Source organism: Solenopsis invicta, chromosome 2, assembly GCF_016802725.1.
Source record: "Solenopsis invicta isolate M01_SB chromosome 2, UNIL_Sinv_3.0, whole genome shotgun sequence".
Classification (NCBI taxonomy): domain Eukaryota; kingdom Metazoa; phylum Arthropoda; class Insecta; order Hymenoptera; family Formicidae; genus Solenopsis; species Solenopsis invicta.
In genome coordinates, this window is record NC_052665.1 from 11,418,039 (window position 1) to 11,652,375 (window position 234,337).

At 34.7% G+C, this 234,337-nt stretch overlaps 16 protein-coding genes and 2 long non-coding RNA genes across 37 annotated transcripts; 9 read left to right on the top strand and 9 right to left on the bottom strand.

Moving 5' to 3' along the window:
* Positions 1-9,346: 9,346 nt before the first annotated feature.
* LOC105196812 (coatomer subunit zeta-1) lies at positions 9,347-10,801 on the bottom strand. The gene is made up of 5 exons (XM_011162937.3): positions 10,647-10,801; positions 9,971-10,216; positions 9,759-9,892; positions 9,602-9,692; positions 9,347-9,502 (listed from the first exon to the last, which is right to left on the bottom strand). The coding sequence occupies exons 1-5, from the start codon at positions 10,662-10,664 to the stop codon at positions 9,455-9,457; spliced, it is 537 nt and encodes a 178-aa protein (XP_011161239.1). The 5' UTR covers positions 10,665-10,801; the 3' UTR covers positions 9,347-9,454.
* A 180-nt stretch (positions 10,802-10,981) lies between these two features.
* On the bottom strand, positions 10,982-13,659 carry LOC105196811 (sulfide:quinone oxidoreductase, mitochondrial). 2 transcript variants are annotated; one of them, XM_011162936.3, is made up of 9 exons: positions 13,318-13,659; positions 12,977-13,123; positions 12,791-12,899; positions 12,497-12,721; positions 12,222-12,422; positions 11,852-12,061; positions 11,592-11,778; positions 11,273-11,519; positions 10,982-11,177 (listed from the first exon to the last, which is right to left on the bottom strand). In XM_011162936.3, exons 2-9 carry the CDS (start codon positions 13,060-13,062, stop codon positions 11,108-11,110), a joined length of 1,335 nt encoding a protein of 444 aa, XP_011161238.2. In that variant the 5' UTR covers positions 13,063-13,123; positions 13,318-13,659; the 3' UTR covers positions 10,982-11,107. The 2 variants fall into 2 exon arrangements, with proteins under 2 accessions (XP_011161238.2, XP_039301790.1); XM_039445856.1 differs by lacking the exon at positions 13,318-13,659 and adding an exon at positions 13,180-13,317.
* A 781-nt stretch (positions 13,660-14,440) lies between these two features.
* Positions 14,441-39,320, bottom strand: LOC105196809 (cyclin-T). 4 transcript variants are annotated; one of them, XM_011162935.3, is made up of 8 exons: positions 38,158-39,318; positions 35,257-35,467; positions 34,696-34,819; positions 33,506-33,551; positions 32,987-33,077; positions 32,497-32,694; positions 29,311-32,403; positions 14,441-21,372 (listed from the first exon to the last, which is right to left on the bottom strand). In XM_011162935.3, exons 1-8 carry the CDS (start codon positions 38,301-38,303, stop codon positions 21,307-21,309), a joined length of 3,975 nt encoding a protein of 1,324 aa, XP_011161237.2. In that variant the 5' UTR covers positions 38,304-39,318; the 3' UTR covers positions 14,441-21,306. The 4 variants fall into 4 exon arrangements, with proteins under 4 accessions (XP_011161237.2, XP_011161236.2, XP_011161234.2 ...); XM_011162934.3 differs by having other exon boundaries at positions 34,690-34,819; XM_011162932.3 differs by lacking the exon at positions 14,441-21,372 and having other exon boundaries at positions 28,142-32,403; positions 34,690-34,819; positions 38,158-39,320.
* Positions 21,372-27,851, top strand: LOC113003967. Its single transcript, XR_003268783.2, has 2 exons — positions 21,372-22,424; positions 26,012-27,851. It is a non-coding gene; the product is annotated as an uncharacterized LOC113003967 (long non-coding RNA).
* A 1,192-nt stretch (positions 39,321-40,512) lies between the features above and the next one.
* Positions 40,513-44,124, top strand: LOC105196808 (KAT8 regulatory NSL complex subunit 2). 3 transcript variants are annotated; one of them, XM_039445864.1, is made up of 10 exons: positions 40,513-40,675; positions 40,773-40,865; positions 41,061-41,320; positions 41,400-41,581; positions 41,860-42,028; positions 42,574-42,752; positions 42,818-42,954; positions 43,029-43,148; positions 43,238-43,378; positions 43,448-44,124. In XM_039445864.1, exons 3-10 carry the CDS (start codon positions 41,070-41,072, stop codon positions 43,697-43,699), a joined length of 1,431 nt encoding a protein of 476 aa, XP_039301798.1. In that variant the 5' UTR covers positions 40,513-40,675; positions 40,773-40,865; positions 41,061-41,069; the 3' UTR covers positions 43,700-44,124. The 3 variants fall into 3 exon arrangements, with proteins under 3 accessions (XP_039301798.1, XP_011161233.1, XP_039301799.1); XM_011162931.3 differs by having other exon boundaries at positions 40,514-40,675; positions 42,589-42,752; XM_039445865.1 differs by having other exon boundaries at positions 40,520-40,675; positions 40,755-40,865.
* LOC105196807 (zinc transporter foi) lies at positions 44,067-51,996 on the bottom strand. Of its 6 annotated transcripts, none has more exons than XM_039445860.1 (12): positions 51,673-51,882; positions 50,498-50,652; positions 48,267-48,976; positions 48,127-48,188; positions 47,786-48,023; positions 47,501-47,670; positions 47,204-47,416; positions 47,009-47,138; positions 46,574-46,846; positions 46,303-46,479; positions 46,029-46,216; positions 45,807-45,953 (listed from the first exon to the last, which is right to left on the bottom strand). In XM_039445860.1, exons 2-12 carry the CDS (start codon positions 50,569-50,571, stop codon positions 45,807-45,809), a joined length of 2,382 nt encoding a protein of 793 aa, XP_039301794.1. In that variant the 5' UTR covers positions 50,572-50,652; positions 51,673-51,882. The 6 variants fall into 6 exon arrangements, with proteins under 6 accessions (XP_025991417.2, XP_039301794.1, XP_039301795.1 ...); XM_039445861.1 differs by lacking the exon at positions 51,673-51,882 and adding an exon at positions 51,035-51,662; XM_026135632.2 differs by lacking the exon at positions 51,673-51,882 and having other exon boundaries at positions 44,067-45,953; positions 50,498-51,661.
* Positions 45,825-46,407, top strand: LOC120356940. The gene is made up of 2 exons (XR_005574144.1): positions 45,825-45,967; positions 46,064-46,407. It is a non-coding gene; the product is annotated as an uncharacterized LOC120356940 (long non-coding RNA).
* A 73-nt stretch (positions 51,997-52,069) lies between the features above and the next one.
* Positions 52,070-56,609, top strand: LOC105196806 (signal recognition particle subunit SRP68). Its single transcript, XM_011162925.3, has 4 exons — positions 52,070-52,249; positions 53,418-53,809; positions 54,067-54,404; positions 55,101-56,609. Exons 2-4 carry the CDS (start codon positions 53,719-53,721, stop codon positions 56,391-56,393), a joined length of 1,722 nt encoding a protein of 573 aa, XP_011161227.1. The 5' UTR covers positions 52,070-52,249; positions 53,418-53,718; the 3' UTR covers positions 56,394-56,609.
* Positions 56,610-56,692: 83 nt separating this feature from the next.
* On the bottom strand, positions 56,693-59,143 carry LOC105196805 (cytosolic Fe-S cluster assembly factor NUBP2 homolog). Its single transcript, XM_011162924.3, has 5 exons — positions 58,776-59,143; positions 58,324-58,412; positions 58,029-58,250; positions 57,552-57,705; positions 56,693-57,060 (listed from the first exon to the last, which is right to left on the bottom strand). Exons 1-5 carry the CDS (start codon positions 58,884-58,886, stop codon positions 56,854-56,856), a joined length of 783 nt encoding a protein of 260 aa, XP_011161226.1. The 5' UTR covers positions 58,887-59,143; the 3' UTR covers positions 56,693-56,853.
* Positions 59,144-59,152: 9 nt separating this feature from the next.
* LOC105196803 (nuclear envelope phosphatase-regulatory subunit 1) lies at positions 59,153-63,915 on the top strand. Its single transcript, XM_011162921.3, has 4 exons — positions 59,153-59,471; positions 59,714-59,785; positions 61,338-61,472; positions 61,550-63,915. Exons 1-4 carry the CDS (start codon positions 59,444-59,446, stop codon positions 61,705-61,707), a joined length of 393 nt encoding a protein of 130 aa, XP_011161223.1. The 5' UTR covers positions 59,153-59,443; the 3' UTR covers positions 61,708-63,915.
* Positions 63,297-69,072, bottom strand: LOC105196802 (regulation of nuclear pre-mRNA domain-containing protein 1B). The gene is made up of 5 exons (XM_011162920.3): positions 68,738-69,072; positions 67,710-68,011; positions 67,086-67,220; positions 66,275-66,550; positions 63,297-65,947 (listed from the first exon to the last, which is right to left on the bottom strand). The coding sequence occupies exons 1-5, from the start codon at positions 69,057-69,059 to the stop codon at positions 65,798-65,800; spliced, it is 1,185 nt and encodes a 394-aa protein (XP_011161222.2). The 5' UTR covers positions 69,060-69,072; the 3' UTR covers positions 63,297-65,797.
* Positions 69,073-69,758: 686 nt separating this feature from the next.
* Positions 69,759-79,929, top strand: LOC105196801 (nucleolar protein 58). Its single transcript, XM_011162919.3, has 5 exons — positions 69,759-70,221; positions 71,877-72,150; positions 72,256-72,530; positions 72,755-72,986; positions 73,068-79,929. The coding sequence occupies exons 1-5, from the start codon at positions 70,027-70,029 to the stop codon at positions 73,127-73,129; spliced, it is 1,038 nt and encodes a 345-aa protein (XP_011161221.2). The 5' UTR covers positions 69,759-70,026; the 3' UTR covers positions 73,130-79,929.
* Positions 79,930-80,534: 605 nt separating this feature from the next.
* On the top strand, positions 80,535-92,352 carry LOC105196799 (trichohyalin). Of its 8 annotated transcripts, none has more exons than XM_026135604.2 (13): positions 80,535-81,724; positions 81,860-81,918; positions 83,131-83,203; positions 83,718-83,991; positions 85,994-86,198; positions 87,128-87,354; positions 87,578-87,870; positions 87,961-88,207; positions 88,382-88,980; positions 90,493-90,600; positions 90,697-90,798; positions 91,008-91,290; positions 92,000-92,139. In XM_026135604.2, exons 2-13 carry the CDS (start codon positions 81,861-81,863, stop codon positions 92,072-92,074), a joined length of 2,544 nt encoding a protein of 847 aa, XP_025991389.2. In that variant the 5' UTR covers positions 80,535-81,724; position 81,860; the 3' UTR covers positions 92,075-92,139. The 8 variants fall into 8 exon arrangements, 7 of the variants coding, with proteins under 7 accessions (XP_025991389.2, XP_025991390.2, XP_011161218.2 ...); XM_026135605.2 differs by having other exon boundaries at positions 80,535-81,720; XR_005574142.1 differs by adding an exon at positions 92,234-92,352 and having other exon boundaries at positions 80,536-81,918; positions 92,000-92,132.
* Positions 92,205-94,180, top strand: LOC105196800. Its single transcript, XM_026135606.2, has 3 exons — positions 92,205-92,389; positions 92,617-92,838; positions 93,131-94,180. The coding sequence occupies exons 1-3, from the start codon at positions 92,243-92,245 to the stop codon at positions 93,620-93,622; spliced, it is 861 nt and encodes a 286-aa protein (XP_025991391.2). The 5' UTR covers positions 92,205-92,242; the 3' UTR covers positions 93,623-94,180.
* A 370-nt stretch (positions 94,181-94,550) lies between these two features.
* Positions 94,551-198,281, bottom strand: LOC105196798 (zinc finger protein 423 homolog). Its single transcript, XM_026135574.2, is given in 11 exon segments — positions 94,551-95,663; positions 95,958-96,179; positions 96,577-97,665; positions 97,989-99,782; positions 99,785-99,821; positions 104,870-105,012; positions 107,069-107,307; positions 162,711-162,782; positions 182,889-182,951; positions 183,747-183,827; positions 197,899-198,281. Coding segments are annotated over 11 exon segments (4,161 nt in total). The 5' UTR covers positions 197,939-198,281; the 3' UTR covers positions 94,551-95,282.
* A 544-nt stretch (positions 198,282-198,825) lies between these two features.
* Positions 198,826-200,249, top strand: LOC105196794 (ragulator complex protein LAMTOR4 homolog). 2 transcript variants are annotated; one of them, XM_011162909.3, is made up of 3 exons: positions 198,826-199,038; positions 199,150-199,262; positions 199,338-200,249. In XM_011162909.3, the coding sequence occupies exons 2-3, from the start codon at positions 199,191-199,193 to the stop codon at positions 199,578-199,580; spliced, it is 315 nt and encodes a 104-aa protein (XP_011161211.1). In that variant the 5' UTR covers positions 198,826-199,038; positions 199,150-199,190; the 3' UTR covers positions 199,581-200,249. The 2 variants fall into 2 exon arrangements, with proteins under 2 accessions (XP_011161211.1, XP_011161210.1); XM_011162908.3 differs by having other exon boundaries at positions 198,829-199,038; positions 199,188-199,262.
* LOC105196797 (coiled-coil domain-containing protein 130 homolog) lies at positions 200,206-203,117 on the bottom strand. Its single transcript, XM_011162910.3, has 5 exons — positions 202,724-203,117; positions 202,174-202,489; positions 201,641-201,901; positions 201,237-201,369; positions 200,206-200,615 (listed from the first exon to the last, which is right to left on the bottom strand). The coding sequence occupies exons 2-5, from the start codon at positions 202,483-202,485 to the stop codon at positions 200,395-200,397; spliced, it is 927 nt and encodes a 308-aa protein (XP_011161212.2). The 5' UTR covers positions 202,486-202,489; positions 202,724-203,117; the 3' UTR covers positions 200,206-200,394.
* A 3,220-nt stretch (positions 203,118-206,337) lies between these two features.
* LOC105196826 lies at positions 206,338-218,424 on the bottom strand. The gene is made up of 6 exons (XM_011162958.3): positions 217,804-218,424; positions 211,898-212,449; positions 210,707-210,983; positions 209,070-209,168; positions 206,976-207,951; positions 206,338-206,445 (listed from the first exon to the last, which is right to left on the bottom strand). The coding sequence occupies exons 1-5, from the start codon at positions 217,807-217,809 to the stop codon at positions 206,987-206,989; spliced, it is 1,899 nt and encodes a 632-aa protein (XP_011161260.2). The 5' UTR covers positions 217,810-218,424; the 3' UTR covers positions 206,338-206,445; positions 206,976-206,986.
* Between the last annotated feature and the right edge of the window lie 15,913 nt (positions 218,425-234,337).

Consider the following 234,337-nt stretch of genomic DNA (forward strand, 5'->3'; position numbering starts at 1 on the left):
ATTATTTTAGGCGAATATTATGCTCGCGGAGATAAGTATAAGACTAGATTTTACCGATGCGATAAAAAGGAATAAGGCGAAATTGCAAAATCGTACCAACGATGGCGATATAGATATAGACGGTTACTCAGAGGGCTCGTGAGAGTGAATATTTCAATCCGTTATACTCTTCCGCGCATATACACCTCCGAGGAGAAACGGGGCAAGAGATCGTTAAGGCGTTAAGGGAAGATCGAGGAGCTCTGGCGGCGAAATTACATTTTTTAATTATGGCTGGAGCAAGTTCATAATTGGTGCTCACTACGCGGGGGATGAAACTTATTAGTCGGCAGGGTTTTACCGCTTCAGGGAATGTAACATGGCTACCTTGTGGAAGGATATCGTCGAGGTTGTTCAGGACGCCAGGGACGCAGCTTTTGTCCTTGAATTACCATAATCACGATAAAGACAAAAGATTTGCACAAGATCCTTTCTTTGATTTATTAATTAATTTTTTTCTTTCCTTTAATTTATTTACGCTTCCATAATTTTATTTAAATACTGTAAATCCAAGTGTATAAGACATGCAGTCACTTTTTACGCATTTGCATTTTTATGCATTATTAAATTAATTTTATACGTGTACTTTTAGTATCTTTTATATGTTTAGACGTATGTCAAATTATACGTATAAGCATGTAAAAAGTACAAAAGTTAGATGCATATAAGTTCCTGTAATAGTAAAAAGTGACTATTACATAATTTTACACACAAAAATACACATTGGATTTGCATTTGGTAGTTTAAGCGCTTAATACATATTCTATGTTAAATCATTTTTAAATAATTTATTTAATTATATATACAATTTATTTTGTTGTTGTGTGTTTATAATTACCGTTATAGTTTCCGAATAAATATTTCACATACACAAACATCTGTAATAAGTTTATTTATACGGATTGTAAAAATCATTTTAATATCTGCATGTATTGAAATTCGTATAAATAATTTTACAATTCATCACATATGTATACTTGTATTATTTATTTATTAATTTATTTGTTGCGTGCATATACGTGATAATTTTTATAATCCGTATAAAACGTCAAATATCGTTAGGGGACATCTTTGCTTTTGACTGGCAATAAATTGCTCTAACGTCGTGATTACTCGCGCGGATTTAGGATGATCGATAAGAATCAAAGAAAATTCTTGGAAGGAAAATTCTAGGAGCGTCCCTGACGCTAATCTCGTGCTAGATGGCAACATTTTCTTGTAGACGCCGAATATACGAAGCAGCCTGCACTGCTCTGCTGTTACAGCAGCGTTCGAGTAAGTGTGTACACACTACCTGGGTACATTTGTGTGTCAGCAATCCTCTATCGCGGCGTTCTAGAAAGCCTATCGGTTTTGCAACAAATGTTTTTATGACAAGTACGTCGAAGACATTTCCTGCCACTGCGGAATAAATTGTCAAATAGATACAAACGATGGCATATACAAATTGCATGTTTAAAGCGTGACGATGATCGATTTGAGTCGTCTTGACCGTCGTTCTTCTATGATCAGTCCTGTACAAATGTATATATAATGTATATATGTATTTGCGTACATACGCTTGCGCGCGCACAGGCACAAGTATATTTCGTATACTCGTGTAGATTCTCTTATCCGGCGTGTCTACTGTGTGAGGGGATATCGCCAGGGAAGGTTCGAGAATTGGAAGGGGGAGAAGGTCTCTCTTTCTCTCTCTCTCTCTCTCTTTCTCTCGCTTTCTCTTTGGCGTAAGGTGGTAGGTAGCAATAAGGCACTGGGCACCGCGCAGTTACGACCTCTGATCTAGCGAGTACGTTGATGTGTGTGTACGTATGTACGTACATGTGATTCCGGTCGTACATGTGAACACAGACCTGATAACATGTATGTACCCGTTGAATTCGCGAAGCGGGCGAGTCCGTTGATGCATTCATAATGATGCATTCTCCTCATTGCGTAATTACGGATAAGGGACCGCAAAGTCGGCTTTTCGCAGAGCCGACCTCGTGTAAACCATTTCTGAGTGACAGCTTTCAAAAGCTGTAAATAAAGTATTCGCTACGAGAAAGAGAGGAGAGAAGTTAGAAAAATACATAGTAGAAACATTTACGTTAAAACCGATCCTTGTTATTAGATTATTTTGTGTTAAATATTTAACATTTCATAGAATAACACATTTTATAAGCAAATGAATAAATAACATAAAAATAAGGTAGTTTATAAACGTAAATTTGGGGATAAATGGATAAAAAAAAAAATATTAATTTTACTGAAAATATTTCCAAATTGTATCAAAGTGTTACGTTTGTTGCGTTAATTTTTTTACATAGTATTTGTATTACTTTTCAACATATTTAGAACGTGTTAAATTAACACAAAAATCTGACTGAATCGATATGCGATATATGTTGAATTTAACACGATTTTTCCAACTGTATGACATTGGATTGCCAAATTACACGTTCCGATTCATCGTCCGTTGAAAAATGTCGAGAACGAATAATAAATATGAACACTGAGAAAAAAGTTGTTAAATTGACTAAATTTTTCAACTTAATTAAATTTTAGCCAAGTTAACAACTTTTTTTCTCAGTGAAGAAAAAGAAATATGAAAAATAAGATAACAAAGAAACGTCAACCCGAATGTTCGACTTATTATTTTAACTTATACCAGTGTCTTTATAAATATTATTTTTTTCATCACGAATTCTCGAATCATCGCTTCCTCAGTTCTCCTTCGAGGTATCGCGTCAAAGAAGAGATAACTCTCGATGAACGAGGCGAAAGGATTAAAGGGGCAAACGCCAGCAGGGGGCTTAATTGATAGAAACGGAAGGATTAATTTTGAATCCGATCTGCGCGCAACTTCGGAGATCGGCCCCGCGTGTCGGAGAGGCTCTACGAGCGCTACATATTGTACATAACGCGTATATAACGCCGGAACATCCAGCGGCCATGATGGCTCTGGTCTCTCTCGCTTATCGGCGCGGAGGGAGAGGGGATACGTGTCGGGTCGATACTTTGGAGCGAGCAGCAGTCCGTAAGCGTGTGCCCCACCGGACGGCCCTGGAGTGGAGGGAACGAGAGGGGGAGGCTCGTTCACCACTCCTTGCTCGCCGATTGGTCCTGGCAGCACGGCGCGTCATTGGGCGGTGCGACGCGTTCGTCGGATGAAAAAGGACGAGAAAGGTTCCGTGGACCTAAGGATATACCTGTCGCGTATCCCGCATACACTATTAGGGCGGAGGAAGGGTCGATGGGGTGAGGGGGTGGGGAGATTAAGGGCGAGCAGGGACCATAAGCGGACAAATCGGACCCTTTCGCCAGAACTTCGGTATCATTCGGCCGGCGCATACATACCTACCTGCGCGACCTGTTCCACCGCCGTTGTTAAGTCCGATGGACTGAGATAGATCACCGGGCATCGTTCAATGTCCGCGGCATCGTTAGACGAAGATATAACAATCAAGGCGTTATTATAGTCTACTTCGCGATGAGTTGCTCCGTACGCGTTGGCCGAAAGATCTTGGCGCAATCGAAAGACCGTGCTAAAATATACTCAATTGATTCAAGATAATAAATATCAACGATCTTGATCAATTTCAATTAATAAATAAATAAATTGCAATTTTTAATAAATTTTCAAATTTTTCATCTTATTTCGCTGTATAAATTTTCATAATATCTTAACAATCTGTAATTTTTACGATCTCGTGGATTACAGACGATAAACATTTCGTAACATCGTTCGATCAATCATGAATTAACCACGCTTGATTATTTTCGAAAATACTATCTCGCACAAGGAAATAAGCTACTCGGCTTTCGTAAATATATGTAGTGCGAAAGAGTACCGTATTGTCTTGATGCAGTAGTTCAGTAGCGAGTCAGGCGACAAAGAGAGGGTTTCGTTTCACCATCCCTTGCTTCGCTTCTCGTCGATGATTGGCGGTAGCGGAGGGGAGGATCGGGCCGACGAAGACGCGGGGGTTGAAAGGAGGGCAACGTGGTGGGGGAATTACGCGGCACCGGAATCCGTGACTCGGGTAAGGAGGACGAGGAATCTCTTCGTCGACCCTGTCTGCAACCCCTTTTTCCACGAGCGCCTGAGTCGTGAAACGCTATCATCAAGCATTCATAACGTGTAGCGGCATGTTTATCAGAGAGGCTCCCTTCAGCCATCTCTCTTTCTCATCCAGAGATGTCGGAGAAGCTCTTCTCTCGCGAAAGAAGTGCGCACGTAACAAAGGCGTCAAAGATCGGGTGCATATAAAGAAATGTATGAATGCGGCAATTAATACATAATATTTATGCAATTTAATCTAAATTATTAATTTAATACACTGAAAAAATGATCTGATTATATTAACAAATCTTGTATGATTGAGTGTTTCTGATGAAACCAAGTAGAATTTTTCGTTGTTATAATGAGAAAGTTTGATAAATTTTACTAGAATCTGATAATTTCTACAAGATTTCTGATTCGTCCGTTTTCAAACAGACGTATTGGTTAAATCTACCAGATTTCTAAATAATGCAACAAGATTTTTCCACTGTAATAACGTATATATAATAAAGCATTGTTTTAGATCAAAACATTACATTCATATTACATTCTTAAATTAAAAAAAATTAACACAATTTAAATGACACTTTTGAAAACAAGAAATAATTTATATTCGAATAATAAAGAAGATATATTAAACATTTATTTAATTTTATTTTATAAAGTTTCTCTGCAGATTTGAAGATATATCTCGTCTAACTTCCAGGCCACTTGGAAATATTAATTATATTTTATGATAGAAAATAAAGTATTGTTTTCATTAATATTTTAACAACAAAAAATATTAGAAATTTAATTTGAAATTTAATGCTTAATTTGATCTTATTTTAGCACTAAAAAAGTGAAGCCAAAGTAAATAAATATCTATCTAGCACTAAAAAAGTGTATGGAAAAATTAGTGAATCATTAGTTTTTAAGTAATGGTAACGAGTTATTTTTAAAAAGTTCTCTCTAAATTTGTATCAATGAGATCTTACCCAATTTGTGCTTATAACTGTAATTCCCACTGATTGTTCACTATCTTTCAGTGATTCCGATTAAAAGAGAAATACTTTAATTAATTATCGCGGAATCAGTCTATTATCATTGAAAGACAGTATTGCATATATCACTGCAGTTAAATATACAGTTAAGTATAGAACTGAAATCAAACTATTCAGTAAATAATATATCCGATTTTGAAAGTAACCTTCGTTAATTTTCTTAACCATGAGAGATTTGAACGATCTTACCTAAAAAACTATCTTTTACTTAAAAGGATCTTTAGAAAGCAGATTCTGACCCTGAACTGGGTTTTGTATTGCAGAGCTTGGTAACTATTAAAATTATGTATGGTAGGACATTTTTTAAAATGCTTAAAACAGACACTTATCAACTTATTGTTAGTCAAGTAGTATTGTTACCTGAACAATACCGCAACTTTCACAGTATGCATATATACATATATTAACCATGCTGAGACGAAAAAGTATAAGAATTTAGCACGTCCACAATTTAACGCTTCCGTAACAGAATAGATCACACATATCTATTGTGTTTTTTTTTTTTTTTTTTTTTTTTTTAATTCCGAAATATGAAAATGAAGCTATAAAACAAGATGAAGAAGCTAATTTTTTAAGCTTTATCTTTTTAAACTATTTTTTATTGGAAAAAATTTTTTAAAACCAAGTTTATCATTTTTATTACTTCTTTTTTTTTATCTCTTCTGTTTTTTATTTCTCTCCTCCTTTTCTTGATTTTTTTCTCTTTTTCAATTATTATTGTGCTCATCAACACGAAGAACATTATTATCTTTATTAATCATTATTATTATTATTTTATATTTGCAATTAATCAATTATAATAATTAGTTTAAAATTAGTAGGATTGATTGATATTATTGAAGTATTTTTAACGTATATTTTACGTAAAAGAGAGGATTTAAAAGTAACACAATTTAATTTATATCTATAAATGCATTTACACAGTAGCAGTAATTTTCTGAGTAGGTATATAAATATGTATACGTGTATGCTGTTTATACTGTATTTTCAAAATAAAGTAACTTCAAAGAAAAAAAATTAAATAAATGTACTGTAAAAAACAAAAATTAGAGAAAAATACTCTCATAAACGAGACAGAGAAAGAGAGAGAAAGAGAAAGAGACACGACGACCAAATAATAAATAGAGAGGGGAGAAATCTATTATAAAATAGTAACATGCGACGACAAAATTAATGAAGATATGACAAATAGATACGTGCGTGCGAGCGATCTCCCGCCGCTCGTACCGGCGCGCAAATCCGGGGAATCACGGGGATAAGAAAAAGTAGGGGGGAATCTAAACGAGATCAATCGCGAAAAGAGTCGCTTTATTCCGGCAAATAACTTTCCGAAAGCAGACGACGATTACGGCGTCTGATTTTCGGGGCCTAGCTGGCTCCGGTATATGTACACGTTCGATGAAAGAGAGCGCGGTGCGGCGCAGGCCGCAGCGCGCCGACTACGGCACGTGCTGACATATGGGTTTCCGGGGCTTTGCTTGTCTGGGTCTAGTCGGGCCGGGGGTCTTTGTGCGGGGGTGGTAAATGGGATGTCATCGTGTTAAATGGCCCCTGATGCTCTGCGACAGCTCCGGGCGCGGCCCATTGAAAAGCGCCGGCCCGGGCCAATTCTTGCGGCTAATTCACGCCGTTTATACGTTTAATTGCCCTTGCCGGGCCACCTGGACCACCGTGCGCGGGTGAACATTAGGAACGAGTCCGTTTAACGGGCGCGTTTAGCATCTCGGGCATGTGCCGTTCGCGACGATGCTCGTCTCTTCCTCCCCCTCCCCTTCACTCCTTTCTCTTTCTCTCTTTCGTTGGGATTATTGATTTACGAGAACGCCTCTTTCCGAGACTTAGATACGTGCACGTCAATGCACTCGGATGTATTTAAGATATACCATCCGAATAACGTGTATTACACATGAATCAACGCTTTAGCTCTCTCGCGGCCACGAAGTAACGAGATAATGGCGACGTCGAAATGATGTTGCCGAGAAAGATTGTCTGTCTTTGGAGAAAACGACAATGTCATTGAGAGACTCCGAAGCTTTCATTGATATAGTCGTGCGAGCTCTGAATTTATTTCGCAGCAATATTTTACAATGTATTTTTGCATTACTGTACTGCACCGAGATATCTGTCGCGTCCTTTCGATCTACCTGCCTCGAGATATTATAATATCGCGCAACCCTCGTCTTATTATTTCAAAAATAATACAACGGGAAAACGCGCGCGTGTCCAAAACTAATCCCCGTTACTGGTAGGAGGAAACGATGCGCGCTTCTCGTCAAAGTGTCGTCGTTATCAACGTCCTGCTCGTTTCCTCGCTTGACGGGTCGTAAATCGCGGTATCGACGGCTCGCGCGAGAACGAGGAAAAAAAAGGGCGACGCGACCAAGCGTCGACGGGGAAAAGAAGAGAAATTGATGAAGCGCCGAAACTCTCTTATACCCGGATGGGGTGTTTTCGGGAGAGAAAACGGTGGGCTCTGCGCTGAAAATCGTGCACGAGCTAAAGTTATAAGGACCGTTGTGAAACCGTCTCCTTTTGAGGAAGGAACGACCGATCATTAGGTGGGAAGTTTAGGAACATACACGTCGATAAATCTAAAGGCTGCGATTTTACTGAGATCGATAGACATATATAAATATATATATATTTGAAAAATTGAATCATCAATTCCGATAAGTAGATCAGTTCTCAGAACATTGCACATATTGGGGAAGAAAGTAACGTGGAGGATAAAGAATAATTAAAATATCTGTTTATACAGTGCAACCAAAAAGTAATTATTTATTTATTTATAGGGCATAGTAGCGTTGATTGATTAGGTATCGAGGATAATAAAACTGATAACATCGGTGAAATCAGGCGCGGAATAAGCAAGTAATTAACGAGATGAGGAAGAGAAGAGTGAGAGAAGAAACGAGCGGGCGAGAGAGAAAGGGAGAAAGAAATGGCAGACGAGTTGCGCCCCGATCGCCGCGATCTCCAGGAAAATGAACGCCATAAATAAAGTCGGCCGGCCAATAATTCCGTCGCGATCGAGCGACGAGAGTTTTTCATCGGGTCGCGCGCGAGAAAGAGTGGCACCGGGGGCGGCGGCGGAAGAGCAGGAGGTGGCGGAGGAAAAGGGGCCGTGGAAAAGCGGAAACGCGCGGCGCAAGAGGGTGTGGGCCGGGTGACGTTCGGGCAGTTTGTAATCAAATTGAAAATTCCCAGCGCGGAGGAGGCCGATGAAAGAGTAACCAACGGACGCGATCGAAACGGGTCGTCCACGGGTCACCTCGCCATCACGTGACGACGGATAAGTGGACGAGGAACCGGGCTACATTCTACGCCACTTTTCCACGTAGAGCCACGCAGCACGTTACCCAACTTCCACCCTCTCTCTTTCTCTCTCTATATCTTCTTCACCCCTTCCCCTCTCGTCCATGACCACCCTCGCTTGTTGGATTTCCCTGGGGGGCGGTGGGCGCCGATGGGGGCCGCCGTGCTGTGTAAAAAGTTCGTGCGAGCAATTCAGCATCGCCGAGGCTCTATTAGAGACGCGCGCAGGGATTGAAGCCGGTATAATTTCGATAAATTCACCGCGCTCGACGCTATAATCGGTTGAAGATGATCCCCATATTTATTCCTGTTATCACGCAGGAGCTACCCGCGCGCCTTGTGACAAAAAAAATTGCTCACGAAATACTCATTATATTTTGTAAAATATGTAAAATGTAAGATGAAAATATATGCGAGCTTATAATTAAAAGATAAACACATTTCGAAATCATATAAAGTATAATATATTAAAATATATTCGATAAATATATTAAATAAAAAGAAGTATACGATCTCTCAGTTTCTCTCCGAATCGAAAAAATAATTTGTGTAGAACTCAAGTCGGTGGCGCCATCTAATAAAAACATATAATACTTTCTTATCGGTAACTACGAAAATTGATCTTCTTCAGATAAAGTCGCTAGTTACTTTATCGTCTGCCTATTTTGCTCATGTCTAGAAAACATTCTAAAGAATTTTCAAAGTTTCAAGACTTTCAAGATTCCAGAAATATTTTTCTAGAATCTCAAATCATAAAAATAAAAAATCTATTACAAGACATCAAGAGAATATAATCGACAAGCAGATTCCATCCAAAATTCTAGGAATTTTTCTTTTCTAAGAATTTTTTACATTTTCAAGAATTATGATTATGAAAATGAAAAAGGCACAAACAGGCAATTACATTTCTTATATAGGCATTTCCATTAAATTCTTATATTATATTATACAATAATAGTATATATTGCAAACATGTTCTCATATGAGAAATTATTAAAAAAATATATATAATTTATTTTAATAATGACCATTTAAGCTGTTCCTTAGCCGATTGTAATACCTGGAACAAGAAAATAATTTTTGTCATATATATGTAAATCAAATTATAATTTGCAACTTGAGATGAAACTAAAATATATATTTTAGAATGAGGTATTACCTGTGCTACTGTTTGTTCTCCAAGTGGAATGTCATCTGTTCGCAGTGCTACTCTCTGCACTACACTTGTTGCATCCGCATCCAAAATTATACTGAAAAGATGATTACATTATCTCGCTTGTTGTGTTAAAAATTATGTTGAATAATGTTTCACTTACCCTCCATCACAAATTTCATCCATCGCTAGCATTACTATGTCCAAGCTATCCAACACTGCTCTCTTCTCCACATTCTTCCTGAGAATCTGACTGACTGAATCATACAAACAGTTTAGAACACTCATCAAGATCAACTGAAACAAACCCAATATAAATTAATATACATACTCTATGATAATCAAATTATTTAATAATTTCATAACAATACACACTTCATTTTCATGCGAACTGCCCATCACATAGAAAAACAAATCTACGTTACTTCTGTAGACACAAGTCAAACCATCCAACATAATTATCTCGGCGTTTGCCCGATGTGTTTTACTGAACAGATTCTTTTCAAAGGTTTTCTGTTCCTTTGATGTTGGAAATACTTTCTTGTCATAATACTTTGCCAGTATCCTGTTGCCATCGTTGTCAAGGATGGCCATTCCTTTGACTGTGTACAATGTAGGTTCCTAAAACAATTTTTTTTACGTTTAAAATTTCGTGACTATAATAAAACTACATTATTTTATATAAGCAAGCACATAGCAGAATATATAGGGAGTACAAGATTTAGGTTAGTAATATTAAGCTGTCTAAAATCATATCGACATTTTTCTTTTTTTTTCTCTGCGTAAAAAACGATGAAAGAAATAAAACTGATAGAACACATTAGACGTATATATATATATATATATATAAAAACCAATTATTATACCATATGATCCATTGAGAAATTGAGTTAGGATGTGTCACGTTTAGGTTATGTCACGCAACTTTTAAATATTGACTGCGAATCTCTCATTCGAATATACCACGATATCTTTATTACGAACGTATATCACAGAATCTCTTAATTAGTATTTGTCGCAAAAATGATTAATATTTATCTTAAAAACCTACCAATGGTTGACCGTCCATGTTTACGCCGAATTTACCAATTTTGACGTTTGACGCGTGTCCATCAGGGCTGCTAAGTACCTAAATATAAACCTCCCTAGAATAATGTTTCTAGATAAAAAAAAAATATTGTCTGGAATTCCTGACTACACGTTTCTTTATAATAACAATTTTCACGAATTTCAATAACTTAATATATTCCAACAATATTATACACAATATTAAATTATTACAATATTCCAATATATAAAAAATATTTTTTTACATTTGAACATATATGCATTACAAATGTATATATTCTTAAATATATATTATTAAATTTTTAATTTTATATAGAAAATAGAAGAAAAGGATTATATTTATACTATATGTACATGTGTGTGTGTGTTAATTAGATAAACAGCGTCATTCTTTATTCAGTGGAAAAAGGCACAAACCATATTTCTTTTTGGACTCTTTATGAGTTAATCCTTTTGATTTTTCTTTAGAACCTTCGTAAATTTGCGGAAAAATTCTGGTCCGTTCCAGTAACCTCTGTAAAAAAAATACCCAGTAAAAATTTAATAGAAGTCTACATAGAAGTCTAATAAACCACGTGCATATATCAGTGTTTATTTAAATTAACTCACCTCAACATCAAGTGCCAATATATGAATGGGAATAGATATTTCTTTAATAGAAACATGACATAGAATTCTTTGCCTTGATCTACCGGGAACGTCTCCTTTGGCTGTAAATTATAATCGAACTCTGCCAGAATGCACTTACCATAACCGGTAACTAACGGACACGACGCATAACCGTCATAAGCCATTATCATTGGTTTACCAGCTAAGTCATCCAATATATTCTGATACAACACTTTTCCTTGCGCGGCTACATAACAGATGTTGTATAAGTCATCTCATATTTTATCATTTCTTAAATTTAGAAGACATTCTTTTTTACCTATTGCAGCCATTGTTTTAGAATTTGGTGTGCTCGTGCAGTCGCCTATTCCAAATATATTTTGATACTTCGTGTGTCGCAGCGTTTTAGGATCGACGCAGAGAAATCCGGCTTCGTTAGTTAGCGCCGGATGTTCCTTTAAAACTGCGGGCGGTCCCATCGGCGGCGTCACATGGAGGAGACAGTACTTAGGCAAAAACGAAAATTTTTAATTTATTGATAATAACATTTACTCCATATTTATCTCAGACAAAACGTACTTCCTGTACTAATGTCTCTCCCGGTGAGTTTAGCTTCTCGAACGTGGCTTGTTTCTTGCTCGAGTCTATCTTCACCAGATTCATTTGAAGATTGACGGTAATGTCTCTCTGTTTACAAACGCCCCAGAGGGAATCGGCGTATTTCTTAACTCCGAATATAACCGGCAACGCGGTGTTGTATACAACGTCGATGTTATTTCTTAATTTGCGCTAAAATAAACATTAATTAAAAATTCTTTCCATAAGTTGGTGTATGAAGATATAAGGTGCCTAGGCTGAGTAAAGCTCACGTACAATTTATATCATTTTTTTAAAAACACTAAAAATTTTATTAGAGCTTTTCAAATTCTGTTTTAGATAAAGTTTTTACCTTGCGAAAGTAGTCCTCGGCAATATAGGCAATTTTCTGAGGCGCGCCCGGGCATTTGACCGGAGTATTTGGAAATGTAAATATCGCAGTGCCACGTCCAATATTTTTTATTTTCTGATAAACTTGAGGCACAGTGTCAGGCCCATAAATAGAGCACACTTGCGCATCTGGATCGTATATGCTATCTGACAAACCTGGAATCTACCAAAAATACTTTAGCACTATAATTTAGGAATCATTGTACAAATTAAATTAGAAACTATCTAATAGCTCACTTTGTCCCAGAACAGTTGCAAGCCAAGTGCAACAATCATAATGTCGTATTCTATAGTATCTCCATGATGTGTTGTTACTTTGTTAACATCTGGTTGAAACCCAACAACGGAAGTTTTTAGCCATTTCGCTTTCTTTGGCAGAACCTCTTTCATATATTTTCTCGATGATGTGTAAGAACTGATACCACCACCGACCAAGGTAAATAAAGGTTGATAATAATGCACCTAGAAAAATTGAAAGAATTGATCATTAAGGAAAGTGTGTTGCACACATACTTTTCACTTGTTACTTACGTCGCTGGGTTCCAGCACAATAATTTGCTTCGGATTATTTAACTTTCTTGATAGTTTTGCAGCCATCGAGCAGCCGGCGGTACCCCCTCCAACCACCAGAATTTTGCAGCTAATGCAACAAAAGAATTTAAATAAATGTTAAATACAACAAATGACAACTTTTTCCCAGTGAAACGTTGTACTTACGAATGATGGGCCTGCCTGCATTCATTTCTAAACAATGTACACTTTGACAGCAACGTAGAATTGCGAGATAACAGTAAACGAGACATGATGTATCCTTAAAGTGAACGAGTTTCTGCGTGGATGGGAATAAGTGCGATTCGAGTGTCTCTGTAAAAAATTCGAAAATATATCAACTTGTCATTGCAGTCTGAGGAATACGGTACCTGTGGCCGTTCCGTTGAAATAAAATAAAAAACAAGACAAATCTAAGCTACGCGATGCAAAATACGTGCAGTGCGCGATAAAAAAGAAGTCGTCATTAACAACCGATATCGCGTATCAACGATGTGAAACATCTGTACCTTGTTTACATACGGTCGACCCTTGAAATCTCCTGGCTCTAGGTTAAGCCTTCATATCCGCTCGAGTTCGTCACACATCTCCATTTCGTGATATCATGAGCCACTCGAGAAAAAAAAAATGATCGAAAATTACGGCAAATCGGAAGTACGCCGTCCACGTCGAGATCCCCGTTATACTGGTTATGCTGTTGCACATGCGACGTCTGGTCCAGTACATTGCAGTACATCATGACAATGAGCGAGAAAACTCCACAACCCTGAGACGTCCCTCGCTCCTCACGTAGAGATCAGTAGAGATGGGTTCACAGGCACGGGGCACCTTCGAGAATTCTTGGAGAGATAGAAGGATGCGAGAAAAATCAAAATATTTTTTATTATATAAACAAAAAATACTCAATCAGCTGATGGAATTTTTTTGTTTCGAATAGCTCAGCGCTGTTATTGCCTTCAAATATTTTTATTTTTTTTTTGTCATTTAAATTTTTTTTTATGAAGAGTGCTTACGTGAATTATAATTGTAACGCAATTTCTGCAATATTGCACTTGTAATATTAAATTTTTAATATTTAGAAGCCTTAAAAAAATTGAAGTCTTCCGTGCCACAGATCCGGTACTGCCTGCAACATTCTCGAAATTTGGGTTCTATCGATATAATATCGATTAATTGTCTCGCGATAATTAAAAAAAAATAAAAAATTTATACAAAGAAAATTTTTGGTAGCTTATTTAAATGTTTTCAGTTTCTGATAAAAATTATTTATTAATTATTAATTATAATAATTCTTAAGTTAGAAAAATGCGACGTGGTTCAGTCAGATCAAATCAAACTCGCGTTCGTATCATCTAAATATTTCGTTGATTAGTTAGAAACAAAATATAAAGACCGATCTCACTATTTCCGATTAACTTGATCGATTGATTAAATTTAAGAACAGCCAACTGCAAAACTTAATATTGATCGTATTATTTTTCTTGTCCATTTCCTGCAAATTATAATTTATGTAAAATATAATACTTCAAATTAAGTAATTATTTTAATTAAAATATTAATTAAGACCGGCTCTAAGAAGTAAAAGACGCAGTAAAAGGGGCAGGATAAAAATAATGAAAAAACGCCTTAATATACCTTAGCGACGAAGAATACTCTCTTTATTAAATTCACGTCTTATAACTATACAGAAACAAATTCTGGATAATTAAACGGCTGTACAAACACGGCGCAAAACAATTTCAAGTTCGCGTTGCTACATATTCGTAACGTAAGTAACTTCACGTGGCACGAGGCCCGAAATGAAGTTGCGCGCGAATCTTCCTACCCCCATCCCACCCTCTCACTTCCGGCTGAGTTATCGAAATTTAAACGAAATCTGGTCGAATAAAATGTGAGTGGCGTGAAATTGAAAACCTTTACGGAGGGAAAAGGGTAAAGAAAATCTTTGGCAGTTGGTTTAATGATCGTTTGCCTTTTTTTTTTTTTTTTTTTCATTTATTTTAGGACAATTTTTTGCACGCCGTCTTAAACTAACAGCAAACTCGGCTCGATTCACCGAGTCTCCCCGGGTCGCGAACTTCGGCTCGCCACGAAGTCACATTGTGCTGAAATTCGTAGCTTCGAGTATCAGCCACGAGACACGCGTAAAACCTGTCACATCCATCAAGTCAAACGTGGAACGTGGCGCTCGAGAATAAATGCACCAAATGAAGAGTCTGGTAATAACAATTAAGCCTAGATGATACTTACCCATACAGCACAGAACATTGTAGCAACATTGCGATGTTGAATGTTGAAGTGTGAATATTTTTTCAATATTGATTTTTCTACATTAGACATTAGACATTGCTGCAATGTCTTATTAATATTATATCAATATTTCACAATGTTGCTGAAATATTCGCAATCTTGCGATTAAATATTCCTGAGATGTTGATACAATATTAATGTGCTGTATCGGCTAGATAACGAGTTTTGTGATGAAATAATTTCAAATATTAATATAACCAGAATAATATAATATTCGATTAATATAATATTACTAAATATTTTTATTTCATAATATTCAGCAACCGCCTGGCTACTATTAGTATAATTATTAAATATTTAGCTATATTTAGCTAAATATTAATCCAATTATTTAATTGAAATTATTTTATCAAAGCTTAATTATCATTACCAAATTCTTTTTTTAGTGAAAAATAGAATAAAAAATGAGAAAGATACGAATCGGAACAGCACAGTTAGCAGGATCTCGATTCACCGTTCTCAGCAGGAAGAATCCAGTGAACACACAAGTCCTCGCGAACCACAAGATGATTCATCTATTACGCCCAAACAAAATAATTATTTAATGCGTTTATGTGCGTCCAGCTAACGACGCGAGTTACACCAAAAAAAGATTAAAAAATTTCGAGGAAGCGTAAATTGAAAATGTAAAAGAAAAAGGAAAGCAATGTCTCTTAAAAAAGTTTTATGAAATAAACACATTTACGTTTTGCTATTCCAATTTCTTAAAAGTAAATTTTGTTTACGCTTCCGTCACTCGATTTTTCCGTTCACTTATGCTCCAATTTTTATTTTCAACGCACAATGTACCAATCAACAATTAATGAAAATATACGCGCTTCTAGTAGCGCTATACATCCCCGGAGATGTATCCTCGTCTTGTTCTGGCGAAATGAATACGAAACATACGCGGTTGGGCGAGTCCGAAAATTCTATTCCTCCTGCTGTCGAAGAAACGGCGAACCCGATAAACCCCACGAGATCCTCTCCGCGCGACCGGGGAGTACGTGCAAAATTACGCGAGAGCGGTAGTTTACATTCCTTCTCTCCGTCTCTCGCCGTGAAAACGGCTGTTATTTCTCTAAAATCCTTACAGCTAATTACTATTTACATTTTTTCATTCGATCGTATTTAGCATCGACTTTCACTATTCGCTCATTTCTTTTAGTAGGAGCGCGATTGGCTTACGGCAGCCTGCTCGTCTCATCGGCGCATCATACACATACGATTTCATAATCGCGACAACGACGAAGACTGTGACCTTCTCTCTCTTTCTCTTTTCCTTTTCGACGATCGTTCGGACGTTACTTTCAGGTTTTGGACGAGAGCTGTTAAGAGAAACACGTGGATTGATTGGATATATGCTGATTAACTTTGATTCAAAATACATTCAAAAAAAGCATTTCCCCTTTCTGCAACTTAGATGCACAGAAAGGCTCATGGAAATACTTGACGTAGTTGCTCATTTGCGATTTTTGTAACGAAAAACTAAAGAGAATATAAAAGCTCGTCTCGTTTTTTTTTTTTTAATAATAATAAAAAACATGTAATCAAGTAATTACATTCCCGTCGGAATAATTACTTGATTACGTGCTGCTTTTTATACAAAAAAAACGAAACGGGTTTTCAGATTCTTTTTAGTCTTTCGTGTATACAAAACAGTGCGAGATTATAACATAAAAAAAGGGAGAAACATTGTTTTCGCTATGACGTTGTTCCACTCAACGGCTCTCGTTGTCCCCCGCAATACAATTGCGTTAATTACATGTGTTGGCGAAAAGAATTAGCGATAAACGTCGCGCAGCCGAGAAACGAACGGAAAACGCTTTCAACGAAAGAGGATTGTTGAATGAAATCTAGCTCTTTTCGTTCTTTCGTTTCTCTTCTCAGCTACGAGACTTGATAATTACGCCGAAATGTACATCGGCGCGACAAAATCGACTTCGTCGCTCCGCTCTCCCTTTTTCTTTTTCCTCTACAATAAGAATTAAAAATATTCCTGCCGTATCATGAGAGATGTGCGGCGTCGCGCAATTTTATCGCGTCATAAAACTCGATCGCTCTTCAATCAAACAAATAAGAGTTAATCTAAAATAAGTATAGTAAACCTTGGGTCGTAAAAAATTGAATAGTCATAATCGAACGTGAGAAGAATACTCGTCTATGATCAATGAACTTTTTACAACTTGGAACTTACTACACCTACTGTAGACTGACCTCAACAATACATCTCTTTACAATCACATTATACGATCGTCGTTGGATTTCTTGTGCTCGCGCCACGTATGCCATGTGCACTGTCGACACGTGCACACTACAAAAAAAAAAATTAGAAAATTAAAACACATTCTCATTTTCGAGTAATGCGATATGAATATTTTATACAATAACAATGGTGCTAATTAATCCAACGTCTCTACGCCGCTTCTCCTCTTTCTCTCTCACTCTGTTTCATAGTCAATTTCAGTCAATTAAATGCTCAGTAGCGAAATTCTATAACTCTTAACAGTATCGTTATACTGTCGTTGCGCAGATATTGTATATTATAAAAAAGCTGCGCAATGATAATGTAACAATATCAACACTAACGTTAAAGCTTAATGCACAAGGAAGAGCACAGGCAATAGCAACAGGAAATAAGAAACAGTTCAATATATTAAATAAAAAAAACGTATAAAGCGTTTTTTGTTAACATATTAAACTGTTCCTTACTCCCTGTTGTTATGTGCCTGTGCTTTTCATTGTGCATTAGACTTGGAAGTTACAGAATCTCGGTACAGCTACATGTGGCGAGAGACGCGATACTTCTAATCTCTTTTTCGTTCTCTTATTTTTTTTATCGTTGGATACGCGATATAAATTGCGCAATTCGTAATTCATACGTCTGACATAATTGACGCTTAACTTAGGCTTAACTTAAGTTGATTATTTTTATATATATATATATTTATATATAAAACAAAAGAAAAATAAAGTATGATTGGGACGATCGTCGACCGAGCGAACACACTTTGATCCTATACGGCGTTGCGTACCGTTGAACAAAGTTTAACTATAATCGGCGCGTATCGTCGAACAAAACATTGTGCACGTGTTTGACTTTCCACCGAGCACATCTTGTCTACGAGCAGTTGCACGGACGTACCTCGGATAAGGTGTGCTGCGTGGATTCGCAATCGGTGATTGCGCGCAATTATACATGTTAACATCATCCGACGCGCGCGCGCGCAGATATATTTCGTGTCTGTGTTTTATGTGTATGCTGTGTATACGTACGTGTGTTAAACGCGTGTCACTCATACGCATTCAACTATGCGTAACACCGTGCGAAGTAGATTATTCTCATTTGGTTTCTTTTGGCATTACAAAATAATCTTATTTACAGTCTGTTGTATAATATCAATATTACCTTATAGTTCTTTATACTAGATTACACGATAGAGCATATATGAGACGCTTACTTATTATATTATGCGGGCAGGGAGCTATTTACACAATAAGGTGATAATATAAATGTCGAGCAGGTATTCAGTGCACGTGTACGTGTACGTGTATGCGTATGGATGCGCATGTATGTGTGTAAATGTGTCATGTGTATGGATCTGTTTGTTTCTCCTTAATTGAAATCGATCGTTTCGTTGTAGAGACATTCGGTCGTAGATTTATCTCGTGGAACAATCGGTAACAGATAGAACATTAGGTGACATTGACTTTCGATGAAGTGAATTATCGGAACCGGAGGATTTGAGAAACGTTGAGTCATCATGAGGCAATGTGAATGGACATACTCTCTATGAGCAGCATACGTGATGCGTGTAAAAAGAAACAAATACACGGGAGAAAATATCAATTAAAACACAGCCTGGAAATAAGGCATTGTTAAATGCATAACGTATTCGAAGTTCGTAAACAATCCTTAATTGTAGTAATGTAATATTGACCTACTTTACTTAAAAAATCTAGAGTTCGCGCGCCACGCCAATCCCAATATACAAGTACGCAAATTTTCACCTAACTATAGCCCCGAAAGTCGAGCGATCCGAAATCAAATCGCGCGCTGTCGGTCTGTTCTTATAATAATCTTAAATTTTCATTGGATGTAGCTACTTAAATTAAAATCCCGAATTTGCCAAATTTTTCTCTGCAACGAATCAACCTGTCAAAGGTTAATTTACAGGCCAAGAATATTCGGCAATGAATATTCACGTTCTTTCCGGGGAAGAACGACGGGATAAATATGAGATATCTAACTAAGGCGACGAAATAGTGAGAAGAAAGAATTCTGTCATCATTTTCTATTATCTTTTGCCATCCTTCTATCATCTTGTTATCAATTATCTTTACAGTATATTTTCTTTTTCTGACGATAATTTTCCTCTCTTTTTACTTTTTTTGTCCTTTCAACCCGAAACTATAAAGATCTCGCCCTCTAGAACTTCCTCCAATTTAACGCCTCGTTATTTGCGCGAGTATAATTATTAAAAAAATACTTGTTCAATTCTTTCAAATATTCTTTTCAGTGTACCAGATAGTTTTCTTCTTCATGAGAAATTATCAACTGTAAAATGTTATCAATTATCAATCACTTGGATGATAAAAGAGAACGTACACTAAAATGAAATAAAATGTAAGTAATTTCACTTCGAGACATGGAACTCTATTATAAAAAGTGAAAATTCGAGTAGGAAATAGCGAAGCGTTAAATCATGTCAGAGTTGTTATTAAATCGTCACACAATCGCTATGAGAAGTAAACAAAAACTGGCGCGTGAAATAGCGAAGTGTTAGATCGTATCGAAGTAGTCATGGCATTATGTGTGTCAATGTGTCACGCATTTCGTCGTGCATGATTAATTTTAATTAAGAACACGAGCCTCACATTGTCCGCATTTATCTTACAAATCAACAAGAATCATCTCTGTTTAAGAAACATTATTCTTAATCGCGTGTACGCTGGATAAATGGAAGAAAGAGTGAGCAGATTGCGAGCGAAGAGAAATGTCTAGTCACATCTGATTTACCAGAAAAAAAAGATCATGTTTTCTTTTCTTTAATTTCTATTTTCTACTCCGCGGCAATGATGGCAGACTGAAGACGCGGCTCACGCGAGAGTCGAATGGAGAGAATACGCATACAGTATAACATATTGTATTTTATTATTATTACTAACAGTAACTACAAAAATGGAGTTCCTAACTATTATTTTAATATTCAATTATAATCACGAACACCAAAGACTTTTCTCTCAGAGTGTACATGCTTTCTCCCTGTGTAGGCGTTCCCTCCATTCGATTTCTCATGTGAACTGCGCCTTTAGTTCTGACATCACAGCGCTAAAGTATTTTGCCGTCATGACAGCTTTCATCAAAAGCTAATGCAAAACGCCCAGAAATGAGAAGTAACGCATTATTCGTAATGTCACGTTATTATTACCGTTACTTTTGTAAAACTCTGTAAATCTTGTAAAAACGTCACTCTAAAAGAGTAAAAATTTAGTCTGAGTTCAAGTGATTTACTACTCTAATAAAAGTCAAAGTTTCTACAGAACTAAATACGAGTCTTTTCAATCCCATAGAAGTGGCAATTTACTCGAATATTACACAAACTTCTTTACATTCTTTTAAAGTGACGTTATTTTCACAAGATTTAAAGAGAAAGTAATGGTAACGATAAATGTTACAAGTAACACGTATTCCCATTTCTTTTTTTACTTATCGTCAAAAAAGAAAAAAATGAGAGAGAAAGAGAGAGTGAGGAAGAAAACCGAATAGAGATGATCCTTATCGAAGTAAATAATCAATGGCATAAACCAGATATGCCTAATATACATGCCATGGTATTTCTCAGAATATCTCAAAACATATTCGAATGTTACATCTCAGATATCTCGCAAGAAACCAGAAATGGAAATGCACTTTTAAAAGCGCAGTTTAATGCAAAGATAGTCCTTCATACCTTAAAAAACTAAAGGGTATTTGAAGCGAGGTTTTAGAATTCTTAATACGGATATGAAGAACTACCTTCTACAGCAAACTACATTTCCAAAGCGCCACTTCTGGTTTTGTCCTCATTGGAAAATGCACACAAGGTAATCGTTGGAAAACAAAACGTATTTCCTCATTCATGAGTTATTCCTCTTCAGACTGGACTGATCGAGTTAAGGAGAATCCATTTCCAGCACCACGTGCTTACTTGAGCCAAGTAGTCATACTACGCCGACTGCTGAGACTGAGGCAGTTTGCTGGAGCTTTTATGATGGCTGGACGCATGTCTTTCCTGAAAATGACAAATAGAAATGTGACGTCTTGCTTAGTGAAGTAATGCAAACATGAACGAAGTATCTGCTAGTACTTCGTAAAAATAGCTAATACACGTTGCGCAAATAAAGACACCATGTACACTTCTAATACACCTTTAATATAATTGAGTCTATTATTTTGAAGAACTATTTACGAGAATTCAAACTTTAAATATTAGGAATTAATCTGAACTGGATTTGACGATTTTTTTGGCAAAATTATCAAAATAAATGACTCAATTTTTACATTTTTTTAACTAAATGTAACGTGAATTCTTTCTTTATTTTTGTGAATTTTCTAATATCCCTTTCTTTAAAAGATTGCTAGAAACGAATAGATCATGAAAAATCATTAGATCAGATTAATTTTAGCATATGGGATCTTCGCATGGGCGAAAAGCATGATGTAAAAATATATACTTAACAAATTAATTATAATTTACAGTTCAAAAGAAGAAGAATGGAGTGTCATATTGGGATTTCTACTTATGGATTTACTCCTGATTTCCGATTTTTCCTTGATTATGCAAGCTGACAACAAAGCGGGATCGAGTTAAGCTACACTAGCAGAAGCGTTTATTTATAAATTCTACGCATGCAGCTCGTCTACATTCGGATGCAACTAAGTGTATAAAACATGCAAGCGCACGCTCATCATGCACGCACACACGCACGCACACATCGCAAAACATTAGCAACGCTATTACAATAACAGCGATAATATAATTTAGCGATGACGGTAATAATTTACTTCTAACAATAGTAGCAACAGTAATCGTGATGTACCCTTCACCAAGCAACGGGAACAAATGACATGGGCAACGTCAATTAATCTTTTGTTGATTTTTGGTGAACTTGTTTCGTGCGTGACTCATGTAGCAATTATCTCGCAGTATAATAATCGTACAATATACTGTGAGCCGTGATGTTAGTACATATGTATTAAAAAAAAAAAGATGCGGCGGTACGGTGTGTGATGCTGCATAAGTACATGTAACAAGTGTGGTATTAAGACAAAATAATTACTAAGGTACGTTTCGTTTGCACAGTACGTTTATTTGCGTTGCTTTATATTTCTTTTTTTTTTTTTTTCATTTTTTATCAACCACGCGACGCATACGATGCCTGTTGCATGATTCCGTGTAATTCTTCATCTACAATCGTCTATTTCTCGCTCTAATTTCTATAAACAATCGAAAATGAATAATTGCAATTGAATTGAAAGTACAAACGTTTTAAATGTTCAGTGACTATATGTCAATCAATAACTTTTACTCTTCCCTTTTCTTCAAGACAGGTAGCGTACGCGACGAGTGGTGAATATACATCGTGTACAGATTTTTATGCACTGTTTACGTTACACATATATATTTTTTTCTTCTTTTTGTCGAGTGTTACTTGTACCCTAAGATTTATATTTCTCAATTCACACGTATCGTGTTCGCTACTCACGCATGTGAGTTTCCATTGTCCACACGACAATTACTCGTTTAGCTCGATGCAGCATTCGTTGGCTAATAACAGTTTAAAAGCATTGTCAATATACACCGATTTGTCGACGATTCCATTAATCCAAAATCTAGTTTATTTTATTACGGCGAAATACAATAGAAAATCCCGCTACTCTGAACTGAGATAAAAGAAAATATCTCGAGAACTATTAAAATAAAATTGCGAATTTCTAAGATATTATCAAAAATATTTTTGTGAAAAACGCTGGGGAGGCTTATGTACATCTTTAATATATACATATATGTGTGTATGTGTGCGTGTGTTGTGTATTATTTCTCTCTCTCTCTCTCTCGCTTGCTTTCTTTCTCGCACACTCGCTCACTCATTTTTAACTCTATTGAGCTACTTATCAATCACAGACCCACTGTCATATCTTAAATTAATCTTTTTTTTTTATGAAAATTTCGTATTACTTATTTACTTTGCAATGCACTTCAATTATTTTTAAACAAAAATTTTATTAAAATAAGTTGCAATTTAAAAAATTTAAATTTAACAGAATAGAATTTTTATTAAGAAAAAATCAGTTCTAAAAACTAATCCAAAAATTTATTATTTTAACGAGAAAGATTTATGATAATGACGTATAGAATGCTATATATATGTATAAAATATATTCTTTTGTTTTTTTCTTACATTTTTTACGATCACAGAATATAAAAACTAGATATTTACTATTTACCTTAGCAATTATTTTGTCTTTTTACTACTGCTCTTCCTTTACTATCAATTACTATCGTAATTGCACAATTTGACTACGCAATTTTTTTGTTTCTTTGACTTGCGTTTTCGTCACCGTGCATGATTTTGTTTACACATATTGTCGTATTACATCGGGTTACAATCGGTAGAGATCGAGTCGCTAGTACATTAATCTTCAATTTACATGATAAATAAGAGAAAAAACGCGTGAGTTTCCTGAGAATAGTGTTCTATGCAACATACGAGAGATTTCTTCCTAAAAATCCTCATCACGACGTTATAAATATCACATTTCGGAAACGGAATTACTCATAATATACCGAAATATATATATATATAGTCTTTAATAAATTTGACACATATCTGATTACGCGTTACACGGTTTAAAAACGATAGAAAAACCGCATGTAAAAGTACATATGCTTAGAGGTAATGTTCATCCCGTGTAAGCTCCGATAGTTAACAAAAGCCAAATGTAACATCAACGTCAGAAAAATATTTAATTTTACATATATATGTATTATAGCTCATATATGAGGAAACGGATGAAAGCATTGATAATAAGACAAGTTTGTACAGGGAAAAGATTTAGAAATAGAAGAGAGGAAACTGAGAGATAAGAAGATACACGGAGTGCAAATAACAAAATTTAGAATACATGTTAAAGACGGAAATGTAATTATGTATACATATATAAGTTTACAGTTATGTATATAAATCGAGTTAATTGAAGCGAAGGCGTTACGTAAAGCTGAAGAAGGAAAGAATTAAGTTAAAAGGATGATCGAATTAAAAACTGAGCTTTTCACTAATGATTAATTATAAATTTTAGATATTGGTCCCCTTTTCTTGCAAGATACAAAAGTATGTAGTTAATCACTATTTTCCCATTTATGTTTAGCAATACTTTTACTTTTAAAGTCATATTTCTCTGCTATCATCTCTAAGTTTGCAGGAATCAATAAAGTTGTATAAATATGTATATATGTACATACGTATCTGCGTACGTACATATAAATATATGTATACATATAATACATATATAATTATTACAAATTTCAAAGAGAGCAATATGCTGTACATTATGCGAAAGTATTTGAGTTTACACGGGAAGAAAAAATTACAATATATACAAAGCATCTTATATCGTTAAATGAGATTATCAACTATGCTTAATCATAGATCCTCTGCATTTCGCAAATTAGTCGTTTGCGTTAAAAACAGCGATAGAACAATTGTGACAATATAACAATTAACAATGACACATTCACGATTCCGATGTAACACCGCTTTTCTCTCCCCCCCCCCTCTCTCTGCACATTATATACTATACATTTTTTAAACATCATTGTATAAATATATATGTATGTGCACATACGTATACACAGCATACACTCTTGGAAAATATATTTCGAGCGTAATATATATTGATCGCATTATAATTTAATCCGATACGACGTTCCTGAGTTAATATTTGTTCTATAAAAAATTTACACTGTCGTGCTCGAGAGTGGCATACACAAAATTTACTCGAAATCATTAATAATTTCAAGTACAAGTTAAAGTTTCATATTTATCAAAACAATTCGTAATCGCTTAACTCCCTAGTAAAAGCACAATACGTATTCCTCGCTATTCGCTAATAGCGAAGGCTTCTATCTTCGCGAGCAAATAGTTTTTCGAGAATAGCTGACGCCGATAGAAAATCATATCGTTCACTCCACTATATCTCTTCTGTCTAAAATATTTCTTCTGTCACACGTGGCAGTTCCTCTTCTCAAACTTTTGCAACGTGGCTTTCCTCTTCTACGAACTTATGTGATGTTTTTCCTAAGGCTCTTATATATCCAACCGTTAATTATTGTACTTAACTATTAAGCAATATACTATGTGCAGAGAGAAAATGCTTGCAAGAATGTCTCGCATACAGAAAATAGTGCAATTTTCAAAAAATTTCCTATTTCTTAACTAACATTTTTATTTTTCGAGTTCCTATGATAATAAAAAAATACTAACTGCAGAGATACCAGGAATTTCAATTAAACTCATAGCAAAGATATGATTTGTAAAACAACCAAAAACTCTATGCAGGAAATTTTTTGAAGACCTTGAAAATTATATATAAATTTTAAAAATAGCTGAAATAATTAATAGTATTTTTTAATGTATTCAAATTTGCACAGTAAGAAAATGATATATATAATTTTTTCCCAGAGGATTTCTAATATTATTGACAAAAATTATTTTCTGTACTAATTAAGCACAGATTCTTTTCCAATTTACTAGGATTAGTTATTATAACTTTTTTTATTTTTTTTAAATTTAATTATTTTTTTTTAATTCATAAAATTTATTTATTTTTTTTAAATTTATATATCTAATTTAATTATTTTATTTTTTCAGGCACTATGTATAGAAAGAAAAATAGTTCAAGCAAGGGCAGGTGTACTTCTATAGCAAACTTACTATACGTAGACCATGCTGACTACAAGTGGGGAACTAACTTCATGTTAAAAAGAGAGATTAAAATTATCATAAGATCGAACGTGTATTGTTTATCGTAGTGAAATGACATTAAGTTAAAACTTATTATCATAAGAATCTTATGATAAGGAACAATGCCACGTTCGACTAAAATTCCCTACAGAGGGGTTATTATACGACATATCTCTCCTTCAAATCAGTCTTTCATGACTGAAGATTGTCGTTTCTACTTGATGAATACTCATGCATGCTGGGAACTGTGTTGGCAAAGATACTCTCGGTGGTTTGCCATTGCCTTCCAAGAGGTGGTGATCAATTAAAAATCTGATATATTCTAGGTGGATTTAAACTTGGATTTTGGCATAGAGAGCAGATACGCAACTCTTACACCATGATCACCATATATGACATGTACAGAAAGAAAAAACAATCGGGTGATGAAGAGAATAAATGATATAATATCATGCTTCTATTTCTACTAAACTATTTCGTAAAATTAAAGCAAAACAAAAAAAAATGATAGCGTTTTCACACTAATATTTAGATGGCTCCGAGAACGATTACGGAAGTCGTGCGTTGAATTTCAACGTCTAATCCAAATATAAAAAAGAAATGTGTTTGTATGTGTATACACATATACATACATATATACATTTAAATTTTTATTATATACATATATATATATTTATATTTATATGTAAAATGATTAATTTAACAAAATAACTAAGATAATCTATTATGTCCATAATCTGAGTTTATACGATAGAAAAGTACTATATATTTACATATATACAGAAAAATTTTGTATTATTGATTATATTCATATTCTGTACAGTTTTAATTATTAGTTCTTCAATTTTGAATAATTTATGTACATTTTTTAACTGCTACATATGTATACAATTATTTATACATATATATATAAAAACTATTTACATTTATACAAATATACAAATTTTCAAACAAACGCGAATAGAAATTAATCGGTTTCAGAGCACTTTGATGTAATCAAAAATGCTACAGGGAAAAAAAAGAATAAGAAAACATAAAAAAGTGGAAAGAGAGAGAGAGAATATTCATTTGATAAGCTATTTCTGGTTTTTCGTCAGATATAAACTATTCATTGATCTAAATATTCTAAGAAATAGTAAAAAGAATGAAAGTATCGGAAAAGAACGGAAACATATATATATGTAACTTGCATAATTATATACAATACAACTTCCATTACAACTTACAATATATGTAAAAAAAGGAAGATGAATATTGTATCGTCGAAATGATAATGGGAAACTTGATTACCATTATCATTTCGACGATGCAAAATTTATTTTCCTTTTTTTATGTATATTACAAGTTACATGTGTGTGTGTGTGTGTGTGTGTGTGTGTGTGTGTAAAATTATGCAATTACATATATACAATCATTATATATTTAGTAATAGTAGTGTGAGCAGATGGCTTTATACATTTACTTGGCACAAGTCATTACTCTTGATTGTCTCTGGACATCATATTTCTTCTGTGATTCTTATTAAATTGTCAGTTTCAGTGCAAATATTATGTACCGGATTTCATGAGAGTGTTTTCTTCCTTCCACTTAATATAGCTCTAGATCCTTAGACCTAATATAGCCTTAAGCCTGACAATTAGTTGGAAAGAGATGTCTAGTGCTTTATATAGTCCCACTCGCTTTCTACTCTGTTATTACTAAATATATAATATATAAATTATATATACATAATATATATATATACATAAAAAAAAGAATTTATCTACACTACCGAATTTGCAACTAGATCAAGTTATTTAGGTTTGTAAAAATAACAAAAATTTTATATGTATGTATATATATATATATATATATATATATATATATATATATATAATCTAAATAACTTGATCTACAGTTGCAAAGTCTATAATGTAAATAAATTCTTTATATTATATATGTATAACTTTTTATGTGTATCAGTTTTATATTTGGTTGTTTGGAAAGTAGTTTAGTAGCTTTAGTAAGTTTTTAATAGATATCGATATTAATGTCCTCGGTAATTGTCTTTTTGCATAGTATTATGGTATAATACATACAACTTGAAAGAGAAAAATTCCTTAGTGTCATTTTACAAAAACTTATTTATAAAATTTGTAGAGTTATCTTTGTTTAACAGCGCTCAGAAAATGTAAGATAAGAACGTATGTTTTTGGCATTTATTGTTCTTTTACTATTGTAAAAATGCTGCATAAACAAAAAAAAAGGTATGTGCTGTATAGAAACGATGTCAGTGCGTGTGATTTTTAGATTTTAGAAAAAATCGACAATTTATCTCTAAAACATTTGATGAAACGTTCTAGTAAATCACCTACTATTGATAATCATAATATCAAATAAAAGTATTAGTCAAAAATAATCTAGACACTCTTTTAGAGAGGTTCTAAAAACATCAAACAAATGTATTACTTTTGTATAAATTGCACATCATCTTTGAATGTTTGTCAAATTTCGCGCCATGCAGAACAAACTTTCCAAACAATTCGATACATAATATGTAATATATATCTGTAAAAATATATATATATGTAAAATTATATATACAATACATACATATATTCATTCTATAGATATGTATATGTATATGTCTGTGTGTGTAAGTAATATATACACAGGTATATAAAACATGTAAATAAGATGTTTCACTCAGGCATTGACGGAGGAGGTGGTGGAGGCGGCGGAGGTGGCGGCCCACTCGGCAGGGGAGGAGGCGATGGTGGCGGTTGAGAAGGCGGTGGAGGCAACAATTGTCCTCCTGCATCCTCCTGCCGAGTGGACGTAGCCGATTGGATTATATTTTGATTTTGATATAGATTTGGAAGCATTGATGATTCCCAAAGTAGAGAGTATTGAGATTGTGGCTGATAATATTGCTGATAGGTGGAATCAAAAATGTAACCACCAGTGGATGCATTGAACATTGATGCTGGATAATTAGCATAAAAATAAGAATCCGTGCCCTGGTCAGCATGGCCAGTCTCCGTTACATATCCGCCACGAACGGTCGGGGGATGATGGGAATAAGATTGCTGATGTTGATGACCGCGGCCGTTACCCGCGTAAATCTCTCGTTGATAGTGACTACCAATATTACCGCGCTGACCGGCAACTGCGTGATGTGGTGGTGGACCGCGACCGCCAAGATGACGGGCGCCTCTACCACGTACCTTATTATTGCTGCCGGAGTTATAGTGTCTGCCATTCTGCCTTTCTCCGGGTCGGTGGCCCTGGCCGTAACCCGTCGGGGGTATCATCATTGCCTGTTTCTTCGTAGGTGGGAGACTGCTGCCCGAGCTCTCGCCCATCATCTCGAATCGCTCGCGTTTCCGACTCGTCGTTTCATTAGCCGATGATTCAGAGAACTGCATGTGCGAAGATCCATTCGACGACGATAATGACGCCAATGGTGGTGCCGCGGAACTCCTCGAGATGCCGAGATCGGTACGTATCTTGATCTTTAATGGACCCTGCACCATCGGTGGCTGCGCGGCCGATGAAGTAGGCACGCTATCAGTACCCTTGAGCCGTTCTTTTGGAATCTTAATTTTTAAGCCCGTGCTCTGCGGTGATATATTTTTGTCCGAAGAGCCGAGACCTCCGCCGACGGTTGGCGATGCTTCTGTGCTGAGGTTCAATTTATCCTTGGGGATCGTAATTTTGATGGGTGCTGTCGTTGGGGTTTCCTCATTTTTTTCCTTATCTTTTTTCTCACGATGTTTCTCCTTATCTTTATCCTTGTGTTTATGCTTATGCTTCTCCTTACTCTTTTCTTTGTCTTTGTGCTTATGTTTTTCCTTCTTTTTCTTCTTCTCGCTCTTATGATGCTCCGATTTCTTTTCCTCGACCGGAGGAACAGTCGTTACCGTGGAGACTGGCGTTGTCAATTCCACTATGTTGCTCGGCAGCGTCATTGATACATTGTCAGAGAGAACACTGATATCAACGGTCGAAGCTATCGGCGTGAAATTATCGCTTGCTATCGATAAACATTGAGTCATTGATACTGGTAATTGATGATCCATCAACGAATGCTGAACAGACTGTAGCTGATGTTGCTGGTGATGATGCAGCAATTGTTCTTGATGTACCTGCTGAGTAGGTAATTGGCTAGGTTGTTGCAGTCCCTGTAACAGCGATGGCATCGGCGCCAGTGTCTCCTGGAGTAACGCACTTATACTCTGTGCGGACTTGTTGACACTTGGCGATGTATATTCAAGCTTTGTTTGAGTTGGTTCCGGAGCTCTGTGTCCTGGTTCCTTCTTTATATAATGCTCTGGAAATTCTTTTTTCACACGATGTTCCGGAAACTCTTGTTTCACTATGTTGAGGTCCATACCATTAGTCAGTGCGTTCACGTTCATCGATGAGGTTTTTTGCTGTGACATCACGTTGAAGCGAGGTTGATCAGGCTCGAATTTAATGAGTTCTGGCGGTTTTAGATCATTAATGATGGATGACACGCTGCTGTTTCTACCATTTGACGACAACGGATTGTCGCGTATCGGTTGGATCAGATCAGGCACGCGACCGAGCATCTTCATCGCCTCCAAACTGGCTGTATCTTCCGTTTTGATATCTTGTTTTCTCATCGGCTCGTTCTCGCCGATACTCAATGCACGAGTCCTCTTATGCACGCTATCGTTGGATGGTCGTTTTATCGAGTCTTGCAGAGTTGGAGAACTCGCGAACGGTGACACGCGTTCCTTCATCTTCGCAGCTGCGGAGGGTGGTGTCTTCTGTTTCGATTTAGGCCTTGAACTTTGCGCATGCGATTCTCTGGTCACGATTGGCGTCTCTGGGCTGAACAATGATCTGTGTTTGCCAGGTGGTGTATGTAAGTTGCTCTGTTGAACGTCGACAGAATTTTTCTCAGCGAATTCTTCGTGCACCATTGATCGCGATCGCTTCTCTGATTTCGTATCATCCATGTTGTTCAATGTGTTCAGACAAGACTGAGAATTGCCATTTTTGATAGTATCTTTTAAAATCTGTGATACACCTTGCGCATGTTGACTGTACATTTGCACCTTTACGGGTGCAGACTTCTGAGATGACGAAGCGCTTGGTGACGTACCTTGCGGAAGCGTGTTCTGATTGGCAGTTATCATGTGTTTCATATCACCCGAGAATGAGCTGCCTTTGTCTTGCTGCTGTTGTTGATTGTACTTGGCGTGATGCTGTTTTTGCTGCGCGTTCATCAGATACGGTATGTCCGCCTGCTTCGGCGGCGGCAATGGCTTCTCGATCAATTTTCGCACTTCCTCACATCTCTGCTCCAGCGTCTCTGTTTTTCGTCGTTGGTTTTCAATTCTGTTCATGTCCGCATATTTGGCGGATTTGAGCCTTGGGTCCTCTCCTCGGTACAACCTCTTATCGTGCGCCTGATGTTTGCTATCGAGCGCGTTCACTCTATGTCCGGTGTGGTTATTATTACTCATTTTTTCCTGCAAACTACTATGTGCCAAGGATGTGGAATCCTGTACGACACCACTGTCCGACCTATGAGGTAAGGATTCGGACGAGGAACTATCTAAATTGGCATGAGAATGCGAGGAGTGTGTTATACCGGCACTTGTGGTGGCCATGCCGGCATTATGCTCTCTCGACAATCGTTGTCTACTGGGATCACGATTAGGTTGACTACCAGTCGAGTGTCGCTGCGGCACCGGTTGGCCTACCTTCATGTCCGGTCGATGATGATGATTATGATGAAGATTAATGCCCTTTTGCACAGACAGCATCTGATGTTTGCTCGGCATATTTGTATTCGATACTGGTTTATGATGATGCGAATGGTGGGGCTTGTTAGGATCGGTGATATGGCCGATAGCAGCGGCTGCCTTCTCCCGCTCCAGACGTTCTCGCTCCTTCTTCTCGCGATACTCTCGATAATCTATCGCGGTGCCTCTCGATGATCCTCCGATAACTCCTTTCTTTTCATCCTGCTTCTCCTGTTGAGCATGATGAGAACGACTGGAATGGGCAGCGGTAGCGTCTGTAGCATGATGAGAGCGACTCGAATGGGCAGTAATAGCGTTGGCGGAGGTAGAAGCGGTACCATCCACCGCGTGATGAGAACGACTGGAATGAGCAGCGGCGGCAGCAGGAGCACCCGCGGTGCCTTCCGCTGCGTGATGAGAGCGGCTCGAATGGGCAGCAGCGGCACCTTCTACCGCGTGATGAGAACGACTGAAATGGGCAACAACAGCGGCGGCGGCACCATCTAATGGAGTTGGAGATATTTTACGCGGCTCGGAATCCTGAGAAAGAGAAAGATACGAGTTAGTTTGTTCACGGAATAGGCTAAAACCAAGAAGGAAACAAAATCACATTCATAAGTACAAGTTACTTACAAATGGAGAATTCGACAGACTCGGATGATGAGTACTTGGACTCTGATTTGCAGAGATACTTAAAATTTTTCTCTTTAATCTCGATGGACACTTGTCAAATATGTGGAGGAATTCATTTGTTAGTTCTTGAAGTAAATCCGAAGTAACGGTTCTATCTACGTACCAGAACCATTGTTTTCCTTCGGTACTTTGTGGTATCTGTGCATGAAAAAAGAATAAGCAATTATCAAACAAATAGAAGAAATGTCATTTTCAAAGTGGAGCTTAATAATATTTGTACATCAATATTTAAATACATTTTTAAATTTTAAACTGCGCGTCGCACATATGTAACATATGTATGAATCCGAATTTATAATTTTTATATTACGATTGTTATCACACTTGTTCATTTGATTGCTATCAATAGTCTATAATAATCTATTTGATTGCTATCAATAATCTATAACAAATCTTATGCGGATATTTAAGGGACATATATTTCTCTTACCTCCCAATTGGACCATTTACATGCGAGGTGTATGCAAAAACAAGCGACAACTGTCGGCTTGTACTGCAGACACATTGTAGTTAAATGTAAGCTGCAAAAAAAAGAAATCTTATAAAAGAATTGCATGGAGCATATAGAGATCTATGCGAACAAAACCGTTATTTATTTTAAATATCTGTTTAAGAAATCATACAAGAATATAGGAAAGTGTACTATTTCTTAACATAGGAAATGGAGACTTACTCTTGTATGAAAACTATGTAAAACAGAAATTCATTATTCATCAAAAAGTGAACTTGTTTTTATAATTACTTGAACTTATTTCTTTTTTAATTAAAAAATAGATTATCTATGTTTCCTGATTTTTCCATGCATAGTTTTACTTTTATCCTATGTTTTGAAGATAATATCTGTGAAATTTCTGAACCGACTATCATTTTACATATTGACAAAAATAATCTTTTGCAGAGAAAAAGTTTAAAAAATACTATCATTAAATAGTGATGTAAAAACAGTTACCTATTAGATGCCATGAAGTATGAAGTTTGAGCTAAGTCCTTGCTCGCTAGAACAGAAAGTTTCCATTTTCATTCGATTTCATCAAAGCATAGTAATTTTATAGATTGACATAGAGTTATTAAATATTACAATAAAGAAAGACAATCTGTAAATAAAGGACAGAAGTAAAAAAAAAGTTAAATTCTCTTTGAATTTTAATCGCAGTACTATCATCGGACCAGTCCAATCATTGGACCAAAAAATGAAATAATTGTTTTTTTATATAATACTTTCAGGCATTAAAATAATCAAAAAATAATAATCAAAGGTGATATTTTTTCAGAGCATTTAAGTAAAAAAATTTAGTTTTGTTTTTTTTTTTCATTTTATCATTGGATAGCCTAACAGTTCTAAACAAATTCTTTTCATGACATGGTTTAAATGTTTGTAAAGAAAAAAAACCCACTTAAATGGTACAACGCAAAAAGAGATTAAAAATTAAATAAAGTTGAGATATTTATGATAGCACGATAAAGTGGACAAATAATTTTTGGCGACTAAACAAAAAAATATTTAAAAACTGATTTAAGTGATGGGATAGCTGTAATTGTGTTTATTATTTTATTAAAACATATTAACCCTCCATTTGTAATTTAGATTTTCTTTTCTCACAGCAAAATTTTACTCTCAAATTTCTCTAAAATAAAAGAAATTTTTATTAAAAAAAGACTTTAATAATTGAGTTGTAAATTATAATAAAATTATAATAAAATTATTCGCTAAAATAACAGATATGTTGAAAAATAATCTTGAATTTTTCTTTGAGACTTTTTTCAAAACTTAGAACAATAAAAAAAAACTTGGATTAGACAAAAAAACGGAGTGAGTAAAAATATGACGAAGGTTTAATAATATATTTCTTTCATTTCCTTTTCACATATTTCTTTTATATAAAATGTATGTTTAATTATTTTATTCTTAGCATATAAAAATTTACATAATAAAACAAATTCTAAATTCTTAATATTTTAATAAATCGATATTGGAGGGTTAAATTCAAAACTATAAAAGCAGAACATTTACTGTTTTCATTCACAGATGGTAGTACAAAAGATCAAAGATCAATTTGCAAGGCATGACCTAAAGTAGGACGTTTGATAACTCTACATCGATATAATGATACTATAATGATACTAAGACCTAACCTGTACCTTTTACTAATTGGCAACATCTAACAACGTGAGTATGTGGATGGTCAATGGCAACATCAAATCCTAATGTCTGTAGCAGAACATTCTCGTTGAACACCAGATCTTGTGCTTGCTCGAGAAATTGCTGCAAGTAACAATATATCAATTAAAACTCAAGTATCATGTAGCACAGGATATTCTATAAAGCCTAATGCATAATGAAAAGTATAAGCAACAGAGACTAAGAAAGTTCAATATATTGAACAAAGAACGTTTTACATGTTTTCCTAAATTAGACTATCCTTATTCCTTGTGCCTATTGTCTATGCTTTTCATTATGCATTAGACTTTTAGAGTTCTATGAGCATCTGCATTCATATATGTCAATAGATCACACTAGGTAACAAAATAGATATTACAAATATGTATAATATGTAAAAATATAAAATGTATTAAAACTAACACTTACTATTGTATAAATATATGAAATATGATATTTTATATATTTAAACAATAAAAGTCATGTTTAGAGACACAAGCTTTCTATTGAAGACTCTTTAAATATCTTTAATCACTTCTTACCTCTGATCTGGAGTCAGGTGGAGCTTGATCTCTATGGAGACACATGTATGCCATTTTGATAACATGTTCCAGTTTCCTTGGCTGCTCTTCTACTTTTGCTGCTAGAAAGAGTGCCGCCACAGCAATAGCATTCCTGTGGAACTGTGTTAGCGAGTGGAACACGTAGAATCGATGCATATATACAATGGCTGTATTGATACACAATTGTGATCTGTTTTTCTTATTAAGGAAAATAGCCAGTATTCATAGAAATTTTTTTGCACTACAAAATTATGTAATACATATGTAGGATGAAATTTTCAAGATTAAGGATAAGTCATATTTTATTTTTTATTCATATATTTTGCATGTGTATCATCGATTTTATGAAGAATTATATTGGACATATTACAATTTTATAATATTCCTAGACTTATTTTTTTATACCTTTTCTTAATTCTTAGAATTAAAAAAGACAGAAACTAACAAGGAACACCAGGCAAAAATTCAAAAACATCTAAAATTTTGTGTACTTATAGAGAAGTTCATCTATAACATAAAAATATTTTTTGTTCGTGTTCAATTTCAATTTTAGGAAGTAAAACACCTCTTTGAAGAAAATTGGTTTTTTCTTTCAAAAAAAAATTTATATATATATATCGTCAAAACAATTAGATAGAGAAAAATGTTTTAATTGAAAATTAAATGGCTTGAAGAGTACTTTATAAGTGATAAAAAAAATTTTCTTTTTATAATTTTTCCCCACCAGTGAAAAAAAAATTTACAAAGTACTCTTCAAGCCATTTAACTTTCAATTAGAACATCTTTCTCTATCTCTTATTGTTTCGACGATATATTGTTTCTTCGAAAGAAAAAAACCAATTTTTTTAAAAGTTTAACCTCCTAAAACTGAAATTGGGCACAAACAAAAAATATTTTTGTGGATAAACTCCTGTATTTGTACAAAGTTTCAGATTTTTTTAAATTTTTGGGTTGCCTAGTGTTCCTTGTAAGTTAAATTGGATTTAAAGTCAAGCTACAAACCTTAATGCTGCAACTAAGAATATTTTTGAAAACTAATATTTATTTTTACTATATTTCTTATAAATTATATATTATAAATAAAGATATTTATATGTCTTATCCTTTTCATAATAATTTTAAAAGGGATAGGGTCATTGCAAACTCCACGACCCCGTCGTGAATAGACAATATGTGGAAAATAGGAGACATCATATTGGAATCTTTCATGTCATATGTACCATAAACGATTTTGCTTCTATCAGCGTATATAAATGTGATTAAAAAATATTTGATATTATATTTTCAATTGCTTAAGTATATAAAACAGACTATTTTGTAGGAACAAGATATTGTTTTTTTCTTTGTACAAAATAATAATCATTACAATTATTAAGTAATGACAAAACATTCTGATTAGAATTGAAATACTTTAATTTTTGTAATGTTAAAATATTCTGTGTTATATACTAGATTCTACAGTATACATTAGATTTCAAGTGATTATCAGAGTTCATAAAAATTCAAAATTTAAATTCATAAGTGTACATGTCTTCAATGCTTCTGTATTTCACAGTACCTGTATGTACTATCTGTGTAAACATAATTAAAGAAAAAGACAGTTTTTTGTCAAATTACAATGTAATTGAAGAAGATTTAAAACATTCTTTTAAAATCTTGTAAAAACACAAAAAATATAACAGAAAACAATTTACTCTACATTGAAATTTCATATAATTAGATTAAATGGTAAGATTAAAAAAGATAGAAGATACAGTAGTTTTTATATATAAAATAATTTATTAAGATTATCATTCTCAAGGGATTACACTGGGAATCGTGTGGGAAATTGATTTAATGAGGGCAGACAACAGTTCTTCCTTCATTTTTCCAACAGTTTAATTTAATGATTGGAGAAAAATATTAAAATTTGAAATATATACATATTATTCTTATCAAGTTCTCAAAAAGAGAAATTCAAATTAAGAAAAATACTGAGATATTACACAATTTGCAAAATATAACAAAACATTCATAAGAATAGGTATAAAAAAATAGATGTAAAGTTTCTGAAAGTTGCAAAAGTTTTAAATAAAATTAAAACTTTTGTATTGCAATAAAACTGCAATATAACAATTGATTTGTATGCAATACAAAATCTATACATTTCTAAATTATTTATATATTACTACCACACGAGATGGTTTACAAAGATAGTACTACATTGGTTGCCTCTTCACATTTTACATCTCATCGTCCACGATCAGTTCTCACAACTCATTGCCAGAGCTAGACATGTTCGCCTATACTTTGTATACAGATATGCAAGAAATTCCAAGATAGATTGAAATTCAATCAATAAGAAGCATATCAAAATAAATGTAGTAAATATAAATGGTATTAAATATCTGATATGTTCAGGATCTAAAGTCATATTTAAATTTGTCTTAATTCTCACTTCGTTCTCTTGTGATGGGAAATGATTCCCATCTAAGAAATATATACGCTTCGAGCAACACTTACACATGTCGCTCCAGGTACCGCATCCCCGAGCAGCCGAGCCTTCTCGCTGTTGGGAATTGATCAAAATCGCGTTTACGGTACCTGTACAAAAGACTCCAATATGGTGAATCCTCCATTCCCCGCATGTGTCATCCATGTCCGCGCCACGCGGGGCAAAGGGACGTGCGTCAAGCGGAGATCAGAGCTGTGCGCGTCTCGGATGTACTCCCGCGAAGAGTACCTGGACACTCGCCACTGGTTGCAAACGCCCGGCGAATGTCAAGTTGGCCCGAGACGCGTAGAGCCGTGGATTCGTGAGGGTGGGGGAGAGATGGACAATCTAGAAGCGTATGATCAAGAACGCGACCGAACGCCGCGCATACGTGAAGAAAAGGATACACTACGAGCCGTTGTCCCATATCCTGAATGAAATTCGCAGCTTGCTGCCGATAGCTCAGCTCTTTGTCTCCGTCGATACCGCATTTTCGACTCGGCGTGTTTGCAAGCTGCTCTCTCGTAAAATACCATCTTTCGTCAGCCGCCATTTATGTGTGTATACAATCCACCCGTGACCGAAGACGATGTGGACTCTCGCACGGATCGTCGCGGTACAGTGGCGACAGCGACGGCGAGCAGCAATACGCGGCACGCGAAACTAGAGTCACGTCTCGCTGTTGTCGGCTAGAGTCACGCCACTTACAACTCTGGAAAATGGCGTCGCGGGCACGAGTGACGCAACGCGATGCGCCGAGACGAGATGTCGTCGGAAATGCTGCGACGAGAGCTGCTGGCTGTTGCTCTCGTCGCGCGTGCTCTCTCGCGGGCACCCCGGGCGCCGAGCGGCGCGAACGGAGTCTCCGAGTCTCCTTTCTGCGTTTCTCTGTAGCTGGCTGCGCGACCGGGTCAAAATGGGTTACCTCCTGTAAGCACCACCACAGTGCTCGCAATGACTCGTCGTCGCCAATTTGCCACACTGTTTTCCTTGACCCGCTCTCCGCGCACCACGTTTGTAAGGAAACGCTCGTCGCGATGTTGAATCGCGACGTTCCGTTAACGTCGGCTGAGCACTCTCGCCGAACGTACATGTATGAAGGACGTTGTGTACTCGCGGCCGTTAATCGTTCGCGTCCACGCACGGGACAACCATCCACGAGAGCACGCAGTCATAACCTCCACCGTATCTCGCGGAGATGATGCACCGTCATCGCGAACGCTCGGTCGGTTGGTTAGTTTGGTTGGTTGGTTGGTTGGTTGGTTGGTCGGTCGGTCGGTCGGTTGGACGGACGGACGGGTGGGCAAGCAGGCGGGCGTCCCCGGAGATCTTGTCCTCGCGTGGGTAGCCCGTTAAAAGAGACGCTACGACGACGATCAACGGTCGCGTCACACGTTGCGTAACATGCGTAGCAAACCGCGTCGTCGTGCCCCATCGACCACCTTCACCTGCTCCTCCTCCAGGGAATTCACGTCCTCGCGCGACCGTACACCTCCTCTTCGACGTTTCGTCGCCTCGCCTCCGGAGGCCAGCGCGACCGCGTCGCGTAAGCGCGCTAATACGGCGTGCCTGTAGACCGTTTAGCACGTAACACGGAACACGTTATCCTCGAATGAACAGACCGAACTGTACGAAAGTAAAGGGCCTCGCACATGAAATGCATAACAGAGCATAAGCGTAGCATAAGGCCTCTGGACCAATGGGAATTTTATATAAATCAATATGGCGACTTTATGCTGGATACTCATTGGTCTATCGGTCTTATGTTGTGCTTATGTTATGTTATGTATTTCATGTGCGAGGCCCTTTAATAGGCTTTCTACAATAAGCTATTAGTTGGTATCATAAGTCATAAGTCATAAGAATTGATCAATCACAGTCGAATATTCTCGTCACATTTGATTGTGATTGATTAAATTTTATGGCTTATGACTTATGATACCAACTAATAGCTTATTGTAGCAAGCCTATAAGTTCAAAAGATTTAAAAATGAAATTTCTGTGCTGTCCCATGGTAGTTGAAATTTCGAAAAACAAAAGTAAAAAAGTAATGGGAAGAAGAATCAACTTATTAAAATATTTTAAAGGCTATTACCTGTAGCCTTGTGTCTATGATACTAAAAATCTGTCCGAGATCTTGGACAGAGAGAGAATTGACCAATCGCATTTGAATAATTCAGCCAATTGATTAATGCGTTGTAGATAAAAAGAACAGACATTAACCCGGAGTCGGGTCAAGTCAGCAAATCGAATACGCTATAGCATTGAGTGACCAATCAGGATGAAGAAATCTTAAAAAACTTTAAGACTTCTTCATCCTGATTGGTCTCAAAGTTAAAGTTGGTTTATAATAACCATTACCGTAAGAAATTTACCAATCATAGGTCGACTATTCTTCTATAAATCGACCATGATTGGTCAATTTCTTATGGTTACGGCTATTATAAACCACCTTTTACTCTACCTGACGAGTAGAATTTTGGAACGCACCCTCTTGTATTGCCACTCCAGACTAGAGTCCCTAGAAGTAGAGAGTCTGGACATTTGCCCCTAAAATGTCGGTGATGAATATGCCAGTGTATGTATGTGAGCTTTATGTGTGTGTATGTTTATCATTGTGTGCACTTGAACGTATTGTATACTGTTATCGCATTGGCTAAAGAGGATTAAACAGGGATCCGTATTGGTGCTGCCATTTTAGGTGCACAGTCACGTGCATCCAATCACGTGGAATCCACAAATGTCCAGACTCTCTACTTCTAGGGACTCTACTCCAGACCACTCCAGACTCTTATCTTATAAGGTCTATGGATTTTACATTGTTTTACATACATACATTTTCTCTTGAATCCAGATTGGTTACCAAAAATTAGAAGAAGAAGAATACAATTTCTTTCGAACTGTGTGCAACAAATCGAACACGCTGTAAGTTTATGTTATATGTTTACGATTAATGTTTTTTTTTTATCCTAACCTCTCTGCATTTTTTGGATACTGAAAAAAGGTTTGTTTTTGAACATAGTGGAAGCAAACTTCTCTCATTATCAGGACTATCGTCGTCCTACGTCATTCAGTGAGCGCACGATATCATTCAAAAATTATCTCTTGCTACGTAGTAAGTTCTTTTGCTTTTATCTATTGTCCAGGATTAATTAAAGATAAAGAAGGTGGGAGCAGCCCTTCTCTTAGTATAATATAAAAGTATCACAAAGTGTATAAATTATAATTAGTATAATTGATATGCTGATTAAGTTTGACTGTATAATCTGTAGAAATATCCTGTATGAAGATAAGTTTATCTTTTTATTAGGAGTAAGGCATGTTTCGGATACCAAAACCTACAATGCCTACATCCACCGCAACAACAATTACAAAACGTCCCAAGCAGGCTCAAAGTTGCCTCTATGCATCCTATGAATGCATGCAATCCTGTTTGGAAGGATATTCGTATTGTGCTAAACATATCCTTGAAGATCCCAATGCACCTTATAAACCATGTGCTTTTGTGTACAATACTAATGGGAGAAAGTGTCACAACCCTGCTCTAAAATTGGACAGAAGAGATGTCTCGTAAATATATTTTCTTATATTTGATAAAATTATAAAAGCTTTTTTTATAGACAATTTAACAGCCATGCAATTATTACAGATACTGTAGCGAACACTCTAGAAAAGCACAAATTGCTCGGATTAAATCGACGTCGCGACGGTCACTGCCGGAAACACCCGAGATGCTGCTACTTAATTTAAGTCATTACATCAAGCCTGCTGATTCTAGTACAGAAGCTACAGAAGAAGAAAAAGGAAAAGTCAAAGCTTTAGATCCTTTTAGTGAGCATAATCAATTTTTAATTTAACTTTGTTGTACAACACTTAATTTCCTGTATTTCTATATGTATTATTTGATTGGAGATTACTTTGATTTTTTAATTAAGTATTACTATTTTGTGAATATTCAATTTAAGATTAAAAATAGAATGAAATTCAGAATTTGGTAAATTTGTGTATCTACATCTTATTGTCTACATTTTATTAATATGCAAATTATCATATAATTTGCATATTAATAAAAATTATTGCCAATGAAAGCATCAAATTATTGTTTTCAGCCGAAGTTGATGCTTACAGAGTAAATGCAAGTGGAAGTGACATCTTAGATTATGCCAGTTCATCAGAGAGTGATGTTGAACCTACAGTTGTCACTGATACTTTGAGAGGAGTTTATCTTGATGATAGCGACAATGAGAGTTTACACAGTCCCCAAGAGGATCCTTTGAAGTAAGTGTGCTCCATAACTCCATTGTGTGTGCATTAATTGTTTTGTAAAAGTTGTCCTACTATTTTAGAATATCTGCTAGCATGCTTTAGCTTGTGCAATTTTTTATTTAAATAAAAAAATGTTGCTTGTTTTTCGTACATCTAATATCAGAGTTTAGCACAAGCTGTAAATTGTGATGGTTACTATAAGCTTAAATGTTTCTTAAACAAATACAAAAATGGTAACAAAAATGTACAACCTGTAGAGATAAACTCTGATATTGATGTAATTTTTAATAATCCCTTTTCCTTTTTTGGACTGTCAAAAATCACACAAACTGTTAACATAATATACATTTTATATAATAGAATATTTTGCACTTAAAATTTTAATTTTTATTATTTTGTGATTTGCAGCATGTCATTTATTAAAGTTCAAACTTTTGTACGATAATTAACTTCTCAAGAAAGCATGTACATTTTAATATAATTTTGTTCTAGTTTGTCGTAGTTGTTGTAGTTGCTTTGTGCAAAGATAAGATACTACTTACTCCCCAAATTATTAGTATCAATTTTTTAAGGCATGCTGGTGTCTTTACCGCAGAAGAGGTAATTTATATTGCGAGGGAAAAACTGATCAGACTCCAATCTCTTTATATCGATCAATTTAGAAGACTTCAGTATGTATTAAAGGAAAAAAGACGAAAATATTTGCTTGCTCTGAAGAAGGAAAAGGAAACATTATGTAAGTGTATTTTGAATGTCATAATTTTGTTATTTTCCAATAAATGTGTTATATGCGATATGTAGGTAGCATACACAATCAAAAAAAGGAGACTGCGAAAGAGAAGAAGCTTTACGAAAAATTGAAAGCTTTAAATCGCTATCACAGACGGAGCGGTGTTGAAGCAATACTTTATAGAAAATCACTAGAACGTCGCGCACAAGTAATATCACGAATATCATTATTAGTATTTAAATGATGTATATCGCTTGCATTACAAAAAAAATTGTGCTTCAGGTAACAGAGCCTCTTCAGAAGCCACCCAATGTATCGAAATGTGTATTCACCGAAGGTGGCGTGAAATGTGGCGAGAGAACACTTCCGTCGGCTAAGCATTGTCGTAAACACATTTTGAAGGTACACACCTATGTTACTTTCTATATAAGAGAAATATATTATTAAAAGATATCTTGAGTTTTTATTTCATCGACTGCTGATGTTCGCAGGATCAACATCAAGTATTATTTAAAGCATGCGGAGCTGTGCGAGCGGACATCGAGTGTCATGAGCCTGTGCCAGTAATCTTTGATTCCAACTGTGTGTTTCACATGAACTTGCCATCACCGTGCAAACTAGAGCCCACGAAGGTACGATAGTACTCTTCAATAACTATCTGAAACCGGTTATGAATGTTCTGTAACTTGTATTCTCTGCAGTTCGAGGAGGAGAAACCCATAAAGCAAGAAATATTGATGACCGACAATCAATCGATGGAGATCGACGTGGTGGGCGAGACGCAAGAAATCGATCCCGATGACGATATGGCAGGACTAATGAGGGAAATGAACGATTCCGCTAATTTAAAACCTTCGTTTGCGAACGAGAGCTTAAACAGTGAGACCAGCACGGACACAGCATTCAGTTTGTCGGCACAGATGAGCGATCGAGATGATTTCGTTACTGTATGACCAAATATTCTTACATGATTTTTTTTAAAGTGGAATTATCTGTGCCGTTATGTTGTCATTGCGGCTTATTAAAAAAAACTTCACGATACACTCTGCTCTCAGGTATTCTCATCAAAATAACAATTTTCTAACTTGATTACTGAATGTGATCTGATCACGTAGACGCACACATGTAGTAATTTTACCTACATGTGTAATGAAATTGTTTAAACTGATTGTTAATATATTTGTATATAATCGGAGAAACAAATAGATATAAATGACTGTATAATTGCAAGATTTTGTTATATAATTACTTTATTATTTTGTAAATTTAATGCTTCTTTTGTGTAAAAATGTGTAAATTTCAGGGAATGTAGGAAACAACTGTTTTTATAATTTTACTATTAATATTTATTTAAATTAAAAAGAAACTTTCTATTCTCTATTGGTGGGTTTTCTTAATCATTTTTGCCTCGCGAGATGTTTTTCTTATTGTTGTGAATATTCGGGTATCCATGTGTTTAAGATACTAATTGAACATCTTATTATTTCGGATATTATCTGGGTACTTAGTAAAATGCCATATTTGGCATACCAATTAACAAAATTATTCAGTTTTTATAAATAAAAAAACATTATTTTATCCATACCTCAGTAACGCAGCTCAAATCTCAGTTCTGTATAAACAAAATTGATATATAAGAACGTAAACGCTCTTTATACTTTTAATATATTTTCTATAAAAATAACCAAAATCGCACGTGTTATTGGTTATTAATACTAGTTATGTATAGTAACAAGAGGAACTTATAGATACATATAAAACGTATGGATGGAATTAAATTTTCGACAGAATAACAATAATTGTTGAAAAGTCAATATATCATAGTAATGTACAATCTCTTGCATAGCTGCAATTTCTCGTTACATTTAAATACATTCCAACATGCACACGTAATGATCATGAAATAAAAGCAACATGAAAAAAAAATTAAAATTCTTAGTATTTCAATGTAGTGTATATAAAATCCTAAAGTTATTACTATCATTATCGTTATTGTTATAATTATTATCGTTAATATTTGATGAAAATAAACATCCGTGTGTAAACATAAATACAAGTTTCAAATACCATTATATATAACACTTCTCTCAAGTCATGTTGATTTATCAAACAAAAAGTTTTTGAGACTGTTTTGCAACACACTTTTCCATCTTGTAAAAAAAAGTCTTAAAAAAAACTCAATATAATAGATCTATTTAAATTGCAAAAACATTACAATATTACAAAGAGTTGTGCAACATACTTGTGTATCTATAATGAAATATACATTGATTTGTAAGTAACTTGTTATACAAAATTATCACAAATTTGCTGCAAACTAATACTTAAATACTCTTGTATCATTATTTCAACCAATTACTAACTGAAAATATTGAATTAAACGCCATCATCATATACAAATCCTTCATTCGTAAAAAACTGTACATAATATTCTATCAATATCGTACGTTTAATAGTAATGAATGTGAATTAATAACTGACATCGCTGACATACGATTATTGACTTTGTAAAAGAAAAAAATAGTTTCAAGATCGTTCAGTCTCTTGATGATTATTTATATAGATATTAGAAAATTCAAAATGTATCTTGTGATGAATAAATTTTGTTCATTTGATAAGAGTATATCTAAACTGTAATCTTGGAAAAGGCAGGAAATATCTTTAATATAATTGATTGGGAAATAATTAACACAGTTTATAGTTCGATTGACAATTCGATTATTGGTACTCTGTCTAATAGAAATCCTATTCTTTCGGAATTCAATGCTTTCGTTCCTCTAAAGTACTTTTACCGGCAATCCTAGTTTGGACATTGTCGCTTTATCTAAATTGTGATCTAATTTGTATAGCCTTTCCATTACGTCCTTTCTTTCCAAATACACGAAATAATTGCTTCGGGGGAAAGAGATAGAGAGAGAAAAAGAGAGAGAGCCACTTGTTCCTTTCACTGCAATAAGAGCTAAAGAACTGCTAAGGGACGAGATTAAATTAGAAAGATAGAAACGTAATAGGAAGAGATTTCCATCGTAACATCGATACAAGAGCAAGTTATTCGTAAATCTAGTTGTCGAAAATATGTTTAAGATCGTGCTCGTAGGCGGCGATAAGTAACATAATCCCGAGGCCTGTCGATAAACCTAAAGTCTGCCAAATGCACTGCAGTCGCGAACCACTTTCCGCGGAATGACTCGATGTCAATTCTGGTACCTGAAAAAAAAGAGGTAATTAGCATTTCATAAGTTTTTCGAATTACAATTTCTCATGGAACGGGAATATACCTACCATGTCTACTAATGCTATATATATAAATATTCCAGCGGCAACTGCAAATACCCAGCTGGTTGCATCGGTAGTGCTTCCCAACAATATTCCACCAATCATACCTAATAGACAGAGCACTGAAGATAATAAATTGTAAAAAACAGCCTGTTTGGTACTCATGCCCGCTTTTAACAACACTGCAAAGTCACCTGCACAAGAACATTAATATTACTACATTACTAATTATACATATATATATTTATAGATATATTATCATGGAACAAGGAGACAATACCGAGTTCGTGAGGCAACTCATGACAGAGGACAGCGATAGCCGTGGAGAATCCACCTGCGATGTTTGCCGAAAAAGCTGCACCGATAGCCATACCATCCGTAAAATTATGCAGACCATCTCCCATTACGACCATCCAAGCTACGTTGGACATTGATTCGGGAGCCGAGTGTACATGGCCTAGAATCAAAACGTTCATGCTGTTAGATTAAGCATGCACATTGCGTAAGATTAAGTATCTATATAATCTTATTATAAAATCTTTAAAACGCACCATGGGAATGACTATGACCATGATGTTTGGTTTCGTGCTCACGTAGGATGACGGTATAGCTTTCCGATTCGTTTAACGACACGTCGCCATCGGTATTTTTCTTAGCATTTTCGACTGGATCATCCATTCTCCAATCATCCTTTGGTTTCTTCTCTATATCTCCATTGTCTCCGTTGGTCATGATTTTAACGGAATTACAATTTGATGTCAATGGTTTCTCCTCCTCTATGATAGGCGGTCTCTCGTGATGATTCATTCGGCGATGATGATTATCTATACATATATATTTCTACATTATTTTCACTTTTCAATACGCTGTTAAGTTGGACATATCGACACGATAAGCTACTCTGTTTTGATCATAATGAAACATGATGACCCAGGCAAGCTCAAAATTTAATTTGCATTACATTGATACAAAAAAACATCTGTTACCTTGAGTTTCGCTGGCAATCTCGCCGTAACAATACGGGTACGAAGAGTATTTGTGTTTACACAGCTTTTCACCAACGACATTGCTGTTTGGCCCATCGTTCTCCCTCATCACTCTTACGCGCGTAGGTAGCTACAATTTCATATTGTCGCGTTTTATGTAATAAGCTTTACAACAAAGCTTTCTTTTTCATTTACCTTTTTTCTATGCTGGTAATGCTTCCGCCATTCGGATATCACATTCAACGCTTTCTCAGTGAAAAAGAACAGCACGAAGCCCATCATAGCGACCAATCCTTTCCACATATTCATGGTATGTAGATTTACATGATCAATTAATAACGCATTGCTCTCGTGATGATGCTCGTGTTCTTGATCGTCGTGTTCATGACTGTGAAGCGGCATCATCGCCTAAAAACGCGAGAAAGATTATTATAACATTAAAATATTCTGCTATGAACATATAACATCTTGATGAAATAAAAAAAAACTTGCGTGTGGTAATAGATGGATAAAGGCATCACCGGTTAAAGTACCTACGGCCAGCGCAACTAGAAACTGTAGCACATGATGGTAATAATTCTTTCCCATGACCGGAATTACTGCTACACCGAGCAGCCCGCTAAGACTAATTACGAAAATACTAACTGATGAATATACCCAGACTGGAACAAGCAAAAGTGATAATTTTTGTATTGCCTTTCTTCAACTAAGACTAATGTATATCTCAAAGATAATAGTGAGCATTGTGTTTTGTTTGTTTACGTCCATACATAATACCTTTTATAGTATTGCGCGTCGAGTCCTCCGCTGTATAAAATTTATCAACCGGCATGACAGGCTTATAATTCTCGGGTACCCGTATACAGCCGTTTCTTTCTGAACTCGATTCGGCAGCTAATTGGTACACAAGAACCGGACATACGCGTTCGAAGAGCCAACTGGGCAATGTCGTTGCATTAGAAGCGTAGTGCGTATCTTGGGCGACAGTACTTAGCAACTCTTGACTGTTTAAGCACTGAAATAAAAGTATTGACGCGCATTATGGACAGTACAGCTACTTCAAAGCAAAATTATGTGCTCGAGAATTATTCCATTCTGATAAACTATTTATATCTTACCCTTTCCCTGTTATTCTTACTATCTGTGTCATGTAGGCCTTTATTTGGAAAACTCTTACTATCTGTAACGTACAAAGTTAGTTTTCTCGATAAGTCCGTTGTGTATCGGGTTGTTACACAATTGCCATTTTTATACATACTTCTATCAGTGCTACCGCTATCCACTTGTGATGCATCAGTCAACAATCTTAGTAGACCTAGCTTTCGGACAAGTTTCTCGAAACCCTCCATAGTTATACTCGTTCCATCACCATAGGCCTCGAAGATCTTTTGCATGAAGTACATCTCGTTCACATCTCTTTTTAATCTAGATCTATTAACAGTACGCAAATCTTTGCTAGATCGTGCAGACTTCTGCTCGACACCTGGCACTAACTCCGTTTGAGCAAGACGCTCCAAAAGCTCCGCCTCCCTCGAATTTACAGACACATTCTCGCTCGTAATTGACGGTTGCGTGACCTGCAGGCTCCCACCGCCCTTGAAGTTTCGCATCATCCCCTTCTTAGTATAAGTATCATGCGATGCAGTTGATATCGCATTGGCGGTTACTGAGATACTGTTATTATTGTTATCAATGCGTCGCATACTATGAGATCTCACAGCGTCGTGCTTATTGCTAGTGAAGTTATTCGGGTTGTATCTTTGCTGATTCCTCAAGTACGGATCTTTAAACCTTATCGGCGACCAAACTGGTTGTCCTTGCGTGTCTGAGCCCGAATGATTTTTAATACTTGTCGAACTGTCCGATGTCGTCGCCGACAAGTTCGTGTGCGCCGAGCAGGGTACATGTGCGGCGCACAGTACACACACCACGCATACAGTAACGATATGATGCGACATGATGAGCCTCCTGAAAGCAGAGCATACACTCATCAGAATGTATACCGCGAACATTTTCGCTACGGATCCTATGTAGGTACTGAAGATTGTAACGCGCGCGTATCGACTGCGTGAACCTGCTGGGGTTCTATATTATATTTATAATACTAATCGTACAACGTAGCGCAGGAAGCAATTATCTGCTGAAGTTCCATGATAATGTCAAGTATAACCAGATAGTGTGACTCGTGTGATCAAATAATAATAGTGATAACGGCCTTTTAATATTTCTATTTCCTCCTCAGTAGAATATCTCCTGATGTTTTTGTCGTTAAGCGTCTCCATTCTATTTTTCCCGTAATTACCGGCAAGTTATTATAACAGTAACAAGTATGATTAATTATTGCAAGATTGTTATAATTAATGCGAAAGAGCTTTGAGTTACTTTGCGCCGCATGACTCGTCTACTTACATGACAATTCTACTTATAAGTCGTAATAGCTTCATCGCGATCTAGATATCTGCGCCAGCGAATAGTAGCGTTTCGCAAACGTCGAAAGTGTAACAAAGCGTGGCTTAAACGACAACATTTATAAGAGCACTCAAAACTAATTTATTTAGAAAAATTGTTTAACCTTCGCTGTCGTTACGTCTCGGTGACTCGCATTAACTATCCATACGATAAAAGTAAATTATTACAAGGCTGACAGCGAGAAAAATGCGTAGAATACGTGCAAGAACAGCGTGCAAAGACAAAAAAAAAATTGTTTCTAAATAGTTTTTTTTTTAATCGTGCCAGGGGAACGAGCAGCGAACGTGCGAGCACAGCTCGCTCGCTACTCGTCAAACAACAGATATCTGTCCAACGCCACATTTATTGATACAAGTAATCTGCAGCTAAGTCTGGACATAGGCCCATCCAGCTTCGCGACATCTTATGCAATGTGTGTGTGTGTGTGTGTTGTCTGACTCATTCTTTTGTCACATATGCGTGTGCATGTATATATATTTATAATCTATATTAAAAGCGCGCTCCTCGCCGTGCGCGCATCACAATAAAGCTACGCGACTGAATCTAGCTAAATATAAAGTAACGATTAACTTCTCCATGAGATGACGAGCTGTTCGGCATTTAAAGAGCGCGAAGAGATTAAAAATAAAGCTGATACGCGTTCGCCCGCGCGCGCGCGCGCGCGCACATGTGGAGTGTGCCACGTAGGATCCAGACGTGGCGTTTCTCGTCTCTACGTGTCTCTACTGTAAAAGGACCGACGCGCGGATTGTTCCGTCAGAAATCCGAAAACAGCTCGGTCTGCCGCTAGTCAAGCGCGTGTCGTCCTACGCACGAGTATCTCGCTTTACGTTTTTGCTCTCGGTTTATCCAACGTGACAAACGGGTCACGATTTATTTGCCACGATTGTTCTCGCGCGCCTGTATCAACAGCATTATCTTGGGATTCTCGATTAAGAGATGGCTCGCTCACGAGAAGCTCCGCGATCAAATCCATCGCGATGATTAGTCGATCGGCTTGTTTACGCCTGTCGTTTTCACCTCGCGTGTACTCTGGCCTTATCTCGAGTATTCTCGGTAGGAGGCGGCTCGAAGACTTTCCGGAGAGTCCACATAAAAATGCATGTAGCTCGGTTTACTTATGCGATTCCTTCTCGCGTGTACTCCGACTTTATCTTGAGATTTCTCGGAACCACCTGAAAACGCGAGAGATTTCTAAGAGTCAACAGTTCGTTATACGGACGAGATGCACGAGGCTTGCTTCAAATCGCGTTATTTCAACGAAGGAATAAATTAGATTCTTATTAATGACAAATGATAAGGCGTTGATAAGGCGCAGCGGAAAGTAAACCGATCCTCCGGTATGTGCGCTCGTTCATTCATATCTCGGCGAGTGATTCGACACCGGCACGCGGTGTTCGATCGTGTCTGCTTTCCTCCTTCGATCGTCGTGATGCTATGGCGTATTAAGCGTCGACATCCGCGCGGCTGGTGCATCATTGTCGACGTCGTCGTCGTCAAGCCTCGAGCACGTAGCGTTCGATTGCGACACGAGGCCACCTTGTATGTACTACATACGATCGGTAAACAATGAAGCTAGACGCGAATCGATGCGAGATCTCGATCGAAATGCCGCGCCGGGCGCAGTTCCTTTTTGCCGCGCGTGACACTTTTTTTTTTTTTAAGGCAAGGAGAGGAAAAAAGGGAGTGCGAAGGATTTTCTCGCGTCGACGAGGGGGGAGGAACCTTCGCGAACGCGGAAAAGTACGGCTGGCGCCGAAATAGAGTTGCGGCGCAGCCTCCATCAAAAACTGTATTTTTAGCTGTCAAAAAATCGAAGAGGTGGGAAACGGAGCCAGGGAGAAGGGGACGGATGGGGGATCACGGGGACCCTCGTCGCCGTCCTCCTTCGCCTGCCTCTCTTCTCCGCACGCCTCTTCTACCGTCCCTTCCTCGGTTGTCGTTCGGCGCCGAGGCGCCGAGTGACAGAATTTAGAATTTAGGTTAGGAAGGCCAGGGCTTTCAACTCGCGCGTGCGGCGGGGTCGCCGGGGACACCTTGTGTCGTCGCTCGATCGAGGCTGCCAGCCCGGCGACTCCGCCGTCGACATCAACGACAACGACGTCGACGACGACGCATATCGCGAACGGCAACACGGTGTCGTGAATCGACCATCGGGACGACGCGTTTTCCTTCCCTCTTTCTCTCTTTCTCACCCGGCTTGCGTGGGACACGGAGGTGTCGCGTGGAGAGCCGTGCGTGACCGGTGCGTGTGGCCTGTGGCGTGGCCTTCCCTTTCTTTCCCGCTTCCTTCCCTTCTCTCGCTTCGTCTCGACTCGTCCCGTCTCGTCTCTTCTCGTCTCTTCTCTTCTCTTCTCTTCTCGCGCGACCGATCGCTGTTCCTTCGTACCCTCCTTCTCTCTTTCTCTCTCTCTCTCCCGTCTCTGTCTATGCTCAGCGATGAACTGCGCCGCGCGCGCCCGCGAGCAACAAGTACGGTACGCTCTGAACGTAGCGCAGGAAGATCGCGGCGTGGCGCGAACGATGGACTTAGGTAGACTGGCGACCCGCCGCCCGCCGATCGGCCAATGGCGCGCGTTTTGCGCAACGGCGATGGTCCTCTGTCGCACGCACAAATTACACGCGTGTGTATATACGTATGTATGTATGACGTCGAACGTGAGGAGGATAAGAAACAAGAGAATCCGTCGGGACCGTCGTCATATGACTCGTAAACACGTGCGTTTCTTTTTATTCTGATTACATTTTAATGGATTATATATTGATTCTATGGTACGTATAATTAGAATATTATATTATACGATTACATTTCAAACAGCACACAATATTTATAAAAGAGTTATCATAAATATCACATTACAATATTTATAAAATACATATAAAATATTTATTTTTTTTTACTTATCATGAATATTGGATGTTACCGTGTAGAAAGAAATCAGTCAGATATACATTTTGTGATCCTACTGATGTACGGTACTATGTATTTTTTTTTGTATCACATTTTTTTGCAAATTTTTTCTCTACGCTAAATTATAGAAGCTAGATAAATTCTAGGATAAATTTTTGCAACCAAGCAACAAGATGACGTTAAATGACGTCTTAATAATTAAATTGTTAAAGATATCACTGAAACATCATTTAACGTCATATTCGCTGGGGATTAAAATTGTAATGATAAATATAATTGACCACACAGTATACTATAAACCTGCGAATGCAAAATTTTTATATTTCAATATGAGAGTGTGTGTGTGTGTGCGTGTGTGTGTGTGTGTGTGTGTGTGTGTGTGTGTGTGTGTGTGTGTGCGTGCGTGTGTGCGTGTGTGCGTGTATATATAAGTGAATACAATACGAATTATATACTCCAGTCTATTTGCCACAGTTTTAATCATTACAGAGAAAAAAGATCCACTGCTTTTTTAATATAAACTTTCCATAATCTCGTTTATTTATAATTATCATAAAAATCTGCGTCACCCAAAGGTGACGAAGATTTATTATTAAAGTGCAATACAAATTTTTTCGGAATTTCGACGATTCGGCTTTTCCCTCTAACTTTCCAATGTTTATACAATAAATTGATAATTTTTCCATCTTCTCTTTCTCTTTCCTTTCCTTCCCTTCCCTTCCCTCTCTCTTTCTTAATCGAGCGTGAAATCGAGATTCAGTATCGACAATTGCGTAGTCTCGACAGAGTTTAATTTGATTTTCGGCGAAACCTCGCGGGCCAATGAGATCACGTGACGGCGGCGAAGCGACAAACGTCACGCTGTAGCATACCAATCATCCTTCGCAATTAATCGCAATCAATAGCAAATATACGTTTCGACGTTCAGAGTTGACCCGCCCCCTTCCCCTTCGACAGAATAGCCAGTGGAATTATTTTCCCATTGGCTATTTTGTCACTTTCATATACGTAAATTATTCGCATGTTAAGAATAGGGCCCCTGGATGCAGCCTGATGAACCCAATGTGACCCAACGCACCCAATAAATAGAATGGAGGGTCTTCGGTCTTCGACAGCGAAACTGCATAAAATGGCACCTCAAAAAACAAACTTATTTTAGCATTTTTGTATTAAATCATCATGAATAGGGTACTTTGCATCACTCCTGTGCAGCTCATACCAAGAGAGTAAAAGAACCTTCAATAGGTCACGTGACACGTTTAGCAAGTCTTTCAGAGGTTCTCTAGTGAAAACCACAAGGAAGAAATAGAGTACGTGCAGGTTGAAAAGAATGCTAGTCGAAGAAAAAGTGGATCTTTCGAAGGAGAATCAAACACAGAATGGGGTGACTACGAAAGAGTCGAAAACGTATTCCTTGGAAAGTATCCTTTTGTGAAATTGTTCTCGGGTCTTTGACAGAACTGTCAATACCATATGTTCTTCCATAACCTTTCACTATCACGTCAAAAATTAAATTATTATATACATTTATTAAATATTTGTTAAACTTATTAATCATCAATTAATATAATGAAAATTTTCATTTGATGGACTTATAGTATGATCTTGTAATTCGTATTTATTAATTTACTGTAATTTCGATCTTTGCTGTCTCTATAAATTCCTAACAAATATGTAGTTCTGAAGATAATTAAGGAAGCGCAACAGCAGCATGGGTTGAGACATGGTGATTATCAACGATATCGCGGTTATTGTTCGAGGAGGCTTAGAAGATTGAGGAAGGTGTTGAAGGTGCCACAAGGTGACAGACGTCATTTTAAGAGGAAGGACATCACTGCGACTATGGTCAGTGAGGATAAATTTCTGCAGGTACCTCTGATAATGGCCGAGCGCGCCTGGAGCTATGCAATGCAGCTGCGTCAGGAATCTAACACAGAACCAAGGAAAAAGTTTCATCTGATATCGAGACTCAAAAAGGCAGCTGCGTACTCCTTACAGCTGCAAGATTTGATAGAGGTACATTTTTAGGGGTAGCTTTTAAAAGGAGTTTTCTATGATATTGCTTCTAATTTATGTTTCATAATCTGTTTCTCAATTAGTAAAACAGGAGATAGAATATCCATTAGGTCAAATTTCATAAAAGTCACTTTCACAATCTCTATTTCTTGATTCCGAAATGTTAAGTATTTTATAATATTAAAAACAGTCACAGAATCAAGGTGATACATATTAAAACATTAATATATACATCAGCAGTTGATTTCTAAGTGACTAACAATTATTATGTATAGGTGTAAACTTTTCATTTTATTTTATTAAATTATATTATTGTTTAAGTCTCAGTGCTTGAAACTTTTTATATTTTATGAAAAGTTAGGTATAAAATCGTTAAAAGTCTGAAAATTTTAATGTAGTTGAAGCACATATTTTATTTTGTTCTTTTTTCTGTGAGATTCTTTTTTTCTTTCTTTAGTTCCAAAGTTAACAAAATTTAAAAAAATATATATTTAAAGCTCTGTTTCTCTTTTGTAAAATATAGCCTTAAAATATAAAATAAAAACTTTTCTACACAATTTTTTCCCAAAGATATTTGTTTTTTTATGAAATGTGAGAAAATCTTAAATACTGAAACTTTTGAACAGTAGTATAGTCCTATATACGAGTAATTGTTAAGATTACATAGCATTTTATTGTTTTATATTTTCTTTGTAGAATATAAATTGCGATGCACGTACGAAACTGGAGGCTCAAGCGTACGTAGCCTGGATAAACGGTTCCTTGCAATTTGAACTGCAACTGTGGAAACAGGCCATGGAGAACTTAAAGAAGGCACAGGTGGTATATGGTAATTTAGCATCCGCGTTACCAGAGTTGGAACAGGTCGTGTACAAGGCACGCGTTGAAGAATTAGCGCCTAGTCTGAGATACTGCGCCTATAATATCGGAGACACTAGCGCTATGGACGATCTCATGCAAATGCGTGGACAATTGAGTGGCGAATTGATGGCCAGCTTAGACTCTTTGATAGCTCAGACACGGGAGAAACAAGCTAACGTCGAGGAAGTAACGTGGCGTGGGAAATCTTGCGGTACGGTGCCGCCGCGAGCAGCTGGTTTAATCATCGCGGACTCCAGATTGAACCAGGCTCTGGAAAGAGCCGCCACCAATCAGGCGAAGATTGATCTGCTAGAGGCGCATTTGATAGACTGCAAGGATGCTCTGTTGGCAGTGCGTGACCATTTTAAGACCGATCTGAAGAGTAAGGAGAATGACAAGTGGTCACCGCCGCAGCATCTGATCAATTATCTGCAATATATTCGACTGTCTCGCACATTGGAGCGCAATCTAATGTTGGTGAAGGTAGCGGATGAATCGGAGAAAGCCAAGGCACAGGACATAGTGCGCTTGTACGAAGCAGCGTTGCATAATCTCGTCGAGATTTCTCAATTGCAAGATGACGCGGAATTTTTGGAGGAGCAAGAGGCGAAGACAAAATGTTACAGGGCCTTCAGGTGTTTCTACATGGCTCAGAGCCTCACCAATTTGCATCGGTGGCGTGAGGCTATGGCCTTGTATCAAAGGTCACTACAGCATGTCAAAGACGCAGTTAAATATGACAAAATTCTTCCAACTGCGTTGAAAGAAGCCTTGCGCAATTTAGAAACTTCCGTGGAAGTTGCACAGTATGCCGCTCACGCTCATAGCGTTCTGGAAGATGATCAGGAAGAAGAGAATGGAACAAGTAAATTTACAAAGAACAAGAAACCATTGTACGAACGTTTACACGAATACAGAGAGGATCCGGCGCTTCTTACGAAGCAACCAAACGTTTATAAACTGCCGCCGCCTATGCGTAGTATTCCCTGCAAACCTTTGTTCTTTGATTTAGCTTTCAACATGGTTGAGTTTCCCGATTTGTCACACAAAATGGGCGATCAGGCTAAGAGAGGACAAGCTGGTCTTACTGGCTTCGTTAAGGGTCTTTGGGGCTGGGGAAACAAATAAATATTATATATACCATAAAAATTTGACATGCAAAAGAATTTTAGATACGTTGTACAGACTAAATATTACGATGTATTGTATACTAATTCTACTGTGTCTGTACAGTAACCATATTGGTCCAAACGGCATTTAATTCTAATACAAATTGAATCTGTTTTGAATAAATATTATCGAGGGAAAAATAAAATGGAATACTTAACGTATACTTGTTATAGAGATCTGTTGTCTATTTCGTGCCCTTCCGCCTTCTTCCTTACGACATACGCGAGTATATGTGATAAAATAATAGCACTCTTTTATTTTCTTTTTGTAACTTCATATATTGTATAATAAAACTAATTATTTCATAGAGATACTTGTTGTATATATCATTTTCTATAAATAAGTTTATTTAGGATAAAGATGACAATAGAGTCCAGCAAGTACCAACGCTGGAAATCACACAGTGCAAATATTATCCTCAAGCTTCTTTGCTCTTGATCAGTTTTTCGACTAATTTTTTAAACACCTGTACGACTTGACTGTCAGGTAATGTTACCAGAACACTTTGTCCTTTATCCGATAATCGGCCAATTTGTGGATCTATGGGTACCTGAGCTAAAAATGGAATCTTTACCATTTCTGAAAGAGCTATCCCACCGCCTGAGGAGAATATATTGGTACATTCCTGTAAAGAAAATAAGATTTATTAAAACTATGAACAGTCATATTCACAATAAAATTTTGTGTTAAATTTATACATTTTACATGTAAAGAACAATCACAAATTTGTGTTAATTTAACATAAGGTAAATATGCTGGAAAGTAACATAATATTATGTAAAAGATTTATACAGAAATATAACTTTGATACAATTTCTGGAAGCATATTTTTTCAATAAAATTAATAATAAATTTATAATATGTTGGATCCATTTTGTTCATTTATTTTAAAACTATTATTTGTGTTATTTATAAATTATTTTAACACTAAGAAATGTTGAATATAAATTTAATATAAAATATTCAAGCAACAAAATTCCATATGTTAACACCTCGATTAAAGAATCAATCCAAGTTACCAAGGACAATTTTGATAAAATTTTAATGAGGTTTTGACAAATATAAAATGTTTCTTATTGTGTTGAATTATAATCACGAATACGAAAGAGTACTTACTTCACATGAAGGACATACAAAACCACTCATATTTTCAATGATACCAATTATATGAATACCAGTTTTTCTACAAAATGTTACCTCTCGCAAAACATCATCCACTGCAACAGCTTGTGGAGTGGTCACTATAATCGCACCATCACATTTTACATTTCTACAATAATTTCAATTAACAAATGTCTTATATATCATAACACATAAATAAATATTTTAATTCTATTTTATCTTATTTAGTCAGATATTGAGTAAAATTTAATCAATTTATCAATTAATAATTCACAGCAATAGGATTCTGTAATTTTTAGTATTAGTATCATTATGTTGTCGTTGCACAGATATTGTATATAGTAAAAAAGCTATGCAACAATACTATACATATATTATCGTTAAGAGTTCTAGAATCCTACTACAGGATATTTTCTGTCTGTACACTATTAATACTATTTATACACTTGTTAATATTATTTATTGATTAACCTTAAGTTCTCCATGACTGTAATATGCTCATCAGAGGTGCCAGGTGGTGTGTCAATGATTAAATAATCAATATCTCGCCAGACTACATCTGTCAGAAACTGTTTAATCATATTATTCTTCTTAGGTCCACGCCAGACTACACTGTCGTTCTGACTTTTCAGGAGGAAACCAATTGACATTACAGATAGTTTTTTCTCTGAATCAGCAAACACAGGTATCCATCTATCAATTTAAATAATTTATTAGCAGCACATAATCATTATTAAGGAATTATTGCTCAAGTAATAAAATGTACCCCTCCGAGGACTGATGAACATCTTTCCCTTCCAAGTTCAGTAAGTAGGGTACACTAGGACCACAGAGATCAACATCCAAGATTCCAACCTATTATAATTTACAATTTGCTAAATTTATTTAGTTTTAACTGATTAATTAATTTCCATAGATAATTAGACTGTCATATTTAAAAATTAAAAAACAATATACAGGGCAAGTAAAAATGTGTCGATAGACTACATTTTTAGAAGAATATAAGACCGTAAACTAAACATTTATCAAAAATTTGTCGTATGACAAATATAATACTGGCCTATGAATATTAGTTTATCACGTTTGCTCTTCGTTGTGTCATGAGAGTTTTTGTAATTATTCTGACATATTTCTAATGACTCATTACTTGAGGGAATAATAATTGGACGTTTTACATTTCTTAAAACTTTTAGAAACTTATGAAACTCGGATAATCACTCGAAAACCTGTTTCCTTTAAAGCAAGTGCCAGTTGAGTGCTGATTGTCGATTTGCCGACGCCGCCTTTTCCAGAAAGTATTAATAGCACGTGCTTTACTCCTTCTAACATCGTGGAAAAATTAATAGTTGATCAACAGTTGAGAGATCAAATTTTGGAAACGGACGCGCGATCGTTTATGAAATGATAGGGAGCTTTTTATCAAGGCTTTTTAGACGACACATACTATAGTGTTGTGCTCCGATCAGTGAACTATAACTAGAAAGAGATGCACTTTCGATTACAAAATTCATACCGTAGGAAAGAGACAACGAATATACTGAGTGCAAAAAGTGCAAGTAAAGAGAACAAACATGTCATCGCTCTTCAATAATCGTGCCCTCGGGGCCCCTTGGTAGTCATAAATTTTTGCTCAGGGTTAACGATCTTTAAAATATCTTCTCGCTGGCCGAATTAAAAAACAAAGAGTTTATTTAAAAGAGTTTATTTTGTTGATTTATTACAGATCAAAAAACTTCGCGAGAAAGCTTTGTGAACTGCATTCGTTACGGCACTGTTTAAGATGCAGTCGATGCAGTGTTTATCTTTCGATTACTGTCCATTATCAAAGTCCTCATAGATTTTCTTCGATCTCGGACAAATGCGTGTCCTTGATATCGTAAAAAATTATGTCGTTGGATCAGACAGTATGCGAAGGTAAAGGAAGCATATTAAGGTGACGGATGTTGGCATTGTATTTAAATATAGTGTAGAGATAAATCAATCTGTCATCAACATTTGTATCAATTTTCTTTAGTCAATGATCGTTGTTGTTTTTGACTTGTATTAAATGAAAGATTCGAATTTGATCAAATTCAGTTGGCATTAATGACATTCAATCAGTTTTTAATTGAATGCTTGTCGATCTCTCAAACTAAATCTGCTTTTTGCACTTTCAGATCTGAAAGCTTTTGAGAGGCGACTCACTGAAGTTATCGCTAGCCTGCAACCGGCCACCACACGATGGAGAAGTACATTCTTTAAATCTTTTTTTATATAGATTTACAGTATTCGTAATAACAGTGTATATTTACAAAGTATTAACATATACCTAGTTTATACTGCTAAATCGATTGATATTCACATCAAACATCGAGTTGGTACAGATTGTTCATTTGATCTAGCCTTGTTTATACTGATTGAGTCAGTGATTGAGCTTGTGATTACATCACAAAATAAATCAGGTCAGGTTTTTAGTCGAGATAAAGATCAGTATTTATAGTCAGTTTTTTAATTTAAGATGGTCTTAATTACTGTTATCAACTAATCAGAACTGTAGTATTAGTGTCTTAAGACACTACTTAAGCTGATCTTAAAATAAGAATCGACTATAAATACCAACAAAAATTTCATGTTCTGGCCAAGAATACTTTTTTCTGTCACCAGTTTGAGAAATGAGTGTTTCATTATTTATACCTTTTTGATGAGATAATTCTAAGATTTAAAAACTCAATTCTGTATTGGAAACTGAAAGTAACAACATGCAATTTAAAACATTGGAAACTGTATGTAAAATGACATATGAAATATTATTTCAACACCAAGCACATTTTAGTATGCTGGGATCTTTTGATATGTGTACCAACTTAATCTGATACTAGCAATCAGGAATATTAGATTAAACCAAGAGTTTATATCTATAAGAGTTTATACCAAGCAAGTCAAACAATGTGGTAGAATATAGTACTTGGTATGAGTATCAAGAGCTTAGTGTAAACTAGATAATGAGTATAATATAAGAAATATTTTTTGAATTTTATAGTTTTAATTTTTCTAGATTTTTTAAAAATATCTTTAATTTTCTAAAGATATTTTATCATTATATACACTGAATTATTTTGTTTATTAAAAGTTTGTTATGTATAGAAAAAAGGATATTCTTGTTTTAAGAATATTTTTATTTTTGAAATGTTAAATATTAAGGGCCAATTTCACAACTACCGATTAACTTAACTGACCGATTAAGTGTTAACCGTGATTGGTTATTTCTGGTTAATTCTACTTAACGACAAATACAATTGGTCAATTCCGATAGAATAATCAGCCGATAATCATTAAATTAACCGATGGTTGTGAAACTGGCCCTAAGAGTATATAGTGTTAAACTGATATAAAATGTTTAGATGAAAAAATTTTGTATTTTTTTCACAAAAAATATATTTTTATTCAATAATAATATAATATAACCGACTCATCTAAAGAGGACCTGAACTTTAGATTAAAACATTGTAAAGAAATTTCAATAAACATTTACCAGTTTCTGTCGATCAAATTCTTTAAAGAAGATTGAATTATATAAAAGCAAGATTATTGTTTCACATATAAACAAGAATATAAACTTTTTGTTTACATATGAAACAATAATTGTTAAATATATTAGTTTTAGAATATATTGATTTAAATATAGATAGAAATATGTTAGTAGAATATATTAGTTTTAATTTGATACTTATTTTTTTTATGTGTTCTGTAATTTTTTAATATTTTTTAACTTTCCAATTGCTTTAACAATTATTCTTGCAGTGCTGTTGGGTTTAATGTCTATTTGCACCGCAATTGGGGCTTGGCATTGGTTGACAGATCCCAACACCTCAGCAGTATCTTTCACACAGAGTTTATACAATCATCCATTCTTTACGATGGCTAGTATAATATTAGGTAGATATGGAGAAAATTTCCATGTGCAATTCTCACAAGTTAATATTGCAATTCCATTACTAAAAATTATTTTACAGTGATTTTGTTTATGATGGGAGTACACAGACGAGTGATAGCACCCAGTATTATAACTCAACGGGCCAGAAGTGTGCTTGGTGACTTCAATATGAGTTGTGACGACACTGGAAAGTTGATCCTCAAGCCGACAAGACCTCCTCATCCTCATGAGACTTAGAATATTCGTAATATGATAATAATTAACTAATAAAAAGTATTTTCTTTTTGTATTACAAAGTTGTTCCAAGAATTATGACGAGCCAACAATTTAGAGCTGTATTTTTTTAAACTTTGAGTTCTAGTGAGTTATACATATGTGATCTCCTTTTCAATGCATAATTTAGACGTGAATACGATATGCAACGTGTGCAAGCATATATAAAATTTTGAAATTTTGATTTTTTTTAGAATGTTTTTTAAATGAATGCTCTCTCGTATGTGATTATATTTGAATACTGACACTTTGATTCTTTAGAACTGTTATTTATAAGATATCGCGATGAAGTGTAAGGAGATTTTAATAAGAGATAGCAATAGTTGAAATTTCAAAAATTGTAATTCCAAAAATGTCTGAAAATTTATTTCAAGCGTCATGAGTAAAAACTAAAATATTAACAAAACTTCAGGAGATCATAATGATAATTATCTCATCAGATGAGATTTAATTTAAAAAGGTAGTAACTAAAGTCAGGGTTGAACATTTATGCATAAAATATAAACAATGTGCATTACTTTTGTATAATGTAAATTATATACTATATAACGTGTCATCTAAATAATAATCTATGGATCGTCGAGGATTCATTAGAAATAGTAGAAATTATTTCATTTTTTAAATATATATTTTTATTTCGTCAACACTAAAGTCATATATTAACAATTTTAGAACTCAATTACTTTTTTCCGTATTGTTTCCAATTTGTATTGTTTACAGATTTGCATAAACATAACATAAATACGTAAATGTAAATAATTTAAATAGATGTAGTCTTGAAATTTATGGCGCAATCCTGACTGAAGTTTATGAAACTGTAATTCTCCGAAACCGCAATGTATATAACGATCAAAACATTTATTCGTAGTAATATTTTGCAAATTACAATTTTTACCATTCTCAGTATGCACAGTTTCGCAATTTGTCTTTTCAAAATAGTTACATGTACAACATTATAATCTATGCGGACTACCGTTCAGTCAAATATTTATGAGGAGTGGTCTCGTCAGTTCTGAAATCGTACTAAACTACAGTATGTAAAGTCCTTAGACACTTAATATTATTGCACAATATTATACTGATCATTTGGAGGCAATATTGAGGATTTGTTTGTACAATATATTATGCAATTTGTTTCCATTAAATTATGATCTTGTTAATCAGGCATTGATAACTCTTGTCATAAACATTTTGTCAAACGCAATCGCTACATATTTTTAATAACAATTAGATAAAATCATAGTTAGCCATTAAATTCAGAATTAAAAAAAAAAAAAACTTTGTATTTATGTTAAAACCGTTTTTGTTAAAATATTTGTAAAATTTTACCTATATTATCATTAAATCCCAAACAATTTATGCTATGATTATTCTTAAATAATTAAAATAATATAGACTGTTTCTTATGCTGATGCTCGATCCTCATCATTTTTCGAATTAAGATAGATTACGTGATTAAAAGTATCATTCAAGTTTTATTAATCAATGTTAGTTCTGGTAGCATAATCTATTAATATTAAAAACAAAGGATCACAAATTGGCAATTGGTACTGAAAATATTATGCAATAGTACCCACAGACAGCCTAATATTTTACAAATTGCACAATATATTTAAAAAAACTTTTGCTTGACACAATGTATTGCACAGGTCATTAATACAGTCTACAGATGATCAGTAATATTGTGCAATATTAATGAGTATCTAAAAATCATTTATATTGAATTCTAAGGAATATTATTGTACAATAATATTGAGTGTCTAGAGACCGCTTAATATATACAATGATAGTTACACAATCTCTCGGAGCACTATCTTCAATGCATCTGTCGATGGATTGCGTATTCGAAAAATATTTTGTAAGATGTCCGTAACAATTATAGTAGAGATTCAATGCACAAAGTAAAATGTATAAAATACTGCACACCATCATTTTTTCCAAATACGTGTGTACATACGTGTACACCTTGTTGTGAAAGCCTTGGAAAGCCTCGGTTAATGTATCAATTCTAATTTTGTGATTATTTCACCAAATAGATTACAAACTGAATGTTTACAAAATGCTTTACTTTTAAGCATTTTACAGTTTTCGTAACAAGAAATTTGATTATATGCGCCGTTTATATGAGATAGATTGTTGATAGCATACAAAATAAATTGTACATGTCTTACACGAGATGTTTCAAATTTTCCAAATTTGCGACACATTGCAGTGCAAGAACATCGTTTTCTCTCATGTCGTTAGAATATACATACGTATGTACATACATACATACATATACATATGTGTGTGTATGTGTATATATACCTTCTCTTCTGTAACAATTTATTTCATAAAAATGAATTTGTTAGCCTACTTAGATACTGTACGCAGTTTCGCGAAAAAGGATTAAAAAAAGAATTAGGCAACTCGTCCTCATTTAAAGTACAAAATGGAGATTTACAATATACAATAGATTTTTCTTTATCGAGTTTATTCGTATTTGATATATAATGGTATCCATGTAGTTATAAGAATTTCTTATTTATATAAGTACATGTATAAATAAAAAATTCTTATTTTCTTCCCGAACAAATAATTGTGAACATTACTCTCAAGCAACAGCCTCAATAACTTTCGTCTCATTCCATCAGTACTTCCCCGTTTCGTTCTTTACGCACATAATCACGGGGATTGTGTGTGTGCATGCGCGCGCGCATGTGTGTGTGTGTGTGTGTGTACAGGGTGAATCCTAATGGTTGAATCAGGTTTTTGCCCTGAAAGAAAATACTGACTGCAGCAACGTTATTGTGGTTTTAATCAAAATTTAAACACGTATATGTCTTTCTTTTTAAATAAATAAAGACAGACACATTTAAGTTTCACTTAAGGGGATCGTAAAGTTTGTCCTGTTTTACTTATTAAATACAATAATTTTCTGACAACTTTTCACATGTATACTTTTACAGATTTGGAAATTCTATTTCACAATTAAAGTATATGCATTAATACATGTCTGCAGTGTGGACTTTATACAAAGAATAAAAAAGTTTTTTTAATTTAGATCATTTTTTAAATAAATATGCGTCTAAAGTTGTCAAATCGTGACAATATTTGTTTGATATAAAAGCTCTACAATCTGTACTTGTGAAATTGGAGTCTCCAGACATGTAAATTACACAAAAACACAACGTCGAGTTTTTAAAATTAGAATATGCAATTAAAAAAAAGGGGGGATTTTTATTTAAAAGTTTCAATGTGAGCTTTACGAGATTCTGACAATGTTATTTAAGGTCATACTCGTACTATTATGTAATGAGTCATTTAAAACCCTATAATTGGTGTCTGAAATATTTTTCAAACAAATATATGTTTTTTAAGAAATCAGCCTGATACGGTTGCGCGCGCGCAACACACATGCATAGGATGAATCATTTAATCAATATAGTCAATTTTTTCTAAAATAACTGATAATACAAAGAAATGTTTTAGATAAAAGTGAAACGATTTTGAGGGAGACGTATTTTGGTGACGTTTTTTTTCTAGTTGGAGGCCCCAAAAAGATGGTCATTGGCATTTTTTTCAATGGATTTGTTTAATTTCTTATATAATCTGTTTACTCTAATTGTTCTGAGTATAAAAATATCGAAAACTCAATAGTTTACGAGATATTTTATTCATTATTCTGATATATTTTGCCATGAAATATAAAAAACTATTAATTTTTCATGAAAAACAGAATAATTCTGATCGGAATCCTTTCCAGTTTGATAACATGTGCCTAGAACACGAACACGAATGTCTTAAAACATTTTTTATCAATAATTTCAGATAAAATTAACTGTATTAATTAAAATGATCCATCCTGTGTGTATATGTATGTGTGTATATAATGTACATTGAATTTATCAAATGTTCTACAGTACAAAGTTATCGTCGACTGTGATCCTTCAAATCGTCGTACAAATCTATTGTACTATGGATCTTTTTCGACGATTTTCACCTTTATCCACGTAAATCGAAGTGATGACTATATAAACGTCACGCTTGCTCAAGTGCGTTCCTAGATTTAGCACTAGTGCATGGAAAACAGATCGCCGGCGGAGGGAAGAGGTGCCAGGCCGCCAGTCACATCGGGCAGTTGTGTTAAATCGGGAAGATTAGAAATGTGAGACTTCACCTCCGACCGAACCGTACACACCTTCTTAAGTTTTTCTTTATAATCCTGCGAACAAAAAAAAACGATAGTTTTGTATATTGAATCTATGTTAAAGGCTTTCTACAATAAGTTATTAATTAGTATTATAAGTCATCAGAATTGACCAATCAGTCAAACTTGAGAAAAATATTTGACTGATCAATTTTTGAGGCATATAACTTATCACACCTAATAGCTTATTGTAGAAAACCTAGTAGACATTATTTATGCTATGTAACTATTATAAAATTATACTAAATAATTTAGTAAAATTTTGTTACTTTTTCTAAAGTTGTACTAAATTTACAATAAATTCTAAAAGAAAATTCTCTGTAACACAAGATGTGATTGTACTTCTAAAGTGCTTTGAGCCTGTTGAAGTAGTTGTCTCTGCGCCAGAGTATAATCCCGCAACATCGTTAGCAGTCTCCTTCTGTCTTCCATCTCGGCTTGTAACCGTCCGTTGTAGTCGGCGAGAAGGGCGGCAGCCTCGTTCACTGCCGCGCTCAACTGATCTGCGGCTGTGCGATCAGCAAGATTTGCGAGCAGTGAAACCTCCGAGACTTCCGGTGGTAAAGACGCGATACGCTCCCTGACACCAGCATCTGAGGACGCGGTGTTTTCCAGATCCTGAAAATCACAAAAGTTAATCAATGATCTTCCATCTCTCTGGATCTTCTAACGACTTGCCGCGATTCTCTCAGAACTCATCGCGTATATTTAATATAAATATACTTTGCTCGAGGAAGAGTAAAATACATGGCATATTGCTGCAATGTAATTAATAAAAAAAATCAGTCAAGCAAAAAATTCTGAGAGCAGCAGTGAGAATAATATTCTTTGTATTAAAAGTAGTTGTATTAAAACAAGTACTGAATCGCTAAAAAAAAACCAGCATTCGCTCGATTTATTTCACGAAAGGAACTTGCGAGAAACCAAAAAAAGAACATGTAAACATAAATTCTATTTGGAATGAAAGAAAGCGGCAACAAACACAATTAAACAAAGCATATAAAATCGACAGGGTAGATATATTAGAGTTGTCGAAGCGTTTGCTGATATGTTTCATGGATTCAACATGTATTTTTGTATGAACAAAATATTTTATTGCTAATGATACAAATTCCGCATCATGATTATTCTTGTTTGTATAACTGATATTAACCATTAAGGCTTTGATGAGCTCCTCGGTTTCTGGTGGATCGCCGCCGGGAGTCCTTGGACTCAGTGTTACATGAAGCTCTTTGGTGCCGTCCACCTCTATCTCTGTTTCCGATTTTTTTCTCTCCTTCTTGTCTTTCTGCAAACATAAGAAGATTACACATTTGTTTATTGCAATTGATTCAGTAAATTTGAAAACAATTTGAGAAGTTGTTTTTTGGTATATTAAAAGAAGTTACATTATTTAGAAAATATATCATGTTATAAAAGTTACATAAGCTTTCATATAGAGTGACTACACCAGTCAATCAACAAATAAAAACAATAGAATTACATTTTCAAGTAAAAAATATTTCAATCAAATCTATACGAGAATTAGATCTAAAAATATTAATTTGCAATTTATTATTATGAAATCTTACTATTTTATTATTTTCCTTAAGCAGTTATTTACTGGTGATTGTTCAGCAACTGGTGCAACAACTCTAGCTATGCCATCAGTACCTATTTATATTATTTTCAGACCATGTGAAAACTTTAATTACATATAAACTATTAATTATATATTTATTATTGTTATTACTATCACAATTGTTATTACTATACAATATAATTTCAGAGTACGCACCTTTATTTTTTCTACTTCAGTTTTTACTTTCTTTTTTGGTGGTGGTGCAGAGTCTTTTTCAGATTCCACGAAAGCTGCTTTAAATTCAGCTATCTGTGCTTTATCATAAACCCCTCTCTCCTCCCAAATTTGTAATAACCTATTCAATCGCTCTCTTGTTTTCTCATCAAAACCCTTCATGTGTTCAAAGGCTTTTGGCAGAACAGTTTCAAATTCTTTTCCAAATTCTGGTCCTTTCTTCTTGCTATTTTGAATGACATCATTCGCCAGATACATAAACATCAACTTGCGATTATCCTTCACTGCAAAATGTAGAAAGTATTAAACTTAGGCTAATAACTTCTCCAAAAAAGTCAGAGTAGTATTTTTTAATCACAAATACACACAAGGATTTCTGTTACTATAATTTGTTTCAATTATAATTATTCAATTTGGATGGATTAAAGTATCTCTTACATATGTTCTATTTGCTAATTTGCCTCATAGTAAATTCAAGCATTATCATTTCTGTAGTAAATATTAATATATCATCTTGTCATTGGATCTGTTTGTGTTTGTACTACTTGTACTCAACATCTTTATTTTCTTGCTTTCTACCATTCAAATATATATTTATTTCGTTTTAAGTAAAATCATATTTAGGAGGTTTAAGCAACACGAACAAATCAATGATCTGCATTTGACCAGATGACAGCAACATTAAATGTTTTCAAAAGTGCCATTTAATATTAAAGTATGAAAATTTAACAAGCAATGTTTTTTCCTAATAAATTTCTTTATTCTTGATGTCTTAAAACATAATGACTATCAATGCTTTTAACATTCATTTAAACACAAATTTATGCAAATTTGAAACATAGAAATAACTTTCCGAACACACACACGTGCAGCAATTCACGGCTCGTCTAATTGGTTCGTAATTTAGAAATTTTTAAGAAACTTTTTTCAGATTTCATCTGCATCGGGCTCAAAGATGTTTTAATCCGATGGATAAAATAATCTTCGGGACATTTTTTGGAGAGTCATACCTTTGCACATCTCTTTAAACCAGATCTTAACAATAGTCGGGTGATGCTTCCTGTGATGTATCAGCCAGAGTGAGAGTGTCTGGATACTCTGTTGCGATGGATTCAAGTCCATCAGTCGCTTGACTAGGGCGCTCTCCGTGAACCCTGTCATCGCACTACGTCCGCTGCCGTTGGCGGCTTTTGTCGGCGAGGCCTTCGTTAAGGTCTCGATTGTGCCACGGATAGAATTCACGTCTCTTGATATCACAGTCGTCGTTATCGCGTATACAGAGCGTGGACCAGACAACAGCTGAACCTGAATCAAGCGCAAACGTACGTACATACTAGTGTTGCCAACTTTAATATTCTAACCTCCATTAGGGCTGGTATTCATAAAGCTTCGTGTCCACGATACTAGAAATCGGCCAGAGAAAGCATTGACCAATCGCGTTTGTCATTTCACATAACAGGCAATGCGATTGGTCAATTCCAATGGACTAACCAGTCGGTTTGCTTTAACGAAGATTGATGAAAGAGGTCCTAATTGACCTCCTATTATGGCTATTATTGGAATGTTGTTTTAGAAACTCTAGTGTGCACCAGTGCGCACTAGTTCAAAAAGTTCGAGAGAATAGAAAACAAACGACTTGTAAATAGAGAGAGACTTGACAATATGATCAATCGCATTAATCAATTGGCCGAATTGTTCAAATGCGATTGATTAATTTTCTCTCTGTCCGAGATCTCGGACCGATCGTGTGCATAAGGCTTTAAACCAGATTAATGGTGACGTGTAAACTAGATCCAATATACTACGTTTACACGTCACCATTAATCGGGTTTAGAAACATCCGTAGTTGTAAAACTGGCCAATTACAGTCATGCCCTTCTTCAGAGAAATACTTGTGATTGATCAGTTTTATAATTACCGATGTTATTAAACCCGATTAATGGTGACGTGTAAACGTATAATAGCTGTCATTAGCCGCGTCAGCGTTCGGTGGTTGCCCGCATGGCAAATGGTGATTCGGCGCGCGTCCGCCAGAGCACGCATAGCGCTGCATAGCGCATGCCGCGTTGTTGAGCAGATCCGTTCATCACAGTGTTCACACGCCGTCGTGTCAGCCATCTGGTACGTTTGTGTCCACGTCGCCGTCACCGTTATCGTCGTCGTTGTCATCGTCACTGTTTCCATACATCGCTCTTCGTGGATACGCGCATAGAGTGTCGTACGGTCGTCATCACACTCCTTGTCCCCGTGAACAACATCGCGCGCCGCCGCCGCTGCCGCCGCCGCAACCACCTCCACCATGGATCACGTTAGCCTGCTGCTGCAGCATTCGCAATACGCGTACGCGATCCCCGTGGGTATTGTACTGATTTGCGCCATTCTCGTCTTCGTCTTCGGCTTCAAGAAGGCTGAGCAGCCGCCGTTTGCGCAGCTCTCCTCGGGCTCCGACGCGGACCGAAAGCTTGCCAGAAAGCGCGGCAAGGTCCGTGAGAAGGTTAGTGAAACATCGACAACTACTTGATGACCGCATATCCCTGCCTCTTTGGTTTTTCTTCGCATCTCGCGCCTTTTTTCCTCGTAAACAGATTGTATTCGCCCGCCATATGGTAGGTTGTTTGTAGGTGCGCGCGCGCTCGTGAGTTGACGCACACGCATACACGCCCGCTAATCAGCTGGTCCCTCTGGTCTGAAAGGGTGGCTCAGAGACGACTGTTTTCCCTCTATTCCTCCGCGCGTGGTGACGTAATGTCGCGACGATGAGGGTGTTTTTTTCATTAGCATGAGCGTGGCTCAATAGCGTGCTCGAGATATCGCTCCTGCATTCTTACCGCGAGTATGTAGCGCTGCACACATCTGTTCTTTTTATTGGTATTTTCTACACTCGCTTTTTTATCTCTTTTCCCTCTTTTTCGAAGTCCGCTCATTTCTTGATGCTCAGGTGTAATTTCAGATTGATACTGAATGCGATGTATATGTTAAACCTCTGAAAACTTGTAATTAGATTATTTATTCATAAGTATCTTGTAATTAAATGAACATGTACGATGAAACGAGTTTTCAAAGAGATCCATTTATTTAATTTAATTTTATTGATAAATAAAAAAAAGAGCATAAGATTAGAAAGCCTATGTCAATCACAGTAGTTTCTAGTGCCAAATAATAATTTTTAATTTTACAATCTCCTACTTATTCAAACTGCACACCCCATACTCGTCGAACTTGACAATTATGAAGTCGGAATATATAATATTAATGCTTTAGAAGCATATGTAAGATCCCCCTCCCTGGAAAAACTGTGAAGAATTTTTTTGTGAAAAAATACCTCAACCAGGGTTTGAACCTGGATGTCTCAAATTTCATGTGGGCGTTCTATCAATTCGATTACTGAGACATGTGATATTTTCTCGCAGTAACCAATATAAGTTAAATAAATGCCCTTGTGTAGGTGATGTATAATAAGCAATAAATTAGATGGGACTGATGTAAATTAAAACATAAAATTAGGAAGCCTATGTTAGTTGTTTTAATTTTTGTCAATTAAATAGTAGAGATGTACGAACGATTTGAATATAAAACAAATTGAATCAAATAAAATTTTATTGTAAGGAAAATAATATTGACTATGTTTATATGACTTGATTTATGTTGAAACATCGATGTTATAACTTCAGCATAAATCAGGCCATATAAAGGTAGTCATTGATTATATGATTTAAAGTCATTTTAAATATAATTTTATAATAGAGACATTAATATTTAAATCTGTTAAATCTAAAATTTTTGGATAGTTTGGATTCGAATTACATATTGATAATCTTATAAAATCATATTTGAAATGATTTTATGTCATACAATCAATATTGCCTTTTTGTAATAAAAATTTTTTTGTCATTTATATATATTAAAATTTAATCTAACAATAATTATGTTAAATAATTATGTTAATGTTACTTAAATGTTCTTTTTACAGTTTGATTTAATTTAATTCAATTTGATTCGGTTACAAATTTAGTAATTCAGTGTAATTTTTTCAAACAAAATGTAATTTGACTCGATTTGATTCAATATCAAGCAACTTTTATTTATATCTCTAACAAATAGTATATAATTGTGGAATTTCATTAAACGTTCTTACACATTTTGTTATAGAAAGCTGTTAATGGACAAGTTGCATCTGAAAAAACAAGTCCAGCAAAGAAGACATTAGTAACGAAAGTGGAAGTTCCCAAGAAGGCTACTAAGGGAGATGATGTTGATGGTAAATTAAAAGAGCGTAAACAAGAAGACAACAAAATTGTTGCTACTAAGAAAGAGAAAGAACAGCTCTCGACTAAGGCTGGCAAGGAGAACAAAGTGGAGCAGGTGAAGAATAAGAAGAATTTGAAGAACTTGTTCCAGGAAAAACCCATAGACTTTGATGATGGTTAGTTGATATACATGGCATTAGCATAAATAGATAAGATGTACTTTTTTCATACAATCGTTTAGAGTTGTTATTTATCAGTGTTAATACTGTAATTGATAACAGGAGATTGGGAGCAAGCTTATTCGCGCAAGGACAAGAAAAACAAGAAAAAGGAGGAGGAATCTCCATCAAAGAAAAATAAAAAGACATCTAAAAAGACTGATTTAATAAACGAGGCTAAGCAGAAGGAACAAGAGAAGCCTGAAGTCAAGGATAAAACCGCTAAGGAAACCGAAAATAAAGAGCTCAAGGAGAAAGAGAAGAAGGAAGTAATGCTTACATCTATCTCCGAGGAGATAGGTAAAGTCAAGGAATCGCAGAACGAGGAGCAAGACAAGGTATATTTTTACATGTCATAGTATTAAGAAAGTTCTAATAAATAAAAAATTTGTCCATTATTTATCATTTTGAAGATAATTGTACCAAAAGATTATATGTTAAAAGATATATATGAATGAAAAGTCAGTATAATTCCTTTTTACTTTTGTTAAGTTGGAGAACCTCTCTAAAGTTTTTTAGCTGACAAAACAAAATAGTTTACAAACAAAATATTCGATCGTAGGTTGAAAAAATCGAAAAGGAAGAGAAAAAATCTGGAAAATCAAAGAAGACTAAGAAAACTGAAGGCGAGATTACACCTGCTTCGGTACCGTCTACACCAAAGACCGATAACAAACCTATTTCGGAGGAACAGCAAAAGAAGCCTGTCAGTGCAGAAAAAGTAGCCACCAATGTGGAAGAAAATAAAATGATAGAAAATAATGAGAAAATCGCTGTGTTCGACGAGCTAGGAGGTTTGTTGCACATTGACAAGGAAATTATTAAGTTTTTTTATTTCTGAATTGATTAATATATTATTTGTTATTGTGTTACAGACGTCTGGACAGAAGCAAAATCACAGAAAAAGAGTAAAAAAAAGGCTCGTAAAGATAACTGAGAATGATTACGCGTAACGCTAATGATAATGCTTCTTGCGAAAGGGAATAGAAAGAGTGAGAATTCCGTTCAGTCCAAAGGGTGTTTGTCGCTCACGACAAATCAGGTGTGTTTCAAGTGATTTGCTAATCGCCACCTAACCAAATCGTTCCTTTTTTCCTTTGTACATAATACCAATCGAATTTAAGTTCAATTATGATTTTTTTAGTTATAATCTCAAGAGATCAATCGCTAGCTCAATCGCTAAAGATTGAAAGAACACCGTATAGCATGATGATTTTTGTATTTTTTTTTTTTTTTTTTTTTTCATTTGTAATCTGCAATATCTTGCATTTAATAGAAGTGGCATAAGTCATTGTTTTCACATTTACTAGGCAATTGCTTTAGGTTTCTTAGATACATTTGCATGTGTCTGTAATAGGATATTTCATTTGTAATTATAACTATATATAATAGATATATATAGTGGTATAATTTTATATACATATATATAAAATATAGTGGATTTGTATCATAAAATGTTTTGTAATGGTTATAAATGATACTTATGCCATTTATATTTTACGTTTTTATGAATTAATAATCTTATTGAGAATATTTTGTATAACTATACTATTTTTACGTTAAGAACAACAATTCTGCGCGCATTATATCTCGCTGTTACTTAAACGTCGATTCTTCTGATTGACCTCTCATATTACATTATACATGTATGAACGGCAAGCATAGGCTGCGTTCGCAGAGCGTGCTATTAGCACTATTTTGTTAGAGTCACTTCAATAGAATTATTGAGGTGACTATATTCTGGCATTCTATTTTTATCAGTTATTAGATGTAAAGGATAAAATAAAGATAAAATAACGCAGTAGCGCTGATAGCATGCTCCGTGCATGCTATCCATAGAAAAGGTAAACATAGAAAGTATGTCTCACGGTAAATTCATAATGCAGGACAATCTTTGGAAGCGATAAGCTTATATTGCTGATGTACGGAATAGGTATTTTAATGAAATCATATTTTTCTACATGATTAGTCGCGCTTATTGAGTGATTATTTTCCTCTTTAATACTTAAATACTTGAAGATCTATCTTGTAATAATTAGTGCAGTTTCATTTAAGTGTATCAGTAATATAAGTTTTTTGAAAGGATATAGATAACATTACATAAATTCGTGGCAGTGTAAGTCATACCAATGTGATAATGATTATGATTAATTTGAGTAGAATTTGATTTATATTTTATACATTACGTGCGACGAAATATGTACAATATACGTGTTGAAATTGAAAGACAAAATTCATGTTGATGATATATCTTACAGTAAGTAACAGATAATGATTGACGGATAATTATTTAATACTGTTGTACTTCATGTCAACGAAAATTTAATTATAACTTCAAGTATACTGAGATGAAAACTGATAATTTGATTACATTTTTCAATTTGTTTAAATTTCTTAACTTCATAAATATTTATATATTTAATTCTATATAGCTCGCCACTATTCTTTTTGGTTAATTTCTTTGCCATCTATGGATCTATGGATCCTGTAATTTTGTCATGCTACATATCTGAACAGAAAGCATATTATTTAGTTCATAATACGTGAAATTGATATTTCAGAGTCAAATAAAGACGATAAACGAGACCCAAATAAAAAATATTTTAAACATAAGATTAGCAGGCCTATGTCAATCACAGTTGTTATTAGTGCAAAATAATAATGTTTTAATTTTATTCTCAAGTAACTACAATTGTTTAAAGAAATTGTATTGCAAAAATTTATAAAAAATGAGCATGTAAGTATTGAATAAAAAATCTTAAATTTTTAAATTTTAACTTAAACAAAAAATCAGATTTTTTAGTGGACTTTTTGAATTAACAAATAAATAGTACGATATAAATTGTTAAAAAAAATTGAATTATTTGAAGTATTGAAAATCGACATATTTGAACAATTGATTTTAATAATGAGCAAAATTTTATTATTTGAATAATATAAAATGGCGAATAAAAGGTTATAATAAACAAAAATAATTAATGTTAACGATGTTCTTTATTTTTGTGCAAGATATAAATTTTTGAAGGATCAGAACATATATGTTCCACCAGATACGAAACGGTTAAATATATAAATACTTAAATTGAAAACATTTAATCAAGTTGAAAAATTCAATCAAATTAACAATTTTTTTTTATCAGCGTAGAAGAAAATTTATTCGAGAAAAACGAAAAAAAGTGACTCGATATTTTTGCATAAGGGTTTGTATCTATACATATACTGTTAAGTATAACGTTACGAAGGAATATAGATTTCTTGTTGAATACTTTGAAAAGTGAAAAATAGATTTTTTTTTATCTTACGTCACGATAATTAACAAATTTTACTTGCAAACAATGGTTAGAACTAGCATATTGCTTTAAGCATTTTTTATGATGTTTTTATCTTAATTACAATTAAGATAAAAACATCATAAAAAATGTTTAATTATAATTAAGATAAAAACATCATAAAAAATGCTTAAAATAACAGAACACACAGAAAATATTATTATGATATGATACTTTTACAATTATATAATAATTATGCATAAATCTCATAACCTTGCAAGTTCTGTCAAAAAAGAGTGAAGATAAAAAAGCAAACAAGAATAAATAAAACGATGTTTTTATAGATTTTTTTACATAATGGAATTTTTGTTATGTCAAATATTATCTTATAATTTTTCTTAAACATTTATCGTCATGCGAATAATGAATAGTAATCGAGATGATCAAATATACATCAAAACTATCATTTATGAACAAAATCGTTTATTTTTCATGCCATACAGGAAGAAAAATAGATTGTTTTCTTAATCATCTTAGTAATCTGCAAACAGATTCTATTGCATATACTTTATTAATATTTGTCAGAGTATGTTATCAATAACTTTTCTATCGCTATTGGGTGTGCTAATGCTAAGCTTTAACGCTGTACAAGAATGTTGAACATGGGAGATATCAATTCAGAGATTTCTCTCGGAGAATGCCCTAACTTATATTTTATCAGAAACAGAGACAAAGAAAGGATGAATATATGTATGTATGTGCATATATATATATATATATATATATATATATATATATATACATACACACACATATGTATGTTTATGTATATGTATGTACGTGTATAACTGTTGTTGTATGTAACATTTTTATTCTAAACAATTTAAATTTAAGAGTTATCTGTTAAAAATTGCGTAAAATTATTGCATTGATAATTTTAAAAGTGGGAGAGCGTGGAGTGAAAGAGGGAGAGAGTGAGACGACTTGAGATGTATGACAATATTGTGATAAGAATATTATACCTAAGTATCGCTTGAATGTTGCAGACACTGAAATCACTCGTAGCTTTTATGTGTAGAACGGAATCTTGGGGAAAAATACCTCTATCCTGTTTGAATAGCCATTCATATTTTGTATACTGTACATTAATATAATATATTCTTATAAGTACACGCATATGAGATCATCGTGTAAGGTTCTTAGCGTTATTTTAGTAAAAGAGGTCCACATTATAGGATCGTCGCGTGGAGTTTAAAGAGGAAAGGCAGGAAAGAGTGTATAATAATTTATAGAATACATTGAGCGAGCTTGAATTACAACCAGCGAGAACTGTATTACGTACATCGTATCACAAAGATATCAAGTATTTCGTGTTGACTGTCCCGTGCCAAAAATAAGCATTGTTTCTCTTCTAAATCACATTCAAGGCTGAATTTCGTACAATAATTCATGGATATCGAAGGAAATTTAGCTATTTACGGCTACTCTGTACGTTCAGATCTTTTATTGGTCGATAGTCGCAAGATTGCTTGAAAAACCCCGCCCTAATTGTATTAGAAAATTATTAGATCCCGGTAAAATAAATTGGTTCTCACAAGCCTAGACATATTCTTGAATATGTTCGAAACATGTGTCTCAGTCACTCCTATTGTTTTCAATTGATTTGAGAAAAAATGGTTGTTAATATAGAAAATATTTTGATAGTTCTATTTTTCTGAGCAACGTCTATGATCGATGACATAGACGTGGTAAGGGAACATTTTTGGAGATCAGTGCTTCGATTAAGTTCGTGTATACTCTTCTAATATATTTGATTTTATATCAGTATACATATGTCGATTCATTCCAAGTATTTTATACATTTAAGTTAAATATGCGAGAAAATTTAATTAAGTTTCAAATTTAGTCAACAACTTTAATTAAATATATAAATACTTAAACTGAGGAATTTAATTAAGAGGAAAGGTTTAGTCAAGTTAATAATTTTTTATCAGCATGTATGCACTCATGTAAAATTAAATATATTAGAAGAGTATTCACGAGTTTAATCGAAGCACAAATTAACAACTTTTTTTCTTTGTGTGTAGAATAAGAGTGGAGCTAATTGTAAACAAATATAAAATAACATCAGTTGGATAATGTTATACATCATAGAATGAGTTTTACATATTTGATAGATTACAGCTCAAAAGCTTATGAGAGAGAACTTGATAACCGTAACATCTTTCGTTCACTCGATCATAAGCTGCATAGTTGTGAAAATCAATTCCAATATTTACCGGAATCCAATTAATGCGGTCTTTCTCTTATCGTGCGTATCGCTTGACTCTAATTAGTAATTAATGATTGAGTAACCAACTGAATAGTTAAGTTAATTTACATAGTAGAACTAAGTTTTCTTCAAAACCACGCGCTATTAGATTATTATTAGATTATTTTTCCAGTTTGTGTGCAGCTGAATGTATTTATATCATGATTTCGTGTATCGTAGAGAGCTGAAGCGAGAGATGAAGATATTACTAACAGTATCGATTTGTATTCCAGTGTGAGAACATCAAATTATTCGATACTTTAACGAGAATTGTAAATCGCAACTAGAGATGTACAAATTACGATTTTTTGGTGCCGAATCGAATCGAATCATTGATAACTTTTAATTAATAACATAATTTATTATTAGTTTGAATATTATATAAAGATAATAACAAAAGAATATTATGTTATAAGAAAAATAATATTAATTATATGAAATAAAGTCACTTTAAATATAATTTTATAAGATTGTCAATATATGCGATTCGAATCTCTTGGATTTGAAATTTTCGAATAATTTGGATTCGAATCATAGAGATTTAAATTCGAATCGAATCGTATCTGATTCGATTAAATTCAATTTGAACAGTTCGTACATTTGTTATTGCAGTTCGCTTTGTCGCTTGCTTGTAACTATACAATCTAAATATATGATAAGAAGTATAAATTTAACAGTTGTGGAAAAGTAATAGTGTATTTGTGAAACTTGAAGAGTGATTTAATACTGTTCACAATGATCCAACCAATTAGTTTAACGGAAGAGTTAACGAAATATTTACACTCGCGCAGAGAGAACAAGTGGACTCTAAAGGGATGGCTTTCGAGTCGCGAGAAGGAAGTTAGCATATTTTTCTAAGCGTAGATAGAGATTTGAGCGAAGAGAGCACTCTCACGTGTAAGATACGACAAAGATTTTCAAATATTGTATATATTTAAGTTAAATATTAAATGTATTTAATTTAAATACATACAACACTTGAATTTGAGTTCAATTTTATATACATGTTTCACTTAAATACATAAATTTAATTTTAATTCAATTTTTATTTACATGTTTAACTTAAATACATAAATACTTGAACTGAAGGAATTTAATCAAGTTGAACAATTTAGTCAAGTTACTCTTTTTTCAGTGCAACCGATTATTTTATAGTATGAGGATTGATTAAATAAATATAGGGTAGGTGAACTGATTATAAAATCGAGAAAGTATTATATTGCCACTGTACATATGTATATTAACAAGCAACGTTCTTATTAAATGGATGTGTGCAATGACGTCGTACGGTTCAACTGCGGATTCTGTGGCGATGGAAAAATTCAGATTTTTCAGAAGAATGAATCGGAGCGTCCGACAATAAGTGTATGATCTATTTAATTTGAAAATGACACGAGTTTAATTTTGCGACACAATGGATATGAACATGCCGGAAGCATCAGAGATGTACAATTGCAAAGTTTTGTAAGAGAGATTCTCGAATTTAATTCGTTTCATTTTCAAAATGGACACAGCACGATATACGGTATTGGCCAAAAGTATATCACCTTCAGTTTTTTTGAGAGTAACTTAATTTAAAGTGCACACATTTTTATCAAATTACAACGTGTTTTGTTAGTAAATTATAATATGTTTTGTAGATTGTCATCATGCATCATGTACAAGGTGCATCTGCTACTATGTGTCTGTAACATTTTGAAGGCATTCGATTTACTTCGAGGAAAGTTATGATCAAAAAATCTAAAGGTGACATACTTTCGGCCGATACTGTATGTTCGATTATCAAAATATATGCAATGCTTTACCGTGGAATTATCGGTTAATAATCTTTCGATATAGTTTAGCATTCCGCACATGTACCTTGCGAATTTGTGCATTGACGTAACGACGCAATTACGATGGCCTATTTTGGACTGGTGACTCGATGTATTATAGTTACAGTTTCGCAACTATGACACTCATAAGTACTCTGATCGCATTCGAAGTATCGATTGTAATATAAGGATAAGAAGAGAGAAAAAACTCTAAATAAAAACCGCGACACGTTGGTGTCGAATTTATATTATATATATTTAACAAAGTTATGCGTATAATTTATTTTACTCACCAAAAGGTTGTTGCAAATATGATGGCGTGTAATAAATTTATTTGAAAAAATTTTATAATATATATTATATGTACAACACACACGCGCATACGTACGCAATATAAGGAAAAAACGTGTCGTGTAAAATACATGTTTCAATTTAAATCTTATCATTACAGCTTACATGAGTGTTAGTATGAAAAAGTTATACCTAGTCAAGAGGCCGAAAACACACAAATTTTTGTAATTTTTTTTTTTAACGCGACTAGAAGTACAAAAAAGCTACAAAGCAAATTTTTTGCCAATTTTTGGATATGTTAACATACTCGAGGAAAAAATATGCCCACTTTGAAAATTTAATGCATGTGATAAATTTTAGAAATATTTCTGTTGCACCGTTTCATGTGATATTTTGTAGAATCCTTTCAGAAGTGTTGAACATGAAATGTGAAAGATTCAAACCTTTCTGAAAGAGATCTTTGCAACGATCGGTGCTGAATGGGTAAATTTTCAATTTAGTAGGAGTATAATTTTTTTTTATAATAGAACTACATACTGTTTTTCAATCGCTATATTATTGCCATTTTGAAACAATTTAATATAAAAATCGGCTCTGACAACTTTTCTTTATATTTAAATCAGCTCTAATTAAAAAAAAAAAAAAAAAACATTAAAATCGGTTAAGACTTGAAGGTTTTAGATAATTTCGAAACATGATTTGTTTTTCCCCCGATTGTGCGGCGTGAAAATGTGATCTCTGACCGCGAAAGTGGAGGTCATTATCCCTTATCGTGACACGGTCAATATTATCGACCCTGAGAACATGGTGCAAGGGACTGCGACTCGCGTGCGACAGTTCCTATGGAAACCCGCGATCGAATTCGTACCCCCTCCGTCGATCGGATTACTTCGGTACCCAGAGGTTGCTATTACGCGCAATCTTCGCAGTAGCACAAATATTGATGCGGCGAGAGGTCGTGGAACCACGCGAGTCTGAAGAACTGCTGTGTTCTAAGAACGAGATTTCACCGTCGGAGGAATTCTGTTTTTTCATTATCGACAAGAAACACCATTCTTGTGACTTTGACTTCTCCGAAGATTTTTTCGAGTCTCCGGCTTTGTAAAAATCCCTGAGACGATGGAACGTTTCCCTCATGGAAGGAAGTCTGTTAACCGTTGAAACGAGATCGATTAGTCGTTAAAAATGGATCGTGATTCATCAGCAGGGGGGAAAATGCTTCAGTTCGCGAAGTCCTTAATTCTAACCGATTTGATAGTAGCTAAAATAATTATTGCGCTCGCGGTATCGAGAAAGAATTGAAATTTTCGGCGATTGTATTTTACGTCATCTTGATCTTGAAAAACGATGTAGAATTATATATCTTTAGTTAAAAAATCATCAGGTGTGGGATAAAGAAATTATTTTCTAAAATATTGACTACAAATATTGCACAAAATTTTACACGCTCAACAATAAAATAACAGAATTCTCATTTCGACAAATTTAATTAATAAGTCATAGTCAATAACAATGAAGTCTTGATTTAAAAGTTGAATTTTGATATGATTAAATTTGTTCTATGAAGAAAAGTGCGATAAAAAGCGACATTAAAACTTCAAGTTTTGCATGGTGCGTCTCTTTGTTGTTAGTAGTTTCGATACTCGACTTTTTCGGATATTGAGAAGCGTTTTAGATCGCAATGTGATTTCATACAAAAATTTTACAATTAGGAATATCGATCTCGGAAGTATGTACGAGCGAATTTATAGAAACGGTTCGGTGAACGCAAGACACGGGGAGTTCCGTCGAGTAGTTCCCAGTTGCTGATGGAATTTTCCATTGACCGTCGGTGATTCCTCGAGTAGGTAGGCAGTCGACGATATCTATGATTATGAGTTTAGTTTAGGGGATTTAGTTTAGTTCCTCTTTCGCCTTTTTCGATCGTCCGTCGTCACTGCCGCGCTTGTTCATTACGTCTTCCCACGGGAATCGCGTGCGAGGATGACCGGAAGGACATCGCTAGTAGAACAGAAGAGACTCCAGTGGGCGAGAGAAAGAGGTAGGTAAACTGATAACCAACAATTACTTAAACAATTGACGGAGGTAATTAATAGGAAGTCTTTATGGAATTTTGTAAAATTTTCTAGATCGGTAAATAGAAGTCTATATACGTAAATTTCCTTGAATTTCAGTTGCAATATCAATAGTATCAAGAGTAGATATTAATTTGATCTTTTTTTTTTAAAACCAATTTGCCGTTTATTTGTAAGAAAATCCTACACCTTTCAATCCTCGAAACATTTGCCATTACTTTCGATGACTTTATCTCATCTTTTAGTTTTTAGGTAACTGACAATTTAAATCCCCTCTCGGAAAAAAGATGACGTTTTGATCTAACGAAGTCATTAATGTTTTTTCTCACCCATTCTAATATTTTAAAATTCATATTAGAAATGATGTTGGAGCAATCGGAACAGGTAATAATCCGACGGGGCTAGGCTCGGTATAATAAGGGAGAACTTCTCAACCCAATGAATAAATGACATCCTTCGTCCTTTTTGCGACATGTGGTTGAGCGCTGTCGTGCTGTTAAATGACTTTTCTCGTTCCGCGATGAGTAAATAATTCTTTCAAGTTTGTCACTTAAATGGACGAGTTGTTGTGCTGATAACATTTTGAATTAATAGTTTGACCAGACTTTACTCGTAGTATATTATTATATTCCCTTCATGTATATCTTACACAAAAACACTATAAAACCTTTTGCCATGAATATTCAGTTTCGCAATTGATATTGAAAAGAGAACAAACATATAATTAAGTCATATTGAGTACGTGTGTACCCAATATGACCTAAACGGCACATTTTCTAAAAATTTTCACTGCATCAATGTAAATATTTGAAATCATCTCATATTTTAAATTAATGCTTTCTGCCTTGAATCTGGCAATCAGTTTTTAATTTTGAATTCAGCAAAAAATTTGAAAAAAATCGCAAAGCTTATAGAGTACAGTGACCTTAATATATTATGTTATATTTTATTATCTATATTTTTATTATAACAATATAATTTTTTTCTATCATTTAATGTAATGCAACAAATAAGTAAAAATATATGAACAAATACAGAGGTGCATAGACTTAATTTAATATCTTGTTATTTTAATTTAATTTATTGCATTATTATTTGTGACAAAGATACTAAAATAAAATAATACTTATACGCTAAAATAAAATAATAGCTAATAGAAACTCTTTTCGATTATATAGAAGAAATGGCTCGTCTTGGTGTTAATTGGGGAAATCTAAAGCCAAATAGCAATTACGACCGCACCCACATCCGGTAAATTAATTATTACAAAATATTATTACCATCACAATTTTAATAGAATGCTAATTATTTTATGTAGCACAATAAAATTATTTATTAGTGCTTAAATTTGTTTTTGCGAACCTTCGCGTTTGTCAGTGCGTAGTGAGAACGTAACTTCAAAGTAGATGATCATAAATGTGTATATTATAATAAAAAAACGTTGTGTACAGTATTATTACAATTACAGTATTATTACAGTACAATATATACATTTATGTTCATTTTATTTTGAAGTTTTATTCTCATAAACACTACGCAATGACAATCGCAAAGGTTCGTAGCAAAATCAAGCAAATTCAAGTTTTATAGATTTATTTTACGAAGCCTATTGCATTCGCTTTTAAAATCATTATTTATATATTAATTTATATTTATATATTAATTAATAGTTGTAAAAAGTTATCAATTTTATTAATACAAAAAATATTGAAGTTCTCTATTCTTGGTGATACATAATGTTTGAAATAAAAAATTTCTGATACAGTACTTACTCGAATGAAGCCAGATTATCCTTGGAGGAAATAAGGGATAGGCCTTCCATGCAATCCTCCCGTACGGGACGTTATGGAAGCACCAGTCTTAAGAATCTGGCGATGGAAAGTTCTGAAAGTGGCAGCAACAATCTGAAATGCCTTGATTTTAACGGCGGTAGTTTAATTAATCTTCAGGACCAAGTGGAGACTTCGCAACTTAGACGCAGGAGTCCCAGTCTGCCTCCGATTTTCAACAAGGAGCAACAGCAATATTTCTGTCAGCTGGTATTTTCTGTTATTTCTTTAAATTATATTCGACATATCACTAATTGACATTTGCTAATTCTTGAGATGTTTGCAAAAAAAAATTCTGAATATTCAATGCAATAAAGAGCTAATACTATTTTTATTTCTCTACAATTAGTTAAATATATAATTACACTAAACTTGTATTTAAAAATAATGTTATAAAATTTTAATGATTTAAAACATTTAAACTGAAAAACTGTTTTTTGAGTTATGTTGTTATAGTATTAGTTTTATTACAAATAGAAGCTTCGAAATATCGCGGATATCATCGTTACTTGAATAATTAATCGCTTACCACAAGGTTATTCGCGTGTGGCAGCAATGTTTCATCGATGTCATATAGCTATACAAGATGATCGAATAATTGAGTAGCACGTACGTTTATATTTATACATCGAAGAATTGAAAATATCGGCAAGAATAAGTTGAAAATTCTGTTCTTGTATTAATCATCACGTATAACATTTTTATATCAAGATGTATTTCATGTCTTCCTTTCAAGCACTTTCTTTAAAGCAGTGATGCATTGATGGAGATTATACGTCTGAGCAAGTGCAATGTTGATTGTGTAGCAATTTGGAATTCTTGTCGAACCTCGAATTCAAGATTCGATGTCAAGTTAATAACACGCACCTAATCATAATTTCGTAAATAGCGAGTGACCCTCGATAGTACGTTGTCCTTTTGCGGAGGAAAAGCAAAAGTAAAGCAGTCCGACAAATCAATTCTTATCGCGCGATTGAAGTTCAACAACCTCTAGGCTATACATCTCGCTTTCAGACTTAAGAGTGGTGAGCGGACATTAAGTTTGCCCCCGTTAGCCATGCGATTACTGGAACTGCTTATAGTACAAACGATAGATTTTATCACAGTCGTTGCTCTAAAAAAAAAATTGCGTTTGAACTAAATTATCCTGTGACTGGAATTCAAATTAATTTGATTTCTTTCTTTTGAGATATTTAAAAATTTGTCTGGAAAATGAAAGAAACTAAATTTTTATTGATATCTCGACTTTTGTCTCTTTCTTTTTTAAATAATTATTGAACTGCTTGGTTATTCAAAGTTGCAATTTTAAACATATCTTGCATCAAACATTATATTTCTACCTAGAAATTATGCGACAAGTACTGAATTGATATAAAAGTTTGTAGAGACGTGAAAATTGAAGTAGAAATATGAGAATATTATTAAAAAAAAATGTATGATTGGTGATGAAAAATATTAATGAAAATTAGAAATAAATAAAAAATAATCCATAGAACAAATAAAAATCTTCAAAATCAATCTCTTGCATTTTTTTTGTACGAGTAACGGTTTCGATGATATAAAGATCTATCTACATTAATAATTTGAATGTTTGCATGAGCGATGTTTTTTTCATGAATTTTTACAACTTACAATTACTTCACAAAAAATAAATCTCAATTTTTTTCGCAAAACACGTATCTCATGTTTTTCTTTGTAGAATATGTATAATATATATAATATTAAAAAAAAAAAAAATATAAAAAAATAAAAAAAAAATAAAAATGACAACGTTTCAAATGTGCTCGGTTTAGCACGAAACCAGCAATATGAGACCAAATAAATCTGTGTACAAATATTTAAATAAATATCCGATTAATCTAAGAAATATCTAAACGCTACAACCTTGTTTCAACCTCATAAATAGGTAATGAATTATTCGCACATATGTGTATATTTATTTAGTTTTAGAGAAAAGTATTGCCATGCAACCGCCCGTGTTTCCATTATGTATGTAAAAGGGGAAAAATAAAAACTAAGTCATGCATGATTTATGTATGCGTCCAGTCTCCGGCAGGTACGACTGTAATAATATTCAGTCAATATGTATATAGAACGCAAGGGAACATAATTCCTTTCTTCACGAAACAACCGGAACTCTCGCCACCCGATCACGCGAGCCAGTCTCTCTCTTCCCGGAGGCGTCTTATTGTTATCGTTTCGTGCCTTTCAGCAACAACAACCGCATGAATTTGGCGTAGAGGGATCGCGATACCAGTCACAGAGATCGCAAAAATTGGAACACTGCCGTTATCGATCCAACGAGCATCGCAACAACCAAAAAGAGGCGCGACAACACGGTTCGGCGGGTGAGGAGCGTGAGGGGGAAACTTCTGGTTACGCTAGTGATTCCGTGGATGTGCCTCAAACACGGCAAAGTGAGTCCTTCTAAACCCTAGTCCCTAAATTACACGTAAATATTAGAAGTGACATGCTCTTGACCAAGAAAATTAAAAGAAATATTTTATAATAAAAGAAGCGTCGTTCGATGCATATCTAGATAAATATTAACACTTATTCCTCATACCTTCCTTTTTTATTTCTCACTCATCGTCACGAGGTCATTAACCTTTTTTAAAAATCCTTCTGTTAAAGGGTTACATTGTAAAGAATCGGTTTTCAACTGCATTTTTACTTAGTTTCAATCTTTTAGTATATAATTAAAAGATAAAATGGCAATAGCAATTGGGAAAACTATGTAATTTTACCAAATATGTGAACAAAGTTATGGCAGGATAATTTTAAAAAAATCATAACTGCCTTAAAAATGATAAAAAATAACTGATTTCAAGAAGAGATTGAAGTTAAAGGAACATATTTTTATAAAAAAAATCAGCAGATGATATGAAATGTTTATAGCTTAAGTCCTGTGATTTTAATAAATTTAGGATAAAAAAGTAAAAATTATATTTTTATATTTATTTAATAAATTATAAATAAAACATAGGCTAAGGCGGTTATAGCAAGATCTGGGTGTTCAAATAATATTTTATGTGATTTTTATATAATTTCCAATTCATTTAAACTTATATTTATATATTTGTTTAAACTACATGTGTACATACATACACATGTATAGAGGAGAGATGGGGGTCGTGAGATACGTATGATTTAATAGCTCGTTAATATTACGTATTAATCATAAGCTATTTACAAAATTTAATCATGTTCTTATATTATAAGAAAAGACTAAAGCATCTCCTTAAATAAAAATGTTTATGAAATGTATTTTACAAACATAATAGTAATTCAGAATGTATTCCTTCTTTTCAATAAAGTTTTCATATTTTTTTACTTTTTACTCAAGAAGCTTTGCCTGACAAAGCAGCATCCAGAATGGAAATGACGGAGAAAACGTGGCAAAATCCTTACTGCCCTACTCCGGAAAGTTCACTGCCACCGTCGAGAAGGCTTTCGCCAGGCAGAATGGGTGAACTCAACAGGCCAAGATGGGGTAGCGTTTGGGCTCAAGACTCAGCGAAGGGCGATCCACCGCCGCCTTCTTGGCTGTCAAGATTAGGACAGTCAAGTCAAGTAATGATTATTAAGAGTTTGTTGAACGTCTTTAAAGTTACATATATGCTTTCGGTCTCGGGATTCGAACCTTGGTATATGTGACGTTTTTTACGAAGAAGACATTAATTAATACACATGCAAATACCTTTGGTTTTTCACGGTATTATGTATTTGATTTATTTCAATTGAGCCTATTGGACAACAAGTTTCAAAAATAAAATGCTCATTTTTTTTTATCAAGGTTTTAGTAATTAATCACGACAGCGCCAGTAGCCCGGATAGTTCAACGACTGATTCAACTGGCTCCGACGTCAACAAGATATCTTATCTTCGAGGTCAGAATATTCCAATGGACGCGGAGATCCTTCAGGAGCGGGAAATGAGACGGCAGAAGGCGTTGGAGCTTCAAAATGCCATCAAGCAACAGCTCGAAGAGAAAGATAGGCAGAGAAAAGAGGAAAAGGAGCGGCGAATGAGAGAAGAAATGTTGGAGGATGAACGAATCCGGCGAGAGAGAGAAAGAGACAAAGAAAGGTAATGCAAATATCAAATATTTAAAAAAAACAGAAACTAGAACTTGTAAAGTTATAAATCGCATTCATTGGATTCATTCGTTCACTATAGATTCGAGAAGGAAAAGCGAATGACACGCGAGAAAGAGGAGGCGAAGCTAAGAAAGGCACAAGCGATGCGTGAGGTACTCCAAGCTGCGGAGCAACTGGCGAAGGAAGAGAAAAAGAATCGATGGAAACGAGAAGAGCACTTTAATAGGGACACCGACGTGGTGACGCAGTCTTCCAATAACTCGAACACAAACATAAATGACAAATGCGAAGAACAAAATTATTCTCAAGTGCAGAAACAAATCTCGGTAAAGAAATATAGACTTCCTCAGCTCATCAAAAAGTGTTTCAATTCGTATAAAAAAAAATCTAAAAATTTTTCTAAAAAGTTATAGAATATATAATTGTTATAGAAATTCCGAAATTTATATAAAAGTTTGAAAAATTTATATAAAAATTTGTAAGATAAATTTGCACTACAGGAAAGCGCAAGCTCAATCAATTATCCCGAGGAGAAGTTTAGTCCAAAGAACGTCAAAGAAGCCGAAAATTATCGAAAGAACGAGAACAACAAAGATTCGAGGGAAGTTTGTTCACAAACAGAGAATTACGTGGACAAGTCGGAGAAGACTACGCAGCAGGATCTAAACCCGAGATCCCTTCAGGTTCCCGTGAGCAAAGACGTGGCAATCGTGTTGAGCGGCCGGTTGGAGGACTCGGAGATTCTAAGTAAAACAAATCTGCAGCTGGTAAACTTGGTAATGACACCGAGTCCGCGCCGATTCGCAGAGAACACCGCGGACTACTTCTCGCTGGGGTTCAACACGATTGTGATGAACAACGGAAGCCCTAGGAATCCGAGAAGGTCCGCGAAGGATGCTTCGTCGACCGTTGTGGAGAACAGACTGTTGACGCCGAGCAAATACAGAATGCCGACTGGCCGAGATTTCGGCACACAGACGGACGTGGAATCCGATGTCCAGGAACTGCGCGAGAAGCTGCAGGATCAGTTGATCAGAGACCAAGGTACTACAAAGGACCGGAAGGACACGACAAACGCCAACAGAAGAAACGTTGAAAAGTGAGTCGCCCAACTCGCGATCTCGATGTCGCATTTCCCGCATTTGGCTTCTTAGAGCCAAAACGACGACTGTGTCCTCCCCTGCATGCGGTAGTATGTGCCGGTAATTATCGTTTTTTATTTCATATATGTATAATTTGATAAGCTTGATGGTCGTAAAGACGCTTTATCGTAAAATGTCTGTCGAACCGCGCAAGGAAAGTTCTCAGTAAGTTAAACGCTTTTAATCGTTTTTCTTAAGAATAAAAAGCATACACACAAAAAATTATTAAATAAAAAGTAATATATTTTATTTAATAATCATTGTTTCATATGTAAATAAAGTATATTCTCGGTTATTTATAAAAAATATGATATTTTATATATAATTTATATATAATCTTTTTTAAAAAATTTAACAATCTTAAGGTAGTACACTCCTGATAATATCATTCAAAAATTAAGTCCTATCGCTCGGTGGCTTATACTTCTACTTCCGCCAGTAAGAGATAACTTTTGGTTACTCCTGTCTTTGTCAGTATTGAAACGGTCAATCTCATTGTAATTGCACGAGCATGTCAACATCTTCTAGTACAATGTATAATTTCAATTTCAAGAAATTCTTATTATTTTCAATTCGCGAGTGCACTACCTTAACACTTACTCTCCTTTGTCATTTTTTTGTTTCCAAGTCGTCTTCGTAACATAACTTAAGTTTTACGCTTCTATTAAAAGATTACACTATAATGACATGGCTTTCAATCGCAGTTTTATTTAGTTTTCACCTTCTAATATAAGATTAAAAAGTGAAATGATAATAACAATTGGTAAGACTAATGTATTAATTTTGGCAAATATGTGAACAAAGTCACGACAAATGCAGAGTAGTTTTTGAAAAAATTATAACATCTTAAAAATTATCATAAATAATAATTCTAAGAAGAAATTGAAGTTAAAGTATCACATTTAAAAAAAAAACAATGTTGAAAATATGACTTCACGTGGGAAAGTAAGTGTTTAATTTTAAGAAAAGTATTATATTTTTATTTTAATATTATAATAGTTATCTAAAGAACACAATATGATTGTTTTGATAATAATATTAAACGATTCTAATTTTTTATTTAAAGATATTGTTATTTTTTCCAATATTCCTTCCTCTTAACTCACAAAAATTATTATTGAATGAGAATATATATCTTTTTATGAAAAAGTATAAAATTTGTTTATATAAGTAAGTTACATTTAATTTTATATGATCTTTGTATAATCTCATTTCAGTATTTAATATTTCGAAAAACATTCTCGAAACAATATTTCTTTTTTTTCTATAGTCAGTTACTCTTTGCTTTTTAAAATTGTCACAGTATTTGTAGTATTATTTTTCTTAGAATTTCCAAATTTGTTGTTTGAATTTTGAATGCAAGTATCTGCTAAACTTAAGCAAAGCTTAAATCTGTTATCGTTATCATCTGTAGAAAATGCTTTAAAAATTTATCAAAAAAATTACGATACCTCAATAATTTTTTGAAGATCGAATAATGTGGGTCCCGGTGAAGAAATCCCTATAAAAACTTTACCGCGATCTAAATCGCAGCCCAGAACTACGCTCGATAGTAGACCGCGATGGAATGCTAACCGGTAATTAAAGATACTACAATAAATTAAATATAATTGTATTTAAATTATTTGTTCAACAAATATCGCGAATGTAATAATGATTAAAGACACTTTTAGTCCAGGTACACGATATCGAACGCAAAGCGAGAAAGATCCGCATTATCAGAGACGACTGCGTTTAAGAAGACGACAAATCGAGTCCAGCGATGAAGGATCTAGGTAAAGAAATTGCGAAAAAGTAAAACTAATTAAATTAAATTTTTAGTAAAAATGTAACGACGTTACCGTTACCGTTACATACAGAAAAAAGTAACGCTTGTTACCGTAAAAAAGTAATAAAAACGATAACAATAATGCTACGAGTAATGCGTTACTTCTCAACCTTGCATAATTGTTGCAAATTAATCAAAATGTTAAATTTTTGCCAGATCTCCGTCCCCCGACCGGCGGAAATCAAATAACGGAAAGTCGAAGAATCGAAATACCATGAGGCGTACAGCGAAACCTGAGAATTATGACGCCGATCTGTCAATGGATAGTCTAAATTCTGTTGTGCCCCTACGGATCGACAAAGATGGAAAAATTAATGTCGAGGAGCATACTGAAAAATTACGATCAAAAAATGCGAATCACTCAAAACGAGCAAACGATGATAGCTCTAATGTCTGGTGCGGACAAGAAATCTTGTCGACATTATCATCATTGAAAAGCGTATGTAACAAGCAGAAAATATTTAATTACGATGTGTAGTCTTTGCACAATTATTAAAAAAACAGAGTTGTGGGCAAGATAATATTCTTTTTAAACTATAATATATAAATTAATTTACAAGTAATAGCTTATAAAATTAATTCAGTTATGCTAAGATTAAATTAAGTTAATTTTGAAAAGCATTCATATTAAATTAGAATATTGTAATTTTTTAAAATTACATTATTCTAAATGACAAATAATTATAGATCAGTAAATAAACTTAATATTTTATTCATAAATTAGGAGATTTGGACTTTAATAAATCGAAAAATAAAGTATTTTTTAACACCATATAAATTTTTTATTTGAAGAGATAGATAAATAGTGTCTTTCTGTTTTCAAAATATGTAATATTGTTTTAAAAAATAAGCTGCAAAATTAGAATAAATATAAAGATATATTACAATACATAATAACGTTCTAAATAAATGCACGTATTCAGTAATTACAATTTAATTACTACTCAATCCTGTTAACAAACTTTGAAAATCACACAAAGTAATACAAATTATAAATTATCTCACTAAATATTTAATTTCTATTTTTATATCAACAATTTATTGATCAAAGTAAAATTTTGACATTCTTCAAGATCGAATTGTATATTGTTAATGGACTTTCGAAAGAGTTTCGGTATTCATCAAGACACATTATCTTTCTTTTCCAGGGACTTCTAATGAAGCAGATCGAGTGGGACTCTGAGCGATGCCTGGTCTCGCCCATTGCATCCGAAACCTTTTAACTGCAAGATTTCCTATCCGTCAGAACCATCATTTTGTTTTTTTTTGTTTGCGTAGAAAGTGAGATCGAGTAAAGTGCGAAAGGGATTTTGTCGAGGAATATTGTTTGCTTTTTCGAGCAAATAATGAGACGGACTCAAAATTTCTTTCTCGCGTTACAGATTTAAATAATGGCTTTTCAACTAGACGATCTACTGAAGGACGACAAGAAAGATGCAAATTTGATACCCGATTTAAGTAAAACGACTTGCAATTCTTACGAGGAATTCCGACGACTCAAGGAATACTGTCCGGAATTTAAGATTAAACCGGAAAAGGTGATTCGAGACCATTCTAATAACGTACAAGTTTGTAGCATGATAAAATATTACGTCCTATTATTATTATTATATAAACCGATTATTTGAAATCATTTGAAAACGACGTAAATCTGAGGTCGAAACGTTGTGAATAAAGTTAATTATTAAACACAATTTGCCAGATTGTTGACTAATTTCTAATTATTTAGTATGTTATGATCTGATTAGAAAAAAATTACATATAGGTAAAACGGGAAGATACGAAGGTTCGCGATAAAGAGTTTTCTTGGAAATCAACCAAGAAAGAACTCAAAAACATTGGCCGGGAATGGACTTATGGGGATCCAATTCCGCCCGATATGAGAGAATTGGATCTGCAGGAACTGCAACAAATCGCCATCGATTGGCGGATGCTAACTCCAATTAGACCAAAACTTCGCCAGGACGAAGAAATGTTTTCAAGATTGGTAAAGGTCTATGTATTACGTAATTCAGTTTTTTTAATAAGATAACTCCGGTATATACGCCACACCAGCCAAAAACTTAATTTATCAAGTATTATTTATTATGTTTAAAAAAAATAAGTTATATCATTAAAAACGTCATACTGTCTATTATTAAAAATGTACAAAAAATTAGAAATAATAATTTTTTTTTTAGACCAGGAAAGTTAGGTATTTTTTTACGTGTGGGCAAAATTGCCAAAATACGTTTATTAAATATATTTTGAATCTGTATTGCTTGGTTTCGTTTTTCAAGGTGGAGATGGGTAAATTAGAGGCAAAGACTATAATGAAAGAGCGTCGATCGCCAACGAGTCCTATTAGACGAAGCAAAAATCGCGCAGGAATAATCGAAAGCAGTGTAAAAACCTGCAGGGAATGCGGCGAGGAGTATTGCTTCGGTGAATTTTGTGGGGATGTCCTTTACGATTCCTTCACGAGGGTAACGATCGCTGTCCCGCAGTCAAAGATCAAAATATCCGCAGATGCCGAGGCTATAATCGCCAATATGGACCGTAAGAAGAAGAGGAAAAAAGGAAAAAAAAGTCAAAGAAAAATCAAAAGTAAGAGCAGAATATCCAGAAAGTCCGCCAGGCTGTTGGTTAACAACAAGGCGAGAAGATCGATAACGGATCTCGAAAGCAAAACTGTTAAAGCGAAAAATATCGGAGGGCAAAGTGAAAAGCCAATGAAACAGTTTAAGAGGAAATGTAGCAAGCATACAAAAAAAGGTGTTTTACGCAAGTAACAATAATTACGATATTGAATCAAGAACAATTGGGAGGTTTCCCATATAAGATCGATTGTTACAACAATCTGTATACAGACAGCTTCTAAAAAGGTTTCAACATTCATTTCTTTCACATTTCATGTGCAACATTTCTGACAGGATTTTGCAAAATATGAAATGTTACAACAGAAATGTGTTTCTAAAATTTTGTAAAAATTTTGCATTATTGAGTATTTATAAAATATTATAATACAGCTTTTATAGAATATTATAGCTTTCAAAATTTGTTGTGAAAATATATTACAAGAAATGTATCATAAAATAATAATAAATGCGTGACATATTTGTTTGTGATTAAAAAATATCAAATTATTTTATAAATTTTCATTATTTAATATTATGAAAAAGTATATTATAAAATACTAGTGAATTATGAAGCTTATGTATCGCTAAATTGTGGTAAAAGATATGTTATATTAGTTGACATTGATATTCTTTACATTTCTATAAAATCCGCTGAGATATTGTAAAAATATCACGTTTAATATAGAAAAATTCTCTTAAACAACCACTGAACATCCCATGAAATTTATTTTTTGAACACGATTAGCGAGTAACTTAAATCTTGGTTAGGATTCATTGATAAATCACATTAATTAATTGGCCGTATTGTTCAAATGCGATTTCTTAATTCTCTTTTTATCCGAAATCTTGGATCGATTTCTAGTATCGCAAACACATGAGTTTACATAAGAAAACCACACCAAAATAGTAATAAAAAATAGTAATAAAAAAAACACCTAAAAAAATATACAAAAAATCATGATTCGCGATACTTAGCTTGTATATCTGAGATATCGAAAAAATTTAAGGATATCAGTAGAAATCTTGATATGTCTCTACTTAATAATTTAGAAACGGACACGTAAATTTAACGACACACATGTATTTTATGTTCTCAATATTTATTTATGCTCTTTCTTAATGTTATTGACATCATGTATAATCTTGTTTTTCTGCGAAATTTAACGTGTTTATGATCAGCGGCTCATTTCATTGTTGTATGAATCAGTACTTTGCATTGCGAAATTTCACATTTACATGACTAAAAGATGTATATCTTAACAAATTTTGAATGTACATTACCTAACTCATTTGGTGAGCCATCGCTTTCCGAAATTTATCGTGGTAATTGTTAATTATTTGATCACCTCACTTATAGAGTAATGATAGAATCTTGGTTCTTTATTCATTGCCACTTGACCTTCCAATCACGTATCAGCGATAGGATTAATAATGGAGAAGTACTCGATTATTTTACCATAAAGATTTTAGAAATTTGCATTAGTGTGAAGACGGCCCAAAAAAGGAACTGAAACAGCTGATTATTGAATATAATCGGTAATTTTTTGTATAAGAATATAGCGCACTAATACCCGCAAGTACACTCTCACCTTTTAATTGTTTATCCTTGACAATTTCAAAATTTTATTATTATCTTGAAACTTAATAAAGTCAAAAAATTTAATCAACTTAACAAATTTCTTCTCAGTGTAAGGGACTTCATCGTAAAGAATATTAGTTGCTTATTGACGATAGCACTTAACAATTGGATAACAAGTTTCTAATAATCAATTAGTCCTAGAATGGAACAAAGTGTAATGCTGACCGAAGAAAGTCACGATTCCGTTCTGCTGGATATCTCGTTGTCTATTTCTATCTTCAGCTTCTGTTCCTCTTGTATAGTTTCCTCGTGTTGTCTGTGTCCTACTTGATCGTCCACGTTTACTTCTTCTTCCTCCTGTTCCTCCTCCTTCTCTTCTTCCTTGCCACTTCTTTGCATCACTTCTTTCTTCACCGTTATAGTGTCGCCGTCGCGCTTCTCTTTGCGACTTTTCGTCTCGTGAGCGTTTTCGACCAATGTAGAGTGAACCTCTTCTCTTAGACGGTGGAAGGTCAATACGTGGTGATCCAATTCGGCGCTAAAGAAAAATTTGAGGGTGCATTTGGAGCAATCGTATGGTCGCGCGTCCAGTCCATGCTCCTGCAGCATATGATTCTGCGAACAATTGCATTGTTTTACGTCTGAATAGAAGAATTGAAGTAACAGACTCCTGTTTCGGTATATTATACACTGTAAAATATTTTATATTTGTATTAAAATTGATCCTTGTTAAAATTTATGAGTTAAATTTACAAAATTTCCGAGTATTAATTTAACACAATTGTTATTTAAAATTTTGTGTTAAATAAATATTTAACACTTTTTAGTGTTAAAATTACAAAGTTTATGGATAAATAAATAAATGGGAGTCCACGTTTGAGACATAATATTAGTAGATAATTAAATTACCTGAAGGCCAATGGGAGTTGTGAAGAGCGACTGGCAGATATAACAGCTAAGAGCAGCACAACCAGCGAAAGTGTGCTCTATTAAATGAATTTGCAGTTGCATAGGACTAGCAGCTTCGAATAAGCACAAGTGGCACCGTAGAGCCTCCAAGGATGTTTTGGATGCCTCTAAGTGTTCTTTTTTTACGTGTTGCTGAATTTTGGCTTCAGTTGGAAACGACACCTAGAAATTTCAATATTTTACTTTGAAAATTATATTTCATTAAATATGTAAATTTAAAATTTATTGTCTTAAAAAAAAAAAGAAAAAAATTCTAAATTGTTAATAAAAATCACTAAAGTCTTCTACATTTTTATTATTTTTTCATAAATTAATTGTAAATTTTTATTGCGCTGTTTAAAAAAAAAGAAAAATTCCTATAAATTTTTAATAGAAATCTTCAAAATTTCCTACATATTTCTCATTTGAAAATTAATCATAAATAATAAAATAATATTTCTTCTACGTTTAATTTCTTCATTATTATTTTAACAAAATAAAGATTGAATTTTTTTATTAGACTATCATAAAATTTTAGATTACTTCAACTCTTATTAAAATTATGAAAGATATTCCGTACTTGACACTGTATACAGGTATAGTTATTCGAGCCACTACTGACAGCCTTTTCGTGCTCGGCGATCTTATGTTTTTTCGCCTCTTCCGGATCTTCGAACTTTACACCGCACTCGTCGCACCGTTTATTACTCGTAATTCCTTCATTCCTCGATCGATCCTCTACCTTGAGTCTTCTCTCATGTTCCCACTTGTCCTTGGATTCATCACATTGGTCATCCTTGCTCGCAAGCCAAGCCGTCTCGTACTTGGCCCGATGCTCATAGGTTGTCGAATTCAGAATAGGCAGTCCCTGAGAATGTCTCATGTAGCATGGTTTGCAAACTCTGAGCAGCTGTCCGCTTGTACTGGTAGGATTGGGTGGTAAATTGACAAAGTCCTCGGCTGCAAAATCGCGCAGGCACAGGCAGCAACCTTCATTTTGGCTTTTACTGCCACCAGGATTGGTGGGACTGGAACCGGCGCTACGTGATCCCGAAGATGTTCGTAGGTGATGCCGCGCGTGCAAACGACATTCCAGATCGCTGATCAGCGTCTGTCGGCAAACGACGCATGGCGCAGGCAGATGAGGCAGCGTATTGTCCAGCCGTTGTTGCGGATCCACGTTCTCCAGGCTGTGTCTTTGTACATGATCCAGGAACTGGCTCTCTGACGTGAGACAGCCGCGACATACCACGCACGTGTCGCTCAATTGAATTTTGCAATGTTTTTGGAGCTTGTGTTCTGCCAGACTTGCGCCCGACGGACACACTTCATCACAGATGTTGCACTTGTGACGTCCACCCGGCTCGTTGGATGCGTGTTGAATCCTCGTATGAGATTCCAGTTCGCTTCGCGAACGGCAGACTTCGCCGCAATAGCCGCACGTTATGCTCAAAGAAGATACAGTCTTGTTGGAAAGCTTGGAAGGCGTGTGGGCGAATTTCTTGTGTGCTTGCAACTCAGCTTCGTTCGCAAATTCACCGCGTTCGCAAAGTTCGCACTGCTGACTGGAATTCATGCCATAATTTGAACGTTTGTTATTATTGTCACGCTGATTCAGGGAATTGTTGTTACTTGAAGCTGGCGAACGGCCTCTCTTCAGAGATTTCGTCTAAAATTTGAGAAAAAAAGTTATTTTGAGAATAATATTAAAGATATTTTTGAATTATATTATATAGAATATATCTACATATACGTATGTATAATAAAACTGAGAGAAAAGAATTTTCTTCCTTATTACTTTTTTTAAAAAAGATTTTAAATTGTTGCTTATATCAATGAAACAATGATTGCATTGAATAGAGTATGTTAGTTTCAATCTAATACTGGTTCTTTAAAAATTTTGTGTAAATTTATTTCGAATTATTCTACATTTACTTAACAATTAACTTTATCTTGCTTTATTTCTTTTATTATAACTTTATTAAAACTTACTTCTTCCTGACTTTTAACCGGTCGATGAACACGTCCGTTTTCTCTGTTTCTGACTGATGACGTCTGGTCGGCTTGCACTGCCTGATGATGAACCTGAGCAACGTGACGATCCAATAGGAATTCCACCGCAAAACCTTCTCTGCAGATGGGACATCTATAAAGATTGGCCGAGTGGCTGGCCAAGTGAAGCTGAAGCTCGAGCTCCGAACTGCAGCAAGTCCCGCAGAAGACGCAACGCGTCGCGATGACACCGGGCGTTGAGGCCGGACTCCTTGTTATGGCACCGACAGGACTGCTGTTCATCAAGGACGGCGCGACGGGAGGAGGCGCGTGTACATTACGCACGTGAGCTGCCATTTCGGCTTCGCTTCTGAAGAAGTTTCTGCCATCACCGGGCGTCGCGTTAGTCCCCGGCGGTGAGTTCTCATTGTTGGACGACGTGCATACATTACATCGGTAGATCCGACACTCCTGGCTGTGTTTGACCGCGAAATGGACCTGTATCGCCACCTTGGAGTCGAACGTGTCCCGGCACAGAGCGCAACGGTACAAATGATGAGCGTGGGCATCCAGCAAGTGTCTCTGAAGTTGATCCGGATGCGGATAGAATTTCTTGCAAGCGCCGCATGCGAATTCCTTACTGATCTGGCCCAGATAGTGCTTGGTCAGGTGGGCTAGCATGTCCTCGCGTGCGGGAAAAACGGTTTCGCATTTGGGACATAGGTGTTGTCTGTTGGATATCTCTTGATTGCGATGGTCGGCTTGCAAATGGCGGGCCACGTGTTCGCGAAAAGATTCAAAATCCTTGAGCGCGGCGTCGCACTGACCACAGAGCAGGGTGTCAGTGGTATAAGCACCAGCGGCGTCCGCGGATGGCCGAATCGGACGTTTGTTCGTGAGATCAGCGGCCTCCGGGACATCCTTGCTTCTCGATATTCTAGAGTCTCTCGCTGGAGTATTGTTGTATATGCCACCGTTCAGTTTCGTCTCGCTGTAATCTATACCGGTCGTCAGTGCAGGACGACGATTCTCGCAATGTTGGAGAACGTAGTGTTCGGCGTAGGCTGCCGTCGAAGTGCACGGAATGCCACAAAGTGGACATATCACCATCGTCGCGCTGAAACCATCGTCCACTCGATGTGTCGACAACGAATGTTCGCGCAAGCAGGCCAGGGTGGAGAATTTCATGGTGCATTGATTACAAGTGAATGCGTTCTCATAGTGATCTCGTTCGCCGGCAGGCCTGTCGGCTCTCTCCTCGGGCGGGTATTTTCGGTCCGAGCGTAAGTCCTTCAAGCAATCCTGGCGATCGAGAGGTTTGTCGCGCGAGCAGAACACCGTTGTTTGCTGTTCGTTCGATGTTCTGTTTGGAGACGGCGGCCGCGGCAAGCTCTCTGTACCGCTAAGGATCGCCTGGTGCATCGTGCGCACGTGCATCTGTAATTGTTGCATACAGCTGAACGAGTCGCGAGTACAGTACATGCAGGCCAACTTCAAAGGCGAATTGAGAATCGGCGTAGTGGAGGTGCTACCAGTGCCCTGCGACGTCTTCAGAACGTTCCTCGGGTTTAGACTAAAATTTAACGATGGCGACGGCGATGATGGTATCGGCGGTGACGATGTGCTGTGCGAGGAGACGCTTCTTCTACCATAATCGACGTCTTGGAGCTTGCCGACCGATTGGGAGGACGATGATTGGTGATGTTTCTTGTGAGACTGCATGTGCGAGGTTAAGGCTGCGGCTGAGCTGTAGCCTCTCGTACAAGCCGTGCATTGATAAGGCCTCTGGGTGTCTGGGTGTCGTGCGTCTTCAAGTGGATTTTCAAGTGATCACTAAGAAAATTGTGAATATTCGTTTAAGTTAACAAATGACTAATGGTCTTACAAAGAAACGGTCAGAACTGTCGTTCACCGATTTTGATGTACGTGCTTTGGATATGTTGCAGAACATTAAAAAATATTACTCGTTGTTCTTATCTGCTTATCTCGGGGTTTAGAGATTGAAACACCCCCTCGAAAATAATAGATTTTTTTCGTTTTTAACGAATGTCTTTCAAACTGTGAGGTATTTGCAAAAATGTTTCATACAAAAATTTTATAGCTTTTTTTACTTTGTTTAACAGTATGTTCAAATTTTTTAAAAATCAGTTATTTTTGAGGGGGTTTCAACTCCTAAACCTCGAGATGAGCAGCTAAAAAATATAAGCCAAATATTTTTTAATATTCTACATACAACATATCCAATGTTCATCAGTGAAGAGCAGTTCAGATTCTGAAATTCTTTGATTTGCCAATAATTACATGATTATATCCTTTAGACTAATAAAATCGGATTTTAATAGCATTTTTATAATAATTTATTCGCTTGGTTTTTTCAATGCGTAAAAACTGTCGATACTTATAATTTTAACTCACGGTTACGTACGTGTAAACGCGTTAAATAGATTAGCCACTAAAAGATATAAAGTAAAATGGTTTTCGATAAGATATACTATTTCAAATAATTTTCTACATACATTTATGTGTTAAAAAAACATGGAAAACTTATTAATTGCCCAATAAAAATTTCATGTTTTTACATAAACATGATGTACTATTCAATAAAATAGTAATTTACTTCCAAATGATATTTTATTTATCAATTCCAATTGTCTTTTAAAAGCGAAACAACGGCAGCAAGTGGTCTCTCTATTTTAAAATTAAATCAGCCGTATTTTCTATAAAATTGAGATATCCGCGAGTACTATATACTATTCTTGGAATAGATGACCGATGCTACAGACCGATGCTACTGATTGAATTATCTTTAAAACATTAAATTGTCTTTCGTTGTACAGATCGAGGATCTAATTCAGGAAATTCTATTTCCTGTAGTACGTGACAAGTCCATGTATATTAAGGTTCATCAGGAGTACCACGATGTCAATCATACTTGAAAATAGATTCGCTTCGTGAAGATATTTCGATTTTCAGCGCGGAAATCGGACATAAAACTATCGGATAACGTGGCAATCTTTAATAATACCACGGGACGTAATCAATGATGCTAATTTATCGACGGTTCGATAATTTCATTCAATTTGAAGTAAAGTACTCGCGTTCAATATCGAATTAGATTTATCCATGATGCGATCGACAAGTCCAAATCCGAGGGAAAGAATTAAACGGCGGCGATTCGATTAAGAGCGCGCAACGCGGGAAACTTAATGAAGACGGACGGATGGAGCTTGCTTGAAAATATTTTCCCACCTCAGAGGTAAATTAAGTGTCTCGCTAATAAAATCCTGAATGTATTACTTAGGTTGTGAAGGGACATCGATACTCAGGGAGATCGCACGAAGCACGCGATGACACTTCCATCGGTTGGAAAATAAATAAATAATTCTCGTCGTGTTAAGAAGGGAATCTAGTTAAAATCATTCTTTGCACCATTGCTATTTTTATACGAGTGAGAAGGTATATTAACATATAAATTTTAAGCATCATCGATTCTCCCGTATTTAAATATGCAAGAGCCACATAGGAAATCGTTACTTCAAGTTATAATAATGAATTAAGTGTTCGATATTTCGATATTGATTACTTTCAACCTATACATATAGCGAGTATATATGTATATTTTTTAACATTAACTTTCTTTTAGTTCTTTTAAAGTAATTAAAAATATTAGAAACCATTGACTAATATTTATATTATTAATAACACGAGCCTGCGATTGTTAAATAAAATATATTTGTTTCAATTTGATATTGTTTTTCTGTGTATACGAAGATGCATTGTAGTACCGAGTGATGAATATAGCGCTGAGAGAATGCAGAGATTTCGGATTATCCGAGTCGAGCTCGGGTAACGACTCCGACAATTTTCGCGCTGGACCTAGTCGATGAATAATTCATTGGTGGCCAGTGCATGCGTCTGTCCAGGTCGGCGGCGACGATGGAAAACTGAATCCGTGAGTATTTAAGGTGAGATCGGTCCGCGCGAGAGGCCCGAATGAGGAGACAAACGGTCAAGCGAGCTGTCTCGGCATGCCGAAACGAAGACAGACGGCGAATTTACTTCTGCACTTTACGCCTGAATTATTCATGTGCCACTAGGATTATCGCCTGTGTGAACTGCGGCTGTCCTATTATCGAACGTATCGTTTCGCGGTCAACCGTACACGACCAACGACGACGTGAGAAGAAAAAAAATTGGGAAAAGGATAACAAAAAAACGGACAATAACTTCATTGAGTCTTAATAAGATTAATCAAAGTAGTAGCTAATCTTAATGAAAATTATCGATTTAAGTAAAAGTATAAATTACATTTATTAATCAAACAAGTCCAAAGATTTTTGTTTCTTTTTTTCTTCAACTTCCTCAAAATATTACTTAAAATTTACAAGTTTATTTCGAAATTTATTGCATATCCAAAGAAAAATATCATATTTACCTAATAAATGAGTTTAGGATAAAAAATTTTTTGGTTTTCGAAAATTAAACTTTTAACATCGGTTTTAATACAAATACAAAACAATACTTTTTCATATTGCATATCATTTTTCTATTTATATCACATGATATTTTTTGATAATAAAAGAATGTCAAAAAGTATTTAAAATAAGAATTATTTTTATTGTTGCGAATCGTGCGCGAGATATATCGTTTTGATATTTTATATTTTTCCAGCTATACCAGTTTAGAAAGAAATGCAGTTACGACAAACACATTTTATTTTCTCGCTTAAAATAATCACATTTGGTTTGTCCAAGATGAGAAGATATCAAGAAGAAAACAATTATTTAATATTGTGTTTGAAATGTTCGTTTCCAAAACATTCTGTGGTGTCTATTAAAGTTGTATTTTAAAAACAAAGTTTCATAAGGATTCGCCTCTTCAAAGTTAAATTTACGAGAAAAATACTTTATTTTCAAGGCTATTTGCGACTTTTATTACTTAAAGAAAAATAAATCTTATAATAATTACTTGGAATTGCAACTTTGAAGTACTCAGTTGTTGAATGACAGAAAAAGATTTAAAACTTGCGTGGCGATTGGACTGTCTGATTTTTGGAAGAATGTAGAAATGGTGAGCAACCATTATGTATTAGAAGATCGCGTTTGGGATACTAAAAGGAAATGGAAATAAATGGTCCGTTAAACTCCACCCTCGCCGGTCCAAAGAGTTACTCTATTGCGATGATTCGTGACGAGCTCGATCTCCGCTTTCATCAATGATAAAATGTTCATTTGTGCTATAAAGATTTAAGTGTGAAAAGTCGCTTGTTTAATAAAAAGTAATCATTTATCCTTCTACCAACTTGTGTACTTTTTTCTCCTTTTTTTTATAAACGCTTTACCTGCATCAATCAAGTATCGATACAAGTCAAGTTCCTTGTGAAAATAACAATTAAAATTTGGAGAAAAATCTGCCAACTTTTTTCTTACACAACACGTAACTCGATTAGATAGTAATTCTTAAGTTGTACTCACAGATTTCTATTACTTTAGCTTTATTGAAGTTCTTAGGGTTAATGAGAAAGTGTATAAACGATACGATTGAAATGATATATCGTTGCGTGCCGCAATCTGTCATAAGCGAAAGGTTTGGTTAAGGGTTGACAGATCTCTGTATTGCACATTTAGTATGAGAACCACGGAGATTTTCACCCTTTTGTTGAGTCTCCCAAACCGAGTGCTGAGGTGGGAGGATGAATAGAGACGTGGCGTAAAGATCTGACGGCGCGATTATAATAGCGGCTGACAGGTGAGGAGCAAAGACTTGTTAGGACTTTACCCGAATGTTTGCAGTCGGAAAGCTTCGAAAGAAAAAGAAACTTATAAATAGATGTGAAAAATGTATATTTAGGAAACAATCGTTTCTTTAATATTGACTTCAATCAATAGCACACGCAATTACGCGTAAAATGTAAAATTAGGATAGTCGTATCTCTCAAGTTGATAATTTTAATTAATTTGCATAAATTTCCTGCCAATTCAATCGTGAAATTCCGGAATTTAGATTCTTTGCGAAAGAAAGCTTACGACAATGAACGGAAATGCGAGGGATTGGCATAGCTTCGGCGGTCGCAAGCGCGACTTTAACGACCGGTGAAGGCGGACGAGCGGCAACGAGGCTCTTGACTAATGTTGTACCTGTTGTCCCGTAACACCTATGCGCCCTACCTGTCCGCTCACCCGGGCCCTGCGGGGGCCCGCCGCATATACACGAGTGCACACATACGTGTGTCAAGTTAAAAAAAGGTGCTTCGCGCGCGAGATCCAGCTTAGCATTTCAATGCGTGCAAGACGATTCAATACCGAGCGTGCGTGCATGCGTACGTGCGTGCAGGAAAGGGTATATGAGCTACGCGTGAGAAAGAGGGAAACAAACGGGCGTCGAGAGTCATGAGGAGGGAGGGAAGAAAGAAACAGCCACGTAAGAGAGTAAGCTTGACTAATGCCACCCGGGACCGCGGCCGTCGTGTGATCATTACTCATTTGTCATCCGTTGGATCGGGGTCCCCTGGAATCAGTCGGAGGGGCCCCGTTGGGCCCCGCGCATTGCGCACCGATACAACCGGCAGCACCCCGTCGAGGTAGCGTATCGTTCAGCCATATGTTGCGTTTATGGTTAGCGCGCTAGCGCGATTATTTCTTTTACACCTTCATGATCCTTACTGATTGTGTGAGTATGTGCACGCGCGCGCGTGTATGTGTGTGTATTTTGATATAGTCCGTAATGTCAATTGAATCTTTTATTGACATGTATACGGTCAGAAAAGAGAATGTAGAATAATTACAACAAATTTAAAAATTTAGTTTTACGGTTTACATCTATGAGTTACCGCTTAAGAAGTTTGATGGTCAATGACGGAGTACTTTAGATTAGATTCTCACCTTCTGGAGAAGGCGGCCTCACATTTCGAGCAACGATATCGCCTGTCCCCGGTGTGCAGCTTCACGTGACGATCGCGACTGCGCTTGTGCTTGAACAGTCTATTGCACCAACTGCATCGATACGGCATCTGATCACCATGGCTCTGCAATCAATACAATTGTATTGCATTACAGTACTGCTTTGATTATACAATTTTTATTTTCATAAAAATAAGAAAGGATATAAATAATATTTTTTTGAAACTTTGGCTAAAATATCACAGTTACAACTCTTATCATTCTCCATCACGTATCCAGATAGCCAAACCTGCAGAAACAGATTTCGCGTAGAGCTTGACAACTTTGAATGGCAAAATGATAAGAGCAACACTGTTTACACTATTTGATGCTGTCGACGAACAACCGAAACCTGCTGGCCATGATATGTCAATAGATTCGTCGCAGAAATCGAGTTGTGAATCCTGCTTGACTTCTGCGACGAATTTGCTGACATAGGATGACAAGCAGACTTTGATAACAGATCCTGAGCTTAATGCGAATATCAATATTCCGCGTTTGAAATTTCATCAAGCGCGCGAGAGAAGTGAGAGAGGAGTTGGTAGAAGAGGAGGCAAGTAAGAAGTAGCGTCGACCGTTTGTCGGCCGCGGGACGCGTCACCCAGATCACGGTAACCGATATGATTTCATACGGTCACCTTCTTTGTGCTGTGCGCTCCCGCTTACGGAGCTAAAGCGCTTCTCGTGGCTATGAAACGGTCGCGACAAGGTAAGTAAGCCTGGCACGTACGATGAGACCGGTGAGGTAGTTGACTTTCGAGCCAGTCGGCTCCTTTGAAGAGACAATCTGGACGATGGGCGAAGCGATCGCCGCCTCTTGGTCTCTTGGTCGCTCGGGACCAAGGACCACCGACACTGGACAGCTCGCCGATGGCGCTGAAAAGGTCCGTGTGCTTGATAGTACTGTTCGATAATCGGATAACAATCAGATATTAAAAGACGAGTATTTGGCTGAGAATTCAAGCCATATGATTATAATCAGAATGTCAAAGTGTGTCATCAATAAATTATCGTGGCTAAGTAAATCTTATCAAATTTCCTCTTATTTCTGGACGGTTAATCTTGAGATCCGTGCCAAGTTGAGAATCTTTAAGATTCAGTCGTTTGCGGATCCGTCAATGTTAACTTCGTGACGCGACAGGTTCACAAAGATTAAGATCATTCGCTGCGATTGTCGGTAGAGCCAGCATTGTGCATAGCATAAATAGACAGCTATCTGCCTAGACTCAGGTACTCGACTCTTGATTATCGGAGTCATATCTGCGCGCGATTCAGTTATGATGTATATATATGTATATCTAGTAGCGGAGACTTTCGCGTTGAGAGAAAAGAAAAAGCGAGGAGGAAGCCGAAGAGGCAGCCGCCACCTGGACGAATAACCTGATAACCGGTACAACCTGTTATGGGCACGACGCTACAGATTCTGACCCGATGATGACCCGCGCTGGCCGGCCTCGGACGCGGAAGAACGAGCTAATGCCACCGCCATGCAAAATAGAAAAAACCAAAGAAGAGGACTCGCCACGCGTCTCTTCAAGGCAGAACACACTTGCAGCACCATTGTGGCGCGAAAACGCATTAACCTGCTCGCTTACGGGACTCGACGACCTCGCGGAATCACACCTCCATCCACACCTTTTTCTCACAAGGCGCGAGAAGAGAGGAGAACTTTACTCGCGACATGCGTGACGTGCATACTAATGCCAGTGACGAATGTCGATCCTTTTGGTTTCGTATTTTACTTTTCTTTTTTGTACGAGACTAACCTTGTGTCTAATACAGACCCTACACAATCAATAATACTGTCAGTGTGCATCAATATTTTTACAAGCTAAAATTATTTCCACGATTATATTATTCATGATTTGTGGAACTAGACTCAGAAAAAAGTTTCAAGAAAAAAAAAAATTTGTTTGAATCAAAAAAATTTGTGTATTGCTAAATTTTTTTCGATTTAAAGACACTTTTTGGTTATTCTTTTTATCATTTTCTAACAGCACACTTCATCCAGGGGATGTCCCCAGAGACGTCCTTTGGAGATCTGTGCTGTTCTAAACATCTAGACGTACATTTTCAACATTTATCTTCAATAACAAAGTAAAGAGTATCTAGTGATCGAGGAAGTTGTTCGAGCATCCTTACCTGTTCGTGTTTCTTCAGATAGCTGAGTCGAGGGAATGTTCTGTCGCAGAATTGGCAAGGATAGGGAGCGGCGGGATTATTGCCGTCGGGATTGGCGCCAACGTCAGCGTCGACCTCAGGCTCTGACGGAAAGCTGGCCGACGTCGGCGTTGCGCAGGAGGACGGCGTCTCGCCTCCGCGACGCGAGTTGGGTCCACCATCCTCGCTATGCCACGAGGAACTTCCGGTTTCTAGGGCCTCTGAAATATAGAACCAATCAAAGAAAAAGATCTCAATGATATCTTAGTATCACCGAAATTCTTTTTCATTAATTTTAAATTTAGTTGATTGTTCAATATTTCTTCACGAGTGTCACGAGGAAGACGCTTTTACGTTCAAAGCGACTTATGAACTTGTGTGTACGCGTAACAACGTTATGGATCAGGTTGTTCTCACCTTGACTGTTACGTGTCCCTTTATATCGTTCTCGAAACGAGCGTAGACGGTAAAACTCGTACTATTAACCCTGCGCCATGACTGGCTCGGGAAAGATCGCGGTCTTGCGCGATCTTAGATCGCGTTAAGCAGCATTCAACATTCAGGGCACCTTGTGTGAATATCGCCTTCTTCGTTAACTTAGGATTGCCTAACATCTCGTTTACCTAACAACTCTGATTGCGAGTCTTTTCCAGCAAGTAATTTTTATTAATGTAACATATTTGTACAAAATATTTATTTTTAATTAAATATACAATACATGCTAAATAATGATGACGTGATTTTGACATTAATGGTGCAAATTTAATAACAGTTGACGTTTCATATAATTTTCATTATGTTGATGTTTATACAAACGCCATTATTTTTTAGAGTATATCATTTTCGCATGTCGCAAGCAAAAGAATTTATTAAAAAGTCATAAGAAAATATTCGATAATTAAGATAATTCCGCGATATTTTCATGGAAATTACACAATGATCAACATCTTCCAAATGCGTAAAACGATTTGGAAGTAATGACTCTGGCGTGAAACGTTAAACGACTTTAGGGCAAACGGGTCAAGTAGAAGAACCCCCGCCGTTCTCCGTCACAGAAAATCCGACTTATCCTCCGCCTCGTCACTGAGGGAGAGCGTGTCGCGCCGCTACTTCCGGCGAAGTCACGCCGGCTAATCATAAATAATTTATAATTGCCGGGAATGAGGACTAGAGAGACTACTGAGCGCTTCTCCGTGATAGAGGCGAAGCGAGGCGCGCCGCGCGTAAATGGTGGAAATGACTCGGTTAGTTGGCCGTTTCCTCATTTGTCGTCGGCTCCGACGATAGATCGACACCCACGAGTCGATTTAAGAGATTTTGCGGAATCCCAGTCTACGCGCGGGCGAGAAAGACAAAGACCGTCACCCAGAAGATATGAGTGACGATTGTCGTACGCTCTGGCATGGATGCTACGCGTAAATGGCTCGTATCCTCCACCCACGTATCATCCTCGTGAGGTTCGTCTCTTCCTCTCGCAGAAGGACATCTCACTCAGACCCAGCGAATCACCGCGACGATGAAGCAATTTGGGAATCAAGTTTGTATTCAGCATTTAAAAAATTACAAAATAGTACTAGTCCAATTCTGACCCTGTTATTTTTTGTTAATTTGCGTTATTAAAACTATCACATTGTACTTTTTAGACAATTATTATAATACTGAAATAAAAATACAATATTTTGCTGAAATTTAAGATTATCAGATTTTTTCAAAAAATTGTACAACCAAAATTATCATTGTTTTATATATAAGCACTATAATTTTTTGTTTATACTAAAACAAGATTGTTAAATAACATATTACTTTTAATTTGGTACTAATATTTGTTACCTACTGTTTTTTCTGTACATAAAAAAATTTTCTTTTACTAAATCATTAATAACATAGACTTCAAAGAATTTTACTACATTATACTAAATTTTATTAAAATTATAATAAACTTCTTTAAAATGGATCCATGTTTTCCCACGATTAAATATCATGTAAAAAGAGATATTTATGATTTATAATCCATATAAAAATCCAGATAAAAAACTTATTCTTTTACATTGAGCAACACGTTGCGAACATCTATCAAGGCATTCGCCCAATTGGCACTGACTCACATGTCCTGACAACTTTTCAGATGGTTGTTGAGAGAATTACGTTAGAGAAAGGCTGTCTAGGTGTGAAAGAACATAATCAATCATAATCACACGTGCAGCAAAAGCTAGAAAAGCACTTTGATAAATTAATCTATAAATATATTTGCTACTGTGTGCTATCATACTTAATATTAAGTGATTCTTAGAAATTCCTGGACGTAGGGTGAGAGATATCGGTTCGAGAAAGAGTTTTGGTTCGAGAGATCACTCATTTAGCCCGCGATTGCATCCGATCAGCGACGATGTATCATCGAGACGAAAATAGGCGCATTTAGCTACGCGAGCTGCCGATGCACGCGCGTTGGCGACCTGTGCATCGCGTCGCGTCCCGCTGACTGTTGTCGCCTCGTGTGCCCCCGGGACTATTTATAGGAACGCTTCGACGACGCTTATTAATAGGGGCCCAACTTAACGCCTTCGTTAATTGTGACTTATGCCGGATCGCGCGCGTGCCTCGCGCGGATTTTCGCGCCAGTGGCGTAGCGCGAATCCACGGCAGCGCGTGAACAATCAAATGCGGAACAATCAAATGCGGAAAGTGTTCTCTTCGTTTTTTCTATTTAATTTTCTAACGAGTTTTTTCTATTATCTTTTTGATTAATGTGAAGAAACTAAAAGATTTCCGTTTTCTCGCAGAACAGAAAAAAACATTATCAAATTAAAACTAATAATATTTTCTATTTAATAATCTCATTTAGCATTGTCTCATATATGAGCAAAAAATTATATCCTCTCACTTATATATAAAATAATGATATTTTGCTTATATATAATTTAAAAAATTCGATAATTTTTAGTTTTAGCAAAAAAAATAATTTATTTCAATATTATAATAGTCATCTAAAGAGCACAATATGGTTGTGCTCTTTGTAATAATCATAACATTGAAAATTTTTAATTCTTTGAATATATTGTTATTTTCTATCAAATCTCTTTTCCCTTTCAACACATGAAAATTACTATATTGGTTAATATATTAATAATAACAACATACTTTTCTTGCTGAAATTATATAAAATTTCTTCACATAAACAAGTTATGTCTATTTAACGTTATATAATAACATTTCAATATTTAATATTTCGAAAATGGAGACTTACAGAATAAAAGAACATTCTGTTATTTTTTTCATGCGGATTCTGTCATGAGACAGAATTGTGTCGCGTTCGTTAAAAACGTTCACATGTATTTAAAGTGAAATAGACTTTATTACATAAAATTCGAGAGTATTATCTTTCTAGCCATAAATTAGGTAATTTTGAAAAATCAATGGGAGGTCATTGTACTGTACTGATTTAGCGGGACGCTCAGATTTCGTACGATCCTTTCGAGCATTGACATTGGTGTTTGACACTGAGCAGTGGCTCATGGTAAATGTTCGCGCTGTCCACTTGCCATTACGAAGTAAAATTATCGTTGCTGTTACCGACGACAGAGTTTAATAGCGCGTTTGTCAGGAAGCTATTTTGTATCAACTTCTTCTTGGTGATCGTCATCAATCGCAACTTGCTTAAAGGCATATGTATGTGTGTGACTACAGATCAGTTATTTATCGCACAAGGATAAACATTTTACACGGGAAAATTTGCGCAAGTAATAATATTTCACGTTGACTCGCCAGGCTCAATTTACACGCAGCGAGTGACTTGAGAACTCCAGCAAGAGTTTGAAAATCCTCAGATAGGAACATCAGAAAAAAAATGATAAGAGTAAATCATATTTCATAGAGATTTTTGTTATGTAAAGACGCAATACAAACAATGCCTTCGGACATAGAACTAAATCTTAGTGCTGATATATACAATATTTATTGTGTGATTTTATACATGAACCTTTTCAAGTTCATGAAACTACATATTAAATAATTTTTCAATCTTAAAACACAATTGTAAATTGAACAAGAAATAGTAATGTCACATTATTAAAAATCAATTTTATAATAAATGATGTTAACAAGCATCTAATGTGGCAATGAGAAATCTTTCTAAAATAATGTAACTGTACCCTGTATGGCCTAGTATCCAATATCTATTTGTTGTTTTTAAATAGTTGCCTTTTCCGGCAAATTATAACTTCTTGAAGGTTAAAATCAAATTCAGCAGCTCAAAAGAAATATAGAAATAAAAAACATAGTTTTTACTTGCTATTACAAAGTCCAAAATTTATCCATTTTATCCATCATCCTTTAGTAAAATTTATCTGAAGTATAATACAATTCTTCGAAGTCCATCTTGTGAAAAACTATGGCACTGCCATAATTTTTAACCTCTAAGATGAAAATTTCTTCGTGTGTATTTCAATGTTACGTATACTTCTATTTTCAAATGTGCATCTGCAGATCGCGAATTTACTAATACTTTCCTAAAATTACGCGTTGAAAATAAATGCTGCAAATATGCAGCTCACCGCTAGAGGATCAATAATATCTGAATTTACATAATAAATTCTTTACAATTTTCGGGATAAAATGAGATTGCAGAGATGCATGTAAATCAAAATTATTAAATTGTAGTTTAATTTTCATGTTATTACATTTTTCGATTCTTCATAAAAGCTACTTTTTATGTCAAGCAAGTAAGCGGTGCACAGTTTGGGAGATCTTATAAATGTTTGTAAATTCACCTAGTAAATTTTTGAGCACTAAAATCTGCTTTCGACTACAGCTATTCTTGTTATTTAAATGTGTTGATATATTTCCCAGTCATACTAAGATTTCGTTTATATCAAATTCACATATATTTGAATTATAATTAGAATTAAATGCTTGAGTAGAATAAATGATATGTCACGTCGTGTTTCGAGGGACCAGATTCTGCACGTGTAACGTCGCCACGTGTCTGCTATAACAGAGCGCGATTAGTCAGCAACTTCTGATCGAGTTGAGGGACCCAAAAATAAGAAATGAAAGAAGAAAGAGTGATCACCGCGAACAGTATTGATGCTAAAGGTAATGAAACGAGACGCGATAAATGCGTTATCCGCACTCCTTTTCATCGCTGTGATAAGTGCTGTACACAGAGTGATAACGCCAAGCTGAGACAACACTCAGCTGATGAAATATGCGTGGACAACAGATTCCTTCTACTGTGTTGAACAATTAAGTACAAGAAATGTAAGTACAACCAGAAGTATCAAGTTGCTTGCTTTAAATTGTCTTAAATCAATACAAATTGCATTTATTTACATTTTCAATAATTAAAAGTTTTGCAATTTCGTCAAATAGAAAGTTCCTCATGTAAGTCTGTTAAAATTCGTCCGTGGCAAATGAAAAGTTATGGAATGAGATGAAGAAGCGTAACGAGTAATGTCCACTTCGTGGAAAAGTATGGTGACGGAACTTCAGGTAGATGAAAAGTAGACGGATGTAGAAGATAAAAGAAAGGTAACGGAAAAAGGCGAGAGAAAAAAAAAATATATATGTTTAGAGAAAAAGAGAGAGAGAGAAATTGCGTCCAGACCTTTAGATTTGTGTTGCTCGTCATGTGACGGTTCCTTGTGCGCATGAATTTTTCCTATCAGCAATTCCAGTCGTGAACTGTTGCCTTTGAAGAGCATCCTGTCCTTTTCGTTTCTTGGTGTTCACCTTAATCAATTTTCAGTTTGTTAACAAAAAGTCCACGCCATATGTTCGACGTGAATTGTCAAACTATCGTCACCGAAGTATCGATGTAGAATCACAAATCAACATTCGAACTGTGGGTGCTGTTGTTCGGAGCAAATAAGATACGTTGAAATTGTGAGATTGGTGCGAAAATACCTCAGTAATCTAAAGAATCAGCTGAGGTCACACAGACCAGATCGATAAGTTCGCCAATAAATTAAGACCGATTGAAAGAAACAACGAGAATATTGATCCAAGTGTTATTAAAGCGTATCGATTAAAATGTCATTAAATGAAATGTCTCCATACGTTAATTAACAAACAGCTCTCGATGGTCCCAATTTAAGGCACTGTCTATTCGTTCTTAAAATGTCTTTTTAAAATAATTTAATTGTCACCGCACACACTGCACGTCAAACTCACGTTCCAAGACGACGTTTTTCGAATTCTCAATCGTCACACAATTTATTCACTCATCCTCCAAATATGTACGTCAGGTGTCAGAGGGTTTCTCAATTACTTGTCGGTCTTCCGTAATTTTCGTCGAGCGAAGAGACACGCTTGTTACACTCCGATAACCGCGTAGTGGCAGCGTCAAACTGCTTCGCTAAATCCCATCGGGTTGGTCTGGATTGCGAGTCGACGATCGATCTACCGTCGATCGCGATACTTTGAGAACTGCGGGCCTCGTCAGTAGTCGACGCCCGGTATCTCGGGCGATCTCGAGGCGAGCGCGCGTCAAGGGGATCCCACCCGTGACTATTATCGCGCGCGATGCAAAGCGATGCACGTATACGCGCGCGCGCGCACAACATACACACGCACACAACACATATATGTACATATGTACTCGCAAGCACGCAAGTACACACATGCACACGGTCCAAGTTCTCCACAGAAGTGGTGCCGGCAGAAAACGACGACGGCAGGAAGAAGGAAAGAGAGGGGACCGCGCGAAAAGCCGCGCGAGAGAGGCCAGGGAGTCCTCTGGGAAACCAGCCATCGCATTGGACGGTAGGCGGGCTCACACACTAACGAGTACACCCACCTTCCGAGAACCACTGCCACCCGGCACCTATTTAACCTTTCCTCGTAACCGGCTCTTCCACCTAATCCTCCACCTCGCACGCGCGCGGTCCTCGAAGAGGACGCCAGCCTGCGAACGTGGTCCGCGTGAACCGCGAGGACTAGCTTCATGTGAGCACAAAGCGCAATCTCGAAAAAGGTTGCGGATCTTCTTCTTTGACGACTTTGTATCTTTTATGAGAAAGTAGGTTCTTCAAGAAAGTAACTCCAATGACAATGACGAAGGATTAATACCATTTTTATTAAGTATTAGTTCTTGGAACTACTGTATTAGTTCTTTTTATTTATCCTCAGCTAACACCCTGAGTGTCGTACACCAAGGCTATTTACAAAAATGCTTGGCATTCATAAATCGTTCGCGCCTTCTCTTCCGAATATTTCAAATATATTCAACTTCTCGGTTTTCGCACTTATTTAGTCTTCTTGTTAATTTTCAAGCGTCCATCGAATAAAGAAAAAAATTGTTCAAGTTCTATGCATTATGTACCAAGATATAGACAATTAAAAATGATCGGGTGACGTACACCCATATGTGGCAAAATATCGAATCCATAGTGTGTCAGCTGAGAATTAATCTTAAAGTACTATGTAAGTACTCTATTTCTTCTTACATTTTTATTTTATAAAGTGTCTGTTTTCATCCCCTTTATTTTGGAAACGCTTAAAAATTGAAAAAATCACAAAATACATATTCGATTATTTTGAGGGGCTCCTTTATTAAGAGAATTAAAAGGATAAATTAGCTCTTCAAAATAATCGGATACATATTTCGTGATTTTTCATAATTTTATACCGTTTTCAAAATACAGGGAGTAAACAGATTTTATTTATACCCTGCATATATATTTTTCATCAATATCTCAAATTAATGTTATTCATCGATAAAATTAAGTTTCTCTTGATATTTTTTAAGAATTTTTTAAATATTATTTTCTATTTTATAGAAAGAGAGATTGTAAGGTGCCCTTTGTAAAACCATGGGTGTATTAATTAATTATATAGTCAGTTTACTCCTTTATATATTAGATTTCTTGTTTATTTCGATATCATCGAGTGTAACGACCGTCTCGCCCACTAAAGCTTCTAAATCGCGTGCAATCGTTTTTTTTCGACTTCACTTCTTCGCACCCAGTATTGCGATTCACACGAACAATCAAACTCTGTTTGTCGAATTCACGGCGATTTCGTACGCAATGCGACTCGTTATCCGCGGTTAATACTACAAAAGCGCCGATCAGGAAACTTTCAACGGAGTATTCGACCACGAAAGAGTGCCGTTACCGTTCGGTTAACTTCGTAGAAAATAAGTCTTCGCCTTGCACAGAGAAAATCGCTCCCATTGTCGATCAAGTTTTGCGGACGGCGTTATAAGCAGAATAAAGCATATAAAACAATATTAAAATCAGTTAAATATGATGAACTTCTGTAGTATAGTCACACATTATCATGAATGGTTTGTTAAAATCAAATAATTGTTATAATTATTATATATAATTATATTACTATTATTATAATTATAATAATTATATTCGCTATTAATCAACGTAATTCTAGCGTATTGCATGCTGAATAATGCTTAGCACAGCCTAATTTTCAGCTTTGTCAGCATTTCGTCATGGGGAAGTTCGAGTTTACGCGACAGGGTTCTTGAGAAGACTTCAAAAAACATGAAGAACCAAATGCAGAAGAAAGAAGCCAGTTGGGGGTAAAAAAGGCGAATTTTGATGGTGAGAGGCCCCCCGCGAGTTCTGTGAAATTGTGCGGAATGGATTCTCACACGCGGCTGGAGCTCTGTACTACCTTATGGGATATGTAATGACGGAGAGCACGGCATCCTATGGGGACCCATAAGGTGCGCGATCCGTAACTCGTAAGCCGTGCTCAGGAAGGCGCCGGTGCCCACCCATCGCGATTATTTATCTCATTGCGATCACGGCATTAGGTGGTCCCCGGCGTCTTTTCTCTTTTCTTTCCCTCCCTTTTATTTTTCGCCACCTCTAGCGCATCGATCGATACGCCGCTTATAATTCCTGCAGCAATATGTTCATTATTTATATACGTGTCATGCGGCTATACATAAAAATAATTCAACATCACTTAACGTTTCTTTAGATAAGATAATACAATTTTTCTCTAATTCTATGACATATTTCTAAACTAGACAGAAAATATCACGAGACAATCTTCATCTAGTTTTCCAACCAAAGATTGACTTTAACGAAAGTTTTATTTACGGTTTAGCTACAAAAATATTTAATACCAAAAACTATGAAAAATAATAATCTCTCTTGATACTGAGAGAAAAATGTTTGTGACTTTAATTATATGATAAAATATTATGGTTAGAAGCGCCATTTTTACAATTATTTAATTGCAATAATGTTAATAAGAATTTTATATTTATAGTTTTACTATAAATAAAAAATTTTTATAATAAATCATGATAATTTTTAATATTAAGATACAGAGATGGTAACAATAAAATAAACGTTTTTATATAGTAAATGCAACCGCACTAATGATCATAACTATTTATTACATTCGCTTATTATTTCGTAATAGTAACTATAGCTATAATTTTGGTTAAAACACCTTAAAATAAACAATAACTGACATCGAAAATAATTAAAAATCTATTTAAATTGCAACCATTTTCTTCTCTCACTCTATTTTCTATAAATGTACTAATAATTAATGTAATAAATTAAGAACATTAGAATCATCTGAAGCGTATTTATTTTAACTCCAATATAATTTTTTTGCGATTATCACGTTTTTGTCATCAACGGTTTAATAATTTCTATGGTTTACAATATCATCGGTCTATCATCGAAGTGAACCGACAAAGAGTTCACTCAGTCTTGATTGAGATGAAAATTGTGCGGTCTGTCCCATCGAGACAAAACCGTAAACCGAAGAAATAAAAAATCAGAGAGAAAGAGAGAGAGAGAGAGAGATCGAGCTTAAAGATCGCCATCTTAGCCACGCACGTTCGAGCATGCACGAGTTATCTTAAATGACTGCGAAAATGCCTTTGTCTACGATTATATCTGTGCTCTCACGATTTTACACTCTCAAACAATGATGCTCTGCGAGTCCCGTTACGAGCAGTATTTGCGACGCGAATGAGAAGAAAAAGAGGAATCGACGGAGGCGCAATTTGTCAAGGGATCGGCCTTGTCGTAAGGAGAGAAAAGAAAAAGAAAAATCGTTAGACGTTAATAAGGATGCGCGATAAGGGTAACCGTAATCGCGACCTGCGACGTGAATTCTCCGTAATTCGAGCGACCGAATCGTTGTGGGAGGCACCTTAATAAGGCGCATGTGCAAGCGAAGACGATGTTGCGAGCGACTCCGCCTACGCCCTTCCGCGTGTCTCGCTCACTCGTGGTGCACGCGTTTTCTCCTTATCGCCGCGTTCGTGTTCCCACACGCGCGCGCTACCACCCACGTGCACGTTACGCAACGTACGCTTGTAGGCTCCCACCACCGGAGAACGCGCCACGCGCGATTTCATTCATAGCCACGGCGCGTCCATGCGCGTGTTAAGCGATGCTCACACGCGAAAGATTCGTCAATGAAGCGACCGGCCGTTCGATCGTCGATTCGCTTCTTATACATATGTTGACCGATTTATACATGGAGAAGTTCGTGGTACCATTTTACTAAATACTTTGTAAAAAAATAGCAAAATAACAGAAATCATACAACGAGCGTGTGTAAGATGTTATACATGTGAAAATTCTATTAAAACAGAATTAGAGCAAATATGATTAATACAGAGTGCAAATTTTCTTTTATTTACCTAAAGGTAAATTTGAAAGTCCTAACAATCACGGGACAACATAAATTTTGAAAACGTTTTATATAGTTTTAGCAAAAGTTAGTAAAATTATGCTAAATTTTTTACTATAATTATAGTAAACTACAGCATAGATAATAGACTATTTATATGTAAATTATGACAAATTTATAATAATTTTAGTACAGTTGTAAATTTGACTGAATCGTAATAACTTTTACTAAAATTATAATAAAGTTCTTCTAATCCATGTTATCCCAAACTTGCCATAATTTTGAGGATAAATTCTAAGAAAAAATGCTCTTCGTATACAAAAAAAATACGTTGAATTCAATAGATATTATAGATTATCATTTTTTTGGTAAAGAATCAGCATTTCCGAGCTGTATTGAATGCACACTGCAAGGTATAACTGTGTTTCGCTCAAAACTGCAGTTTGCGGTTAAATCCTTGATGATAGGCGCCCAATCACTTCACTTACGCAAAATCTATTTCGTTTGATACGCTTTCGATCCGTGGGCGATGAACTAGCTTCCGCTTGATCTTGGTGACGCAAGGTCGCTACACTGCTGCATTACCGTTTCACTATTTGCGGTCGGCAGATCACACGGAAACCGTAGGAATCGTGCCTCGATATTCACGAAGAGGCCTGTGAGAACGCGGGCCACCAGACCGTACGACGTTCCTTCATGAATTTATTAGATTGAGACTTTCTCACGCAAGCATCTCGAAGGAGATCCACGAGACGCGGAAGTGGCGCGCCGTTTCCATCGTTCTCATGACTTTCTCGATCGTCTAATATTTAGACGAATAAAAACCAAAATAATTTGTTTATTTAGAAACAAATATTGCGCAAATGCGCTTTTTGTTTTTCTATACCAAAATATATCTATTATATTTTTAATTTCATGGTGTATGTAAAATTGTGTAAAAAAAAAAAAAAACACAAATGTAATTAAATCGTTTATTTGAAAAACGACAAGTTAATTTTGGTCGAAATTAAGATATTAGGGAATTCAGAAGAAGATAGCATACAACTTCCTTCAATAACTACATAAGTTAAATATTTTTTCCTTAGATATTAAAATTATACTAAAAAAGAATTTTGAAAACTATGAAATATTGAGTGAAATAGTGGTAATTAAATGTTCGCTTAATATAATAAAAAATAATTTTATTTTTCTAAACATCTAGTATGCATCAAACAATTAATTATATTATTAAATTGAAAAAAGTTTTTTATGGTCAACTAAACATATTTAACATCATTTTTTTGCTTTAATAAATAAATATTAGATAGTAAATAAAATAATTAATTTTCAAACTTAGGAAATATTTTTTTTAATCAAGGAAATGATGTTACAATAAAATAATTATAATTTGCTTAAGCATATAAAAAATTTGTTTTCTGTGTATGTTTGATGAAACTTAATAAATAAATAGAAAAACAAAATTATTTTTGCTATAAACAATATTTTTCAGCAGTTAAAATTTTTATTTTTTTTAAATTTTATTTTTCATTATATAATTCTTGACAAATTTTCTTGGATATATTATTTTTTTGCGTCAGCCATTAATTATCTGGGTTCCCTCGGATACCGCTGTACCACGAAACGGTAAATTTAAATCCGGATACAGGGCCGTTTCATCGAGATAACTTCCGACCGGTCGCGGAATTACGCGACTGGCAGGAAGCGAGCTGACCGGAAGTGCCACTACTCTCTTAGACGGTGCACCCTCGACCATTTATCTCGGTAGTAGAGAATAGGCGAGACAAACCCGAAACACCCCGTTAAGTCTTAAGTCGCCAGGGCATTAACAAGCCGGTCTTTAAGACTTTGGATTAGTGGCGACAGACGGGAAGGTCTTATCTTCCGGAGTGTTAATTAGTGCCGACATACTACGTGGTAAGGAGTCCAGCAAAGTTTAGAATTATCTACAATTGTGTGGATAGAGAATGAAAATCCGATAACACAAGATAAATAACATGTCAACTGAGCTAAAATATGATTATAAGTAGAAAGATTTTTTTTTTAAAAGTTACCCTTAAATTTCCGATCATCAACATAACATCAAAGAATTTTGTTTATCATTTTAGTAAAATTTACTGTACAAATTTGCTAAAATTTAATAAAATTTAGTACAATTGTCGTACATTTTTAAAACTATAATAAAAGTTACTATAATATAATAATTTCATTTAAATTTAGAAGAGGAAAGTTGCCAATATCGACATAGATCTTCTAAAGCAAATACTTTCTTATTTCTCGTAAACTACTTTATTAACAGAAGAAACACGGAAGACGTGAGATACGTAAGATGATGACATACCGTAAATCCATTAAAAAATATTTTATTTAACAATTTGACGATTTTGTAGCTTCTAGAAGATTAGATTATTTCAAGGTTATTTCAAGAATTCATCAAGAACTATAATGTTGTGGCCACGGTCCTTCGAGAGGATCCTTTCAAAGATATTTCAAGAGTGACTTGCATAATCTGGTGGAAACCCTCTGTGTAGCGTATCTAATGGATGAATTTACACGATGCTGACTAAATGATTTTGGGTCCGAATTCGGAAAATTCCAGTAGCAAAGTCTCGCACAGCGGAGTCAGTGGGCCGCCCATATCGTCCATCAGCGTACCTACCGCAACATTTTCTAATGATTTATTGATTACTTCTTATGATAAACTCTTTACACGTAAGATTTAAAAATATCTGTTTGTTTAATAAAATTCTATTTTCAATCAATGGTTTAATTTATGATACACAATTAAATTTGTAATGCTACACAATTTTCCAATTATTAATATAATTTACATTAATTTAAATCTATATTTTATAAATTTTTAAGAATCTAAAATGCTAATCAAACTTTGATATTGCTCCATTGATACAAATTAATATTCGTGTCTCTTAATCATTTATGTATATTGAAAATTTCGAAAATTGTGCTTCGTTAGCAGAACTAATCCAGACTATTTCTAGAAAATCGAGCCTTTCAGCATCCTCTTCGTGATTCGTAAACTCGATCGTACAGTGGTCGTGATACAAACTCATTTATTTTTTTTCCAGACGTTTCTTTCCTGCCAAGATTTACTGGTACCCCGTTCGAACGTACGCATCTTTCCGGTATTTCAACCCCGAGGAACCCCTAACTACTTTTTCGCCGAACAAACGAAACGAAAGCGCGTAGTATGGTCGATCACGAAGAGGTTGGGCAGGTGAGCTCTTAATACGTTGTTGGGGGGCCCCGATATCAAAGCCGACCGCTTCAAGGATTCGTCCCAAGGGATTCGACGCGACCACCGTTCGTCATTAAGGCCCACTGGACCGTTTATTTCCAGCAACGGGTCTACAGACGAATCACTGAAAAACAAACGTTCGGTACCGCCCGTAACCACCTACGATATTACCTGAACTATACGGGCGTGTCGTAATTTCGATTTCACTGGTTACACCTGGCACATCTCCGCACTATAATTAACACATTAATCTGTCACTTCCCTAACGTGCATATATGTATTTGCTTTTAACAATAATTTTCGAATCTACTTCTGTCTAAAATAATAATAATTTTTTTTTATTTAATTTGTTACATATATTTTTATTGATCTTTGACATAAGATTGCAGCTCAACGGTGCATAACATTATTTAGTTTGGTACACTGCGAAGGGTGGATCCATTACGGCGCGTGCTCTTCGGTCACGCATCGATTGCGGGGACCATGGAAGTACAACGAGACTGGGACTCACCTGTCCCTCCGAGAGTGAAGTGTCCGCTTGATGCGCGAGTATAACTTGTAGAAAAAGTATTAAAAAAAAAGTAACTATAAGAAGGCATCTGACAAAGCCGCAGGATCTACTTCACAAATAAGTAGCACCTGCAGCCACTGCCACCGCGATCGCTGGACCGAAGCTTACGTTAACAGTGCAACTATTCTAGAGTCTTTCCGCTCGACAGCAATTTTATTTCTGATTGCAATTAAGAGCAGCATTAATTTTTTGGTCTGTTGGATTATCAAAAAAGTTCTTACAAATGACAAAGCATGTAATAGATATGAATTATACGATAGCAAAAGAAATAAAAAAACTGTATTAATTTTTATTATGACTTTTAAAAATTCAAGAATTTAATAATGAAAATGCAACTAATTTAATTTGATAATTATCGTAAAAATATTAGTAACAAATTAAAATAATATCTGTTCTATTTAACAATCATGGCTCATATATAATTAACAAATTATGCTTTTGTGTTTACTTATATGTGAAATAATAACAATCTTGCTTATATATAATTTAAATTTCTCTAAAGAAATTAAACGGGATATAATGCTACTACAAGCCAACCACAGAATCTTTGTGTGTACAACAAAAAATTTATTATCTTGACGTATTACAAAGAGTAGATGTTTCGGTTCTAAGTTGGGATCATTTGCAGTACAAAATTAATGTGCGTATTATTATTACGTACTGTTTAACGCTTAGGTTAATTAAAATGTTGCAAATAAATATCAAGGCTCATACGTTAAAATCTCCGCACAAGCGTATTGAGATCCATAAGTTAGTTTATCCAAACAATTGTTACTTAATACTTACAGTGTAAACTATGATTAAAAAATGCCAGCCAAGATTGTACAGTGAATAATGTAAATGATATAGCAGTCAATTTTTTTTTTAAATCTGAATTTAATAAAGCGACATCATTAGTGATATTGAAATCGAAGTTTCATAAAGAAAGTTTCAGTAGGCTACCGTGGCGAAGAAACTTTCATCTGAATCGGGAAAGTGCTAAACCGCGAAAGCCTTAGCTTCTTACTGCTTCTATGGATTGCGATAATAGAAAAATTCGATCGAGTGACCAATTGAATCGACAGTAAAACCACTACTCTCGCGATATTTGCTACTAAAATTAAGATCTGTGGAACTAAGCTTAATTAAGAGCATAAGATTCTCCATTAAAAATCTTTATCCTAAATTTCACCTCTCTTTTTCTACTTTATAATTAAATAGAAACCGCAAATGACATTTCCACCGAAAAAATTATGCTCGAGATTCAATAAAATTGATATCAATTTTATTCAAATAATTCTGTAGTAATAATCTTCTAAGTAGAAATAATACGTGTTATTGCTTATGTATTTATTTCTTGTGTTTATAGATTTTTGCTGTGAAGAAACAAGAGTTTATCAGAAACGTACAAGGTCGAAGGTTATCCAAGTTGAAATTTGTAGGAGATATGTAGATTCTAGAAAATTATAATAAAGTCTAATTTCTTTAGAAATATAGCTCCTACTCTGTAGCTTTAAATTATAGGTATTAAAAAATTTCCTACTTTGAAATTTAAAAGAGATTTTTGACAAAACCTTTTAAAATCCTCCAAATATAAACTCTTTAATTAAAATTTTCTATATAACTTAATTATTCTTACCTGTAGAGAGACTTATGCAGAATTTTGCGGTCTAAAGAGATGTAAATTGAGTAATATCAAAAAAGATCTGGGTATTTTAAGTATCAAAATAGGTCTAAAAGGTTTAATTGAGATTGAAAATAGAAGTAAAATTTCAACTCAGGTAACGAGGAGACTATATCGATTTAAATGTATCGTAGAAATGTTAGAATGATACTACTTGTTGCTTCGAGAGACATATAGTATGACGGAATAACACAAGCGTTGATCCCTTATACAAAGAAAAAAAGGGTCTTTATAACCCCTATTCGCAACTTTTCTGTAAAAATTTCGTGGCAATTGAAATAATCGCTTATGTTAGTATAATAAGTTGGTAAAATGCGTGTTGGAATATAAATTGCATTTATATTACCGTATGTAAATTTAACATGTAACCCTCAGATGTTCTATTCTTTCCGTCCATCCTATTTAATATTAAGTTATTTAAGTTATTTTGTTAAAAGACTAAATTATAAATAAATCGGTTACTTGAAAAACATCATAAGTCTCATTTAACTATAAAAAATTTCACTTTTAAAGAGAGTTGAGAAAACTGACCAGTTTTTACAATGTTAAAATGATTAAAAAATATGTAAAAAAGATTTCATAGATTAAGAATAAGTGAAACATGTTATTTTTAAAATTTATTAAAAAAAACTAATTAAAAAAATGTTGACTCGTGTTTCAATGAAATAAATATTTTTATAAAACATAAGAATCACAAAAGTTAAAGTTAAGAGTCTTTTAATTTCATTTTAAATTAAGAAATTCTGCAAATTTAACAGACTTTCTAATGTTATAAAATTACAGAATGCAACCTAAGAAAGATATTTATTATTATTTTGGAAAATTATATACATAATTCATATTATAAAATTTATATTATAAAACAAGTTCGTAATATTGAATTCCAATATGCTAAAGATTCTTCATTAAGTACATATTTTATAAAATATAATGTAAAGAAAACACAGTTATTGAATTATGGTAATTCTCACGTGAACGATAGTTTTTGTAGACTGGTAGATAGATCCTAAGAAAAAAATGCTCGATTAATATTGTATTTGAAGAAAATTGTGTATCTATCTCACATGATTCTGAATCTTCTAATATTTCACATAATTTTTATAAAAATTGACTTGTTTCTCAAATAACCGATTCACAAATATTTTATCCATAGTAATTTAAAAGATATGAAATCTTCATATTGTTGAAGAAGATAAGACGGATAAAAAATAAATAATTGGTAAATGTACAATAAAATATGTGAAAAATTAAGGCGTCGTATACGAATAAGTCATCCCTCGTTTTTATAAACAAGTCTCATTAAGTTCGGCGTGAATCGAGCAGTTGCGCAACGATTGGAAGAGTACGCGATTCATGCTAAAATAAAGATGGATCTCGTTAGGCATATTCGCGGTGGGTAGAAAGGTGCCTCCTCGTGGGTGCCCGAGGTGCGTCGCGTACCTGGATCTCAGATTACAATCTCCCCAGGGGAATGGTGCCAAGATTAAGAGCCTCTCGATCCTCGAGCAACGCGTGCGCGTGCATACGTTTACAAAACAGAGACGAAGAGAACAGCGGTAGGCGGAACGAGGAAGATCGTGTAAAAATAAATGGGGAAGAGGCGAGTGGTTGGAGACGTGCAAGAATGAAGAGGAAGATGCGAAATGAGGAAGAAGGAAAGAAAATAACACATTTGTCGGAAAGCATAAGAGAGACAGAAGGAAGAACGGAGGGAGGGAGAGAGAGAGAGAGAGAGAGAGAGAGAGAGAGAGAGAGAGAGAGAGAGAGATGAAACTAGGAAGGATTGCAGACAATTTTTGTTGAAAAGGAAGACACCGTGCATTACCGTACATTGACACTTGTGAGAAGAAAAAATTGTTAACTAATTTCATCAATTAAATTTCTTCATTTCAAGTATTTAAGTTAAATATATAAATACTTGAACTAAAGATATGATTTTTTTTCTTAATGTATTTCACTGAGAGAAGATCGGTTACAAATTAACCGAGAAATTCTTATTGTTACACAAAAATTCTAATTTATTAAGCTTGGAGCAGTTTGTAGGCTCTATGAATAAATGATACGCTGTTAATATATGAAGACTTTGCAATTGGGCTTCATACTGAGCAAACGATCTTCGGAAATCGGGTAGCTAAGATCTACGCTAAATCTGGGACAGAGATATCGATCGACATGCATGGTATTCGATTCAACGAATTCGTTTCGATCATCATCGTAGTTTGTCGAAGCTGCGAAGAATGGCGAACGTTTTATCTGCGGTTAAGAGTTTATCTACATGCGGGTCGTCGAGCAGGAATGCGAGATCCCGATAGGGCCCTGCGGAGGGCTCTCTTCTCAGATCTCAGAGCCTCGCGGCATGAACCGGAGGTGGCTGCACGAGTGCAGCAGGTTCTTCAGGTTCCTCGGTTCCTGCCGCAGCACGTATTCCACGGCTCGGCATATTTGTCCCTGGATATACGTGTGACATCTTAATCTCCCCGGACCTGCTATTCGCGTCTTTCTCATTGCGTCCCTTTTCATTCCTTACGCATCTCCTCACTGTCTATCCTTTTATACCTCTTTCTTCCTATCTATCTTTTTTCTTTCCTCTCTCTCTTTCTTCGATCTTAACATTGTACCTACGAGAAATCTCTCCAGCTGCGAGGCGCTTTTTTCAAATTACATTAGAGATTGAAATGAAAAACTAGAAAAAATCTCGTGAAATTGAATTCAAATTAAATTTAACCAGTATATTTTATAAGAGCTTACTTGAACAATCATAGAATATTCGTTTACTTCTTGAAACTACTATTAGAAAGACCTATTAAAGTTATAATTTTTTGGGGGATTAATTCAATTTGTTAAATTCATAAATAAGAAAGTGTTATAGAGTACACAAATTTTTTCTATAAAAAAATAACACTTTTATGTAAAAAATAATACTTGGTATAAAGCAAAAAAAAAAATTATAATATATATAAAAATTATGTAATTAATAGAACAAAAAGCAAGAGAACTTATAAAAATTTTCGACGCTCGTTAATTAGTCGAATTACGTCTATACTGAACTAGAAAAAAAATAGGGACTTTAATATCTCAAGAGGCAGCAAGAGACATGACGGCGTGGGTGTCAAGAGCAACAACGAGGCGACACCGTCTCTCGTGTCTCTCGACGGGGGTCCTTGATTTTCGAGCTTTATCAGACAGTCCCGGGAAGAGAGGGAGACAAAGGGATATCTGAGGGAAGGACAAGGGCATTCGTGAGAGCACGGTACTGGGACCCGCTTCGTGCTGGATCACCGCAGGAGCTACGGGGGTCTCCCGCTGACCGGTGGTACCATGCTAACTGTCGTGTCATTGTCACGAGCCACACCGCGGGGACATTTATTTGGAGCCGTCGTACACACGCAGATAGAAACAGACGCACTTCCTCCGCATTAGTCACGCACGATATCACGCTATGTATAAGCGGAACGTCACGCACCAACTAGATTTCGCTAGTTACGTAACCTCGAGCACCTAAAGTTTCCCGCCCACAAATGCCCCCGCTGAATCTTTGCATATATGATCACAAATAAATTAATAATTCAAATAGTAAAACAAGTCCTATTAGTAATTCTTGTCGCAACAATTATCTAGAATAAGAATATTGCATCGCAGAAGAAGAAGCGATATCTGGAACAAGGAGTCTCAAGTGTTAAAGTACCAACGTCACGTTTTCCGTGGGAGCAGAGCGAGGAGAATCAGGTGACAAGACAAAGGACACAAGAAAAGTTCCGCGGGTTCTGAGGTCGGTCGCAGCCGGAGTGTGGGAAGCTCGGCTCCGCTTCGCGCTCTTTAACCGATAGCTGCGTCTCTCTTCAACAATTCTTTGTGAAACAGAAGAGAGTGTAACGCCGCTCGTTTTATTTATAGCTCAATAGAGATAAAACACTTTGGTAAAAGTGGCTCTGTTATTCGTGTTTTACTAATCTGCTCGGAAAACCGCATTAAATGGCAAAAATCGTCGTCAACAGAAACTGTTTCGATGAATGAATGACTTACGCGGAACAAAATGAAACATCTTACGATATCTTGATAATTTTAATACTAAGAGGATAATTATATTAGGACGTAATAGATTAAAATAATTGAGAATTATTTTATCGGTCAGCATTCGATTGTCCGGATTGATCCGAGATGAATGTTCCTGCGAGGAGATCGCGCGCCAGAAGAGATACCCGCTGATAATCCACCCACTTGATTTTATTAAATCAAACGATTCTAATAATATAATAGAATATAATTATAATTTGTTTTATTATTTATTTACTGCTCTATAAGAGAACCAAAAGTAACATAATATGTTGTCAGACAACCAATATGGTTACTTAGACCTACAAATATTACTAAAAAATATTGACAATAAGATAAATAAAGTGTAAAATTAAATTATATATTATTAATTAACAATAAAATGACTAATTAACAAAAATGTTTTAAAAAATTATGTCAGATATTCAATATAATTCTCAATGATACACTTAAATCGACATTTATCACTGTCTCGCTGCAGAGATTAAATAAAGAAATCGAGAGCGTCAATTATACCGGATCCACAAATCTCCATTCCTATTTCGTTGTCGAAGTCGTGATCGTAGGATTTCGATGAGATAGATCGAAGCGGAGCGTCGGCGACGACGGAAACGACGACGGCGACGAGGATTGGAGGGGTGGCACAGTGCGGGGTGGCGCATATCATCTTAAAGTTTAATTGAGTCTCGATCCCGCGGGGCCGCAGCCCTGAAGCCAATCTTACTCGACGCGAGTCCCACGAGACCCGGGATACGCCGTTCTGCGCCCGTATACGCCTCTCTCACTCGTCTACGACGCGACCGGCGTTTCATCATCTCCCGGTGGATTATCAGCGGGTATCTCTCCTGACGCGCGAGCTCCTCGCAGGAACATTCATCTCGAACCAATCCGGACAATCGAACGCTGACCGATAATTCTCAAGATCCGTCTATATCAAATCTATCGCAAAACTGTTCGAAACTGAAACTGCCACTGCCCGTATGCGAGTGGTAACGATCATTTATAAACGACAATCCAAAGTTGTCAAACGGCAGGACTTATTTATAATCGAGAACAAACACATTTTGTGTGAAAATAAACGTTCTCCAATTAACGCGATTTCGAGAGTAATTTTCAGATTCGCAAGGATTCACTCGTAGCGTTTTCAAATTTAGAAACAGAATGTCTATCTTGATATTCCGTTTCTAAATTCGATGTTGACTGCAATAAAAGACAGCTGATCACGAAAATTGTCAATTCGAAATTGCAGCTCCTACGCGCGGTGGATGCAATTAAGGTAATTAAGCGCGACCAAGATACGCGGGTTGGCGAGTGAATCAATAATTCCGGCGGATGTTCTAAAGTTTCCTGGGGGGTGGAGAGAGGAGAGGGTGCAGGGACGCCTGTGGATCCTCGAATCGGGCCGTTTCGCTCCATTTCGCGGCAGTTAATGCCTGTCGGAAGGACGATATCGGATATCCCGCGAGCGGGCGCTCACAAAGGCACACACGAGGACGAAAATCAGCGCCGCCCTTTCTTAGAGCCCTTTCTTAGAGCCACCCCTTTTCGCCGGATGATTCCCCTCTGCGAGGAGACCACAGCAGTTAGGCTTGACAGCGGAGCAAGGCAAAGGGAAAAGGAGGAAGGAAAGGAAAAGAAGAAAAAGAAAGAGATGACGATTTAGTATAATATAGAATGGATATCCTGTCTTCGGAGAATCGATGGGGCCTACCGTCCGTGTTGTCCCCTTTATGTGCCCGGTATTAGGTGGCGCGTGTAACTCGATATGTTCGCTAGTGAGAGGGTTTAAAACAAAGTATGAGCTCTCTGTAAAGGGCGAGACCTTCAAGACGATGCGATGGTGGAATCTTTAAGGGCGCGTACGCTTACAACGTTTCTCCCACGAAATGCTCATGCCTGCGAGCTTTCGAAAAGATCGATGAATGACTTTGTCAGATTATGCGAAATAGTATGCAAATTGTAATCATGATTATTATAATTTTAACGATTTAGATATACATACAGTAAGAAAAAAAATGTAGGATGGATTTGTGATTATAACGGAATGAAAATAATTAGATATGTTTAAAAACTCCATTTTATAGTTATTACTCGTATTATAACATTAGTAATAATACCATGCGTTACAAAAATCTTTGTAATTACAATAAATTAATTTACAAAAATATAAATGACACAAAAAGTTAATTTATAATTTATTAATAGTTTATAATTATTTCCTACGTCAGCTATATTTAAATTATACAGGTAGTTAAATAAGTATAGTTTTGTTTTATCAGTGCAACACATTGTATGTTATCATGTATTATAATTTACATTATAGTGGTAATATAACTGTACTGTAAAAATAGATTTTAATCTAATTATTTTAACAATGAATTTTAGTCATAAAACCTAAATAAAAGTACTTTTCTCTTAGTAATGTAATGTAACATTCAAATCGTACAAATGACAATTATCGTAATTTAATATTTAATGTGTAACTTAACAAAGTCATTCGTCGATAAATTATTTAATTGCAAAAATTAAATTTCTAAAGAGAAAAAATACGATAACGAAATATAACGAATTTCGTGAAAAAATGAATATACTTGTGCCACTACACGAACGTGGGTACTCAGATTATAAACGCAAGGGCGTTCTACGAGGGCGGTTTATTGTGGTCCACCTTTTGTACACAATTCAATAAATCGTGACAAGATGATTGGAATATCTGGTTTCAGCTCCTACAGGTGAATAAGCCCCATGGGTTAAACATCGAAAAAACATCGTGAACACGTTGATTTCTTTTCTACTGCATTCATTTCTAGGCTTGTCTACAAACGATGATATTTAACCGTCTTGACGCAAGTACAATCACCGAATCAAACAGAGATTTCATGTGAATAAAATTGTATTCTTTTCAAAAATTTAACTGATTTGTATTAACTTTTTGTTGCACAAATTTTTCTATTAAATATTTTGCTGTACTTCAGTATATGGAAAGTCTTAAAAAATAAAAATAAAATTTGTATGATTTTCTCTTACAAATTGCATAATTTAAACAATAGTGAGTAAGGTAACTTGGGGGAAAATACCACACTTAAGACTTTCTTTTGAAATAACTTTATGATGTTATGGAATTAAGCAACGAAAAATTAATAAATATTCTTGAGACCTTTATTTATTCATGGAAATAAAGTCATTAAAACTTTGACACTTTCCAGATTTTTGAGAAAAATAACGCTCTTTTTGTGTTATGTTGCCAAAACATTAATTATTACAAAATACAAAATAGTATTATAAAAATTATTATACTATCTGATAGAAGACAGTTCTTAATTTGTATTCATGTTGATAAAGGTTTATTTTTAGCTTTTATTTAAAAAATATTACACGAAAATGAAATAGTACGCCAGTATTAGTGACTTCATCATTTTCAACATAAAGTAAAAAACAATTTACCAATTTTAATTGATTTTTTACTTATAACTCATAGTTAACGCAAAATAATTACATATTTATGTTATCCATGCCACCAATATCTTTCTCATGGAACTTGAGCTCATCAGAAATATCTCCGAAGAACGGGCTGCGCGTAATAGAGAAGAGAATGCAAAGAATATATCATTCGGCTTTGTTGACGAGCGCGTTAGCGTAATACCCGAAATTTGTCGGCGTTCATTCGGCGCCACGACAAAGTGAAGGGCCCTTCTCCCGTGTCCGTGGTATCGCGCTCGGGCATCATCCCGCGATATAGCCGGGAAGGAGGCGGTGGTCCTCTCAAGGGAGAGATGGAGCACGAAGCGCGGGAAGCCCAGCCAATTGGCGCCTAGGGTGCATTTGTGTCTAATTCAATGCATTATATCTACACCCCCGCTCTTCTTCGCCGCCCCCTCGATCCCTGGATATACCCGTCGTTTGGCTAACCGAGAAACGCTGCCCACCCGCCCCCTTCTCCCCCCTGCGATATACGCATCGATCCTCACCCTTCGCTGGATTTCGATCTCATCTACTGCACTTCGACTCGATTCGACCCTTCGGAATCTGATCCGTGAAATCTGCGGTTGACCGTGGACGATGAGAAAAGTGACTCTTTCCTAGCGAGGGTACGCAAGCGATTAATCAAAATTGTGATAGTCTGAGAGATGTGCGTTAAGATTTAACGGAGTTGTAGCCGGTCATTCAGTTCAATATGGCGCAAAGGTTTCTACTTTTACATGCCCTTTTCATTACGCTTAAGGGAACAGTAGAATATTAATAAGATATGTGTGGTTTCCACTAAGGATATATGTAGGACAGTAAAATTCCTGTAAATTCTATGAATGTAATGGATGTGATAAATTCTTCTGAGAATATAAAATAACATTGTATCCTAAGAAAAATATTTAATTTTATTATTAAAAAATACAAAATTTATAAAAAAGCAAACTTGTATCACTGAATGCGAATATACTAAAGTCATTTATTAATGAGTATGTTTTGATAAAATAGAATGTAAAGAAAAATGATCATTGACTTGTGCTTTTTTTTTTTAATGTAAATGACATTGGGACCTGGTATCTAGGAAAGGAAACTTGGACTAATATAACTTGATTATTACTTGAAAGGGAATGTATCTATCTTCCCTGATTCTGAACATTTCCTGAATTTCGACAAAAACTGACCTATGAGGTTTCTCAAATAATTATTTCATATATACATAAAAATGTATGTAATATATATAATGTAATGTGTACTAATAAATAATTTATATACGTAGAATAACCCTACATCGATCATAAATTAATTGAAATTTATTTTTACGACGGCTTACTCTCTTTTTATATTTCTAATCGAAATCGTAGAAGATCGTTCTTGTCTTAAAGGTTTCTTGCCACAAACGAAGTCGGAACGGCGGACAGTCGTACGGAAGGAGGACGAGGGTTCTCGAAGGATGGTGCGGCGGCGAGTCGAGAGGGATCGGACGAGAGAGCGAGCGGCGATAAGAAGACACCCGCAGGTGTAATTATGATTACCGCAGTGCAGAGAAAGACGGAGTATTGCGGGCGGACGCGTATGGCAGCCGTGGGATCCTGGGAAATAGGAATCCTCGAACGGCACTTTCGCGTCGCCGGCTCCTGCCGCTACCAGTTGGCTACAGCCGACCACCAACAACGCTGTTTTCCGATTGTTGGTCCCCTGGCCTTTCGTCCCGCCCCTTTTCTCCTCACAGCTCGATCTCGTTACTTATTTCCGGCCTCTTACAAATTCACCTGCGACTTAATAGCAATTCCGATCAATGTATCGAATGAATTCGTCAAATCAAAGATAACGATAATTATGATTTTGCCTCCATGCGACAGAAGGCATTAAATTTTATTAAAAATTTCAATAATATTTTTAGTGTTTTTAATATTTAACAAGTGTATTGTAGGTAAAGGATAAGAAAGAATTTCGTAGTAGGCAACAAGATGAGGATTTAATATTGTGAATAATGAAGAGTAAAACACTGAAGAAATTGTTACAGAAGAAAAGAGAGAGAGAGTTAAAGAAAAGTAAAAAAGATGAGAGATAAGGACGAAAGCTTAGGATAGAAAACCCTTGGTAATATTGTAACAATGTAATAAGAAAATGTAATATAGCTTATGGATGTTAAAAGCTGTTAAGTAAGCTAATAAAACAAGGAAAATATGGATTGTATGGATGGAAACAGGATCATGATAGTTGATAGATATTTATTAATCATTTAAGTTTAAGATACGGTTGGATATGTATGATTAAAAAATATTTTGAATCAAATGTCTTCCTAGCAAAAAGGTAAAGTAAATAAATTCTATTCTATTTTATTTAACAGTTACCATAAAAATGTACATTTATGGCAAAGAAGACGTAAATAGCGATCACTGTTAAATTGTAGTCTTATACAGAACTGCCCTCGAGCTCCTACGTGTCATTAATTTAAATTGTCGCTCGTAATAAATCTCTCTCTTCTATTATTTTCCGAATGCGTGCGCGTAAACACGCAGCTATACACGTATAAGGAAAAGGTAGAGAGGACAAGGTGAGGGTGGAGGTCGATGGTTGCCTCACGGCTGGAGCAGTTAACAGCTGAGTTTTTCCAGCATGGACCCCTTGGGTCCGCGGCACGGCACCCTGAGGTCTCGTTTCAAGACCTATGCTTTATATGTAACCGGCCACCCTCCCCCCTGGAACCTCCCAATCTACTTTCCACCCCTTCAACCAGCCGCACCGCCACCTAACACGATAGTCCTCGTACCGTGGACCATGCGATTCCCATAACGTTCCACAACCTACTATGGTCTTACGTGAAGAATGGTCAAACGATAGTGGAAAATCTTGAGAAAAATATGTACATTCCGGTAAGTAAATCGGTTGGGATAAATTCAGATGAGACAAGTAGGGGTAGAATAACAATGAAAGAGAAAGCATTTCAAACTTTTTGTTTTAAAAATATAATTTTTACAAGACGATATTAAAAAATTTAGAGTTAAAATTGTTATTACATTCAGAAAAGTTATTAATTTGACTCAATTTGCCAATTTAATTAAATTTTTTTAGTTTAATTTAGTATTTAAATATGTTTAACTTAAATACACAAATACACAAGTATAATTTAAAAATTTAATCAAGATAAAAAAAGTTAATGATTTTTTTTCAGTGTGGTAAAAAGAATATTATTTTCAACACTATCGTGCAATTTCCTTTTTGCATTCAATTTTATTTTTCACTTGTGTTATTAAATTAGGATAATCGAAATGTAACTTTGAATCGACAAAACGCAGAGATGAATTTCGATAATGATTTAAAACTGCGATAAGTCTTGAGAGATGTATTTTCTTGTTATGTAGAGCCTACGGTGTGGAACGCCGTAGAAATTTGATATAAAGTCCGCGTGCCGGCTTTCCGAGCCTTAAATGTTTCGATGTAACAAACAAAAGTATCGGTCGGTGATCGATCAATCCGCGTTAAGGAAAAAATAAACGTATCGCATCCTCGAGCGTAGCAAGCATGTGACAACTGTGCAACATTCTGCTTCGTATCTTGTCGTCATGATTAAATCCACTTTAAGGTATCGCTCACACAGTGCAAAATAAATTCGGTTTTAGAGTAAAAAAAATTTAATAAATAGAAAAAAGCGATACAATTATATTTTGTAACAAACAATTGCCTTCACAGACAAATAAAAGTATGGAAAAGATAATATTGCACTAAAATAAATTTTTGAAATTTGCTTTAAAAAAAAAAAGTTTTATTATAATTGATTTTTATTAACAGAATCTTCTTATTTTTCTGTATGTTATAAATATTTGCAGATGCTAGAAATTTTGTATACTTATGTATTATATTTTCAGATATATAATTTAATGAAATAATTTTAATAGCCTTTATTAATAATTTTCTCTTAAAGTGTGAAATCCGCGATGTGCACGAGACTTAAAGAATACGTGTTTTATTCTTTTTTGTAATCCCTTTCTTTCGTCTTCTTCGTGCGAGAAGCGAGCCCTTATCTATCATGTTCTCTTTCAATTACGATGCGGAACGTTGAGTCCAGACTGGTGCGGCGCACAACGGCCTTCGTACTCGCGTATTGCTCGTGTGTGATAACAAAAGAAAAGAATCACGATGAGACAGGGAGTCCGAGAAAGAAGGATCGGGAGCCGAGTGAAGCGAAGAAGACGACGGGGACACAGAAGGAGGAAGAAGAGGCGAGGAGACGGGCTCGAATAAAAAAAGGCCAGCACCGCAGAGAACGAAGTAAAACGAGATCAAGAGAAGATCCCGAAAAAAAGGAGAATCAAAAAGAGAGAAGAGAATATTAAGGACACTACTCGAAGAACGCGGTGCAGCGAGAGAGACCTAGCAGAGCGAGAAAGAAAGAAGAAAAGAGGAGCGATGCACCGAAGCGACGGAGACGTAAGCGAAGCAGCGCAAAAGGAGAAGTCGTGAAGATGAAGATGATCGAGAAGATGAAACGGTAGTTTCGTCAACCGTGATTAAACGAAGACACTGACGCCGTGCCATATTTAGCTCGTTGATCGCGGTCGTCGCTTCTTGTCTTTTTCATTTTTAAACGAAGAGTCACGCGTCAACGGACATAAGTCTGAATTAAAAGCAAAATTAATATACTTTTTTATTATATAGAATGTACATTGAATTTTTTAAATGAGAATTTGCCTCGTCAAAACACATTGTATTATGTATAGCGTAAAACTTGAAAAATTATCAAATTATTTAATTAATAGGGATGCTAAAAATATTTAAAAAAATGAAATATTACCTGTAGTATAACAAATATTATGTTTTTAATTAGTAAATTTTTTCTCTCTAATTAGTGAATTAGATTCTATCATAGAAGTATATTCATTTTGCTTTTAATTCAGGACTTGTGTTCGTTGATGCGTAACTCTTTGTTTTTCTCTTTCTCTTTTTCTCTCTCATGAACGACGACATTGCACCCAGAGAAAAATTTCTTCGAATAAAAGACAAAAATTGTTTAAAGTTAAAGAAATTTGTGCATTGTTATACGGTTAAAAAAGTTGTTTTTTTTTTATTTGAAGAACATTTACATGTCTGTCAGTACTTTCTTTGAATAAAAAAATTATTTCTTTATAAGTGAAACAAATAATTAAACACATAATTATTTTAAAAAAGGCTAATAATGCCACTTCTTGAAATCAGATACATTTTTATTTTCATTAAAAGTATTTTTACTTCAACTTAGAGAACTAAGTTAAAGAAACAATTTCATCAATTTAAACGCAACTTTTTTCTGAGTGTGCACCCAGTTTTCTCACGAACTTCAACGATGCTGAGATTATCTCGTGCTCGGCTATCTCAACGTGTTTCGCAAGTCGTCGCGGTCTCTTATATCGAACTTGTTGCCGCCTTCAGGAAGAAACATCAAGAGAAGCAGGAGGAGGGGGAGGAGGAGGAAGAAAGGTACGGAATATGTATGCGAGGCAAAGTTTTAATAACGCGCGCTTCCTCTTCCCTCCGTTACAAGTTGTCCGTTGCTGCTTTACGAGCGGATAATTATAGGACGATCCACGCACGCTAATGCACATGCAGAATTTCTTTTCTCGGTGGGCGCCCCTTTCCGCGTTTCGCGTCGCAACGAGGGCGGAAGACGATCAGGCGGCTGACAGGAGTGGAACGCCACACGCGGGACGCGCAAAACATGATCCGGAGCGGACAATTACGCGGACAGAGTGAACGATAAGATCAAGAAATATTAATAACATCGCGACATCAAGACATTGAGCATCAGCAGCATCACCCAGACTTGGTAATCGAGCAGTTTTGTCGTCACTGATCGCATTTATTTTATCATTCCATGTGGCTGATAAAGGAATTTTAATGAAACTTTTACCATATCTGTTGTAACAAGTTTCAGTTCATTCAATATAAAATGTGTAATATTTTAGTACCGAATCATCTCTTTGCTATCGAAGATTGTAAATTTTTATTACAGTACGTGAGACGAGGATTTGATTAATGAATTTCGAGTCTAAAAGATGACATTACTAAACTGTTTTAAGGGGTGAAAATTACACCTTTTTAATGGTTGCTCCCAAATTTTCAAGCCTATACCTACAATGCTTAATTTTGTTTTCATAACCAATTATATGTCAATATATTTTTTAACAATGGAAAAATGAAATACCGTTCTGTACTCGTAAATACTTAAAACTAAAAGGAAAAACACTAAAGGAAATCAAGCTAAGTTGGATTCTGTTTACAGTGATTCCACTCCTTCGTTCTCATTAAAAGTTTGAATTATCGATTCTCATTTCAGTTTGACCGTACAAGTGTGTTTGACGATAAGCATTCAGGTTGTTTAAAAACTGCGACAACCGAAGACATTAATAAATCGGTTAATAAATCACAATTTATCGCCAAAATAGCTTGAAATAAAGTTATTTCTGTTAAAAAATTATAAAATAAATTACGATTTTTTAAACATAAAAGTGGCCATAACTCGGAAACGATTTATATGTTCATATAGCTTTTTTTTTCTTTTTTGAGTCCGAATCACTTCCTGAAGTACTGCGGAAGTATTTTCCGAATATCCTGCATAATTCTGTTTAAATATGACATCATAGTGAAAATATAACAATGTGATTTGTTACTATGTTTAAATCGTTACTATAAATTTCTTTTCACTTATTTCCACATCAATATTTATCAATGTTATACAAAAATGTTTTAAAATAATAAATAATTTTTTTATTGCTTAAACTTTGTTCGTCATTAATTTTTTTAATAGTGGCATTATCAAAAAGTCATGTGTTACAAGATATATTTGAAAAGTCGTAACTCTCATCCACTTCTTCGAAACTAGAAAATCTCCTTAATAAATTTGTATTTTTTGAACGATCATCGGTTTCTCGTCCTACAAAGAATTAATGCGTTACACCGTGAGGTTTCACATCCAATTTACAATTGCGTAAAACTGCAAGCGCGACGTTTATGTGAGTCGATGCTAACGTCAAGCTAATCGCCGCAGCAGCAATCCGATCTACGCGCATCCGGTCGCATGCGCGTTCCGAGACTGCTTTACTGCCGGTTTCGAAGCAGCCGCGTCGTTCCGCCAAAGTTTTCTCGTCGAGTAACGCGAATTCAATTAACTGTAAGCGTTTCTCTGCGGTCGACACGTGGGCGAGCGCGCATAACGCCGGCATGCATGTGCGCGGTGCATCGCGAAGAGGATGCATGCATCCTCCCCGAGTGGAGAACGTGCCAGTTACTGCGCAACGCCTGATCCCGTCGCGTCGTCTTTCTTTTTCAGACCTCCTCTCATCCTCCTCGCCCCATGCCCCGCGCGACCGAAAGGGCAAATTGCTTCGATCCTTGTCTCAACTGCCCTGAAACCGCAATTGCCCAAGACCCGACAATTAAACGGCGCGCGGCATAGCGAAACGTGACGGGACGAGACTCACACCCGAGATGCGTCATGCATTCAAACGTAGAGATAAGGATATGAGCACTCGCTCTTGACAAAACTAACGTATAAAAAAAAAGGGAAAAAAAAGGAAAAAAAGTAATATCTTTATTGAATCTAACTCGGAAAATATAGCTTAGGACTTTATTTATGTCTCTATTTCTTTCAAACGATCTTTACGCAAGATCTTCGAAACGGTTTTGTTTCTATGTTTCAAATGGACATAGGATCACTGCATTTCTCAATGAAAAAATATGAAAACCAGTTAATAAACAAATATTTAAAAAAACTTGATATAATTCTATTTCCAAGAATCAACTGACATTTTAATCAATCTGTATGAAAAATAATTTATTGTAAAATATTATTATTTTATTATTTTAATATTTTTTTAGTCATTTACTGATAATTGATCAGCGACTGATGCAGTGATCTTACGCAATTGGCGAATTTTAAGAACGTAAGAAAAAATATTGCCAGGATAAATATAGTCATCGCGCTTGAAAATCAGAAGGAATTCTAGAGGTGCATGGAGGAGAATGTAAGGAGTCATCATCGTAATAGATATACGGGAAAGAGGGCGTGGATGCGTAGCGCAGAATCTCGACCGATGATGGGATCACCGAACGCACGATGAACGTGATAGATTCTATCTGAACCGGCTCGCCGCCCAAATACTAATTGGACACGGCTTTATTTATACCCCGCGATGTGGCCAGCTCCCACAGAAGCTCACGTGGCGTGCTTTATACGTGACATTCTACCGCTGCCTCTGACATCCTCTGATCAGCCGATCGGATGGGCGCCAACCTTCTCGAGTCTCCTTTAGCCAACCGCAACCGTTTAGGTTCGCGTTCGTAGGTGTGGAAGCGTTTCGAAAAATTTGTCATTCGCCTTTATTGTCCCCTTATACAGATATTTTAATTTCATATTTTAATTTTAGAAGTAAAATTATTTAAGATCAATATTTTTACCTATAAAGGAAACTTCTTTATTTTTTAAATATTTCTATATTTGGATATGTTTGTATCACATTTTAAACGGTAAGAATTTTCTTAAAATTTATCATAAAAATCATAATTATGGAGCAACATAAATCTCGAAGAACTTTACTACAATTTACTATAATTGCAGTAAAACTTAGTAAAATTTCAATGAAATTTAATCAAACTATTTTACATTTATAATATTTAAAATAGTTTGGTTAAATTTTATCAAAGTTTTATTAAAGACGTAAAATTCGTCGAGATTTATGTTGTCTCATGATTATCATAACTTTGAGGGTAAAAGAATTTCTAAGAGATTTTCTAAAAAAAAAAAAAAAAAATCATTTCCATGTACGTATATCATAACATTAAAATTAATGTCAATTTATAGAAAAACATAATAAGTTACTTGTTCAAAAATTATAACAGTATCAATTTATAAGCTTTTTATACAAAAAATTCTATAATAATAAAATAAGAATGCGCAACACCTTACGCACCCTCGTTAACACTCACTATGTCTTGAAAATATTCGTATTATTAAGTAAAAATCGTTTGAAATACAAAAGATTACAAAGTGTGATTACAAGCTGAATACGGCTTTTTTGAGGATTTTCAAAAGAAAAATTGCATTGCCGTAACATTGCGGTCTTTAAATGTAGATGAACGTTTGTTTCCAAGAAAGAGAGAAAATTAATTTGATATATGTTTGTGCTTTCGGTAGTTGGTGCCTCTGTAGCTTTTGAACATTATCGAGCGAGTAGAGCGTTCTTAGGCCAAAAAACAAGTCAATCTGTAGGCTTGCGCGAGTAAGCGAGAAAATGGGCAAATAGCCGGCAGAAAAATAATACGGTGTAATGGCACGGAAGTGCCATGCACGCTGCCCGGTTCAGAGGCAGAAACAAGAAAGGAGGACGGTTGTCTTTGCGTATTGCAATTCTGTTCTCGCGGAGGAGGTAAGAGAGAAGGATTGCCGTCGAGGCGAGATTTGCGGTTGGTTTCGCGAGAATAGTAAAAGGATATGCCTAACGCTATGCGGAGTACTTGAAAGTTATATTGCACCTATACGGGGTCTAAGCCCCTAAACGCCGCCGCGCTGAGAAGCACCGAGCACATTAACTCTGTGGAATTTTCATTTGAAATCCTCGCCACGAGACTGACCGACGTGCATTCCGCGCGCCCGTCGTCGTTAAATCGTATCTCTCTGAGAGATCCGTTACCGCTCGGCGATCCTAATCGTCTAGGCGTTTCGATCGTGAACGATCGATTACATTGTTTTCGATCAAATATATTAATAATAATCTAACAATCGATACCCTAGGCAAAATTGTATACTCCGGTAAAATACTGAGCCAGTATCAACTTTTAATATTAAGTACAGACACAATGCGAGATATCAGCCAGTAAAAATAGTACATTGAATCGATGTACTATTTCTCACTCAGCAATATTAATACCATGGAATATATACTGAGAGAATACTATAGGATGATAATAGGCCAAAACTTGAAATGATCAAGAGCACTCGTACAGTACTCTTACAGAACCAAAAATCGATATCGATTCTTTATATTGCAACAATCTCAAATATCAAAACTGATTCCTAATTCTACAACAGCAATAATACTGTGTAAAAACCGATGCTGATTTTCAACCTCGCAGCAATTCTTTAGTGTAGAGACTCTAATGTGAAATCTATAATACAGTTGTTACAATGCTAGGATGCTGCGACGAAGCACAATCAAAAAAGAAAAAAGCTACATATTCTCTTCTTTGATTGATCTGTCCCAGCGTTATAACATCTTAACGACTGTATTGTAGATGCCGCACAAGATTTCTTGCTCTAATACAGTGAAAGAAGCTGAGTTTTATGCGTTTATTTATAATGCCCTGCATATCTTTAAGGGAAAAACTACAAGAATATACACTGCAGTTTTTCTATAGTCTATACCAATAATTTTTCGTATTATACGTTTTTTCTTTAAAGATATTCTTGCAAAAGAGAATTTTTACTGCGCGTCTCTCCAGCGGCAAGGTCCTATACTGTCTCACTAAGCAATTTTTCAATTTCAGTATGCATAGATGCATAGCATCGAAAATCTACCGGCAGCAGTACAGGTTCAGTACTAATGCTCCCCATGTTAGATTGTTCGAAAAGTCCGTGTAAGATGGAAAATACAAAAGATGAAATAGAACGTCTCATTTGTATACAAATTACCTTGCCATTTTACATCATTAGGAACACTGCATTATCGAAAATCTCAATCGAAAATAGATTTTCTATATTTTTCTTATTTTTTATCATAGCTTCTAATATACATGTTATAATATATAATACAATTTTTAATGTATATTGCCCCACCTGTATAACTTATGATGAAATCAAAAGTAGTCATAGAGACAAATGACTACAGACGTGGTCAATTAGAGACAAATTTTATACACGATTATATATGAAAACTTATACCCAGGATTACGTATTGCGTTTCATGTACAACAATTGTTTTAAGTCCGACAAATATGCACAATTTGCATAAACCGTAAAAATTATTATTAAATAATAAGATTCATTGCAGACCAACATAGGCTGTCTCAAGTTTAGGTTAAAATTATAATATTTTGTTGAAATTTAAGATTGTCAAATTTGTGGATCTAGAGAAAATCAAATTATATACATATATACAAGATTATCATTGTTTCGTATATACTTTCTTGCTTATATATGAAACAATAATTGTTAAACAAAATATTAGTTTTTATTTGATATCATGTTTCCTTTGTGTAAACTTGATAATGTTAGACATATTTTTGAATAAACATGCGCCAATCCAAATTTAGCTTTTAAAAATTTAAAACTCTTTAACCCAACCTTTCTCGTATCCATATACAATATATACATCATGTTGTTTAGCAGAGGTATTAGGCACGGTCGTCCTGCATTCATCACTCGCGTTTTTATCGCGAGAACATCGAGCGACATGCACGTTTAATTATAGCTAGCGCGGTAGCGCCGGAACTAAGCGTTCTGATTTAACTCTTTATCGCTCACATTAATCTATAATACATCGGCGCGCGATTGGAGAGCAATCGTTCCCGTGTATCTATTTGTTTTATTAATATGGAGAAGAGCGCGGTTATCCGGCCGCGGGAGAAACGCGACGCGGTCGGCGTCCTTCTTATGCCAAGGAGTCGGAGGTGCAGGTCGGCAGATTTTATCGCACAGGACATTCCTGTGCGCGGTACGTTCGTCTGTCCATCTGTCCTTAACTCCGTTTTATATTTTGCTTTCCGCGATATATATGCAGTGTACGCACCGTCGCAGCGAGATTGTCAGTGCAAGGTCGCCTACGATCATACGAGTCTGTATTTGTATTTTTCTTGTAACAATATTACGTTTAATTAATTATACTCTGATAAATTTCGTCATATTTCTCTCTCTCTCTCTCTACATCAAAAAATTTTCTCTTAGACTTTAACTTCAACATCATAGAGTCATGGAATATCATGGATCTTGAAGAATTTTACGATAATTTTGACAAAATTTAATAAAATATAATCAAATATATAGATGAAAGACGGCGGTCGTGAGATATGTGTGGGATGATAAAACACTATATGTCGTATAATTCGCATTAAATTCTAAGAGTAACCGTTAAAATTACTTTGTTACAGACCATTCAAACTTTAGACATTGTGGAATGGTTACTGGACATTACTTAGTGTTTGTTACGTTTTTATAAAAGTTGAATTTCAGTTTTGCAGACAGCAGCTATTTTAGAAGATGTATACTTTTGACGTAATTTTGAGAAGTATGTCAGACATTTATTTTTTTTACTTTAGCCTAGCTGCGAAGCCTTGAACGTGATTTTCAAATAATGTACTTGAATTTAATGTGCTCCGTAACGAGTGTATGAATTTGGCACATAAAATTATGTAGAAAGAGAAGTCATTAGATAGTCGTTAGCCATTTGTATCACGAATGTTGCAAGCGTCGCAAATGTTGTGACTAGTATCGTACGAATATTCGTATAATATTATGAATATTTTAGAATACTCGCACGATGTCGTGCTGTTAGTTCTTGACAAAACCTATAGAAAGCTTTAGAACTATTACGGAACTGTCAAAAAATGCCATGAACTCGTACAGAACTCGTAATAAGATGGTACTTTACTTTTGTAGTGCGATGCCAGCGTGCGAGTATAAAAATTGTTTAAATATATATATAGGTCGGAACTGTTAATGTAACCTATTGAGAACTCTAGAACTCTGTGAAAACTATGAAATACCATAGTCAAAAACAATTTTTTCAAAACTTGAGGTGCGGACAAAAAAATTAAAAAAATTTTTTTAAAATATTTAATAACGAAAACTATTGTTTATACTTATTGAGAACTTTGGAACTCTTCGAGAACTATAGAATTCCATAGTCAAAATCAATTATTTCGAAACTTGAGGTGCCACGCCAAGTTGCCACCTCATATTTTCACATTATCATTTTTGATGTTATTTCGGCGGAACTCTTGTTATAAACTATCTGGAACTCTAGAACTATTGAGTGTGCAAATAGAACTTGCATAAAAACTCGCGGTACAGAAAAATGAGGTGCTAATTTCACAGAGACGCGGTAGAGTCACTTAAAAAATATTTCTTCTATCTTACGTGGCGGAATCCTCCGTTTAATTACGTTGAATGATGGAGGCGGCGAATGAAATCCTCTTAATAAAATATTCGAAGAGAATGCTTCAATATAAAGATTCCATAAAAAATGCGTACATTAAATAATTTCATTACACTGTAAAAAGTCAAGACCAATTTTCGGGTGAATTAGTTTTGCGTGTAGACGATTGTCCTATATACCGCGCGCGTGGACACGTCGAAGACATAATATCGGTGGACGGAAATGTCGAAAACGGAGGCCGGAGTGCAAGCGGAAAACATAATAATCCGGGCGCCCGGGTCGGGGTAATGATGATTACCGTGCACTCAGCTTCGCCCGAATTAATTTAACGGCACTGTGCTCGTTGTCCCGCCACGCACGGCAGCTCGGCATGCGAGAGTCCGAAACGCCGCCGTTCATTAGGCCGCTCCGTGCCGCTTTCCAATTCGGGCCGCGATGCGTTGAGGCGATGAACGTTCCTCTTCGCCTGTCTTTGGCGCGTGCACTTTGCGACATTGCCAGATCATAAACGATCGAATGCATATGAGAATTAACAAACTTTGAGACTTCTAAATGTAATAAAACTAAATAAGTACAAAACCAATAATTAGTAAAGTATGGTAATCCCTTCAGAAATACGATAACCTTTTCAAATTATATTTGTTCCTCTTCGATGTTGCTTTTATTTGTTACAAAAGCGACATAAAATATTATCATTTTTAACTGCTTGTTAAAAAAAAACATTCTAATGGAAATTCGATACATTGAAAAGTTAATAAACTTTCATTAGTTAAAATGGTTATATCATCATATTTAACTTTCGCTTATATATTTTTCGTCGTTACCGCATGGGAATACAGCGTATCAGCTTTGATATATAAATGTTCCTAATTTTCAGTAAAATACCCAGAAAGTAATTATTATGTAAAATCTTTATTCTAAAGAGTCCCGTATAAGAGAAGTAGATATTACAGCTATTACAGCTCCTGTGGGTATTATGGCTACATCTATTATCTCTATTATTAGATGACAAATTCTAACAATTGTTAACAAAACTCATTCATTTAGTAGTCATTTAGTAGTTATTTTTTAGTGGTATTAATATGCCAATACACAATGGCTAAAATCCTTACAAACTATTTTTATCTTTGAGTACTTTGAAAATTTTCAAGGTACATTTAAATAGCTTAATTATATATACTTCCTCATTGTTTCTCTTAATTGTATTATCATGAATATATATCACGCTCCACTGCATTAGTATTTCATATTACTGATCCAGAATTAAAGCGTAGGAAAGCAAACCGCACCAATGTGTTCACTCGACCTGGTTTCTAGCATTCTCTCCGCGAAGCAATGGAACGATAAGCGTCGCCGAAGCCAAGCGATAACGTGGAATCGTCGAGCGGTAAAGTACGTTGCTGAGTTGCCCGTCTCAAACTTTTCCACCAAGAATTCCGCCACCTTCGGGCGGCCCGACAAAAGTTTTCGCCTAAATTCCCGTGGGTGCAGCGCGCGCATGCGTGTGTGCGTGTGTGTTTGTGTGCGTTTGTATGAAGAAAAGAGTAAAGAAGAGGATTGGAGGGATCGTCACACTGTTCTGCAACCACCGTCTGCTACCCTGTCATTTCTGTTTCACCGGCATAAGGAACCGTCGCTATATATCCCGGATAACATGGACGCCGCCGGGGATGCCTCTGCTGCGAGATTCGAATGAGAAATATCGATATATCGATGTCGAAGAACAATGTATTTAAATTAAACAGGATGTCACAAAATATGTGTGAACAAATAAAGAACAATGTGATATAATTGAAGACTTTGAAATTATAGAAGAGTCATAAGACTTTTTTTCTAGAGAAGCAAGAAAAAATTAATTTTAAGATTGTAATGACAGATATAATTGAGACTACGTACATATAACTATTAAATATATAAAAATATATATTTATATTTTATAAATTACAAATAATCTGCATAAAGATGTCTGAATATATTATATACATTTTTATTCCTTAAATTTATATTCCTAATTTATATTTTGTTAAGAATCAAAATCTTTAATATTTTTCATAATTTGTAAATTTCTATTTATATATTTTTAATTTAGGAAAATATAATAATTTCATTAAATTTGTTTTACTATTTAATTAAATTATACAAACTAATATTTGCTATTGCAATTGGTTAATTCTTCCGCACCATCCATTACTTCCGACTTATACATTATCACGAATCGAGCACAGCGTAATTCGGCAAAGCGCATCTTAAATGCCGGCACGATCCCTGAAATGTTATCAGGGAATTAGCGTCCGCCCTTCTATTCATATTATTTCATTAACCTTTTTTTAATTGTGCATCTCTGACAAACACGCGTCGCGGCTGTCCTAAAAATGAATAATTCTTAAAAGTTAATCCGGTGGCAAACAAAATTTCCGCGCAAGGTTCTCCTACAGGCAAGGTTCTCCTACAGGCTCTCTCTCTCTTTTCCGCCTTGCGCCCTTTCGTCCTGCATCTGCCAAGATTCTGTGCGGATCGGTGTACGTGAGCAAACACGCATACACGCACGAACCTGGCATTGATGTGCGCGCAAATGTGCGTGCTCTCGCGGCATTCACGTGAGAAAACTCCCTGGAGAAATAACCGAGTTGTATGTAATGCACGCCGAGGCATTGTAAGGGGGTGTAAAAGGCAAACTTGGTAGGGGAAAGAAGGAAAGCGAGACGCAAAAGAAGAAGAGGAAGAGGAAGAGGAAGAAGAAGAAGAAAAGTAAGTAGAAGAGAGCGTCGGTCTTCCACCTTGCAGGTGCAAAATGTGCGTCGCCTCTCTTTTCGCTCTCTCAAATCCTCCCGATGCTTCCCTCTTCTCCTTTCCAACGACGTGTATTTATTATTTTATTAGTGCTCAGCGCGGAAGCTATGAAAAACTGAAGGCCTGAGCGGAAGGAAGAGGGCGTGAAACACAAGTGTTAATTCTCCAGATGTAATGAGTGTGCCTGATAACCATTTCTCTTCGAAAGACAAAGGATAAACGAATAGTTCAATTATATTAATCCTTATTTATTCTTTTATATTTTAAGAAAAACTCAATAATTTCAGTAAATTCGTTTAATTATTCAGTTAAATGCAAATTCACTTATGAAAGAGAAATATTGACAATTCGTTAATTATTTTTTCTTCAGCAATCATTTTGGTTTAGATAATTTTTTATACTGAGAATAGTGCCTTATATTAAGACATATTAGTGCTACTAAAACGGCGGGCTACTAATTGAATAATTCTATAAACAATTGTTAAAATTCGTCATCTATAAAGGAGATAATGGGGGTGGCTATAATGTCCATAGTAGCCATAATACCCCCTTCTCCTCTAATGCCTTAAGATGATAATAATTAAGGCTCTCTGATTAGTTGATAACATTTTAAGAAGATACTTAAAACAATCTTAAATATAAAAATTGACTATATATCAGCTTTATAAGCATGTTCGGACAAGTAACGCTGCAGCGGTAATGTCTTACACTGCGAAGAGAAATCGATTCTACCGTCAGTCGATAAAGCTTTAGAAATCTGAAGATAACTACTAATTTATTTATGAAATACAGAAATAATAAATAATATATAAAAATCAAATAAAAAAAAAAAACATATACTTAAAATACGTCACGTGCAAAATGCAAACTGCAAATGTATAGAATTGTCATTAAACTTTTAAATTATTGACAAATATGTTATTTAATTATATTTTTCGATATATTTACTTGTTTTCTAAGCTCAAAAACAAATACAATATCTGTTAACATTAAATTGAAATATTCAATCATGAAGACTGATTTTTAACAGCAGATGGACACATTTATGCTATTACCGCAACATTTATAATTACGTAAAAGTAATTGTAGAAAGTTCAAAATTTTTTCTGGACAAGTAAAAAGCTAATATCAAAGGAATCGCCACGAACCAATAGTTAAAAATTCGGTCGGTTCAAATAAAACGTTTAAATGTGCGACGCGAGGGCGACGACCTGGGTCGCATTTCAGATTCGGCCGATTGTCGGCGCGGCTATGTATGTGAAACACGCGAGTGCAACTTCCGAAGTTTATTAAATAATAAGCGAGTTAAGCCGACGCGGCGTTGCCCGTAGAGGCAGATATTTAAAGTGCCCGTCCGTGTCCACGTCCATCCGTACTAATTACCTAACCGTCGCACCGACCACCGGGCATCACGCTAGTGGACAGGCGGTGAATCTCGTCTGCGGACGACCGGACGAAATTAACCGGCGCGCGATCATCGCCGCACGCGCGATGCTCCCCGATCGATATTATATCTGTTTGTGCCCGCGCGACTGACACAATTTCCATTCTGCGACGCTGTCAATTAGCGAAGCCGTACCGCGAATTTGGCAAGATGCACACCGCGATTCATCGATCTCGTCGATTTTCATATATTTTCGTACGAGATTATTTTCAAGTGACGGCAAGTCATCACGGAAAATTCAGAACACTAGATAAAACAGCTCTACAGAATTTTTGATATTATATAAATTTATACAAATTACAAATTTAATATTATACTGTTAACCCCTCAATACACTTGGTCAAAATACGCGATCTCCGCGATGACAGCCGTTCACGAAGCGCTGAATAAAAACCAATCAGCGTATCGGAAAAGCGACAATAATAAACTTTGAGAATTCGAGTATCGATGCAATGCACTTGTACAGATAGAACTTATTTTAGTTAAGTTAAAATGTATTTTATTTCGACGACATCTGACTCGGGGAAAGATAAATATAATTATTAATATATTCGATGAGTTATAAATTTAAAAACAACATAACATTTAATAAAGCTTTGATGGAAGTATAGTTAGAGATGAAAAAAAACAAATATTTTAACTTTACAATAATAAACCAAATAAAAAAACTAGTTTTTATGGAAGCCTGGAAAAGCCTGTTTTCTACCAAAATATTAAAAAGATATAAAATTTATTTTTTTTATATTCATCATAGTTAAAACATTTGATACCTATGTTATTTCAAGATAATATTTTTTTGTAGTTATAATTTCAAATCAAAGCAGAAACTAAGATTGTCGCGATAATGAGTTAATAATGTCATTATATCGTGAAGCACTAAACTGTAATTATTTTACAGCCATAGTCACAAATACTAATACTATTAATTATAATCATTATACTTTCCTCTCAATATAGCAATAGCTGAACATATTACAAAAAATTAAAAAAGAATTTGCTGCTGTCTAGTTTTTGATAAGTCGTGCATGAAAACTTTACATAGTAATTTAATTATGTCAAAGTGAAACAAATATCATTTAATTTTCTTCCGTTCCGTTACAAATAATTCCAAAACAGTTTCATGCTAATTTTAATACACTTTTAATATTTAATATATTATAATTGTGAAATTATTTATTATAATTGTTTCAATTTCAATAAATTACGATAACGTGAAGAATTGCAAGCCCGATGGAAGAAGTAATATAAGCTGCTTTGCAAAGAGGATAATCTTACAAAGTCAAAACTTGCGCGGAATCGTCTTGAATTAAAACGAAATCATTTCAACCCTTCGCGACCGCACTTCTGAGGACTGCTGATCACAACGAAGAGAGAGAGAGAGAGAGAGAGAGAGAGAGAGAGAAAGAGGGAGACAGAGAGTCACCCAACATGGGTAAGAGGCAGTCGTGGACAAGTTCGGGCTCTCTGTCCCGGCGGACATTCTCGGATTCGCAGAGATCCCAATCTCTTAGGCGGGTCGCATCTCTTTTCGGTTCCAGTCAGTCAGTCACAAGATCCCACTCATCCCACGCTTCTCTGCCTCCCACACCTACCCCTGTAACCACCCCTCCGTTCACCCGCTCCTTCTATACTCTAGAGACCCATTGCAACTTTAAGCGCCTCGCATTACGGGCGTTCGACTCGTTTCTCTCGTTTCGGGCTTCGCCCGAGGCTACCTCCCTTCTTTTCTGTGTGCTCTTAATTTAGCCATCTACTACCCTCCCGGTCGCTGGCGTGCCTCTCTGCCTCCCCCGTGAGCTACCGAATTCATTTCAGATGTTTATCTCCAGCAGGAGAGAATTGACTTAAAAACGGATTATGCTCGGACGATCGCGCGAGTTTCGTTTATTGAGATCAAGTATCATCTTAGGTCATACCGTTTCGCTTTAGCTACGTGCGATATCAGATTATACTAACTGAACAATCTTCCAATGTTTTTTTTTTAGGATTTATTAAATATCTAAAATTTTTGAATAAATTTTCAATAAAAATAAATAACAGAAACATTACTCATAAAAAGAAAAAAAATAGTATAAATAAATACTTCATCAATATAGAAAATACGACAAATGTATTTATGTGTTTTATTAATGGCAATGATGTCTTTATAATGTATCATCAACGTTACTCAAATTAAGCTGGATATTATTTTAATAACAGCGACCGGGGCAAATAATTGCGATTTTACTTGTTTCGTTAGCCGATCAATTATTGAAAGTTCGAAATGAGATAAATAATTAATAATTCACGAGTAAATGAATTACACAACGAATCGATTAATGGGACTGCATACTTTAAATTGCAATTAGTCAATCGTAATTAATTCGTAATCAGTCAATGGAGCCCTTTTCAATCATGCGGGATTTTGGAACGATAGGATTCGCGTAACGTAAATGAATATCATAATTTCGAGTTCTCGACATTGATCGGGCTAGCGCCGAGGTTGAAGCGTCCTTTCGCTAAATCGCCGACATCGACCTCGAGTAACAATCTCAGTTGACACATTGAAAATTTAACCTGCGTCCGTCTTTGGGCCCTAAGGAAGCTACGGAGTTCATCATCTATTATTAGGCAGGAGCATAACCTATCTTCGGCTTGGCATCCTTAAGAAGCTGGAATAAGTGATGAGGAGCTTCAATTTCATCGTTCTTATAGAGTCAGCAGCAAAAATGATTATGAATTATTTTCTTTTTTCAATAAGCAGTAAGTAATCCTCAATAAATCATTGGCGGATTTTAATAGTTTTAGTCCTTAATAAAGTATCTACTATTTTCTTTTCACATGTAGAGAGCGGAAGATGTAGAAGGAGAAAGAAGCAGAAAGAGCTAACACGAAGGGTTAATTAAGTGTTTGCTCGTCCGTGAAGCTCAGCTTGCGCGTCTCCAAGTGCAAACTACCACTGTCACACGTACAAACGACAGCGTCTGATAACCGCTATTAAATCTAGTCCTTTCATACTGCATACAGTGGCGATTGCTATACATTCTCTTTGTATGTCGTGCGAACTTCTCCTAATTTAAATCCCCAATGAAAAAGAAAGCGTTGCAAAAAGAAAAAAATGCCGTAGCAATTTAAGAGAATTACTTTGTAAGTATCATTTACACATCTAATTTGCCGTTAGTCTTAAATGGTTCGCGAATTAGCGTGTTATTTACTGCTTAGGATAAACGCAGAGAAAAGATGCAATAGAGACTGCGCGAGATAACAGAAAACGAATATATGATGGCAGCTAATTCTTCACATTAAAAGAAAGATGTTATTTGTGACTACTTGAAAACAGCAAGTAGGCCATGTACAGTTACCTTATATAGTAGTAAGTCACCCTCATAAAATAAACGCGTGGCGTTTTGTTTCTCATAAGAAAAGAAACACATAAAAATAAAAAGTGGGGATTATTCTAGTAAAATAATATTTCTAATGAATTCCTTTGAAAAGATCAAAGGAAAAAAAGAATTAATTTGACAATTTTTAATTCAATACAAATAGTTATTAAAAATATGTCTCAACCATTTCAACATAATAAAATTTTGTAACAAAGCTTGTTAATTGAAACTTGCTGTGATTAAGCTAACTTTTTAAACTTACAATATTGGAGCCATATAAATATAATAGATGTAACTATACATAAAAAGCAATACATTATTATTAATGTGAACACGGTTTACTATTAACGCGTTCATATCTCGTTCTCTTAATTATGTTGTCATAATATTTTATAATACAATTTATTATATGTAAATTCCGTATAAATTAAGATAACTGCAAAGATATAGTTGCATGAGAGAATGCGCGTATTATAATTATGATCATAATGCATTGTTGAAGTAACTATGATTTGAAGGATTAAAATAATTAGATATAAATTTACAATCGGCATTGAAAAGGATTATAAATTATAATTAAATTATGATGATTGTTACCATTTTTTCTTTCAATGATAGAAATAAAGGAATTTGACCATCATATCAATTAAATTAGAAAAGTAGAAACAATTAGACAAATTGTTCGTAGTTTTCAAGTAGTCGAATAATGTGCTACGCGGCATCGTACATGGATCCCTTCACTAACACATTTACAATCAACGAGCTTTATCGAATGAAGTTTCCCGCAACGCTTCAATCAGCTTCGCAGAAGCGAACGATCGCACGAATCCTGCGGCAAAATGAGCACCGGTGCGTCAATAGATCCTAAAACATTACTCGATGCCACAGAGAGAAAGAGAAAGTGAGACAGATAGAAAGGAAGAGAGAGAGAGGAAGCGAGCGAACCCTTTGGTAGACGTATCGCAGAACGCGGAAGCTGGCACTAAAGGGACACATTTACGTCTTCCCAGGAGTGCGTTAGCTAGCTGGCTAGCCGTCGGCCAAGCTGGCCGACCCCAACCCCCCGTTGACCAACCTCCCTTTCGCCAAGCCCAACGTTGACCAGGGCCGGTCAACCTCACCAGTTTCGTCTCAAACTCAAGCTCGATCCCTCTGTTAGTCCGTGCTAATCGAATCACCGCGTATATAAGCGTACGTCGAATTCGCGGAAACTCCGTTAACCATTAGGAAAGCGGAAATTCTCCAATTATTTCGCAGTCATCGGGGAGCTTGGCGATTGGGTGAGCCGGACGTTGAGAAGTCTCGCGAATTTCCGGCAAAGTAATGGTCAGCGTTTCTGTGAAATTTTCTCGTTAATGAATTGTGTGATTCTTAACATTGTTTAGCTTGATAAAAGATGCGCCTATACTGAGAAAAGATATTTGTGACTAGAATTATTAAGCCAACCAAAATTTGCTAAGGGCATATTTTTCTATTCGACTAACAAAGAAATAAACTAGATATAAATTTTGTTTTATAAGAAATTATGCATTTTGAACCCTATATGTTATAACACATTTTTGCATATTTCACCTATAAGTGAATGCTGAAAACCCGTCTAACAATAACTGTTCAGATAGCACAGAGTGTTCAAAAAGAACTCAGGTAAAAACACAAATACTCTGCTTTGAGACACAAAAATTATATAAGAAAACAATTTATATCTTTAAAGCAGAAAATTGCATTTGTAAATCAGAGAATTTGTGTTTATAAAATAGAGAATAGTCTAAATAAGTTTAAATTAATTTTGTTATCTTTCATGTTCTCCAACCTTAACAATTATCTTTATATGCACTGTATTGCTGTTGCAACAAGAAGTATATCAATGACTTTGGATATTTATAGCAATTTTAATTTATTTGCAAATTAAAGAGATCTCGAAGAAAAAATTGTATCAAATTTTCCAGTCGGTCACGTATAGCACATTAGTGAAAGCAAACGCAAAGTAATGAAAATTATACGCAACTATCGTTTTTTTTAAATAATTAAATTAAAAGTACAAAACTATCCATTATTTTAAATGCGATAATGGATTATATCTAACAAAATGTCATATTTTTATATCAATATTAGATTCAATAAACTTCCAAATGCCAAATATTTACTAGCAAATATTTTATGAAGTTTTAACTCAATAAGAAGTTGCAAATACAATTAGTTTACAACTAAAATTGTTCATATAAAATGTGTCAAGATGTCAAAAATGACTGCAAATATATGAATATTATTATCAGAAGTTTGTATCAAAGATAGCTCTTTTTATTTTTTATTTTAATTATTTAAAATTTATTGCGTGTTCTGTTTAAGTGACGTTTGATTTTAGAGCCTGACTAAGGTCCAGTTTTTCATTATCCGGTTAAATTATGGTTAAACTTAACCTAATGTTTTGAATGAGCTTCGCCAATTCATAATAGTGCCATAGGTGAAGTTCATTCATTAGATAAAACATTAGGTTAAGTTGAACCATAAATTAGCAAATAATGAAAAACCGGACTTAATCATGCAATTTTTCCAGGCATTAAATATAAAAAATATTAAGATATTCTATTAAAGATTCAGTGGACTAGGCTAATCAATATAAAATAGATCATTATTGAATTATATAAATTTTGTAGACAAAGAGAAAAAAACAGATAAACATATAGGCATATAAATATGTAAAAATATCAAAAATCTATCATTTACATATAAGAACATACGTATATAATTTTATGAAAAAAGATATATACAAATTATATAAATATTAAATACATATTAATACTTCATAAATATATACACAAGAAATTTCACAAAATATGATAAAAATAAAAATAATCAGTCATTTAGAAGAAAAATGTTAATTTCGCCTATTTGCACAATAACTTTGTATGCAAACATGCAAAAAATCAAAATGATAATAAATACTTTGCGAGACGTGACAAGCAAAACATAAAATTAACAATACATAATTATATCAGTTTTGCTGTTGGAAATCAATGCGATTGTTGAAAGCATTTCTATTCCTAAGCATGCAATATAATCCGTTCTTTTTAATTATCTACATCATGTACGCTCTCTCAGAAAAGATTACTAATAATAAGGATAAACGTGTTTTTAATCTACTTAATCTTATTGCAACTTTGCACAATATAAAAAAATAAAACAGTATTAAGATGAGGTTTATAATTCCTATTCTCTTCCATCTGAATTAAATAACGAAAACACTTGCTTTCGTGATCTTTATTTGTGATATTTTATAAAACAGGATTTTTCAAATTTTTCTCAGATCAATGTATTGTCAAATCAAGAATATTATAAGATTCAGTACAAATTTCCATTATCTAATTTAAATCTGTCTGAGTAAAGACAATACTAAGATTATTTTATTTTAAATAAAAGAATTTTTCCATTTAAGAATAAAATATTTTATTCCCAATAATAATAATAATTGTCCCTATATCAATCTTATTTTATGATACATAGAAGAGTAATAACATTAAATCTAGAAATCTCTTCTATGCATGCGTGTACCATCTTATTTTATATAAATTCATTTAAATATGTATTTATATATTTATATTTATATGTATGTATATTTATATGTACAAATATATGTATATTATATAAATATATAATTTTACTTAGTATACCTCTTCCATATGTTGGGCAATAAACTTGACAATATTGCAGTGTAACAGCAAAAGAATGTATAATCAAAAAGAACAGATTAAACTTACAGTAGAAATTTAGCACTCACTACTTCACGAGGTCCCTCGATTTCCATCGATGTATCTTCTACTGCAATTCCACGTGACAATGCTCAGACATGGTCCAGTAACATCCTTACATCCCACGTTGATTGCACTTTATTCATTACACTCGCGACGCGAATTCGTGAAATTATACTTGTGTCAAATTTAATAACGTCAAACAATTCGCGACGTTCTTTACAAACTTTATTTCACGGAATACCTATCCCAATTTAGAAACTTAATTACAATAATAAATGATTGAAAAGTCACGATATTTATAAAAAATATTGCAATTTTCGCGAATCTATATAAATCCGTATTTCTCTTGCTCCAACTACGATTGTGTTATTATATTACATTATGTATATAAAATTAAAAACCAAAAAGTATTAACAAGTGATAATTAAAAAATCGAGAGATCTTCATTGACGCGTACGAAATATTTATGATTTCCGACTTGTTTTTGTTTCGCAGCTTACGAAACTCAAATGTCACTTTATTGTTAAAAAAGATTCGTACAAAAAGTGGAATTACAAAGAGTAGATAAGAAATATAAGTCACAATAATAACAAATTAAAAATTTAGTCATATTTATAAAAAATTGTACGTATATATATTTGTTGTAAAAGATTTCAAAGTTACGTTTTTGATAAAATATTAAAAACATTTATTCAATCGAGAATGGCATAATTAAATCTAGATTAGGGTTATTAATGTTGATTAAGATAAGTACTAAAACAAAGCAATTTTTCAAATTTTAAACAAACTTCTTGGCAAATGTCCTTTTTTAAAGTGAAAAGATTGACTTACATCTCTTTCTCATACGATAATTTCCACATGGAAACCAGTAAGCATAAAATATTATTACTATGTTAATATATTCAATAACAATATTTAATAAAATATAATGTTTTTGTATATGTAGTATTTATATTAATGTAGTATTTAACTTTATATACAACATCAATATGAATAAACTGTGATTACAACTTGGAACTGTTTTTCAAAACATTTTAACAATTTTTTGGAAAAAAAATCTATCAAATAATCTTTTCAAAATCTTTTATCCAAATTACTTTAAAACGTTTAAAAATGCATGAGAAAACAACATTTCTAAGTGTTATTTAATGTTAGTAACTTCTGCTTACTGAGTTCATATCTAAATACAAACAAGCACAATAAATCGCACTGATTTCAGTAATAACAATTTCAGTAAAAAACCATCACCATATCCCTAATTCTTCTCACCAATATTGCCAAAGAGTAAACAAGACCAGTCTGCATTTGGATCTGCAACAAGAACATAATACTGCTGATTAAATAAAGTTAAGTAATTTGATACAGTTAACTGCGAATTATCTTATACATTTAGTAAGACAGATTTCAATATTATCATATTTTATATATATTGTATTTTGTATAAACTTTACGAGGTTATCATATACTAAAAAAGAAAACTTAGTAAAAATTAATTTTGTTACAAAGCAAACATCTGTTGCCTGTTTTAATCCTTTCAAGATGGTTATATTAAATAGATGGTGTACCTCGAAAAGGTACACCATCTATTTAGGTACTGGTGGAGTCTCAAAAAGGTTAATATGTTTTATACTTATCAGTTTAATAAGATGAAAGATTTTTAACAACAATTTTATGAAATGTTATTTCACAATACCTTGCATAGGAACCTTTGTTAATTCTTACTAAGTTTCCATTTTTAGTATACATATAATAGACTCATAAATTTAGCAAGGTAAACTATTTCAATAAACACGGTTCTGAAAAATAAAACATAATTAAATTAAAAATCAATTTAATAATACAGATGCTGACTTGTATCTCTAAAATTTCCCCATGTCAAAGAAAATGAAAAATGATGCAAAAAATATCTTGACAGAGTCTTATAACTTTACAAAAGCTTTCTGGGTAATATTAGGAAGTTGGATCAATCAAGTTGGAAAATTTAATTTAAGTTGGCAATTTTTTTTCTAAGTATGGGTATAAATAATTTAATGAATTCACCACAGGATTGCTCCGCCGTTGCACGATGCTCCTCCCGAGCCTCCGCCTCCTCTCAGATTCCAGGCACAACACAACACTCGCGAATGAGATCAATTACGATCGCGCACTAATTATCGAAGCAACGCGCGATCAACACTTTTGACACGGAACTCGCGGCGAAGCGACATCACTACGTAGCTAAAGGGACATACAGCCGCGCAAGGATATGATCAAGATACAAATTCAGATCGATGACAAAATGAATCCGTTCGGCATCAATAACACGCGTGTTGATGCGCGATGCGCGTTGGCCGGACGGAGCTCACGGTGATTTGCGCGGGGTGACTTAACCTTGATCATCGCTCGCCCCGTAAGAACAACAACGCGCGCGTCTCAGAACGATCTCGCTATCTCGCCCGAATGTTTATCTTACTGCGAATTACTAACGAAAACTCGAACGTACGTGCAAAGAGAACTCCATCTTACTGATGACGTCACACGAAGGAGTACGCACAGGTACGGCGCGAACATTGCGACAAACGAAGCTCGCAGCGAGAAGGCACGCGTCGCCAACTTCGCGTTTGACGCTACCTCGCGAGAGAGAGAACAAGAGAGAGAAAGGGAAAGATCCAACACGCGATCGTCATAACACTCATTTTACTCCATATCACTGTACATAAACAACTAACCCTCGAACTCGTGTGTACTGATATAAATGCGGCGAGACCGGTGATCGCGCATCCCCGCGCCCTCCAAAATGCGTAGTCGCTGCGCAGTGCCGCCGTCTCCGCCGGCCGATCGGTTGCTAGTCCAATCGCTCTTCAGCCACCGAAACACGCACATCGCGGTGACTCTTCGCTGCACGATTGTCACATGAGTGTCGAAATCGAGAGTCAAGCTTCTTGCGGATCTACCTACCGCGATTAAACACGATGCGCAACCGGTTCGCTGCACGTCCATCCGCCTTCGTCTTGCGACACTTCTCTGATGAATCAGCGCCATCGCACTGATAACGAACGATTTCGCAACGTCAAGGATCGCCGATCGATAACGTGTGTACTTACCAGGAAGAAATTTTCCAGGAAAAATACGTACCTACACATCTCCAACGAGCACGTTACAGCTTTTACGTTAATTCCGCTGTTTGTTTCGAACTTTTACTATTCAATCATATCGTCTGACTTGATTATTTATCTATAGCGTTTATTGAGGAAACTGATTTTAAAATACAAAATTCATATTGATAATAGCTCTTTAACAAAATTTTTTTATTTTTTACGATCGAATACGTAAAATTTCGAAATGGACAGGAGAGTTAGCGTAAATAAATAAGCTGCGACGACGTGCTCGTTAGAGATGTGTACATTTTTTTTCTGGAAAAAAATTGCTTCCTGGTAACTACACATGTTATCGATCGGTGATTGACGTTGCGAAATCGTTCGTTATCACTACGATGGCGCTTCATTAGAGAAGCATTGCGGAACGGCGGCGGACGGACGTGCGGCGGACCGCTTGTTGCGTTTGATCGCGGTAGGTAGATCCACGGAAAGCTCGACTCTCGATTTCGACACTCGTGTGACAATCGTACAACGAAGAGTCACCGCGATGTGCGCATTTCGGTGGCTGAAGGGCGATTGGGTCGATCAGTAGCCGATGAGCCGGCGAAGGCGGCGGCGACTACGCATTTTGGCGGGCACGGGTACCGCGTAAATTTTGTTCTCGTCGCGTATATCTCGGTACGTACAACGAGTTTGAGTGTTCATTGTTTATGTACAGAGATATGGAATGAAATGAGTATCATATGAGGTGACGATCACCCTGCGAAAGCGCGCGTTAGATCTTTCTTCCCCTTTCTCTCTTTCTTTCTCTCTCTCTCTTTCTCGCGAGGTAGCGTCAAACGCGAAGTTGGCAATGCGTGCCTTTCTCGCCGCGAGCTTCGTTCGTCGCAACGTTCGCGTCGTACATATGCGTACTCCATTGCGTGACGTCATGGGTAAGACGGAGTTCTCTTTGCACGTACGTCTGAGTTTTCGAGAGTAATTTGCAGTAAGATAAACGTTCGGAGACAGCGAGATCGTTCTGAGACGCTCGCGTAGTTGTTCTTACGGGGCGTGCGATGGTCAAGGTTAAATCACCCCGCGCGAATCACCGCGAGCTCTGTTCGGCCAACGCGCATCGCGCATCAACACATTCAACACGCGTGCTATCATCGATGCCGAACGATTCATTTTATCATCGATCTATGAATTTGTGTCTTGATCATATCCTCGCGCGGCCGTATGTCCCTTTTGCTACGTATGTTAATGATGTCGCTTCGCCGCGAGTTCCGTCAAAAACGTCGCGCGTTGCTTCTATAATTAGTTCGCGATCGTAATTGATCTCATTCGCGAGTGTTGTGTTGTGCCTGGAACCTGAGAGGAGGCGGAGGCTCGGGAGGAGCATCGTGCAACGGCGGAGTAATCCTGTGGTGAGTTCATTAAATTATTTATACCCATACTTGGAAAAAAATTGCCAACTGATTAAATTTTCCAACTTGATTGATCCAACTTCTTAATATTATCCAGAAGGCGTTTGCAAAGTTTGAACACTCTGGTCAAGATAATATTTTTTGCAACATTTTTCACTTTTTTGACATGGGGGGGATTTTAGAGATGCAAGTTATCATCTGTATTATTAAATTGATTTTTAATTTAAGTATGTTTTATTTTTCAGAACCGTGTTTGTTGAAATAGTTTACCTTACTAAATTTATGAGTCTGTCATATGTATACTTAAAATGGAAACTTAGTAAGAATTAACAAAGGCTCCTATGCAAGGTATTGTCGTGAAATAACATTTCATAAAATTGTTAAAAATTTTTTACCTTACTAAACTGATAAGTACAAAATGTTAAATTAAAACAGCCAACAGATGTCTGCTTTGCAACAAAATTAATTTTTATTAAGTTTGTTTTTTTAGTATATGATAGACTCGTAAAGTACATCTGAAATACACTTTGTTTGAAATATGGTAATGTTGAAATCTGTCTTACTAAATTTATATATAATTTGCATTTAACTGTATAAAAATACTTAACTTTATTTAATCAGCGATATTGTGTTCTTGTTGCAGATCCGAATGCAGACTGGTCCTCTTTACTCTTCAGTGGTATGGTGAGTAGAATTTCGGGTATGGTGATGGTTTTTCTTTTTACCAAAATTGTTATTACGGAAATCAGTGCAATTTATTTTGTTTGTAGATTTTGGATATGAACCCAGTAAGCAGAAAATTAGCAACATTAACGTTTAGAAGTGTTGTTTTCTTGTGCATTTTTAAACGTTTTATGTTAATTATTAAAAAAATGGAACGATAATTACGCATAATTTTTATTATTTTGCATTTGTTTTCACTAATGTGCCATACGTGACGGATTGAAAAATTTGATGCAATTCTTTCTTTAAGATTTCTTTAATTTGCAAATAAATTAAAATTGGTAGATATCCAAAGTCATTGATATACTTCTTTTTGCAGCAGTAACAGTGTGCATATAATATAAAGATAATTGTTAAGGTTGAAAAACATCCGAGATAACAAAATTAATTTAAATTTATTTAGTCTATTCTCTGTTTTAAAAACACAAATTCTCTGCTTTACAAACGCAAATGTTCTGCTTTAAAAACATGAATTATTTTCTTATACAATTTTTGTGTTTTAAAACAGAAAATTCGTGTTTTTAAAACAAATAATTTGCGTTTGTAGAAAATTTGTGTTTTTATAACAGATGAGAATTTGTATTTGTCAGACATAGTAGAATTATAAAGCATATTCATGTCGGTACATTTAAACTGCGGTCCGATTAGCGCTCAAACCGTTATAGTTAATAAAAAAAACTAAACTATTATAATTGAATTATGATAGTTGCAATTATTTTTTCTCTTACAGTATGTCTCTGATAACGTTAAAGTGAAAAATATGTAGGACGAAAGAATTTTTACACAATTCTATAAAGCATATCGCATATTATTGTACAATTAAATCATAAAGACTTAACTGTAAGATTATTTATTATTTGATTATTTAAACTACTATTAGAATTTGTAAAGTAGTTAAACAAAATAAAAAACTATTTGGATATTTATTGCAAAGTAAATTTTGTTTTAGAATTTATCTTTTATGAAATTATGATATTTAATCGTGTGATTTCATAAACTTTAAGAATTTTACTATAACTTTAATAAAATAATTTAGTGAAATTTTATTAAATTAAATTTAAGTATTTACAATAATATAAAATTATCGTAAATTTTATTAAATTTATAATATAGAAATTTTACTAAATTTTACTAAAATTATAATAAAATTCACTGTCCATGTTATCCCATTATTATCACGATTTCAAAGTAAATTCTAAAAGAAAATTCTCTTTGTTTCATTATTCCAGATTTTTATTAATTTTACATAAATTTTATACAGATAATTTATTTCCTAATCCATTTTCTTCGCGATAAAGAATAATGCAGTTATTCAATGATGATAGTCTTTGAATTTAGGCAAAAGATCTCCCCACGTAGAGTGTCTGTGGTCCTCACGGATTTATTTACCGAGGACTAGTCTACCCATGCTATGGAGCCGACGAGAGATTAGTCAACTTAAGTCGGCTCAATCCCTCCGTCCCTTACCAAAGCTTTGGCTGTTACAAGGTAATCGAATTACAGAGAGCATATGTCGAATGCATGGGAACCATTGTATCCGTGACTCGCGCGCCGAGAAGGTAGACGAGAGTATTATCTATTCGCCACTAAGCTCTACGAGGAAACCCGATTTCTCTTATCCGCATTTCGCATTAGTACATATTATTTACATTGAAAATACTACACAAACTATAAAGCGATAAACGAAGGATCTAATAATTTCCGATGATTTAAAAAAAATTAAATTCGCATTGACTTCCTCTTTATAAAATAGGTCAAGTTATCACTGCGTTGAAGCTTTCAATCTTGCTTGAAATATTCACAAAGAGAATTGAATATACCTACAACACTTTGACCTAAATGCATCAACGTTGAGGTAACTCTCGGGCCCTTCGAGCATAAAAGCGATGGCTCCCTTCTGAGGTCAATTCTACTTTGTAGTCGTCCCTTCGACACCGAAGATGAAGACCTCTTTCAAACGTGATAATTCAAAGTTTCTTATAAAGTCACCTTAAATTTTTCCATCTTGAACTTACCGTGCCATTTGAAAACCTTATCCATGAATTTCTTACCAGTTAAAACGAGCAATCTCTAACACGAAGGGGCAACTTCTCTTTATCGCACGATGAGATTTCTTATTAGAATCTATAGATCTCTGAGTGTCATTTTTATACGAATTTTATACGAATTAGGTGATCCCAAACACGATTTTAAAATAAAAGGTTAATTAAAATTAGACGTTCCAATCGCGTGTCGGTCAAGTGTCAAATTACAAAAATCTTGTATTTCGAAATACGTTACGTCCATTTGGAACGTAACGTGTAAACGTGACTCACCACTGTCAAGACTATTCTGATTTTCCAAATCCGGACCTTGGACGGAAGTTGACCTGCCATCCTGCAGATAATCTAAAATAACAAATACGTTACGATCAATACAACTACCCCAATTATATCCAACTTTCTTTATTAATTTAAATCGTCAAAAACTATTTATGCAGTGGAAAAATTGTCTCGAACACTTGTACAAATTTTTTTGAGAAACCAGCGTTCTCGTTTCGAAAAGATTTAGACCTTTGAGAAATTCACGTTTAGAAGGTTCTCCAATCTTTTTTAGTAAAAAAAAAAGGAAGCTTAAACTTTGTCCGTTATTTATTATTTTGAAGATGGTAATGTCAAAAGCTCTCGTATTAAAAGATATATGTATATGAATGAAAAGTTACGTAACATTCTTCCGTTTTTCTAAGATGGAGAAAAACAGAGAATTAAGAATTAATTGTAAGATTCGGACTTGACGAAGATGTCTTCACGGCCGGTTACATCATTCTCGTCGTGTACCACCGATCCCGTCTAGCGCGACGCCGAGATCCGCGCGGCCGTAACCCGTAGGGCCTTTAATAGGGATTCCGCATTGAAATTTCATGGGATTTCGGGCGATCGAGCGGAACGAGCTCACAGATACGTCGCGCGCGACCTATGCCTGTGCCGCAGATGATGCCGCTTGCGCGCGGACGCGAATAATACGGGAAAGGGCGGAAAAGAGCGGCGCGCGGTGATCCCGCGGGAGCCATACCCCGGTGATATTGGTTCCCACAGCCCATTCCTGCGCATAGGAGACCGAGCCGCCTTGGACCAACATATCTACACGCACACACATACAAAACACGTACGTATGTGGGAGGAAGACCGGCCAAAATTCAAATTTCCCATCGGGATACGCGCGACTTTAAGCACAACTTGCGGGGAAACAACCACGTCGGCCAAAGCGCGCCAGTTCGCATCGATAATCGAACTTTACGGCGTCCGTCTCGATATACGACGGAAAAAAAAATTACGCAGCGTGTCTTCACGACGACGACGACGGTGGTGATACCGTAGCGAGGCGGCTCATCGGCTGGTCGACATGGTTTATCGCACATTTTTATAAGTCCAATTTTTATCATCGCCCACTGCTAGTAAAATATTCCCGCATTCGAGCTTCCGTACGTACATTTCACATATGGATTATTTATTGTTATTTTTAAATCAAGCAATATCAAACGACACAAATTAATCTTGAGAGATTAAAACGAATTCTACAAGGAAAATTTTCGAAGTTGGTATCAGATTTTAATTCAGAGTGTATCGTATTTTATATGAATCAATTGTTTGAAAAATTCTCCAAGTCGAAATATCTCACTTCTCTTGTTAAGAAAACTGTCTAATTTTTACAACTGTAATACTAAAAGTAATTAAAAATCTGTAAGAGAAACGTTACACGATCAGTAATTCTGTCAGTATAAATACTGACAATATCATTGATCGTATCTGCTTAATATTGATGAATTGATCGTTAGTTTTATCGATGAACTTGACTTATGTATGATTTATGAAACATACATTATCAATACATTCCTACCTACTACATCGAGATCTTACGTGTACATATACACAATTTGTCAAATATTATATTCTTTTAAATTAGGGTTTCTGACTTAATTCTAAAACAATTTAACATTATTCATTTATACATTAAATTAATTAGAAGATGGGCCAATATGGCCCATAGCAAGATCTTATAATTAGTACTGAAATAATATTTTATATGTTTTAAATTTATATCAAACTGCGCGCCAAAAAATTATTTATTTATTTATTTCACACTTTTCTGATTTATTTCGAATATTTAACGTTTCCACAAAGTAAATGTTTCGGTGAATTTTGTCATGTTAAAGTAAAAATCAATAAAAAAATCTCTAATTTTTTTCGGTTTTTGGCAAAAAATACACTAGAGCTGTAAATATTAGTATGTATATTTTAATCCTGTGAAAGGAATTATATATCTATAAAACCAGCATAAAGTATAAAGTACTTGTTAACAAAATAATATTTTTGTCGATAAAACAAACGACTTCAGCACATTGCTTTAAGCGGAGTCGAGCAGTGTATCGCTTATCCTAGGGAAACATCAGGAACACGGAAGAAATCGTCTTCGAAATTCTTAGCTTTAGCTTTAGATCTAAAAGACTTTCGCGAAACGCAATAAATACTATAAATACATAACTTCAATCGAGGCAGTACATTAGGGATCAAAGTACGTATTAGGAAAGAAACGAGGATGAACGTTCTACTACGTGTTTCACTACAGATTATATTACGTCTTCGGTATACGTAAAGAATATAAAAATATTTGTTATACCATAGTAAATACAATAGTTACATCTTATCATGGAAGACTCACAATCTCATTGCAACTTTGAATTTTGCGGCCTGCTTAGAGAAGATTTTCGAACGATTGACGAGTGACGAAGAATAGAGTAATTGTTTGTTTTGAATGCTGATTTTAAATGACGAATAGGCTTGTTAAATTATACATATTTAAATAATAATTCAGCCCGTGTTGCTTAATTTTCAGTCATAACACAACTCTGTTGAATAAGATTGAAAATCAATTTGGCGCAGTTCAGTGAATTTGAAAAGGTATATAAAATCACACGAATAAATATTAGCACTAAGATCTAGCTAAGATCGTTAAGGCACTTTGTTTATATTATGTTTTCATATTATTGGTCAAATAAGTTCTCTATTTTTAATTTATTCAATTATGCTATGGATCTTTTAGTTCGAAAAAAGCATCCTAGTTCTTAGACTATTTAAATAAAAATAATTATAGTTATAGGAAATATAGAGAAGAGAAAGAAAAACAATTGACATATTTTTTCATCAATGAGAGACTGTAATCGTATAGTATTACGTAGGAATCAAGAGTTAAATCTACTAAAGACTCACGAGTCGCACTCTTTAGTTAATTCTTGTTTCGTGCCGCTTCTACAACGGCGAATAACTCACTGATAAGGCGATACCAAGGAACCGCAGCGGAATAAAACGTTAAGACCGCGGTGGAGCGAAAAGCCGCGGCACTCAAGCTGCTGGAATTATCATCGCTCGTAAGTCACGGCGCGAACATTGCAGCTGCAACTGCGGCACAACGGCACGGCGGCGCGGCGGCGGTGCGCGCGATTCGCGGGCGCTTCGGGGACGAGATAACTCGTATAAATAACCCGGAAGTCCGCGGTGCACAATAGTCCCTTTTTTTTACGAGTATGACTTTTGGGAGTTCCAAGGCTGCACGCTTGGGACGCCGCGTTGGTAATCAGTTCGTCGTTGTTACCGAAATGCACTGAGTGAGCCAGAAAAAAAAAGAGAGAAAAAGAGGTAAAGGAAAAAAGAAGTATTTCATCTCCCTTCCCTCTCTTTCTTCATCTCTTCACTCACTTGTAGGCACACAATCGCGAATTTTTGCGGTGTCCTAGATTGTACATCGAATATTTAATTCGCGCCGCAAACCGCACGGGAAACCGCCGGGGTCTCTCTCTCGTTCCCAAAATCGCTCCAGTATCACCGTCATCCGATACCCAAATCGAACCATTACGTTCGACATTCCGCGCGGCGAGAATGTTATCGAGTGACACGCGTGTTGCGGACGTAAAATCGTAATATTCTTGCATCATTGCCTGTGCGGCGATGTTCAGTTGGCGCGCGCGCGTGTACAGGACGCAGCAAATAAATTTGTCAATTAAAAAACGAATTCGCCGCGCGACGACGTAGCCCGACGCGACGCACGGTACGAAATATAAAATAAAAATTTCAGGCGAGATATAAAAGTTTTTTTGTGAAAAAACAAACTCCGCGAGACTTCCCTCCGAATGTGAAACAGGACGCAGGAAATTGGACAAAAAAAAATACACGAGGATTTTCCTTCGCGAGAAATAATCATTGCCATTCTCTTTTTTTTTGTTGGGGGGGGGTGGTGGGGAAGGGAAGGGGTGAAAACGCGCAGTGTAACTCGCTGCACTTGCTAATTTCTTGTTGTCACGTATTTATTATTTTATTATCCTTAGATGCAAAATTAATCCCGCCGCTTTTATATTTAAAGCAACGTATGCATTTTTGCGTTTTTCGCGAATTCCCGTTGTGCGGAAGCGTAAGCGCAGTGTTATGATATACCCCAACCCTGCGCGGAATGCAAAAATTCTTTTAATATAGATAACGGGCTTTTTTCAACACGATTCTCTTTGTTGGGCAGGAGGGAGGACAATAATGTAATTTGCAGAAAAAAATGCTGGCGCAATTTCTATACGACGACGCGACATACATTAAACGCATCGTCGATCAGATATTACGCGTAAATACTCGGGATCGATTGTGCAACCGCGACGTCCAGCATCATTTTTCACGCGCTCGCGCACGGCTGTCGTCATTATATGTATTCATACATATGTACACGTATATGCGTATGTATATGAATTTTGGGAATTCGACGGACGACGGGTAAAGCTGTTGGGAACCGGTTTTGGTTTTGTATTAGCATGTAACTCCGGTAGGAGTTGAAGTTGCGATGGCTTGTGGGTGGTCGGGCGGCGGCAGGGAGGGTAATTACCTCCTTGGGGAACACCCTCTCCACGGCGTAGCCCGGTATAGCCCCAGCACGGGTACAGAGGCTTCCCACTGCTCCCAGTAGTCCCGCGGGATCGCGCCAGCGGTTCTCACGGTCGCGGTTCTCATTTCGCCGGAATTGGATCTCGCCCGCCCGGAGGACAGCGACGGGAAAAAGATGTTCGTGACACTTAAATGGAGTATGGAATGTATTTCCTATACCTAACATCAAAGGCAAAATATATAGACGCTAACGGCAATATATCATTACTCGAGTAACGATTTTCTCTTTTCGTTACTTAGATAGCACAACTTTGAAAACAAACATTTATCGAGAACTTTTGAATCTGCGTTTCACGATTTTGCGGTGCACTAGCTTTAAATTAAACAGAAAATAAAAACGGCAAAATAATTTCTAGATTACTCATGTCGTCGTTTTATCATTGATGCTTCGTTATCGTTTTACGTAATTCAAATCGAGTCTCGTGTCCCATAAGGCGTTATAATGACAGCCCAATTAAACACCGCCGACCCCTAGATTGGGAGAGTAAAAGCGTCACGTGACAATACAAGTTATTATGATACGCTAACCCTATAATTTATATTTGCTTCATTAACGAAATATACTTAATTCTATCATCGCGTGAATCACGCAATGTCTTATTATACATATATTATTACTATTTCTTGTTAAGATCTCTTTATGAAAGAGCTGACAAATGTGATAAAGATAAATAACTCAACAAACTAAGAATAAAAGTTGTTTATAACTAATTATACACCGAAACTGAAGCTCGAGTATTTTATGCATTTAAGTTAAATACAATATTTAAATACTTAAACTGACAAAATTAAATCAAATTGAAAAATCTAGTCAATTAAACTAATCATAAACCAAAAAAAGTTAACGACCTTCTTTTCATGTATGATAAAAACTTGTGATTGTCTTTTTAATTAATAAAAAGTATATAAAAGTATTATAATAATAGGTGATTTTACAGTAAAAAATGGAAAATGATAAATCGTGATATAAATATAAAAATATAACAAACACATAATTTAAGAAAATGTATAATTTGTGGCTCATTTAGTAAGAATCATCAAGATATCCGTGTTTGGGGTTTTTATATCATTAAAATTAGCTTTTGTCCGACTACGCGAGACTACGGTGAATCGAAACTTATATTTTTCAGAGGGTGCTTCAATTCGACCGGTACTCAAATTTGAAGCGCCCGGATGGTTGATACGTTTTTAATTGGCCGTCTCGGTCCGATATCATCGACGCCACCGCTGAAACCGCCGACGGAATAAAACGCGAGTATGCGGTTCCCTTCTCGCTGGAAAATGGAATTGCAGTTGCCGCGGCACCGGCGACTTTTGAACCGGCTAATTCGGTCGGAAATAACAGATACCGTCGGCATATTCGTATCTGTAAGCTAATTTCAACCATTGGTGTGTTACGTAATGACTGCGCGAAACCAGCTTTCATGTTAAAAATTCGTGACTGCCCGACCCAAACATACATGTGACGAGGTCACACAAAGTGTTACATTTAAACATTTTTTCTTTTTTTTTCTAACTTGAATAATTATAACGAAAATTACTAAATACAAGAAATAAAGCACAAAATGTACAATTTAAGAAAAAAAGTAATCTGAAGATATACTGAAAACACGTGTAAATTTAGAGTAAGCAGAATAAGCGCAAGTTAAAATGATATCTCTAATGCTTCTGTATAGAGCTTTCTGTAATGACAATCGATTTATCAAAGAAATATTTTGATATGAAAATTTCGGTAGTAGCCTAAAGCATGCTTAAATGACCACGATAACAAAATGATATTGCTTTATTTTATATTGTAACTTGAAATAAAATAACAAGAAACTTGGACAGACATTCATATGATAATACGATCAAATTTAAAAACAATGAGGAAGTATGTGTAATGAAAAGTTAAAATGTACTTTAAAGAAGTTTCTAAATGCTTAAGAGTAAAAATGCCTTATAATAATTGTTGGCTATTGTGTTGTATTAGCGCCACTACATAACAGGCTACTCAACAAATGATTCCATAAGTAATTACTAGCAATTCGTCACCTAGTAACAGAGGCAGGGGTTATAATACCACCTTCTCTTCTACAGTTAGTACCGAAAATAACTATGAATTACATTTAAAATATGATAATTGCTATTCTTCATATTTTTCCTCAATGTACACGCGATGATCACTTACAATCAGTAAAACTCTTGTTGGAAGTCTTCTAACGATTGAGGACTTGCAAGTGGTATCGCGGACACCCGGTACAATGTCATCGGCACATGCCACTGTTAAGGGCAGGTCTGTCCCCGGGGAGCGTCACAAACAATAGCAATGGGCTAGCCGGTACCACCCTATGACCACCCTACGGCAGTATTCCTTTGACCTTCCTGGCCCTAACATCGGGACTCGGCGGCCAAGATAGCGACGAGAGAAAGAGAGAAAGACGAATGGGGAACGGAGGGGAGGGTGGCTACGGAGAAGAAGACTATACCTTAGGGAAAACTTTAATTTCTTTCTGAGAAAGATGGCTGTTCTTGTACTTCGCCGTTGCAGAACTATCAGCTCTGTATTCTAGCACACGCGCGAGTACGCACGTGTGTATGTGTGCGTGTGTGTGTACATACACGTTACAAATGTACTGTACATTTACGCGTGCGTACGCACATACGTACGGATGTGACATCGACTTCGTAGGAATTAATTTGGCACGATGTGTCTACTGGGACACGTCTAATCTTCATTGATGTGTGCGACTAAAATTTTTTTTAGAAATTAATTATGCATCTTAATATAGAACTGTACTGCTATTTCAAGTATTCTGATTCTAATTCCAACATTCTATTTTACACAGGACTATTTTTCTATCTTTTCTCTGTAAAATATTTAATTTCGAAGGTAAAAAATGTTTTGTAAAAATAGCTTTTTACACAACAAATTTGATAAAATTGCGAAAAATTATTATCAATGTTTTTTTAAAACCATTTTAAAGTTTAGAAAGCCTACTTTAAAATACTTTTATTTTGTTAATTTTTATTTTCGATAATATTTCATCAAACTATAGCGCTTTAAGGTAAACAAAAATAATGAACAAATACCAATTTTTAATTTTATATAATTCAGGAACAAAATATATCCTGGAAACGAAATTAAAAAAAAACAATAGAAATTAGCAGCTTAATCTCTTCTTTTCAAAATGCATTTTTAAAAACAACTCTATGATTTCTTTTTCACCGAAATATTTAATTTTTTGTGAGATGCGAATTTGACATCTTGCATCCCTTTCTTTTGATCGCCTATACGTTCATCGAGACTTCGGTATACGTTGAAAGTTCAAGCGGGTATAACGTCGATTACTGTCCGGCGCACTTAAACATAGCGTGCTTTCCGGTGAAATTTATACGCAGCACAATCAGCAACAAACGTGGCAGCGTTTGTCAAGGGTTGCCACGATCCACCCTTTTCGGCGTGTCAAAAACCGCATATGCACCGTAATTTCGAGTTCGCCGGTGTGCTAATTCCCCGGTTAACTGGTTCCGCGAGAGCTTACGACCTCGTAACATTCGCGTTTATGATACGCAGGTGTGTGCACCCCTTTACGGTCCATCCCGCGGGCCATGGTATGAACTCCACAAGGGTGTCGCTGCAAAATTTCAACCTATAAAAACGTTATCTCGAAGTTACGTTACTAAACCATCAAAGAGTCTATCAAAGAGTCCTTCTGAAGTCAAACTTAAGACATTATAGGTAACTTTATATAGTATAAAAAAATCGAATTAAAAATTTTTTGTGTTATATATATTTATGTGCTCTAAGATAAAAGATATGTAATTGAGGATTACTATGCCATCTAACGAAATATTGTTAACTGACGGAAAGAGCTTGATTTAATAACATATAATTGGATGGCAAACATAACAGATTTTTGTTTGCAAGAATTCCGTATTTTCTCTAGCTCTACTCGAAATTGGAACCACGGAAAGTAAGTGTAACCAGGCAAGCAAGAGTTTTCCTGTGACGCAGGTTTTCATTGTGTAAAGTACCGGTACAGCCTAAGGAGAGAAGATTAGCATAAAGTTAGCGCGGTATCCGATACCGTATGTTCGCGCAAAAGTTAAGTTGGGTTGCGACGCGCTGGTCCTCAGGTCCCTAGGCACCTCGGATACGACTGCTTCCGTCATATTTCGACGAGAGAGCTAGCCGATGTTATTTCTGGAGCGTCCTCGTCGACCGAGAGGAAACGAAATCGTTTCTTGTGCGGTCATCTCGCTGCGTTTCGCGACCGTGCAAAAAAGTTTGTTATTTCGATGATCCGCGAACTTAAACGCGACGATAAATTTCACTAATAGCAATTAGCTGTACTTTTACGATTTACTGATGCCGAGTGCTAATTATAAAATTATTCGTAATGTAACGAAATTATTTTTACCTTGTGTAAATACAATTTCTGTCTTACATTGAGAAAAAGTTGTTGAATTTTTCGATTTATTTTCAACGTATTGGCAACCTTTTTCTACTTGAACTGTAAAAATTAAATTGAGGATGTCTACAGAATGTTATTATTATATTATTATAAGAACATTAATATTTTTATAGTTGAATTGTTTTAGTTTAACTATTTATATATTTAGTTTAAACCTTTAAATAAGTATTTAAATTAAAGAAATTTAATGAAATTGAAAAATTTCAAGACAATACTTACAATTAAAGAAACTAAAATAATAAAATAATACTTAAAAAGAATTGAAATAGATAAAATACTAAAACTTTAGTTGAAGTATTTATATTTAACTTACATACTCGACATAAACACAAAATATAGGAACCGAAGAAATTTAATCAAGTTAAAAAATTTAGTTAAATTAACAACTCTCTTCTAATGAAAGTTAAATTTCTAATTGTAAAAAGAGTCGCAGTGATAAGTAACGAGAAATATTTTGAGGACTTTAGTTTGCAATAATTTTCTGATCACAAAAAACATGAAGCAATTTTAAGTGTACAGGAGAAAAGTGTGTAGAAGAATCGTTATGATCTTGCAATACTGATACCTTTTATCTCCTCGAGTTACTAAGTTTTATCGAGGAAAAAAACTGTAGAGAGTGTCTCGATGAGTGCTACGAATTATTAGTCGAGTAGTTGTTAGGCGAATCCCTTCATGGTGCTACCCTCGTTCTCACGCGAGAGAAATAAAGGTGGCATTTCAATGGTTCTTTGTCGGTTCTTTCTACCGGAAAGAAGCCACAATTGCAGTCGCCGAACTAATCTCCGGAACGTCGCGCTAATCTCGCGCGCGAAAGAAGAGTTCGTCATTCTAGCCGATTAGACTATGCGGCGCCGCGGATTGTTCAATTTAAAGCGCGACCAAAGTGTCACTTCGTAATACCATTTCACTTGGGAACGCTTCCCGAAAAGCCTCTTTGCGCAATGGAAGCGATTTATCAGAAAAGTAACGTTCTGCAAAGAAAATCCGTTCGTGTACTTTTCTGAACCAAGCAGAGTTTTATCAAAGAACTGGTTCCGAAAAGTGCATAATTATGAGTTATATCTTAAAATAAGTGTCTTAAGAGGAATGAAAAGATTTAAACAAAGATTGGAAATTCAAATGTCGTTTGTGAATGAATGAGTGAATATATGTAAAGTTTTTTTTTAACATTTTTTAAATGTTTTTTAACGAATAAAATCAGCTGTAAAAATTTAAAAAATATGAAAAATTAAAGACAATATTGATAATTAAAGGCAACGGCGCGACTGCTTTGTTTTTGTCACGATTTCAGGTGAATGAGTTAGAATTTTTCAGTTTTCTTCTATATTACTTATTACTACATTACGTTTAAATTACTTATTCTTAATCACTTTTGATTTTTGTCACTAAAGTAACGTTTTTTTGAAAATTGGTTTTTTTCAAACTTCGATCCTTTGACCCAAGTAATTCTCGAACAGGAGTCAACGAATCAACATTCATTTTGAGCCCAAAATTTTTGTTTTTTTACGCCCTTTCAAACGATATATTACTATATGAGAGATTAATTTAAAATTTATGAGTTGGAGTCCCTTCTTAAAATATCTTCTTGGGGAGAGGGAGGAAGGGATCGCATCCCTTTAAAAGTTTGAAATGATCGAACACAGATTTTGCAGTTTTTTCATAATTCTAAATCATTTTCAAAATCTAAGGGAGTTGGAAATGGCTTTATAGACACTCTATGTTTTGGAAAATAATCGTAGCAGATGCTTAATCCGTTTATTAAACTGTTCAAATTTTTTGTAGCTTTATCATACTTGAGCGTATTTTTACAGAATTGTATCTAGCTAAATTTTTAGATACTACAGTGAAAATTCAATTCTTTCCATATACTTCCTTTTCATTTTTTCTTAATTCAAGAAATTGATATTCTGATAAAATTTTTAGTAATTTTGAAGTTCTTGGCAAAAGTTTAATTGGCAAAATTTTTTATTTTCCAGCAAGTTAATTTATAAAAACATTCATTACACATGAACATGTTGCACAAACCGATTCAAATTTCTGCAAACACGGACACGATGCATCTATAGGAGATTTATTGTGCGATGATGCAATTGTATTATGTACGAGACGTAAAGCGTCGAGAGAATGAGTTTGATAATGAGATCGTCATATTTTCCGTGTTTGTCGGCATCGCTGAGCGTCGACTGGTACAGCTCGCGTGCATCTACGAAAATACGTTCTCGGTTCCGTGTGCACAATACCGCAGGATGCAACCGGGAAAAGAAGACGGATTACCCGCGTGCGTTCGAGCACTTCGGCCACATTCGCGACGCGCGTGTATGCTCCGCATCCGCGCGATGCACACATACGGAGGAGAGGCATCCGTATAAGTGTAGGATACAGGTACGCGGAGGATTCGTCGTGTAGGTTCGTGGTAGGGTAGGACGTGCGGAGGCCGCGAGAACGAAGGGTAACAACGGGAATGAGCGGGGGGGGGGGGTGAAGGGAAGAAGGAAGGAGAGGGAAAGAGGAGGGAGAGAGAGAGAGGGACTTGGAGTCGGTCCCGAGGGATACGTAGGAGCTGCGCCACGGCCCGAGGCAGCTCGTCACCTGGGACACCCTTATATCGCCAAGTACAGTCGTGTCGAGAAAGCGCCATTGTACGTAGAGCCAGTTCTTCTTGCTTCTGGATCAGGAGTCAGTTGAGACTCGTGACTTCTACCTGCTTGTCACGAAGATTCGCTATGTCTTGAATGTCCAGTGAGGATAAAAAAGAAACCGATGATTAAACTCCATATGTCAGGTGATCAGCAGCTCTGAACTTGACTGAGTTGAACATAGCTAATCTAATTATTCTTGTATCGAGGAATATAAGCTGACATGTCTTCAATATTTATTAGAGATTTATATCGTCAAATTTTTAAACATTGATATAAAATGTAATTTTATAAGTACACTGAGAAAAAAGAGTTGTTAACTTGATTAAAATTTTCAATATGATTAAATTTTTTCAGTTCAAATGTTTATGTATTTGAAATGTACATGAAATACTTGAACTTTGATATTTAAGCATTTATACATATATTTAATTTAAATACATAATACTTCGATTAAAGAAATTTAATCAAAATTTTAGTCAAGTTAACAACTTTTTTCTCAGTGTATAAGAATAAAAAGTAAACAGAAAATTAAATATTCTTTAAACCAATAAAAGAATTACGTTGGAATTTTACATAATTACTTAAACATAGAGAATAATTTATGAAATTTTTATATTTTTAGTAACACTTTAATATGTTACATATAACATGTATACTTGTAATTGAATATCTATTCTTCATATCTGTTATTTTATGAGTGCACATAAAGTGGTACTTATATAAATTATAAATAATATTTAAGATATGATGGTAAAATTAAGTATTCCCGAGCGAACGCTTTTCGAGAAAATGTATCAAGAAGCAGCAAATTATTCTGTATTTTGCTCGAGTTACATTACACATTGTTGACACAATGAAACGTGCAGTTGCGACCTTATGTGAACGCGCGATTTTCCAAAATGCTTTGGAAATCTATGAAAGGCTTACGAAATACAGTTTTGTTAGTAGATACTGTATCGGGAATATAAGATACAAAACGTGAAAAGCCCAATGAAAAGGAAAAGAAGAAACGTATTAGAGTGGAAGAGGACAAAACCGGGAAAAAATGAACGAGACGGAGATGAGGCTGCTGTGCGAGATGAAGACAGATCCGGTGAAGGGGAAGGAAAAGTGAGAGAGTTTTATTAGTGGGTGCCGGTATCGGGAATATAAGACGCAACAACGTAAAAAGGCGAAGGTACCGCGAAGAGAGGAGAAACTGGAAGATACAACGGACGGAGAAGGAGGAATCGCGAGAGGGTGAGATAAGGAGAAACAGAGAGGCAGAGAAAGAGTAGCAGCAATGAGAAGAAGAGAGTAGGTGAGCGCGAAGAGGCAGCGGGGCCAGGTCCCGAGGGACTCCGTGCTCTCCTCTGGTGCTGCCAGCACTCGGGAACGCGAAAGAGGGAGAGGATGGCAGCGGAGAGCAGAGAGGAGGGTAGGGGAGAACTAATCAGCTCGACGCATGCGCACGGGGCTGCTCTTAGGGTCCCTCGGGATTCCCCTGGCATTCCCCATAATATACCCTCTTCTCTCCTAATCCCCCGCCGCATCCTCAGAGCGCGCCCTCCCGAACCCGCCCTCTCCCCCCAGCCGCCCTCTTTACCTCTTCCGCAGCCAAGGCTCGGTCGCAGCTGTACCGACCGGCTCTACAGGACTTTCCAGCTTCCCAGAGGGGAGTCAAGATCAAGACCGCTCAATGCGATTATTTTACGTTGATTATTTTACATTGTGTACCTTGTTATTATAAATCAGAAACGCGCGCAGAGCCACATAATACATCGAATCGCTTTATTTCAATATTGCCCTTCCGTTTTATATTCTATATTTTATCTTTCCTCGATCAAGATTACGTGTTTCTTAAAATAAATTGTTGCCTCTTTTTGCAAATAAAATTATACATACACAATTATAATAAAAATACCTTAAAATATAGATAAATAGAACGACTTGCTTCAATAGCAAGAGAACAAAACGTTTTTCCTCTCCGCATTTTTTTTTTCCAACTATTCGAATCTGTCACAGCAATTATTACAATATCCAACGAAACAATCCATGAGAGAGAGGGATATTTCGAGTGATGTTACAATCTTCCCTGCCGACCGCCGTCGCCGATTCCCGCCGGCCCCCAGCCACCGCGCCGCGCCGTGCCAGCCGTCACCCACCATCGGGCTCGAGTTGCCGGTTTTCCCCATCGGAATTCGAGATCCCCCATTTTCTTAATGTCAGAGATTTCAATCTGTCACGAGAGCGGCTCGGCAACTTTTCGCTTATCCGTCCGACAATTTCCACGACGGCAGACCCCGCCAAAGTTTTGCGCACCGTGCAATTTAGCTCGCATTACTTTTCGCTGATAATTCGTCAGTACGGAAAAGAGACTTTTTTAGATAAAAAACTTATACACAAATCAATCATCAATTCAATATAAATCAAAAGAGAAAAATTTAACTATATATTTATATCTTTATATAAGGTATAATAAAAATACATGAAAGAATTTTTCTCTTAGAATTTATCGTCAAGATTATAATAGGAATAATATAATATTTGAAGAATTTTATTAGAATTAAATTTTTAGTGAAATTTAGTAAAATCTTTTTGTTATAAAATATAATAGTTTGATTAAATTTTACTATAAAAGTAAAATTCTTTAAAGTCTATTTATATTGTTTCTTAACTTTGATTTGAGGACAAATTCTAAAAGAAAGTTTTTTCCAGTATTTTAGGATTAGATAAGAATCAAATCTAAACTTAATTCAAGTATAGATATAATTGCCAAAATCAATTTTCAATTAATCACAGGATATATTTATCTATCTCATTGTTAGTCACCTATTTCGAAATCCGTATGGAAAGAAATCGAAATTAAGTGTTTTATAAAAAGAAAATTTTAGCGCGCTAGACTATCGATTATCGCTGCATTCGTACGCAATAATAAGAAAAAGAAAGAAGGAACAAATGGAAAAAAATTGCTAGCATATAATTCGATTAAATAATCGAATCTCAATGAGGACGACTTTGGTTTTTCAAAAGTCGACTCTTTTTGTTTCTCTATCGCTTTTTCTTTTCTTCAACTGATGGTTGCAGTAAGGTGTTAGCTTGCATTTTTTTTTCTTTCTTCAACACTTTAATGCACCTTTACGGAGACAGCAAGTCCCTCAGATAATCCCTGGATGACGATAATAATAACACTAGTTTATTGCCGAAAACTATTTTAAATTAGACAAGGTTTCTTATAGATTTTTGGGTGCCGAAAACGATACCGCAAATCAAATTTTATTAGCACGTCAGGTTTCCAAGATAATTGACGTTAAATGTGTAAAAAATAGCATTTTTTGAGATATTTGAAATTTTGTTATAGAAAAGGCTAATGTTATCTGAAAGTTCTGATATTCTGAGATTTTTATGTAAAAAAGCTTAACATCGATGTCTTGAATATATTGTTCATCCCCTATGAAACGCAATTTTTCTATTATAAGATCTTGTGTTTTAGCCATGCTATGAAAGATTAAAGTTGGGAACTACTTCTGAGGTAACGTCGCATGTACTATCGACGTCTCAGACGGCGAGTGGCAGTAGGAAGAGAATGATTTATTATTTTTCCTCCTGTAGATCATACAACTTTTGTTTGAAATATTTTTGTCGAAAATGCATTTGTTTCGAAAAAGTTGAAGTAGGTAATTAAAATGAAACCTTAAATATGAATATACATTTATTAGGATAAATTACACCGTGTATGTGTATCACTAACCCCCTAATCCACGAATATTATAAGTATATGTATATAACTTTGTCACCTTAAGCGGAATATTTGCTATCTCAACAAAATTTTTTAATTTTTTATATCATGGCTAAAAGAAAAAATATCAAAATATAAGGAGAAATGCATTTTATAGGGCATGAACGAAAAGAATTATCACGCGATGTCGATTCCTCCCAAAAAGTGGTGCAGGTGGCTAAAGTGATTCCTCAATATGATATCCATCGATATATTCCTTAATCAAAATCCTATTATAGACTTATATATTGTCTGATGATATGCTCCCCAAGTAGTTATGACATTTATTCTTTCCAAAATGATATACAATTTAATATAATAGCTTCTTATAGTTATTATACAGTAATGTAATAAATTGTATTGTTTGAACAGCTTCAAATTTAAAAAGCAACAGATACGATTTTACGTGTATAAAAGTGTAAAATATAAAATAACAAAGTAAAGAAGACATAAGTATCAAGCGCGAAAATTAATGCGTAAAGTTAATTTATATGCCTTTCGTTATTTTGTTATTTTAATAATCAACAATCGTTATTAATCCTTTTTTCTTAAATATAAAAAATATCTATCCTATATTTTGCAGGTTTTCTTTTATTATAATCTTATTTTTCTCTTCAATCTCTTATAATTTTATTTATGGGTATATAAATATTATATGTGACTAACCTGATACTTTGAATCGATACGTTTGTGCATCTTTAAGGGGCGTCTCGACGGAATAATCGCGTGGTTAGATTGCGTGTCACAAGCGTTAGAAATTCTTATTGGGTGTATGTGCCGCGCATCAATTATCACCTCACCTTAAATAAATCAGGAGAGTAAATGCGTTATTACGTAAATGGATTACTGAAATTGCTTATTGGATTATTGATACGCGTCTAGAAAATGTCGAACTATATGCACATGATATTGAAAATAAATGCTGCACTGTGAATAAAAGAATTTGCAACTTTCATACTGGAGCATCATTTCTTCGTACACGCTAATACTTGAAAGACTGGCGTAGATGAATGGTTGTTCTTCTTCAAATGTATCGGGATACCTAACTTTAAATATAACAGTTTGACGAAAAAGCGAATGCGAAAGTGCACGCCACATCAATTACGTTCCGCCGAGTTGAACGACAGACTTGGAATATTCGAAAGTGAAACATAACTTCAGTGCTAATATCTTAGCAGTTACTTGACCTGTGTTCATTGTGTATTTAAAGATTAAAGTGGCTTCATAGCTCTGTACTATTTTAGCGAAATAATGTAAATTAAATGTAGAGGAACTCTGGCTACATTGTAAAAAGATTACATGTCGAATTATAACTATTATAGAGGATAATTTTGGATAAAAACTATTAAAAGTATATATTTACACACGTAAGAGTAAAAAGTTATAACTTACAAATAAAATTATTTTTTTTTACAAAATAATCGAATTTTTATAGAAAAGTTGTGACAGCGTTTTAAAATGCTCGTTAACATCAGTATTATTAAATTATTATTTGTCACTTTAATATACAATGTTAAATACTTTAGCTTCTATGTAAGATTTGAAGACCGGTAAATAATTAGCTCTCAATTTGCGTGAGAAATGATAAAAATGATAAAAAATGTTAGATATCAAGATCCGTTTTAAACGAACAAAGTTTTTTTTGTTTATTTTTGTAACGCGTAAAAAATTTTAAATGTATCTCAAGCGAAGATTCTCACCACCAAACACAGCGAGGTTTATCTCTCTAGAATATTCAAGGATAGATATTCAAGGGCAAAAGCTCGAAGAAACATAGATCCCTGAAGGAGGCTATTTTAAAAATCTTTGTAAAGAAGAGACTAAATACGAAAGGCTTAAAGAAACAAGTCACAAAAGCTAGCTTTAAGAACATTCACCGATCGTTGCGAACGAAGGCATTAGTGTGTTCGCTGGGTTGAAAAACGAGGGAAAAAAAGGAGGAAAAATAACGATGTCCCAATGGTTTAATGAGCGGCGTGGGTACACGGAGCATTAAAGAAGCGAACGAAGCCCGATGTTTTCAGGTAAGCAGACGGACGAGGCATCTCCCGTGGGAGTGCGGGCCGCCTCCTGCGGGAGGCAACCTCGTTCTCCGCGAGCTCCTCCAAGCCGGTTTTACCTCCGAGTATAAAGCGCGCGCGCAAGTACACTTTGCGAAAGGTAACCTGAAATAATAATCGTGCCGTACGTACGGGGGGAGCGGATAAAGGTTTGATCTTCCTGGCCTCCTCGGGGAGGAAAACTGCTGGATACTTGGGAAAGGTACGAATCTTTCGAGACAGTTTCGCTAGTTACGTAACAAGGGCGGTACCGTGGGGCACACGCTGCGCGCACACAGGGGACGCGGAAATTTTACTTAGCGCAAAAATAGTTCGGATAGAAACTGTCGGGAGACTGCGGAAGAAACGAAAAGTAGACGTCACGAGAGAGATACTATCCAGTTAATCTGTTGACCGTTTCGTCGACTATCTTACGATGAAAATAAAACATTTATTTGCGGTGGGACAAATTTAACAATTGTAATAAAATAAATTTTAATATTGCGCAGATTTTTGCCCATTACTCCTAATAAAATTTTTACAAAAGGATTAAAAGTGGAAGAAAACATTACAAAGCAAATTAAGGAGGTTCTCCAGTTTAAAAAAATAGAAGGAGGTTACGTAACTTTTACTCTCATATATTTTTTAACAAAGGAGCTTTTATGAGAATGTTTGTCATTTTCAAAATATAATGAATAATTAAGAAAAGAACTTTGTCCATTTTATATTTGGACCTCTCGTGTACTACTGAGACGAGTAGTACATCAAATTGTGAAGAGCATGAAAAGTGTAGATTAAAACAGCACAAGTGCCAACAGCCACAATAGATGTAAACTAGTGTTACGATCTCATCAATGTGGTACGAAAAGTATATTAATTTTGCTACTTATGCTTGCAAAATGTTTTAATAAACCGATGGTGTTTTATTACACAGTTAAAAATATTTTCACATCTTTTTTTTATAGCCAGAATACAATCTAAACGTATTGTAAATAAAATGTAGTACCACGTTTGCATAATAGGAGAACGTAACAGTGAAAAAATGACGTTATTACAGAATATTACTGCACATGTAAGAATAGCATTGTTGTCTTACATCATATCACTCATTTGGTATCTAGGATATACTAAATGTCTTGCTGAATAAAGATATATGAATACCTCTTCTAAGGATGTTAATATATTTATAGCTTTGATGAAAGCAACCGAACAAGTAGAACGATATATTTAAAATACTAGATAAAATATTCTATACATGAATATTTTATACTCTTACTCAAAAATAAGTCGATGAAATTATTGTATTTTTTTTATTCCAAAATGTTCTTTAAACTCTATTCTTTCTAATGAGTTTAGTTTTTCACAAATTGTATTTTGTTTGTGAAAATTTATCTAGAAATCTAGTTTTTCACAAATTGTATATTGTGTTTAAATTTATACTTAAAATTACTCTCCACTCTGTAAAAGTCACAATCAGTACTATTTTAGAAAGTTATTCAAAGAAAACTGCACGTTTAAAATATTTGAAGAAGAAAATCAGAAATGCCTACATACCTATTAATCACAAACCTATTCTTAAAATTTCATTTTTTATATTATGTGGACCATGAAAATCTCCTTAAGAAAAATTTTGAATGACAGATATCTAATATACATATAATTCTATTAATGAGACATTTGCAATAATTTGTAATAATTTTATTCAGAAAAATAAAAAATAAATAGTTAAATTGTCGCGGAATGTATTTTCCGTATTTTTCATTGACCCCGAATGTCGATGAAATACTTGACGATAAAATAATCGAACATGCATACATTCGCGTACAACCGCGTTACCAACGAGGGGTTAAAATCCTGTCATTCTGTCGACAAAAAGCCGAATGCACGCCTCATCATCCGCATGCGGGAAAGAGGCGAAAAATGCGCGATGTCAGCGCATTGTTCGATGCACATGCACTCGTGCTTGGGATAGGTACGTGCCGCGCGTCTTCCCAAGGGAACGAGGAATCCCATATTCATGGGATTTATGGCGGGATCGCGCTTCTTGAACACCTTCGAACAACAATGACGATGCATCGCGACGCATTGTTGCGTGCCCGTAGGGCAATTCGAGTAATGCACCGGGATGCACTGAGCGACTTTCTCTTGCGCCTCTTCTCTTTCTCTCGCAATTTCTTCGCATTGTTACGCAAAAGAGGCCGGTTTTGTGCATGCGGGACGGTTTTCATTGCACAAAGTAATCGATTGTATTGCAAATTTTGATAGAAGATTATACGCGCGTTGCACGAAATGTGGGAAATAACAAAAATTTAAATTTGATGTTCCAAAAATTATCCAAGTGTTCAAGACGACAGATCTTACGACTTAAACGATGAGATGCAGTGATATTTTAATATACAGCCAGAAATATTAGGCACCTTGTATTTATTTTTTAATATTTTAACTAGAAGAATTTAAATAGAAATTAAAATGTGAATTATTCTTTGTTTCACAAGAAATCGTATGATACCTTTAAACTTATGAATGATGCCAGTAATCAATATAAAATGATACAGACAAAAGAATTCTAGCTAAACGAAAAGAGTATATAGGTGCTTAATAATTTTGGCTAAGGCTGCATTCGTATCTTTTTAAACATTTCTTACCTTCTGACTGACGGCTGAACGCTCGTTGTAGCTCTTCCTCTTCCTCTTCCTCCTCATCATTCTCTGAAACATAAAACCATACGATTATTGTTTATTTAAAGAAATTTGCTCTTTAATTTATTTAACATTAATTATTATATATAAATACAATGATTCTGGTCAATATCAATGCTTACATTATAAAAAATATTAGAAGATATATAAATAAATTGCATCGAAAGATAAATAGAATGAAAGTAATTAAATAAATTTTGTAATTTGTTGCAAATGATTTAATTAGGTTGCGCTTTCTATCTCACGATTTTTATTGAGATAACTGTACCCTATATAGTCTAGTAATGGGTAAAAATTAAGATAGGTCAATTGTTTACTTAATATATTGTTGACGAAAATAGTTCTTTGTATAATTTTATATATCAACGTGTCAATATGTTAACAAACTTATTACTTATAAATGTAACATTGGATTACTTTATCATCCATTTTTCAAACACTTTTTGTGAAAAATAGGAACATAAGTCATATTGAGTACAAATGTACCCAATATGACCTAAATAGTACTTTTTATAAAAATCTTCACCGCACATAAATATTTGAAATTGTCGCATATTTTAAATTAATATTTAGAAATGTTTGCTACTTTAAATCTGATTATCAATTTTTAATTTTGTACTCAGCAAAAAATTCGAAAAAATCGCAAAGCTTAGGTAGGCCATGTAGAGCACAGTTACCTTATATAAAGTGGAGAACGTTCTATTTATCCTGTATGATTCACTTGTATAAACGTTGCCACCTGTTGTACGTAAATACTAAAGAAAAGTCCATGAGAGAGCTGGCAGTCTAACAAATAACACTCACGCTTAATCGCTGTCGTTTCGTTATCCTGTTCGGCCGCCTCCAGGACATTCTGCTCGTTACCGTCGTCCCACTCTTCGTCCCCTGCGCAGAGGGAGAAGCCACCCGTTATTAATTCTATTACATTTGCATATCGCCGGTAAAGAGCAAAATCCGCAGCTGCCGCAAAGTACATACGACGCAAACGCACGATTCAGCGTTTTAAATCTCGTTGAGAAAAATTTTCAAAGCCGTCGTAATGATCGTTTTTAAACGCGTTTGTATAAACAAAACTATCTTGTCGTGAAAATCGTTCGCAGCACTTCATCAAAAACGAAACAACGGGCATCGTTGTTTGTCGACGTAAAATATATCCGGTCGGTGCGCGCAGGCCGCACCGCATCACCCGTTTGTCACGTGGGACCGCAGAATTAAACTTAAAAATTGCACCCTCGTCCGTACTAATAGGTCGTTTGTTATTTTGCATAGGTCTCCCACCTACCACTGTCGCGGTGTCGTGTCCCTCCTCGCGAAGTGATTAGCTTTTTCATTGTCGCGGAGAACGGCGTGTTTACGCCGTAAACTTGCCACTCCGACGATTGAACTTCAATTGCGTGGAGTTTCTGAAGGCGCCAAAATCGGAGTGCATTTCGTTCTGCTCGCTCTATCGAGCTGTTGTCGGAACGACAGCATTTGTCATTGTTAACGATTAATTAAGCTGACAAGCCGCGTGAACGTTCTCTACTAATTGTTGAGTGATTTATTCGAAGGTGATTTATTCGAATTATACTCGAAAAGTTGTATACGTGTACGTGTACATGAAGATGAATAAAGATATATCAATTGTCCTAATCAACAAATAATCAGAAAGTAGTTAATTAGTATTATCCGCTGAGAAAAAAGTTATTAGCTTGACTAAATGAATCAACTTGATTAAATTTCTTCAATGTTTATGTATTTAAATATATTGTGTATGTTGATTAAATATATTTTCACTTCAATACATAAATACTTGAACTGAAGAAATTTAATTTAATTAATGAGTTTAGTCGGGTTAACAAGTTTTTTTTTTTATGTCGAAGTAATAATAAATTTAATACAAGCTCCATCATACGACAATGTTTCTCAAGTGTATGTTACTACCATCAATAACATGTCAAAATATTTTTTAAAAATTTTAAAAAGTGCATCTAATAAAAGAAATGCATGTGTGCAAATTAACTTTGATATAATCGAGACCTAAACATTACTTTAACTGCGTGTTGAACGTCAGACAAGAAATGTCAAATCTACAGACGGAGCGGTAGGGCTTAAATATTCCAGAAGACACGACGCGAAGGTAGCACATCCTTCGATCATGCACCTCGGTGCTCTACGAACTCTGTCAGCTGTCAGGCGTGTCTCGCGCCAAAACGCGGTTCGCGTTACTGGCGCGATACCATAGCGGTTAATGGTTCATCCATCATCGTGTAACCGAGAATTTTCAACGAATTTCGGTCGATTTGTTAATTGTTCCGGGATTAAAGCAAGATGTGTACCCGTAGATTATTACTCGAATTTTTCTTTTAGGTGAGAAAAAATCATTATCTGTAATAAAAAATATTTCCCAGGGAAACATTTCTTCCAATTTTGTCTTAACATTTTTATAAAATATCTAGTATTGTAGAAATATTATTTCTGGAAAAACAATTATATCGTTCACGCTAACGTATTCAATTTAACGTAAAACGTAAACAATTTGACGATGAGGCGTGTTGAGCCCTCTTATCAGACAATAATCATAAAGGTAGAGGGTGGGATCGGTTGTATCGGCTCGAGGGCACCCACTCCGCATATACACTGTACCTATAACGCGAGCGCGTACGTCGTTTCGCAACGAGCCAGTGTAATACGACCTGGCCTAGACGACGCTATTCTCAAGATGGTCCGGGAGAAGGTCGACGAAGGTGGCCGCGCGCGCGATGGAGAAGAGGGAGATAAACTCACGAAAATACAGGTTGCAATCTCGGCCGAGCTCCGTGGCTAACGTTAAACGGATGTGTTATTATAGCTTCGGCATGCACGCCGGGCAAGATAACTGCATATTGCGGCTTAACCCCTTCTACGAGGATCATTCGAGTCACGATGCCTCCGTCTACCGATAATGCCTCCCGCGGTGGAAGTATATCGCATCTTCCAAATAATAACGTTTATCTTGATTCCTAGGAATTTCCAGAGTTCGCGATTTCACTGCCTACGTTTTTGTCTATACGAATTTTTTAACGCCTTAACTCTTTCAATTCCGAATTAATTCTATTTGAAAAAATTTTTTTTCTTTATTTATTATTGTTTCTAATAGTGTAGAGATGGCACCCTTTTTTTCATAATTTTTCTATTAACGATTTTGGAAGGATCAAAATATGTTCTGTTGTTGTTGTTGTTTGATTAGTTTGATGAATAGATCTAAAGTGTTACCTTAGGGCAACGATGGGTGCAAAAGAGTTAAAGCGGTTCTTACAGTCTTTTCGTATAAGAAGATCAAATTTTGAAAGTTTATAATTATTATATAAGTATTACTGAATTTTTCAAACTTTTTGTTCGTATAGTTTTTTTTTAAATAACTTTTTACAATAGTATTGAGTTTTATGAAAAAAAAAATCTTTTTTAAATACTTTCTCAAACAAAATATAAGAATTTTTAAAAAAATTATAGATAAGAAAAAATGGAATTATAATGTAATTCCATCAAAGACTTTATACAAACTCAATGTTCCGATAAATTAGCAGATAACTCAAATGCTTCATTTAAAAGATAAAACTATTAATCTTGATGTGCCTTAAAATTAAGATATTTGTAGCTTTTGAAAGATGATTTTTACAGATAAAATTCTGTATCTATTCAACCTCTATAGATATAATGTCTAACAATACATAAAACAAAAAATTCAATTCCGTCGATCTTTTCGTGGCTCTTATAGCGTGGATGAAACGAGTTTTCGATACAGTTTGAAGTTAATAAAAGGTTTCAATAATTTTACGACGACATCCCTCTCATTTCGTGTTAAGTCTGTGAACCGACCGCACTGGTAAACCCTTCTGGTTGCATCAGGGCGCGTCCCGCGGGACATCTCGATCCTCGAGCGGAAGTCGGCAAAGGTCCGCGAGTCATTAATCGATACGGCGTGAATAAAGGAGCGCCCTGTGGATTATATCCGGGGTGCGCGCGATATCTCTATCCGCGTTGCAGCCACGCCGTACGTCTTGGAGTCCGTGACAGGCAAGCAGGCAAGCAAGCAGGCAGGCAGGCAGGCAGGCAAGCAGGCAGACAGCCGCCGCCATTGGGAAGGGCCGCCGCCACTGCGGCGATGGGTAGTTGAGAGGGTAGGGAGGGTTGTCGGGAGGAAAGTCGAGGGAGATCCCGAGGGACCGCGTACCCAGGGTAGCTCTGACGCGGACTCAGACTCTCGAGGGACGCGAGCATCCGCCGGCGACGGCGCCGTTGAGCCCCCTCTGGCGCCGTCAGCGAGGCACCTGCCTCCTGAAGGACTCGGGAATATTGCAGAGGACCTTTGCTACCTGTCACGCCGATTCTGCGCGCGTTTGTCAACCTGCAGCTTCAAAGTAATGTAATTTTCGATTCCGGAAATAACAAAGAGAAATATCGTGATTATTTAACCACATCGCAATATCACCCATTAAAAAATAATTCTCTTATAATGTTCTCTTGCAATTAAAGGCCAACCACGCAAACTTGTCGAGAATACATGTGCATGCATGATTGTACAAGTTTATTAGAGTATGTAGATGTCAAAACTGCATAATTATTTATCATTTATCATTTATTGGTATCATCATGAAGCTCATTGCGTAAAGCTCATAAACACAAGTTAATCAGATAATGAAAAACCAGCCTGTAATAGTCTTGGATAGACTAGCAGTTATTTTTAGTTATTTGAACGAATCTCAATTGTTTACTAAGCGAGCACGATTTAGAGCGTTAGCAGAAGAGGTACCGAAAGACGATCTCTTAAATCGACATCGTCGTTGCGCAAGGTGCATCGCCACAAAAGCGACACCAAGTTTGCGGACTTGTCAACGGGTGGCCGCTTCTCAAAGGAATACCGCCGCGTCACGGGAATGTGTTCTCGAGTATGTCTTTTGTAATGCTCTCCTTCCTACGAAGTACGCAGCCTTCTGCATACCGCCTCCTATTAAGAAGCACGCACATGCGGACGCCCGTCTGAAGTTTGCCAACTTCATCTTCCGCCTTCTAATTTTGTACGGACAATCTAACCTTGTCGCGATCGTTGCAGTGCTGCAACATTGCGCAGAAAAAAAGTCCTTTATTTTCCAAATTTAAAAATTGAAATTTGCTTATATAGAATTAAACAAATGTAATTTGTTTACTTGAAGAAATTTTGTATGGTTTTATAAATATATTTTCATTATTCATAATAATTTTCAAGAGACGAAAAATATTGGATATAAAATAACAATATCTTCAAATTAAGAATTACAAATTATTTTTTAATATTATTATCAAAACAATCACATTATATTCTTTAGATAACTATAATATTGAAATAAATATAATACATGTACATATATATGGCTCTGAAATTTAAAATTATTAAATTATTTTTAAGATTTTATATTCTTACTTATATATAAAATACTTATATATATAATTATTGTAAAGTAGACCATTAGTTTTAATTTAATACTATTTTTTTCTGTACGCGTTGTCTTCGAAATTTTCATTTATGAACTATTAATTTAATATACGATGACTTACTGATATATTTTTTCCAAAGCATAGACAGTTTCTTTAATACTGTCATTACAAAATAATTTTGAAGTTAGAGAGATAATGAGAGAGAGAATACGCGAAAATTTCTCTTAGACACCAATCATGAATAAAAGTAATGGTTACATTTAATATAGTTTTGACACAAAAATACCTATCGAAGTGTAACAAGAGACAAGAAATGGGTAGAATTGGAAGTCACATAACGTATAGAAAGTGGGCGCTCTTCGTAGACAATAATTTAACGAGAGGCCGATAACTTAATCCGAGTTAGCGGACGCGTTATAATGATTATGACCGCCGGTGAGGACTTAGTGCTGTCACTGCAAAAACTAATAGCGGCTTAAGTTTTAGAGAAGCCACGATTAAACGGCTTAAAATGCTAAGCCGGAAATTTACATTGTACCAGTAATGCGACCGCCCGCTGTCCATTCTGATAATCTGCTACTACTGAAAAGAAAATAACGTAAGCAAAAATAACATAGGCATTGTTTTGTTATTGATAACGTCGATAGTAATCTATCTTGCATTACTTATACTAACAATAAGTATATCGAAAACAATTACCAATTAATTAAATTTATTAATTGATAGCGTTATCAATTAGTTATATTACGTTGAGAAAAATATTTTAGTATTATTAAACCAACTTCTTTATGTATTTCTTGTTGGTATAATTACTAACAAGAAGTATGTAAAGAATATATTTTGATGTTACCAATGAGTATTTTGATTAACGTGATTGGACTTTTAATTTTTACAATTAGAATGTTTGATAGATTTTTAAAATAAGTCTGATCTGTATCTTTCTAATTGAATCTATTAGATATCTAATTTATACAATCAGATTTTTTCTTTCGTGAATGTTATCATAATTAGTTATCATACTAATTGCTTTTAACGTAATCTTTTTATAAAACTAATTTATTTAGAAGCAATTTGATTCGAATGCAAGTTAATGTATAATTTTCACTTTAATTACACGTCTTCAATGCAGTCGATCGAATTTTGGCTCTAATGTTTAAGGTAGAAAAAGAGAGGGAAATAATCATCGATAAGCAAGCGCCGCTCTGGTTCCGGATCGTTAATCATTTCTGCGCGTGTAAATTAATTCCGGGACGATAATTATGCATTTATGCGAGTACGCACAAATTACAATCACGTTCCTGAGGCATAATGCACATGATTCAGGTCATTGCGTCCTACTCACCAATTATAATGCGCTTATCTATCGAGTATATTTAGGCGTTCCTTCATACTTGCCATTAGAAATGCATATGCACACCGCCAACCAAATTTACATACGATATATAATGCAGCTCTAATAACGCATTGTACAGGTTGATAAATTAAGATTTCTCTAACAATATTACAGTAACAACAATAGTACAGTTGCATTTCACAGTTTCCATAATGTGTCCGTTGTCGTACAAAGATACCAACAAGAAGATTTTTACTTCATAAACGAATATTTGCGTGAGTTTTTTATTCTTTTCATACGATGCACCTTCTTTTATGTCAAGCTGACAATAATATGTGACAAAAATAATTAATTGTAATTTTAGAATGCTAGTGTGAGTGAATTTTCACTCAGCTGCTAATTCAAGTTTAATAAAATTTTTATTCTAAAAATTTTGATAATTTAAAATAACATTTAGTGAGATTTTGTTTACATTAAAATAGTGTTACTTTATTTATTTTACCACTATGCAGTTTAAAGTAAAAGGAGTTTAAAATATTTTTATAAAAAATAAGTGGTATAAAATTCTTTATTATATGGTGAATTTTTATCAAGAATAGTGTCAATGTAAAAAAAAATGTGAATAATGTTAATATTTATTTAGCGAAATATTTGGCATTGATAAAATTATAAACAAAAATTTGATTAAAACTTAATCTTGATGAGCGTAAAACATAAATTTGACGAACACGTCTGCCCATTTAATTACGATTTTCAAAAAAAAAAAAAATTTGAAATGCGTAAGTCGGAATAATTTCAAGTCTGCAGATGCAAGCCGATATATTCTCATTAACGCAATTATCCTTCGTTCAACTGCTACCTACCGGTTGTCCACGTTATGACGAGGGCATTGGAATCCATTAATACGGCTTCGGTCGCGCGCAGGTTCATTATCGTGCATTAATTAGCAACACCCTATATCACTGGCAATAGTATCGGTCCGGCTTGCTATTTCGTGGCTAACCACTGGCTTGTGACGTCCTGACCACGCGATAGCAATCGGCTTGATCCGATAAAAGACGACCGTTTATTTACTGCAATAAGCGAACGCGTACAATGTTCGTCGGATATTTTTCTACCTATCTACGTCTTCCACGTTATTTATTACAATACTATAGGATAAATCTAACAATCTGGCCAGTAGGTTCACATCGGTATTAACACAGTGGATTAAAATCTTTCTTGCTGGGATATTTAACACATATTGATACATTCAATGGATTGGAAGGAAAGTCATGTACAATAAACGATGTTACTATATTTTATTTAAAAAACCGTCAATCTAGATGGCTTAAATACATTCTAACGTGATACCTCTAAGTGTCATTTAGTGCAGATTGTATGTAGAAGCGTTTGTATTCAAATTAAAAAAAAAAAAAAATGGAGCAAAATCAATATTTTCGTTGTTTAATGTTGTTTTACTTTCGAAAAGAGAAAAACGCGATGCAAACGAAATAAATATTTGCTTTTTTTAAGAGACAATCATTGAACATATGTGCTAGAAATGCTTTACGAAGTTTCGTGCTGGTGATACGAGACTCGAAGATGAGAAGCGCACTAATCAATTGACTGCCGTTGATGATGATGATGAAATACAGACTTTAATCGCGAATAATTCACGATACACAACGCGAGAGTTTACCAGAGATACTCCATTTATCACATTCAATCGTCATCAGGCATTTACATAAGCTGTATGAATCGTCTTGATACCTTGAGTGCCGCATGATTTGTCTGAAAAAATTGAATTGACTACATCTGTAATTCATTACTTAAATGCAACGAAGAAAATCCATTTTTAGAACGAATAGTGACGAGCGATGAAAAATGGATTGTTTATAATAACGGTGGAAAAACAGTCCTAACCACCGTTCAAAAAAGCTATTGATTACTTCACAGTCTGGACTTCATCCGGAGAAGATCATGTGTGTATTTGGTGGGATTGGAAGGATGTCGTGTATTACGAGCTTCTTTCAAAGAACATACGGCTTGATTCAGACAGGTACTGTGCCAATTGAGTAAACAGAAAGAAGCTATTGCAGAAAGACGCCCAAAATTGGCAAATAGATAGAAAGGGTATTTTATTCTATCAGGACAACGCTAGATCTTATATTTCTATAATCAGCCAGAAAAAAACATTACAACTCCACTGAAATATTCTATCCATATTCATCAGACATTGCTCCTTTCTTTAATAAAATTTTACAATATTTCAAAAATATAAATTCTTTTTTTATGATAATGAATTTTTCTAAAGTTGATGAGCTTATTTTAAAATTATTTTATTAAGAAAATATTCTTTATTATAGATAATCGTTATTTAAAAGAAAAAAAATAGGTTGAGTAATTGCTTGTCTTATTAGCGGAATTATGGTTTTCTGTAATTTTGATATCAAGTTTTTAATTTGTTTATTTAATTTAAGAAACGTTATTATTTATAGTAAAAAAAGTGATTTCGATCGACGTAAAAAAAAACAGTTTATGTTTCGCGAAACAAAAATTTGCAAATACTGTTGTTTTATCTTATTTAAATCGTGATTTGCGAAACAACACTCCTACTCATCAATCAGTACTAATATTTCGACAGTCGAGTGCCTTTTACGTTCACTATTGAAATCCGGATGTGGCTACCGAGTAGCGACTGGTCGGCTCGAAACGAGCAATGTGAAAACTTTCGTTTCCGCTCAATCGTCAATTCTACCAACAAACGAGAAATGATACGAGTACCGCCGGTGCGATCGCAATTTCGGTGAATAAAGGGCCTGTATCATACACACGATGCTACGTACAGCTGTCGCGTGCCTGTGAGATCTTTCGTGATCGTAAATCGCATTTTTGAAACGTTTATAGTTAGAACTGAAATCATTATTAATTTGCAAGATCCATTTTGATTTTGAAGTAAACTACTTATATTTTATTTATATTAACATGACATTCACAAAAAAGATTTCTGGATTCAAAGCTATTACTCTTCTATGTATATCATAAAATAAAATAAATTTAAAGATAATTTTAATTATTATTGCGAAAAAGTAATATTTTATTCTTTAACGAAAAAATTTTTGAATTTAGAATAAAATAATTTTAGTGTTGTTTCATTAATTTTTTTGACGAATTTTCTTGACAAAATCAGACAATAGAAAATTATGGACAAATCTTGTAACATTCTTGATTTAACAATAGATTGATCTGAAGAAAAGTTAAAAAAAATACTTCTTAAATATACTTAATATCACAAAGACTTACAAAGGATTACAGATAAATATCTCATCTCAAAACATAAAAGCCAATGAGAACTCGCTTTACACGTAGAAGCTTTCCGTAGATACATACGTTTAATTGTAATGCATTGCATCTTTCTTATGAGAAAGCGCTGGTTCGTACAGTTCCCTATCGGTGTCCCAAACTATATAGCGATTAATTATAATTATCGTGCGTTATAATATTGAGCAAATTTTTATTCTAAACATAAGAATATATACATAAAATTTATTGTATACTATTCTCGTCCCAAGATAATAAATCAGTGTTATTTAATTTGAAAGCGAAAAATAGGAATTATATTACTTTAATATTGCTTTATTTTTCTACTGCATAAGTTGCAATAAGTACGTCAAGAATATTTTAAATCTTGTTAGAAATCCTTTTTAAGAGGGTATTTCTTACCCTCAAAATTAAGAATCTTTTTGCATTAAAAAAATTTTTTTAATACTTTTTTCTACTTTGCAAAATATTAAAATAACTAAATATTATTATAAAATGTAAATAAAATCTTATTAAATGTTGCGTTTAAATTATTAAAATTTTAATAATAAAAGCTGTGCTAAATTTAAATTAGCATTTGAACAATTTATCCATAATAGCAGATTTAAATATGTGAACAAAATAAACTAAATATATAAAATCATATTTGAAACGGAAGTACACACATACTTTTCTTGTTCAAGTTTAAATAATTTTTTACAATAATAAAGACTTGAAGGAAGTATACTACGAAAAGTTGTAAAATAAAGATAAGAGGTGAATGAAGAACTGTTGCGCGCGGTGTAGCAACGGAAAGAGACTCGAAGAAACAGCAGGTTCAAAGGAGAGGGGAGAAATCGGTAGTGGAAATGATACAAATAGAGAGAGAGAGAGAGAGAGAGAGAGAGAGAGAGAGAGAGAGAGAGAGAGAGTGAGAGAGGGGACAAAAAAGGGAAGAGGAGAGAGGTTGAAAGGCTAGAGAAGCGAGATACGCGCGCGAAAGGAGATGCAGGACGAGGAGGACGAGAGGAGTGCAACCAGAATTGGATAGGATAGGCGAACTGGTGATTACAGAGGCCGGGGATTCCCTGGGGACGAGCGCCGGTCTCCCGCGGGTTTCCACCTAATTCCATCCTGGCTGACTACTGACTCTCCTCTCCCTCTATCTTTCTCTCTATCCATCCCGTGTATCTATTGCCTCTCTTTCTGCTTCCAACCGTTCATGTCTGCTGATGTCCTGCTCTATCTCTCTCTCTCTCTCTTTCTCTCTCTCATTCGTTTTTCTCTTTCTGCCTTCATGATGAAACATTCCGTCCTCCTTTTACCCTCTGCATTTGATCAATCCACAACCCTCTTTCTCTACTTCTCTTTCTTCCTTTCCGAACATGCGTTTTCTTCTTCTCGTTTCTCTTCCCACGTTCGTTTGTTTCATTTTTTGCATTTTTCTCGGTCTTTATTCTGCATTTATAATTTGCCTCTTTCTCACACCATTTACTCCGTCTCATTTCTTTCTTTTCTTCTTTATCTTTCATTCTTTACAGCAATCGTAATTCAATTATTCGATTGCACGTATGCTCCCGATCTGCTCCAACAATCCAGCATTCTCGCATGATGCCGGAGCAGAAGTTTAACTTTTTACAGTTTTATTTTTCCCTGTGTTTTTCACTATTCACCGTGACGAATTGACATAGAGATGCTGCGTTACATGATAACTGATACCGTTACCAATTGACAAAAATCAACTTTTCGCGAATGGAGCAATTACTTATATATTTTTCAATTTCAAGAAACCAACTGTGATTTAAAAAATGAATGAGACTGTTAAAATTAATGATTTAATGTAATTTCATATAGCAATACAAATTTTTTTTTATTATATGTAACTGTGATAACTCAATCAGAAACTAAAAATTAAATTAGATAAAATTTTGAGAGTAGGTATGTCATTGTTAACGACAAAATAGATAAACAGTGTATAAATGCGTAAATAACGAACATATTAGTCGAATTGTTTTCGACGAATTTTTTAATTTATTTTTTTGGAAATAAAACCTCGTACGAAAAATTCTATTTTGTTTAGATTATTTACTCGCCGCTTTTTAAAAATACAATTATAATATAATAATTTAATGTAATTGTATAATGATAATAATGATATAATTACAATAATTCCAGACAGCAAATAATAAACGTTTCTTTATTAAGTGTAATTACGATAACTCGAATTGAAATTAAAAGCTCAATTATTAATGAATAAAAATAGTAAATTGCGTATATAAATATATAAATAACAATCTTGTTAGTCAAATTGTTAATCAAATTGTATCACATACACATCTGATAAATTTTTGATCTATTTTCTCGGAAATAAAAAATCTTTTTTAGATTATTTATTTTTAATTATATTACAAGTCACGTTTCATTTTGTACATTGCACCAAAATAAAATATAATCTTGATGTAAAATCATAAAATGCAAATGTACAATTGTTAAAACAGTAGAATTTTCAAGTTTTAAAGTAACTTGGAAAATTTGGTCGTTTTTGTAATTACTACAGTGTTATGGTAGACTTTCTGCAACAATAGCGGCTTTCGGCACTCGTATCGTACGTTATTTTTATGCCGGGGTACGGTTGCACGTATCTGGAAGTTTCGCGAAGCACCCTTTTAGCCAAGACTTCTTTTTCGCCACACTACGACACTTTCACACGGATGAACACCTTGCGATGAACTTTGCTATTATTCGCGTGTCTTTGTGACACAAATGTGAGAGCTCATGAACGTTAATTCCGTAAAGCCGCCGTCACGTAGGGACGGCAAATTTGTTTTATTTTGATTTTTTCCCTTGTGCATTTACCGCGCGCAAAGCTTCCCTCTTACCTTTGCTCTTTTTGTTTCTTTCTCGGTACAATCGCAAAAATGCGAAATAATTTTTAATATTATTTCGAACTTGGAAAGAACGATTTTGATGAATCGCAGATTTGAAAAGAATTATATTGAATCATTAAAAATATTATTTTGGATGGATATTTAAGCTAGTTTTTAGAATGTCAAAACTTTGCAGCAGAATAATCATGTTTGAATGTCTTATATAATTCTTTTGATAGTTCAACATAAAATTATTTTCTGATCTGCATCTAGCTAAATTTTTAGATACTATAACACACATGTCAGTTATCTTAATTTATCTCAAGTCATAAGTTTTATGTTATGATTTATAAACGGTCTAATACTTGCTTGTAGATAAAATTAACAATAAGTTAGGTGCTAATCTAGCTTGTATCACGAACAAATGTAGTATCAAAGTAACAAACATTGTTTTATACATAAGCAAAAACATGAAATTTTTTTTAAAGAATTTTACAATTTTAAATAGATATCATTTGACCACATGAAGAAAGAGTAACAGCAAAAATATGGATTTTGTGGTTCTTCAAATTCAAATCGAATTGTATACTATACGTATATAATGAATATTAATCTCAGAAAAATTTCAAGTTGAGTATAGAAGTAGTAGTTTGAAGATTCGGGGAGTTACAGTAGTTGAATTTCCAATATCATCCAAGCACAGTTATAGTTATAAAAGGATAATTGGTATAATAAAACTCCTTTGGTATAATAACAATTATAAAAGTGCAATTTTGTCCCGAATTTTGTCTAGATTTTTTGACCACCGTACTAAAAATTTAATTTTTTTGTCAGTGTTGTTTAATTCTTTGAAAGGGCAAACTACTTCCAAAAACTTTTTGATTGTAGCAATAACTCTTTTTGGGGGTAGTTTACCTCCTTAAAAAAATTAAACAACAGTAGGAGGAGTTTTGATTTTTAATACGATGATTTTTAATACGATGAGAATTATTCCGAAAAATTTTAGTCAAAATCTCACTATTATCACACAAAGAAGTTTTAACCCCAAGTTGCCAACGTTATTTTTAATTATCTTCCTTGCCATATCGAGATCTGTGGAATCCTGTAACTTTGTTACACTATATTTTTGAACAGAAAGCATATTTTTTAGCCTAAAATATGTGAAATCGATACATTAGAACAAAATAAAGATATTTTTAAGTAATTACAATTTTTATTAATTCATTCAATTCGATTTTTACGCATTATTAATGAGAGATAGAAAGACGCGAGGTGTTAATAATATCAGACTTTCCTACTAAATATAATGATAACTACGATTGCCAGTTATTCAGTTTTTGGCCAAAGACTTTAGTTTTTTGAACGATTCTCCGGTTCTCCTATAGAAAGAAAGAATCTTCTGTCAACCCCCTTAAAAGTTTGATGATTTTTTTTTGAGAGCATTGTAAAAATGTAGATTATTTGGATGCCGGCAAAAATTGATTTCCGGTAAAAGAGCTAAATTTGATAATATTTTCTTGTGTAGTAATGTAATATTGGCAGTAAAAAATTGGCGAGTAATTTAAGTAATATATTACCTAAATTGCTCGTCAATTTATTACTGTCAGTATTGCATTTCTATAAGGAGAGAGCACCGTATGTGTGATATTTCGTTTTGTCATTCCAATTGGTTGCAAGGTAGACAATTTTTCTATCTTTTCTATTTTTTCTATTTTTCGATCTTACAAGCAATCGGAATATGCATCGAACTTGTATGATAATATGAAATATTAGACTAAGAAAGTAGAAAATTTGGCTAGTAGTAATTAATCAAAATTGTGATGATGATGTAATAATGTAAAGTCTAGCTTTTGACGGGACAATTTTGCGCTTTCAAGGTTATTTCACTGTTTCACCAATTTATAAAATATCGTGATTTTAGCAAAAAATCCCATTAAAAAATACTTTATAAATTTTATCAAATTGCGATGGTAAACCCAATATGTTTAAAGGGTGATAAAGTTTTGAAAATATCTGGTCACATTAAAGAATGATGACTTACGTTTGAGTGATCGAGGCTTTGCCTGCTTCCTTCTGGACATATCACCGCACTGGCACGCACTTGCGAACGTGAACAGGAATACAGGAAATCAATGGTCACTCCTCGCTAACATGTCACTCGCACTCGTTGAAAGCTCGAATTTCGATAAATTCGTTATCGCGTGACGTTCTTTGGCTGTCAATTATTTTATCCTTAAGAACCGGTGTAACTGTGAACGCGAAACTCGAAGAAGACACGCGAAGTAGCTTCGAATTTCGAAGATTCGCGCGCGCCGCGATCGAGTATCGAAACGCGGATACCACGTGGTCTGTGGCGCGGATACCACAAAGAACGTACGAACGAGCGCGTTTCACGTACGAACCGGCGACAATCGCGCTCGAAGGACGCGCGACGAATGACGTGACTGAGTTGCATCTGCGGAGAACCACTGGCGCAAGCGTTGCGCAAGCGTGTGATCCGCGCGGCCGCTCTGCGCGCGATCCACTCGCCAAGCTTTTTAATTTTTGCAAATGGAAAAAGGAAACATATCGGAGTTCGATTTTGCAATATGTCTATGCGCAATATGTCTTTCTATAAAGAATCGTTTGTAAATTTGTATAATACGTTTGTTCGTCATAGATTTGTTATACGTATAACATCAGAAAACTGTTAGAAAAACTAACACCATTATAAATACTATTTATGCATTGTTTCTCTCGTTAATAATTGTAAAACACAATTTTGTACAATTGTGTAAAATATAGAAATAGGCTACGAGCAATATTGCCGCTAAATTGCATATATCGTCTTACCATACTATCTAGCATAAATTTCTACTTTATCATTGTTGGAGCGATAATGGAATATGATAATGTATCGATAGAGTAAAAAGTATATTGTATAACAAGGATTCCTCAAGGTGGCGGTACTTTATAAATCTAGAACGCACTCCATGTTGTTACATTTCATTGATATATAAACAGGTTTCCCAACCTCAAGTCGTCCTTAAAGATTGTTATCTTGGTTGGCGAGGCAGAGCGACATTTTTTTCTGTCAGATTCGTTCATTTCGTGCAAAAACGCATCGAAGTGAAAATAAAGAACGTCGGACAAAGACAGTTGTATCAGTCGTACTTTACATCTTTTTTTCAATTTTAAGAAAGTAAGTTAAACCAAAATTAAAACTAATTTGCATTAGTGTAAAAAAATTTGAATATTTTTTATTTTACATTATTATCTCTTGTACTTATTCCCTTAATTTTATATCGATTAGCATGTATTGATTCAGAACAAGTCACCTCTTGTTTGTAGAAAATGTTGGCATTGGAGCGCATACCTGATCAAATTGGATATCTGGTATTAACTGAGGATGGTGCTGTACTAACAGTAAGGAACTGTTTCTTATGTTGCTCTTTCCTTTTCTATACCAGCATAATGAATTTTTTTGTATTTGTATCATAGTCTGGAGGAGATTTGGAAAATGATGAAAGAGTGGCAAATATTATTAGCAGTTTGGTCACACTGACAAGCAAAGTTGATCCCAAGGCATTCCCCTCTAATGATCCTTTTGATAAAATATCGATCAAGTATAAGGACCATTGCTACATTGTATGCCTCTCTAACAAGAAGATTTATGTAGTGAAGAGAAGATTGCCATCTCCAATTGCTGCAATTGTTGAGCAGCAGCCTACCATCGATGTCTAGATATGAATAGTAATGCCGATACGATGTTAAATCTATTTCTTGCAAGCGTTTATATTCAATACAATTTCTTGCAAGAAATCTCTATTTACTGTTTTATATCTATAGAAATATGTGTATTCTAAGAAAGAAGTTAGTGCAATGTAGTTATAGAAAAACTTACATTACTGCCTCTGTCAAATTCGTGTCAGATTACACATTGGAAAGTAAAGCCTACACACAATAGAAGAATACTAGATATTAGGAATAGGAATTAAAATTTTAGAGCCAGTTTCCTCAATGAAACACTACAGATAAATAATAAATTGTATCTTATACACATTTATATTTTATTCATATTATGCATTTAATATTTATCAAGGAAACAGATTCTAAAATTTTAATTCCTTCTTCTAATATCTAATATTCTTCTATTGTGCGCAAGGTCTAAAATTGCAAATTTAAAATTATAATTTGATCAATCAGATATTTTTAATTTTAATCCATTTTCTTTTGATCGGATAAAATTTAAATTTTTAATTTATAATATTCAATCTTCAATGCACAGTCTGATATGAACTTTATGGGATGGCTTCTTTCGAGTAAAAAATATTCTTCCAACATGTAATTCAATGAAATTATACATAGCTACAATTAATCATTTTCAAAATATATTTTATCAAAATATTTTTGTATTTTGTTACATGTGTTGCAGTTTACTCTTAATATTAGTGAAACAGTAAATGAAACAGTTCTTGTGAAACAATAAATTTTATCTTCGTAATATTTTATTTACAAATATATATCGTACATATCGCTTTGTGATAGAAATAAAGTACTAAGTATCACTATCGGTACTGGAACTGTCGTAATTGACCAAAGATGTGTTAGAACTACTAGCTTTGGAGGTGGTAGTGTTATCAGTTACTTCTTGTATCTTCGATGATTCCTGGCTTTGTGGTTTCAATCGGTTAATCGAAGAAGATAGTTTTTTTCTATTTTTAGATCGCACGATCGAGATTAAGCGTTTCAATTCTGTGCCTCCTTTTCTCCTTACATCTAAAAAGAAAACACTCAAAACATAAATATATAATAGGGAATGTGTATTATAGTTTACTCGAGGTGCTTCTTTTTTTCATATAAAATCATGATCGAATTTTCAGAACAAATTAGTACGTTTATAATTATGTAAATAATTCTAAATTTGGTCAACTTTCTTGACTGTATAGTTTTTTTAAGAGAAAGTTTAAAATAAAATTAATTTTCTATATTTCAATACTGTAATTCTTTAGAAATATCTTCCCTTGCCTTGTGGAAAAATTTGTAAAATTAAGATATCAACTAGAAAGAGCATCCGCAAAAAGGATTCTTTGCTCATATATCAGTCCTCAATTTTGGAATCGAATTTTATGTCAAAAAATAACTCATGATGAGACATTAATCACAGAGAAATTTTACATTGAACATACGATTGGTTTCAGAGATATAGAGGGTCAAAATAATCACTCGCCTACTAAGAAAGTACTAACAACACTTTATAACATAAATTTTTTGGAAAATTGATACTCGTGGGTTCTTTGAGTTGTCGGTTACGTATCTGATACTAGATTTAAAAAATTAAAGATTGCGAAATTAATATGACGAATTCAAATACCTTCTTAAAAAATATTGAATAAATACCTTTCTTAGGAGTTAGTAATTTAGCTAGTTTGATGTCGTCTTCATGCTCATTTACTAGGTCAATATCTAGTCCTGTCTTTTTTAATAATGCATGATCGTCAGCTTGCTTCTTCTTTAGCTCTTTCTTTCTTTCCTGAAATGAAATGCACTAGTCATTTAGTAAAAATTCAAATTTATTATTATTAACATTAAATACATTTTGTATGGGAAAAAACTTGTATTAATTATATAATTATATTCATCGAATTATATATATATCATTTTTGAAATTGTACGAACTGCTTATCATGCAAATTCGTCACTTTTATTCCAGTTACTTTAATTTTTAATTTTTGAGTCAACCTCTTATTTATTTTTTTGCAAAAAGAATTATCAATACAGTATTATAAAAATAAATTTGTTACCCGAAATAAAGCTCTCACGGCACAGTTAGAGCTGTAATCATCTTTCCAGATACTCTCATTCATGGCTAATGCGCCTTCCAGTGCTGAATCTCGAGATTTTGCTACTTTTTTATCTTCTATACCATGTTCTAATTTGTACATTGCATCGTCATACAATCTGCATGATACTTCTTTAGTTTCTGGTACTACTTGTTCATTTTGTTTAGGATCCCACCGATTTTCTTGACGTCTTGCACCACTCACTATGACATAATCCAGATTCTAAGAAAACAATAAGAAATATTAGCAAATATTGCTAAAGTAAATTCACATATTATGATCATCGACAATTCATTTTATCATATTATTCATATTATAACTTGTTTGTATAATCACAAAACTAAGTGTCTAAACATAGAATATTGAAAGTTTATTTTATGCTACAAATCAAAGGTATACTTTTAATGAAAATGTATCACTGGCAAGAGTTTTAAAATAATAGTTTATTATATTAGTATGCTGTGTCTAGACGATTAGTTTCTTGCCTAACTTACAGCTGGATCAGTTTTTATTTCAAAATGATTATCACAGAGATGACACTTCATGCGAAACTGATAGAGCGGGGTACTATAGTACATTCCAATCTTCTTCTTCTCTGCGTTGTATCTGACACCCATACCAATATGATTTTCACATCCATTGCACCATATATTGTAAGGCATCTCAAATCGTATGATCAAGATGCCCATATGGAGCTTGCGGGCTCGCTCACGCAATGCATGAGTGCCTAAGAATTTATTGAGACCACCGGCACGGGGATCATAATCCGGTGGATAGTATAAATTCGTTCCCTTACGTTCTCCCATTGTGCTACAATTTATTTATATACGAAATTAATTAGAAACATGAATGTTTAGCAAAGTTAATAATTAATAAATATAGATAATTACTGGATAATAAAAAATACAAACAACTAATTGTTAATAAATTATAGACAATTGCTAAATAATTATTTAAAAAATTTTGTTTTCTCTGTCATTATAATTTATACGTATCTATATGTACAGTATAACAATTATTCTCATAGTAAAGCTATCATTGTACCTTAATTCTTCTCAAAGCAGATATAACTGAAGCAAACTGAAGTGTCTTGAAACAACTCTGATGAGCCGTAAAGATTCGCCTCTTACATCGACTTTGACGTAAGATGTAAAATGACGTAAAATAGGTTAGAATTATGATAGAAATAGAAGGGTTACAAGGGTATGGCTCTTGCGTATCCTTATGGCAGCCAACTTCGCACAATACATCGCATCCGACTGACAACGAATGTTGGCACGAACGCTCGACAATTTACTTTACTTCCGACACTCCACGAAATTCTCGAAACGCTCGCATCAAAACCTCGTACGGGACGACGAGGATGCAACTTAAAAATGCGCCGCGACGCGCAGCGACACGCTACGTCTCCCCTCCCCCCCGTCTTCCGTACCGACCGACTGCTGGCACTGCGTAGTAGCGGCGCAGCGGCGCGCAGGCGCGTGGACGTGGCCACGCGCCAGTCACGCCGCTACGCAGTACGCAGTCCCAGCAGTCGGTCGGTTAGGGAGCATGGCGGAAGGTCGCGGTGCGTCGCAGCGCATTTCAACTCGTATCCGAGTGTTTCGAGAGTGTCGTGGACTGTCGAAAGTGAAGTGTCGGCCTTCGTACGACATCCGTCGTGTCGATTGCATGGTGCGAAGTCGTGTCGCGTTCAAATCGTGTTTCGCAGCTTCTCTCCGTTGCTTCTTATTTCGAGTTTCCGACACGCGTGAGCACCAGGAGGGTTTCGAGAGTTCCGAAAACGAAAGCTCGCGCGTTCGTGCCAAGTATGAATCAAGACGAATCGTCGTGAGGAGAATCTTGGATCCTTCGTGTCGCCCAGACGACAATGATCGGTCGGGATAGCACGAAGTCGCGTCGCGCGTTTAATCGTGTTTTCTCCGTTGCCCCGTATCCCGTATCTCGAGTTTTCGACGGGCGTGAGTATTTCGGGGATGCCGAAAACGAATCAAGAATCGCGCGTTTGTGCCAAGTATGAATCGAGAGGGGGAGGATCTTCGAAAGCGGCGGCTGAGACTACGAGAAGCTGAAGCTGGACGGAGCGATCAGCGAACAGTGAGTCGATTTATTTGTACGAGTATCTACTATTTATTTGCCCCTACATTTCAGTATTTGTGTCTCGTCCTGATTGCGCTCGCATAAATTGCGACTCAATAAATCGCGCTTAAGCCGTTAGGATAGGAAAAATTTAAAGTTCGTGTACGCGCGCTCGGCACTCATCCCTTTGCCAGGTGTGCCAACAGACGCGATTGATATGCTTTTCGAAGTATTGACCGACTGTATGTATATATATTGGCATCGTAGTGTATGTTCACGTTGTAGAGATGGCGTATGGCGTCTCGAAAAATTGTATCAGCTCAAATAGGGGTAACTCATTACAATTCCCCTTGAGCGTTATATATCTGTTTTGTGATCTCAACTAAAGCAAGAAATAAAAAAATTGTATATGTTTAGCCTAATAGGCATGTACCTAAGGCATGTAACTCCAATTTTTTAAATAAAAAAATATCAGCTCGAATGAATCGTAGACACGTACGGCCATTGGGCTTTTTCTTCTCTTCTTCCTTTCAATTTTCTCGTAAAATCTATCCTATCAAAGTTTTTTTATGCGTACTTTTATTTTACAGAAGGATTGCGATTTTCTCTTTTTTTTTTGCAATTGTATAGAGAATATACAATTTTGCAATCTTCTGACGCAGTCTTCGTTGATCAAATGCACTATGATTTTATTTTAATTTTCTTAAAAGCCCGCAAATAAAAAATAATTTATCATATTTTATTGCTGCAATGGCAGATAAATAACCGTGTTGTTATGTTGTATAGATATGTCTGTCTTTTTGAAGCAAGCGCAAAAATGTAAATCAAAATCGGTACTCATACACAGTCTCTCTACCCTATAAGAGCTACAATATTCTTAGAATATTATTAAAAATTAAAATAATATTAAAATAATATTCCGAAAATATAATATTTTTTTAATATTAAATCTAATATTTCAAGAATATTATTTAATATTAAATAATATTGTGTTATAGGGTATATATGTGTTTGCGATTTCCGATCATCAGTTTGTTTCCTATGTCCCATGGAGCGGAACTTGTAAATGCGTAATCAATGCAAGCCAATGACAAACATTATTCCGGCCAATCTCATATAAGTGATCTACAGGGAGGCTCTTGCGATTGATTAGCGCTAATTGCGCATTCCGCAATTTCCGCTTTGATACGTCATCACTATGTTGTTATTAAACGTTAAATTTAACTTTTCTAACAACATTAGCTTAATAATATTAAGATTGCACAATTTAATATTAAAATTACAGAAAATTGAATATTTTTGGATGTTTATTCTTTTTTATTTCTGTTGTTCTATATTAGAGAATATTATTCCGCATTTGTGAAAATCAGTAAGAAAAACTAATTTTATATATGTTTAGATAAATAATATACAAACTACTCTGTTATTTAGTAATAATTATATTTTTATTCTAAATTTTGTCAAATGCAGATGACTAGAGAAGTGCTATCATATATTTTTAAGTTGCTTTATTCTTATTTGTTTATTGACTGATATACTCTACCATCTTTTAATTCAGTCAGCTCTTCTGTGTAGAACGAAGCTACACTTATTTTTCGATGAAAATTAATCAAATTATTGAATTATTGAAAATTAATCAAATTATTGAATTTACGCGTTACTAAATTGTTGCATGAAAATGGATATTTCTAAAATTTTAATAATTTCAACGAATGTAGATTTTTAAAAATATATTTGCGTAAATACCAATATAAAACAATTATGAGCTACGAGTGAATTATCGGCTAATATCGTCGATTTTAATTGTCTATCTCTATAAAATTCAAGTAAACATTCCTAGTGAAAAAAAATTTTATATTTTTATATTTTTTATATTTAAAAAATTGATTTCTAAAAAGGCACCGTAATTTTTTTTTAAAAGTTATAAATTTTTTTTTCAAAAATTGGAAATCTTAAAAATAGGTTTTAAATATATTTGTATAAATAAGGAGATATTTTCTTATGTAAACGTTACTTATTTCCTAAAATTCAGATAGATATTTTATATAAAAGCGATTTTACATTTATTTATTTAAAGAAATTAACACGTACATAAGATACGAAGACCACTTTTTTTCATGGCTGTAAGTCTCTTTGATGGGTTCCATTGTTCTAGCATCTTTTTAAGACTTACACATTTGCGTTCACCACGATCAAAAATGATGAAACAGATGGAATGGAACTTAGAAAGTCTTTATCACAAATTAAATAATTAATTATGTAATCGCTACTATTGTTACAGAATTTATGTTACAGATATTATTTCATTAATATCCGAGTTTAGATAGTTTTCTAGTTTGCCTACAGAATTTGTGCAATTATTCTGTCGACAGACCGAGATATGTACGGAGCTTCTCAAAAGATAACTTCAAATCTCCGCTTCGATAGAAATCTTTCGAGACGCACAATGTAACTGTACAATACGCGTCGATGTCGTAGACTCTCCGCGTGTTTCACTGGTAGATAGAATCTTTCATCGGATGTATGTGTTCTCTTGTGCTGGCTCGGAAATGTATTCCACTTTCGCCGATTCCTCTTCTTCGCCTCAAGCGTGAGCATCGATGATGAAAGTTCTTATCGTCCATAGGGGTACAGCGGCTTGTACCTGTATCTGGCTGGGCGAGGATAATATGCGAACGCATAGACCACTGCAACAAAGAGCACGGTTGCATGCAATAAAATATACACTGATGCCTTTTGTTATTGCTGACATGTGATAGAAATATTATATTACACGATTAATTCTTTATATAATCTATTAAAAATTAATTTATTTTGTTAAATAGAAAAGTCAAGGGTTCTTCAAATATATCTTAAGCTTAATGCCTTAAGCTTTATAAAAAGTGTCACTCCAAAGCAACTTATGTTTTTCGATTGCGAATAACTGCAATGATTTCGGATAAAGCCTGTGACATAACATATGTAATATTGTCGGGAAAAAATATACATATAATTTTGGGATAGAAAGATATGATATCACATTGCTAAATACATGTTTGGGATAGAAAGATATGATATCACATTGTTAAATACACCTATCTAAGCACTTTTTATTCTAGTATTTGGAAGATAGAAATAGTCTTGGCTCCGAAAAATATTCGTCATATTCGACAAATATTGTAAGCTTTTTGAAAAGGTTTATATTCATACGCCCGTCTATTGCAATCGTCTCCGTTACCTGCCTCGACCTTAGAGCCGATGGAGCCTCATCTTCTGTAACGACGCGTAACGCGCGAGTCGTTTTGCAAACGCCCGCCTCTGAAGAATGTTCCTCTTACGGAAATGATTCAGCGTGTCAAGTGCCGAGGCCGGTACCAGCGATCCTTGACTCTGCCAGTAGTAAGCCGATGGCATCGGACTTAGAAGCGGAACCCTCAACGGGCCGCCCAAGCTACCGTGGAGGTAGTTCGCGAATTGGGGTTGTCCGTGAAAGTCTGCGTGCGGCTGCAACTTGGGCAGATCGAGGACATCTTGATGAGAGTTTAGAAGAGATACTTTCAAGGGCGCAATCTGTGGCTCAGTGTCTACAGATATGCTCGCATATACCGATGTATCGTCATCATTGTGCGGCAACTTGGGCGAATTTAGTAGAGAGTTATGCGGATTCGGGTATTGAAGCGGTGGATACCCCAAGCTCAATTGGTCCGATAGGTTTGGATCCAGTTCGAAGTTCGGGAAATGATCCAACGTTTGTAATTCGGGCTGTTGATAAGCGCTGTTTTGAGCGGCCGGATAATTCTGTTGTGAAGTAATTTTCAATAATTCAGGCTGTTTGTAAATGTCGTCTTGAACAGCTGAATAATTTTGCTCGTAATTATGCGCTGGATTGTTGTGGTTTGCGGGATAATGATCTGGTATACCATAGGGCGGATGTTGAGCGGGAGGATAAGAGTCCACGTTGTTATTGTTGTTATTGTTGTTGAGGCTATTCTGACCAGCTACGGTTTGATCCTTCGAACCGGTGCTACCTTTTGGCACACTGTTCAATATATTCTTGATGGCAGTATTAGCGGAATTCTTGAATGATCCACCAAAACTCTCTTCTAGTTTGGTATGGTCCGGGCTCTCTTGCACCGCCACCACATTCGTATGTTGATTGCTGTCCAGGTCAGATTTCGTCGGTGTCACGATCAGCAGGCCGCCCTGACCATTGTCTGTGAACGTGACGTCTGTCAGTCTCTCGTCGACAAGTTTATTCAGTGCTTTAGAATAATAAGTACAAGTTCGTTAGTCGAGTTGGAGCATAAAAGCAGGTACCGTCCAGACCGAATTAATATTTTGTTGCATGTGCACCGAGGATATTGTAATGTGTCCGTCGAGCGAGTGCCAAGTGTGGAGTAATATGACCATCCAGTTCTACATTCGCATGTTTGATACACTTACACTTACTTGTAGGAAACTATCACAAGATTTGTCACAATAGTAGTGCGTTTGTGTGTCGCGCTAATTTCTAGAAAAGTGTATTTTGATTGTGATATAGGAACAATCTCTTTATTTATTTTTTTTTTATTATAGAGCATGCCAAATATTCGACATAATCACTGTGTATTATTTCGCCATATAATAATTTCGCTAATAATTTTGATATCAGCGTCATTACGAAACATACATATATACATACAAAATTAAAAGAAATTTTTAAAAAGTATGTCAGGAAATGGGCTTTACCTGCCTCTCACCAACTTTCGGGGAAAGTGAAAGGTCGCGTGCTGATACAGTCATGGGAAAACATTCTAGGACCGTGAAACGAGATGTTCGTCCGAAAGGAGTTCATTGACATTCACTACGTCGTTTAGCGATAATGACATGCGATACGGAAAAGGAAATTCAGGCGTTCACGAATCGCATTAACATGCTTTGAGACAAAATCGAAAGTGTTATTTAGTGAAGGATTATATATTATAATTGATTATTTATGTCGACGTTTGGAAGCAGAATTTATTCGTGAAAGCAATATTCGCAATAATCGATTGAATTATGTTTTGATTAAAATTGAATACAGCATCTTTTGCGATTTAATTATTTCGCAATCAGAAGAGAAAATTTTTTAAAATAACTTTTATTTTGCTCCAAATCGAAGCTGTTCTCTTTCCTCAAATAACTGCTTAGTGCAACGTCGGAAATATTAGATGAACGTAATTACACTCATCAAGTCTTCATCAACGCGTAATCACTACTCTAAGTTAATTGCCGGTATCTTGGAAAGGCGCAAAGATATGAGAATGGAATCCACAAAACTTTGCGATATTTGCATATGGAATGTGAAACCTACCGTCTGATGGCACGCCGTAGGCCTCGTGTGCTGAGAAAGCACCAGGAACTTCAGAAATATCCGAGTTTGGCGGTGGCCTTGGGTAACCGGGATCAGGACCTATAAATTTGAAAGAAAGCATTTGACAAAACACTATCACGAGAAGAAATTAAGATCTTACTTTCAATGCAATTAATTCAATAATCGTAGATCGAGATATGATGCCAAACGTGGTATAATAACGTAAAATTTTTGATATAAATATGTAGTGTCTACCAAAAGATTCTGGTCAGATTTTGAGACTTATAGAAAATTTTTAATTTCAAATGAAAGGTTTCCTATAAACATGGGTCGAAAAATTTTTTCTTAAAAAATTAGCATCTAAAAACCTCTAAAATTACGAATTTAAAATTATTTTATACATTTTTTCAAATATCAAAAAAAGTAAGCGTTTTAAAATAAAAAGTGCTGAAACAAAAATTGCAGAGAATTAAATTATATTTTAAATGAGATCAAAGTAATTGTAGTATGTTATCCATAGGTTTTGCGGTTTTAAATGTACAAAAAATTGTTTTTTTGATTCTCAATGATAGAGATAATTTAAAAACATTCTTTATATTGTTATTGCTTTAGCTATTTTTAATCTTTTTTAAATTTTTACTATTTTATTATATATTACTGTTTTGCATTACTTCTGCATTTTAATGTACTATTTAAACCAATCATAAGAAGATAAAAAGAAGAGCGAAAGGCTAAAAGAAAGTTAAATGAGAAGGAAATGAAACCAATCGAGCCTCGTGAACATCTAATTGAACAAATAACGACTTTTGATCGTCTAAAATTAAATAGGGAGAATATTCGTAACGTGACTAGATCGATCACTACTCGATGCCAAAAGTGTATTGAAGCTGGAGGAGGACATTTTGAGAATATTTTTTCACGTTCTTATTCATTTTCTATTACAGCACTATACTTTTTTCATTAGTTATAACATTCGATTATTATCGCTTCTCGTATCGATTTGAGAAAATCGAATAATATTCGGTTAAGCTTTGAACGCATGATTAGCGTGAATATCCGACTTCGCGGATAATTACGCGTTTACTCGTAAATATTATAATGACTTTCTGTAGGGCTACTATTTCTTGATATAAAATTATATCTTTGATCGATTTTCACATTTAATCGGTTGAATATGGCATACAACATGGTGAGCGTATAATAGAAAGTAAATTCGAAGTTTTTAGTACTATGTACATGCAATGTCTACTAATTTGTGTGTGTAACTTAATTTTTAATAGCTTTCTAAGTTTTCTGGTTTTTTATTATCGCAATGATTACGGTACCGTAATCAATAAAATTCGGGTGGGATCTAACTAAATTTTTAGATACTTTACTAAAATTGTTCTTTTTTGTAGCCGATACACAAAAATTTTTTTAAGGCCTAAAAATCTTAACAATATATAATATTAAATTGCATTAAATATTTGAAAATAACTCTTTTTGCAAAACCCTTTTAATTGCAAAGTTCTCAAAATTGTAACTTGGTGGAGCAATTTGAAGCAATTAGAGCAACTAGATTTATATTCAACATTCAAAAAACTATAGGAAATAGCCATTCTCGATATTCGACAAATATTATTTTTTATTTATCTTACCTATATGTTGAGTCGGTGGATATGGTGGATAGTCGTAATAAGGTTCTGGTGGATAAGGCTTTGCTTGCGCACTGGCTGCCAGTTGTTTACCAAAGGATGTGATGACATCTCCTGCTTTACTAACAACTTTGCCTTTGCCCGCCAGCAAGTAGCCACCTCCTTTAACCAGTTGTCCCTTGAGAGCTAACACGCCGCCACCTATTGCCTTGAGAGCTTGAAACATCGTGCTAAAAATTGCTTTCTTGAAGTCCCATGGGCCAAATGGCTTCTCTTCATACTGAGGAAATAACGAGATCAATTTTAAATTATATCATAACATTAGATTGAATTTTATGTTGCATAACAAAATAAACGTGAACACTCTGAAATAACTAAAGTGGAATATCTTATTTATCTTTTATCAGCATCTTTCTCACATCCTTGTTCTCTAATTGGCGTTGTATTAAATTACTCGTTACCCAGCATAATAGCTTGTTTAACACGTGACGCCGCGATTTTCACTTTGTAGTGTCATTTACTTTAATTGCTATGCGGAACATATCGCGATATCCCAGAGAATAATCCTGACGTTGATCAAGTAATTAGACGAGCGGATAATGATCAAAAAGGCAAACAGTAGATGAAGAACCAGTTAGAATTTCGCTCCTTTGCGGTAATGTACGTGGATGACCTGAATTTCCAGTATAAACTTTTCTTTTTTGCAACTGCAGAGCATACCGATTAATCCAATATGTCAGTTTCTCTCGTTTTCCTAAATTTAATGTAAAAATCTAATTCTTTTGTTACTGTTTTATTTTTTATTTTTTATTTTAATACTTTTATTATTACTTGTATTTATATTTAAATAAACCTTATTCAAAATAAACAAAAACGGAAAGTACATGAATGTTGACATTAATGGTGTGCAGTAACATATAGTACTGGGTGAATTCTACTTAACTGCTAATTCAAGTTAGTACAATTTTTGTTATAAAAATTTTAGCTTTAAATAACATTTAATAAGATTTTTTATTAAAATATTGTTAATTTAGTGAAAATAGTGAAAAAATATCATAACATTTTTTTTAAGTATAAAAAATCGTTAATTTTTTATGTATTTTTACTCAGAGTAGTTTTTGTATAAAAAAAATATATGAATATAGTAGTCCAGGATTAAAGTTCATCGCGTACTTAAATAAAAGTATGAATTACCGAAGGATAGGCATGTTCCACTGTAGGTGCACCATACGCGGCCGGTTGTTTATATACAGCTTCGCTGCTACTCGCAGAAGCTTTCGCCGCGGAGCCACTTGATGCACTCGCGACTCCGCTTAATACTCCACCTGCTATGCTGGTCAAAAGACTGGCAGATCCATAGTCGAAGCCTCTCTTTATTCTCTCCCGCATCAGCGCAGCGTATCTCGGATCCGTAATAACGCTGATAGCTATCATCTTTTGATCGTCGATTCGCTTATTCGTATCCGATTCCGTTTGCTCCGGAGAAATTTCAGGTATCTCCCAAGATACATTCTGATCCGAGCCACTCTTTGTCGTATCTAACTCATTTTGACCTATTGAAGACTTCCACTCCTCTAAAAAACTCGAGAGATTAGACTCTTCGGAATCCTCCGCGATTCTTCGATACGGTGCTAATCGCTCCAGTTGCTCCGCGGCCTTCCTTAGTAACGTGTCCTGATCGCTCTCTGTGGGTTCTGACCGAGCCATAATTATCGAGCACCACGTTACCACCAAAAGTTTCCTTAGCTGAAACGCATGATGAAACGACAAATGCGGGGAATTACAATTAATCCGTAAACTTCGAAGAAATATCAAGCGACTTTTCGCTATGTTATATACAAGACAGAATGATCGAACACATTCATTATGTTTTATAAACGTATTATTAATATTATTAATTTTAACGACTAGCTATAGCTATGGAATTAAATATCTTAGATTTAAGGTAAACGTCCCAGTGACCGGACATGCGCAGCTATATCCGGACAGCTACACAAAAACTTGCGTTAAAGCCCAATTGTAATGTTAAGTATTTAAATATTATAAATAGGCTTTAATATTATAATACAGAAGGAATTTGAGATTAATATAACAAGTTTTTGTGTGGCAGATTTAGGTGCATGTTTGGTCACTGGGACATTTACTTTAAATCTGTGTAGTTTTGAATTTTTGTTGTTGATCAAATCGTAACGCTTTTGAAAATATACGACATGAGACACAAAGATACATATCTTATATGAGCGTTATAAAGCATTCGAAGATAGTCGAATATATGAATTGCTACGATGCTTTACAATTTAACAAAACAAATTAATGGATTGTATTTCCATCAGCAAGTCTGCTCAAACGCAATGAAAACGACCTATGTTTTAAACGAATGATCATGAACGATGAAAAATAGATTGTGTACAACAATGTGGAACGAAAAAGGTTCTGGGGAAAACGAAACGATTGTTAACGAAGCCATTGTTAACCACTCTAAAAGCTGGTCTGCAACTGAAGAAGGTAATACTGTATATTTAGCAGGATTGGAAAAATATTATTAGGAGCTTTTTCCCTACAATCAGAATTGAATTGAATTAATGTTGTATGTTGAAATAAAATATTGCAACGTTTCTAAAGGTGAACATTTTTATTATTCCAGGAAATGGAAATGAATTGAAATGGATAAAAATTGATTTTTGTTATTTTACCGAATCCAAATTCTTAATTTTTTGAATTCATTTTAATTCATTTAAAGCTTATGAATTCTTTGAACCCATATTAGTTTATGAAATGAGATTGAAATTACATGAGTCCTATTCTTTCCTTCTAAGAAATGTTACGCGAGCCATGCAATTCATTTTAATTTATAATATAAAATTAAAATGACGTAATTGCTATTCCTTTAATCCAAAAAAATTCAAAAGCTTTAAATTTATTTTTGTCCATTACGGGATTGAAAGAAATAATTTTTTTAAATCAAAATAAACTTTGTGAATCATGAATCCATTTTAATTCGTGACACAGGATTGGAACCAAATTATTTTTATTTTAACAATGCACAAAGATTTTCTTGTGAATTATGAAATAGTAAATATAAAATGAGAGAAATTGCTTTTTTAAACATTAAAATAATATTTTTATTTTAATTTTAATCAATATGATTTAATATCCATAATATTTAATTATAAATTGATTTAATATTATGAATCAATTTATACATATTTAATTCTTTAAGAATAATTTGTACAATGACATTGTTCAATGACATACATAATTTTATATTTTTGGAAATAAAATTTTGAGAATAAATTTAAATCTGTAATGATATATGAATCGGAAATATGGCAGCTAAAAAAAAGTTAAGAACAAACTGTTAGCTACGGAAATGGATTTTTAATGAATAACAGTGGAAAAATCCAGTATAGAATACAGAAGAAATGAGGACATTAAGAGACAAAAGGACGTGAACAGAACAATTGTAGAAGGTATAGAAAAACAACTAATATGGTATGGGCATATACTCGAAAGAAGAATGATGAGAGAATCCCAAAGAAAGCTCTAGAGTGGAATTTTATAGAGAAAAGAAAGAGAGGAAGATCAGCGATGACATGCAATGGTTATAAAGCATTACTAGAGCAATGTCGAAAAAAACCTCATAGAGGATGATTTCTAAAACAGGTTTAGCGATTGGAAACCGAAAGACGGGTTACACTATAAAAGTGGATATATATATTCTAAATAAATAAATAAAATACATTTTAATAGAGACAATAATTAATTTTTTTTTAATATTTCACAGCAGTATCGTTTTTATGAAAGAATCTGATGTGCTTCTATTTTCATATATATACATATATACTGCCGTGAATATCTAAAAAAATTATTTATTGCCTTTATTAAAATATTTTATTTAATTATTTAGGAATTAATTTACTTTATTAGAGAAAGTTAACGCAATCATAGAAGAGAATTAACATACAAATGTTTAAATTCATGACAAAAAATCACTTATTCTATTCTTGCATAGAAAGTATTTCAATTTTACCGTATTTAATTCTTTTCTATCCATATACACTGATCAAGAATTTGAATTCAAATGGATTAAACTGAATTACAAGTTTTCAATCCATTTTAATTTAATTCTGTTTGTTGGGATTGTAATGTTGTAGCAATATTACAGCAACATTTCACTTTTATAATGTTGCAACTTTGCAATTAAATATTTCTACAATATTGATACAATCTTTCTGTGCTAGAATAGTAAAGGTAACGGCAATAGATAAAGATAAGTAAATATATAATAGACTATTAGAGATAACGATTCAAATATAATTTAATAAAGAAATATGTACATACTAAGGAAACCTCTCCTTTCTTTATCTTTCTTCTTTCTTGCTCTCTTTAGCGAAGCAGAGAAAGAAAGAGGAAAAGGTAAAGAAAGAGAAAGTAGGAGTTGAAGAAGAGAAAGAAAATGAGGAATAAGGACAAAAGCCTAAAATAAGAAACCATTAACACATTGCAAAAATGTGAATAAGAAAATGTAATATAACTATAGATATAAATGTTAAATTGTATTAGATAAGCTGTATCAGATAAATAAATAAAAAATTATATGGATCGAAATAGGATCGTGATAGTTAATTAGAATAACGAAAAAGGCTGTATTGGTTGAAAACATCTTTTTGTGCTCAATAATTTTCTACGTGAATTTAAAAACATCTACAAGATTCCTCAAACTGTATGCCTCTATTAAAATGTATTTTATTTAATTATTTAGGAATTAATTCACTTTATTAAAGAAAGTTAATTAACGCAGCCATAAAAGAGGATTAACATACAAATGTTTAAATCCATAACAAAGAATCACTTCTTATTCTTACATAGAAAATATTTCAATTTTACCACACTTGCTGCATACTTGCTGAATTTAAAACACAGCTTTTAAAAAAGAACTCAAAAATATAATTACGAAAATTAAATTACAAATCAATTTAATAATTTTAATGTTTACCAGTATCTCTATTGTCCTCTCTTATTCCGAAAAACTGTAAAGAATTTATTGCGAAAAATATTACCTCAACCAGGATTTAAATCTGGATCCTCCAGTATTCTGTTATTTAAATACTAAAGAATTATATTTTATATACTCTTTTATTTAAATACTAAAGAATTATATTTTATATAAATACAAATCTTATAAATCTTATATTTTTTTAGAAGTCTAAAAAAAGAAAGTTGGATATTGAATTTGACTCGCATTTTTAAGTGCATTAGACTTTATCTAATCTGTACATGCAACGACATCAGTTTAATGAATGACGTTTACAGAGATCTCATAAATCACAATATCGTTTAGGGAAGTCTGTCTGATTCGTTAAGCATCGTTAACTTTTTATCACAATGCGTTTTGAAGGTCAAGTATTGATTTCCGAATTGCTCGAGCGTAGAGCGCATCGACGCGAGCGTAGCAAGTAGAGCGATACTCGGGTGAAAGTCACACGACTACCGGCAATTCGAAGTGCGTTCACCACGCGGATCGCCATACATGACTTGAGGCAAGAACGGCTATATCACAAATGTGAATGATTTCACGCAGGTATCGCGAGACATGTAAAAACCAAACTAATTACTGATAAGATTTACGTTACACAATCTGTCTTTGTCTCTCTGTGAAACAATCACTTCCGGGTTTTTACATTGAAATCACTTTCTTTTCCTCTTTCCCTTTTTTCATGAACGAGGTCATTACTCTGTCAGACCAAGACAATAGACGAAAGAACAAGAACTGAATTATAAGACGAAAAGTAATCAAGAGGTAAAATTAGTGGCAATTGAATAGTCTGCGATTTCGCAGAGAATTGCTCCACTTGAAAGAACGAGAGTGATCCATCGTAACCTTGATCTTGCATGCATACAGCTATCAACTGACCTAGTTTGTCTGTAATCGTTTACTGCGTGTATCCTCAGCGATTTCTAGAAAAAGTGGTATAGTAAATAGTTGCTAATAAATATTCCCAACTTCCGTACTCAGGACAAAATTGAAAGCCTTTCAGACCAAAGTTATTGTCATAAAATAGAAAGGTAATAAAATTTCCGCTGCAAGGTTTCTCTATAGCCATGTGTCAATTTGTGTCATTTGGCTTGATTATATCACTTATTTGTCAACTTTTTCATCTTTCGTCGCGTATCGGACAAGCATAATAGATGGAAAGTGATCTAATTAGAAAATAAATCGTAGAAAAAGAGGTATGAAAGCGGTATAAGTGCAAAAATTTAACTTTTTAATACCTTCGCAATATATTTATAAATTTCTAAAGTATTTTTGAAGAGTATAAAAAAAATATGGAAAATTTTAACCTCTTTCTCTTTACAAATAAAGGCTCTTAAAAAGAGAGAAGCTTAGAAACATCAGTACACACGAGATAAAATATTCAAATTTATTTAACGAACAACCAGAAAGAGAAATTGTAATCAGATAGATGGAATGTAAGCAATCGTATGCAAAGTGTCTAGTGTCAACAATACGAATTATAATAAACAAATTAACTCGCTGAGATTGGCATGGAATTTGCCGTACTATAGAAAATGAAAAAATACATAGAGTTCGACTAACACGGATTAAGGCTGCAGTAATTATTTCTTTACGGCTTGCAGCCTCCGTGACCAAAGACGCCATGAAGGAAGCTATCCCGCATAATTTTCCTCATTGTTGCAAGTGTGAAACTCCGAGTATACCGTAGGAAGGTTACGGCCAGACTTCGTAGAACTTTCACGTGGATAAGAAGCGAGGCCCCTTGCTCTCGAGTGATGTGAAATCCGCGGTTAACAAAGAATTAATAGTTAAAGAAGAAGAAGCGCAAAAGATCGTATCAATGATTCAGGGATTATAGCATTTTTTAGTTATTTGCTGCAAGATCCGCAATCTCTGCTGTCACGCGATAAGCTAATCGCAAGAAATTGACAGAACGCGTGAATGATTTTAATATTAAAAGTCGTGAATGTAGAAGTTTTTTCCAATTGACGCTTAAGTATTAAGTATCGACACTTCACACGTCTCCACAAATTAAAATAGATGAACAGAGCTTTCGAGCGCTCAAAAACTGTGAAGCGCGTACCTTCATATTTGACTTTCACAGTATGACGGTGAAATGAACACGGCACTCTCACTGAACTCACTGACCATCTCCACAGAATGTATCTTCTCTTTATACCGACTCCCACTTTGTTGATGACCAAGAAAGTGACATCCACCTTGTCGAGTTGTGATTGTTAAAATTAACGCGTATGGTTATGAGTTACGATGTTTGCAACGCGTGTGAGATTACTTTGTGAATGATAATTATATGGAACTTTATTATTTATATTACTCTGTATGTATAATTGATGTGATGAAATAATTTATTATGAAAAAAACACATTGTGATACAAAATTAAAATGTTTCTATTTTAAAGAATGTTTTTTAGTTATAGTTAAAAGGTTTTTTAGTTAATTAAAAGGATAATTTAAAAACTGTTTTTTAGATTTTTTTTCTTAGTCAATGATAAATTTTGATGAATATCCAAATGTTGCTTCTGAAACTAATTGCGAAGAATAATTTGAGTTATAATGATTTATGCAGTAAATAATCATATTTTGTTGCAGTTTTAGATAAATAATTTTTAAACAGATAGGTAATATCAAATAAATTTTTAAGAAATATTTATTAGTTTTATTACTATATGTAAAAAATTTGATTTTATTTATAAAACTTACTTTTTTGTTAAATTTGAAAATAAGGGGATCCCAATGCGATTTTACATAAGAATAAAAAACAAAAATAACTTTTAAATAAAAAAATTGTGCAAAAATTTTACACAGATGCTTAAACATAAACTTAATATAAAAAATTTTTATATTAATTAGAGATGTGATACATCCTTAATATTTTTGTAATATTTTTTTATTATTTTAAATTTATATTAAATCGCAAGATTGTTTACACACACTGCTGCATAAGTAGAATTTGCAAAAGTTAAAAATAGAAATATATTTTATGAAATAGCAGCGGAAATTTTATTGATCTTTTTCAAATTTTTTAATCGTATTTGATCGGCTTTGCGATCAAATACAATGTCTTATTAAAATTTATTCTGAGTTTGCTACATGTTCTAAAATTTTAATATATCGCTAATTTTGTTAGTACTTTTAATACAGGATTATTAAGTAGAGAGAAAGGGGGGGAGAGAGAGAGAGAGAGAAGAGCAACGATAAATAAAATTACATAACACTCTGAATGCAACAATACGCTCAAGAGTATGTCGCAAGGTTAAAATGCAACGACACAATAAAATTATGCGGATATCCGTAGCTTTTCATCGTGTCAGATTGTTGAGTGTTACATCGTGGAACCAGCAATCGTGGAACCAGCACTTTCCTTGATTTCCATTGCATTAAACCTGTCACGAATGCAGACTGAAATTTGCGACACTAAATGTAATTACGCGTTGGGAAATGCGTCGTAGAAAGGCGGAAAAGGAAAAATGTAAGGATGTTGTTTTTGACGAAATTTGCGAGTCGCCTCACGCGAACGGAAGTATTCGGATGAAACGCGTATCTCTTCGGAATATTAATCTTCTTTACTAAGCGAAACGTTCATCGTCACTTTGTTTCATGTATATCTAATTTATAATAAATCATAAAAAAAAACTTTTCTAAATAAGAAATGCTAAGTTCATAAATACTACTCAAAGTTAACTAAAAATATGCAAAGATAACCAAAAAATTTACTGTTTAAAAATGATTATAAAATCAATCTAATTAAGTTTATCGTTTTTGAAACTACGTGTCATATCTGCTGTTAAATCCGAACGAAAGTGGTTTGTGTTCTTAGTAGGAAACTCATGAGCAAATTAATTTCGAAATAAGGCTATCTTTAAAATTCATTTTTTATAACTTTTTTTAAGAGGTGCTTATTCTTCAAATTTTGCATGTATCTTCCACGTACTACCCAGAACGTGTGTGCAAAATTTTAAGAATAAGTTCCTCTTAGAAGGAAAGTCATGAATAAATTAATTTCGAAGAGAGTCCACGATTGAAATCGATTTTTCCTAACTTCTTTTCTAAGAGTAACTTATTCTTAAACTTTGCATACAATTTCTGAATAGTATGTGGAACCTGCAAAGTTTGAAAAATAAGTTTCTCTTCTCTTAATTTAATTTCTCTTAGTTTCATTGTGGCTTTAAAGTTTATGCAAGTGTGAATAGTTAGTCATGTAGTTTTGATATCGCAATTAGGCAATTAACATCTTTTATTTTAGGTTTAATAATTGATTTTTTGTTATCAGAAATTCTCACCATTCTAGTATAACATTATCTCTTTTTGTTAATGTACAGCGATATAATTACTTGTTAATTATAAATTTATATGAAGATTAATTATTACTTATATATTTATATGAAATTAAAGAAAAAGATGTAATTATTATAACACAGATGTTTGATATTGAAGTAACAACTTATTGATTTTTGATTTCTTGCAAAATGTGTTGTAGAAATATATGTTTAACAAATCTATAATTATTTATGTAACTTGCTATTATCTAGTTTGATAAAAATATAATTTAATATGACAATCTTTTACAAGATAAATGATTTTTTTTATTTTTTAATATATATTGTAATAAAATTCTTGTTTAAGCCATGTCTTACTTAAATCATCTATTAATTTAATAAAAGATTGATTTATTACTCACAGACTCTATGCGCAACAGTATTTATATCTGCCACCTAATTATGTTAATTCTGTAGCATAAATATAGAAGATGTATCAAAACAGTGCTCGAATGAATCAATATATTATTTTAAATAACTTTATTATGACCTATTTTCTAGCGAGTTTTAAATCCGCCGCGACATAGCGCTGTCCTGCTCGACTTACCGACCGACCGTTACCGTCTGAGCGACCATGGGCAGCGGCGTAAAACCGCGTAGACGGCGCAGATGCGCGTCGTATGCTCCGCGTCGATGGTGCGGAGTAATATGTGAATCAGATTACGTGCTGTATATGTAACGGAATACACGGATCGTGTCGAATTAATAAACCAACGAAGGAGGAAATAACGTATCGGCCGTTTAATTGTTGGAGTTGTTGCAAGTGGCCTCGAATTTCTGGATTCGCACGATTCCATCGACCGCCGACTCGACTTGCGTTGTACTCGCGCGCGGCGTCGGTATGAAGTTGCCGAGGTTCAAATGTTTCGTCAACTTGTAGGAGCGTCATAACATATATCGGTCGTTTCATTTCGACGGTGTTCAATCGCGAGTATCGTGTTATAACAGTTAGTTCGGTCGCGTTTTCGCGTGTGTGTTGCTTTGTCCATGCGACGAGGGAAACGCGAGACGACAACGAAACCCGAATCTCATTAGATTCGTTGGCTGGGCAGCTTCAATTAAGGTTATCTTCAGGGCATCGGTGAGTTTAAGCACCGTTGTGTAGCAAGGGAACACGGTTCCCTCGATTCAATCTTCTGCTATAACGCATCGGTCGTTTTATTTTAGGAGTGTTCAATAACGATTGTCATAACAATGAGTTTGATCGCATTTTTGGAATGTTGCCTTGCGTTGGGGGGGGGGGGTGACGAGGTGAGATAACGACAAAACCTGGCCCGTGAGGGCCCCTTCGGAGCATCGATGAGTTCCAATGTGCATTGATTGGACTCGAAACGACGACGGCACGCATTTTCACGAATTCAGTGCTATGTCATTAGAATTGACAATCCAGCCTGAGGGCAGGAAGAAAGGCTTAAGAGAGGCATCTCGCCACTGGTGGAACAACTTTGCAGTAAGTTCAAGAAAAATAGGTCATAATAAAGTTATTTAAAATAATATATTGATTTATTCGAGCATTGTTTTGATGTAACTTATATTTATGTTACAGAATCAATGTAGCTACATAGCAGATAACTCCATTGTTATGTATAGAGTCTGTGAGTAATGAACTAATTTTTGATTAAACTAATAAATGATTTAGGTTAGATATGGTTTAAACGAGAATTGTATTACGATATATATTAAAAGATAAAAAAATTGTTTATCTTGTAAAGGATTGCCATATCAAATTATATTTTTATGAAATTAGATAATAGTAAGTTACATAAATAATCATAGATTTGCTGAACATATAATTTACAACACTTTTTGCAAGAAATCGAAAATCAATAAGTTTTTACTTCGATATCAAACATCAGAGTTATAATAATTACATCTCTTTCTTTAACTTCATATAATATAGATAATAATCTTTATATAAATTTATAATTAACAAGTGATTATATCACTTTACATTAACAGAAAGACATAATATATTGGAATAATGATTCTTTGATAATGAGAAATCAATTATCAGACCTAAAATAAAAGATGTTAATTGCCTAATTGTGATATCAAAACTACGTGACTATTAACACTTGCATAAACTTTGAAGCCACGATAAAGCTAAGAGAAATTAAAGAGAAGAAATTAAGAAAAGAAGAACTTATTTTTCAAACTGTGCAGCTAACTTCTACATAACTCAGAAATTGTGTGCAAATTTTGAAGGATAAGTCCCTTTTAGAAAAGAAGTTATGAAAAATTAATTTCAATTGTGGACTTTCTTTGAAATTAATTTGCTTATAACTTTCTTTCTAAGGACTCATTCTTAAAACTCTGCACACAATTTCTGGGTAATATGTGGAAGTCACCTGCAAAGTTTGAAGGATAAGTTTCTCTTAGAAAAAAATTATGAAAAATTAATTTTAATTGTGAACTCTTTTCGAAATGAATTTTCTTGTGACTTTCTTTCTGAGAGGTATTCATTCTTAAAATTTTATATGTTCTGTGTGGCACGTGGAAGATACATGCAATGTTTGAAGAATAAGTCTTTCTTAGAAAAAGTTGTAAAATATTAATTTTGAAGAAAGACGTTCTTCAAAATTAATTTACTGATATTTTTCCTTGTAAGAGAGACTCACTTTTAAAATTTTGCACACACTCTGGATGATACGTGGAAGATGCAATGTTTGAAGAATATGCAATGTTTGAAGAATATGATAAATATAAAACATGTTAAAGCAGGCAACAGATGTCTGCTTTGCAACAGAATTAATTTTTAATAAGTTTTCTTTTTTACTATATGACATACTTGTAAAACTTATATAAAAATATTATATTTCAAATATGATAATGTTGAAATTTCCCTTATTAAATTTATAAAATAATTTACAGTTAACTGTATCAAATTACTTAATTTTATTTAAGCAGCAGTATTATGTTCTTGTTGCAGATTCAAATGCGGACTGGTCCTGTTTACTCTTCGGCGGTATTGGTGAGAAGAATTAGGGATATGGTGATGGTTTTTTTTTTGCCGAAATCGTTATTACCGAAATCAGTGCGATTTATTGTGCTTGTAGATTTTTAGATATGAATCCAGTAAGCAGAAATTACTAACATTAAATAACATTTAAAAATGTTGTTTTTTTGTGCATTTTTAAACGTTTTAAAGTAATGTTGGATAAATATTTTAAAAAGATTGTCATAGATTTTTTTTCAAAACATTGTTGAAATATTTTAAAAAACATTATTTCCAAGTTGTGATCACAGTTTATTTATATTGATGTTGTATACAAAGTTGAATACTACATATGCGAAAACATTATATTTTATTAAATATTGTTATTGAATGATATATTAACATAATAATAATATTTTATGCTTACTGGTTTTTGTGTGGGATTGTATGAGAAAGAGATGTAAGTCAATTCTTTCACTTAAAAAAAAAAACACTTGTTAAGAAGTTTGTTTAAAATTTAAAAAATCACTTTGTTTTAATAAGACATTAATAATCCTAATTTATATTTAATTATGGCGTTCTCAGTTGAATAAATGTTCTTAATATTTTATTAACAACATAATTTTGAAACCATTTACAACAATAATATGGATATACGTACGATTTTCTATAAATATTTTCTATAAATAAATTTTTAATTTGTTATTATTGTGACTTATATTTCTTATCTATTTTTTGTAATTCCACTTTTTGCATGAACCTTTTTTAACACCAAAGTGACATTTGAGTTTCGTAAGCTGCGAAACAAAAACAAGTCAGAAATCATAAATATTTTATGCGCGTCAATAAATATCTATTGATTTTTTAATTATTACCTGTTTATACTTTTTGATTTTTAATTTTATATACGTAATGTAATAACACAATCGTAATTGGAACAAAAGAAGTACCGATTTATATAGATTTGCGAAAATTGCAATATTTTTTATAAATATCGTAACTTTTTAATTATTTGTTATTGTGATTAAGTTTCTAAATAAGGATAGATATTCCGTGAAATAAAGTTTGTAAAGAACGCCGCGAATTGTTTGACGTTATTAAATTTCACACAAGTATTTCACGAATTCGCGTCGCGAGTGTAATGAATAAAGTGCAATCAACGTGGGATGTAAGGATGTTACTGGACCATGTCTGAGCATTGTCACGTGGAATTGCAGTAGAAGATACATCGATGGAAATCGAGGGACCTCGTGAAGTAGTGAGTGCTACTGTAAGTTTAATCTGTTCTTTTTGATTATACATTCTTTTGCTGTTTGTTACACTGTAATAGCATCAAGTCTATTGCCTAACATGTAGAAGAGGTATGCTAAGTTCAAAATTATGTAATATACATATATTTGTATATAAATATAATATACATATAATATACATATAATATACATATATTTGTATATAAATATAAATAAATAAAAATAAATATAAATATAAATATAAAAATACATATTTAAATGAATTTGTATATAAAATAAGATGATGCACGTACATGATGTAGATAATCAAGAAGAACAGATTATATTGCATGCTTAGGAATGGAAATGCTTTTAACAATCGCATTGATTTCCAAAATTTGGCTTGTCGCGTTTTGCGATGTATTTATTATTATTTTGATTTGATTTGAATATTTGCATGCAAAGTTATTGTGCATATATGCAAAATTAATATTTTTTTTTTCTAAATAACTGAATATTTTTATTTTTATCATATTTTGGGGAGAAATTATTTGTATATTTATGAAATATTAATAATGTATTACATGAATAATCTATTATTATATGATTAATGTATTGTACTCATTATGTTGCAAACATAATGACTTTACAACAAAAATTTTTCATGTAAAATATGTCGAGATGCTAAAAATGACTGCGAATATATGAATATTATTATTAGTTTGCAACATAAACTTCAAAGATAGCTTTTTACTCTTTATTTTAATTATTTAAAATTTATTACGCATTATATTTAAGTGACGCTTGATTTTAGAGCCTGATTAAGATCCAGTTTTTCTTTATTTGATTAACTTATGGTTAAACTTAATCTGATATTTTACTCAATAAGCTTTGCCTATTCATAATGATGCCACAGCTGGAAGCTTATTTATTAGATAAAACATCAGATTAAGTTTAACCATAAGTTAAGCAGATAATGAAAAGCCGGACCTAAATCATGAAATTGTTCCAGGCACTAGATATAAAAAATATTAAGATATTCTATTAAAGACTCAGTTGACTAGGATATTTATTATACAAATTGCGGAAAAAGAGAAAAAAACAAACAGATAATCGTATAAGGGCATATAAAAATGTAAAAATATTAAAAATGTATTATTTATATATAAGAACATATACAAATGATTAAAAAGTCAAGATATTTACAAAAAAATATTCTAATTTTCGCGAATTTATATAAATTCGCAATTCTTTGCAACCTTTTTTTTTGAGTTAAAATTACATGAAATATTTGCCAGTAAATATTGATATAAAAGTTGGATATTTTATGAAATACTACTGCTACCATTACCGCTATTACGGCTGCCGCTATTACTACTGCTGTCGTTTGTACCTTTATCGTTACGGATCTGTGAAGTTGGCACCATATTCTCTAAATAATTTGATAAAAATATATAGAGTTCTAGTGGCATTTTTTATTGTTCCGGAGTTTCTTATAAAAATAACGAAGAGTTCTGCAATTTTTATTCCAAAAAAAAACAAAAATGAAATAATGTGTTAAATTCTTGAATTTAGAATGACACCTCCTTTTTCAAAGTACAAGAAAACAATAAAAGTATACTTAACAAGAGATCCAGTTAGTATTATCAGTGTTCTGCCAATGGTTGCATTTCAAAAAAGAATTTACTTGATTCACATTTTTTTGCATTAAAATATTAATGCAACACGACACTTGGACAAAAATGGCGTGCTGCTTATTTATCACAATTCCAGCGACAGTTCTCACTAATTCTGGTAGAATTTTATGCTATAAAATTATTTTTAAAAATAATTCCGGCAATTGCATTTTTTAAATAATTTTTTAAAATACGAACCACCACAACACTTGAACAAAAAGTTTTGTGCTGCCTATTTGTTTCTTGCTACCAAATGTATCATTGGAAAAATAGATGTATACTAGGCTAAAGACTTTTGACTTCAATACTTCACTAAACTCCACGGAATGTCATGGACTTTATCGGATTATGTCGGATTTCATTAGACTTTGTTGATTTTATTGGATTTTACCCGCCTTCGTGGGATTTCATTAGATTTCACCGGATTTTATCGACTTTGGGGGACTTCGTTGGATTTCACCGAACTTAATGAACTACACTGGACTTCATCGCACTACATCATATTTTATTGGACTTTATTAGAATTATTTCACGGACTTTTGTGGACTTCATCAGACTTTGTTGAACTTCATTAAATTTCATCGGACTTTGTGGAACATTATTGGATTTTACCGGGTTTCATGAACTGTACTGGACTTCACTGAATTGCATCGGATTTTACTTGACTTTGTGGAACTTTATTGGATTTTACCACACTGAGAAAAATGTCCGGAGAACTACGTTCGGATTATACCATTAAAAAGTAACAAACGGATATTTCCGATTATTTAAATCGGAATATCTTAAAATGGACAGATAATCCGTTTAAAAAGTGATGGATAGTTATTTTTTAAACAGATTATTTGTTTTTTTTGTACACTTTGCGATCTAAACAATAGGTAATATCCGTTTGTTATTTTTTAATGAGATAATTTGATCGTTATTTTTTGGACATATTACTTTTAGTGCAAGCTTCATCGGTCTTCATAGATTTCTTGGACTAGACTGAACTTTATCGGATTGCATCGGATTTTATTGGATTTTACCTGACTTCGTGGGACTTTACTGGGTTTAACTAGGCTTCATTGGACTTCACAGATTTCTTGTATTACACTGGATTTCATCGAATTGCATCGGATTTTATTTGACTTCGTGGGATTTTACTGGATTTTACCACACTGAGAAAAATGTCCAGAGAATAACGATTGGATTGTCCTATTAAAAAGTATCAAACGAATATTTCCGATTATTTAGATCGGAATATCCGAAAATGGACGGATAATCCGTTAAAAAAGTGACGGATAATTATTTTTTAAATAGATTATCCGTTTATTTCTGCACTTTGCGGTCTAAATAATAGGAAATATGCGTTTGTTACTTTTTAATGAGATAATTCGAATCGTTATTCTTTGGATATATTACTCTTAATGCAAGCTTCATCGGACTTCATAGATTTCTTGGACTACACTGAACTTTATCGGATTGCATCGGATTTTATTAGATTTTACCGGACTTCGTGGGACTTTATTGGATTTTATCAGGTTTTACCGGATTTCATAGATTTCTTGGACTACGCTGAACTTCATCGGATTTCGCCAGATTTATTGGACTTTGTGGGACTTTATTGGATTTAATCGGACTTCATGAACTACACTGGATTTTATCGGATTGCATCGTATTTGATTGGATTTTCCCTGACTTCGTGGGACTTTACTGGGTTTAACTAAGCTTCATTGGACTTCACAGATTTTTTTGTACTACATTGGATTTCATCGGATTGCATCGGATTTTATCTGACTTCGTGGGACTTTACTGGATTTTACCACACTGAGAAAAATGTCCAGAGAATAACGATTGGATTGTCCTATTAAAAAGTATCAAACGAATATTTCCGATTATTTAGATCGGAATATCCGAAAATGGACGGATAATCCGTTTAAAAAGTGACGGATAATTATTTTTTAAATAGATTATCCGTTTATTTCTGCACTTTGCGGTCTAAATAATAGGAAATATGCGTTTGTTACTTTTTAATGAGATAATTCGATCGTTATTCTTTGGACATATTACTCTTAATGCAAGGTTCATCGGACTTCATAGATTTCTTGGACTACACTGAACTTTATCGGATTGCATCGGATTTTATTAGATTTTACCGGACTTCGTGGGACTTTATTGGATTTTATCAGGTTTTACCGGATTTCATAGATTTCTTGGACTACGCTGAACTTCATCGGATTTCGCCAGATTTATTGGACTTTGTGGGACTTTATTGGATTTAATCGGACTTCATGAACTACACTGGATTTTATCGGATTGCATCGTATTTGATTGGATTTTCCCTGACTTCGTGGGACTTTACTGGGTTTAACTAAGCTTCATTGGACTTCACAGATTTTTTTGTACTACATTGGATTTCATCGGATTGCATCGGATTTTATCTGACTTCGTGGGACTTTACTGGATTTTACCACACTGAGAAAAATGTCCAGAGAATAACGATTGGATTGTCCTATTAAAAAGTATCAAACGAATATTTCCGATTATTTAGATCGGAATATCCGAAAATGGACGGATAATCCGTTTAAAAAGTGACGGATAATTATTTTTTAAATAGATTATCCGTTTATTTCTGCACTTTGCGGTCTAAATAATAGGAAATATGCGTTTGTTACTTTTTAATGAGATAATTCGATCGTTATTCTTTGGACATATTACTCTTAATGCAAGGTTCATCGGACTTCATAGATTTCTTGGACTACACTGAACTTTATCGGATTGCATCGGATTTTATTAGATTTTACCGGACTTCGTGGGACTTTATTGGATTTTATCAGGTTTTACCGGATTTCATAGATTTCTTGGACTACGCTGAACTTCATCGGATTTCGCCAGATTTATTGGACTTTGTGGGACTTTATTGGATTTAATCGGACTTCATGAACTGCACTGGATTTTATCGGATTGCATCGTATTTGATTGGATTTTACCCGACTTCGTGGGACTTTACTGGGTTTAACTAAGCTTCATTGGACTTCACAGATTTTTTGTACTACATTGGATTTCATCGGATTGCATCGGATTTTATCTGACTTCGTGGGACTTTACTGGATTTTATCACACTGAGAAAAATGTCCAGAGAATAACGATTGGATTGTCCTATTAAAAAGTATCAAACGAATATTTCCGATTATTCAGATCGGAATATCCGAAAATGGACGGATAATCCGTTTAAAAAGTGACGGATAATTATTTTTTAAATAGATTATCCGTTTATTTCTGCACTTTGCGGTCTAAATAATAGGAAATATGCGTTTGTTACTTTTTAATGAGATAATTCGATCGTTATTCTTTGGACATATTACTCTTAATGCAAGGTTCATCGGACTTCATAGATTTCTTGGACTACACTGAACTTTATCGGATTGCATCGGATTTTATTAGATTTTACCGGACTTCGTGGGACTTTATTGGATTTTATCAGGTTTTACCGGATTTCATAGATTTCTTGGACTACGCTGAACTTCATCGGATTTCGCCAGATTTTTTGGACTTTGTGGGACTTTATTGGATTTAATCGGACTTCATGAACTGCACTGGATTTTATCGGATTGCATCGTATTTGATTGGATTTTACCCGACTTCGTGGGACTTTACTGGGTTTAACTAAGCTTCATTGGACTTCACAGATTTTTTGTACTACATTGGATTTCATCGGATTGCATCGGATTGCATCGGATTGCATCGGATTTTATCTGACTTCTTGGGACTTTACTGGATTTTACCACACTGAGAAAAATGTCCAGAGAATAACGATTGGATTGTCCTATTAAAAAATATCAAACGAATATTTCCGATTATTTAGATCGAAATATCCGAAAATGGACGGATAATCCGTTTAAAAAGTGACGGATAATTATTTTTTAAATAGATTATCCGTTTATTTCTACACTTTGCGGTCTATATAATAGGAAATATGCGTTTGTTACTTTTTAATGAGATAATTCGATCGTTATTCTTTGGACATATTACTGTTAATGCAAGCTTCATCGGACTTCATAGATTTCTTGGACTACACTGAACTTTATCGGATTGCATCGGATTTTATTAGATTTTACCGGACTTCGTGGGACTTTATTGGATTTTATCAGGTTTTACCGGATTTCATAGATTTCTTGGACTACGCTGAACTTCATCGGATTTCGCCAGATTTATTGGACTTTGTGGGACTTTATTGGATTTAATCGGACTTCATGAACTGCACTGGATTTTATCGGATTGCATCGTATTTGATTGGATTTTACCCGACTTCGTGGGACTTTACTGGGTTTAACTAAGCTTCATTGGACTTCACAGATTTTTTGTACTACATTGGATTTCATCGGATTGCATCGGATTTTATCTGACTTCGTGGGACTTTACTGGATTTTACCACACTGAGAAAAATGTCCAGAGAATAACGATTGGATTGTCCTATTAAAAAGTATCAAACGAATATTTCCGATTCTTTAGATCGGAATATCCGAAAATGGACGGATAATCCGTTTAAAAAGTGACGGATAATTATTTTTTAAATAGATTATCCGTTTATTTCTACACTTTGCGGTCAAAATAATAGGAAATATGCGTTTGTTACTTTTTAATGAGATAATTCGATAGTTATTCTTTGGACATATTACTCTTAATGCAAGCTTCATCGGACTTCATAGATTTTTTGGACTACACTGAACTTTATCGGATTGCATCGGATTTTATTAGATTTTACCGGATTTCGTGGGACTTTATTGGATTTTATCAGGTTTTACCGGATTTCATAGATTTCTTGGACTACGCTGAACTTCATCGGATTTCGCCAGATTTATTGGACTTTGTGGGACTTTATTGGATTTAATCGGACTTCATGAACTACACTGGATTTTATCGGATTGCATCGTATTTGATTGGATTTTCCCTGACTTCGTGGGACTTTACTGTGTTTAACTAAGCTTCATTGGACTTCACAGATTTTTTGTACTACATTGGATTTCATCGGATTGCATCGGATTTTATCTGAGTTCGTGGGACTTTACTGGATTTTATCACACTGAGAAAAATGTCCAGAGAATAACGATTGGATTGTCCTATTAAAAAGTATCAAACGAATATTTCCGATTATTCAGATCGGAATATCCGAAAATGGACGGATAATCCGTTTAAAAAGTGACGGATAATTATTTTTTAAATAGATTATCCGTTTATTTCTGCACTTTGCGGTCTAAATAATAGGAAATATGCGTTTGTTACTTTTTATGAGATAATTCGATCGTTATTCTTTGGACATATTACTCTTAATGCAAGGTTCATCGGATTTCATAGATTTCTTGGATTACACTGAACTTTATCGGATTGCATCGGATTTTATTAGATTTTACCGGACTTCGTGGGACTTTATTGGATTTTATCAGGTTTTACCGGATTTCATAGATTTCTTGGACTACGCTGAACTTCATCGGATTTCGCCAAATTTATTGGACTTTGTGGGACTTTATTGGATTTAATCGGACTTCATGAACTACACTGGATTTTATCGGATTGCATCGTATTTGATTGGATTTTACCTGACTTCGTGGGACTTTACTGGGTTTAACTAAGCTTCATTGGACTTCACAGATTTTTTGTACTACATTGGATTTCATCGGATTGCATCGGATTGCATCGGATTTTATCTGACTTCGTGGGACTTTACTGGATTTTACCACACTGAGAAAAATGTCCAGAGAATAACGATTGGATTGTCCTATTAAAAAGTATCAAACGAATATTTCCGATTATTTAGATCGGAATATCCGAAAATGGACGGATAATCCGTTTAAAAAGTGACGGATAATTATTTTTTAAATAGATTATCCGTTTATTTCTACACTTTGCGGTCTATATAATAGGAAATATGCGTTTGTTACTTTTTAATGAGATAATTCGATCGTTATTCTTTGGACATATTACTCTTAATGCAAGCTTCATCGGACTTCATAGATTTCTTGGACTACACTGAACTTTATCGGATTGCATCGGATTTTATTAGATTTTACCGGACTTCGTGGGACTTTATTGGATTTTATCAGGTTTTACCGGATTTCATAGATTTCTTGGACTACGCATAACTTCATCGGATTTCACCAGATTTATTGGACTTTGTGGGACTTTATTGGATTTAATCGGACTTCATGAACTACACTGGATTTTATCGGATTGCATCGTTTTTGATTGGATTTTACCTGACTTCGTGGGACTTTACTGGGTTTAACTAAGCTTCATTGGACTTCACAGATTTTTTGTACTACATTGGATTTCATCGGATTGCATCGGATTGCATCGGATTTTATCTGACTTCTTGGGACTTTACTGGATTTTACCACACTGAGAAAAATGTCCAGAGAATAACGATTGGATTGTCCTATTAAAAAGTATCAAACGAATATTTCCGATTCTTTAGATCGGAATATCCGAAAATGGACGGATAATCCGTTTAAAAAGTGACGGATAATTATTTTTTAAATAGATTATCCGTTTATTTCTACACTTTGCGGTCTAAATAATAGGAAATATGCGTTTGTTACTTTTTAATGAGATAATTCGATCGTTATTCTTTGGACATATTACTCTTAATGCAAGCTTCATCGGACTTCATAGATTTCTTGGACTACACTGAACTTTATCGGATTGCATCGGATTTTATTAGATTTTACCGGATTTCGTGGGACTTTATTGGATTTTATCAGGTTTTACCGGATTTCATAGATTTCTTGGACTACGCTGAACTTCATCGGATTTCGCCAGATTTATTGGACTTTGTGGGACTTTATTGGATTTAATCGGACTTCATGAACTGCACTGGATTTTATCGGATTGCATCGTATTTGATTGGATTTTACCCGACTTCGTGGGACTTTACTGGGTTTAACTAAGCTTCATTGGACTTCACAGATTTTTTGTACTACATTGGATTTCATCGGATTGCATCGGATTTTATCTGACTTCGTGAGACTTTACTGGATTTTACCACACTGAGGAAAATGTCCAGAGAATAACGATTGGATTGTCCTATTAAAAAGTATCAAACGAATATTTCCGATTATTTAGATCGGAATATCCGAAAATGGATGGATAATCTGTTTTAAAAGTGACGGATAGTTAGTTTTTAAACAGATTATTTTTTTTTTGTACACTTTGCGATCTAAATAATAGGAAATATCCGTTTGTTACTTTTTAATTGGATAATTTGATCGTTATTCTCTGGACATTACTCTTAGTGCAAGCTTCGTCGGACTTTATAGATTTCTTGGACTACACTGGTTTTCATCAGATTGCATCAGATTGCATCAGATTTTACCTGACTACGTGGGATTTTATTGTATTTTACCAAGGTTTATCGGATTTCACAGATTTCTTGGACTACGCTGAACTTCATCGGATTTCGTCGGATTTATCGGACTTTGTCTGATTTTATTGGATTTAATTGGACTTCATGAACTACATTGGAATTCATCGGATTTTATCGGATTTTTTCTGACTCCGTGAGATTTTATTAGATTTTACCAGGCTTTATTGGACTTCACCGGTTTTTTTAGCCTATACTTGACTTCAACGGATTGCATCAGATTTTATCGGATTTCACCGGACTTAATTGGACTTCGTGGATTTCACGGACTGTCATGGACTTCATTGGATTTTACTGGATTTTATGGACTATGCTGGATTTTATCGAACTTTAACGAATTTTATCGGACTATATCGGATTTTGTGGCTTTTACAGACTGTCATATGTCGGACTTTATTAGATTTCAACGGAATATGCCGTTTATATTTTAATATTAAATTATAATATAAAATGTTTTTGTATTAAGCAGTACGACATTTTTTGTTTCAGTATTGTGTTGATTCATATATTAAAAAATTATTTAAAAAATGCATTCGCCGAAATTATTTTTAAAAATAATTTTATGGGTTAAAACTTTATCAGAACTGGCGAGAACTGTCGCTGGAACTATAATAAATAAGCAGCACGACATTTTTGTCCATTTGTTGGGTTTAATATTTTAGTGCAAACGAAATGTTAATTGAGAAAATTTTTTTTTAAAATTGCAATCAGAAGAATTCTGATAGTACTGGATCTTTTGTTAAATGTACTAATATTTATTATTTTTTTGTACTTTAAAGGAGGAGGCGTCGTGCTATATTCATGAAGTTAACACATTATTTCAATTTTTTTTTTTTAATAAAAATTACAAAACTTTTTGTTATTTTTATAAGGAACTCTGGAACTATAAAAAGTGCCACTGGAACTGATACGTATTTATATCATATTAGCAGAATATTGTGCCAACTTCACAGATCCGCAGCGATAAAGGAATAAACGACAGCGATAGCAGTAATAGCGGTAGCGGTAGCAGTAGTATCTAATAAAATGTCGGATTTTTATATC

Excerpts from the sequence above, each read along its gene's own strand:
- LOC105196812 (XM_011162937.3), bottom strand. Across the intron at positions 9,893-9,970 it reads GCAGTTCGCATGAAAATGAA|TTGATCTTGATGAGTGTTCT; the intron begins GTGTGTATTGTT and ends GGTTTGTTTCAG. Across the intron at positions 9,503-9,601 it reads GAGAACAAACAGTAGCACAG|GTATTACAATCGGCTAAGGA; the intron begins GTAATACCTCAT and ends TTCTTGTTCCAG.
- LOC105196811 (XM_011162936.3), bottom strand. The coding sequence starts at position 13,062 with ATGTCTCGTTTACTGTTATCTCGCAATTCTACGTTGCTGTCAAAGTGT. Across the intron at positions 12,423-12,496 it reads TGCAACTGTTCTGGGACAAA|ATTCCAGGTTTGTCAGATAG; the intron begins GTGAGCTATTAG and ends TATTTTTGGTAG. Across the intron at positions 11,520-11,591 it reads TAAAACAATGGCTGCAATAG|CCGCGCAAGGAAAAGTGTTG; the intron begins GTAAAAAAGAAT and ends TCTGTTATGTAG.
- LOC105196809 (XM_011162932.3), bottom strand. The coding sequence starts at position 38,303 with ATGGCGGCTGACGAAAGATGGTATTTTACGAGAGAGCAGCTTGCAAAC. Across the intron at positions 33,552-34,689 it reads CCAATTAGTAAAAGGTACAG|CGAGCAAGGACTTAGCTCAA; the intron begins GTTAGGTCTTAG and ends TTTCTGTTCTAG. Across the intron at positions 32,404-32,496 it reads GTCTGTCGAATTCTCCATTT|GATTCCGAGCCGCGTAAAAT; the intron begins GTAAGTAACTTG and ends TCTCTTTCTCAG.
- LOC105196808 (XM_039445864.1), top strand. The coding sequence starts at position 41,070 with ATGTTTCGGATACCAAAACCTACAATGCCTACATCCACCGCAACAACA. Across the intron at positions 42,955-43,028 it reads CACTAGAACGTCGCGCACAA|GTAACAGAGCCTCTTCAGAA; the intron begins GTAATATCACGA and ends ATTGTGCTTCAG. Across the intron at positions 43,149-43,237 it reads GTCGTAAACACATTTTGAAG|GATCAACATCAAGTATTATT; the intron begins GTACACACCTAT and ends TGATGTTCGCAG.
- LOC105196807 (XM_026135632.2), bottom strand. The coding sequence starts at position 50,571 with ATGTGGACTCTCCGGAAAGTCTTCGAGCCGCCTCCTACCGAGAATACT. Across the intron at positions 48,189-48,266 it reads TAGCGGTAGCACTGATAGAA|ATAGTAAGAGTTTTCCAAAT; the intron begins GTATGTATAAAA and ends TGTACGTTACAG. Across the intron at positions 48,024-48,126 it reads GTAAGAATAACAGGGAAAGG|TGCTTAAACAGTCAAGAGTT; the intron begins GTAAGATATAAA and ends CTTTTATTTCAG.
- LOC105196806 (XM_011162925.3), top strand. The coding sequence starts at position 53,719 with ATGCTAGTCGAAGAAAAAGTGGATCTTTCGAAGGAGAATCAAACACAG. Across the intron at positions 53,810-54,066 it reads GAAAACGTATTCCTTGGAAA|TTCTGAAGATAATTAAGGAA; the intron begins GTATCCTTTTGT and ends ACAAATATGTAG. Across the intron at positions 54,405-55,100 it reads AGCTGCAAGATTTGATAGAG|AATATAAATTGCGATGCACG; the intron begins GTACATTTTTAG and ends TTTTCTTTGTAG.
- LOC105196805 (XM_011162924.3), bottom strand. The coding sequence starts at position 58,886 with ATGTTAGAAGGAGTAAAGCACGTGCTATTAATACTTTCTGGAAAAGGC. Across the intron at positions 58,413-58,775 it reads TAAAGGAAACAGGTTTTCGA|GTTGGAATCTTGGATGTTGA; the intron begins GTGATTATCCGA and ends AAATTATAATAG. Across the intron at positions 57,061-57,551 it reads TTGTATGTCCTTCATGTGAA|GAATGTACCAATATATTCTC; the intron begins GTAAGTACTCTT and ends TTTTCTTTACAG.
- LOC105196803 (XM_011162921.3), top strand. The coding sequence starts at position 59,444 with ATGTCGTTGGATCAGACAGTATGCGAAG. Across the intron at positions 59,472-59,713 it reads GGATCAGACAGTATGCGAAG|ATCTGAAAGCTTTTGAGAGG; the intron begins GTAAAGGAAGCA and ends TTGCACTTTCAG. Across the intron at positions 59,786-61,337 it reads GGCCACCACACGATGGAGAA|TGCTGTTGGGTTTAATGTCT; the intron begins GTACATTCTTTA and ends TTATTCTTGCAG.
- LOC105196802 (XM_011162920.3), bottom strand. The coding sequence starts at position 69,059 with ATGTACGTACGTTTGCGCTTGATTCAGGTTCAGCTGTTGTCTGGTCCA. Across the intron at positions 68,012-68,737 it reads GTTTAAAGAGATGTGCAAAG|TGAAGGATAATCGCAAGTTG; the intron begins GTATGACTCTCC and ends TACATTTTGCAG. Across the intron at positions 66,551-67,085 it reads AGCTCATCAAAGCCTTAATG|GATCTGGAAAACACCGCGTC; the intron begins GTTAATATCAGT and ends TGTGATTTTCAG.
- LOC105196801 (XM_011162919.3), top strand. The coding sequence starts at position 70,027 with ATGGATCACGTTAGCCTGCTGCTGCAGCATTCGCAATACGCGTACGCG. Across the intron at positions 70,222-71,876 it reads GCGGCAAGGTCCGTGAGAAG|AAAGCTGTTAATGGACAAGT; the intron begins GTTAGTGAAACA and ends ATTTTGTTATAG. Across the intron at positions 72,531-72,754 it reads AGAACGAGGAGCAAGACAAG|GTTGAAAAAATCGAAAAGGA; the intron begins GTATATTTTTAC and ends ATTCGATCGTAG.
- LOC105196799 (XM_026135604.2), top strand. The coding sequence starts at position 81,861 with ATGACCGGAAGGACATCGCTAGTAGAACAGAAGAGACTCCAGTGGGCG. Across the intron at positions 87,871-87,960 it reads AGAGAAAGAGACAAAGAAAG|ATTCGAGAAGGAAAAGCGAA; the intron begins GTAATGCAAATA and ends CGTTCACTATAG. Across the intron at positions 88,208-88,381 it reads AAGTGCAGAAACAAATCTCG|GAAAGCGCAAGCTCAATCAA; the intron begins GTAAAGAAATAT and ends TTTGCACTACAG.
- LOC105196800 (XM_026135606.2), top strand. The coding sequence starts at position 92,243 with ATGGCTTTTCAACTAGACGATCTACTGAAGGACGACAAGAAAGATGCA. Across the intron at positions 92,390-92,616 it reads TTAAGATTAAACCGGAAAAG|GTAAAACGGGAAGATACGAA; the intron begins GTGATTCGAGAC and ends AATTACATATAG. Across the intron at positions 92,839-93,130 it reads AAGAAATGTTTTCAAGATTG|GTGGAGATGGGTAAATTAGA; the intron begins GTAAAGGTCTAT and ends TCGTTTTTCAAG.
- LOC105196794 (XM_011162909.3), top strand. The coding sequence starts at position 199,191 with ATGTTGGCATTGGAGCGCATACCTGATCAAATTGGATATCTGGTATTA. Across the intron at positions 199,263-199,337 it reads AGGATGGTGCTGTACTAACA|TCTGGAGGAGATTTGGAAAA; the intron begins GTAAGGAACTGT and ends TTTGTATCATAG.
- LOC105196797 (XM_011162910.3), bottom strand. The coding sequence starts at position 202,485 with ATGGGAGAACGTAAGGGAACGAATTTATACTATCCACCGGATTATGAT. Across the intron at positions 201,902-202,173 it reads AAATAAAAACTGATCCAGCT|AATCTGGATTATGTCATAGT; the intron begins GTAAGTTAGGCA and ends TTGTTTTCTTAG. Across the intron at positions 201,370-201,640 it reads CCGTGAGAGCTTTATTTCGG|GAAAGAAAGAAAGAGCTAAA; the intron begins GTAACAAATTTA and ends ATTTCATTTCAG.
- LOC105196826 (XM_011162958.3), bottom strand. Across the intron at positions 209,169-210,706 it reads TCCACCGACTCAACATATAG|GTCCTGATCCCGGTTACCCA; the intron begins GTAAGATAAATA and ends TCAAATTTATAG. Across the intron at positions 207,952-209,069 it reads CTACGGCGTGCCATCAGACG|ACAATGGTCAGGGCGGCCTG; the intron begins GTAGGTTTCACA and ends TCACGTTCACAG.